At 46.3% G+C, this 285232-nt stretch overlaps 8 protein-coding genes and 2 long non-coding RNA genes across 27 annotated transcripts in view; 5 read left to right on the forward strand and 5 right to left on the reverse strand.

The window, feature by feature from the left end:
* The first annotated feature begins 9759 nt into the window (after positions 1–9759).
* LOC307203388 (adenine nucleotide translocase lysine N-methyltransferase-like) lies at positions 9760–15907 on the forward strand. 2 transcript variants are annotated; one of them, XM_079954132.1, is made up of 6 exons: positions 9760–9831; positions 12226–12389; positions 13735–13839; positions 14333–14473; positions 14720–14770; positions 15246–15907. In XM_079954132.1, exons 2-6 carry the CDS (start codon positions 12228–12230, stop codon positions 15432–15434), a joined length of 648 nt encoding a protein of 215 aa, XP_079810258.1. In that variant the 5' UTR covers positions 9760–9831; positions 12226–12227; the 3' UTR covers positions 15435–15907. The 2 variants fall into 2 exon arrangements, with proteins under 2 accessions (XP_079810258.1, XP_079810259.1); XM_079954133.1 differs by lacking the exon at positions 9760–9831 and adding an exon at positions 9851–10944.
* A 594-nt stretch (positions 15908–16501) lies between these two features.
* Positions 16502–32462, reverse strand: CCDC78 (coiled-coil domain containing 78). Its single transcript, XM_079954131.1, has 15 exons — positions 32251–32462; positions 31479–31610; positions 30576–30662; positions 29340–29519; positions 28890–29042; positions 28623–28673; positions 26499–26587; positions 26307–26385; positions 24284–24409; positions 23549–23766; positions 22165–22339; positions 21398–21441; positions 20129–20195; positions 17481–17581; positions 16502–16790 (listed from the first exon to the last, which is right to left on the reverse strand). The coding sequence occupies exons 1-15, from the start codon at positions 32443–32445 to the stop codon at positions 16664–16666; spliced, it is 1824 nt and encodes a 607-aa protein (XP_079810257.1). The 5' UTR covers positions 32446–32462; the 3' UTR covers positions 16502–16663.
* On the forward strand, positions 17576–18862 carry LOC307203389. The gene is made up of 2 exons (XR_013833210.1): positions 17576–17694; positions 18609–18862. It is a non-coding gene; the product is annotated as an uncharacterized lncRNA (long non-coding RNA).
* Positions 32463–39026: 6564 nt separating the features above from the next.
* On the reverse strand, positions 39027–239175 carry PERCC1 (proline and glutamate rich with coiled coil 1). Of its 4 annotated transcripts, none has more exons than XM_079952630.1 (2): positions 239158–239175; positions 39027–40278 (listed from the first exon to the last, which is right to left on the reverse strand). In XM_079952630.1, the coding sequence occupies exon 2, from the start codon at positions 40231–40233 to the stop codon at positions 39370–39372; it is 864 nt and encodes a 287-aa protein (XP_079808756.1). In that variant the 5' UTR covers positions 40234–40278; positions 239158–239175; the 3' UTR covers positions 39027–39369. The 4 variants fall into 4 exon arrangements, with proteins under 4 accessions (XP_079808756.1, XP_079808753.1, XP_079808755.1 ...); XM_079952627.1 differs by lacking the exon at positions 239158–239175 and adding an exon at positions 44172–44215; XM_079952629.1 differs by lacking the exon at positions 239158–239175 and adding an exon at positions 43492–43560.
* LUC7L (LUC7 like) lies at positions 56857–77652 on the forward strand. Of its 8 annotated transcripts, none has more exons than XM_079952610.1 (11): positions 56858–57101; positions 59828–59922; positions 61327–61425; positions 62666–62776; positions 63940–64083; positions 64895–65071; positions 65352–65440; positions 65996–66025; positions 70938–71108; positions 72175–72236; positions 75671–75901. In XM_079952610.1, the coding sequence occupies exons 1-10, from the start codon at positions 57041–57043 to the stop codon at positions 72200–72202; spliced, it is 1005 nt and encodes a 334-aa protein (XP_079808736.1). In that variant the 5' UTR covers positions 56858–57040; the 3' UTR covers positions 72203–72236; positions 75671–75901. The 8 variants fall into 8 exon arrangements, with proteins under 8 accessions (XP_079808731.1, XP_079808736.1, XP_079808735.1 ...); XM_079952609.1 differs by having other exon boundaries at positions 56859–57101; positions 75703–75901; XM_079952611.1 differs by lacking the exon at positions 72175–72236 and adding an exon at positions 58753–58823 and having other exon boundaries at positions 56913–57101; positions 75671–77652.
* Positions 72243–74280, forward strand: LOC307202565. Its single transcript, XR_013832929.1, has 2 exons — positions 72243–73129; positions 73489–74280. It is a non-coding gene; the product is annotated as an uncharacterized lncRNA (long non-coding RNA).
* LOC307202718 (nucleoside diphosphate kinase A-like) lies at positions 80867–87584 on the reverse strand. Its single transcript, XM_079952898.1, has 5 exons — positions 87429–87584; positions 84412–84542; positions 83515–83616; positions 82547–82659; positions 80867–81307 (listed from the first exon to the last, which is right to left on the reverse strand). The coding sequence occupies exons 1-5, from the start codon at positions 87562–87564 to the stop codon at positions 81187–81189; spliced, it is 603 nt and encodes a 200-aa protein (XP_079809024.1). The 5' UTR covers positions 87565–87584; the 3' UTR covers positions 80867–81186.
* On the reverse strand, positions 92522–140769 carry XPO6 (exportin 6). Of its 2 annotated transcripts, XM_079952487.1 has the most exons (26): positions 139997–140769; positions 126111–126201; positions 124214–124326; positions 123162–123359; positions 121731–121890; positions 121331–121408; positions 119358–119419; positions 119215–119245; positions 115936–115969; positions 115647–115773; positions 114620–114729; positions 111389–111497; positions 110855–110947; positions 108356–108425; positions 106421–106580; positions 104570–104662; positions 103623–103767; positions 102706–102852; positions 101849–102038; positions 100416–100571; positions 97677–97791; positions 97281–97452; positions 96483–96644; positions 95114–95212; positions 94063–94293; positions 92522–93246 (listed from the first exon to the last, which is right to left on the reverse strand). In XM_079952487.1, exons 1-26 carry the CDS (start codon positions 139997–139999, stop codon positions 93145–93147), a joined length of 3051 nt encoding a protein of 1016 aa, XP_079808613.1. In that variant the 5' UTR covers positions 140000–140769; the 3' UTR covers positions 92522–93144. The 2 variants fall into 2 exon arrangements, with proteins under 2 accessions (XP_079808613.1, XP_079808612.1); XM_079952486.1 differs by lacking the exons at positions 115936–115969; positions 119215–119245 and having other exon boundaries at positions 119358–119811.
* Positions 155172–223382, forward strand: SBK1 (SH3 domain binding kinase 1). Of its 2 annotated transcripts, none has more exons than XM_079952613.1 (4): positions 155172–156381; positions 218890–219092; positions 219842–220044; positions 220440–223382. In XM_079952613.1, exons 1-4 carry the CDS (start codon positions 156320–156322, stop codon positions 221226–221228), a joined length of 1257 nt encoding a protein of 418 aa, XP_079808739.1. In that variant the 5' UTR covers positions 155172–156319; the 3' UTR covers positions 221229–223382. The 2 variants fall into 2 exon arrangements, with proteins under 2 accessions (XP_079808739.1, XP_079808740.1); XM_079952614.1 differs by lacking the exon at positions 155172–156381 and adding an exon at positions 187405–187550.
* An 11687-nt stretch (positions 239176–250862) lies between the features above and the next one.
* DNAAF8 (dynein axonemal assembly factor 8) overlaps positions 250863–285232 on the reverse strand; it is a 92243-nt gene continuing 57873 nt past the window's right edge. For 4 of the 5 annotated variants that reach the window (XM_079952476.1, XM_079952475.1, XM_079952472.1 and 1 more), the window contains 12 exons: positions 284032–284229; positions 282757–283089; positions 282176–282238; positions 281804–281857; positions 278999–279168; positions 273102–273297; positions 271058–271152; positions 268650–268770; positions 266120–266337; positions 262387–262472; positions 254807–254876; positions 250863–251075 (listed from right to left, as the gene is read on the reverse strand). In XM_079952476.1, coding sequence (XP_079808602.1) covers positions 250998–251075; positions 254807–254876; positions 262387–262472; positions 266120–266337; positions 268650–268770; positions 271058–271152; positions 273102–273297; positions 278999–279168; positions 281804–281857; positions 282176–282238; positions 282757–283089; positions 284032–284229 — 1682 coding nt within the window. In that variant the 3' untranslated portion in view covers positions 250863–250997. The remainder of the gene's footprint in view (positions 251076–254806; positions 254877–262386; positions 262473–266119; positions 266338–268649; positions 268771–271057; positions 271153–273101; positions 273298–278998; positions 279169–281803; positions 281858–282175; positions 282239–282756; positions 283090–284031; positions 284230–285232) is intronic. The other variant, XM_079952474.1, reaches the window with a different exon arrangement.

Raw genomic sequence — 285232 nt, forward strand, 5'->3', positions numbered from 1 at the left:
TGTACTTGTACACCTATTGATAAACTGGTGCAGTCCCAATGTTTTGGAATACAACTCCTATCATGTACACATGACTGGGGGCTGATGGGAGCTGTAGTTCAAAACATCTGGAGGGCACTATGTTGGAGAAGACTGTTCTTGTATATGACTCAATGTCTAGCTCACAGGGTGGAGGTGATGACTGGCCCCAGGCCTGAGTCACCATTTTTGAGCTCGATCCTTCCTCCCTCTGAGCCACTCTTTTCCACCTGGCTCTGGTCAGTGGGCTATTGGCAGCCTAGTAAAAAAACAAAGTTAGTCCCTGCAATCCTGAAATCCATTTACCTCTGTCATAGAGGAATCTGCAACACAATGTTGCAGTGTGAAGTATTTGGCCATGCCCTCTTCCAGGATATGCCATTCCATAACCTCTCCTTCTATTATTTTCAGTCTGCCCACCACACCAACAGTATTCCAAGATAGCTCAGCATGCTCAGTCTTCATTGGACTGTTTTGTCTGTTTTCCTTAGGATTTATTGCACTTCTGCAAACTATGGGGCTCCTCCAAGGCTCATGATATAGTTCATTTTTTACATGTCATTTTCAATATGTGAACTGAGATCATTATCATTATACATCTCCTGTCCTGTTTGTGTGGCTGGTTTGTGTTTGTAAAGTGAGTGCCCAAAGTCCCATCTCTTAATCTTCTTCCAAGAGTCTGTCCTACAACATTTGCTCCCAGAACAAAGTCTGAGGATTCCAAATTCACCTTTTCCTCCCATGAGCAAAAATGGCTAGAGAATGGGTGAACTTAACAATTTCTGACCATTTCTCATTTTCCCAGCCCTCCGTTCTCCACAATTCAACATCCGTTTGCATTTTGTTCCAGTGCTCACAATATCTCACCATTTTAGTGCAAACTTCTGCTGGTGTACACGTTTCTCCAAGCAATCTTCCCTAATATAATGCACTTTAGTATGTTATTTTCACTAAGATACATGCGTTTTAATGTATACCTTACTTAGCATAATTCATTTTTGTACACATTACTTGTCTGGAGAGCTGCATTGCAAAATTCAGAGAAGTGCAGATTTCTGAGGACAACTGAGTTTTTCTTCATATATTGTAGGATTGGTTCGTGTTTGTAAAGTGAGTGCGAAACCCTGCCTTGGAATCCTCTTTCACGATTTCATCTTGCTCTTGCAAGATTTGCACACCCACCCACCCTCCCGGCTCATTCCCTTGCGTCAGCCTCTGTGTGTGCCTGTTCCTTTCTCTCCACTGCATCTGAAAACGGCACCACCTGTTGCGGCTGTCCGCACTGTGTTACATTCAGATGCTCAGCTTAGTTTCCCCTGTTAATAAAAACAGGCTTGGGAATGAGGGTATATCTGTGGGAAAGTTGCAGCGTGTGGGAAGACAGTGGGGAGCCCTGGGGAGAGGAGAGAAGGGGATGGAGGTGGGGGTGGGAGGGAAGGAGGGAAGTTGTGTGTGTGTGTGTGTGTGTGTGTGTGTGTATGAGAGAGAGAGAGAGAGAGAGAGAGAGAGAGAGAGAGAGAGAGCGCACGCATGGAGGGGGTGGAAGCCGGGCTTTGCTAGCTGCTCTTCCCCTTCATTTAGGAGACAATGTGCCCACCCACAACTGGGCCAAACATAAGAGAAGGCACAACAATGAGTCAATTAGGGGAAAGGGGCAATTTTTTTCCAAAAGGGGGAGGGGTAGAGATTCTGCCACATCATAACTGTCTCTTTTCTTCCTTGCAACCAGCCCCTTCTTGGGCTCCCTCTCCCACCAAGTGCAGAGATCCCCTCCCCACTCCCACCATAGCTGTCAACTTTTCCCTTTTCTTGTGAGGAATTCTGTTCGGAATAAGGGAATTTCCCTTAAAAAAGGAGGGGGGGGGGGAATTTGACAGCTATGCACCCCACCCCCAGCACTCTCCCTTTTTGCTAGAGTGGGAGTCACAGATTCATTTACAATTCACAGATTCATAGGCAATGAAAGGGTCTTCATCAGGGCAAGCTCATCGCCTCTGACCCCTTACCAAAAACCCAAATCAGGCACATCTCTCTCTTGGGCATTGCCCATCATTTCTGAAGGTGGTGTGGCATCGTTGCCCATGATGTACATATTGCATAAAAGTGCTACAGCAAGAGATAGAGAATCCTAGGCCCTAGGCCCAAATGTAGCCACTCCACGACTCTTTGTCTGGCCTCAAGGATTCTTCTCCAGGCTACAAGTGCTCAGAGCCTGCTTTTGCCTGGCATGAATGCCTCCTTCAACCCTTATACAGTCATACCTCAGTTTACAGACGCTTCAGGTTGCGTTTTTTCGGGTTATGGACCGCCAAAACCCGGAAGTACCGGAATGGGTTACTTCTGGGTTTCGGCAGCCGCGCATGCGCAAAAGCACTAAATCTCGCTTTGCGCATGCACAGAAGTGCCAAATTGCAACAGTGCATGCGCAGACACACCACTGAGGGCTGCGAACACTGTGGGTTGCAAACATGCATCCTGCACAGATCACATTCGCAACCCGAGCATCCACTGTAATGCTTATTGCTTGCCTGGAGGGAGGATAGAGAGGGGTGTGTTTGTGAACATGTGTAGAAACCAGCCTCCTTTAGAAAGGTGAGATACATTAGCTGCTCCACCCACTTTTATCTCTGGCCCTGCCCCTCACTGGCATGTGGCCCTAGAAGGCTGTCCAGAAGGGAATGTGGCCCTCAGGCTGAAAACACTTATCCACCCATGCACTAGAGGCAGTCCCCCCCCCCAACCTTATTAACGTCAGCGGGTAATCTGTTGGGGGAGTACATGCTGACTGTGGGTGGAGAAAGTGTAAACAATGGGTGAAATGGGTGCCCCCCCGCAGTCTCTTTTTCTGGCACCCACTTTTTCTCACTCTCTTCCTCCCTGATCAGTGAGCTTCTAGAAGAAAGGAACTGAATGGTCTTGCCCAAGTCTGAACTGATCACTCTCAGAGGGCTTTTGAAATTAAGCCAATGGGCGCATAAAATTAGGCTGAGCGTCACTGGCTGCCGCTCCTGTGTTGCATGAACCTTCAACACCATCTATACAGTGTGTTGTGTTGAGCCTAACTGTGCCTTGTGTACTTAAGGACAACACAATTGCTCCTCCTCACTCCCCTAACGAGACAAATCCTATTTCAGATCCAGATTAAGGTTCACAAACTAGATTTGGTGTCAATTGTGTGAATGCAATTAACCACACATTTTCTCTTCCCCTCGCTGCCCGCCATTATGTAAATAGCAGCAGTGGGTGGCAAAGGGAAGTTTAATTCTTCCTCGGCCAACTCCAAATCTGACAAAAGTCACCTCTCTGAGACTGCTATATTTTCATTTCATGCGTTAACCTCACCCTGGTGCTAATTAATGCTGTGTCTGATGGGACTCTTACCCAGGCAGACAGCAGGATTTCTCTCAGATTCAGAGACAGGGTAAGGAGGCCGGATTGCCCTCAAAAAGACAGGTCACTGCTGTTAATCCACTTTGCCAGAATGTAACACAGTTTACCTTCATTTAGGAGGCAGGCCGTAGCTCAGCGGTAAAATGTCCACTCTAAATGCAGAAAGTCCTAGGTTCAATCCACAGCATCTCCAGGTCGGGCTGGGAATGTTACCTGTCCGAAGCCCTGGACAGCTGCTGCCAGTCAGGGTAGACAATACTGAACTGGGTGGACTAATGGTCTGACTCTATAGAAGGCAGCTTCCTATGTCCTGCCCTGTCTGCTCAATCAGATGGAGAAGCAAGGGCTTAGGACAACAACAACAGCTCACAGTTATTTGTTAAAAGGATCAGGAGGCAGATCTGTGGGAAAATTTGCTGTTCAGTGGTACCTCGGGTTACGTACTTAATTCATTCTGGAGGTACATTCTTAACCTGAAACTGTTCTTAACCTGAAGCACCACTTTAGCTAATGGGGCCTCCCGTTGCCGCCACGCCACAAGAACACGATTTCTGTTCTCATCCTGAAGCAAAATTCTTAACCTGAGGTACTATTTCTGGGTTAGCGGAGTCTGTAACCTGAAGCGTATGTAACCCGAGGTACCACTGTATAAGGTAGACATAGGAACATGGGAGCTGCCATTTATATGGTCAGTCCATGGGCCTCTCTTGCTCAGTATTTTTGACACTGACTGGTCAGCCACTCTAAATACTTCAGACTGGGATCTCTTTTAACCCAACTGGGAGATCCGGGGAACTGAACCTGGGACCTTCTGCATGCAAAGCAGATGCTCTACCACTGAGCTACAGTTCTTTTGGCATCCCGTTGGTCTATCTAGCTTAGTGTTGTTGACAATGACTGGCAGCAGCTGTCCAGGATTTCAGACAGCGTTCTCTCCCAATCCTACCTGGAGATAAAAACTAAAAATGAATGATTCCCCCCCCCCCCTCTCTGTGTGTGTGTATAGGAGGGAAGTTACATCAGCATTGGTCCAAAGCATCCTTGGCAAGGAGCAAGGTCTGTGGTCTCGTGAGCCAGAATCACCACCAGCCTGCAAAGTGCTTTCCTCCGGGCAGAGAAAGTGACATTATTTTTCCAAGGCTTTCGTCCCCATTTTCGGAATCTGTTTTGAATAAAAGAGCAAAGCTAGTCAGCCAGTCTAGAGTTTTACAATGGAAAGCTCTGGTGGAGGGGGCGGGTTTTTTCTTCTTCTTCTCCCTCTCCCTACATGCTTTAAAGTCAAGCCAATTTCCTTTGGAGGCATTGGGTGAGAGGGGGAAGGGAGAGGGTTGTGAGGTTTTGAGGGGGGGGGAGAAGGCAACTTTCAAATAAAAATAATTAAAAAAGCAGAAGAGCAGCAGCAGCAGCAGCTGAGGAATGTTAATGCCGCGCAGCTTTCAGTTCCACAGCCCCATTCCCATTCACCACGCCAGCAGTTTCCCAGCGGATTTGCTTGTAAGCCCCGCATTCCTCAGCAGACCAAAGACATGAAGCCCTCCACAGCAAGGATTGGATCAGTGCTCTGTGCATGTGTGTGTGTGTGTGTGTGTGTGTGTGTGTGTGTGCGTGGGAGGAACCCACACACATCCTCAGCAACAGGCTCTGTCCCCACTTTTTCTTCTGTTTTACAGATGCTTTATATAGTTTGGTTGCGTCATTTTATAGTGGGGGAGGGTGTTAAGTGAGATTTTGCTTTTGTTCAATGAGATTGATTGTGAAAACTACCTTGAGAGCATGAGCTGAAAAATAGTTTAGACGTGCATTTGTTTGTTTGCTTGTTTCCCACCCTTCACCCTAATGCCCCAGACTGAGTTGCGGCATTAATAGGACAATAACAAACAACTCGCAACCATAAAAATAAGGCGGGTCCTAAAAACACACACTGCATCATCATACATACATCATCGTCTTTGCCATTTTTTTTAATTGTACATATTTATTAATTTCTGTAAAGAGACAAACGAACAACATAAAGCAATAAGCAAAGCTGGTCCGTCAACAGAATGCAAGATCAAGATCATACAAAATTATTATCAAGGGAAAGAAAACAGCTTATGAAAACAATTTTAGGAAAGGAGAAGCAAGGGGTAATGTTGTTAACCAAGTTCAGTTATTCATAAATCACCGTGCATTTGAGGTGGAAAATTCCATGAAGCGATATCTTATTTCTCCAAATTTGTCTGCCCCTCCTCCGTCATGCTCTCATCTTACGTGTGCATCATCAGTATTAATTAATTAAATTTATATTTTCCCTTCCTTCCAGTGAAGACAATGTGTGAAAAGGCAGATTGGGAACACATTGCCACAAATTGGACTGCTAATAGGAAATATTTATTTCAGTTTCTCATTTTTCCACTCTTCAGTTCAGTTTTCCACATTTCCACATCAGTTTGATTTTTTAAAAGAAAATCATGACAATTTATCACCATTTTAATGTGAATTTCACCTAATATACTCATTTTTGTGTGCGTAATACTCACATTTTTCAAAGCAGTTTCCTCTAATGCGTTTTAAATGTTACTTTCAATCATCATCATCATCTTTGTATACATTACTTGGCTGGAGAGCTGCATGGCAAAATTCAAAGAAGTGCAACTGTGTTTTCTTTAAAATATGGATGTGTTTCAGAGAGAATGCTGTAGCACTCAGGTCCTGTTTACGGGCTTCCCATACTCCCCTGTTTGGCCACAGTAGGGTTGAGAGCTGGACTACACGGGGCTTTGGCCTGATCCAGCAGCCAGGCTCGCCACGGTGAGAACAGGATGCTAAACTACACGGGTCAATGGCCAGATCCAGCAGGGCTCTTCTTATATTCCTAAGACTCATTCGCAAGCTACTTACCATGATGACTGTGCTCTCCCTCCACTGTTGGGGGCAAGGCGCCTCAGAGACTGCTGTTGAGCTCAGACTTCCCACTGGGTCTAGTTGGTCCTGTGAGAAAAGGTTGCTAGATTAGAGGGGCGTTTGGCATTATGCAGCAGCCAGGCTCGTCTTGTGTATCAAGGTGAAGTTTTGCTCCCGCACGCCAGAAAATCGAGAGGTGTGCATTTGCAACTAACTTTTACAAGTACAGTGGTACCTTGGGTTACAGGCGCTTCAGGTTACAGACTCTGCTAACCCAGAAATATTACCTCGGGTTAAGAACTTTGCTTCAGGATGAGAACAGAAATCGTACTCCGGTGGCGCGGCAGCAGCGGGAGGCCCCATTAGCTAAATGGTCTTCAGGTTAAGAACAGTTTCAGGTTAAGAATGGACCTCCAGAATGAATTAAGTACTTAACCCAAGGTACCACTGTAGACGAAAGGAGCTACGTATATGCTCCGACATCCAGAAACCAATGAAGACGGGAATAGTCTGTATAGAAATGACACACTACAGTGTACTGTTGGCCTGTATCCCTGTCTGTGACCACCCCCACCCAGCTTTCCTGGACCCCAATATTTATTTGGGCAGTAGAGGTCTAGGGAGCTGTTGGTTTAAGGAGGCGGAGGAGGGCTGGTTTCACACTGGGGTGATCTGTTTAATGGGCTGTCAGATGATGGATGTTTCCCTCCCTCTGAAGTTATCTGTCCAGCAGGATCACATTTCCCTCCTGAGCCGGACGTACGACGCCAAAAGCCACGAGTCGGGTGGAGGCCGTTATTTATACAAACTTTCCTTCCCCCTGGTTTTTCACCCCTCTCAAAGACTTGTGTCTAATCTTAACTCTTGCCCCCCCCCTTCTTTCTGTGAGATATGTTCTAAAACACAACAGTATTAAAGTCCAGCATTGCCTGGGCTTCAAGGGTAATGAAGTGACCGCCAGGAGAGAAGCCCAACTAGTATGGGCAGCAGAAAGATCCTGGGTGACTACCTCTCTTGATGGGGATGCTAGCAAAAGTGTGCTGCGCAAGGGTAAGGCTGTGTCTCGGGGTGCTGTTAGAACTGCAGAGTTATAGAACTGAGGCCATGTCCACACCATACATTTTAAGTGCTTTTTATACCACTTTAAGAGTCATGACTTCCCCTTAAAAATCCTGGAAACTCTGGTTTGTTAAGGGTGCAGAGAGTAGTTACGGGACACATAAGTCTTTATATACACTACAGGCTAAGAGAGTGATGTCTTTCACCTGAGGTTGACACAAATACAAAATCCGCCTATGTACAGGACCTTGCTATAGTGGCAATCCAAGACTGTTGTGGGCATCACTTGGAAATGCAGCTCAATAAAGGCATTTCTTAAGGAAACTGGTGAGAGTTTGGTCAGATAACCAACTCTGTAACACTCCTTTATTAGGAGTGCATACCAAGGGGATGTTTGGTGTTTCTAATTAGTTGGAAGTCCCTTCTGCATTCTATCCAGAAGAGCCAGTCCCTTAGATGACACTTATTCAAGGTCAATGGAGAGCTCAGGTATAGGAAATAATAATAGTCTAAAACATCTTGACAAGCTTCTTTCCAGAGTTGGTTATTACCCAATTCCATATAGCACAGTGCAAGAAAATGCTCCACCGGCATGGTAGCAATTCTTTTAATATACCGTTACAGTTCTGGGGTAACAGAGCTGGGGGGGGGGCAAGGGCACCCATAACTGCTAGAGTTAGGGAATGGTAGAAATACAAGAAAGAAGATTCCACCTAAGCATTAGGAAGAACTTCCTGACAGTAAGAGCTGTTCGACAGTGGAATTTGCTGCCAAGGAGTGTGGTGGAGTCTCCTTCTTTGGAGGTCTTTAAGCAGAGGCTTGACAACCATATGTCAGGAGTGCTCTGATGGTGTTTCCTGCTTGGCAGGGGGTTGGACTCGATGGCCCTTGTGGTCTCTTCCAACTCTATGATTCTATGAAATTAATACATGGTATAATTTAGATAACATTTGGAATACTGAAGGGAAGATGCCAGATGTTTACAGTAAGTACTGAACACCTCCAAGAGATTTTTGAGGTCAAATCAGGAAAGAGAGATGAGCACTAAATCATCTGCATACATCAAGATTGAGGTGTTTTCAGACTCTGGACTCATTGGTCTTATGTCCTACTCCACCCCTTTAGATCAAGAGTGAAGAACCTGTGGCCCTCCATATGTTGTTGCTCCCATCATTCCCCACCATTGCTGGTTATTTATTTTTATGTTGATATCCCACCTTATGTCATGCATGACCCAACTTTTATCCTCACAATGACCCCATGAAGTAGGTTAGTCTGTAAGCTGGTGACTGGCAGTTAGTTTCATGACTGAGAGAACATTTGAACCCCGGTCCCCCCCCCCCAACCACAAAGCTCCTAGAGGGGGCCACTCCTTCTCAGCCTGAAGGGTGTTGCAGCATTCCAGCACTATCTTGAGGGGCCCAGGATCCCCATATGTGCTTTAAATGGTAACCTGTGAAACTTCATTTACTTCAAAAGGGATTGAGCTAGCCTTGTGCAGGGTGGGGTGGGGGTGTTCCCTTCTGCTCATGCTGCTGACTTCCTAGCCTTCTGCCATAAAAGTCTTGTCATGATGGCACTATTATACACACATACTAAAGGTGTGATAGAACCCTGCCCTGTGTTACATCTGCTGGTATCTTTAACAATTCAACGCAGGTCACACTATCAATTTATAGCTCTCCATTCAGCCATGGCTGCCCCTCCCCGCAAGAATTCTAGGAGCTAATGTTTGTTAAGGGTACTGAGGGATGCGGGTGGCACTGTGGTCTAAACCAGTGAGCCTCTTGCGCTTGCCTATCAGAATGTTAGTGGTTCGAATCCCCGTGACGGGGTGAGCTCCCGTTGCTCCAGTTCCTGCCAACCTAGCAGTTCAAAAGCATGCCAGTGCAAATAAATAGGTACCACTGCGGTAGGAAGGTAAACGACATTTCTGTGTGCTCTGGTTTCTGTCACAGTGTTCCGTTGCACCAGAAGCGGTTTAGTCATGCTGGCCACATGACCCAGAAAGCTGTCTGTGGACCACCGCCGGCTCCCTTGGCCTGAAAGCAAGATGAGCGCCACAACCCCAGAGTCGTCTTTGACTGGACTTCACTGTCCAGGGGTCCTTTACCTTTACGGGTACTGAGAGTTGTTAAGGGAACCCTGTTTCCCGCAAAGAGCTACAATTCCCACAGTTCCCTGTGAAGAGGGTTTGACTCTGGGAACTGTAGCATTGCGAGGGGGGGCTAGGGACCTCCTAGCAGCTCTCAGCACCCTTACCAAACTACAGAATTCTTGGGGGGGGGGGGGAGAGAGCCATGACCGTTGAAAGGGGCCTCATAGTGTTTAAATGGATGGCGCGAAGGTTACAGCAGCGGAGGGAGATCCCTGCCCCTTTCTCCTTAGCGGAACTTAATGTGTCTCGAGTGCCTGTTTCCACACGGAGCATCCTAACGAACGGACTGACGGAGACTTGGGCGGACCAGGCTTCCGGGATAGGTAAAGTGGGCGCCTTCGTGCTATGCTCATACTGGGCGGGGGATGAGAGGAGGTGGTCTTCTGCCCCAAACGCCGGCTTGTTAGTGTCTAGAAAGAAACAAAAGAGCGAGATCGCAGCTGGAGAGCAATGCTTTCCTGTCCCTCCTGTAGAAACTTGCCCTGTCTCTTGATCCCAGTTGACTTATTTATTTAGCGAAATTTATTTAAAGCTGCTCCGTGGAGAGGGAGAGAGTGCATTCTGTCCATTCTCAGAGGCACTGCTCTCGTTCTTCCTGCCTTTTTCTTCATACACATCCCGCCTCGCGTTCAAGGATCTCAGTGCAGCGAACATTGCTTTTGCCCCCTGGCTACTTCATCCTCGGATTGGGTTAAATTGAGAAAGAGGTTGAGCGGCTCAAGGTCACCCGGCGGGCTGGCGAGGAAGATGCAAGCTTGGGTATCCCTGGTCCTAGTCTGGAACTCTATAACCACTGTGCTACACTACCGCCGCCCGCCAGTCCGCCCCCCCCCCCCCGCGGTTCTGTAGCGTATGGTAACAAATGAAAGTTGATTGATTGATTGAATTGTAATCAAGAAGTGGGTGGAGGAGATAAGATTTTTAAATAGCAGCACTTTGCAGCTGGAGCTTTAAGGTTGATGCAAAGGTTGACATTCTAATGTTAAAATTGCTAAATTTGGTAATGCTGAGAAACAGAAACAGGGTCAATGCCCTCTTTTCCCAAATAATGTTTTCAAGACTTCAGGATTCCCCAACCGATCATCTATCTTTTGCCTCACACTGCTTTTCTGATTGATTTAAAAAGGCATTCAGTAGTAACCTGGACTGGAAAGGTCTGCATTGTTATGTTTTTCAGTGGGGAAAACGTCCATTTTTAGAAATGCTATTGTTTTGTAAATTAACTCATAACCTACAGTGCAGACCTATGCATTCCTGCTTGGCAGTAAGCCTCACTGAGTTCAATGGGACTTCCTCCCAGGAAAGTATATATAATCTAGTGAGTGATTACAGATCAGATTCAGCAAATGAAATGGATACATTACTAATTAACCGTGCAATCTATACATATCTATTCAGACGGAAGTTCTACAGAGTTCAATAGAACTTGCTGCCAGGTAAATGTGTATAAAATTGCAACTTTAATCTAAAATCAACACGATCAATTTGACTCGTCCTAGAAAGCATTAATATTTCAGGCATGCTAACACTAATTTTTTTTATTGTTGTTTTCACCGCTTTTCTTAAAGTTTTAGTAATATCAGGGAAGAGTGTGCTACTGAACTTACCACATTTTGCAATACTGTATTATACAAGTTTTTCAATAAAATAAATTTCCACATAAGGCTTTGAATTTGTTTGAATTTCACATTTAAACAACACCATGCACTTTATTTGAATCTCACAAAACCAAAAAATTTCCTAGCTCCAACTTTTCCTGAAAGCACACATCACTGGTATTTGTTATTCTGTTTCCCCTGGCCTTTTGGCATGGTGCCCCATAGAATATGCTATAATACTGCACTAGTATATGCTTCTAGTATACATATGAAACACACTCTATGGTTTGTTGTAGTTTTGCCTCTGGGCTAGTGAGCCGAGTGAGCTATGAGTAAAGATCAGAATGGAAGATATTGGAGGCAGAATCTTCCTTGGTGTTGATGAACCCACAATGGTAGAACTTTGCCAAACTTCCTCCTGCATTTAAATGGGCTCTAAAGACCATTTTTATCATTCAAGGCTTTTAATTTTTATTATTCAAGGCAGTGACATTCTACTGGCTTATATGTTATGCTGATGTGTGTGTTTACATGTTTTCTTCTGAATTGTGATTTTTTAAAAAGAAATTAATTATGTAAGCTACCATGGGTTGTGTGTTTTTAAAAAAAGATTGATGTAAATGAGAAAAAGGAGTGGAGCAACACCCCCATGAGGTTACAGTATTGTGGTTTTTTTAGCAAGAAATGGCAAGTAAGAGGAGACATGAGAGAGGTGTGTCAAATTATGCACAGTGTGGAGAAAGGATATGGAGAAATGTTTCTCCCCCTCATAATACTAGAATTTAAGGGCATCCAACAAAACTTCTTTGCACCACATGGTTAAAGTGTAGGGTTTGTTGCCACCAGAAGTAGTGAGAACCACTAATTTGGATTGCTTTGAAAGGTGATTAGATAAATTCATGGAAGATAGGGCTATCAATGGCTTCTGGCCATGAGGGCTATCTTCTCTCTCCATATGCCTGGATTATGTCTCTGAATCACAAGTGGAGGGAGGGCTGTTGCACTCAGTTCCTGTGTCCTGGCTTCCCAGACACATCTGGTTAGCTATTGTGAGAACAGGATGCTGGAGTAGATGGCCTTTGGCCTGATACAGGTGGTTCTTATGTTTCCCCCTTGCAGACATGGATCCTGAGGATGCTGAAGAATTGGCAGCTGAGTTGTACGGAAAGCCTGTAGATGTCTGGGACCTCTTGCAAATTGCAGCAGGCACTGGCTTGACTGCCTATGTTGTGTGGGCAGGAATTCTCATGCCAGGATTCCGCAAAGTGCCTTTAAAATTACAGGTACATAGCAGATGATTTGCTGTGACATTTGAGGGGAAAGCAGCACAGTTAACTGGCACATGATTATTGTGTTGGGAGGGAACTTCTGCAGGCAGGACTCTCCCTTATGAGACAAAGAAGGGTCTTTGGAAATTTTAAAAAAGCACAAACACACTGAAGATGACTCATGGATTTGATTCTGATGGCCAGATATTTGAAATAATAATAATAATAATAATAATAATAATAATAATAATAATTTATTTATACCCCGCCCATCTGGCTGAGTTTTCCCAGCCACTCTGGGCGGCTCCCAATCAAATATTAAACACAGTACAGCATTAAATATTAAAAACTTCCCTGAACAGGAGTGCCTTCAGATGTCTTTTAAAGATAGGATAGCTGCTTATTTCCTTGACATCTGATGGGAGGGCGTTCCACAGGGCGGGTGCCACTACTGAGAAGGCCCTCTGTCTGGTTCCCTGTAACCTCACTTCTCGCAATGAGGGAACTGCCAGAAGGCCCTCTGTGCTGGATCTCAGTGTCCGGGTGAACAATGGGGGTGGAAACGCTCCTTCAGAAATGCTTAATTACAATCTGTATCAGGGTGCCTTCCAGATGCTATACCCTGATGTGATGCTCTTCAGTTGCCATCAGCCCCAACCACCATGGCTGATGGGAGCTGTAGTCCACCAACATCTGAAGAGTATCATGTTGGCTTCCTTATTTTAAGGCAGCAATGGGGAACCTGTGGCCTTCCAGATGATGTTGGACTCCCAACAACCACTGCCAGTATTAGCAGTGGTCACAGATGAGAATTGTAATCCAACAACCCCTGAAGGGCCGAAAGTTCCCCAACCCTTTGTTGACATCCAGAGAAATGTCAAAATATTCCCTCCCCCAAATAATTGGGTGTCCTTTTGCCTATCTATTTGAGTAGGCAGATAATAGATTTGGCTCAACACAAGATAGTCACGTCAAGTCAGCTGCTCCCTCTTCCAAGATCTGGTTCACCCATGAGCCCCTAATGGCGCTAGCAAGGCTGTGCTGCCATCAGTCCCAGCATCATATGACGCTGATGAGAGTTGTAGTCTAACACATCCAGAAAACACCAGGTTCACAAAGACCAGGGCATTTTTTCAGTCGGAATTAATCGGAACTCAGTTCTGACACCTCTCAGGTGGGCACCATTGTCATTATAAGAGAACAAAGGCGGTGTTTATTGTGAGTTCCAGCACCACTTTTTCTAGAAAAATAGCACTAACAAAGACTGTTTTAGAGTCTTTAGGATTCCGTGTATATTCCCTACCCGGGAACTCTGTGGCCCTTTCCAACTCATAGCTTGCCTCTCTCTCTCCTCATCCAGGTGCCGTATGTCCCAGCAAATGCCAATCAAGTGGAGAATGTGATGTCACTGCTGAAAGGACGCTCTGGGAAGATGGTGGATTTAGGGTCAGGCGATGGCAGAATTGTAAGAGCAGCGAGCTTGTTTCTTGATGGTGGCATGTTCCATGAAGCTGGGTGGCCCACTTGAAAGAACTACAATATATAAGAATTTGGATCGAAAGGGAAGAGTAGAACAGGGCTAGGGAACCTTTAGCCCTCCAGCTATTAGTGATTTAAGTAAACTTCACTGGTGGTGTTAGCTTCTGAAGAAATGCTTGATCAAGGCTAGAGTCCCCAAAATAATAATCTTAGAATCTTATTTGCAAATGCATCACTAGATGCATCTGGGCTAGATCACGTGTGGAGAACCTTTGACCCTCCAGATGTTACTGAACTACAGCCCCCACCAGCCTTAGCAAGCATGACCAATGGCAAGGGATGCTGGGAGTTGTAGTCTGAAGGTTCCCTACACTTGGGTCCAATGGATAAATAGCCTGACCTGGGGCAAGGCAGCTCTCCTGTATTTCTAAGGATCACAAATGCAGTCAATAAAATAAGTGCCTTGGCTTTGCTTCCAGGTGCTAGAGGCTTACAAGCAAGGTTTCAGACCCGCTGTTGGCTATGAGCTCAATCCATGGCTGTTACGACTTTCAAGCTATCGTGCCTGGAAGGCCGGCTGCTATGGAAAAGTTTCTTACTGTCGGGACGATCTTTGGAAGGTGAGGCAAGAGGCTCCACGAAATTGCGCAGATAATCTGGGGGTAGTGAGAGGACACGCGACACATTGGCTGCCGGTGTTTGTCAGCCTCTTCATGAGCCAGGCTGCAAAGTCCGGCTGGCAGGTAGTTTTTAGGCCAGGATAGGAATATTTTTAATTGTAGGTATTAGGCTGGGTGCTAGGGATTGAAGCTGGGCTTCAGACATTGGATCAATTTAACCAATAGTCTTGGTACTCTCTCTTAAAGGTGGATCTGTCAGACTGTAAGAATGTCACTGTGTTCTTGGCACCTAGCGTGGTAAGCATATTTATTTACTATTACTATTCATATATAAAGCCCATAGCAGCTTGGGACCAGATTACTTGCAGAATCATCTTACACCATATATGCCAACTCAACATTGACCTGCGGAGCTGGCACTGTTACAAGGAACTTTGGAACTCCCTGCATGTTGACATCAGGCAGGTGCCTTCACTGTACTCTTTTTGGCACCTGTACAAAACATTTTTGTTTAGGCAAGCTTATCCAGCCATGCAGAATGTTGACATGTGTTTTAATCTCTTTTTAAAGTTCTGTTGATTTTAATTCCCCTTTGAATGTTTTTAAACACCTGCTTAAAACTATATTTTCTTGATAATTGTATTTTTATTTTTTTAAAAAACCAGTTAGAGGTTTCCATACAATTAAGTGCAGTGGTGTGTGTGTGTGTGTGTGTGTGTGTGTGTGTGTGTGTGTGTTAAATAACCCAGGCATTTTTCTTCCCTTTTCTCAGTTGCAACTTCTGGAAAGGAAGCTGCTTGTGGAACTTCCGGATGAGGCCCGTGTAGTGGCTGGACGCTTCCCCCTCCCCAACTGGACACCCACCAGCACGGCTGGGGAAGGTTTGAACCGAGCCTGGGCCTACGACATCAAGACTGTACGGCAATCCGAGCAGACCAGACCAGAGGGAAGCCCGGTATAAGAACGTGTCCTCCAGGAAACAAGCAGGCACCTTTGCAAGACGGACAAGGGCTGTTTCCAGTGGCTCAGAGAGTGAAATCTGCTTCTTTCCAATTGCTGGCCTTGACAGCCCTTTATAAGCACTGGGGTGTGGGAGGGAGGGAAGCAGGCAGGAACAATGAGATGATTTGTCAAGGGAAATCACATGGTTTCCGTAACTCCTCCACCGAATCCTGCTAAGTCTGGAAACTCATTAGAACCTTTGCCACAGGATGGGACAGGTTTGTCTTTTCACTGTGGAGTAGTGTGTATATTTATTTTTTTGTAATGAACTTTCACAGCACTTATTTTTTTTTACTCATCTCAGTGTGTGGTCCAGTGGGCTGCTAAGATCTTATTGGGGTAGCAAACCCATCCATGCCTCAGCTTGGAGCTTTGGTTGTGAAATAAAGAGAACTGTGATCCTCGGGATGCTGAGGATTAATGTACCAGAAAGTGATATATTTTACTAACATGGTACAACTTCAGGTTTCTACACATGGTGGTATGGTTTGCAAACTACTCTAAATCAAGGTTTAGTGTTACACGTAATTTCCATATAACCGGGGGGGGGGGGCGGGATTTCAGCTGAGTTTAGTTTCGCTTTCAAAGGCTGTCATTTGAACCATGGTTCGTGGTTTTATTCCAACCAAGGTTACTAAACAAACCAAATTTTCAAGTTCAACCGTAAAGCTGGCTTATTTCATTAGCCATTTCACTGGAACACGATAATAAGCATCTGAATGTCAGAATGAAAGCTGGTGAGAGTAAGACAGAAGGGAAAGAGAATGCAATGGAAATACTGAAAGAAGAAACAAATGCATTTGGAATGTAAGAGCTCACAAGACATTGCAAATTGAGTGTCTCAGACTAGAGTTCAAATCCTTGCTCCACCATGGTTATCGGTGGACGACAGGCACGGTTTCTCATCCTAGCCTACCTCCTGGGGTTGTTACGAAGATAATTTGGGGGTAGCATATGGGTGGAAGAACAGCTCTGAACCTCTTAGACAAAGGACAGGATTTTTTTAAAAAACGAAAGACAAAAATGGTTGCTGAAAGGCCTTCATTGAGCCACTTGCTTCCTGGAGTCTCTTCTGTGGGGTGGAAGTATACCCAACCATTGCAATCCACCTGCTGTTCAGGCCAAAGTGCCAGTCCTCCTTGAGGATGCTACAAAGCCTTTTCTTCCCATAGCTTGGGTGTCAAGAGACTACATTTCATTACTGAAATTCCTCTTGGGTTTTGAAGTTGCCAGAGGGTTAGAAGCTCCGGCAATTAGTTCTTCGTGGCTCTCTATTCCCAGAAATTTCCTCAGCCTCAAGATCTCCTGCTTGTACCTGCAGCACAACAGCACAGTGAAAATGGCGTTAACCCAGTTCTGCTGTGGTTCCAAACCTTCCCTGCAAGGGCCTGATCAAATCCAGTGGGGAGTGAATGTAATGCAGACATTTAAATTCAGGTACCTAAGGTGGATGGAACCGCCTGAGTAATGAGCTTCCATGTGACTACCTTTGATGGCGAGGGACTGTGAGAGCGGAGTAGGCTTGGTAGTCTATGTGTGGGAGACAGTAGGAGGACATTGGCTGACCAAGGCCACCTGGTTCTCATGACCAGGAGGTTTCCTGGGCTATGTCATTTATATCCCAACTTAATTGCCTCTAGTTTCCTCCTCCAGCCCAAGCTGTGTAAGGCAATGGGGGAGATGGTACTGCTGTTGTTCAGCCCAGTGGGGTCAGGTGATTGGAGGAACCAATAAGGGCCTGGCTAGCCCTATATTACTGTTTCGCCAGGCTGGATTCCTCAGTTCAGGAAACTTGGCACTGAGAGGAGCTGCTGAAGAGACTCAACACCCAGAACAAGGATAGGGAAGCTGTGACTGGGAAGGCAGCCATGGGGCTGTAAAAGAATTGCCCATTCCTTCTCTATACAAATGTGGAAGTGGTATAATTATTAGACATGAGCTGATGGGAGAGCCCCATCAAAGATTTTGACAGTTAAAGCCTCACCCAGGTGAAAAGACCTCTCACCTTACAAGGTGTTTATCCACATACTCCTGCAGTTCAGCTACCTGCTCTTCTGCCACCATCGCCCGTGTCAGCAGCTGACTCCTTTCCTTTTCAAGATCCTCCTGAGGTTGAGAGAAGGCAACCAAAGAGACAGGAAGGACAAAAAAGGATGGGTAGATTGGCAGATTTTAATGTTATTTGTATAGGCCACTTTTTCCACCCATATGTTTTTAAGGTGGTGAAGGTCCTGTGTGAGTGCCTGGAGGCAGTTGGAGGATGGATGGTGGCTAATGAATTGAGGTTGAATCCTGACAAGACAGAAGTACTGTTCTTGGGGGACAGGGGTCGGGTGGGTGTGGAGGACTCCCTGATCCTGAATGGGGTAACTGTGCCCCTGAAGGACCAGGTGTGCAGCCTTGGAGTCATTTTGGACTCACAGCTGTCCACGGAGGCCACAGTTAATTCTGTATCCAGGGCAGCCGTCTACCAGCTCCACCTGGTACTCAGGCTGAGACCCTACCTGTCTGCAGACTGTCTCGCCAGAGTAGTGCATGCTCTAGTTATCTCCTGCTTGGACTACTGCAATATGTTCTACGTGGGGCTACCTTTGAAGGTGACCTGGAAACGACAACTAATCCAGAATGCGGCAGCTAGACTGGTGACTGGGGGCGGCCGCCGAGACCACATAACACCGGTCTTGAAAGACCTTTACTGGCTCCCAGTACGTTTCCGAGCACAATTCAAAGTGTTGGTGTTGACCTTTAAAGCCCTAAACTTTATACCCAGTATACCTGAAGAAGCGTCTCCACCCCCATCGTTCTGCCCGGATGCTGAGGTCCAGTGCCGAAGGCCTTCTGGCGGTTCCCTCATTGCGAGAAGCAAAGCTACAGGGAACCAGGCAGAGGGCCTTCTCGGTAGTGGCGCCCGCCCTGTGGAACACCCTCCCATCAGATGTCAAAGAGATAAACAACTACCTGACTTTTAGAAGACATCTGAAGGCAGCCCTGTTCAGTGAAGTTTTTAATGTGTGACATTTTAGTGTATTTTTGGTCTTTGTTGGAAGCTGCCCAGAGTGGCTGGGGAAACCCAGCCAGATGGGTGGGGTACAAATAAATATTTATTTATTTATTTATTTATTTATTTATTTAGGCAGCTCACAGAGTTTAAAACAATGAAACAACACTCCCTGCTTGATATATGAGAGAAACCCATCTGCATTGGCATTCTACTGGCTTTTGAAGATGCCCCTTTTTACACAGGCGCTCCCTTGATATCACTACCTCTTGTTTTTAATCCCTTTGCTGCTTCAATGGGATTGTTCAATTGCCTGCTCTGGTTATGGATGTTTCTCTTAATGGGATTGTTTTACTGTGTGTTTTAATTATGGATTCTTATAGTTTAAAGCTTCTGTGATTGATTTTTATACTTTCCAGCTGCTCGGATGCCTGGTATGGCATTAAGCAGTATAAAAATTAATAAATGATAATGGAGTAACAAGGACAGTACCAAAACCACTCTGTCCTATAAAACAGAGGGAGCCAGTGTGGAGCCCCCCAGATGCAAAGTAGATGTTCTGCCGCTCAGCTGTGCTTTGTGGCCTTATGCTTTTGGCAGACGAATAGAACAGCACCCCCTTTCATACAGAGACCCAGACTGCCAAACACCCCCTTCAGCAGGGGTCAGCAAACTTTTTCAGCAGAGGTCCAGTCCACTGTCCCTCAGACCTTGTGGGGGGCTGGACTATATTTTTTTTTGGGGGGGGGGATGAACGAATTCCTATGCCCCACAAATAACCCAGAGATGCATTTTAAATAAAAGCACACATTCTGCTCATGTAAAAACACCAGGCAGGCCCCACAAATAACTCAAGAGATGCATTTTAAATAAAAGGACACATTCTACTCATATAAAAACATGCTGATACCCAGAATGTCCTCAGGCCGGATTTACAAGGCGATTGGGCCGGATCCAGCCCCCGGGCCTTAGTTCTAGACCAGGTCTAGTTTCAGGAACCATTACCTGTCCTTTACACCAACATATCTGTGTGGTTTCAAGGGGGAGTTTTTATTTGAAAATATATGCTGTTCATAATGGATGGGGTATTTCAAGTTACTTGAAAGGGGGAAGAAAGAGCAGGTGTGAATTGAAATCCATACTTAATCCTTATTGCACGCATAACTTAAATTGAGTTTTAAGTCCTACAGGCTTCCCAAAAGCATCTGGTTGGCCACTGTGAGAATTGACAACCCAGTCAGATGGTACAAATTGTTATATGCTGGACTAGATGGGTCATTGAAGTGATCCAGCAGAATATGAATACAGTGGTACCTCAGGTTAAGTACTTAATTCGTTCCGGAGGTCCGTACTTAACCTGAAACTGTTCTTAACCTGAAGCACCACTTTAGCTAATGGGGCATCCTGCTGCTGCCGCGCCGCCAGAGCACGAATTCTGTTCTCATCCTGAAGCAAAGTTTTTAGCCTGAAGCACTATTTCTGGATTAGCGGAGTCTGTAACCTGAAGCATGTGTAACCTGAAGCGTATGTAACCCGAGGTACCACTGTATGGAATATGATCTCTTGCGCGCTCTCTCTCTCTCTCTCTCTCTCACACACACACACACACAGTGTATTGACACTATTGGCCTTACTGTGTTACCAGAGTGTTTTACCTGTGTGGTTTGAGTGAACTCTCGTAGTTGTTTCCGGAGCTCAGCCCAGCCCGCCTCGTCCAGCGTGCTGAAAAGAAAAAGGAGCAAAAGGGAACTGGAAAGAGCCCTGTCAGTAAGTCATCCATTTCTTTCTGTGACTCGTCAGCCTCCATATGTTTTTGGCGTACAACACCCATTATCCACAGTCAGCATGTCCAAACTGGCTGGGAGTGATGGGAATTGTAGCCCAAAATATCTGGAGGGGGCACCAGTATGGTATGAAATTAAGAATGTTTCCTGCAGGCCACAAGTAATTCACAATCAAGTATCATGCCTTAAAAAGACAAATGAGAACTAGATGACTGGATATCAGCATGATATGTCCATCTGGAGGGCACCAGGTTGGCAAAGGCTGCTCTATCTCTTGCCCAGACCCTCAGGAGTAGCTAACATGTTGTCCTACAGATGTTGCTGCACTCCAGCTCCCATCCGCCCTAGCCAGTGTGGCTCATGGTCACAGGGTGGATGGGTGCTGGGAGTCCAGCAATATCTGGATGGCACCATGTTGGCTGCCCCAGTAGAACTATCTCCCCACACCCCCCCCCAAGATGGTCAGATGAGCAAATACAAAGTCACGTTAGCAGCCCCACATATTGCACGAGGCAAAGCATTCTGTAAAACAATGGGCTCTGGCTGGTGTGAAAGGGAGGGACAGAAGCCCTGTAATGCAACTCTTCCATTTATGTATTTGCAAATTCCATTACTATGCTTCTGGGTAAATCCACTTATTTCACTGGGGTGGCTTAAATCGTGAGGATAGGTGATCTAATTGCGAGGAAGTATGCAGGCAAGCCGTGGGAAAGTTCTTCGTAGCCTGTCCGGGGACTGCATAAGCAAAATATAGGTCACATTTGATGTTCGGGGAGTTCTGACTGTATAGAAAGGATGGTATGAACCGAGGAATGCATTGTGTGCCGGTTAACGTAGAAATTTGTTTAGGGCTGCAAGATCTCCCTCTAGAGGTCATGTTAGCTGCTGTAAACTCAGGAGAAAGGAAGTGAATTTCTCTCGCCTGCATCTCAGCATACCAGTCCATTCCACTATGTGGATGTGATATTATGTTTCATTGTGCGGATGTGGTGTTTTGTGCTACTATGTTATGTTTCATGATGTGGATGTGTGGTTGTGGTATTATGCTATGTCAATGTGGTGTAACGTTGATGGAATCCAAGAATATTTGGAGGGTTGCATATTCCCCAGCCCTGATGTACAGTAAGAAACAGTACTTACTGCGGAGGTGATGTCCCTGAGCCAGCATTTTGACTTAACTTTACCTGTAAGGGAAAGCAGGGGGGAAGGTGATGGATTTGATCAAAACTTCCATTTTGGGGGTGTGGAGTCTTTTTCAGCCTAAGGGCCACATTCTCTTCTGCACAACCTTCCTAGGGCCACATGCCACTGAGCGGCAGAACCATGAATATCAATGTCACCTTTGTACAGAGGGCTAGTTTCTAAACAGACTCACCCATCCTTCTCCATACAAGCAACGGGCTTTATCAGAGGTCAGGGACAGACAGTGGGGGGAAAGGAAGGTTATTATGTACTGAGTTAAATAGGATCCAAAATGCAGCAGTCTGATTGGTCCTAGAACAAGAGGATTCAGAATGCAGCAGTCTGATTGGTCCTAGAACAATGCAGCAGTATGATTGGTCCGCAGGAGCCACCCAATCCAGCTCCAGGTGGAAGTGAATCCACAACCTGATTGGTCTACAGGAGAATCCCGGAATTAGCCAGTCACGTGCAGCCCATTGTGTAAACAATGTACATAAAGCAGATATTGTGGGGGAAACTTCCATTCCTCCTCACCACTATGAGCTGAATAAAGAGCATGAAATCCACTCTTGACTCTGAGTATATTTCAAAGGTGTAATACTGCAGGGCTGGTGAGTGGGTGTGGCCTGGGGAAAGAGGGCGTGGCCAGGGCCCAAGGGCCAAACAGAGAGGCTCCTCCATTAAAAGGGCCCAGCATCCAGGCAACAAAGTCCACCCCTGTTCACCTTCATCTGCAGTTCGTGCAGTTGGCCCTCCAAGCTGGCTTTATCCTCCCGCAGCCGGTTCAGCTCCTGAGAGGTGCTTGTCAGCAGCTCGGCGTCTGTGATGGTGAAATGGTGTTCTGGTGGGCCAGGATCCAGATCGTGGCTGCCCAGCGACCGAATCTGTTCACGCTGCATCCTGCAAACAGAGAGGTTACAGATCAGCCCTTAGGCATGGCAAAGAAGTGGATTTGCCAATCATATATTCACAGTGATATGCAGCACAAGTGCGCATGCACACACCACCTTAAAATCCTCAGCAAGTTTCATTGTACGTTTGCATAAGCCAGAGAGCCCACTTTATTAGACGCATCAAAGACAGCTTCCATGTACATTGAGATGAACTGATGAATTGACTCTTAGGGAGGCGCAACCACCGAAAAGGATGGAGCCACAGATCAAGCCACTGTAGGATTAACTGCCAGTACTATGGGGATTCCCTCAGTTCCAGACACTGTAATATTGATTATAGAATGGAAGTTGAAGTTGCATGTGAAGGTTGGAATGTGAAGGTTGTGTTTGCAATAAAACATGAGAGAAGGACGGAACAACACGTTCACAGGAGATATTGCTATAAGGAAGCAGGAGGGAGGAGAAGAAAAGAGTTTTGATGGCTCATCTCACAATGAAACCCAGTAGACTTTAGTAGAAGGAAATATTGCCATTTATAGACAGAACTGTCCCTTTGCTGGTAACTATAAACGCATGTGCTGTTCTCATATTTGGTGTGCCACCCCTCAACTACTTGCTGGTTGAGGTTGTGTGGCACCGGCCTTCCAGTGCCTAAATAAAGATCCTGTTTTACTGACAATTGGTGTCTGGATTCTACTGACTAACTTTCTGCACTAGGGGATTGCCTCTTACCAGGGGTAGGATTTAACCACCGGCACTAGGGGATTTAGGGACGCGGGTGGCACTGTGGGTTAAACCACAGAGCCTAGGACTTGCTGATCAGAAGGTCAGTGGTTCGAATCCCTGCGACGGAGTGAGCTCCCATTGCTCTGTCCCTGCTCCTGCCAACCTAGCAGTTCGAAAGCACGTCAAAGTGCAAGTAGATAAATAGGTACCGCTCTGGCAGGAAGGTAAACGGCGTTTCCGTGTGCTGTTCTGGTTCGCCAAAAGCGGCTTAGTCATGCTGGCCACATGACCTGGAAGTTGTACGCCAGCTCCCTCGGCCAATAAAGCAAGATGAGCGCCACAACCCCAGAGTCGGCCACGACTGGACCTAATGGTCAGGGGTCCCTTTACCCTTTACCTTTACTAGGAGATTTGCCTATGCTATGGCCACTGCAGGAATAACTGCTGGCGCTAGTGGGATTGCTGCCTTGCAATGTGGCCTCTCCCCTACCTGTACACAATGAGCAGGCCCTCGTGCCTCTTGACCAAGTTCTGCAGGCGTTTCTTGTAGCCGCGAGTGGCTTTGGCCAGCTGTTCCTCTCTAGACTTGTACGAAGCCCGGATGTCCTGCAGCATGCCATCCACAAAGCGCTTCATGTGAGCCGGTTTGAAGGTGCTTTTGCTGGTCCCTTTTGCTGCAGCGGCAACTGACTTGCTGTCCATGTGCTCCTTGAAATACAAGACACACAGAGACAGTCTCATATGTTAGCTCAGTACAGGAGTGGGGAATCTTTTTTCAGACCAAATGCCACAGTCCCTTCTGGACAACCCTCCAGATGACACATGACTCTGGTGGGCGGGACCAGAGGCAGAAGTGGGTGGAGCAACACATGCAAATTCAGGGTTCATCGACACATTCCAGCCAGGCAAAAGCACTCAAAGAAGGTGCATAGCAAAGCTGGTAAGGGCTGTGGCTTTGGAGGCAGATAGAGAGACCATTGGCTCCTGCAGACCTGAGGGTTCCCAATTCATGGCTCATTTATTTTGAAACTGGGAATGGGAGCACACTGCCACTATCCTGGCTGGGATTGGAAGTCAGGAAACTGCCTTAGGCCGGGTCAGATGGTTTGGCTATCAAAGCCCAGCACTGTCTGCTTGGACCACCACCAGCTGCTCTGGGATTTGGTGGAGAAGATCCAGGCTCTGGCACATCTGCTACCCACCCACCCCAAAGGGAACTGCTCACTGCCAGATCTGTGATGTACTGAAGGAGCCGCGACCTGTACTCCTCATTCAGTTCCTTCAGCTGCAGCTGAAGCCGAGAATTCTCTGCCTCCACTTCTTGGAGCTGGCTTTGGGACGAGAGTAATACCTGCAGGCAAAATGGCACACAATCTTGTTGAAATATGAGATGCCATTATCTGTATTGGCATTCTGCCGGCTTTTGAGGTTGCACCTATTTACACAGGTGTTCTCTTGACCCGAGCCTCCTGTTTCAACTGTTGTGTTGTTGTTTAAATGGATTGTTTTATTATGTACTAGTAGACCAGTGCCTAGTGTTGTTCGGGAATAATATGAAACCAAAAAAGTCGATTCCGTTTTGAGCGGTTCTGTCCGCCATCTTGGCATCCAGTTGTATCCAAACCTAGATGAAAACTTGCTCCTTGCTCTCAGGAACCATCATACAAAATTTCCTTACGGTGTCCTAAGAGGTGTCCCAATGCACAGCAAACAAACAAATTCCCAAATCTATAGCAGATTTTCATTAGGGATGTTTATGTTTTAATTGGGTTGTTTGATTGTATAGATAGTTTAATTATTACAGGTGTTTGCATTTTAACATTTGTGTAAATTAGTTTTAATATTTTGCAAACTGCTTAGAAGCTTCCTTTGGCAATCAAACGGCATATAAGTTAATAAATAAGAACAGAACATGTGTATATTAGAAAACGGTGCCCTGCAATGCCGAGGGATTTTCACAAGGCCTATTTAAAAACAAATAAATCAAAAACTGATGAGGAAATGTGGCAAACTGAACTTAAGGTTGGGACAAAATGAGAAATTGAGAGAAGTCAAAAGCGACAGATTAATCCTCCCTTTAGGGAGGGGGATTTGTGAACGAGAAGGCAAGAGGACAAGGAAGGAGCAAGCTTCTAAATTCGGCTCATCTCATTTTTCATTTGTTACTCTGTTTCCTGAATTTGTTATTATACTGGCTTTAGATGTTTTCCATATGTGTACACGGCATTGCACTGCATGTGGAATAAGTTTCTGATGTCAAGGAGCATTAAATCTGCCATCCACAATCTGAAGTGGTGCAAGCTACTGGCAGATCATCTGTCCAAAAGCATCACACCTGCAATCTGTAAATTAAGAGCCCATTCTGTAAACTAGAAGTCCGTTCCACACTTGTAAGGAATCGATCCTTCAGTGTGACAGCACCTTCCCTCTGGATCTCATTGGCATTTGGCAAGCAACTTCGTTGTATTAACTATGCGTCTGAGGATGTTGCGCGAAACTGCTTTTAGGTTCCCAAGCTTCAATAGCCTCTTCAGAATTTAAAGATTGTAGGAGTTGATATGGATGGGCAAATCTTTCAATTTTTGTTTCTCCTTTTTTCCAGTCTTCAGCTCTCCACATTTCCACCTAAATTTGTGATTATTTTTTTTAACCCTCATGAAAATCCATCAGCCTTTTAGTGCAAGTTTCTCCAAACATATACAGTGGTACTTTGGGTTACATATGCTTCAGGTTACATATGCTTCAGGTTACAGATTCCACTAACCCAGAAATAGTGCTTCAGGTTAAGAACTTTGCTTCAGGATAAGAACAGAAATCGGGCTCCGGCAGCGCAGTGGCAGCAGGAGGCCCCATTAGCTAAAGTGGTGCTTCAGGTTAAGAACAGTTTCAGGTTAAGAACGGAGCTCCGGAACGGATTAAGTACTTAACCCGAGGTACCACTGTACATGCAATTTTACTCAACTTGCACATTTTTGCAAAGCAGTGTTCCCCAAGAGAATGCATTTTTATATGTTCTTTTCAACAATATACACATACTTTCCCCAAATATTTGCATTCTTCATACACATTACTTGGCTGGAGAACAGCATTGCAAAATGTGGAGAAGTGTTTTGGCTGGCATATTGTTTCAGAAAGTGCAAATTAGGTCGACAGGCCTTTAAATGTGAATGGAACTTCTCCCCCATCCCTAGTGATCCATAAATCCTGCTGACAGTGTAGTTCAGCTGTGACTTCCAAGGTTTCCTTACCACCGACTGTTCCGCCAGCTTGTGCTGCATGTTCCGGATCGCCTTCTTGGCCTCCTGCAGCTCCTTGCCCTGGGTCACCCTGCAGAGACAAGGAGCGGTGTGGCAGAAGACCAATGCAAGTTTGCAGTGAATATAACCCTCTGATTCGCTCAGGGGGTGGGGTAGGGGGCTAGGCTGGGCGCTCGTACTCACACTCTCTCCTCTAACTTCTGCTGCTGTGAGTTGTACATTTCTTTCATCTTTTCAATCTGGGCAGTGATATGATCCTGGTTTCCAAAAAGCTTAGAGGTGGGAGAAGAACAGAAGAAGAGGTTAGTTACATACAGTGGTACCTCGGGTTACATACGCTTCAGGTTACAGACTCTGCTAACCCAGAAATAGTAACTCAGGTTAAGAACTTTGCTTCAGGATGAGAACAGAAATCGCGCAGCGGCAGCAGGGGCCCCCATTAGCTAACATGTTGCTTCAGGTTAAGAACATTTTCAGGTTAAGAACAGACCTCCAGAATGAATTAAGTTCTTAACCCAAGGTACCACTGTATTGAGAACATAAGAAGAGCCTGCTGGATCAGGCCAATGACCCATCCAATTCAGCATCCTATTCTCCCAGTTGTCAGCCAGATGCTTGTAGGAAACTCTCAAGCAGGAGCTGAGTGCGAAAGCAGTCTTCCTTTCTGTTCTTTCAAGCAACTGGTATAGTGGTACCTCGGGTTAAGAACTGAATTCGTTCCGGAGGTCTGTTCTTAACCTGAAACTGTTCTTAACCCAAGACATCACTTGAGCTAATGGGGCCCCACACTGCCGCTGCACCACCGCCATGCAATTTCTTTTCTCATCCTGAAACAAAGTTCTTAATCCGAGGTACTATTTCTGGGTTAGTGGAGTCTGTAACCTGAAGCATCTGTAACCTGAAGCATCTGTAACCTGAAGCTTCTGTAACCTGAAGCACCACTGTATTCAGAAGCATTACTGCTTCCAACTGTGGAGGCAGAGCATAGCCATCATGACTAGTATCCACTGATAGCCTTTGTCCTCTACAAATTTGTCCTATCCTCTTTTAAAGCTATCTAAGTTGATGACCAGGGACGCGGGTGGCACTGTGGGTTAAACCACAGAGCCTAGAACTTGCTGATCAGAAGGTCGGCGGTTCAAATCCCCGCAAGGGGGTGAGCTCCCATTGCTCGGTCTCAGCTCCTGCCAACCTAGCAGTTCGAAAGCACGTCAAAGTGCAAGTAGATAAATAGGTACCACTCCAGCGGGAAGGTAAACGGTGTTTCCGTGTGCTGCTCTGGTTCGCCAGAAGTGGCTTAGTCATGCTGGCCACATGACCCGGAAGCTGTACGCTGGCTCCCTCGGCCAATAAAGCGAGATGAGCGCCGCAACCCCAGAGTCGGCCACGACTGGACCTAATGGTCAGGGGTCCCTTTACCTTTACCTAAGTCGATGACCAGCACTGCCTCCTGCGGGAGCAAGTTCCAGAGTTTAACCATGCACTTTGTGAAGAAGGACTTTTTGAAAATCTCTTTCTGAATCTTTCAACCTTCAGCTTCACTGGATGACCATGAATTGTAGTGTCGTGAGAGGGGGAGAATTTTTTTTAATCCAAATCCAGGGGCAAAGGAGGGGGGATGCAGTGGAGGCAAGTCACCCTGGGTGTCTTCGCTGGGGGGGGGGGGTGACATTTGGCACGCCACCCACCCGCGACTCCCAAGCCTACACCGACTCCAAGCCATCGGGGGGAAGGGGGGAGCTGTGCCTCCCCCCTCCCCCCTTCGTTTTGACAGCTGGGGGAGGCTTGGGGGTCACGGTGGGCGGAGTGCTGAATGTCTGCCATCAGTGGCTCGCTCCGCCCTCGGCTGCAGTGTGCGCGCACCGATCTGTGCACCCGAGTGGCTATCCCATGCCTGGGAGGGCGCCCTCCACACTACACCCCCTTCGGGAGGGCACCCTCCCTGGGCAGCACGGCCATATGCTCCACTGCTGTCCAAATCTAAAGCTCAGTTCTGCACATTTCCACTTAACAATAACTATCACTCACTCATTCATTCATTCATTCATTTTAAAAGTCCTCATGAGAATTCCAGAGAATTTAGGTGCAGATTTCTTTTCTAATGTACAGTAGTACCTTGGTTGTTGAACTTAATCTGTTCCGGGAGTCTGTTCGACTCCTGGAACCGTTCAAAAACCAAGGCACGGCTTCCAACTGGCTGCAGGAGCAAAATGATTTGAATTTCTATCAGGCACCAAAATGCTTTGCCTGGCGTCCCTCCCTCGCGCCTCTCTTCAGAGCACAGCACAATCACCATCGCACACTCACACTTCTCTCCAGTTTCCGCCGTTCATGTTCGGAAGCCACCACCTCTTCTGGCTATGGCAAGAAGACACAGAAGACAGAACGCATTAGATTTCTGCATACGAAAGAGATAAGGGCATCAGAAGATCCAGCTGCATCAGGCCAAAACCCCATCTAGTGCAGGACTCTGTTCTTGCAGTGACAAACAGCAAGGACAGCAGGATCGCATGCTATCATGAACACACAATAAAAAGCACATGGAGGGTCCCTGAGATGGCCACAAATGCATACCTTCACTTTGCGGGCAGAGAGACGGTGGACCAAGGCTCGCACCCTTTCCAACTCCACAGAATCCTTGTTGTTTTGAGCTTGGGACTTGGGGCTGTTGCCTCGGGCATTGGCCAAGTTCAGTAACTCTCTGCTAAGCTCTTCATTCTTAGCGACCTACAAAGCAAAGCAGGTAAGTGTGTTATGGAGGTGCAGGCCATCCCTTGGGTTGGAAGCCAGCTATTACGAGCTGACCAGTTATCAATTTCTATGTGTTAGAAGTTCAAGGAGCTGTTTTGGGTGTATAAAACCCTTTACAGCCTCTACAACCACCACTACGTAGTGCCCTCCATATGTTTTTGGACTACAGTTCCCATCAGCATGGCCCAACCATGGATGATGGGAGTTGTAGTCCAAAACATCTAGATTGCACAAGGATGAAGAAGGTTTCCGCGGAAGATGAGCGGCCCATACTTCCTGTTCGTGTTCCTTGCCCAGTGCAAGATAATTGCTCTTCAGAACAAGATATTCGTCTGCCAGCTCCTTGCGGTTGGTCTCTAGGGCACTCAAGCGCTCTTGTAAGGCATCACGCTCCCCAGTGGTCTTCTCATCATGGAGCTCCACCTCCAGAATACGGCTCTCGAGGGTCAGGATCTGGGAAAGCAAATTACAGCGAGGGAAATGTATGCAACTGTCATAACAAGGCTTGGGGAGAGGGGAGATTTGTAAAGATCATTGCCTTTGATGCTCAGCATAGCTGGGGGGTTTTTGCAATTGGTTTTACATTTAGAACCACTTAGAGGCCATTTTGGCACTTCAGCGGTGTATAAATTAAATGAAGATGATGATGGCAGCTTTTGTGTGGCTTTTATATTTAAAGATAAATAAACTGAAACAAATGCGGATTCATTTTATAATATTCACATATCCAGCCATATCTGGTTTCCACCCTGCAGCTAGATATTTCTCTTTTGGAAAAGATACTCTGGCATAAGAAATATATATACTCATGGACCGTTATTTCCCGTCCTGTTTTATGTAACAATTGTCTATCAATCAGTTGAGACTCCCTATCACTGGAGAACTTGTGCTTTCTAGTGCAGAGCAAGATCTATATTACTTATGTTCTAAAAAACTTTGGGGGGGGGGAGAGAATTTGAGGGGTCTTTAGAATAAATGTGAACAGGATTGTCTAGGAAGCTGCCTTATGTTGAATCAGACCACTGATCCATCATGCCCAGTTTAGTCTACACTGACTGGCAGCATTCCTGGCTGCCCTACCTGCCCTGTCCCTCTTAGCCAACCCCAGTGGGCCACTCTGGGCCAGCCCTGCTCTTCAGAGTGACCCTTGGAGCCAATCCTCAGTGGCTGACTCACCTCCTTTCCCTCTGATTGGCTCCAATCAGCACAAAGGGTGAGGAGGCTCCTTTTCATAGGCTAAAAAGCTCCGCTGTCATGCTGATTGGATGGCTTTAGGAAGCTGCTGCAGAAATGGTAACAAGTCTTCAATCCCCTGTGACCTGGACTACTATAGCTCTTCCCAGCTTCTGCATCTGGTTCTACAAAGCCTTGTCCCCGGTTCTGCAAAGAATCTTGGGCACTGTCATGCGGTGAGACAATAAAGAAAATGATGGGTTGGGAGTCCACGAACTTTCACTTAACGTAGGCCCATGGAAATGAATAAACATGACAAAAAGTTACGTCAATTACCAGATTCTTCAGTTCAAAGTTTTCTGCTTCGTGACGCTCTCTCATTTTGTTGGTCTCAATCTGGAAATCAACGAAGTCCTTGGAAATCTGAGAGGACAGGAACATAAGAACATTCGGAGATGCTTAAAAATGGATTCAAACCAGCGTGCACAAGAGCATGCACATACAGTGGTACCTCAGGATGCGAACACGATCCGTTCCGGAGCCCCGTTCGCATCCTGAAGCGAATGCAACCCGCGACTGCGCATGTGCGGGTCACGATTAGCTGCTTCCGTGCATGCGTGTGATGTCATTTTGACCATCTGCGCATGTGCAAGCAGCGAAACCCGGAAGTAACATGCTCTGTTACTTCCGGGTCGCCGCAGAATGCAACCCAAAAGCACTCAACCTGAAGCATATTCAACCCGAGGTGTGACTGTAATGGGAAGTGAGAAGGGGAAGGGCACTTTTAACAAACTCTATTCCAAAACGAATTATTATGAAAAGAAATATTTAGGGACAGACACCAAATTTTGTCCTCGCTCAGGGCACCATATTACAAAAGTCTACCCCTGTCTGCACTGCTTTTAGATGTTTTTGGAATTGTTTTTAGAGTTTTCTATCTGTTTTAGAATTTTTTTTGTTTTTAACTAGGATTTTTGTTTGCTGCTTGGGGATAAGGAGTAGCATGTAAATACAATAAATAAATGAAATAAATAATAAAATTATGCTATTTAGGGTCTGAGAGTCACTGTTTTCTCACCCATGATTTACAAAGAAAGCCTGGCCCACCTTGCAGGGCTGCCATAAGACCATGACCAAGGCATTGTGTGTGAAGCATTTTGAACAACTGGATGTAATCGGGAGAGAAGCAAAGTGTTATTAATTGTCTCTGTGCAGCAGGGACCTTGCCCTATGCCTCACTTTGAGTTTCTCCTCTTCGCTATGAACCAGTCTTGATGACAAATCGGTTTTGGAGCCAGCCACCTGCTCCATTTTCTCCTGCAGCTCCCCAAGTTTGGCGCAGAGCCTCTCGTTCCTGTCTTGCAGCTGAACCTGCATGGAAGGGAGGAAAACATATTCAGCCCACGAAATTCAGACTAGGCACAGGCAAATTGGTTCAATTCAATTTATCTCATTTCCCCATATTTCAAATCTTAAATTCAATTTCCTTATCAGTTTGTTTGGGGGGCGGGGAGTCCTCATGAAAATTCATCCATATTTTAGTACCAAATTGTCCTAATAATTACATTTTTGTGTGCCGTTTGCCTAATATACACTTTTTAAAAAAACAACAACACAACAACCCCTTTCCCCCTAATATACTGCATTTTGTATTACAGTTATTATTATTATTTCTACTGTGTTTGTAAGTCACTTTGAGCAATGTTTATGAGTAAATAGAGAAATAATAATAAATAATGAATAATAAATAGTGATATTGAATAATAATAAGTTGTAGTTCAACAAGGACTAAAGAGGTTCAGTAGCCATCTAAGAGTTTAGATGGCCATCTGTCATGGGTGCTTTTTAGCTGTGATTTGTGAATTGCACGGGGTTGGTCTAGATGACCCTTATGGTCCCTTCCAATTCTTCAATTCTATGAGTCTATGATTCTAAGGCACCAGCTGGGAAAATGTGGAGTCTGTGGGGAGCAGGAAGGCAGCAGAAGACTTGTTTAAAACCAAACACTTACGTTTTCATTGCTGAGGCGCTGAACTTGCTCTCGGAAGGTAGTAAGACGGCTGCTCTCAGTCTCATTCCCAAAGTCCATGCGGTCCAAGGGTTGGTGATGGAGGGTTTGGAGCTTCAGCTGCAAGAGGAGAAAACCCGGATGAAAGCAAAAAGGAGTGTTTCTGAAAGACGATGTATTTGCCCATTGATCTTGCATACGTAGGAAAGGGTTGCTATCAACTCAGGTTGCTAAAGGGTGTGGCTTTCACCTTGTTAACAAGGTGGAGCAAATGAGAGACTCAGTGTTATTTGTGATTATTATTTGATCGGAGGAGGCCTTGGCCAATTCCTTGTTATAATCCAGCAGTCTTGAATGCGTGCCACTTATAGAGGGGAATCATAGACATAAGATCTACCAGAAACACATCACTGCTTGTTTTAACTCACTTGTGGGAACTATGAAAAGCAGTAGAAGTATGAGACGATCAGAACCCTCCAAACTTGAAGCACGGGAAGTCCTATTAAAAAATTATAATTTGGCAGAATATTTGGATTATTTGATATGTATATGTATAATTTGGAATATTTAATGTGATTTGATTGGATTGTTAAAGTGGAAAATTTAATAAAAATGATTTTTTAAAAAAGAAAAGAATGTGTGCCATGTGCTGAATTTGGCACTACAGTGGTACCTCAGGTTACATACGCTTCAGGTTACATACGCTTCAGGTTACAGACTCTGCTAACCCAGAAATAGTGCTTCAGGTTAAGAACTTTGCTTCAGGGTGAGAACAGAAATCGTGCTCTGGTGGTGCGGCGGCAGCGGGAGGCCCCATTAGCTAAAGTGGTGCTTCAGGTTAAGAACAGTTTCAGGTTAAGAACAGACCTCCGGATCGGATTAAGTACTTAACCCGAGGTACCACTGTAGTACCATTTTTTTCATCCTGGTGGGAAGAAATATCTCCCTTCCATTTCTACTTAGGTGGGTTTTATCCCATTCGTTTACAATGCAATATTCATTTAAAGGTCCAAGTAGCTTCCAAACAATGCGCAGGGAACCATGAATGAGTTTGTGCAGGGGGTGGGAAAACTTTTGCAGCCCGAGGTCCTTCATCATCAACTGGGGCGGGGCGGGGGGGCCATATATGCCAGGGGTGGGCAATGTCAGAGACCAAAAAGTGGTCAATGGTTAACACCTTTTGCACTGTAGGCTACATACCAGCCAGACAAAAGACTGATTTAGGACAGTAAGCAAGAACACTTGACCCAATTCAAGACATAGATTGTTGTTAGGCTGGAGGTAGATGCAACCTGACCCCTAGGATCTCTCACCGTACACAATCCCTTATGAGCAGAAGGGTCTAGACTGCTTATTCGTTTTGGGTACCAGTGATGGTGGCACAATGGTAGACAGACAGATCTCAGCCACAATACAAAATCTGATGTAAAGTTCATCCACTCAAAAGCCTCTGAAAGTAGTCTTCTCTCTGACATGACTTCAAGCGGGGACGGCTCTACCACTGGTCAGAATGAGGCGGCCACCTCAAGCACCTGATTTTTATGTGCCAGCAAAATTTTGGTTATTTCATTTATTACTTTATTGTTGTTTCTTTCTCTGGCTTTTTACTGCCAGGGAGAGGGACGCATGGGCTTTTCTGCCTCAGGTGGCAAATTATTATTATTACGATGACGACTATTTTACCAATCTATGCAATTTCCCCAAAGCAATGGATAATAAAAACAGCAAACAAAAAAATAACCCAGATTCATTAAACCACACAAAATAGAGGCCAGCTCTACCATTAAGCAGAGTTTAGCAGCTGCTTCAAGCATTAGGCACTGAGTGGACAGAGGTGAGTGTTTCAATTTTCCATGGTGGCTGCCCTGCACCGGCTGCTTTCAAGTGGAGTGGACAGTGTTGAAGTAAAATTTGCATTTGTTGCGCTTCCCGCTTCTGACTTTGGTCCTGTTGACCCTAGCATGTGGCCTGCAGAGGAAGGAACGTCTCCACCCCCATCATTCTGCTGGGAGGCTGAGGTCCAGCACCAAGGGCCTTCTGGCGGTTCCCTCACTGTGAGAAGCAAAGCTACAGAGAACCAGGCAGAGGGACTTCTTGGTAGTGGCTCCCTCCCTATGGAACACCCTCCCATCAGATGTCAAAGAGATAAACAACTACCTGACATTTAGAAGACATCTGAAGGCAGCCCTGTTCAGGGAATTTTTTAATGTGTGATATTTTAATGTATTTTTAATCTTTGTTGGAAGCTGCCCAGAGTGGCTGGGGAAACCCAGCCAGATGGGTGGGGTACAAATAATAAATTGTTGTTGTTGTTGTTGTTGTTGTTGTTGTTGTTGTTGTTGTTGTTGTTATGCAAAAGGGGGCTGAAACAGGTTCCCCACCCTTGGTATATTGCATGAAGGGTACCATCTTGTCCTTGGACAACATTAAGCTGCCTTTACTATCCATCTTAAGTGGGAAAATGCCTTGGCCCTAAGGGGACATTCCAGGAAAAAAACCTTTCCCACTTTGGTTCTGGCCCTGGGAGAAGCTGGAAACTTGTTTGTGAACTGTCTCTGCCTGATAGTGAGGTCTATTATTCCAGTAACCACAAGAGAGCAGTGGAGAGTTTTGCATGCTAACTGCATATCTTTAAAGGCGTAGCATGCTGCCCCAGAGGATTGATCCGGTAGGAAGTGAATGCAGAGATAGACAGCCATTCAGAACAAGCAAGGATTTTCCTTATCGTGTGCATTGTCAACTATGGAAGCAGCAGCCTCAAGATGTGATGACTGGTTCAAATGGCTTTAAAAGATAATTTAAAGCACATGGCTTCCCCCAAATAATCCCGGAAACTGCAGTTTGTTAAGGATGCTGGGAACTCTAGCACTTTGAGAAAGTAAGTTACAGTTCCCAGGATTCTTTTAGGGGAAGTGGTACAATAGGGCTTGAAATGTATTGTGTGGGTGTGGCCCAATTCTTGGAGGGAGCTTATTAGCCACAATAGCAAAGCAGAGTCTCCAGATCCAGTATACCTTTGTCTGGCATATACTGGGGGAATTTAGGGATGCGGGTGGCGCTGTGGTCTAAACCAGGCACCCCCAAACTGGGCCCTCCAGATGTTTTGATACTACAACTCCCATCATCCCTAGCTAACAGGACCAGTGGTCAGGGATAATGGGAATTGTAGTCCGAAAACATCTGGTGGGCCCAGTTTGGGGGTGCCTGGTCTAAACCACTGAGCCTCTGGGTTTGCCAATCAGAAGGCTGATTGTTCAAATCCCTGCGACGGGGTGAGCTCCCATTGCTTTGTCCTAGCTCCTGCTAACCTAGCAGTTCGAAAGCACGCCAGTGCAAGTAGATAAATAGGTACCGCCACGGCAGTAAGGCAAACGGTGTTTCCATGTGCTCTGGTTTCCGTCATGGTGTTCCACTGCACCAGAAGCGGTTTAGTCATGTTGGCCACATGACCCGGAAAGCTGTCTGTGGACAAACGCTGGCTCCCTCGGCCTGAAAGTGAGATGAGCACCACAACCCGATAGTCACATTTGACTGGACTTAACCATCCAGGGGTCCTTTACCTTATTACTGGGAGAGCTGAATTGTGGATTAGTTATTGGACCTGGACTGGGTGACCAGGCACATTTGTACATTTTGTAATTTGATAAGCTGTGGAACTTTGCTGCTTTGATCTTTTCTTTTTATTTAACAAAAAATAATAATTCTGTGGTATTTTACATACTGTGACTTCGTTGTTATTTTTAAATGAAAATGGTCTAATAATAGTTATCGCCATCATTTGGTTTCCTGTTTAATTATTATTAGCTTGTTTTGAGAGTTGATTTTAGCATGCAGCTATATTAACCAGCTTCATTTCTGAAATATACTCTGAGTCCTGTAGTGAATTCTTGCTCTTTATTGCAGCTTGTAAAACAGTGAATTTAATTGCCCCCCCCCAAAAAAAACCCTCAGGCTTTTATATACATTATTTACACAATGAGTCCCGTCTGATTGGCTGATTCTGCTTCCCTCCTGGAGCCTGATTGGTCTTTTCCTGCAGGCCAATCAGTTGTTGCATTCTAGGATCCTACCAGCCTAATAGGCTGATTAACTTCCTCCTGGAGCCTGATTGGACTTCTCCTGCAAGCCAATCAGTTGTTGCATTCTAGGATCCTACTTGCCTATTGTTCTAGGATCCAAGCTTAGTACATAGCAATTTCCACACAACCGCTGCCCCTGGAGACCTAGCAAACAGCCATCCAGCATTTTGGCTCTTGCTGTATCCCTCCAAAACTTATTCCAGGGTGCCATGGTGTTGTTTGACGGGAGGAGGTGTAGAGAAGGGCTGGGGAGGGGTGCCTGCCTGCCTCTCTTGTTATGTTGAGGCACTTTTTAGAACAGATGTAAAACAGGGATCTAAATGAGATCTCTGGTCAATCTGCAGTCAGATGGTGAGGTTCTGCGACTCCCTTTTGTTTAACAATAGGAAGAACAAAATTACATTTGCCACCCAAATTACATTGTAGAAATGAAGGAAGTCAACATGGAATGGCTGCTTGGGTGAAAGGGCTGTGAGTTCCGTTCAGTTCTGGGACTGAAAGCAAATCCCCAGATTTGGAATAGGCTCAGAGAAGGGATAGGCAAATCTGTCAATTTTTGCTTCTCATTTTTCCAGTCTTTTCCAGTTTAGTTCTCCACACCAGTTTGCAGATATATTTTTCAAAGTCCTGATCAAAATTTGTCAGTATGGTGGTACTTCGGATTAAGAACCTAATTCGTTCTGGAGGTCCGTTCTTAACCTGAAACTGTTCTTAACCTGGGATACCACTTTAGCTAATGGGGCCTCCCGCTGCCACAGCACCACCACCATGCAATTTCTGTTCTCATCCTGAAGCAAAGTTCTTAACCCGAGGTATTATTTCTGGGTTAGTGGAGTCTGTAACCTGAAGCGTCTGTAACCTAAAGCATCTGTAACCTGCGGTACCACTGTATTTCCCTGCAAGTTACTCCTAGGAAGAACTTACTGACAGTTAGAGCTGTTCAACAGTGGAAGGGACTACCTTAGAAGGTGACGGGATCTCTGTCATTGAAGGTTTTTAAACAGAGGTCGGATGGTTTTCTGTCAGGGATCCTTTAGCTGTGATTCCTGCATTGTAGGGATTGTTCTAGATGACCCTTGGTGTTCTTTCCAACTCTACAGTTCTCTGATTCTAACCGTCACTTTTTGTATGCATTTTTGCTCAATATACCAATTTTTGCTCATTTCCCCCAATGTGTTGCGTTTCTGTATTTCATTTTCACTAACATATTGCATTTCTATATACACTTTTGCCCTATAGTGTATGCATTTTTGTGCACATTACTTGGCTGGAGAATTGCATTGCAAAATGTGGAAAAGTGAAGATTTCAAAGGGTGGCTGCAGCTTGGTCTGTGTAAGTGCAAAATAGGTGGGTGAGGGCAGGCAGGTTGGTAGGGGCTGGCCTCCACTGGACATCCTGGGCACTTAAATAGATGTGAAAATCGATCAGGTTGCCTCCTTTTCTAGTAAAAGAATTGATTGATTGGCCTACAAAGAAGGCATGGAAGAAGCAGATAAGAGTCTCTTTTTGTGCAGACAGGACAGGTTTGCTTAGCAGAAGACAAATGACTTCACTCTCCAGACACTCCTATCATTGCACCATTTATTGCACACACACATACAGACACCCTTCCTGATGTCATCTGGATTTCAAAATCACTACTTCACATAGCCCTCTCCATTGCACATATGGAAACTGGGTTATTGTTATTAATAATAATAATATTTTAAAAAACTTAGGGTAAAAACCAGTGTTCACCCTCCTCAGAGTAGGTCCGTTGAAATTAATGGATATGACCAAATGAGAACTATAGAAGTGTACAGTTGGATAGGGTTCCTTCAAAAGGTAAAAACCAGGATACCCTGAAAAAAACCCAGAAGACCCCAAAATTGTTGTTGAGCTTCAAGGAAACCCCCAAAGTTGTTGAGCTTTTTTTTAAACAAAAACACCCCCCAAAAGGTATTTTCCTCTTGATTTGTTTAAGATTAAGGACAAAGCACTGCCTTTCACCCTGGATATCAATTCCGCCTTTGAAATCCCAGTGTGGCAGTCCTACAGTTGGAAGGGCACCAAGCGTCATCTAGTTCGATCCCCTAAGCCCATTGATTTTAGGACTTAGTTGGATTCAGCCCTTAGAACTGATGAAATACATCAGTATTTCATAGATTCTCTGTATCTTCTTTCATACCCTTTTATAACAAGCCTGTAAAACAGGTCAGTATTGCTTTATGCATTTATTTATTATTACTTTTCCAAAACACCTTTCCTACAAAGTGTTCAAGGTGGCACACACAGCTCTCAACTCCCATCCTTACACCTCCACGCCCTAGAGTTGGCACACCTGGACTTGAGATGAAGCCTGTGCCCTTGCAGATAATGCGGGACTCCAACTCCCAGCAGCCAGGGATGATGGTCCAGCAACATCTGGAGGGCCACAAGTTCCCCATTGCTGCATTCAATCCATCCCAAAAGGCTTCTGCCTCCAGAGCCACCACAGACTGGGTCCAGTTGTGAGCTTGCCAGGGTAACTGGTTCTGCCCTCTGGCTCCACCCCTCCTCCCCTAGACCCAGAACGGACAGAAAGAGTCAGTTCCCTTGTGAGGGGAAAGTATTGAAGGAGAGTCACATCCCCCCCCCCCCTGCAATGTTTATTTACAATTATACAAGTTGAGCAAGAGAGAAGGGAGACTCCCAGGTCTCCAATAGGTCAGGGGTTGGTGACATTTTGGGGGCCAGTGGAAAGATAATGACATTTTGAGATAGTGCTGGGGGTGGGTGGTATAACACAAAATGGCGGGGGGGTGTGTGTGTGGCATGAGAGAAAATGGCCGAAACAGGGGGCATGGCATAAAAGAAAATGGCTGCCACTATTGAAAGAGTAGAAAAAGAGACAGGAACACAAAATGGTGCAGACATTGCTCCCACCCCCGAACTTGTGCATTGTCAATTTTTGAGGGGATATTCATGGGAGCCATGGTGGGCACAGGGCTAATGGACCCTGCAATAGGGAAAGGGCCGGAGCCCAGGTGAGAAGAATTAAGATGTTGCAACGCTTCTGAACCCTCATAGACCACCAAAATGGTCAGTGTCCACCACCCTCCGGTTTGCTTCGCTAGGATGCTCTCGGCTGGGATTCAGGTCCTCCTGGCAGGTTTCAGAAGTCCAGTTAGCCAGCAGGTCACTGAAATCTGGAGGGTTGCCATTGAGTATACAGACAGGGCTGAGGGATGGCTCTTTCCAGAAGGACTGGGGCAACTTCCTGCTATGCATGGGGGCGATGTGGCCATACTTCCTCTCCAGCCTAAGCTTCCTGTTCTCAGAAGAGGCTCGCTGCTTGACGCACCTGACCAGGGCATATTCAAAGAGCTCGGCCAGAGGACCCATCTTCTCTGCATCATCTTTGCTGCAGACAGATCTCCACAGCTGCCTCTCCAGCTGTGCTGGGGGCTTCGAGGGGTCAGGGAGGTCACTGCTGTCGTCTTCTTCCCCAATCTGGGAAATCCTGACTAGGTCAGCATAGTACAGAACCTGCCCTGACAGCTGAGGGGAGCGGCGGTCCTCATAGATGTTGCAGGACTCTGAGCCTTCCTCTTTGCTCTTCCGGCCGAAATATCTCTGGATGTCATCGCTGATCCGCTCAGCGAACCGAAGGAGCTGCAGCGTCACCTCTGTGTTGCTCAAGCTGGAGTCGGCAGAGCCTCTGTCTGGACTGAAACCTGCAGAATTGTCTACTGTTTCCATATCCTCCCTCTCTTCTTCCTCCTCCTCCTCCTCCTCTTCCTCATCTGCCTCCATTTCCTCCTCCTCCTCTTCCTCCGATAAGTCTTGGAAAATCATTTCCTGGCAGGTTGTGGTGGATAGGAACGAATTCCGGAATGCTGTGGGCAGCTTAAATTTGCTTAGGCTTTGTATAACCCCAGCGGCCATTTCCCCCGCTCCTATCTCCACGCTGTACAAGTGGTTGAATCTGGACTAAATAAACAGCGAGGAGAACAAAGCGTCAGGTGTCTGCCAAGGAGAGGGAATGCACAGTAGAGCTATCTTTTGTGGTTATTATCATCCTCTAACAGAGAACTTGAGTGGTGAGTGCTGACAGAACTGGACCCACTGAGAAATTAGGAGGAGGTATTAACATATTCCTGGAGCACCCACTAGTAATAATTAGTACACTGTAATTTAAAAAAGGGGGGGTCCAAAAAAACAAAAACAAATCAGAACTCCACTCCCCTCCCCGCAACAGCCCAGGGCCTACTGGGTATGCTCTGTGGCTTCCAGAAACCATAAAACAGGGGTTGGGGAAAACCTTCCAGTCTGAGGGCCACATTTCCTTCTAGACAATCTTCTCGGGGTCACATGTGGGCAAGGCCAGAAACAAAAGCCACAAATGTACACTCATTCATTCATTATATTTATGTCCCACCATTTCTCCCTGAGGAGCTCCAGGCGGCGTACGTGGCTCTCTCCCTCCTCGTTTAATCTCCACAACAGCCCTGTGAGGTAGGTTAGGCTGAGAGGCAGTGACTGGCCCCAGGTCATGCAGTGAGCTTCGTAGATGGGTGGGATTGTGAACCCTGGTCTCCAAGGTCCAACACTTTAACCACTACACCACGCTGGCTAATTTCTTCATGCACTGGCACAGTCCTTTACATCTTCCATGCAAACGAGGCATTATCAAACTTCCAGGGCACATTCCAGCCAGGCAAAAGCAGCTGGTTTGAGTGTTTGTGAAACTGGGCCAGCCAGGGAGGGGTGTATTGAATTAACAGGAAATAATAATAATAATAATAATAATAATAATAATAATAGAAAATGACTTCAAAGTTGTTGTTCTTTTTAATGATAAACGGAAACAGAGGAGGAGCTTAAACTCATCTGCCAACAATGAGCATCTGGACAGCAGACCAGTGCAAGCACATAGGCCACCTGGTCACAGTTGTCCCTTCCTTGCTGAGGTGATACCAATTCTAATTCTCTTTAAATCACCACCTTCTATCACTTATCTGCCCCTTTCACATGGGTGGGGTCCTTGGTCCCCGACGGCATCTTAGAAGCGTGGAACTTATTCCAAACTGACTGCTTAACTTCAAATTGCATGTAGGGTGTATGCCATTTTTATTTTAAACTCCCCCACATCAAAAGCTCCATGCATGCAGAAAGCTCGCCTGTTAGGGAAAGAGATAGATGAAGGACAGGGAGCTTGCAGCCCCTGCTCCTTCACTCCCATCACCCTGAGCCAGCACGGCCAATGGTTGCGATGTGAGCAGTTGTAATCCAAGAATACTGGAAGTTTTCATCCCTGAGCTACCCTTTCCCCATGGTCTGCTAGCGTGCTTCATGCAGGGAGATATAGATGTGGAAGAGCTTTCAAAAATAGGACATCATCTGTATACACTCTAGACAACAAGTAGTATGTGTGGCTAAGTGGTATCAGCTCAGAATTCTATCATTATGCTTAATGTCCTCATTCTAATGCCTGGCTTATGTGCTCCAAAATAAGAACATAGGACAAGCTTGCTGGATCGGGCCAGTTACCAGTCTAGTCCAATATCCTGTTCTCACAGTGACCACCCAGATACCTGTGGGAAACCCTCAAGCAACACTATCCCCTCCTGTGGTTTCCTGCAACTGGTATTCAGAAGCATTGCTGCCTCCATCCATGGAGGCAGAACATAGTCATCATAGAATCATAGAATTATATTGATTGATAGCCTCCAGAAATTGGTGGCCTTTACTGCCTCCTGGGGAGGGGTCCTTATTATTTGTTTGTTTGTTTGTTTATACATACCCCGCCCTCCCCGGCCAAGACTGGGCTCAGGGTGGCTAACATCGGGTATAAAAACAATTGATTAAAATACAACTTAAAAACAAGATTAAAATACGACTTAAATTGCAGCCTCATTTCAGTGGAAGCCCAGATCAAAAACTGTTTGGGGGGAGAAAATGTCAAATCTTCACCAAGGCCAACTATCCAGACTGGTCCTACGTGGGCCAGAAAAGCCAGGGAAGTCCCCAAATAGGGGTTCCATCACAGAAGGAAAAGGAAAGAGGGGGAGGGAATCAGGCTGGTTCCAAGCCAAAGGCCAGGTGGAACAACTCTGTCTTACAGGCCCTGTGTCCTAGGACGGGCGAAACCAGGTTCAAATCCCTATCTAGCCATGAAGCTTGGTGGGTAACCTTGAGCCAATCGATATTTATTGGGCTAGCCTACCCCACAGGGTTGTGGTGAGGATAAAATGCAGGTGGGAGGAGGGTATTGCCAGGTATGTGCCTTGAGCTTCTCGGATAAAAGACAGGCCACAGGTGTAATAAGTCACAAAATGATCTCATTCTTGTGCATGTGCAGACCACGTACACAGATGGCTTCATAGTTTGTGGCAGTTGAAAAGAGGACATAGGAAGACACTTCATATTAAATCGCACAATTGGTCCATCTAGCCCAGTAATGGCTACACTGGCCGGCAGCAGCTCTCCAGCGTTTCAGGCAGGGGTCTCCCCCCACTTTACCTGGAGATGCTGGAAACTGAATCTGAGATCTGCCACTGAGCTACTGCTGTTTCCCCAAACACGGAGAGCTGTCTTATACTGAGACTGAATCAAATCACTGGTCCATCTATCTCAGTTGTGTCTACACTGACTGGCAGCAGCTCTCCAGAGTTTCGGGCTATCTTAGCCCTACCTGGGACCTACTGCATGCAAAGCAGATCCCCTACTACTGACTTACAGCTCTTCCTTAAAGCTTAGGAAGTTTCCTTATACTAAGTCAGACCATCTAACCCTGTATGGCCTTACACTGGCTGGCAGCAGCAGCAGATCTCTAGCGTTTCAGAGAGGAAGTCTTTCCCCCAGCCCTACCTGGAGATACTGGGGACTGGACCTGGGGCCTACATGCAAAGCAGGTGTTTTACCCCTGAGCTACAGCCATTCCCCTTGCAAGGGCTTCTCTCCCCCGGTCTCTCCACTTACCTGTCCACTGCAGCTCAGCCCCACACTTCTCTGCCAACTCTCAGCCCTTCCACCTGGGGCTGAAGTATTTATAGTGGCACTGCGAAACTGGGGACTAGCAAATATTTGGCGGCTGTATTGTAATCGTAGACTCGGTAAACAATACTCTGGTTTGCTTTAATGCCCGGCAACCGGAGAACACTGTAGACAAGGAGCCTGGGAGGACAGGGAGATAGGGCTCACCTTAATGGTTGACTTCCTGGGGGATTTTCGAGTGTTATTCCGGCCGGTCCCCCTATTAGGTCTGCTGCCACAGCTGGCAAACCTCACCTCCCCCCCACCGGCTCCCAGCGCAGGTTGACAGAGGACTTCTTATCTCCAGTGTTGATTTGGAGACGAAATCGAGCCTCGTCAAATAGGCATAAAATTAAATTTCATGGTATTTTGACTCCAGGAGTAGGCATCATCTCCAGAAGCAAGTAACGCTTATCCGACAACGCCTGTGCAAATAGTAAGATGCCAAGCCAGAAGAGGAAGGTAACTAACTGGCGACCGGGGCAAATCAGTCAGATTCATTGTTCTGAGCTTAGATTGATTTCCACATCAGTTTGAATCCCTATTGGCATTCCTTGAAGACCCACCTACAGTATTTAGGCAAGCTTTCCCCCCCCCCCCGAGCTTCAACTTCCTGCCCCAACAACTGTTTCTGCTGCTCTTTTAATGGCTTGAAGTATTATGCTTTCCAGCGGGCTTCTTTTATCTTATTATAGTTCTAATTATGGGTTTTTTAAATTGTTTTGTTTGAATTATTTTTTATGGGGCGCTTTGTATGGACTTCATAGCTGGTTTTACACTTGTAAAATATAAATAAATGAAATAATAATTATAGTTACCATTAAACCAATAGTTGTAACTATACATACCTGTACCTTCTTTTTCATGGTTTGGGGTGCATTTTCTCATTTATTGATGAAGCCTAAGTGCCCTCCCTCCAGTCAGACCCCTCCTGCTCCCCCTCTCAGTTGCAAGGCTGTTCTGCAGCAAACGGCTCCTAAGGGCTTCATAAATCAAATTATTACGTTGCTTCCTGTGATTTACCATACAAATTGGTGCCCATAAATCAATTAGAACGGGAGGTGAGGCAGGCCGTCAAAGCCATTATCTTCAACCCATTAGGGATGGGCTTCATTAGGGTGAAGAAGAGGCCAGGGCTCCTTTAAGAAACAAAAATAATTCTAACATATGTCCCTTTTTTATACAGTGGTACCTTGGGTTAAGTACTTAATTCATTCCGGAGCTCCGTACTTAACCTGAAAGTGTTCTTAACCGGAAGCACCACTTTAGCTAATGGGGCCTCCCGCTGCCACCGCACCACCGGAGCATGATTTCTGTTCTCATCCTGAAACAAAGTTCTTAACCTGAAGCACTATTTCTGGGTTAGCGGAGTCTGTAACCTGAAGCGTATGTAACCCGAGGTACCACGGTACTTCTTTTCTAACAGCAAAATGTCTGGGGCTACTCCTGGCTGTAGGTGGCCTCAGGGCTGCCTGGTGTGCAAAATATATAAACCCACAGAAACACTCCTTACACTGATCTGCAGACCCTTCTAATTCAGGGGTTCCCAGACTGTGGTTTGTGGATCATTGGTGGCGCACACACTTCATTCAGGGGGTCTGCTGCATGTTCGCATTAGATATACACATTGGTTTGTCATTGTATCTTTTACTGCTTCTTTTATTGCCGAGTTAAACTGTGGAACTCACTTTCACAGGAGGCAGGATGGCTTTAAAGGAGGATTAGACAAATTCATGCAGGAGAGGGCTATCAGTGGCAACGAGCCGTGATGGCTATGGGCTGCTTCCACAGCTGAAGGCAGTGATGCTGGAAGCCACGGGAGGAGAAAGGGCTCTGGTTTCAAATCCTGCTTGCTGGTTTCCCACAGTCATCTGGTTGGCCACTGTGAGAGCAGGATGCTGAACCAGATGGACCACAGGCCTGATCCAGCAGACACTTATCTTGAGTTTTGTTATATTACAGATCGGAACTCTACGGAACGCAAACTGTACCACCACAAAAGAAGCAAATTCAAAAATAGAGTTAAAGAGCATACATCAACTACACCTTACAATCACTACAACAGTGTTATGAGTTTGTGGGTACCAGACTTCTAATCCCTGAACCCAGTGTTGAATATCTACATCACAGAAAAGGTGGTCTAAAACAGAAATTTGAATATTGTTTTTCTCCTGTTGTTGTTTATCTGGGCCAGGTCACAGGCTCACACTCTATTCATATCTTAAATGTTAAGACAGGATTTATGAGGAAAAGACAATGGGGAGGTTTCCCACTTTGACCTTGTAGAGAAAACATTTACTCAGTTTAGGAATCAAAATGGTTCCAGGTTGGCCTTCCTGTGCTGATCTATGTAAGTGCTTGGTTGGTACACTTATGAACATTACCAGGGTGGCGCTGTGGGTAAAAGCCTCAGCGCCTAGGACTTGCCGATCAAAAGGTCGCGGTTCGAATCCCCGCGGTGGGGTGCGCTCCCGCTGCTCGGTCCCAGCGCCTGCCAACCCAGCAGTTCGAAAGCACCCTCGGGTGCAAGTAGATAAATAGGGACCACTTACCAGCGGGAAGGTAAACGGCGTTTCCGTGTGCTGCGCTGGCTCACCAGATGCAGCTTTGTCACGCTGGCCACGTGACCCGGAAGTGTCTCCGGACAGCGCTGGCCCCCGGCCTCTTGAGTGAGATGGGCGCACAACCCCAGAGTCTGTCAAGACTGGCCCGTACGGGCAGGGGTACCTTTACCTTTACCTTTAAGACCATAGAATTTCTATCACACCAGCAAGTGTTAAAAGCTATTTGAGCCTCCTGGGTGATGGGCTATTAAGAGAACAGAGGAAAGGAGGCTCTGTGTCAGATGCCAAATGGGTGGGACCCCTCCTCCAGCTCTCAAGATAGTTAGAAGGAAAAGCCTGAGTTTGAGAACAGAGTTACGTGAGCTAGAAGTTGGAGGCAAAAGCTGCAGGCTGCTAAGGCAGAGAGAGAGAACCTTGGCTGATTTGCGTTCGAATCCAAAGCTGTGGCTATGGGAGAAGCAAGACCCTTGTGGGATGCTAGCTCCATGAAGCCCTCCATCGCAGGCTCAGGTTGTGTATATGTGTAAATGAACCATATATCCTAAAGATACCACAGTCTCCACTGTGCCTCATTTCCAAAAGGAAACACGAACCCCTGGAATTTTGCACCGCTCAGAGATTGGGGTGGCATGCAACAGCAGGTAGGGAAATAATGAAAGCCAAGACTCCCTGCAATGGTCAAGTGGTCCGGAGGGCAGAATTTGGGGCCACTGCTTTATACAGTTTGTGTCTTGCAAAGCCACACTCTTACTATGGATTGATTGATTGATTGTTCATCATCACTGTCTTCATGTTTGTTTGTTTTTGTTTGTTTGTTTGTTTACAGACACTGCTCCCACCCTGGAATCTGAACCCTAACAGCAAGGTATAAGAAGGTGCAGCATTTTAAAATCCAGGGGTTCTTTTGCTGCACAGACTGGAGGGTGGCTCCCCCTACCTTCTCTCTTCCCTTGCTGGTCCCTTGTGCCTGGAACTTGTGCCTTTCGCAAGTGCCCTTTGCACAAGCGACATGCAAGGACCCGGACCCACATGGGAGCACTTAGACTTCTCCAAACATTCGCGCTGGCAGTCCTCCTGCCGCAATAGCCACTATCTAGCCCATTTGCTGGCTTGACAAACATGTTTAGATACACAGACAGATCGGAGCGGCAACTGATAAGCCAAGCCAGTCATCACCCCTTCAATATGCTCCTCTGACGTCACTGTGGCTGCCTCCTCCTCCTCCTCCTCTTAGGACAAATGTGGAGAGAACTACAGCTAACTTTGGGACACTTGGGTGGGGTGTATGGTAGGGACATAATTGCATCCTGCGTCCATCACCTGAAGCAGCTGCCTTATGTGACTTCATAGCAGGGCTGTACAGTGGTACCTTGGGTTAAGTACATAATTCGTTCCGGGGGTCTGTTCTTAACCTGAAACTGTTCTTAACCTGAAGCAACATGTTAGGTCATGGGGCCCCCTGCTGCCACTGCGCTGCCAGAGCACGATTTCTGTTCTCATCCTGAAGCAAAGTTCTTAACCCGAGGTAATATTTCTGGGTTAGCGGAGTCTGTAATCTGAAGCGTCTGTAACCTGAAGCGTCTGTAACCCGAGGTACCACTGTACTGGACACCTTGCTCCATTCACTTGTATGGGACATAGGAAAAGGCCCGCAATTGAGAAAACCTGGTTAGGGACTGTGCGAGAGACAGACAGACAGAGAGACAGACAAGCAGGCAGGCAGGCAGAGAGAAAGACATAATTGCCCCTCATCTGAAGCAGAATACACACCATACTTTAAACCACATTTAAAGGACATGGGAGAATCCTGGGAGCTGCAGATTATCTCTCCAAGGAACTACAGTTCCCAGCACCCTTAACAAACTGTGCTTAGATTCCAGTGCCTCAAGTGGACTAGGATAATAATAAAATCATATGTGGTGGGAATGTAAAGAAATTTAAAAATTTTGGGAAATGATATATAATGAATTGAAGAAAATGTTTAAAATGACATTTGTAAAACAACAACAACAAAAAAACAAAAAACCAGAAGCATTTTTGTTAGGGATTGTTGGACAAGACCTGCCAAGGAAAACAAATAATTTATTTATGTATGCAGCAGCAGCAGCGGCAAGAGTCTTGATAGCACAAGGATGGAAGAATGAGGGAAACCCCAACGAAAAAACAGTGGCAAGAGAAATTGATGAACTATGCAGAAATGGCTAGATTGACATACAAACTGAGAGATAAAGATAACCGTGACTTTAAAGAAGAATGGGAACTTTTCCACATATTATTTAAAAAGACAGCAAAACGAACTGGACTCCTTGGCAGGTTTTGAATAAACATACACAAATCTTTTGATTGTTAATGTAGTGGATAGATAATATAAGTGTTAAGTTGTGGGTTGACATAGCAGACGGCACAGCGATTTCTCCAAGTAGCTCTTTATTTTGTAAGCTGGAATAGAACTGACTGCAAACAGCTCAGCTGGCCTGCTTTTATAGGCAGCCGGCTGTCAACATTGTAGCAACAACAGCCCAGAGTTCCCGCCTAAAATAACTGACGTGGACCTGAGTGAAAACTATCTACAGACCTGAGTAAAAACTATATACAGTATCCCCCTGCTGGCCCAGGGTGAAACTTCACTACATAACACCCCTCCCCACCGAGATAAGGCGTTAGTTACAATCGTAATGGTTTCCTTATATACAGCACTACGCGTAATGGTTCAATTAGGCACAAAAGCATATCGGTTACATTTCCCATACTTAGACCAACAGTGATACATGTCCAACAACATAGTCCTTTAAATAAGTTGGGCGCTTGGGAACACTGCCAGACCGCCGGGACTGGTAGCCAAGTCCGGAGGGCCACACAGTTCTTGCTGAGGCTGTGGTGCGACCCTAGGTGGCGTTGGAACCAACTCCCCTGGATCCGCTGCTGTGGGTGGAGCCTCCGCAAGTGGAGTGGTCTGAGTCTGTGGTAAGTCTGGCAGACCCTCTGAAGCGGCTTGGTTCGGCTCCACGCTGGCAGTTTGCGAGGGAGGTGTAGGTGGGGCCTCGCCATCTGTACGTGTCTCTTCTGGAGCCGCAAGCGCAGTTGGGGGGCACCTCGGTAGTGTCCAAGTCCCCAACCCTGTGCCTAAGCTGGTCTATGTGCCGTCGCCACAAGCGTCCGTCTTCGAGTGCCACCTGGTACGAGCAAGGTCCAGTAACTCCCACTACTGTGGCTGGCACCCAAGGAATGTCCCCCACATAGTTCCGGGCAAAGACCTGGTTTCCTGGGACAAATGACTGTGGCGCGTTGGCACAGCCTGGGGGTTCAGCCACGGCAAAGTCCGGGTGTAGCCGGTCAAGCGGTGACCTGAGGCGGCGGCCCATAAGCAGTTCAGCAGGACTCCTCCCTGTGGCCGCATGAGGGGTGATGTGTTGCACGAACAAGTATTCGGCGACCCGCTCATGCCAGTCTCCCCGGTCCAGGTGCGCCAGTGCCTCTTTTGCCGAGCGCACCATTCTTTCCGCTTGCCCGTTGCTGGATGGATGAAAAGGTGCCGTTAGGACATGGCGGATGCCCAGTCCCAAAAGATACCGCTCAAACGTGCCTGACGTGAACTGCGGTCCGTTGTCAGAGACAAGGACATCAGGACACCCATGCGTTGCAAACAGGCCTCGCAGCACCCGGATGACAGCTTCGGTAGTGGTGGAGGGCATCAGGGCGACCTCCAGCCATTTGGAATAGGCGTCCACCACTACCATAAAGGTCCGGCCGTGAAAGGGGCCAGCCAGATCGATGTGCACCCTCGACCAGGGTGTCTTTGGCGTCTCCCAGGTGTGTCCCTTAGCTGCCGGTGGTGCAGGCCTCGACTCTTGGCACGCTTGACAGGCGGACACCCAGGCAGTGATGGCATCGTCCATATTAGGCCACCAGACGTAACACCGAGCCAACGCCTTCATTTTGACAATTCCCGGGTGGCCAACGTGCAGAGCCTCCAGGACACGCTGACGGAGTCCTTGGGGAATCACGACGCGGTCTCCCCACAGCAGACAGCCGCGATGAGCTGAGAGTTCATGTTGTCTGGTTGCGAAGGGCTGGAACTCCGATGCAAAAGGCCCTTGTGGCCACCCCCTCCACACCCAGTTGAGCACCCGGCTGATGGTGCGATCCTGGGCAAACGCGGAGGCCACAGTGGCAGCCGATACAGGCGCTGCCGGAAGATCCTCAATCAGAAGGAGCGATGAAGCTGGAGCCAGGTCTTCCACAAATGCTGGAAGAGGGCAACGGCTGAGGGCGTCGGCATGGCCCATCGATTTCCCCGGGCGATGGATGAGCCGGTAGTGGTAGGCAGCCAGGAAAACAGTCCATCGCAGCATGCGTGGCGAGAGGACCGGTGGAGTTGGACGATCACCGGCGAGGAGGCCCAGGAGTGGCTTGTGGTCAGTGATGAGGTCAAAAGTCCTGCCATAGAGGTATTCATGGAACCTCTTCACTCCAGCCACAAGTGCCAGTGCCTCCTTGTCGAGCTGGCTGTAATTCCGTTCCGTCGGAGATAGCATCCTGGAAAAGTAGGCGAGCGGTGCTTCTCTTCCGTCTGGAAAACGGTGACTAAGGACAGCACCGATGCCAAAAGGTGAGGCGTCGCAGGCAAGGACCAGTGGCCTGGATTCACTGTACTGTACCAGCACACTCTGATGAAAGGAGAGCCTTGACCGCATTGAAGGCCACCGTCTCCCGATGACCCCAGGCCCAAGGCGTCTTAGTGCTAAGGAGTCGGTGAAGAGGCTCAGCCACTGTGGCTTTGTGGGGCAGGAACATGTTATAAAAGTTCAGCAGCCCCAGGAACGCCTGCAACTCCGTCTTGTTCTTTGGGGTGGGGGCCTGCTGGATAGCGTGGATCTTGGATGTGGTCGGGTGAAGGCCGGAGGCATCGATAAGATAGCCCAGGAACTCTACCTGTGGAACGGCGATCTGGCACTTCTCCCTCTTTACCTTGAGCCCGGCCTCTTGGAACCTGGTCAGCACGGCACGGAGGCGCTCGAACAGCTGCTGGTGTGAGTCTGCAGACACCAAGACGTCATCAAAATATGGTACCACGCCCGGAAGCCCTTGCAGGAGACGCTCCATAAGGCTTTGGAAGATGCCAGGAGCCACACTCACCCCGAACTGCAACCGGCGGCAACGGAATGCCCCCCAGTGGGTGACGATCGTCTGGGCTTCAGCAGTGGCATCATCGACTGGCAGTTGTTGATAGGCTTGGGCAAGGTCCAGCTTAGCGAAGACCTTACCCTCACCCAGGGAATGCAGCAGGTGTTGGACAACAGGAACCGGATAAGCGTGCTGCTGAAGTGCCTTGTTGATCGTGCACTTGTAGGCAGCGCAGATTCTCACCGACCCATCTGGCTTGACAGGCGTGACGATGGGGGTTTCCCACTTGGCGTGGTCAACCGGCTCCAAAACTCCTTGGGCGATCAGTTTGTCCAGTTGTTCGTCCACCTTAGCCTTGAGAGCAAAGGGAACCCGGCGTGGCTTTAGCTTGATGGGGGCGACTTGTGGATCAAGGCTAAAGGAGATGGGCGTACCTGTATATTGCCCCAAGGTGCCGTCAAAAACCTCAGCAAAGTCTTTGACCAGACCCTCAGTCTCTGCGTTAGAGATGCAGTTGATGCCGGTGACTTCCAGGCCGAGGGCATCAAACCAGTCTAGCCCTAGGAGGCTTGGCCGCTGACCTTCGACCACCACCAACCGGAGCAGGCCCGAAAAATCCTTGAAGGCGATCCGGAACCGGCCAACGCCTACCACGGGAATGTCGTTTCCCTGGTAGTCTCTCAGGTGTACGCGGTGAGAGTCGAGTTGCCTTTTGGACACTCTGGGTACCAGTCTTTTGATGGTGCTCCATGACACGATGGACAGGGCAGACCCGGTGTCGATCTCCATGTCACATGGAGCTCCTTCAATGAGCACCGTGACGTTCAGCTTGCGTCGCGTAGGCGAGTCGGTTTGGCCAATCGTGGTTCCAGACGGGCAGCGGCAGTTGGTGAGAGCGAAACAACTTTCCTTGGCAGACTGGAGTGAAGACTTGGACTTGCGAGTCGATGAAGGGGGGGTGTCAGACGGAGCCGATCGGCAGACCTTAGCGATGTGGCCCCTTCTGGAACACTTCCTACAGATGGCGTCTCTGAATCGACACTTGGCACGGGAATGGTTGCCTCCGCAGCCGGCACATTCCGGTTGGCCCTTGGACTTCTGTTGAAACTTCCTGTGCTCCCGCTTTGTCTGGTGCACGTCATCGTCTTCACTGGAGGATGCCTCATCACTGCTGGCCTCTTCATGATGCACCGGAACTGGCTCCCTAGCAAGACGCGGGCTGCTGGACTTGCGGATCTCCTGGGCAGAGCGTTCAGCAGCTTCTGAGGCCACAGCCTCCTCAATGGCTTTCTGTAGCGTGAGGTCTGGCTTGGCGAGGAGACGCCGTTGCAGATGGATGTCCCGGACCCCGCAGACGATTCGATCCATCAGGGCATCGTCTAAGTCTCGGAACTCACAGTGCATTGCAGCCTGTCGCAGGGCGGTGGTGTAGTTGTTGATTGACTCCCCCTCTGCCTGGTTCCGGTGGTAGAACGCATGGCGGGCAGCAATCTTGGACGGCTTTGGTGCGTAGTGGTTGCGGAGCTTCTCTTGGATTGTGTCCCATGGTGTTGCCTGGACTGCTTCAGGCGCAACCAATGCTCGGGCCGTCTCAAACACCTCAGGCCCACAGAGGCTGAGGAATAGGCCCCGCTTCCGATCCTTTGATACTGCTGTCAGCTCGTTGGCTTGGAGGTAGCAGTCGAAGAGGCACAAGTGAAGCCATGATTCCGATGCCGGCGTGAAGGGCGATGGATGGAACACAGTGCTCTTAGCCAGAACAGTCAGCTCTGAATTGGCTCTGTCCAGTGATTTCGCTCAGTGATTTCGCTCTGTGATTCAGCTCAGTGATTCAGCTCAGTTCAGAGGCTGGCCGCATCTGGCTGTGCTCTGATGTCCATCGATCCCATCCTCGTCGCCAGTGTTAAGTTGTGGGTTGACATAGCAGACGACACAGCGATTTCTCCAAGTAGCTCTTTATTTTGTAAGCTGGAATAGAACTGACTGCAAACAGCTCAGCCGGCCTGCTTTTATAGGCAGCCGGCTGTCAACATTGTAGCAACAACAGCCCAGAGTTCCCGCCTAAAATAACTGACGTGGACCTGAGTGAAAACTATCTACAGACCTGAGTGAAAACTATATACAGTATCCCCCTGCTGGCCCAGGGTGAAACTTCACTACATAACAATAAGGATTTATACAATTGTACAGTATGCAGAGAACAATATGAGTTGAGAAATCAGAGAGAGGAGCTGAGGGAAGTCTTGGGGGGAGGAAGGGAGGGTTTGATGGGGAGGTGGGGGGAAATGATGAATATGAGATGCTTTGATATGCTGTTATATTGAAATTGTTAATAATTTTTATTTATTTTTTAAAGAGGACTAGGATGATGGGGAATCATGCTCCCCTATTGAAAGGGCACCTGCCTTCACCATCTTGGGTTTCGCCACCCTTGGGGAGCTGTAGTCCCACTCTTGGTGGGTGGGTTGGCTGACAAACGGCAAAGGGAAAGGTGGCAAGAGAGGCAGCTGTGTACCCAACTCACTGAGAACAGCTTCTCTCCTTCCCCCTGTTAAGAGACATCCACTCCGCGCCACCATTCCTCCAACTAATAAAGAGAGTTTTGGCAGCGCAATATGGGGCCACAGAGCATCTGTCTGGGCATATGCTTCCGTGGCGAGGCCTCGGGTTTTCTCATTAAAAAAAACAAAACATAAACACCGTTCACCTTTCTGCGAAGCCAGCTTCTGCCTTATCACACCGCAGTGGCTTCTGGAAAGCAGCAGCAGCCAGGGTGGCTGTGGGTCAGGGGCTGCAGCTCCCTGATCCCTATAGGAGGATTCTGGGGCCTCTTCTTGGTCTCCATGCAAGAGTGGAGGAAAAATCAATAGCTCCAATATGTCAGCACTCCAAACTAGCTGCAATAATATGACACCCACCATTAACCCCACAAGCACTCCAGCACAACTCTGCCCATTAGAAGGAGCAGTAGGTGGAAAACGTTTGGCATGCCTGTATTCACCGGGACCGTAAGAGCAAAGAGTTAGTGCGCTGGTCTCTGGGATGGGTGCCTGAGGATGTGGCGGAGCTTGCTTAAAGAATCACAGGAATCTCGGCTAAAGCATCCATGTCAGAGACCCACCCAATCTCTGCTTAAAAACCTCCATGGAAGGTGAGTCCACAACCTATTGCAGGAGTCTGTTCCACTGTCAAACTGCTCTTACTATCAGAAAGTTCAGGATCTCCTTGTTTCCCTGAGCATTTCATGGGGATCCCTTTTACTCTGGAAAATATGGTTTGTTTCAGATCCATACCATACATTTCTGTAGAGGTAGGGCCACAGCTTAGCAGTAGAGCAACTGCTTTGCATGCAGAAGGTCCCATGTTCAATCCTTGGTGTCTCCAGGTAGCGCTGGGACTCCTCCCTGAATTTCTGGACAGCCACTGCCAGTCAGTGCAGGCAACACTGAGCTAGATGGACCTGTTTCCTGACTCAGCGTAGGCAGCTTCCTATGTTCCCTTATGCATCATCCTGATTACTGACAGCTTTTGGTGGGGAACTGCTGGCGGCTCCCCACTTGCCCCTGTGTTTTGGTTGGCCCCAACCAAGCCTTTATTGTGGCAGGTCCTGCCCTGTGGAACTCCCTGCCTCTAGAGGTTTGGCAGGAATTGTACCTGCCATCTCTCAGGTGTCATCTGAAAACTGTATTGCTTAGGCAGGCCTTCACAATACAATCGTTTTTCTTTTTAACCCGTCAGTATTTACTGAAGTTTTATTGACGTTTTTACTGTTGTTGGGTTTTTTTAACAGATACCTTTACTGGTTTTTTGTTATAATCTTGTATGTTGTAAACCACCATGATATATTTTTATGAAAGTGTGGATTACACATACTAATATATATATATATAATTGAAAGTGCTCTTGTAGAAAAAGAAAAGTTTTTGTATATCGTTTAGGAGTGTGTTTTTTTTAATTAATTGGCTTAGAAATGCTTTTAAACAGACAAAGAAATAAAATTTCATTGAAACAGACAAAGAAATAAAATTTCATTGCCTGTCAACAAGACCTTTTAGCTGCTTGTGTAAGACAAACATGCCATTTACTGTGCAATAGAATCAATTGACATAAATCCAGTACTAAAAATGGCAACATGGCGAAATCCTTCGCAGAATATGTTGGTCCCCAGGCCACTCAAAGCCACCATAACAGTAAGATTTCAAAGGAGATAGATAGGTAGACAGACAAATGGAAGCCAACTGAGGATAGCACTTCTGTTTGGTGAAATGGGCTCTCTAGACTGCAAAAGCTTGTGCTGTAATAAATCTCCAAGGTGCTGCATGGAAGCTTGTGCCATCCTTAGTCTTTAAGATGCTACAAGTCACTCTGTTCTTTCTTCTGTTCATTTTTCTTTTGCAGAAAGAGGCTGTTGACGTGTCCAGAATAGAATAAGGGCGTCAGTGCCCTCTGCTGTCTAGAAGCAGAGATGCACATCCCTGGATTACTGTCACCTATGCTGTCTGAGATACTGCTACAGCTCGATGCAGTTCATCAAGCCCAGGTTAAGGGAGGTGGAGCGGTGGGGAGAAGGGGAATGAAGCATGCCCCAAATTCAATTACAATCTTTTAAAATACTCACAAGGAGAAGGTTTGGCACATTTGGAAGCTTTTTGCAAGTAGGGAGACCACTTTTGCATTGAAGAGAAACGAGAAAACGCTTCATCAAAAAAGAGGATGCCGATTTGCAAGTGAATGTGCTGATTTACCATATATGTACAGATGCAACTTTAGATACAATTACTATAGAGGCAATGTAACTAGATATACAATACGCCTTGCCATAGTGGGGACCCTATAGCCACCCACGAGACTGCGGTGCTTATTCAGTCAATTGCCCAGGAGCTTGCAAATTAAAGATTCCTCCTGCTCTCCCTTCTAGTGGTTCTTTTATCTTATTCATAGAGGATGCCTTCAAGTAGACCAGCAGTCCTTTTCAGACCCTGGCTCACCTTTAATCCAAACATGCATTGCAGGATCCATTTCTCTCTCTTTTGCCAGTCTCCTCCGTGACTGTCTTCTGTTAAGTAGGAGACGTGTCCTGTTACAGAGAGAAGGGAGGCAGGGGAAGTCCTGGTAAGATGTCCAGGCTGAAATGAAACCCTGGCAGAATGAATGCACGATAGTCTTGTAAGCCGCAATAAGTATCCGTGCTAATCACATAAAAGACAACACTATAGATTTTGCGGGGGATTCATTAATTTGATTGATTGCAAATTGTTATTTCTGGATCTTTCTTAATACGTTTTATTGGACTTGCTGGTTCTGTAACTGGATTTGCAATGGCTTTTAGTCAAATACAATAAATGATTGATTGATTGATTGATTGTCTTACACAGGGACTTTCCTTCAAGTCGACAAGGTGCAACGAGGTCTTATGTTCAAATCTCGGAGTGCACTGCCCTGCATGTTTAAAATAAACATTATTTATTTTACTCGGACCACGTTTATATGCAGGTTAACCATAAAAAAAAAATCTAAGTAGTCTGCACAAAACAGTCCTTTGGGAAGAACGCCAGGATATAAATTTAAAAAATAAAAACACAAAAATATAAATATAACATGTTCATATTAAAAATACCAACAAAAATCAAAAACACTGAAGATATAAACAAAACCAACGAGCTGGCGGCGAGTCCAGGCTCCGCTCAGAACCGAACTGCAGCAACCAGCGTGCACTGCGGGCTCCGGCTCGGCTCGGGACTACAACCCCCAGAGTGCCTTTCGCGCCGGCGGTTGGAGGAGGAATGCGAATAAGACGGCGGCCGCCTCCGCCTCGGCTTCCCCCTTCCCCCAATTCCCATCGTGCCCTGCGCAGGCTGTAGCGAGTGAGAGGCCGCGCTAGGGTCGGTCTCCGCGGCCTGGGCTCGCGCCGTTGTTCCACTCCCCCTACCCCGCCGCGCTCCCCTGGTTTCCAAGGAGACGCCAACCCCCCCTTCCCCTCCGCCGCGCTCTCGGCTCACCTCGTAGCTGCCGCCGCCGCCGCCGCCGCCATGTCGGCCCAGGCCCAGATGCGGGCGCTGCTCGACCAGCTGATGGGCACGGCCCGGGACGGTGAGTAGGGGCGGGCGAGGCGGGGGCCTGCAGGAAGGAAGCGAGCGAGCGAGCGAGCGCCTCGGGCCTGGCGCGGACAGAGCCTTTGGGGGCCCCTGCAGTGGCGGAGCGCTGAGGAGGCGACCCGCCGCCGCCGCCGCCGCCGCCTCCGGTGTCCATCGGCGGGGCCTCGCCTCAGAGGCCCACCCACAGCAGTGCCTCGCTTCCCCTGCAAACTGAGGCTTTCCATCCCCTGAAAGAGGCAGCGGCTCTTTCTCTTCATAATAAATCCATAAGGTTTGAGGGGTTCCGTTTCTGGGAGGCCAGGGGTGAGTGAGCGCTCAGCATATGCTCAGAGGCGCTCTTGCCCGACCGCCCCCCCCCCCAATCGCCACGCGCGTTTTATTTCACACGTCCTTGGCTTGAGCCTTTGCGTTGTACCCTGCTAGGAAAAGCCCCTCCCTGCTCATATTTATGAGAGAGGGGCTTTGGGATTATCCTAGGATTATATGATAAAGGGATAAGAAGGACGTTTTTGGCTGATGGGCATCTAAAATGAGGGGCAACTTTGAATTGCTTCTTTCAGTTAGCCAAGATAGGTAAGTGGAGCTTCCAAGTCCAGCAGAAGTCTACCTCTTAAAACCAGAAGTGCTTGTGTATGTTTTAGGGAGGGGTGAGGGGCTCCCTGCCTTTGTGGCCTCCTTGTAGGTTTGCCAAGGGGCAGTTTGGAAACTGGATGTTTGAAGGAGTAGATGGAGCATTGGCCTGAGCCAATGTTACTGCTGAGCCATATGGAGAGTTTATAGCAAAAGACAGCTGGGTGCTAACTGGCCGGAAGTCAAACCTGTCAGGCCAGTTTAAAGTTTGGCTGTGTGGCAAGTTGGCCAGTGTAGTGATTGTTGGTCATGGCAATGTGGGTGGTGAGCGTCACCAAGCACAGCGCTTGGACGAAGGTGCCTAAGCAGGGTAGCCGAGTCCCCAGCACCTGCATTATCATGCCTTCAAGGTGTGCCAGTCCAAATGCCCACCAAAGCTGGTGGCATAGTTCTTGACGTAACATCTAATTCCTGGAAACATCTGCTCAGTAGCCTAAAACACTGCTACAGATGGTATAAGGGAAACAATCAGGTGTTTCAGAGTAAGTTAGGATCTAGTGTGTTCAGTACATTTCGAGGGCACTCTTGGAAAGCATTGGCAAGGAATACATATTACATTAAATCCCATAACTCGGACACTTAAAGCTGCCTGAAACATAAGGCTTTAAATGCCAGATTTGTTGGTTTTAGCTCTGTATCATGAGCTGAAAGCCTGACTTTTTCTGGTCTTATGTGGTGAGGCTTTTCTTTTGTAGACTCGCCTGTAGAGGTAATGCTTCGTGAATAAAAGCACGAAGTTAGGCCTGTTCTGTATGGAAACGGGACTTTAGTGCTAGCCCCGGGACATTCCCTTGAAAAGCTGTGCATTCCTGTCAAGGTTTGTATCTGCTTCCTTACTTGAATCGGCAACTATCTGGCACATTTGCAGAACTCTGCAGATAACTTTTTGCACTTTGTTTCGTAAATGAATAAGTGCTCGTTCTTTCTTTGTGTATTTGAGTTGCTTTTGAATTGCTTCCCATAATTTTATTTCATACAAACTGAACAATTGTGGCCCCTCTATTTTATTTATAAAGGTTCAGTGTATCTTTGCCTGCCTACATCAATCTGCAAGGGAGTTGCAGAAAAGCCTCATGTTCATCGAGCCGTGAGTCACAACCAATTTTTAAAGCTGTTATAACAAAAAAAGTGTTTGCTGCTTTTTTCACAAGTAACTTTAAAAGTGTAGCTTAGAAAAGAAAGAAAGGGAAAAAATACATTTTTAGTAGACACAACATTAATCCTGGATGCTTGCGAATCCTGATCTATAGTCATACACAGACTAGCTTTTAAAAAACAATTGTCACATACCATTACCACTTTGCCTTTACTTTTTATGTATCATTCCCCTGACTTCCTTACTGCAGGTGTGGGCAAGAAAACTTTTCCTTTAAAACTTTTCAACAGCGGGCATAAAAATTCTGCAGCTGAGGTCTTGAAGAAGGCAGATGGGTATAGTATATGTTGGAGCTCGCAGTGTGTATTAACTAACTTCCCCTTTTTTTTGTTGGTTTTGCTTGTTTTTAAGTGGCTCCCAAATGTAAAAATGTTTTCTGAGGGCGGGGAAGGGGAGGGGGCAAAACAAATTATACTCTTCAGGTCAATACCAAAATATGTCTGGTGGCCCTGTGGCACCTCATTGCTTGTTAACAGTACAAGGCAGCAGCACTAACTGAAAAGACAGTGAATTAATAAATGGCTGCTTATTTAAATTCCCAGGTGTTGATCTGTTTTGTTCATGGTGTTCAGAGAGCACAGGTTTTGATATCTCCAGACCCTTCTCCATGCAGAAGAAAATTCTTTGTGGTCTGGATCCTTGGCTGACTCTACTGTCATTTTACATAGATGTCTGGCTGCGGGCATTCTTGTGGTCAGCACCATTCTTAGTAAGTGGTGCATGTGACAGTAAATGCTATACTTGCTTCGATTCTCAGCTGTGAAAGAAAAATGAATATTCTGCGACTTAATGCCTTTGTAGTTCTTCAAGCAGTTCTGGGGTTCGTGAAGTATTTTTATCTGCATAATGAGGCGAAATAGAAACTTACCACAGTTTACCTTCTTAGCATTTTAAATGTTTTTTTTTTCATATTTATAATCAAACATGAATTTCAGGAGATGAAACGAGGCAAAGGGTGAAGTTCACAGATGAACGAGTCTGCAAGAGCCACCTTCTGGATTGTTGCCCTCATGATATTTTAGCAGGAACGGTAAGTACCCTTCCTGATGGTGCTACAGAATATATGGTTTAACAGTTAAATCCTGCGTGGAATCATTCTGTTTAGCTATGTATACAAACTCAAAAAACCCAAGTGGTGTCAAGCTGGCAACCTCCCATTTCTCTAATAATCAGGATCATAATACAGTGGTGCCTCGCAAGACGAAATTAATTCGTTCCGCGAGTTCCTTCGTCTTGCGATTTTTTCATCTTGCAGAGCGCGGATTCCCCGGGTATTAACGGCTTTAAGAAAAAGGAAGCAAACCCGCAAGACGTTTTCGTCTTGCGAAGCAAGCCCATAGGGAAATTCGTCTTGCGAAGCAACTCAAGAAATGAAAAACCCTTTCGTCTTGCGCGTTTTTCGTCTAGCGAGGCATTCGTCTTGCGGGGCACCACTGTAAAGTGGTACCTCGGGTTAAGTACTTAATTCATTCTGGAGGTCCGTTCTTAACCTGAAACTGTTCTTAACCTGAAGCACCACTTTAGCTAATGGGGCCTTCCCCCGCCGCTGGAGCACGATTTCTGTTCTCATCCTGAAGCAAAGTACTTAACCCGAGGTACTATTTCTGAGTCTATTTCTATTTCTGAGTCTGTAACCTGAAGCGTATGTAACCCGAGGTACCACTGTACAGTAATTTGGAGTACAGTGGAATTCTGTGTGACGTTACTTAAACATTATGAAAAACTCTACATGCACACTTAAGTGTTCTGGTTATGAAATTGAGGTAGCTAAGTTGAGCCCTTAAACTCATCTGTTATGGGCAGCTGTCAAGTAGTTACCTGGGCAGCAGAATTCAAATATATCCAGTCAGCTGATGTGAAAGGGGACATCATAAGGAAAAGCAGTAAGATGTTCTCTTAGTAATGTGTGTCCCTTTTATTTGTGACAATTTCATATAAAATGTGGATCAGCAGTAACTCAACCTTCAGCAAAAAATACACAGAGCATTAATACATATAGCAGAATATAATTCAGCCTTGTATTTGAAATGGCAGAATCTTTGAATTGGCATGTTTCAGAAGTGCATAATTGGCCCACAATGGAGTACACCAAATGAATTTTAAATGGTTAAAAAGAGTACAAAACCCTTTTAAATAAGTATATTATTTTAAAGCTGCAGGGCTGTATCTAGTGCCATTCGTACTCAGAGTAGACCCATTGAAATGAATGAACATGACTAACTTTCATTAATTATGATGTATACTTTTAAGTAAAACTTAGTCGGATACAACCCATATATATTAATGTCATCTGACTCAAAATGAACATGTATAAGGTAGAGTTACTTTTTCACTTTTCCAAACCTAGCTCATGCATTCCTCTAAGCCTAATCATATTTCTGCATAAATGTAAAGATCTCAGATTGTTTTGTCTTCTTTTCCCCCTTCTCAACAGCGCATGGACCTTGGAGAGTGTACAAAAATTCATGATTTGGCACTAAGAGCAGATTATGAAATCGCAAGTAAAGAGAGGGACCTGTTCTTTGAGTTGGACGTAAGTGCTTTGTGTTTTTTTTCTGGTAATGAAATGCTGGTATCAGATTGGGCAACAGTAAGTCTGATATTCTCGCTAATCTTGTGACACTTCCCGCTGTAAGCTTCCTGCAAAAGTTAGCAGAAGTTTTCTATACCATTCACAAAACAGTGATTTCTGAACTATGCAGTTACAGCTAGTGGTTGTCAGATGGAGACTTAGAACATTGCGCTTTAGATTTTAATGAGCAGTTTGTTACTAGACACAAAGTGTCTAGGGTTTCTCTTCAGAGCAAAGTTGTCATGCTGGGCACTGGCTCCAAATAATTCCAATGCAACAAGCCCATAAAACTATTGCAGGTTAATTTGCAGACTATGTAGTCTTTATTTTTATAGGCATATATTATTATTGTTGATAATGGGATGTGCTGCTGCTCTGACCGAAACAGGTGCAGTCACTGAGGCCTGCACTCCAAGATCAGAGTGGAGCCCACTGGTCATGTAATCAATACTACTGAGCTAAATCTAGCTTGTAGCTCTTTAAAGCAGTGTTTCCTAACCTTGGGTCTCCAGCTGTTTTTGGACTACTACTCCCATCATCACTAGCTAGCAAGACCAGCGGTCAGGGGTGATGGGAATTGTAGTCCAAAAACAGCTGGAAACCAAAGGTTGGGAAACACTGCTTTAAAGCAGCCTTTGTCAACCAGGTGCCCTCCAGATGATCTGGACTACAGGTCCCATCAGTCGTATCCAGTACATGGTTAACTGAACAGAGTTGCCCTATACTCTTTCTTCTGAGGAATCCAGCTCAATATATCCTCTGCTGTACCTAAGAATTCTATTATAAGAGCAGCGTAAATAGTATTTCAGTTATTTTAAACTTCTACCTAAAAATGTCTTTGTTGCCATTTTGCCATTCTTGGTGTTTGTTATATAAAACTAAACAAACTAGCATCACTGCTAGAGTTTAATAATTTGATGTATCACAATAGCATTAGGATATTGCTTTGTGCTCTGAAGAAATGGGTTTTCTAAACACACCTCTGCTTTTACCCTGAAGAAACATCTCTTGTTCCCACCTCACCATCAGTTGCTTTCACCTGCCCCTTACTGTCACTATCAATTTTGATCTGAAATACCAACAAGAGGATCGTGTTCATCTTGGGGCATCTCTTCCAACAGGGAAAAGAATATTGAAGTAATGTTTTGTGCATACACCCTTCCTATATGTGTGTCAGCTTTGTTTGTTTGTACATCTGTAGGCAATGGACCACTTGGAATCCTTCATTGCTGAGTGTGACAGAAGAACTGAACTGGCAAAGAAACGACTTGCAGAAACACAGGAAGAGATCAGTGCTGAAGTGGCTGCAAAGGTACTTCAGTCGGGCAAAATCATGTGTGGCAGCCTCCTTTCTCAAAGGCTGTATCAACAGTTGCCATCCTATTCTCTTGTTACATAAGGCTCCCAGTCTCCTCTGATTTACTGGACCAATTAGATTCATACTTGCCCAGCTTCAGTAATGCTGCATCCCCAGATGTTCCCAGACAGTTCAGTTGGCATCTACGTGAGAAGCTGGTCCTACCGTAAAGGTTAAATGCATGAGCTCTTTAAGTTGGGTGGTCCTTAGTTCAAGCTGCCTTGAAGCTCATGTCAAGGTGTGATATAAAATGTAATACAATTTCCCTAGCCTTATAAATAAGCCCACAACACTTACCAGCATGTAATAAATAAATATTACTAGCCTGATGGGGGCTGGAAAAGGAGGATCAGAGAACTGCAGGAGCATCTGCCTTTCTGTGCTGCAGAGGAGGAAGTGGAGGCTGCTGTCCTTTAGCAGCTGCCTTGGTTTCTTTGCTGGGCTTTGTTCTGTCCCTCCTCCACCACCCCTTAGGTTCTTTAACTGGCCTTCACTGTAAGATCCCAGGGTGGGTTACATCAATTTAAAACACAGTATTATAAACATTTTAAAACATTGACATCACAAGGATGGGGTGGGTATTGAAAATTCAAAGGTCAGAGTAATGAAGGCTGGTGCTGCAGTGATATTTCAATCACAAATTCACTATCAGCCCCAGGGATAGAGTTAGCTTACCTTAAAAGATTACTTGGATGAGGCATTTGCCTCCCAAGCACTTTATAAATTAATAAATAAGCGGTTCATTTTTGTTTCAGTATGCGTTCTGCCTTTCTTCCAAAAGGTGCTCAAGGTAGCTTGAAATGCATTGCAAAGCCAAAGGAAACAGGCTTCAAGCCAGTTTACTGCATTAGAAGGGAATACCTCATTCCCCATTTTCCCTTGAATCTTTCACACAACTTTTCCCTTAGACCAGTGATGGCCAAACTTGGCCCTCCAGCTGTTTTGGGACTGCAACTCCCATGATCCCTAGCTAACAGGACCAGTGGTCAGGGATGATGGGAATTGTAGTCCCCAAACAGCTGGAGGGGCCATTAAATTCCTTGTGTGCCCAGACCAAAGTCAGACGCCAAAGATGTAATGTATTCCCCTGATCACTAAACACCATCTCTCCTCTCCAGGCAGAAAAGGTGCATGAACTAAATGAAGACATTGGCAAACTTCTGGCTAAAGCCGAGCAGCTGGGGGCTGAAGGGAATGTGGATGAATCTCAGAAGATACTGATGGAAGTCGAAAAAGTCCGAGCAAAAAAGAAAGAAGCAGAGGTTTGCTTTGCTGTCTTCTTATTGATAATGTTTTGTATAAAAGTTACAATTTGTTTTTTATTTAGTCTGCTCTAGCTGCAAAAATGCGCCATACTAAAGCAAAATGTGGAGTTGTCTCAAAGCAAAACTAGGTGAGGAAATACTGATGACTAATTGCTTTCTTTCTTGTTTGAAATGACAGCTTCTGAGTATTTCTGAACATTTCCTCATGACTTCATATGTAAATCCATCTATGTAACGGTGTGTTAGCATCCTAACCCAATATGTGCAGGATTAACTGAGCTGTAGGTCAGATAGTGTCTACTATTTCTAGTATATTGGGGTAGGTAAAAAAAGTAAAGGTAAGGGACCCCTGACAATTAAGTCCAGTCCTAAACGACTCTGGGGTGGCGACGCTTATCTCGCCTTACTGGCCGAGGAAGCCGACGTTTGTCCACAGACAGTTTTTCCGGGTCCTGTGGCCAGCATGACTAAGCCGCTTCTGGCGAAACCAGAGCAGCACACGGAAACGCTGTTTACCTTCCGGAGCAGTACCTATTTATCTACTTGCACTTTGACATGCTTTTGAACTGCTGGGTTGGCAGGAGCTGGGACCGAGCAACAGGAGCTCACCCCCTTGTGAGGATTCAAACCACCGACCTTCCGATCGGCAAGCCCTAGGCTCAGTGGTTTAGACCACAGTGCCACCCACGTCCCTAGGGTAGGAGTACAGTGTTAATAAGCTGGGAGAAATTGTTTAGGGTGGAGAGATGAAAGCGTAAGAGATAAGCACTGTGGAAGTATTAATACTCAGCTGTCTGATCTTCCATAGGAGGAATACCGTAATTCTATGCCTGCATCCAGTTTCCAGCAACAGAAGCTGCGGGTCTGTGAGGTCTGCTCTGCATACCTTGGTCTCCATGATAACGATCGCCGACTTGCTGATCACTTTGGAGGCAAATTGCACTTGGGCTTCATTCAGATTCGTGAGAAGCTGGACCAGTTGCGGGTGAGAACTCTGGCGTGGGGCAGCTGCTTTGGATGCAGAAGGCCACAGTTCAATCTCTGCTGTACAGATGCCCTGAGGGGGGACTGTAGCCCTGCTTCATGGCTCCTGTGAAATGTGGTTACATGAGCAGTATGCTCTTGTGCACTTGGAGCATTGTCCGTCTCGTGCTCAAGCCATTGGAGAACCATCCTGGTAGAGGATGAATTAACTTGTGTTTTTTTGTCAGACTTGTGTTGTAGCACGCTGCCGCGTTTAACAAGGTTTGCTATCTTTATCATAGAAAACTGTGGCAGAGAAACAGGAGAAGAGGAATCAGGACCGGTTGAGACGGAGAGAAGAAAGAGAGCGAGAGGAGAGAACGGGTCAACGGTGAGTGAACTCTAGGAAGTATTTGCAGTGGAAGGTTGTGGTGCTGTGGCTTGAGGGTGCTTGTGCTGCTGTGTGAAGATCTCAAAGAAATGGTGTGGCAAAGAGCGGGCATTAGTCACACTTGGATTGTGGGCAGTGCATGGCACGTCAGGGCCATATATTCTGGTTGCTTCCCCTCAAGTCAGGAGAAAATGTCAGGTGTGGGCTTTGGAAGGGGGCAGAGAGGGAGAAAGGGGCATGTTGCTGCTTGGGGAAAACTAGCAGGCCCTGCAGGCAAGCAGCAAATGACACAGCTGTCCAAACAGCTAGGGTTTTTGCCCTGAAAAAGGTGATTAAACCTGCCTTGCTTTATCAAATAGCCACCCTATGTAATTGTTTCATAGCCGTTTTTCTGATTCAGCTTTAACATATTTATCATCCATGCCTTTAATTCCTGATATTAAGAATTCTTTTCCTAAGTGTTATTTTGCTCTAAAAGAATATTTGTCTATTTGAAAGTTTCCAACAACTCCGTCAAACATTAACTTGCTTGAAACAAATGTTGTTTTTTGCTAGGTCTGGATCCAGAAACAGAGATCGCAGAAGGTGAGTGTTTTAAGTTAGTAATGATGGTTCTTCATTCTGGGTAAGGTGACTGGCATCCCTTTGCAGTTCTTTCTCTTTCTGCCATTCTGTTTGATCATTGGACCAGAGGAGGAAGAACCCTGGTGCCTTTCCCAGTTTGTAGCAATTGCTTGCTTGACCAGTCCCTACTGTGGTTTCAAGAAAGTGTATTTAGGGTGGGTAAACCACAATTATTTGAAAGGTTTAAAATATTGGATTGCTCCACTTGATACAGACTTGCCTTAAAGTCCTTGCAGCATTTTCAGTACATACTTAAAGGCCTTTTCATGCAACCATTCTTTCTGTATGGATGTTAGGTTGGCAGTCTCAAGAGGGTGGTCTCATGTTGAACCAAAGCCGTTTAGACTCTGAGAGAAAGCCAACCCCTTTAATTTTGCCTGGATTTTTGTAGGAAACCATTGTAGCTGCTGAGACCCTGGGAGAACATGCTCCTTGTGGCTGAGAGTAAAAGTGGGAGAATTGCTGATACGTCTTTTATGCTGTAGCTGTTCAGGAGCACGAAACACCACCTTCTTCTCCACATTGTCACATCTGAAATGGAAGCTTTGCATCTTCCTCAACCAGGAAGTGCCCAGGCTCTTGGGGAAGAAGTGCATAATCTGGGCAGAGGTGATGTAAAGGCTGCCTTTTCAGCATGGTTCTGTGGAGGAACTGGAAACTGAGGGAGTACTAAATGTGCAGAAGAGGAAGAAACTGTTCCTGTTCTGCAATAATGAAATATAAAAGAGCTCAACTTAATCACAAGTACAGTAGTAGCTTGCTTGAACTAAATGCACAAAGGATTAATCCACATGTATTAAGTCATCAAGAGATGTTCTAGGACAGTGAGTGAAATGAAAGTACTGAATGCTATTGCGTTAGGAAGCATACAAGGTCCTAAAATTACTGGAATTAAGAAGCCGCACCGCCATCGCCGGAGAGCGTTGACTTTTTCCTGATGACAATTGGACTCTAAACAAGTACCCGTGAGTAAAAACGGAAGATTTGACCAATAAATTTATGAAATTTATGAATTAGGCAACGAAGCGGGAAGGTCTAAACAGGAAGTCTGCCTTCCGCTTTTTGTAAATAGACTGAAGCAAAGATTTCGCAAGCTAAATAGCCTGGAAAATTGATTTAAAGATTGAAATTTCCTGCATTTGCAACCAATAAAACCCCCTTGGCAGCAGGAGAAAGGGGGGGGGGGATGTTGACCGTCTAAGCCTGCAGAGAGAGAGAGTAAAAGAATATAAGTTTCCATCGTCCCAAACCTGGGGACGGGGTGTCAGGACAGAAATTGTTGGAGATGTCCATTGATTGAAAGCGGAACACTTTGACAGATAGTTTAAAAAAAAGAGAGAGAAACAAATTAACTTCAATGCTGCTTTCTGCATTTCTGTATTTTAAAGAAACAAAGTATTTGAAAATCGAAAGTAAATTTCCCTTTGTTGGATACATCTTAAAGATGGACGTAAATAGAAATTGTGTCCCATAGAAGGAGCTTGTCAGTTTGTTGCTGCAGTTTACAGGGAGACTTTACAGCTGTGAGAATCAGACCATGGGACCAGTTGCTTGACCTTGAACAGAAATGCGCTGGGAGGAAGTTTTGGTGTCTGCCCTTGGCAAAACAAATGCTATGCTGAAGCAGTTGCATGAGAAAATGAACTTGATGAATGAAAAGTTGGACTTGTTGACTGCTGTAGCCAGTGAATATGAACTAACAGGAAACAAAGATAAAGAAATCTTACAGCAACCAACTCAGGAAACTGGCTTGACAGGGCAAGCCCAAGGGCAGATGAAGATGGAAGAGGTTGCGATTGCGATTGCACCTCAAATGATACAAATGGAGAGATCCAAAGTCCTGCATGACCAAAAGCCGCAGTATTGGAAGATTGAACTTGGAGTGTGTCTGGAAGTGTCTGGAGTCAAGGAAGCTTTTAACTCTGGTGGGACTGTGAAACATGTTGACAACTATTTTTGGAATAACTATTTTTTGAATTACAAAATTAATCTAGGGGTGTGGGACTGTGGGGAATGGGCTAGCTTGATGAAAGAAAATGGAGATTACTACCGGTTGGAATTCCCTGGAGACCCACTCCTCAAGGAGAAAGGGAAGAAACTACGAAAGAAACCAACAAGGGACAGGGAAGGGTGCAAGTATAAACAGGAACAAGAAAATCCGCAGAGGGGGCATAGAAGAGACCTAAGAGCCTCGGACATTAGAACACCAGATTGATGGACTGGATGTAATGGTTAGAAAGGACTGACATAACCCGAGACCAGGAAGAAGGGACGTTGGAAAAAATTAGAGGAAAAAAGTACCGTATTTTTCGCTCTATAACACGCACCTGACCATAACACGCACATCGTTTTTAGAGGAGGAAAACAAGGGAAAAAACATTCTGAATGAAACAGTGGATGTATCATTTTTGTGCTTCATGCTGTGGCCACAGACATGTGATCTGATGGTGAATTTGGGGTGAAGCAATGCAAAAATCCTGAGAATCCCTGTGGATCCATGTTTTGTAACCACGTTTTTGCACCATTGCAGCCCTAGGCAACAGTGGGTGCGTGATTTTGGGGGGGCAGGCTGTAGCCATGGACATGCTATGTGCTCTGATAGTGAATTTGGGCTGACCCAATGCAAAGATCCTGAGGATCCATGTGGATCCATGTTTTGTAACCACGTTTTTGCACCATTGCAGCCCCAGGCAACAGTGGGTGCATGATTTTGGGGGGGCAGGCTGTAGCCATGGACATGCTATGTGCTCTGATGGTGAATTTGGGCTGACCCAATGCAAAGATCCTGAGGATCCATGTGGATCCATGTTTTGTAACCACGTTTTTGCACCATTGCAGCCCCAGGCAACAGTGGGTGCGTGATTTTTGGGGGGCAGGCTGTAACCATGGACATGCTATGTGATCTGATGGTGAATTTGGGGTGACTGAATGCAAAGATCCTTAGGATCCATGTGGATCCATGCTTTTTAACCACGTTTTTGCACCATTGCAGCCCCAGGCAACAGTGGGTGCGTGATTTTTGGGGGGCAGGCTGTAGCCATGTACATGCTATGTGATCTGATGGTGAATTTGGGCTGACCCAATGCAAAGATCCTGAGGATCCATGTGGATCCATGCTTTTTAACCACATTTTAAGTGGGGAGGGAAGGAAAAACACAGAAGGGACAAGGAGCAGGAGAGGGGTGTGCAGAGAAGCAGCTGGCTAAGAATGCAGGAGAGGGGTAGGGAGGAAAGGAAGGCAAAAGTTTTCCCTCACCTACCCACCCAAGCCAGCCAGCTCCCTCTCTCTCTCTCTCCCTCCTGCATGTTTTCAGCTTTCCCCTCTGCTTGCCTGGAGGGGAGGGGCTTTCCCTGCTCTTTGTTCCGTTTGAGCAAACACAGCAAGGAAACAGAGCTGGGTGGGCAGTAAGACCCTGAGGCAGAATGCCGGAAAGCAGCCGCTTCCTCTTTCAGGTTTCCCTTCTAGGAGACGTGTGGTTTGATTTTTGCCTGCTTTTTTTGCCTCCCCTTGCACCAGTTGGCTCCAGGGACCACACATTCGCTCAATAACACGCACAGACATTTCCCCTTCCTTTTTAGGAGAAAAAATCTGTGTGTTATAGAAGGAAAAATACGGTATATAAAAAGGAGAATTTCTTTCTATTTTTGGAATTAGTGTAATACTAATGAAATATCAGGGAATATGATGGAAAGGAACTAATTGGCTTTAGTAGAAAGGTTTGAAGGAGTTATGTATAAATGTGGCTTAAATTTTGAAATTTTATGGTTTTTAAGGTAAGATAAGGTTTTTAGATAAGGTTTTTAAGATAAGATAAGCGGGAAGGTAAACGGCGTTTCCGTGTGCGGCTCTGGCTCGCCAGAGCAGCGATGTCACGCTGGCCACGTGACCCGGAAGTGTCTCCGGACAGCGCTGGCCCCTGGCCTCTTAAGTGAGATGGGCGCACAACCCCAGAGTCTGTCAAGACTGGCCCGTACGGGCAGGGGTACCTTTACCTTTACCTTAAGGTTAAAGAAATTAACGGTAAATTGAATAACAGAATATAGTAAAAGCTGGAAAGGATATGCTGAGTTAATAAAAAAAAAGACAGATTGTTAAGATAAATTATTTAAATAAAAATTGAGAAATATGGGAAGAATTTGCTGAAAATGAATTAAGTTAGAATACAAAAAGGGAGGTGTGAGGAGGTCCAAGAAACAAGCAAACCAAAGGATGTAATTTGGATTTGTATTTTTCTTTTGTATTTATGCTTTTTATTCTTTTTTCTCTTTTGTTGTTGTATTTTCCTTTTTTTATTCTTTTTTATATACCTATGTATTTTTGAAATTCTGAATAAATATCATTTTTTTAAAAAAAGTAAAATTACTGGAATTAATGCTTAATCAGCGAGTCACTCTTATATAGAAGCATTTTAGCTGTTTATTAATCTTAAATGTGATTGGCAAATCAGACATTGCTAAATGTTCTGGACAGCATAAGGGGTTGAGGAAGCCTGTTCAAAATATTTTTATTCAAATCTGAAGCTATTGGTGTTCTGCGAGGTATGTCTTTTTCATTTATGCATGAAGACAAGCATATTTTTATGTAGGGTGTTGCAGTCCTACAATACTGGTCAGATTTAACTTATTAGCCCAGGTTCAATTTCTTCCCTGCTGGTCATTAAACTCATTGGGTGGCATTGAGCAAGTCACTTTCTCAGCCATAACCTACCTAACCAGGGTTCTTGTGAGGATAAAATGGAGGAAGAACCCTGAATGTAATAAAAACTTGAAACTGAATTTCTTTCCAAATTCAGCAGTGGGGAAATCCAGCAGCTGTTCGTCTCAAATTCTCTATATCTCTGGGTTTTATACTGCTTGTTCCTGGTTCTTGCAGGTCTCGCTCTCGAGAGCGGAGGCGAAGACGTTCGAGGTCCATTTCCCGTGAGAAGCGAAAGTCCCGCTCCAAGTCCCGGGAACGAGAGAGGCACAGGCGCCATCGCAGCCGTTCCGGCAGCCATAGCCGAGGCCACCGGCGGGGATCCAGAGACAGGAGTTCAAAACACAAGTAGGGGCTTGGCTTTTGCAACCTCTTGGGGAAAGGCTTTTTGACTTGTAGTTTAGCCGTGAGAAACAAGTTCAGCTGACTATTGGAGAAAGTGTGAGAAAATAGGGATTGGTTCAAACTCCTTCCCAAGGCTGCGATGGGGTGGGGTTGAAGATGATACAAATAAGCAGGGAATGAAGTTGATACAAATAAGCATGATACAAATAAGCAGGGAATGAAGTTGAAGGCATGTCCTGCTTTCTCCCATTGTCATCCTAGAAGGTAGGGTGTGTGGATGTTGTCCATGAGCTCCAAAAGCCATTTGGGACTCACTAGATTGCACATCACCTGAGAAGGCTTCCCTACTTCTTTGCAACACTTGCATCTGCTCAAAAGCATGCTAGTTCTTCTGTAGTAGCAGAGAGAATTCTCTCAGACCCAGAATGTTTGTTTGGAATGGTAGGATCTACTGGATTTGAGACAGGCACATACATTTCTACTTGAGAGAGGCCCAAATCGCTAGCACTGATCTCTCAGGTGCTGTGTAGGTTTTGGTGGCCTGGCACACTGTGCTTTAATTGCTTTGAGGGTAAACAATAACCCAGGATTACTATTAGGGAGCTAGGCTTGATGTGAACAGGGGCAGTAACATGCTGCATGGCCAGAAGTGCTCCCAGATTTGCTATAAATCCTTCAGAATTGCTCCACCACATGGTTAACTGGATTCTACTTCTTTAAAAATATTGTAGTTCTGATCCTTGGAGAAGCTTAACAGGAAGCACTTCAGTTCAGATCTACTGCATGCAAGCATGTTAACCAAGTGGCCTCCTGACATACAGGTGTACCTAGTAACTTCCAGCTGCTGGTAATCCATAGCAGTACTGCAGGTAGCCTGGGGAAACCTAGTCTCTGTTCACCATGTTCACTGGATTGATAATGTCAACAGTAGATGAGCATTTACAGTTCTCTGCTCTATGAAGGGAAATAGAAAGTAGGTTTTCTAGAAATGGGGTATGTGGAAATTATTGACTCATGGTTGAGATACTAAATTCATTTTTTAAATCTGTCTTGAACATGAACAATAAAGAAAAGAAGTTTGGACAATTAGGAAATGAGGAAGACCCTGTAATTACTATTGCTAAAGAGCAGGTAAGGGAATGCTTCAGAAAACCCAAATGTACAATAGCCCATCTCAAAGTGTTCCCTTGGCGGGGAGGAACTGTATCAGTCATGTTTTCTGGAACAGTTAAAAATTAAAAATGAGAAGGCACAAGAAGAAAATGAAGTGCTTTATTTCTTCTAAAATAGAAATCATACTTTGATATGTTGCCATCCCTAAAAAGTCAACATTCAACAATAGATACTGAAGCTTCAAGAAGATGTAAAATGATACATAAGAGACTGTGTTGGGTAAAGAGTTGAATAATTTGCGGATGTTTGGGCTATTCCCATCTTCTGCTTTTGCATTGTTTATCCTTTAGATGCCAACACTTCCAACTACTCTTAAGTTGTTTTGAGTTGCTGTGGCAAACCTGTGACTAATAAATTTAATTAATAAATAATAAGCTTTATAGTGTGTTGGTGTAGCATAGAATAATAAAAGCATTGTAGGAGAACTGATATTGACACCCTCGCCCCAATTCTGTTGACCAAGTCCACTGTAGAGAAACTCCCTGTGAAATAAAGCTGTGTTTGTGTTTGAGTTGCTGATTGTCTTTCTCAGCTTGGTAGAAGCTTAGAGCCTAATTTGTAGCTATCCTTAGTTGGTTTTTGCTTTAAAGACTGAAAGGCTTCTGCTTCTTATCTGACAAAGTTGGCATCCACATTGCAGCTTTGAATTTTTATAAGCCGCTGTGTGTATGCAGGTCCCCCACCCCTTTAGCTGATCACTTTTGTCATGCTTAGCGTTTGGGTAGTTACGGTAGTCCCTATCCCAGGTAACAACTTTAATTTATTTCATACATTTATGTTCTGCCATTCTTCCAGTGAGACAGGAGGTGCTTTTAAGGTGCACAGTGACCCTATGAGGTGCAGTAAATTAGGTAAAGGGACCCCTGACCGTTAAGTCCAGTCGTGACCGTCTCTGGGGTTGCGGCGCTCATCTCGCTTTATTGGCCGAGGTAGCCGGCGTACAGCTTCTGGGTCATGTGGCCAGCATAACTAAACCGCTGCTGGCGAACCAGAGCAGCGCACGGAAACGCCGTTTACCTTCCCGCCAGAGTGGTACCTATTTATCTACTTGCACTTTGATGTGCTTTCAAACTGCTAGGTTGGCAGGAGCAGGGACCGAGCAACGGGAGCTCACCCCGTTGTGGGGATTCGAACCGTCCACCTTCTGATCGGCAAGCCCTAGGCTCTGTGGTTTAACCCACAGTGCCACCTGTGTCCCGCAGTAAATTAGGCATGACAAATAGAGAGTGAGAGTGTATGCACATATGCATATGGTGGGTGGGACTCCCCCTGTAGAATGGTGTGCCAAGATCACCTTCACAGGTCACTGTCAGAGACAGTATGTCTCTGAACGCCAGTTGCTTGGAAATACAAGTGGGGAAAGGTGGCTGTTGTGCTCAGGTCTTGCTAGTGGGCTTCCCATAAGCATTTGATTGGCCATTGTGAGAACAACATGCTGGAGTAGATGGGCCACCAGCTTCATCCAGCCTCAGGGTTCTTAACCTCATTTCTAAGCCCACCACTGTACAAGAGTGGCTCTCTGTTACGATTCCTGTTTTCATAGATGGTGACTGTAGCAATTGGGGCTCTCATCAGGGGCTAGTATCACTGGGCACTTGCTGAGTCTCACACCATAAAGAGCGGCTAATTAAAGGGCTGGCAATATGTCACCTCCCCGTTTTCACATCAAATCCGATAGCGATGGGCATTGTGTTTGTTGGTTGGATCAATCAATCAATCTCTATCCCACTGTTCCTCCCAGAGAAGCCCAAGACAGTAAAGCAGAAAAAAGCCATAAATTTTAAATAAAACACCCTCACAGCTGAACAAGTCATACTTGTGAAGCACTTGTGTAAACTGGGATTTGGTGGGAGGGAGGGGGAAATAGGAAACAGGCCAAATGACTTAACCCTGCATTGTACTGGCTTCAGGGTGTATGGCACAGTTGAAGGAAGGAAATATCTAGGTATAGGATGAACTGTGGGATAAAACAGGAGTAGATATGTGTGAGAGATGTATAAAACCCAAGTTGTCAAAAGAAATTGGTTACTAGCCAAGAGGGAAGCAGGGGAACTCCCTGAAGCAAAAAGAAGAGATTGGTGACAGTGTAGAAGCATAGGAAGGAGCCTTGTTTAATATTGATGTCATTGTTGAATTTCTAGGCTTGACTGAACAAAAAAATAACTGAACAAAATCCATTTTATTGCAAACTTGTATTGTTTACTTCTCTGGTCCTGGGCAGATGGGCCCAGCAGTCATTGCACTGAGTTTATTCCTCTATGTTGCTAAGCCTGGAATTTGATTGACTAATCTCATCCTAGAGTGAGCCATTGTGGTCCATTCCCTGGATCTGGGGCATGGAACCTTTTTGGCTTATCAGAATCTAACCTTGTGGGCCAAATTTAAGAGGCAGGTGAGGCTGCACACCTGTCAGTCACCTGACATCACAGGTTGCCCAGTGCTTTGAAGTCTCAAAGCCGGGAGTTCAAAGCACCATGTGCATCCCAGTCATCTGGTACATTTAGAGTTCCCTGCAGGGAGCTTCCTAGCACACCTGATCCAGCAGGCTTCAGCTCTATTGCACATTCTCCACAGTCCATTTGAAAATAATCAGGGATCCTGGCAGACCACTTAAGAAACACCATTTTTTCTTTTAGAAATCAAAGCATATGCCTAATTTGTCTTTTTCTAACCATAGTCCTGTATCTTTCAAATGGGGTGGGCATGCTGCTTCTGTGAGTGATGTTGATTGGAGAGCTTGTCAGCTTTTTCCTCAGGTCAGCATTCGTCCTGTGTTTGGACTTAAGAGTAGACAGGCCATTCAGGACCCTTCTTCAATGGATTGATTTTTTTTTTTGGGGGGGGGGAGGAGTTGATTGTACCAGACCATATTATGAAACTATTGGCCCTAAGCCTGTTTGACAGTATAGTCTTGATCAGAGTAGCATTGCTTCTCATTTTTTGTTTCCAGCAAAACGGGCTGTGCACAGATATCTATAGCTCAGTTGGTAGAGCATGAGACTGGTTAATCTCAGGGTTGTGGATTTGAACCCCACATTGGGCAAAAGATCCCTGTAGCTGCAGGGGGTTGGACTTGGAGACCCTTGTGGTCCCGTCCCACTCTGCAGTTCTGCGAGATTGTTAACTGTTCTATAGTCTTTCCATGGGCAACCTGATTGCAGCTTGTAGATTTCAGCTTATGAACCTCTGCATCTAGTGCTTGACCTTGACTCTGGATTTAGGTAGTACCTCACCGTGTGCTTAATGTCTACCAACCCTGGAGGGTGGCTCTTCCCGCCCATCTGGGTGTCCTTCTGCCCATGGTCCAGAAAGGAGAATTGGTAGGCTAAGTCCACAGTTCCCTTTTCTGGTCTGAAATGTTTTCACAGACACACACACACTTTCCATTCTAGAGCCCTACAGTATGCTCTGGTTTCCTCTCCAGATCCTCTAGAGATCGGTCTTCAAGGGAGAAATCACGGGAAAGAGACAAGAAAGAGAAGAGCTCTTCTGAACGGCGACACGAAAGCACGAATGGCAAATCTCACCCTAAGAGATCTGAAGAGAGGGAAGCTGGCGAGATCTGAACTGCAGACGCGATCTGTATTGTACTGTATATATAGTCTTGAGAAATGTTCTACACAGCCCAAATTTTTCTCATTTATATTAACTGAATACAGCACATCTTTTGTAGTTCTGAATTTCTATTGTTTCTGCAGGTAGCAAAGCCAGTAGTGTGACAGTTTCCTATACTGTTGACTTGAGACTTTTGTCTTTTAATTGAAAAAAACAAACTCAGTCGCTGGTCTTCAGTGCAGTTTAGCGACTTAAGCAGAATGCAGCAGAAGCAGGCAGAAGATGTGGGGGTGGCGGGATCATAACGTGCTGTAAAAACTCATGCTCCACCTGCCTATGTTAAAACATCACTTGCCTTTCTATTGCAGACTTGAGTTCATAACATACTAAAGAACCTCAGCAGCGCTGGTACTCCCCCCCCCCTTTCTAAATATGGCAGGTTCATGTAATGTTTCTGATATCCAAGACTTCGCTAAATATGAACAAGCCAGATTGGTCAAAAGTAACCTACACCACAGCCTAGCTTAATAAAGTTGTTTTGGGACAGCTGTACAACATGGCACAATATCTCCTCTTCTTTTTTGTTGTAGTAGTTGTATTTAGAGCTTGGTGAAAGTAGCACAGCATTTAAAATTTAAATGGATGTTAATTGGATTATTTTGTCAAGTTATGCAACTCATCAGTGTGAATTTTGCACTTCGGGACTTCATTTTTCTGTGTCTGCTTCCTAATTTCCAGGTTGCCAGTATTGATCTCACTGAATATAAATAATGTTCCCTGATGGAGAGGTCCTGGTGTAAGTGGGATGGGATTCCTCACACTGCAGCCTCAAACCGGAAGGCACGTTAGAGCAATTCCATTAAGAGCAGTGTTCACAATAACACAGAATGACTCTACCAATTTGGCAGATGAGGACCTGGCATGGGGAGCTCTGTCGTGGGACAAACAAACAACTCCCACATCTAGATTGATTCTGCAGTTACAGAGGGGTGGGGTGGGGTGGGGGAGCAAGATGCACTATTCTTGTTGGCGGCAGTTAAGCAGATTGCAATGCTGCCAAGACTGCATTTGCGGTGACAACCTGAAACACAGCTGGTAGGGGTGTGTCAAAGAGGTAGAGGGGCATAATCATAGTCATGTACTTCAGGTTCTTTTAATAACTGCTGATAGCAGCAGAAAACAGTCAAGGTGCTGCTGCAGAGAGTGGTGTCCAGGGTACTAGGAGTTTTTGACTTTTTATTTGTATAATTATCTAGTAGCTTACTGACCAATTCCTGTGTGCCTCTTCCCTCCAACTCCCTTTTTTTTCTTTTTTGTGTGCTGCAGAATTGTGTTCATCAATGCATGTTTAATCAAGTTTCTTTTCCGTTTTATTCTCACTGCTGAATTCTACCTTCCCCCCCCTCCCGCCCCAAGAGGACTGGTTGAGTGTGTGTTCTCTCAGCCTTTTGTGTGTTTGTGAGTGACTACCAGGAGAACTAATGAGCCAGCAGAAGGAGCAGATGTTTCCTTTGGGGAAATCGGATTCAGACCTACAGTTGCCCATTGGGACAGGTAATATCTGGGCATGCTCAGACCTAGAATGTGTTGCCCTCTGGAAAGTCAGAGGACACAGTGAGAAGCCAGCTAGGCATATCATATTGAGAGTATAAAATATTAGGAATTCATCCCTCTGTGGGGTTTTTATGTTTAGTATGAGCAGTTTGATCCTTAACAGCACCTTTGTTTGCCTTTGAGGGATATTGGTCTAAGTAACAAAGATGTAAGTAAAACGCTCTTCTCTTGCCAGTCTTATTCACATTAAAAGCTTATCTTTGTGGCTCGGAGTGAACAGTCTGTTTTGGTGTAACCCTTAATGCTTGAAATTTCCATGAATAACTCAGCCCTGTCTTTACTGTCAACCAACTGAAGAGACTGGAGTAAGTTTAATTACAGATGTTGCAAAAATGGGAAGGACCTAGGAATGGGGAAACCTTTCTGTGGACTAATGCAGTAGATACCCTGGACACATGAAGAAAAACATGGCATTCTTCAGAGCACCACTTTAGTCATCTTTACAGCAAATGTTCAGGGCAGGGCTATACCACAAATGGGAGCTGCAGCAGAATGTCGCAGTGTCCCACATGAGTGCGGATCTGCAGTTCTAGTTGTCCAGGATACTATACAGTGGTGCCCCGCAAGATGAATGCCTCGCAAGACGAAAAACCCGCTAAACGAAAGGGTTTTCCGTTTTTCGAGGCGCTTCGCAAGATGAATTTCCCTATGGGCTTGCTTCGCAAGACGAAAACGTCTTGCGAGTTCCCCCCCTTTCTCTAAGCCGCTAATAGCGCTAATCCGCTAATAGGGATGCTTCGCAAGACGAAAAAACCGCTAGACGAAGAGACTCGTGGAACGGATTATTTTCGTCTTGCGAGGCACCACTGTAAATTCAAGCTGCCCAATTCATTTCTTCCTCCTTAATCCCTTTCTGTATTTCTTTTCCAAGGAACACATGACATTCAGTTGCTCCCGGAGGTCACTGAAAATGCTCCGTTTCCTTTGAGCTATTTGGTAGGAAGGTGCTGTTCCTCCATTTGGGACTTCCAAAGCGTTTTTCATTTCTGGATACCTGGGAGTTCAACCAAGGAGAATCCACTGTCGTCCAAGGGAGTTAGTTCCACTGTCACAGACAGCTCTTGCTGTCAGCAAGTTCTTCCTAATGCTTCATTGGAATCTCCCTTCTTGCCATTTGAATCAATTTGTTTGGGCCCTCCTCGCTGGAGCAGCGGAAAACAAGCCCGCTCCATCCTCCATGTGATGGCCCTTCAGATCTTTGAAGGTGGCCAACCGCTCAGTCTTCTCCATGCTTAACATACCCAAGTCCCTCAACCATTCCCAAATTACCCCAAAGCCTCTGCATGTTGGGGTAGGAGTAAGACAGGAGTGTGGAAGCACAGGCTTAGGGGCTAAATGTGGCCCCAACTCTTTCAAGCTCACATGCCTCGTGATTCTGTGCTGGGCCCTTGAGTACTTTTTGCCTGGCTGGAATGCATCCTTGAACTGTGAGCAGGCCTCTTGCTTGGCTGGATAGGGAAGGGAATTGTTAGTCCCTGAAAACAGCCAGTTGCAACAGCCACACAGGAGCAGACAGCATGCTGAGATTTCCAAGCCATCAAGACTAATCACTTGGCAACCAAAGTAACTTGAAACACAGCTTGTTCCCCATCTTCAAGGACCCAAAGAACTGGAGAGCAGACTAATGTCCTGTTGCTAGGAGGGGAAAGTAGCAGTGGAGCAGAGCAGATTATTAACATTCATGCAAGCTACCCTGTCTACATGTGGGCCCTAGCTTTCAATCTTTTGCATTGCTTAGGCATATAGTTTTCTCTCCTGCGGTGGGAAAATCTAAGTGCCCTCAAGTTGCTTAAAAAAACAACTGTTTTAGAGATGTGTACATTGCAGTCCTGTGGTCTTTATATGGGAAGAAGCCCCCATTTCAGACAGTGGGACTGACTTCAAAGAGCAAATGTGCCTAAGATTGGACGGCTATTTACCTTCTGCCCACAAAAGCGTATGGTTTGCTCCAGAGAATTGGGCCAGGTTCATCGCCCCTCAGAATCTATGCTAACCACAAGGCAGCAGTTCCTCCGGGCGTTAAGATCTTCACATGGCTAGCAACTTGCCTTGTGCGAATGTCTTAGGATGCCAGATCCCCAACAAAAGAGGCCCTTAGAAACACGTTTTCACGAGGCAAGGAATGTCGGCTTGAATAAAAACTCAGTAAGATTTGTGTCATTCTGGTCCTTGCACCAGATGGAAGCTCAAACAAAATCACCTAAGTCTGTTAAACTCTTGCTTGGGAAAACAGCAGCCCTTATTCAAGTTTTTCTGTTGCAATTCACCAAGTTATCCAACGCAAAAGCTAGCAAAGCCTCTGGAATCTAGGTGCTTTTCTGCTGCGATGTGCCCTTTATTGCTCTGACCCAAACAGAAGTGTTTAGGCCAAAGAAGCAACATTTCTGCCTTCTCTCCCCATGACAATTAATGTAAATAGGAATGAGTTACAAGACTCACAGGTAGGGCCAAGGACATAGTTTTCTCCAGCGCAACTAGGGTGCCCACAAACCCTCCTTTAGAGAAGACCGTCTTCTGTTTGAAGGACTGTAGTAAAACAAACAGAACCATAAGGTCCTTGAAGGTGCCAATCAACATTTAAGCACGTGAAGGAAAGGCTAAGCAGGGACACAGGGTTACAGTCCTCCCCACTGTGCTGAGAGCTTTTCTATTTAAAGTATAGGACTTATTTCTCCATTGTGCACATACTAATTAGCATATGCAAATTGCATGTGAATCTGTGTCGTTCGGTTTGGTTTGGGAGCCTTTTGTGGTGATGCTTGTTTTTATTTCATAAAGCTGATATACAACTTGAGTGTAAAAAACCAAACAAACCCAGTTTTCACAGAAAGAATAAAATAATGAAATGATCAACTTTAAAAAAAAGGTTAAAAGACCTCTTTAAAACATTAAATAATTACGATCGACAAGAGGCTAAAAACCAGACTGAAACACACGTTGACATGTCTGGATAGCCTTACCTAAACAATGTGCTCTTTCCAGCAGGTGCTGGAAAGAGTACAGCAAAGATGCCTGCCTGATGTCAACAGACAGAGAGTTTCAAAGTTTAGCTGCTGCCGTGTTAAAAAGATTGATTTCTTACCAATGCAGAACAGGTATGTGTGTAACCTGTACCAGTTGGGCATATTGAAGTGGTAAATGGGGCATATATCAGGTGAGGCAATCTGCTAGGTGATGCATCATCACCTAGTTCCTGCGGTGTTGAGGTGCAAAAGACACCATCTTTACCTAAATCATATTTTCCTGCATTCTTCTCTTACAAGACTGTCCATTCCCAATCAGGTGGCCACTCACACATCACCTTAAAAACAGGAGCAAAACGGCCTAGCTTCATTAATGTAGAGATGCAAACAGAGAAAGGGTTGATGGCAGGCCCAAACACAGACTTCCAATTTCCAGGCACAAAGAACAGAATCCAGTTTGTAGAAATAGTTTGGGTTTTTTTTTAATGTGAGACCCATAATTCCATGACTTTTCTGCCATGGATGTAAATCTCTCCAATCAAGTAGCACAGTGGTGCACGTGGCAGAGAGCAAGGGGTGGCCTGTGCAAAGGGGTGCCTGCTCCTTGCCCCCTCTCAAGGAAAGCCAAAGTGGTTGAAGTGCAATAATCCCGCCCTCCTCCAAACACACACCATCAAAGCCTGCAGTACACAGGCTGGAACGTGGATCGCTTCAGAAAGGCAGTCCAAGGGCAGAGGTAGTAGGCCCCGTGCTGGGGTGTAGACCAAGCCAGGTCCTCAGTGTTCGTACAGGATTTTCTGATCGCAACAATCCCAGTCTATCAGCTCGTTGCTGCGAAACCAAAGGCTGATCTCTCTCTGGGCCGTCTCCAGGGAGTCGCTGGCGTGGACAACGTTCCTGTTTTCGGGGCAAACCTCACAATGAGGGCATATCGTAGGTTAAGGTCCTATCCTACAACCACCCAATTTTATATCCATTTTAACTGCTATAAACTACTTCCCCCAAATAAGTTGTAGATGGATGAGGGGGACCAAGAACTCTTTCCTGAATTGCTACAGAATTCCCAAGAGGAGGAACAGCTGGGTCTGCCTACAGTGTGGCTGCCCTAAGGCAGCATCTTGAGCTACCCTTACCTGGGGCTGAGTCAAGAAGCCACTACAATGCAGTAAAATGATGGAACAAGAGTTTCCCTGCAGAACCTCCAGAGGCAAAAGGAACTTTCCAGGGGGCAATCTAGTATCTAATGCCTGTTTTAGGCATGAAGGAGGACTTTTAGAACGCTCACTCAAACAAAAACAAGGAAAGAACGAGCACATTGGGGAACGAAGGTTCAGCCCAGTCTACTCTTGCTCTGCTAGATTTCTGTTAGCAAAGACATTTTTAAAAATGCAAGGGGAAATTAAAATTTGATTCCCACAACACCCCCCCCCCCCCCGAATCTGTAGTTCCAGCTAGCATAGGCCATCCGGCCAATTTTATTCCACTGTAAATGTAGGCAGTAATAAATACAGATCACAAACTAAGGGAAGAGGATTTTTAAGCACACACATAGAAAAGTGAAATGTAATGCAATTTATAATAGAATGGAAAAATGAGAAAGCAAAGAAAGATCACGCAACTTAATGTGTAGGAACTCATACTGACATTTCAACATCTTGATTGGTTCATATAAACACCCTTCCCCTATTATTCATACATGGTTTCGTTTGACCCAGAAAGCTCATTTTCCATACTGGCCCTCTCAGATGACTACATAATGGCAGGAAGAACTATTCTGCAGCATACTTAAACGAATGATTCACCAGACCAGGAAATGGGACTTAACCAAAAGAGTTGGCATTTTGTATTCTTCATGTGTAACCAGGCCAGAGACTCGTGTCAAAGTTTGAACCTAGAAGCACCAGCAAGTCAAGACCGGCCTGGTCAGAGCTCAGTGACAGAGCACCTGCCTCACAGGTAGCACATCCCAGATCCCAACCCCAGCATCTCCAGCAAGAGCTGAGAGAGACTTCCTGCCCAAAAAACCTGGACAGCCGCTGCCAGTCTGTGCAAACAATACGGAGCTAGGTGGACTCATGGTCTCACTCTGTGCAGAACAACTTCCTGTGTTTCCTGCTGTTTTGGTCCCACTCATACCTGCTGACGTGGACGCTGAAGTCTCCCCGGACGGTGCCTGCCTTGGCTTCTGCGGGATTTGTCTCCCCCACCATGGCCCTGGAGGTTTTGACAACGTTGTAGCCTTCCCAGACCTGAAACAGGAGACCATAGAAAAAAGGGCAAAGACCAGTGGTTCTGACATTCCTGCTAACAGCTAAACAAGGCAACATGTCTCTATCAGTACCTTACAGAGGTGCTCCCCCAACCAACACAGAGCGCCTGATACGGAAGGGGTGCTTAGAAGGATGGGGTAGGGGGTGCGCTTTAATGAATTACACATTAAATGAATGGACCACAGGGCCCAACCTGGCAATTTGCAGTGGGGGGTGGAGGTGGGATCTTCTGTTGAAGTACACAGGAGCTTCCTTTCACCCTTATGCCTAATACCTATGCAAAACGGTTCTTCCCATATCCAAAATACAAGAGCAGTACCCAGATTTGCATTTGCATCCCACAGTGATAGTGCTGGACCTACATTTCTGCGGTCCTGGAGATTGAACTGTCACGGGGGCAACCCATAATCTTCCTTGATGGGGCTGTTCCACAACAGATCAAGACATGAAAAGCAATTAACTATTACATCTCAGATTTGGATTGAAACTGCTGTACAGTGTCACTGGTGCGATATAAAATGTTGCAAGCAACATGGACTAAAGTCACTTCTGGGACCCCTCTGGGATTAGGGGCCGGGAGTTTAAGCTTCATAAGTTTCACAGTAGATCTGCCCCTGCACAATGGCTAAATGTTCTCCTTCCTCTATCAGAGGCAGCGTGCATACGAAGGCCGTTTGCTGTGCATCACCAGAGGGGAAACTGCTGTTGCACCCAGAGGTCCCATTGGTCTGCTTCCCATTGGGGCTTCTGGCTGGCTGATGTGAAGAGGATGCTGGACTAGATGGGCCTCTGGGTATTGGTGAGAGGGGATGGGGAAGAGAGAGACCATCTTACCATGGCCACCACAGGCCCCGAAGTCATGTACTTGATCAGCTCATGATAGAACGGCTTTCGGCGCAGTTCGTGGTAGTGTTCTGCCAGGATGCCTTCATTGGCCTGCCAAAACAAAGGTGCATCTGGCGTTCAAATGGGCAGAGCCTCCCACTTATGAGACCCTGAAGAACAATCCCCTGTGTTGGCATGTCTCTGGGTCCAAGGGATGCGGGATTTTGTGGGTTCATGAACCCCTTGCCCCAGAGGTGCACCTTGAAGAAGGGCTACCTGTCCGTGTCGTCTACCTTGTTGAAGGTGGCTGATGACAACATTTACATTTACATCCCCAGGAGGGATTGAAACTTCCCTCCCCACCCCACCCCGGAGCAAGGCTGTGGGTCATGGATAACTCTCCTCTTATTCGCTGATCCCTACAGAAACAGGAAGGAGCGCTCCAATTCAACGTGTTGGTGCTGACCTTTAAAGCCCTAAACGGCCTCGGTCCTGTATACCTGAAGCAGCGCCTCCACCCTCATCATTCAGTCCGGACACTGAGGTCCAGTTCCGAGGGCCTTCTGGTGGTTCCCTCACCGTGAGAAGTGAGGTTACAGGGAACCAGACAGAGGGCCTTCTCGGTAGTGGCGCCCGCCCTGTGGAACGCCCTCCCTTCAGATGTGAAGGAAATAAGCAGCTATCTTCTCTTTAAAAGACATCTGAAGGGAAGTTTTAGGGAAGTTTTAAATATTTAATGCTGTATTGTTTTTAACACTCGATTGGAAGCTGCCCAGAGTGGCTAGGGAAACTCAGCCTGATAGGCAGGGTATAAATAAAAAAATATTATTATTATAACCTACCCCAATGTTTCCTGAGCGCTTGGCAAGCCTTGATTGCCCCCATTTCAGCACCCAGTGAGCGTACCTGGAGCAACTTGAGACCCACAAGCTTGAATCCACGTTTTTCAAAGCGTCTGATCACATCCCCCACCAGCCTCCTCTGCACCCCATCTGGCTTCACGGCGATCAGTGTGCGTTCCTGCAGCCCAGGGACACCTATTGGGCAAAGAAAGGGTGGTTAGAGCCAGAGATCTTGGGAGCCCTTGTGGCTGTGATGAGTGAGAACTGCAACAAAGAGTTGCAGCATACAGGGCTCCCGTTCAGTGTTGCAGGAGCCAGCCAGCCAGCCCTCCTTTCAGGGTATTCTTTCATCCTCCCTATCCCCCCTGGTTTTCTGTAGATTGTTTCCCTGGGCTTCAATTCAAACCTTTTGGAGTCCTAAGTTTAAGATGATAGGGCACCACATCTCGAAGTGATTCATCATAATGCCCTAATTTTGAGATGGCACTAAATTTCACTACAATTTCCACCTGTTTAGGGCTATGGCTGAATTTGCCATCGGCTGAGGATAATATACATTAGAACACTGTTCTATTTCTGAATGAGTTCTGCAACAGTTTCCCCTCCATTTAGCCAAAGTAGTAAAAAATAGAATATGGTAGAAATTGTGATAAACACACAGAAAGCAGCCAAATTTGCTCTGGCAGTAGCAAAATGTGTCGCGGTTACTCTGACCCTCAGATAATAGACTGCAAGCTGTAAAACTAATGTTGCTGTTTTACAATGTTTGCTTTTTAAAAGTATTTGCCTGTGTAGAGATGCCGGGTTGTTTTGTAGGCACGATGGCTGGCAAATCAATCTGAAGATCCCTAAAAGTGAAGGGAGTAAAGAAGCAGTATTGGAGGGGCAATGGAAAGCTCACCCTTTTTCCCCCACTAGATGCTCCCTCTCCTGCAAAATTTTGGGAATACAGCAAAAAGGCTTTGATGCCCAGTGGTGCAGTGGATGCCCCTTTCCCAGAGGGCTTTGCTTCCTGCAGGAGGAGAGCGACAGCACTGCAAAGCAAGCAGGCTGATTAGTCACTGGGGACCTACCTAAAAGCAGGTGGATGGGACTGCAGCCTCAAGGCACAGAAGCAGCAGACACCAGCAGGGAGGGAAATGGGCAACTTTTAAGCTAATAATACTTAGCAGTCATATCATGCAGTTAAATGCTCCAAGCACCTCCTATACATTAAATATAGGACATTACATTTAAAGCGAAATCTGCCCTCTGCGCCAGGAATCCCAGCAGCTGCAGTTGACGCAGTGGGGTCAAACTGGTCCACAAAAGCTTTATGTCACAATGAATCTGCTAATTAGTCTCTGAGGACGCCACTGCCAGGAATCTCTTCTGGGGAATTTGCTATAAGCAGCTGAATTGTCTCCTTCTTGGGAAGTCACATACACTGACTGTGCAATCCTTACAACAGTCCTGTACGGCAGGCCAGAAGAGTCCATTCACCTCTAACCAAGCTCCTTTAACATGTAGCAAACTGGGGGGGGGAGAAAGGGAGCTTCCCCCCCCCCCCGAAAGGAGAGTGTGATGTAATTCAAGGGCTCTGTTTTCCAGAGAGAAGAAAAAGTAGCAGCTATCTTCTTCCAATACGTAGGTCACTTATGCTGCTCTCTGGGGATGAGAGACCCAAAAGCCAAAGCAGGGGGCCACCTTTATTGGGAACAACTGAATCATCGCCAAGTAGAGAGCCAGCATTCTCCAGCGCACTTCTTGAAAGCAAGAGCGGGGTGAGACAAACAGCTAGATATGAAGGTTGAACTCCCAAGTTGGCAATTTATGTACAGTGGTACCTCGGGTTAAATACTTAATTCGTTCCGGAGGTCCGCTCTTAACCTGAAAGTGTTCTTAACCTGAAGCACCACTTTAGCTAATGGGGCCTCCCGCTGCTGCCATGCTGCCGAAGCACAATTTCTGTTCTCATCCTGAAGCAAAGTTCTTAACCTGAAGCACTATTTCTGAGTTAGCAGAGTCTGTAACCTGAAGCGTATGCAACCTGAGGTACCACTGCATTGATCTCTGAATACAGAAGTGTGGGCCTGGCAATGTTGACCTCTGGTCAGCCCTGCTTGCCAGTGTTATCAAGAAGAGGGTTTAGGAATTATCACTGCCCACAACTAGATTTTCTTCCCACCTGGTGTGTGGATACTAGTTTGCATGGTAAAACCATCTCAGCCTGAAAGAGAGATGAGCGCTGCACCCCACTGACTGGAATTAACCGTCCAGGGGTCCTTTACCTTTACCTTTTTTACTAGTTTGCATGCTAAAAAAGGGAATACGAGCAGCATCTGACCACCACCCTGGGAGTCACTGCCAACACAGGGGCATGGGAAAGTGGGGCATGGAAAAGTAGGGCTGGAACTCCCAGCTCTTCACCGTTTCAAGTCAGAGGGAACTTCACCTTAAGCTACAGCTCTTCCTAAGGCACCTGTAGATGCAACCCAGAAGATGCCAAGCTGTGCCAACAGAAGAATTCAGAAAGATTCCTGGATTGCAGGGAGTTGGACCAGATGATCCTCATGGTCCCTTCCAACTATGACTCTAGGGTGCACTTGGAACAGACCATCCCCCCTCTAGTTTGCACAGCCCAAGGAAATGCCAAGCCAGATTTCCTAACAGCCCCCCATGCCAAGCTAGCAAGTACTAGCTTGGGTGGGTAAGCAAAGAAAGAATGCCAAGGGGTACAAGTCTTATGATACCCAACTCCTCAAAGTTGTGCGCAACCAGGGAATGCCCTGCTGTGTCTCTCCAGGAGTAACGCCTGATGGAGAGATAGGACCGTGCAGGACTCCGGATCGGCCAATGGTCAGGGACGATGGGAACGGGAAGGGTTGCGAACTGCAGAGAGTCGGGGTGGGTGGAAGGGCCTGGCCCGACTTTGCCTAACTCGGATTTGCCCGCCGGAGCCACCACGCGGCGAGGGCGAAAGTTGCGCGCCCATCCCGGGGCGGAGAGGCGCTTCGCGGAACGAGTTCTGCAGCCCCCTCGCCGGAAGAAGAGGAGCGGAGGAGGGATCCCACCCCGAGGGCGCTTCGCCCCGCAACTCACCCGCGCTGTACAGCCGCCCCCCGGGGAGGCGATCGCAAGGCGGAGCCCCCCACGCCCCGAGGCTGCCCGCGCCCCGCTGCCCCGACGGCAGCAACAGGCGGCAGCTCCGGCCCACGCAGCGCTGCAGGAAGCCCATGGCGGCTCGCCCGGCAGAAGGGGGCCGGCCCGGCCGGGTTTATAGACGAGGGCTTGGGGGTGGGAGAGAGCCCGGCTGCGGGGCCGCTGCTCCCCCACCCCACCCGCCGGTCCGCCCCCAGGCCAGGCCGAGCGAGGCGGCCCCGGGGGGGGGGGAGGCGTGGGAACGAGGAGGATCACGTTACAGGGGGGCGGCCCCCTTAAAGAGACCCACAGCCCCCCCCCCCCACCAGCCCCACCCCGGGGGCGGACGGCGCGCTTTAATCGGCCACCTCGTCTGCTAACAGGGTTTGCAGCAACTTTCGGCTCCGGAAGCTGGGGGCGCCCGTTGCCGATGGGCCAGACGAGCAGAGACCACGAGGGTGGGCGCACTTGCCGATCTGGGGGCGCCGTCCGTAGCTGCTTCCGCCGGCAAGGAAGGATCAGGGAAGGCGGGCGGGGAGAGAGAGAAAAGCTGGTTGAGTGCTCCTAGGCAGGAATGGGTATTTTTTTTTGGGGGGGGGGGTTGTGGAGCAAAGCAGCCGTTTCTCAAACAGCAAAAGGGGAATAGGAAATTGTTTTATGAAGCCGGCTCAGACCATTTGACCATCTACTAATCGCTAAAGTACTAAGTGGGTACTGTACTTTAACGGGGGTTATTAAAATACTTCCACATTAGCTGCAACACGCATCAACCCAATAAATCCCAGCGACTAAACTGCCGAACCTAGGCAATAAAAATATGTCCCAGAGGCCAGCACACCTCACTGAAATAACTGGATGCACCTTGCCTGCCCCATCCCCCCCTCCGTTCCCCAGGATTAGATTGTAAGCTCCTAGCAGCAGGGACTGATGCTCTATTTTGTAAAGCGCACTCTAACGCCAGCCTCCAGCAATTTGGCACCCACGCAGGTGTTTCTCGCTGCAGCTCCCACGCTGGCTGTGGCTGATGGGATTTCTAGTCCAGAGGGCACCCGGTTGACAAAGGCTGATATGAAAACAAACAGCAACAAGAAGTTACTAAAGGGATGAAGCGATGGGCTATGGGACTTGCCCTCTCACACAGTTGAAACGTTCTTCGTTTATGGGATGGGTTCCTGTAGCAAATAATTAACATTGGTCTTTATAACACTAAGATATACTGCTCTACTTCAGTACATGCTTGGAGTATTAGAACAGTAGTTCACAGGCTTTCCCTGTGGAGCACTTGAACATTGATGAGGGACTTGAAGGACCAATTGATTTTTGTGCAAGTTGTGGCCTCAAAAATCTGTGTGGCCAATTGCTACTTTCAGTGAAGATTTTTATATGTATAAAAAACCCCTCTGCCTTTAGGAGTGTCTCCCTCATCCTGAGAGCGGATCGTCATCCAGTGATGAACAGGGAGGGAGGCTGGATTCATGGGTGCTGTTGGCGATCTTGCAGATAATATACAGAACATCTAATTAGAGGAGATTAAGAGGAAACACAGGCCCGTTTGGAGAGGGGCCACCCTCCCTTCTGTCAGTACAGCTGCAGCCAAATACTCGCAACTTGTGGAAAAATAGGAGAATTTAGAGACTTTGGAGAAACTTTGCCCTTTAAGCTGAGGTTGTGTCCAAGAACAAGCTATTTTCCCTTGACAAAACAAACCATTATGTAGCTGGCATCACTGGCCTTCCCAGGTGCTTTCTTCATTAGCTTTCCATCCTTTAAGTGGTGAAAGGTGCTGCCTGATCACAACATTCAGTCCTATATTTCTCCCTGGACTTGAACCAAATTGGCTGAAATACTTCCCTAAAACACAGAGGGGCAACTACCAGCCCCTGGGCCAAATGAGGCCCTGCAGGGGTTGCCAGACGCTGCTCCAGCCACCAGCCAGATGGAGAATCTGTGCAGGGGAAATCAAATGCTGGACTTAAGCCTAGGAAAACCTAGAGGTCCCAATGGGAGACCTCCAGTGGGGGGCAGGGCGAGGGCATTTCATTTACCATTCCTTGCTCAGAAGTCATCTGGATGCCAACCATGTATTAAAATCGCAAGTGCTTTTTTTCATAAGCAGGAGCTATGTTGTCTAGGACCATCTTCATACTTGTCCCCATCCCACCCCTGTTGTTCCAACAACCCTGAACTGGCTCCAATTCAGAAGACAAACAGTGCTGTTCTACCTGCTGGAAGTTCGTAGCTCCCAGAACAGTGACCCAAGAAAAATATTGGCAGAAACATCAAGGACAGAGGGTTGTTTTTCCCTTACCCCATCTGCTCTCTGCACAACTGAACGAGTCCTGCTTAGTTCTCTTCTGGTTCCCAATCCTAACCTCCGATTCTCCAGATGTTGTGCCACCTGGATCCATCAACCTTTTAAATGTCATGGACAGGTTTAGACTGGGCACCAAGAAGGAGCCATGTGATGAGCACTAGGGCACCAGTAGGTTGTATAGAGGGGCATTGGAACCTTCAATACTACGAGCTTTTGAGAGCAAACTAGACATGCATTTGGTTCAACTAAATGCAGGTGGACTCAGTGTCCAAGGCAGATAACCACTCTTGATTTTTAAAGCTCCTGAGTTTTGCCCCCCTTCCTGCCAAATAAAAACCAGTTCACCTTTTCTCTTCCAACTCTACCAATATTCACTCATCTGACCACATATGGTCACATTTCACGGGAACAACCCTGACTCCCTTGCTACTCCTCGTACCTGGAACTCTTCACCCCAAAAGGTCCACAACACAGCCTCCCCTTTCAGATACCTCCTTAAAAGTCCACCTCGCCCATGAACCCTTTGATTTGAATCCACAACGTTCTGTCCCAAAAGACCTGGCTAGCATCAACTCAACTGCAATGGCTTTTGGAAACCAACCTGCCAACTCTTGTGCCTCATGTGCAAACATCCAAACGGCATTCATGAAGAGGAGCTGTGGTGGGGTTGCTCACTTCTGAGGAGCCTCAAGCACTGAAATTCCCATTTATGGAAAAGAAGCCAGTCCACTTGCCTGCTTGAAGGCTATCGGGCCATGGCTATCGTTTGAAAGCATATGATGTAGCAACTGCGCTGGAAGCTAAATGAGTGTTAGGGTTTGGTCAGTTCCTAGTCAGATTACTGCCTGAGCACCATGATGGAAGAAAGACTATTGTTGCAGACCATCTGCTTTGAATGCAGAAGGTCCCAGGTTCAAGATCCTCAGCATCTCCAGGTAGGGCTACCTATCTGAAACCCTGGAGAGCAGATGCCCATCAGTGTAGGCACTACTGAGCTAGGTGGACCAATGAACCAGAGCTTCCTACGTTCCTAAAATCAAGCAAGCTTCACATTGGAAGAGTACATGCTCTGGGGAAATGGGACAACCAGTTGTTCTTAGCAGCAAGATTTGAGCATCTTCCAAAACTATGACCGTTGACCCATTGATCTGGACAGAGAAAACATGCACTTTCACTCTGGGTAAACAGTATTGTGACCGATGCTTTCACAAGGATGCTGACCCATGGAGCAGGCCAGGGACAGGCGGAGTGTCACTGTGGCCGAAATCAAACAAGACAAAAAATTAGCAGGCAGAATTTGTAATGTGTCATCATCCAGCTCCCAGCCACAGCTCCTCCCTCCGACGATAGTCGCCATAGTGGATTTTGAAGAACCATTCTGGCCAGGGGTGGTGGTGGTGGAAGCAGAAGATCCAGCCTCCTCTAAACAGTGCCTTCTGTTTTAATGCAATGTTTTAATTGATGCTTCTCTCACGCAAGCCTCTTTTGGGAGTGCTAGCCTCAAAAGCAGTATAGAAACACCTTGAATGAAATGAAGACCCAGCAAGCCACAAAGTACAATGGGCAAGGAAAGACTGGGATATCTGAAGAGGTTCCAGGTATCTCTACACAGTTCACCCTCTTGAAAACAAGGTCAACAGGCAAGAGTGCAAGTGTCCACAAGTTCATGCCATTCTGCTGGCGAATCTGCTCAGACCATGTGCCTGCAATTCGGTGAAGCACAACAGCAGGCTCTCATACAGTTATTGATATGTTTTTCTAAAGATTAAAGGGCCAGCATAATGCAATAATTAAAATGTGGGAGTGGGACTAGGTGCTAGGTTAAGGTGCACACAAAAGCTAGAGTTCACTAGGGCCCACCTGAGGTCAGTCGCTCGCCTAACTTACCTCAAAAGGTTGTTGTGAATAATAAAGTAGCCCATGTAATGCCATCATGAGTCACTTGGAAAAGCAGGCTCTGAGCAGATATGAAAAACCCTATAGAAGCATCATTAACTATCACTGAAAGTCATGTAGCAACCCATAGAAATCACTCTTCAGGAATGTGCACAGAACCACCTGCACAAGCTGAACATGAGTCAAGAGGGTGATGCAGCAGCAAAAAATAAAAAAAAGCTAATGCTACTCTAAGCAACAGAAGTATAGGGTCCAGATTAAGGGAAGTAATAGTCCTGCTCTGTTCTGCCTTGGTCAGACCACACCTGGAATGCTTGTCCAGTTCTGGGCGCCACAATTTAAAAAGGACGTTGACAAGCTGTGTAGAGGAGGGCAACCAAGATGATCTGGAAACCAAGGAACAGTTGAGGGAATTGGGTATGTTTAGCCAAGCAAAGAGGAGACTGAGAGGAGATATGATAGACATCTTCAAATATCCAAAGGGCTGTCACATGGAAGATGGAGCAAGCTTGTTTTCTCCTGCTCTGGAGGGTAGGACTCGAACCAGTGGCTTCAAGTTACAAGAAAGGAGATTCTGACTCAACATCAGGAAGAACTTTCTGACAGTAGGAGCTGTTTGACAGTGGGATGGACTCCCTTGGGAGGTTGTAAGCAGGGGCTGGGTGGCCACCTGTCAGGTATGCTCTAGCAGAGACACCTGCATTGCAGGGGGTTGGACTAGATAACCATTGGGGATCCCTTCCAGCTCTACGGTTCTATGAATTGGTCTGAAGCCCAGAGTTTATGCCTTCCCCAAGACTTCCCGAAAGGCCCTGAAGATACCTAAATAGATCTCAAGCTCGTCTAAAACAACAAAGTAAGCACTTTTTTTATTTCCATTAAGCACATTTTAGTATCACAATGGAATGATGAGAAAAAACTTTTCTTTAAAAAAACCCCACGAAAACAGAGCTCTGTCTGTCTGTCCGTCCGTCTGTCTCCCCGCCGATGGCAGGGGAGGCTTCAAGGCAATTAAAAACAAAAAGTTGATGGGATGTTCCCCTCCCCAACAGCCAGGTGCAGGAGGGGAGGGAGGCAGGTGGAATGATGTGAAGGTGGGAACATCTGAAGTAGTCTTTGGCGTTTCTGCCTCATGATTGATGCACAAGACCAGTCACTGGAACCTGCAAATCTGCAAATGCCACAGTATTAAGACAAAAACATCCAGCTATAGAGGAACGGCCTGCAGGTGGGCCTCGAGACACCCTGTAGGACACAGAGCTGCCACAGCTCAGCTGCGAGGAGGAGCTGGAAGGGGAATGGACAAGGGTGGGGGCACAGCGTGCAGCTCTCCCAGGCACGGGGGCCCACGGGGGAGGTGCTTCTGTATCCAGCCGGCCTGGTGAGATCAGGGAGCGGAGGCAGCGGCAACACGAGGAGCACAGGTCCGCTCACGACAGGGATTCAAACCAGAGTCGGTGCCGAGAACTATAGCTTCACGGTCCCAGGGGGCAAACTGTCGTTGCAGAGTCTGTAGTAGCGTAGGTCGTTGACCAGCCTGTGCACGTTCTGCGTAAATGAGGGCAGGTCCTGGAAAAGGTGGTGGGGAGACATGGGAGAGAAGAGATAGCCAACGGTTAGGACAACAACAACAACAAGATTAACCAATCCTTCCAGTTCTTTGCCCCAAAGGAGTGTTGACACTAGGGTATGCAATGGCACCGACCTTGCCCAAACACTTCCAAATATCTCCTGGCTCTGTTTTCAACAATCTGGGGCCATTTTATTCAGCTAATTTCAACTAGGTTGTGTGGGTGTGAGATGGCCTGAAATGTCACCATGAAGTCTTATGAAGGAAGAGCCAAGTTTTTAAGGGAAATAGAAACCTTTGTAGTGAGCAGCCCCGGAACAAAAGCAATGTCACCCCCCAGAAGCTGCCTTATATCCACAGTCAGGCTGTTGACCCATTTTGCTCAGTACTGTCTGCACTGGCTGGCAGCAGCTTTCCAGGGTTTCAGGCAGGAGAAACTCTCTGCATGAAGCCACGAGAAGGTGCAGTCTGATGGGACACACAGTCCCGAACCAGCCATTACTCTGAGAGCTTCCCTTCTTCTTTGAGACCTCTTTAAATGTGTAGTGCAAATGGGACCTATCACCTTAAATAATCATGGCTTTCCCCAAAGGACCCTGGGAACTGTGGCTTGTTAAGGTAGGCTATGGTAAGAAGATGATGCTGAGCTAGATGCTGAACCACTTTGGTTTGATTCAGTTTCAGGGTCCTTCTTATGTTCTCATTCAATAATAAAACATTATAGTTCAAGGAAGTTCTATTTGGGACACGGGTGTGTATGTTGTCAGTCTGTCCGTACAGAACAACCCCACCTGAAAGCTCCAAGCCAGCCTCACCCTGTCCATTTTGAAGTTCCTTCCAAGCACGTTTTTCTGGTTGGTGTCCACACCATCGCAGCCGGCCAAGAACCCCGGGAGAAAGGCCGAGTAGAAGCTATCAAAGTCCACGGAGGCCATGTTGTAGATGGCTATGCCAATTTCCTCTTGCAAGAGGTCGTGTGATTTATGGACCAGTACCTGAAGCAGGACATTCACAAACTGGAAAAGCATGGCTGTCCGGAAGATCTTCTGTGGGGAAAGAGAACAAGGGTGTTCAGCAAGCTCCTGAGGTGCTCAGAAAAACAGCAGCTCTGGGGGATCAGTGAAGCTGCGAGGTGCTCTGCAAAGGACCATCTGATAGGCCTTGTTTCAGTGGCTCATGGCAGCTGAATTATGCCACACCTCCAGGGTCCAGTGCAGGGTTCATTCACCTCCATGGATGCAGAGGTAAGTGAAAACCCCTGGCAACTTGGCATTCACCACTCCACCAGCTGAACACACCTGCAATAGCAAGCTTGCACAACATTTAAAACCGTTAGCTCTTGTGATAATGTGGCACTCACAATGAAAATGTGGGTAAAATCTGCTATGATTAAACAATGACAAAGAGTCCTGCCGCAATCCCTACAGTATGTCGAGGGGCCCAGTTTTCCTGGGTCTCTGACATGCTCATTCAATGTACCTGATCCTCTGCAAGCCACCCGCCACTGGGCATTTTGGGCAATGGTTTTGGGAGCAACATATTCAACACAGGCATTAGAAAAAAGCTCTTGCCGTTTCCCTCTCCAAGTTGAAGGAGAATTAGTTTCCTTGTTCTGCCTGAGAGAGATTCTTGTTCCTCTCTGCACAGGCCAATTTAATTTATGACACAAGCCAGGCCTATGCTCTTCCAACACGTAAGCAACAGCAACTCCAGCGAGGAGAGCAGCCGAGTGTATGGACCACTAGGGGGCAATAAGCAGGAAGAACCAGAATTGCTAGCCTTCTGAACTGTCCCTCTTCTGCCAGCACTTTGTGTAATCAAGATACAGACTATACTGTTGTATCCATTAGAAAGCAGGGAGCTTACCTTGTGATACAGCTTCTGCTTTGTGTTCAGAGTCTCCAAATAGAACAAGTTCTGTTTAAAAAGGTGTATGTCAGGCTGCAGGAAGGATTGGCCAAATGCCTATAGAACAGGGGGAAAAGCCTATCAGGACAACAGACATTGAAGGAAGTAACCAAAAACTAGAAGCTCTTTGAATAGCCATTGGACCAGTGACAAGGAACCTGATATTGTCTACCCTCCATCATCCCTGCCCATTGGCCACACTGCTTGCGGCTGATGAGAAGAAGAGTCTTAGTTCGACCACATCTGGACAGCTCCAGACTGGCTACCTCTATATTGGACAGCGATGTGTCAGGGATGTTTTCTTGTTGTAAAATCTCACTTCCTTGAGACTGTCTCGCATCAAGTTACGAAATGAAGCAGGAATGGCTGGGATTCAGTGGCCCTCCTCCAAACACACTGAGGCTTTGAAGGAAACAGGGCCAGGGAAGGAGCTTTTCCTACTTCTCCTCAGACCATCTGAGGGAGTTAAACAAGAATTTGAGAATGGCCAAATAGACTAGAGACTGGACTTTGACCATGGTGGCAGCAGCAAGCAGACAACTCCCCAGCAGGATGCAGACATCCTGGGCCATGCAGAACATTCAGAGAGCACGAAGCAGAAGCGCCTCTCCAAAAGAGCATGAGCCAACTGGAATGCCAACAGCCAGAAGCACTTGGCTAGAGTCAGCCACTACTGAGCTGTCAGCTTTTTAGCAATCTTCTGCTTACAAATTACCAGTGCTCAGCACTTGGAATGAGAAGGGAACCTGAGCAGGAGTTGCCTGGAATGGCCCCAAACAACTAACAGGCTCTCAGTAGACAACAGGATTAGGAACAAGTGTGAGTACAGAAGGAACAACAGTGTATGGAGAAGAAACTTCTCCAGTGGGTTCAGTGAGTAACTCCAGGGTTCAGGTGAGGCCTCCACAATAGCTACTTGGTAAAGCAGATGATAGAGATTTGCTTGAACATCCAGACCAAGGAGTTAACTCGCTTTTCTTAAAATAACACAGGCCGTTCCCATCACATCGCCATCCTCCACACCTCTATGAAGTCGCAAAGTTAAAATATGCAGTTGCACTAAGCACTGCCTCTTTTGAAAAGGTCTTGAGCCTTCAAAGTGTACAAGGAACACAATGCAAATCAAGTAGTCAGGGCAGCATTTGGACTCATGGGAAAGCCAGGGACTGTTGCGTTCTTGCAGCCGGTAAGCCGTTTTAACTATTTTGCTGTATTGGAACAGAGCCCCATTTCGCAGTGTTACCCGTTTCCTACAGTTGCCAGCCAGAGGCACCTGGGCCCTCACAAGCAAGGAAGCGACAACACCAGCTGACTCCCGTCCAGGTACCTGCATAATGGCGCTGAACTGTGCTTCGTTCTCCATCTGCTCGTCAGCTACGCCTCTCTGGACACTCGCCAGAATGCTGGACTTGAAGAAGTACCGCCAGTTGTGATGAAGGACCCGGAAGAGCAGCTCAAACAGTTCAGCTTTCACATCAGGAGAGGATCGCTTGGGGACAAAGGGAAAGCATGCAGGGAGTCACCACACGCCCATCGCCAGAACGGGTCTCATTATCAGCACAGCCCAAGGCAGATGGTCAGAGAGGGAGGCGTTTGCTATGCAGCAGAAGAAGGCAGCAGTCATGGGTTAGTGCTGCAGTTGCACACCCTTTAAGCACTGGCCCTCTCGAAAATAAAATTTTAAATAAAGCAAGATGACCATCTGATTTTCAATCCATATTCCACCCAATGAAAGTTTAATGGCAGCTTATTTCCATGCAATATTCAGTCCTCTTCTTTCCACAGGGAAGCAAAATAATAAACAGTGCCATTGCTTTCCTGACAATTTCAATTCCCGCGGATAGTTTGGCTGCTGCCTACCTCCTCCCTGCCATTGGTCTCACCATGTGTGAACAAAGCACCCGAGGACAGATCACTTGGCAGTGTCTGAAAAATGGATCCTTTCTAAAGGAGTCCATTTGTGCATCTGACTGCAAGCCACCAAGTGGTGTACATCTGTTACAGAGAAGCCCTAAGGGCTTCTCAGGGGTGTGGCTCCACTGCTGTCCCATGACTCGGACCCTGCAAGAGCTTCTGCCTTGCCCCATCCCCTTCTGTCTCTCGCCCAGCCCCAGGATGGCCCTACCTCCGCAACAATTGGGTAGACTTGCTCCATGCAGAGTGAGATGATGTTGGGTAAGAAAGGCTTGAAGACTTGGCCTGGCTCTTGCACCACCACCTGAAGGATCCTCAGAAATTTCTCTACCACTCGGCACCCGGTGCTCCCGTCATGGAGGATGCTCTCGGCCAGCTGCTCTCTAAGGGAACAACACAAAAAACAATTAAGCTTTCAGGAAGACTTGGGGTCTAGCTGTAGAGCATTTGTTTACAGGCAGTAAATGCATAGAGACTTCCCCGTCCCCTCTGAAATCTGAGCTACATACCAGTCTCAAAAGCGAGCTCCATCCTATTATTATATATTCATGTTCTGTGTCAAAGAAACAGCAGCAAAAGATTAGCGACAGAAAGTTGAGCGGGTTACCTGGTGAACATGTTGAGGAACGTCTGTATGACCTGCTCGGTGAAAGGCACACCCATCTGCACCCTCAGCCCTTGAAAGAGGGTGAGGAAGAAGCTCAGCATTTCATCTGTCACATCTGGAAATGGGAAGGCGGAGGAGCCAAAAAGGAAAGCGTTAACAAAAAAAGCATTGTTTTGACATGTGACTGTTCTTGGGCAGGAGTCACCTTTGCTATTTGACACTGGACTGGCAAACTGAATCCTCCCCTGGCACCTACTACACAGCTAATGCCAAAGGCTTGACATCTTAGCCCTCACCCAGCAGGTTTGAGAAATGGACAGCTAAGCAGCTGGTGACAAGGCTCTGAGTGTTATCAGTGTAATAGCATGTACAGTGGTACCTCGGGTTAAGTACTTAATTCGTTCCAGAGGTCCATACTTAACCTGAAACTGTTCTTAACCTGAAGCACTTTAGCTAATGGAGCCTCCTGCTGCTGCTGACGTCCCGCCAGAGCACGATTTCTGTTCTCATCCTGAAGCAAAGTTCTTAACCTGAAGCACTATTTCTGGGTTAGCGGAGTCTGTAACCTGAAGCGTATGTAACCTGAAGCGTATGTAACCCGAGGTACCACTGTACAGCCCCACAGTCAATGGCAAGGCACTGGATTAGTGCACAGAATGGTTTAGATTGAACTCTAGTGGCTGACTGCGGAAATGCAGGACTGTAAAAAAAAAGAATCTCTGACATCTGACCCTAAACTCTGTTAGAGGGTGGCCTATATACATATAGAAAATAAAAAACCAATAAAATAAAATAAATACTTGAAATGAACAGTAACCGCTAGCGAACAACCATACTTAGTGTTACAGTTGTGCACCTACTCAAAAAGAAGTCACGCTGAACTCAGGGAGGGCTCACACCCATTACTCACTTTGACATTTACAGTCAAATTTTTGTCATGTTTACAGGTATTTGTGATTTTAGATGCTCTGCTCCTCTTGCGGGCTCACACACTTGCTCTAGGTTGATTTTTAGCACCACAGTTTAGGGTTGGATGCGAGGTTTTGTGTGACAGTAATTAACTTGCTCAGCCACTATGAAACATTTTATACACTTTTTAGTTTTTGTACCATTTTGTACCATTTGGTATAGTACTGCCATGCAGTGGCTGCTGCTTAGCTTGGTGCTGATATATGATTGCATTGGAATGCTTATTTGTCATTAATTGATCCGTTTTAACAATCAATAGCTTGTTTTATTATCATTTTTAAATATTATAACATTCAGATAAATCAAGCTATTTATTTGATGGTCATGTTATGTTTGAAATGACAGAATTTTTGATTGCTATTGTAATGAAGCGTTGTATTTGTATTTTTGTTACTGCTTTCAGTAACAAAGCTGCTTTCAGCAAATTTATATGGAAAAGCAACATACAATTTAAAACAAATAAACAAATAAACAAATTACAAGTGGGCTATGGGTCGTAATCTAGAGTTGTATCCTTGGGTTGCAATCCAAAATGTTTTCTGTAGGTACTCAAGAAGAGGGCATGTGCTGGCTGGAAACATACAGAGCCAAGTGCTAAGACTTAGCAATGCAGGATCAAAACTGAAGTTCAGCACCGCATGAGGCACCTGAGCAAAAAACCACAGACCTCTTACATATGTAGGAACATAGGAATCTGCCTTATACAGTGTCAGACCAAGGTTGTTTTAAAGTTCAGAGGCATAAAATAATTTACACACAATCTATTTTAGCTCTTTTCGCCCTTCACCCAAATTATTGCCCCCTGACACCTTGGATCTGAGGGAACCTGGACAACTGATCAGGTGAGAGTTATTTCTCCAATTTAGTGATGGCCACCAGATAATAAAGATTCCTACTGGCTGAGACAAAGCAAGCATTCCTCCAGAAAGAGCGGATCGTGACCGGTTGGGTTTAAGCCGGTGCAGCTAGGAAGTTGAATTCTTGGATCCCCTGCATTGCAAATTCCCAACATTTACCTGGGCACAATATGATAAGCATTTCTTGCTTGTAGCCACAGGCCATTGTAAGTACAATAAAATACAAAAGACGAGGCAGAAGCAAATTTAATCCCACTCAAAATGAAATGAGTTAAAGTCAACGTAAAAAACCATTTGGGGTTGCCCTTAATTTCTGCTTGCTCAAATTAACGAGTCACCTTTGCAAACCACCCACATTTAGTTCGAAAGCCTCGTTCAGATTTTCTTCACTGCAGTGAAACCTGCTAGGACCTGTGTTCGAATTGTTCCCTGTACAGTGGTACCTCTGGTTACGTACTTAATTCATTCCGGAGGTCCGTTCTTAACCTGAAACTGTTCTTAACCTGAAGCACCACTTTAGCTTATGGGGCCTCCCACTGCCGCTGCACCACTGGAGCACGATTTCTGTTCTCATCCTGAAGCAAAGTTCTTAACCCGAGGTACTATTTCTGGGTTAGCAGAGACTGTAAGCTGAAGCGTCTGTAACCTGAAGCATATTTAACCTGAAGCATATGTAACCCGAGGTACCACTGTACATGGGAAAGATCAACCAGTTGGGACAGCCCAGTGGCATGCATAGTGCCATCTTGATTCCTGATGAATATTCTCAACACAAGTGTGGGTAGGGGGGGCAGGAATTAATGTGGCGCCGGCAGCGCCTGTACGACCATGGCAGCCTGATGGGACTTCTTGCCAAGTACAGGTGAGAGCTCCTGAATGACCCACGCCTGGAAAGGCTGCCCTGCGGTTATACCTGACTGATGAATGAAAGCTGGGAAGAGGGCTAGCGAGACCTGCACAGACTCCTGTAGTGACTGGTAGCAGAGCTGGCGGGACTTGGTGGCTTCCCCAGAGATGCTTTCCACAATATCTTCCAAGACGCTGAGAGTCTGATGGATAAATGTCTTGGCTGCAAAATCAAGAGAGGACATTCAAACCATCAGCCCAGGGCACCAGTGGTGGTGAAAATAGATAAAAGTTAAGAGGTGGTAGCCCGAAATTCCCAAACCATTTGCTGTGAGAAAATGGCTAGGTTTTCCATGGGAAATTACAAAATGTAGACCCAAGACACCCATCCCAGAGGTGCATCTCTGTAAGATTCCCTACGCTGTCCTTGCCTCCTCCTAAACAGCTTCTACTGAGAATGGGTCAGTCTGTCCTGTCTCTGAAGAGACGCAGCATAATCACCAGAGTTGTGCAGCCTGTCAGGACAAATACAGGATCCCAAACCAAATTGGGCCAATCCAGGATTTGTCTAGGCAGCCCCTAACTGCTCCAGGTTGGATCCATCTGACGTGATCCAGGGCTGCCAAACGAGGAAGCAGCTGGTTGGTGGAAAAGGGAGGTGGAAATGATGGCGGTAGAGACATTGCCTCCTTATTCCCTCCCCACACCGATCAAGTGCTTAATTAGGCTTTAAACCCCTGATTAAACATGCGGTTGCAAAAGTGCCTAAATCCTTTCCTTCTCCCCCTCAACCACCAACCACAGGTTGAATTAGGATTTAAAACCTTAATTGAAGTGCTGCACAAGGTCTCCCTCATTGGGTTTGGGTAAGTGGGGAGCCTGCTGCAGTACACACTGCTTCCTGCCAAACAGCTGTTGAAGGGGTACCATAGCATCAGCGAGAGCTCCCACATGCCATTTTGGAGCCCTTGGAGTATTTTTTTCCTGGACTTTTGGCTCACTGACATCCTTTTCAGGCTCTGAGGAAGGTTTCCTTGCGAGCCACAAGGACTTTCCAGCTGTCTCTTGCCATTTCAGGTTAGGAATTGACTGCCTGGTGCCACATGTATACAAAGTCACACACAAGTGGGGGGATGACTGTATTTATATAGTACCATTAGTGAACACAACACTTTACAGAGTACGAGAGATGCATTTGTCTAAACCTCATAACACCCAGCACCAATCCCCTTATTTTCCCCAGAAAGACCAGCTGGAAGGGAAACAAAACTGATAGCAACCTCTCCTGGACTTAGGGGGACTTCAAGATCTCAATGTTACTCACAGCTATAAGTAAGGGTTAATTGCCAATGGACCATTGGGAACTGAGACATCAGTTATGCAAAGCTGCTATGTGAATACTTTGGCCAGAATGTCAGAGAGGTTTACTGATCCTTCTGTTCCGACTGTGCTAGCAGTTACTCTGCCGTTGCTAACAAGGCCTGTATTGGGGGAACTTACTATCGTCCTGCTGTATTTTCCTCTGGGGCAAGATGGCACTGGATTTCAGGCTGCGGTAATCCCTGGTAAGGGCGGAGATTAGGCTAGCATGGTTAGTCGAGCGAATGGCCCACTGCTGTTCACTTTCTGGGAGGTTTGGCCATGGCAGCAGCAGGATATTTGAGAGCGCTCGGCACACGAGTATCTGAGCCTGCAGAGAATAAAACAGATCAAACAAAAAGAAAAGAAAAGAGGTAAGGAGGGAGAGAGAGGAGGAGGAGCTGAGGAAACACAATCAGCAGCTCCGAAAGGGAAAAGGATGCTGGTGTCCAACCATTTAGATGGGGTTGCCTTGACCCCACACTGCACAGACATGCCAACAGCAGAGCCAAAGAGCTTGGAGTCAACAGGCTTACTGAGCACTAAAAAGAAGAGGAGTTTGGATTTGATATCCCATTTTATCACTACCCTAAGGAGTCTCAAAGCGGCTAACAATCTCCTTTCCTTTCCTCCCCCACAACAAACACTCTTTGAGTGAGGCTGAGAGACTTCAGAGAAGTGTGACTAGCCCAAGATCACCCAGCAGCTGCATGTGGAGGAGCGGGGAAGCGAACCCGGTTCACCAGATTACGAGTCTACCGCTCTTAACCACTACACCACACTGGCTCTAAGCAAAACACACGTGCGTGGTTCAGATGCATGCCGCTCCTCTCCCCTCTCTTTATTGGAAGCAGCTGTGAGATCGGAAGCAGGCCACTTCTAAGCTACCCAGAATTACTTCTTGTGTCTGAACCATCTACAGTCAATGGACGTGCAGTGGTGTTGCTCCGCTATCCAAGCCAATACAATGGCAGCTCGCTCACTAAGTCCCACCGTACCTTATCAGGGAGGCGCTGAGCAGAAGTATCTGTGATCCTGTTGAACATTTTCTGGACAGCTGGGATGCTGATAAGAAACACGGGCCGTACTGTGGTGGCCAAGGAGACGAGCAGGTGGCAGGAGGACAACAGTAACTTCTCTTGTACCTGAGCAGGGCGGGGGGGGGGGGCAGGAGGACAGAGATCTTCAGCCTCTTTTCTAACTGAATCAACAAAAGGGTTTGATCCAGAAGATTCACGGTACATAAGAGTGAACAGGTTTGTTGTGGCTGCTACTCCACGGAGGGGCAGCTGAAGGACATGCACTGGTCTTCTGGAACCTCTTCAATAGCTTATGAATGTAGAGCCAACCAGCAACAACAATAACCTAGCCAGAATCTTGCTTATGCCGCTTTCAGCCCATGATTACAAGAGGCAGCAAGAAGTTTAAGACCTCTCAGGAGTTCTGAGGGAGAGCCATTTATCAAAAAGCTAAGCCAGCCTCCCCAATTGGCGACAAGGAAGACAAAAGACAGGAGCAGCCAGAACCCAACCTGAAAAGTTTTGGAGAGGACTGCAGCTCAACCACTGCTCTAAACAGCACAGGATGGACAGAGGAGAATCAGGTTGGAGGCAAAGTTTTCATGCTCTGTTCTGTTTATTTGAATCGTGATCTCTAGTCTTTTGTTCTCCTGAGCACTCTCTTTGAAAGATCACCTTCCACCCAAGAAAGGGAAGCTCGTACTGCTGCAAAATGGTAGCTCAACCCAGCAGCAGTTCACTACTAACAGTTCAAATGAGGCAGCTTCCCATTATACACATTGACCAATAATTTACGTCCCCTGCACAAGAATGGCCACCTTGCCCGGCAAAAGAGAGATAGTTTCAAGACTTGGTTTTGTACACAATGGCTGGTGCCGCTGGGTCATGCATTGTACCTTAGAACTGATTAGTGGAGTGATTGCTTCCAGGGCAGTAGAGACGAGGGAGACAAATTGTGTGGGGTTTTGCCGATGAACTTCACCGTAGAACTGTGCTAGCCAGTGACAGTAAGCCTGCAGGGCTGCAAGGGATTGTGCATGCCTAGAGAAACAGAGAGACAGAATCTCAAATGCAAGCTGAAGGGAATAGAAGTACACAAGACCAATAAGCTTCAGGTCTACTCATTTCCAGTTGTGTATCTGATTTGAACCCTGGCTTCCTAGGTCTAACATGCTAATCCAGCCTTTCTCAACCTGGGTCCCCAGATGTTGTTGGACTACAACTCCCATCATCCCTGACCACTAGTCAACCCAAGGCTGAGAAAGGCTGCATCATGTAGGCTCTGCGAAACTGGTTGGCTGGGCTCAGGTCATAGCAGTCCATGACATCATTTGGTTGGGGCAGTTGCATCATGAGGAAGTGAGCAACACAGAGGAAAGGATATGAGACACATGAGCTGGGCCTATGGAGCCAAGGAGTGAAAACATCTGACATTCCTAGCAATGCCATAATCTATTAAAAGGACTGTTGACAAGCTGCTACAGAAGCTGCACAGACCACAGTGGCACTCTGACTGTGCAACTCCCTCCCACAGGACATGGAGAAGCAAAACTTTGGGCGCATTGTTTAGCCTTGGGATAAGGAGGATCGCCAGCTGGGAAGGGACGTCTGGTGGGGCTGGGCTGTGGTCATTCAGACTCTGCTGGGCCCCTCTGATTTCCTGTGCAGGAAAGATCTTTCGCAACCCCCATCACTATCAATGACTGCAGGGTGAAGAACTCTACAGAGTTCCCTTGCATAGGTACAAAACATGTCTTTTGGCTTCAGTAAGGAACCAGACTTCAAGTGAGCATTTCCAAAACACTTTCTAACACTGCATTTTTTATTATTATATCATACTCACACGTCAATAAGGTCAGGTTTCAGGACAGATGGCACAGCAGTTTCAATATTGTAGAGTTTAATCTGGGACCCATATAGAGTTACCTTGACCAGTCTGTGGGAGGAGATAAGAGGCAAGGAAATGAGGAAAAGTGGGACTCAATAATATACAGAATCCTCTGCTATCTTGAACATAAACCCTGCTTTAAGTTGGATGCACAGAATCTATGCACAAAAGGGATGCACAAAATGTCCCATTTTGCCCATTTATAAGTAATGCTGGTGGAAGACATTTTGGGGCCTGATGTTGTGATCAATTGCTTTTAGCAATTAAATGTTTAAAAAATGATTTTCAGGTTTATACATTTCACTAATTTTACAATCATTTTAACATTTCAAAACTTGACTTCCTCCCCCCTCTTTCTGCAGTTCCTTAATTAATCCAAATTAACTTAATCTGCTCATTTATTCATCTACTTTAAATATATACTCTTATGAAACTGCAGGTTATTACACTAATCCTGCCAATGTTCTTATCTGTTTACAATTTATCTGTAAATATTAAATAAACCAATTCTATTCTTTTATAAAAAGTTTGTTATCTTGATTTCTTATTCTTCCGGTAAGTTTCGCCATTTCTGCATATTCCATAAGTTTTTGTACCCATTCTTCCTTTGCTGGGACTTCTGCTTCTTTCCATTTTTGGGCGAGTAACATTCTTGCCACTGCAGTAGCATACATGAATAAGTTTCTATGCAGTTTAGGTAGTTCTGTTCCTTTAATTCCCAAAAGAAACGTTTCTTCTTTTTTGTTTTTTATAAATGTTTATTTGTTTCTAACTTCTTATTGTTAGCTACTTTGAGCTATTAAAAGGAAAAGTAGAATGTCCTTTTTGGATACAGTCCTTCAGAACAAATAAGGAGTCTGAAGACATCTGATTTGGAAAGTTCTAACCCTCATCCGGCCTGCCAAACCTTACAAGTAATATGTTCTGCTGCAGGGGTGGGAGGCTGGATCTGACAGGTGGGCAAGATCATGGCATCCCCATCTGCTGTCAGTGACTTTGACAGGTGGGCGGGACCAAACCCAGCATACCTGCGTTTAGTGCTGAATGTAAATATCGCTTGCTGCGGGTACAGATTTACCTTGGATTGCATTTCACAGCAAATTTACAAAGGTGCCAAATACAAATTCCAGTTGCAGATAAAAAACCAGAGGTGAACTTTCCGGCTCATTAGTCCTTTGCAGCTAGCTTTGCCTGAGGTCATATCACATCAGTGTGGGACAGATGAGGAAATAGGGCTTCCTGGGTCAAATCAGGAACCTTGCCTGCTTTGGCCCACAGGTAAGAGGCTTGCATGCCTGTCTTACCACTTCCGCTGTCACTGCCAGTCAGTGAAGGCAATACTGAGCAAGAGAGACCAGTGGCCTGATTTGGTATAAAGCATCTTCCTATTTTCTCCATTGGAAGCACAACACCCATAATCACGGCTGCATATTGTAATCACTGGTGTTTATATTTTGGCGCTATAATGGGATTGCTTTATAGTGTATTTGAATTATGGTGGATTTTTAAAAAATTTCAGCATTTTAACAATGCTGTGCTATTGATTTCCATGTTTTATTTATTTTATCTATTTAACTGCATTTATATGCTGCTTAATCATTAGCATTTCTAAGCAGTGTGTGTAAACTGCTCAGGAGTCACCTTGGCATTTGGCAGCATAAAGAACAGCAGGATTCTCTTAGGACTGCACGTAAAGACCTACAGGAGGCATATCATAAAGACAGACAGCGGCTGGAGCTGAAATGCCAGCAGCTATGAGCAGGCCTGTCCCAGAATTCAACTCTACAAGAGGGTCACGCTGCCTACCTCTCCACTACAGTATGAGCATCGCTGAACCTCGCGGCAAACATGTCCCCCGTGAAGTACTCGGCTAACCGACCAACCGCTTGGAGCAAGGAGCTGAGGTCGCGCAAGGAGCAGTGTAAGCGCCGGCAGTCGTTCTCTGCAGTAATGTTCAGCCTGTGACCTGAAAGGACAGCATGAGCCAGTGGGAATAAAAATGCAAGGAGAAACCGGAATGCAAGTGCTTCTGCTAATAGGGACAAATTACTGCCCATTAAGGTGATTTAAAGAAATGGCTGTCTCCTGCACAAACTCTTCATAGAATTCAAATACAAAGATTGTCCGAAGCCATAACCTTGTAACACACAAGGCACTCATAGGAGAAATCTAATTATGCAGATAGCTTGCCAGGAAATGAAACATTTACCGTAATTACATTACATGCATTTGCTCTGCATTAGCTGTCTTGCAGGTCACAGTTCAAGCACCGAATGCAAGCAAGATTGCTAAATTAGGCAGCTTAGAAAGGGGCATTGTTAAAGAGGACATTGGGGTTTTAATCTTTACTAATTATTTGCAGCTCTTTTCCTCCCAAAAGGCTAAAATGTTTTTCAGAACAGGGTGGCCCCGCTTTATCACACAAGCAACAACAGGGACCCAAACAGCAGAAGTCAAAGTAGTTTAATCAGAGATAGAAAATCCTGATTGGTTTAAGGGGGTGGGCTCTAGACAACTGCAACATAGAGAAGCTCAATCCTCTTAAGAAGATGGCACCTCTAGCCACAAAATTAAGATTGCTTTGACTCCTGCTATTTAACTGGAAGTACTAAATCCCAGTGTGTTTTCTTGTGGGTGTGCTCTTCAGCAGCAGATATACTTTGGTGGGGAAGGAGTCGAAACTGCCCCCATCCCTAGGAGTTGGCGTGCCTGTTGTGGGCGGTTACCAGCCATTTTGACCTTGAACATGCCTAGACTATGGTAAAACGCTCTACACAGGGCTGCCTTTCAGTCTGTGCAGAATGTGGCAGCTAGATTCCTAACTTGTCTGGGTGTTCTAATCTTCTCTCAGACCTCTCCTGTATTAGTTGCAGAGGTTCTTGGTCTGTTGCCGGCCCAAATTCAAACTGTCAGTTTGACCTTGAACATCTAGGGGTCCAAAAAACAGCCCATCTCCAAATATACCTTTCTGTACCTTAACATGTTCAGCAGAAGGCCTTCCACAGAATACCCTCACCATCTGAGGAGAGGTGGTTGGTTGGCAGGCAGGCAGAGGGCTTTCCCAGTGGTGGCACCCCAACAGCCTCACCCTAGAGAGGCTGACCTGGAATCATTTTTGTTATTTTGGTTCCAGGAAAAGGTCCTTTTTATTATTTTCATAAGCCTTTGTAATCTTTTTTTTTAATGTTTTACAGTCTGTTAACTGTTATATGCTGCTTCAGTTTTACTGCCTTATTAGTTATACCTGTATTTGAAAGTTTACTTCAATCGAGACACTTCAGAAATAAAACTACTTAGGTGTCATACAAGGTGTTTAGCCAAACTGTATTATTATATGGAATTTTATTAAAGGGCATGATATAAAATACATTGCGCCCCACCCCCCATGAAAAACCTCACTTGAGACAAGTTATATAATGCACAAGTTAAAACACCTTTCTTTAAAATGTGCATATAAAAATCATATTTCTGTAAGCCAAAAAGGAATTTACAACAGGTAGAATGTATTAACCTCTATATAATGCAGAATAATATAGTTAGACACCATACAGAGTAAGCAAATTTTAGCTACTGGGATATTTTTGCCAGTATAAATTGCTGTTTATGTCAGAATGAACGTGCACATACTTAAAGCAGTTTTCCCAAGTTAAAGAATGCCAGCTCAGTGATCAGCCCAATATTATAGCAACACAAACAGCACACACACACACACATGAGATTTCAAACACTAATTTGCCTTACCTGTTCCTGAATTGACTATGAATTGTTGGAGTCCCAGATATACATCTAGATTTTCCTGGAGAACTGGAAACTGAGAAGAAAACAAGCATAACTTACAAGGTCCTCAACTATAGTAACCATGTATGGTTCCCTACTGTTTAGAATCTGGATCTAAGCACAATTCATCTGTCACCTAAACCTTCATGGACAGGGAAAATAAAAGTTTGGGAGTTTAGTATCATAGCCTTACAATGAAAAATGATGTCAATGGGACACTGCAGGAAAACGATTCCTCTGGGAAAGAAGCTTTTCCAAAGCAGGACTTGCTTACTAATGGTCTGCAACAGGATCCAGAATGCTCTTAAATACATGTTTGCAGAACTGCATGGGTCCCAGCGGTCAATAGTAACATCCTCCATTGCCTTTACCTGGCATTCAAGTGCCCCATGGGAATCACATACGTTACTGGGGATGTCTATGAAGATAGGCAAGTCACTGTTCCCATTTTTTTTCCCCACCTTTACGCAGTGGCCGCCAAGGTAGCATATATACAACAGTGACACATAAGAATACACAAAATAAAGCAGATTAACATAAACAGTGTCGGCCTTAGCAACAGGAGGGAAATAACCACGAACAATTCCATAATGATAACCTGCCTGTAATCACCACCATCATAATGGGAGGACTTATGCTGAGAGTGCAGCTTGCTTTTAAGGTTCCCTAAGCAATTTATGGTGAAGGGAGAGCTGGATCAGATTTATAGCACAGCATCCTATGGTCAAAACTATGTGGCACTAAATATATCATTAGCAACAATGCCTGTGTTTTTAAAGAAAGTATTAAGACATCACTCCTCACACCTTCCATTTTTTGCCGGGAAAACTGTACATGAGAAAGGGAGGTTAAACCCTTCCTTCTCCAGTCACATTCCTGCCATAAACTGCCCTACACTGCTCTGCAATTACTCTTAGAAATTGTTCCTATAGGTACTAATGTGACTCCCACACCCTCAGGTTAAATATTGCAATGTTGCCGGGGGATGGGTGGGTAGCAGGATAGTGGTACGATCCAGTTCCACTGAAATCTGCTTCCCCCAGCTTAGTATTTTTTTTAACCCAGATGTAATGGCAAACAAGGCATACAATGTCACATGCTAATATTGGCCAGGAAGGGAGGGGTTTAACCTGTCTCCAGTCTTTTGTAAACTTCCCTCAACAATGCATGTAGCACTACATGTGGTTTGTCACATTGATCATTTATAGCTACTGTTCTGCTAATGTACAGGTCAAGGGTCAGAGGATGAAGAGCTGAAAGACAGAAGCAGCAACACCAGCTCCTAAAATGTGAAAATCCTCACAGCCACCTCCCGCCCTGGACTGCAAGCCTTTAAAGACACACCATGCTGCTAGATATTCATTTGCAATATAGGTTTAATAATGCACCATCTGTTGGCAAACTGCAGCACTGAGTGCCCCCAAACTGGAAAGCACCAAGGGATGAGCAGGGGAGGGAATCCCTGCCAGAAGTGTCAATCTCACACCAAGGAATTCTAAGTGCTAATCTAGCACCACCAGACAAGGAGATGGCATGCTGTGTTACTAGCTGGCAGGTATGTCACAGCTTTGCAGCAGGGAAGCAAGATGGGAGACACAGGGAAATGATCAGATGCCTTGGCTGCCATCCCAGGAGTCAATGTCATGTGGCAGGATTTAAACCGCATAGTTGTTCCAGCTAGGTCTATGAACTCAAAGCCTACCTCCTAGCGGGCAAAAGTTTAGCAGAGCCATCTCATACTACTACTAACTTGGCATGCTCCTTGTGGCAACAGCCGCAGAGAGGATGTACAAGATGCGATTTCTGCCAAGGAGGTGAGAAAACAGATATCCAGTCTCGAACTGGAACCCAAGGTGGAGGTGTGCCCATGTGAACGTGTATGATCTTGTGACATGCGCATGCCAGCATGTCACTGTTAAAGGAGTGGCCAACCCTCAAAGTGGACCCCAGTCAGAAAAAGGTTAAGCCACCCCTGCTCTATACAAAAGTGGCACACAGGAACACAATTTCCACCAAATACTTTCACTTTATGCTTGCCAATTGATTTTAAGATTCCTTGCAAAGGTGAATGACTGAAGCACTGCTTGAAGTTAAGTGAATGCCTTTTGTGTATGAAAGAAACTTTGCAAGTGAGTCATGTGTACTGGGTATTTTATTTATTTCTAAAGTTAATATTGCTATTATTATTTGAGCCTCCATTCTAGGTCAGAAGGACCACAATCCTCAAACTCAAACATCTTTTCCCACCACCATCTACGTATCGGGCATGTTTATATCAGGTCAACAGAACCTTGGGGTCAGGCTTTCAGTGAACTCAATGGAGTGAAGACCGCAAACAGGCAATTCTTCTAACCACCTGGAATTCCTGTTACACCTCACATCAAAAGCAGGTCTTTGAAGTAACAATGGCATGGATCTAAACTCTGAAGGACAGTGAGAGTAAAGTTCACACTCCCTACTTACCAGGGTCGAAAAGGCATGTGTTGGCAGGAGCTCCATTACTTTGGCCACTACTTCCAAGCTCTGGCGTAGGTACCGCTGCCACTCTGTCTGTTGCTGTGAGAAAGAAATACCATGATCAGCTGTTTTATTTGCCTTTGCACCAGGGCTGTTGGAACGGATTTTCCACAAGTAGAAAAATGAGGCGAGAGAATGCTATGTGGTTAGAGTGGGAAATTCCAGTTCATGCTATGGGTGAAGAAATGCCATTTTGGATCACTCTGACAACTTAAAAACAAATCTGCAAGTAAAATTTTTAAAAAACCTGGCACACCTGCAAAAAAGGTTCATAACCTCCACACCACACTTCCCAGGCTTGTAATCATAAGGCACAAGACATTGGAGGTGGTGAAAAGTCCCTTTTAGCCTCAAAGATTTCAGCTATGCTATTCTGCACATGCCTTCAGATTCCATAATATGCAGTGGAAGCATAATGTTTTCTACTTTCTACTTTCACAGTTATTACGATTCTAAAGTCTACAGTCTTCTGCTTCTTACATCATCATCCAGCGTCTCGTCATCCAGCTCTTCCAACTGGGCCTGGTTGTACCTGAACTGTATCCGATTTAATACTTCTGTCAGCAGAAGAACCAGGGCATCTTCGTACCTGGGAAAGAGCAAAAGGAAAACCCCAATCAAATTTGGAACCATTATGATGGAAGGAAATGGTAGTCCATGGAAGTTATACCAACGTTACTTAAACTTAAAGAGAAAAAGGCATGGCACGCATCTGACATGAGACATCTGAAAAAATGGTTTCTTTGTTTTTTTTTAAAAAAGGGTTGCAAAATAATAGTAATTATGGGGTGATGTTCAGCTAAGTTTTACTCAGAGCAGAGCTACTAAAATTAATGGAACTAAGTTATAACCACTAATACCAATGAGTCCACTTTGAGCTAGACCTAGTTGAATTCTGTTCATTCCAGTAGAGTTGACAATATATGGAAAATGAGTTTTAGTATCATTTGGTCTGACACCACATACTTATTCAAGATAAGTCATTGCTAAACGAGAGAGGAAGTACGAGAGAGGAAGTTCTCACTAAGGCCTTGGCAGAAAGCAACGTTTCATTTAAATAAGAGGACAATTGAGCTACTCAGAAAGGAATTCTGTTATGCATAACCAAATCTGATTGCTAAGTGTGTACATACCCTGGTGCTGCCTCCCCTAACCAGCTGTGCTCCAGATGTTTCCAGACCAGCCACGATGGCCAATAGTCAGAGATGATGGGAGTTTTAGCCCATCAGCATCTGGGCCGTACTAGGGTGGGCAAGCTGCCCTAATATATCATCTGTTCATTTTCTCTGTCTCTATTCTTCTACACACACTCTTCATGCTTCTGATACTATCTTGAAGTCTAAGATTCACTGTGCTACGTCCATATACATTTTTTCTCTCCTTTATTTGTCATTCTAATTTCCATTTCAAATCCAGGCTACACTTCCACGCCTGTTTTCCACAAGGCTAGTTCAACCTGCACAGTCACAGGCCTGGACACTTTTAAGAGGGTAAGAGAAAGCACACACCCCTCTTTAAGAAAGGAGTAATATGGAGTGAAAGTTTGCTTGTATATTCTGGGGGGAGAGAATCTATGTTTTAAGGTCAAACTCCGGTTGTGAGTGTGCAATGCTGCTGGTTTGAATTTCAAAATAATAGTGTTCCCTGTAACTTGAGATTTATCTACAATACTGATGCACCATACTCACATCAGATATTTATCACCTTGAGATGTTTAGCTTTTCTTGTTAAAAACAAGCAAAACTTTAGTCCTTGGGGGCTTCAAAGATATACTTGGAAAGTGCGTCAATGAAATCTCAAGAGGCAGAAGCTGAACTGGATTATTAGTTTCCTAACAATGCTCTCCACTCTTCCCCACGGCCAGAATATGTTATGCAAATAAATACTATGAAATTTGGTTTGACTTGCTTAACTTATACAGGTTGCAGAAGTCTGCTTTTCCTAGTGCAGGACCCAAATACAGATATACATTCTGTATTTTTAAATGCCCAGAACCCCAATCATGCACAAGGAACTGATGCCCTTTTCTACAAAACCGCAAACGCTGTTACAACATTTCCAGGTATGGCTTCATTTTTAAGACTGCCCTTCTTAGAAATGTGGTGTTTACTGCCTGAACAAATGCAGAACTCAGCCTATTTTCTCACGAAGCTCCCCAATTGCAAAACAAAAAGAAAGAAGCAACACACCGCTGAGTGACATCAGCCCCAGCAGTGACATAGCAAGTTGCAGGAAGTACTTGCTGTCCCACTATTCTTTCGTAAGAAAAATGCATTGAGAAAAAGCTCCCTCCAGCATACGCAAAAGACAAGTGAGCAAGCTAAAAATGTATTTCTCCCACCCCCACCTGCTTTGAGGGAGTCTGCCGACAGCTTATCTTACACGCTCTCATGCTCTTCTCAGTGTGGTGAGAAATGAACTACTGAAGGAGAGATCCTGTGGTTATTTGAACATGCAGTCTGGGGAGATTTAAACCCCAAGATCCTGTATTCGAACCCACATTCCCCTTTTGGGTCATTTGTTTCCTCCTCCACTGAGGAGACTGAGCATGCAAACGCAAGGTGTGCTCCCAAATCCCTTCCTGCAGACCATTTCAAGGGACAAACAACTACATTGAATGAGCTCTCCATCTTAAGCACGCGGAGAGTCTGAGCAAGGAATAGGGTAGGCCAGGATGTCAACTGAACTGGGAGGCTGGTAGGAGCACCCAGACTAGGTGATTTGTACATGAGGCTCTGCTTGAAAGAGGCTACAACGGACAGGAAGCCTCAAATGCTGTTCCTGTGGTGTAAGCACGCTTACACTTACAGGTAAACACTTCCTGCCCCTATGACAGATCTACAACTTCCTGTCCCTATGACAGCTGTAAGAGTTGCATTAAAAAGAAGAAACACGTCCAGAAATAATGATGCAACTTCCCTCTTCTTGCATTCATTCTTACAAGTAGCAAACCAAGGTTTGGAACTCCCTCTGTGAGCAACTAATCCTTTCTGGCTGCCAGTCTCCTTAATCCAAGCCCGTGAGACTTGGGCTGAAACTGTTGAGGAGCGTTTCATTTCCCACTATATTAGGTCTGCATACGCAGCTGTACAAAGCAGCAAAATGGATTACCCCTTTTCATATAGAATGGGATGTGAGGAGGGGTGTTACTTTTTCTGAATGCTCCTATGTGGGGGGAAAGGTCTAAAACTAGAAAGCTAGTTTGAGATAGAACTAATATTCCTTGAATGCCAGTTTGATTTTTAACTTTATGGTGCTTTAAAACAACAACAACTTATATATGTGGCAGAGTATTCAAAATACCCCCCCCCCCAACCTACAGTGATGTGACATGGTACAGTCCATTCTAGCACATTATTCTGCTGCAAGTTTGGTAGATCAGGCTTTCATTTCTAGCTTAGAAACATATCTGAAGGCAAGCTTCTCTCCATTGTGCCCAGTGCAGTGCACCCAAATGGACTCTTGTGAGAACAACAGCAAGGAAAAATAAAGCTGGCCTTTTCCGCTGCAATCCTGAATGCCTCTGCGCAGAGCAAGAGCAGCCAGAGGATTATATCCCAAGTTGCTAGAAAAAGGACCAGCCTTTAAAAAAAAAACAACCCACATCCTTTGTAGCTTTCAAAATGATGCCCAGTGAAGGAAGGAAGCAGCAGGAAAAGCTGTGATACAAATGAGCAAGGGATCTTCCACTGCACTGCTAATCTTGCTTACCTGCTGAGAACTGCTTCTTTATCTGCCAGACGACTCTTTATCTTACTGGTTAAGTAGTCCAAGAAGAGAGTCCAGATGTCTAAGCAGGAGAAGTAACCTTCATGGGTAGGCTGAAACATGGAAGTCAACAGACAATTTTTAACAGTCGCACAAACTAGATATGGAGAGAGAATTGTAATAGCCACTTGATAGACAACGTAGCTTCTCTTCCTTGCCTTCCTCCTAATGTCACCTTAGACCACATTCACACCATACATTAAAAGCAGAATCATACCACTTTAAACAGTCATGGCTTCCCCAAAGATTTCTCTGAACTGGTTAAGGGTGCTGGGAATTGTTTGGAGACTCTTATTCCCCTGCCAGAGCTACAATTCCCTGGAAGAGGAATTGATTTTTAAACCACCCTGATAAGTTTTTAGGTCCCAATTTTGTTAGCTCTTTTCATTCTTATTTTCATGACCAGTTGCTCTAAGAACCCCTGGGGTTTTATTTAGGTTCTGTTTTAAATTCTCTTACTGTACCCTGGAGCTGGAAAACAACAACAACAATGCAGAGACAAAACAAGATACGCAAACACCATATTTTGGCACAGAAGCATCTCATTCCATACTCCTTTGCTTTGAACAAGCCCAAGAGATTCAAATGCTTGTATCCTGCATTTGAAAGAAAAGCTGGTCCAAATAAAAGGTACATTTTTTAATCAAAACTAAATACTGTCTCATTGCCTCCATATTTTTGTTTTCCTGGAAACCAAAAGAGCTACTGAGATTTGATCTCAGTCAAGACCTCTGTGTTGTGTGGTACCCAATATAATATTTCCAGGCATGCCAGGAAATCACTGAAATATGCACCCAGGGCTTTCAGTGGTCAATCTGGAGACCAGGATTGCTGCTATTTTGCAATGTAAGGGTAACATTTTAATTTGAATGCCGTAAAAACCCGACAAAGTGTTTTCACGTGAAACCTTATAGGATAATCAACTCTAAACAAAGCTGGATTAAGGAGAAGAGACATGCCAGTGTTGTACCTGATGAAACGTGTACTTGAACAGCAATGCAAGGAATTCAACCACGGGAAACTGGGAGTAGGACTCGATCCTCCTCAAGTGGACACTCACAAAGAGGCGCAGAAAGTCAGTAAACGTCTCTATGTAACTACAAGGGAAAGACGAGAGAAAACCTGATCAAATCAACCTGAATACCGACAGAAGCAACAGCAGCACTGAAACATTTAAATTTACTTCATACCTCTTTCATTAAATAACACATTTTGCAGCCATTTTAAAAACAATTAAATTAAATCCCTACAGAAATTACCTACACGGCGGGAAACCCTTCATTCCATTATTACCTGAAACATAGCGAGAAAGAGATTCTTTTGTCAACGGCAACTTTGGCTTTTGTCAAAATACCAACTCAAACCTTCTGCTAAGAAATCCCATTATATATTTCACTCTCACCTATGTTAGCTGAAACATAGTTGTGCATCTCAAGTCACAGCCTGCTATGCCACACAGCATGCCAATTTTGAAACCAGAAGGACTTTCAGAGCTGGTCTTGATAGGGAATGATGGATGGGGGAAAGGGGTGGTGCTTCTGAAAACCAAATGATCCCAGTGGATCCATCTATAGCACAATTAATATCTTCTACTATTAAGGTATTGAATTATGAAAAAACACAAGGCTTTGGCAGCGAAGAACAAAGCTGTTCTCTTCCCCAAAAACTTCATAGTCCAGGGATTCCTGCTCCCATTGGCCCTGGTAGCTGGGGTTGATGGGAGTTGGAGCCCAACAACATTTGGAGGGCTGCTGGTGCCCCATCACTGTTCAAGTCAGGTCCCCACCTGAAGGCAGAACAATCGCACAGCTGCAAAACCCTCCAGTTCTTGGGGGAGCGGAAGCTTATTAAAAGAACATTGCAAAACAGAGATACACACTCAAGTTGGTTTTTTTCCTAGCCACAGAACTTGAGAGTTCCTTCGTACACAGCACACACAAAGACCCTGGACAACTTTACTGGTTGTCTTAACATCTTCTGTTTTGTACCTTAAGTGCCTCTGAAAGAGAGACAAAATTATAATAATTGTTATTTGCCGAACATTGCTTTCACACGCTCAACTTGCTTTGTGTCGATTATCCTGGTGATCCTTAGATCGGCCCCGAAATATAGACCAGTACTGTGACCCTCCAAGTATCAGATGTGAGGGAAATGGATTCCTTCAGGCCACCAAGAGAATTCAACTTAGAATCGTCATTTTAACTCAGAAGGGCCAATTCACAGCAGCTCTCTATACCAGGATTGGGCAAAGTCTGACCTGCTCCTGAAATATAGAGTGCTGGGTGGTGGTAGTGGTAAGAAGAAATGGGCAGGTAGACTTTTATGTAGTGAATGAGGAAAAAGTAGGCCAGAAAGTCACAGGAGGAAGACTTTCCTCCCAAATATGAAGGAATTTTGAGAGGCCTGCTCACATTTGATTTGCTACTCACAAATTTAATACTCAGTTCAGTTAATCCTCATTTAAAAAAAAGAACAGCACAGCATGGTTACTAGTGACATGCAGGACCTAGAAGATGTTTTACATAATATGCCCTCTCCTTTGAAGCAGAAGTGTCTACTAGGAAAGAAGGAAGATATTAGGTAAAAGATTGAGGTGAGTGGGTGTAGAAAAAACCGGGAATTGGATAAGGTGTGACTAGGCTGGATGCCCTCCAGGTGCTCAAAGTCTAAGAAAAGTCAGACTAGTGCTGATTTATAACACCACTACCTCTTGTTTTTGACGTTAGCCTTCCAGAAACATTCATTTGTAGAAACAAATGATATTGTCAGTTGCACCAACAGATCCCTTGAATCCCTCTCTGGCAGCAATTTGAAGCACAAGGAGTGCTGAATCCTATAACCATCTGTCAGAGCTGCCTCTAGGTCCCAGCTCACAGAGGACCAACGCGAGGCTGTCGTTATGTACAAAAGTCTTTATTGAGGTTCAGTTTCCATTTCAAAGCCGCAGCGCGCAGCTCTACGTCTTAAACCCTAGACCGGCGAAGTACCGTCTGAGTCTCCTCCCCTATGACACCAGTTTAAGATCCTAGCCCTGCTCCACCTTTTACGCTGCTCTCTCCTCCTCTGGGTCCTCCTGCCCGCTGGGGCATTGCCCTTTCTGGACTCTTCCGACGCTGAGTCGCTTAGCTCCTCCCCCTCCCTCCGGCGGGCTTTAGGACCCAGTTCCCAATCCTCATTCTCTGCTGTCCCGCGCTCCTGTACATTTGAACTTGCCTCTCGCGCCAACCCAGTGACCTTCCTCCTGACCGTTACACTACTTCTGTCACTGCTTCCCTCTTCCGGGATACTGGCCGGATCTGACCTCCCCTCCGTTGTCTGACTCTCCGATGGAGGTGTGGTCAGCCCTGCCTTATCTTCTCTCCCTGGTGGGGAATGCACTGGCCCCGATCCTTGGGACTCTTCCCCCCCCCACTCTGCTCTGGTGGGGAAGCTGGTCCTGATTTCCAACTACTGCTCTGGGAGTCCTTGCTGCCCCCTTGCTCCTGGGGCGTTCCCCTTGGGAACCCCCTACCCCTGGCCACTGGCGCCCCCTTCTGTGAATCTTCCGATTCACTGGAGAGGCTCATGGAATCCCTCGGTCCACTGTCCTCTTCTCCTACGCTCCCCTCGGATTCTTCCCCTTCGCTCTCCATCTCCTCTCTTCCCTGTGCCTCTGCTCCTGAGCCCCTGACACCACTACCTCTTGTTTTTGACGTTAGCCTTCCAGAAACATTCATTTGTAGAAACAAATGATATTGTCAGTTGCACCAACAGATCCCTTGAATCCCTCTCTGGCAGCAATTTGAAGCACAAGGAGTGCTGAATCCTATAACCATCTCTGCCAGTATCTACTTCAGCAGCTCCTCTAGAAAGCCAAGGTATTTTTGCTTTATTGTCAAAAGTCATTGACAAAAGCAGCCCAAAGTTTTCTCAGTACATTTCTGTTTTAAAAACAAACTGACTTGACTTCCCTAAGGGCAGATCCCACAGCATACATTTAATACACATTCAGCACTCATCTAAAACACATGGCTTTACCCAGAGGATCCTGGGATCTGCAGTTCCCAGAATACTTTGGGGGGAGTCAAGTGCTTTAAATATGCATTGAATGTGCTTTAAATGTATAGTGTGGATGTGACCCAAGGTTACTAGTCTCTTGTTTAAAAAGAGTACAAGTAAATCTATACCTATTTAAAGGAACAGAAAAATAAACCAACTTCTTTTACATAGCTGGTTCAATAGCAGAAGCCACTGCAGCTCTCCTAAGTTACTTTAAAACCTCTAATGGCTCTGCGTGATTTCATGTCTACAATTAGCATCCCCATCCATTTGGAATTTGACAGAAGAGGCCAGATAGAAAAGGAAGACCCTTTTACCTCACTATGTCTCTTTGGCTGCTTTCAGCAACAACCGAATGAAGGCAAATTCAAATCTTGCACAACCTCAGACCTGCAGCCAAACTGTAATAAACGGGGGGGCGGGGGGGGAGAAGGAATACAAACACCGCAGTCGCTTTGCAACGTCAGCCTCCCACAGCCAACGTACCTGGTCACACCTACCTGCCCACCCTTCCTTCTTCATCACGGGACTCTGAAAAAAGGTGATTAGACACACCATGCATGACAAGAAGTCAGTAAAGACCATCTTGCAGTAAACAGAAAAGATCAACAATATCGATTTGTCTGGGCTGGCTCTCCCTTACCTCTCGTCCAGTTCCTCCAGCCGACTCTTCACCGTATGGGCATTGTTCTCCTTGGTGATCTTCTGCAAGAGGTAAAACGTCTGCTGGAACATCCGCAGCAAGTACTCCTCAAACTCCACAGGCACACAGTTCTTTGACATCAGTTCATTGATGCAAGACATGGCAAGCACCCCAAGCCGGCCACGTTCCTGATTCAAGACAGAGTTCTGGCTGCTGCCATTGAGGGAGGACATCTTCCTGGCTCGGGTGTCGCAGCCAAAGCGGGCAAAATGGAATATGGTGGTGAGGAGGGAAGGGGTGATGCTCGTAGACAGAGGGATCCAGCTGAAGAGGTGGGCTAGGCACTCCAATGCCAGGGAACAAATGTACTCGCTCTCTGTGTCAAGGATGGGGATTGGCTGGTTCAATAGTTTGGCTGTGCTGGGACTCCGCAACAAGCTACTTAAAAGGTCACCTGGGGAAGGGAAGATCAAAACCAAGTCTACTTTGCATAATTCACATGGATCAGAACCAAGCTCTTTTTGGTGCAGAGCTTTTGGCCATTTTGGCACACAAACCAGGAAATACAGATCTGGTAAACTGTGGTCAGGATCTACCACCACCTACTATATTTTCATCCCATCCTTCCTCCATGGAGCTCATGGTGACATTTTACAAATATATATGTTTGACACACCCACACCCACCCACCAATCACACATGTATAAAATTGGAAAAGTATTCTTCAACAACAAGCTAGTGTAGAGAAATGATAAATGGAAACATCAGCATTATCATTAATACTTCTCTCACTTGAAATTGTTATAGGACAACCCTTTCCTTTATTCTAACAGACTTGTTTTTGCCTCCAGCCACATCCCTGTGGGGTAGGTGAAACAAAGGGATAGTAGCTGGTCCAAGATCACACAATGAGCTTCACTGATCACAGCAAGCCAGTCTCCCAACATTCATATAGCACACTTGACTGTTCAAAGCAGTTCACATATTTTCTCTTGGTGATCCTAACAACACTAAACTAGACCAGTATTAGCATTCCTAAATTTCAGAATACGTGTGGGTGGTGGTGGGGTTGCGTAACATCCAGCTAGTCAAGGTTCTAGTTGAGGCAAAATTTGAATCAGGGACATCTCAACTCCCCGCTCACATTTTTAGACGCTATGTTTTATCATTTCTGACTTTCCACCCACTATTTCACAGACTGAAGTCTCAGCTGTAGCTTACGGCAAGCTGCTCAGAAGCACGTATGTGCCAAGGATCAGACTGAGGTTCCCAAACTTCCCAGTGTTTTTCAATCTTCATGACATTTGGCAGTCCACAGCTGCACACTGAAGTCCCTTGATTAAGAATCTTTTTCCAGGTGCATATATTCTGAGCATCCATTCCCTTTTTCTGTTTGAAACTTATGCTGAGGTTTAACTAAGTATGCAGGGAAGCCTACTGAGCTTCTCCCCATTTAAATCATGCATTAGTCTGGACTGAATTTATTCAGCAAGATTAGGTTTTTTTAGTTACATCAACTAAGTTGTACTACTCCTCTCATTTTTTTGAAGTGAGCAAGTATAAATTGCCATATTCTGGCACACACTCATAAGCATTATGAGTGGCACATCTGCCAAGAACGAGATGAATGAATGCATGTCATCAGAAGGATTCATTACAACATTGCCCAAGCAGCGAGTGCCACTGCAGCGTGGCTCCTTGCCACATTGTTGGGTAAGTGTCAGAAGCCCTGGATCATAAGAAAGGAATTTACAATAAGGTTCCTTTCCAGCTAGGAACTAGGGCAATGACTGCACACCATGGACACTTCTCAATATGGTCCACAGTATAAAAAGGTGTTGTACTGCAGCAGCTCCCCTACAGCTTGAGAAATGAATTTCTTTTCTTTAATGGACAACACCTCATAGTTCTTCCCACGTAGCTAGGTCTTAATCCACAGTTTAAAAATCATTAAGGATTAGTTGAAACCTTACCACTTTCTCCCGAAGTTGGAGATGGTGGTGGAGTGGCAGCAGTGACACTGTACTTATCCCAGATGCTTTCCAAAATACCTATCAGAAAAGAAGAGCAAAATCCCCAGCAATTGCATGAGAGTTCCCATTATACCACATTAAGTAACAGTTTCATGTAAACTAAGGCTGCTCCTGCACCCAGGGAAAGCATTGTTCCAAGACTGACGGAGGAACTCAGTACATGCCTTGCAGCAGAGAGCTCCATATCGTTTGCTTAGGCGTCACGAGAATTAATAGTTCTGCTGTATTCTTATGTCAGAGGAAGCTATGACCGTTGTCTCATCAGGGTCTCATATTTTGTACTGCTTTAATACAAAGATGCTGCCCCCTCCACCACCACATGTCTGTCATTTCCACTAACCTGTGAGAAGCCCAAGGACAGTCTGAACCTGCTCCAGGAGCAGTTTGCGCAACTCTTCCTTCCTTGCTATGCTGAGGTCCTCCCGTGGACATGCCAACTCTTCCGATGTTGTCTTCAGCATGATCAGCCCAAGTGGAGTTGTCGCAGGGGATTGGATCAACTGTTAGGAAAGTCAGGTTTAAGTATTAGCAGACAACAGCTTCTTTGTATTTGGTAGATGAACTAGAGTTCTAAAGAGGGGGGCAATAAATTTAGCCTTAGAATGCAGATATCTTATCTCTACAGTGTTTTTGAACAGGAAAGCTTCTACATGCCATCTTCTAGTCCCAAAGACATCAGTGGAAAGACAAAGTGGCAAAGGCAGAGCTATATATTCGTTGTAGTAAACAGAAGGGCAAAAATTACCTAGAATATTGAATGTGAGAGAAAAGAAAGCAAAAAAAAAAATATAAAAAAATGGTACCAGCATGATACAGGAATTGGTCCTCCAGAGATGCACTCTGTTGTAACATGTAAGTGGCACCAATAATGAGACTTTTTTTGCTTGGGTGACATCCATTATGTGTAATGGCTACGCAAAGTTGACAGACACTGGCAAGACTGTTCACACATAACACAATACCTGCTTTTCCTGGCATGGAGATGGACTACCACACCAGAATAAGCAATGTCTAAGCAATAGTACAGATTTTTAATCATTTACTTGAAAATGCTAGCTCCCTGTGACATGGCAATTCTAATAATACAACGTGCATTTATAAAATGCTGTTTTCTGAGGGCAGTATATATCACATAATTCTAACAGTAACTTTGAAAGGTAGACTAGTTTATTACAGTGGTACCTCGGGTTACATACGCTTCAGGTTACAGACTCCGCTAACCCAGAAATAGTGCTTCAGGTTAAGAACTTTGCTTCAGGATGAGAACAGAAATCGTGCTCTGGTGGTGCGGTGGCAGCAGGAGGCCCCATTAGCTAAAGTGGTGCTTCCGGTTAAGAACAGTTTCAGGTTAAGTACGGACCTCCGGAATGAATTAAGTACTTAACCTGAGGTACCACTGTATATGCATATTACAGATAGCACACTGAAGTAGAGAGATGGTGAGATTATTCAAATAAGAGCATGGCTAAACAAAAATTTTAGCTATGGCACTTGGGTTCATAGCATGCTCTCTTAACCAGCTTATACTTGAACTAAAAGTTAGCAGATTTTAGACAGCTGTGTTGCTGAAGATGATATATTCATGTAAGACAAGCTAGGCTTTAACAAAATGAAAGGATTTTTAGGAAACACATCACAATTTTATCCTTTGGTTTCCCTTCAACAAGAAAACTGAAAATGTACTAACATATTAGGCCATCATTCCCTCTCTCAAATTTTTCATTTGGACATGCTCAAGAAAGCCGACTTCAGTCAAGGATTTTCTTCTTACCTGTAAGATGTTTGTAAAGAAGTCATGGTAGAACATTGGCCAGTCTTGCCGGCCAATATCCACAATGACTTTGCAAAGTTTGTTCCTAATGAAGTAAGGCAGAGTTTTGTGGTGAGTCAAAAGAAGCTTGGGCAGGCAGCTGCGAATCTCCATTTTATCTTGTGATGGAACCCCAAGCCACATCTTGTTAATCAGGTTCTGTGGGAAGAACAAAAGAAAGTGAGGTGTCATTTTGTACTAAACTTGGAATCTTTGAAATATCTTGCTTACGGCTACTTTTAAGAGCTGACAGTCATGATATTAAACCTAGAGGGCATAATACCAAACCTAGGAAAATGCTGACTGTCTGGAAATCTGCTTCAGAATATTTACTTAGTAATGGAATTAAACAGTAAAATATTTGCTGACAATTGAACGATGTATTCCCAACTAGTAAAGAGGGGAAATCGTAACCCTACTAATTAGCACCCAAAGCATGTCCCTGTTCATGGCCAGAGGAGAAAATATTTAACCTTTCAAGACAGCGAACAAAAAACAGGGGATATATTTAATGGTGATCATTAATACTAAGGCTAGACTGAAATTCTTGGGAATTATCTCATAAAATGCAAAAAATAAACAAGATAATGGAAATCTGAGTGCCAAAAGGAAAACCCATCTGTAAGAATAACAGGTGATCAACATTTGCTATCTTTAAATCAGGGTTACAAGAATCAATTCATCATCTCTGCTGCTCTGTATGGAATGGGAAATACTCATAGTGCAAAAAGTTGTCATTAAACACAGCAAACAATCTGACGGTATAACGGAAGAATAATCTAAGGCAGCCTTTCACAACCTTAGGTCCCCAGATGTTACTGGACTATAGTACCTATCATCCGCAACCATGCTGGCTGGGGCTCATGGGAGTTATGGTCCAATACCATCTGGGGACCCAAGGCTATCCATACCCCTGGACCAGCTCAAATTATCACCACAACAGAGTTAACTGAGTGAAACAGAACTCGTAAGAGGCATGCTTTGAGCAAGTTTACTCTTGCCTAGTACCTTACCTCAAACACTGTCAAACTGTACATCATTACATAGTCATTTCTTGTGCTCGACAGGAAATAGAGGCAGAATCTCCAGGCGCCAATCTGCTGGGCAAAGTTGTTCAGGAGCTCCTCTGGTTAAAAAAACCCCCAAAACTGTGTTAAAATTAATAGAATTTCAAGTCATTTGGTAATTCAATAGCCTGTTCCAAATAAACTGCACCTTACACAGGGGGCAGGGAAGGGCTCACAGGTTATTATGCAATTGGACTTTGGGGCAACCTGGGGTACAAAATGTTGTACCTTCTTGAACATAAAAGTAAAGAAGCTCAGGACTGCTAGCTCTCTGCATTTATCATCCAGTGGTGGAAAGCAGGGAAGGCCAAGCAGCTTTCTAAAGGAAACAACGCGCTTCTGAATTTAGGTAACAGACATGGGAGTCTGGCAGGTCCAAGGATCACACTAGACATGATGGTGCTGTAAGACCAGTCTCTTTATTTGCAGCCCTGACCTGATCACCTGTCAAGCAAGGAAAGGGTGTGTGTCCTGTGTGCATTCTGTTTTGAGAACAAAGGAAGACATAGGGAAGGGGTACTAATTTCTCTCCATGTCCACTGCTTATGCCGGGTTCATTTCTGGTACTTCTGGAAGACAAGATTGTGGGGGTGAGCTAACCTGTGGAGGGAGGGGGAGCAATTTCAACAACCCCTCCTCCTCGTGTACCCCTTTCATTCTTAAAATTAGAGCTCCTGCTTTACACATGATTGAGCCAACTGCACATGTAAAGTGGTGGGTCAACCTCTGCATCTAAATTTGACTCAAAACAACTTATCCAAAGGGAGTCAAGGGAAGAATAATAGGTTCTCATTATGGTTCACGTCAGCCTTGAATCACCCTTCCAATGACTGGATACCTAAAGATAATGGCTCTGAAACTAGCTCATGCCTCCCGGCAGAGAAAATTTCTTTTGAAAGAGTCCTCTGGGGGCATATTGTGGTATGCAGACTATTCCCATGCTGAAATGGATGCAGGAGGCGGCAGCAAGTGGGAGAAAGTAAGAACTTGCAGTTTTGCAGTTCCACAAGAAGCTAAATAACTCACACATACTTTCTGAATTCCATTTGTGCATTTCTGCTTGTGCATCTATTAAGTAAAACAAGGCACAGAGTCTATATGGCAGGGGTACCTGTCCTTTTGGGGCCCAGGGACACATTTAGAAATCTAAAAAGTTGTTGTTGGCACCATAAAATCCTAATTTCACAGAACAACAACTGGGAATATTCAGAAGAGTAAACCCCCCAAACAAGCCAGTATCCTCAAGAGTCATTTTCTCCAAAAAGATAATACAAAACAAAATTAAAGACTGGGAGCGAGAGGGGGGTCTTGGCAGTGTCAGAGAGAGGGTATCTGAGGGCACAGTGATGCCCATGTTGGAGACCCCCACCTCTATGACAGCACATCATGTAGGAAATGCCATTATCTACTTGCCTGAAGAAGTAACAATTCCTTCTGAGTGGTTCACTAATTCACAGCTCAAGAGGCATTGTAACACACCTATTCATTCATGCAGGTTTTGGGGGGCCTCTAAGAAAGGCTTGATCAAGCACTTAAGCACAGATATTAGTACTTTGATCATCCAAATGACATCTGCCCTCCAGTCAAGGGAGGCCTATGTGTTTCTGAAAGCTTTGGTTGCATTCAAGGAGCTTTAAGCATCCAGTGAAATATGAAATGAACTCAACATATAAAAAATATACACTGGGTTGCATCCAATGGTAGAACTACTCAAAGAATATCTTAGCTGGATAAAACCCACAGATTTTAACTATGAAACCTGTTGCCATCCTTTCAGGTGTCATGCCTAGCCAAAGCCATTTGGTATTGAGGTTGGAGAATGTGGAAATGATACTGAGCTTACCAATCTCACGCTTCCTTTCATTAGTAGTGCAATTGTGGAAAAACTCTGTCATTAGACTCTCCAAAGCTCGCAGCGAGGCCTCTTCTGATGCCTGACAACGACATTTCAAGAACAGTGTTAACATTAGGTTCCCCTAGTTCAACCTAATAGTGGTCTAGGGTTTTTTTCCTTCAATTAATCTATCAGGCTACCTATATTGGACCTAAACACTCCTACCTTTCTTCTCATGTTCTCCCATCCCAAACATTCTCCACACAAAAACAAAACAAAAACCCTCCTCCATCTTGTGAGCAAAATTATGCAGCGTAGATCCATTTAAGTTTTGTGTTTACAAGCATATTTGGGCATTCTTTTCACAGAATTTGGAAGTCTGGAGGCAGAGTACACAGAGCCCTTAATGGAACAAAAGCTCTGTTTAAGTACCAAAGCCAGGGTTTACAGATCAAGATTGAGCATACCTAGGAAGAAGAGGGCAGGGGAATTTGCACACAAGAGAGGAAGGGATGAGTAAGGTGAGCTCAAACCAGCTGTCTAATAGGGCCTAAGGCTGCATGCACAACATACACCTTTAAAGTACAGCGGTACTCAGTTCCCAAATGCCCCCACTGTTGAACATTTTGGAAGCCAAACGCCGAAAACCTGGAAGTAAATGCTTCCATTTTTGAATGTTTTTCGGAACCCGAACGTGTGATGCGGCTTCCGCTGAGTGCAAGAAGATTATGTTCAGGAACCGAGGTACTGTACATTCAAATCACATGTCCCCCCTAAAAAGAATTGTGGGCACTGTAGTTTACCCCTCAAAGAGCTAGAATTCTCAGCAACTCTTAACAAACCACATTGCCCAGAATTCTTTGACGGGAGAAACGTACTTTGAATGTGCTCTAAGTTACAGTGTGTACACAGCCTAGTCATCTTACTAATAGTTATGGATGAATAAGAGACCGAAGTATTGTTAGAACAGGTAAGAATTTGCTTTTAAAATGTTACACAGCGAATGAAGCCTAACTACTGTTGCATATTCAGTATTAAATGACAAAAGCAGGCAGCCAGAGCTCAAGGAATCCAGCATCGCAACTGTTCTAGGGAGCTTTCCAAGACTATGCCTGAAAAATATTTTTAGCTTTCAACATACAAAACTGCATTTCTAGAGTGTCCACCCCGTTACAACTGGATTTCCTCAATTTCCAATGGAAAGTAGTGGTAAGGAAAAATATACTTAACCAGTTCTGAACTCAGAAACACCTTTACAAAAGCTACATTTAGACAGGCTTACACACTGCAGTTTGTATCTTAGCAACAGAATACTGCATTTTCATATTCTCTTCATAAGCTTAAAATAGAAACCTATCCCTTAAGAATGTTTGTTGAGAGAAGGTTATTCTAATAACAATAAAGAATGGACGGTTGTCAAAACCAATCCTGCATTTATATGCTCTAAGGACTCTAAGTTATTCTTTAATCACATTTTTGACAGCAGATGCAAAAGCAGAACTGTACACAAGATTTTCTAGCATACTTTTTCTTCAGTTCTCTAAGCTACTTTGTATGCTATTACATATAAATATTTTTGAAAAGGTTTTTTTAAAAAAATCTTTCCCGGCTCCATGCTTGGCCAGAATGCTCAGAACAGCTATTCTGTACTCCTTTGACTTGCACTGGGATTCAAAATCCAATGCCAGAAGGGAAAGGTCCCAGGTTCCACCTCCAGCATCTTTAAGTAGGGTTGGGAGGGACCCCTGTCTGAAACCCTAGAAAGCTGCTGCCATTCACTGTAGACAATACTGAATTAATTGACCAATTGTCTAACTCAGGATAAGAAAAGAGGTTAATAACAACAAAAGATAACCTATTGCCAAGTACTGTGTCCCCCTGTAGCAGCAGACAAGGACCAGGTACACCTTCCAAGGTTACTTTCCGAACCCTATTCTGGCCTTCGTAGACACAATGCTGAGCAATTCTGGGAAACTTGGGTCTTTCCAAGCTTAAAAAGGTAAAGGGACCCCTGACCATTAGGTCCAGTTGTGACCGACTCTGGGGTTGCGGTGCTCATCTCGCCTTATTGGCCGAGGGAGCTGGCGTACAGCTTCCGGGTCATGTGGCCAACATAACTAAGCTGCTTCTGGCGAACCAGAGGAGCGCACCGAAACGCCATTTACCTTCCAGCTGGAGTGGTACCTATTTATCGACTTGCACTTCGACGAGCTTTCGAACTGCTAGGTTGGCAGGAGCAGGGACCAAGCAACGGGAGCTCACCCCGTCGCAGGGATTTGAACCGCCAACCTTCTGATCGGCAAGTCCTAGGCTCTGTGGTTTAACCCACAGCGCCACCCGCGTCCCTCTTTCCAAGCTTACCATGGCTCAAACTGTTCCTTCTTATCCACTTTTCTTATCTGTAAAATGGGAATCACAGCCATGCTGCAATTCTACCCGCAATTCCAGATGTACTCAACTCTGAATCCCATGTGCACTGCCAGACATTTACAAAAAGGATGTGTTTTAATTCCATCAATGCATAATTCAAAATAAAAGGCTCTCTGGAAGAGGAAGCAAGAAGATTTGGGAAAATTTTTATAATTCCTATACTCCAGTGGGCTGGGTTCCCAGCCAGCTCTTTAGAATACAAAAGAAATTCATTTTTTAGATTTCCGCTGCTATGTCTAAAGAGTAGTGAAGCAGTGTTAAAAACTGAGCTAAATGGCACCTTCAACCTAGATTATGGGCGCAACAACGGAATGGCCGGGCATGCTTTTTTATAACAAGAATACAAAACTGAAAATGAATTAACTGCAGCTAAAATATTATGTTCCATTTTTCACATGGTCTAGTCATTCCCCTGCCCACCCCCTCCTAATATTCTTAAGAGGGTCTCTTCTCCAGTCTTCAGAGAGTAGCTGGAAGTGGGGAGGCAGAAAAAGGTCCTCCTTTCCTTCCACTCTGCAGTTTTAATCTGAAATCGTAGGCGCAGTTCAGTGCCCAGAGCTCAGAAACTGCTCACGCTAATCAAACTCCCTGTCACAAAATGTGCCTAGAGCAATGGGAGTTGTGAACACCGTAGTGAAGTACTCCCTGCACCCCCAAACACTGGGACTAATGAATTCAACCTTGGTTCTGTTCGAGCATGTGCTTGGAAATGGGATATTTTTAAAAGCTGTAACATTATGAGCACAAGCTGTTAACCTCATTTGTCTTCAATCAGCAGCTCAAAACAGAATATTGATTGCAACAATATATGAGAGGTAAATATGGCAAATCCTGACCAAATGCTTAACCACATGAAACACTTAAGGCCAAGGGAAACAAGCATTTTCGTTGAAGCTCTAATGCACTGCACAGCCCCAAACTACTAGTCTCTTTCTGTCTCTGAGGCTGCCTCGAAGGGCACCAATGGCAAAAGGGGGGCAGCCAAGAGAAGAGAGTGTGTTGTTGAGGGTGGATGGTGGGCAGCACGTGGGGCCAGTCTCTCTCTGTGTGCGCACACCTGTTAGTTGCCCACCCCTTCCCCTTCCTCTCCCTTCAGCCCAACTGCCGTTTTCTCCTCACACCACCTTCAACCTCAAAAACCCATTTTCGCGCGGCATCATATACACCACAAAGCTCAACAATTTGGGGGGTGTTTTACTTTTTGAATGGCAAGCCTAGGTTAAGGCCAGTCAAAGGCAACTATGGGTAGCGGTCTAACCCACCAAGCCTCTTGGGCTTGCCAATCAGAAGGTTGACGGCTCGAATCCCCGTGACGGGGTGAGCTCCCATTGCTTAGTCCCAGCTCCTGCCAACCTAGCAGTTTGAAAACACACCAGTGCAAGTAGATAAATAGGTACGGCTATGGCAGGAAGGTAAACAGCATTTCTGTGTGTTCTGGCACTTGTCACGGTGTCCCATTGCAGCAGAAGCGGTTTAGTCATGCTTGCCACATGACCCAGAAAGCTGTTTGCGGACAAATGCTGGCTCCCTCAGCCTGAAGTTAGATGAGCGCTGCCCCCCATAGTCACCTTTGACTGGACTTAACCGTCTAGGGGTCCTTTAAATTTTTATCCAAAATACAAAGGTGTGAGCTTGCTTTATGTTGGGTAATCTCATTTATATTAGGTCTAATTTAAGACAAACAAGCTTTCACCTCCTCATCAACACAAATAAGCCTTTCTCTTTTCTCATCTTCCATAGTTGTCAAACTTGAAAATCCTTGTTCACAACAATATATTGTGGAGAACTGCAGAAGAATAGCCTCTTGAAGTGAGGCGTGGGTACTGCTTCTGGTTGAATATATATATATATATATATATTTGACACTGTACTATACTATATTACAATGAAATGTTTAAATGTTTCTTTGTTTGCCCTTGAATCCTCTCCTGCCTGCCACACCAGTGTGGTTGCGCTGTCACACCCTTTAAGAACCCTTTAAGATCTAACATATTTGATGTGTGCATGGTAATCATTTACAGCCTAATCTAACCTCATTTTCCGCCTCATGCTATAATCTCTCGCAGATCCTGAAATAAATTTCACAGCACTTTTCAGCAGAGTAGTTCACAACTCTGGCTTATTTTCAGATGAAGCCTAAACTATAAGGAAGTCACACTCTGTTTTAGTAGGGCCAGCTCAGCATGCTTTGAAGCTAGATGAGAATTTATCTAAATCTGACATTCTAGCCCCTGTACTTGAGTCACCTTAAGTCAGATAGGTTGCAAACAATTCCACAAGTTTAGACTGCCTGCCAGTGTGGTGTTTCTTAACATAGCTTGAAATACAGATTTAGGTGCTCTTGAATCAGCCACCCTTCTCTAAACAAGTCTGCATAAATTGGCATGATTTATTCTGATAAAAGTAATGGTATTCAAAATGTGAAGCAAACAAGGATTGGGGGCAAGAGAAAGGGTAGGCCTGATGCACTGTGTTTTCACAAACACACAATATCTTCCTTTTAAGCAATGGAGCAAAGGTTGCTTTTTTTAAAGTGACCCAAGTTTACTTAGAAGTGACATGGAAGGGGGGGGGGGGGAACGTGCACTAATCTTCAACTGGAGGATCACGGTCTGATCAAAGGTAGGTCGCAACAGGAGCACTACCATCATGCAAATATATAATGAAATATTTTTTTAAAGGGTCCCCAAATGAATGTTGGGGTTAAAAGTGGGTCTGAAAAGATTGAAGATACCTGTCTTATTAGATTCTTCTTTTGCTCCCTCCACATCCCCGTGATGAACTCAAGGGTTTCAGGCACAAACCAGACTCACATATGCTTAGCTTTAGCAAGGTAGCCACAGAATGTGCCTTCTGGCCACCCCCCTGGGATACTCAAGTTGTCAGACCAGGTCAAAATAAATCAAGAGTGCATCCAGCTTCAATGGAGTGCCCTCCGCTAAAGAAAGGTGCTAAAGTCAGTCTGGCCAGATTTGAGAAGATTGAGGGAATCAGGTTTCTTATGCAGGCATACGAGCAGATCACAGCACAGGTAATTAGTTGTTAGGGCAGTGCTTTGACAAGTACTCAAATGTTCTGGGTTAAGTTCTTAATTGACAATCACACCAGGGGACGTAAACTGAACCCAGCTCTCTTCTGGGGTTTCTCAGGATAGTTAGAACAGCATTCTTCACACTGCTGCTGGTAAAATACAGAACACTCAAAAGGTAATCCAGCCAGCTAATAGAAAACAAATATTAACAGGCATTAAAGACATCCTTCACCAGCTCCACTTAGGCATATGCTGCTGTTGCTGCTCTGGTGCGTGCTGGGTGGGCCGCTCCCTCTCCTGCCAACTCCATCTGGCCTAGGGGGCGGAGCCTGCACTCATCGCCACAGCTTGAGGGCCTCCATCAAGGCCTATGGGATACTGCTGCTGTTGCTGCCTCCGTGAGTGTTGGGAGGACCGCTCCCTCTCCTGCCAATTCCATCTGGCCTAGGGGGCGGAGCCTGCACTCACCACTACAGTTTAGAGGCCTGATCAGCTACCTGCAGCAAGTGACAAAATGGTTTTAAATGTTTTAACTGCTTTTAATTTGCTGCACCTTAAATGGTGGTGGTTGTTTTTTATAATATTTTATAATTTTATAATGTTATTTCTGCTTGCGGTTGGTTAAGTATTTAGTTAGGGTGGGGAATAGTTTAATTTTAGCACTATTGTTTTTTGCTGTGCTTCTATTTTTATTATTCTGCTAAGTTATTATATAGTTTGTATTTTGCTTTTTAAGGGGAAGGGTCAGGGCTGCCTGGGAGTGGTCCTCAGCCAATAGAATGGCTGGGGCAGGTTCCACAGGGGGGAATGTATAGGGACACTCGATCTCAGTGATCATGGGCAGGAGGAGGAGTTACGCTAAGACCAGACCATGTCATTACCGAGGAGGCAGGTTTAGTCGTTGTTTGAGGACTATCCCTGCCTCCAGGTCTGGTCCTGACCGGAAGGATACTGGAATCAGCAAGGGAAACCCACATGACCTGAAAGTGTTGCTGTGCAATGCCAGGTCAATGATGAATAAAACCACTGCCATCCACGACCTGATTGTGGATGGAGGATTTGACCTGGCATGTGTGACAGAGACCTGGTTGGATGAGACAGATGGGCCTGTCCTTGCCGCTGCTTGCCCACCAGGTTTCTCTTACGCACAGCAACCCAGGTCATGTGGGCGGGGAGGGGGGGTTGCAGTGATTTTTAGGAAGTCATTAGTCTGCACCAGGCGTCCTATTGGGAAGACCCAATTTTCTGAGTGCATGTTCTGGAGTACAGGATTCCTATTGGTGTACCGACCTCCCCGCTGCAGCAAGGATTCCCTGCCCGAGCTGCTTCAGGTTGTGGCGGATGTTCTCCTGGAGACACCTAGCTTGGTTGTCCTGGGGGTTTTTAACATCCATGCCGACACGACCTTACAAGGGGCCGCTCGGGACTTCGTGGAAAGCATGGCCTCCATGGGGCTGTCCCTGAATAAGTTTGGCCCAACTCATAGCCGCGGACATGCCTTAGACTTGGTGTTTACCTCTACGGATGTTGGTGATCTGACATTAACTAAAAGTGAAACAAAAGAAGTGCCATGGTCAGATCACTTCCTGGTGCAACTGGACTTCTCTGCAACCCTTCCCCTCTGCAGGGAGGTAGGACCGATTCGGATGGTCCGCCCCCGCCACTTAATGGATCCAATTGGCTTCCAGAGAGTGGTAGGGGATGTTTTATCCCAAGTTGATGGCCTTTCAGCTGATTCCCTGGTGGCCCGCTGGAATGTGGAGTTAACCAGGGCTATTGACTGTCTGGCTCCGAAGCGCCCTCTCCGATTGCATGGAGCCCAGACAGCCCCGTGGTTTTCCCCAGAGCTGAGGGTGATGAAACAATCGTTGAGACGGCTAGAGCGCCGGTGGCGGAAAACTCATTCTGAATCAGACCGGACACGGGATAGAGCTCAACGTCGAGCCTACCAAGTGGCAATGGCGACGGCGAAGAGGGCCTTCTTCACCGCCTCCATTGCATCTGCAGAGAACAGCAGCAGGAGACTTTTTCAGGTGGTTCGCAATCTATCGGAACCACCTGCACCACCGGGGCCTGGTAGGGACCCCAAGATCTCCTGCAATGCTTTTGCAAAGTTTTTTGCAGATAAAGTCGCTCAGATTCAGAAGGAGGTAGACTCCACCGTGGGAGCAGGGCCAGGGTGGGAGAGTGCTAGAGTTCTGTCTAGTCCTGTTACATGGGATCAATTCCAATCTGTTACCTCCAAGGATGTGGACAGGCTGCTTGGACAAGTGAAACCGACCACCTGTCTCCTTGATCCTTGCCCATCCTGGCTGATAAAAGCGAGCCGGGAAGGGCTGGGCGATGGGCTCTGCGGGGTGGTGAATGCTTCCCTCTGCGAGGGAGCCTTCCCAGACCCGCTGAAAGAGGCTGTCATTAAACCGCTTCTTAAAAAAACATCTTTAGACCCAGCCAATTTGGCCAACTATCGCCCAGTCTCAAATTTACCATTCTTGGGCAAGGTGATTGAGCGGGTGGTTGCAGACAACTCCAAGCACACCTGGAGGATGCGGACCATTTGGATCCCTTCCAATCAGGATTCAGGCCTCACCATGGGACTGAAACTGCCTTGGTCGCGCTGGTTGATGATCTGCGGCGGGCTAGGGACAAAGGTGAGAGCTGTTTCCTAGTTCTGCTGGATCTCTCAGCGGCCTTTGACACCATCGACCATAACATCCTTCTGGACCATCTAGAGGGGCTGGGAGCTGGGGGCACTGTTATACGGTGGTTCCGCTCCTTTCTCCTGGGCCGTGTCCAGAAAGTGGTGGTGGGGGATGAGTGTTCAGACCCCTGGGCTCTCACTTGTGGGGTGCCTCAGGGTTCCGTCCTCTCCCCCATGCTTTTTAATATCTATATGAAGCCGCTGGGAGAGATCATTAGGGGGTTTGGGCTGGGTGTTCATCAGTATGCAGATGACACCCAGCTCTACCTCTCCTTTAAATCAGAACCAGTGAAGGCGGTGAAGGTCCTGTATGAGTGCCTGGAGGCTGTTGAAGGATGGATGGCGGCTAACAGATTGAGGCTGAATCCTGACAAGACAGAAGTACTGTTTTTGGGGGACAGGGGGCGGGCGGGTGTGGGGGATTCCCTGGTCCTGAATGGGGTAACTGTGCCCCTGAAGGACCAGGTGCGCAGCCTGGGAGTCATTTTGGACTCACAGCTGTCCATGGAGGCACAGGTTAATTCTGTGTCCAGGGCAGCTGTCTACCAGCTCCACCTGGTACGCAGGCTAAGACCCTACCTGCCCGCGGACTGTCTTGCCAGAGTGGTGCATGCTCTAGTTATTTCCCGCTTCGACTACTGCAACGCGCTCTACGTGGGGCTACCTTTGAAGGTGACCCGGAAACTGCAATTAATCCAGTATGCGGCAGCTAGACTGGTGACTGGGAGTGGCCGCCGGGACCACATAACACCGGTTCTGAGAGATCTGCATTGGCTCCCAGTACATTTCCGAGCACAATTCAAAGTGTTGGTGCTGACCTTTAAAGCCCTAAACGGCCTCGGTCCAGTATACCTGAAGGAGCGTCTCCACCCCCATCGTTCAGCCACTGAGATCCAGCACCGAGGGCCTTCTGGCGGTTCCCTCATTGCAAGAAGTAAGGTTACAGGGAACCAGGCAGAGGGCCTTCTCGGTAGTGGCGCCTGCCCTGTGGAACGCCCTCCCAGCAGATGTCAAAGCAATAAACAACTATTTTACTTTTAAAAGTCATCTGAAGGCATCCCTCTTTAGGGAAGTTTTAAATGTTTGATGCTGTACTGTTTTTAATATTCAGTTGGAAGCCGCCCAGAGTGGCTGGGGAAACCCAGCCAGATGGGTGGGGTATAAATAATAAATTATTATTATTATTATATTATTTCCCCAGCTGACACATGCCAGAGCCCAACTACCTTTCTAAATCAGTGGGAAACAACATAGAACTTGAAAAAGAAAGACATAATAGACTTCTTACCAGAAAGATCAATGACAAAGTGGGGACCGAAAACAAAGAATTGCATGGAGGTCGTATTAAATTACTTGGACAAGCAGGAATGCTGTCTTTGATAGCAGAGAGGAGAAATACTGAAATAACAGACTCCAGTGGTTTTAGATGTGTGTCATAGTGAAGCTGTAATGGAGAAGAGCAGTGCCCTCTCATTACACACAGTACACAAAATACACCCAATGTGTTTCCTTAGTTCAGTCTGCTTGTTCCACTATTTCTCCCTATGTAGATTCTTAAGCTACATTTGAGGAAGTGGGTGGAAGATACACATCCGTCACTTCAATAGTCAGACATGTTCAGTGAGAAAAAGCCTGAAGAAAAACACTGAGCACCTGTCTGAGATGAAAACTTCAAATCTGGTTTTGCACACACATTTTAATCAGGGGCCCATCAATTTTGACTGGCCTTGGTAGTTGGCCACATTTCTGCTTGCCCTGATCCTGCACCCCCTGAAGTGGCTTGTATGGCAGCTGCTCAAGTTCCATTGCAAGTTGTGGGGAGGGAAGGAGCGGGGTTCTTCCTTCTTCCACAATGCTGAACTGCAAAAAGGTGACAGTTCATGCCCGTTGTGCTGAGTATAGACATTCCAGCAATCAGAGAAAAGTCTCGCGGCTCTCAAAGTATTTGCAAGGCTTAGGAAACCGCCAGGGAGATTCTCCATCCTTCTCGGTTCAGTAGTAGTATAGGAATTCTCCTTGATATTGCCCTCACCAGGTTACCTTGACTACAGTGTTAGAAACTGGGATAGAAAAGCTAGGAGCCAAATGGCTCATGGGACTTGGGTTGTGGGTGCCAAAACAGAATGCTTAGTTGCCATTGAGGAGAGGGTCCAGTAACGCTTTCTTTTTATTTATTCTGATAAGCATGAACTACTACACAATTCACGTAAGTGGCACATTGTTAATATCACATTTTTAACAGAAATTATTAATACATGTTTAATTTGGTGTTTACAATAAAAATATTGGTATCATGCTTCAGTTTTCAAAACACTCTACTCTTCATTGTTTAACATACTGTCTATCCTTAACATATACTTCAGGGCTTCAAAGCACATACATTTCAGTCAGCCAGGTGCAAAAAAATGGCACCCAGACCTTTTGAGGTGCTCGCAAATGGAGAATCTTTAGGCACGAAATGCGCCAGGCGTTCTGCTAATTTCAAACCCTGCTAGTCTAATAGGTGAATGTGTTTGTGGACCTTCGATGTTAACATTCGTTACAGGGGAAAGTGGCATGAGAAGCAGGAAATAACTTGGGTATGACATAACTTACGGGAAGAAGTGATTGCTCTCCTGTACATGAGCCTGTTCAATAACTTATCCCACACCCAAGACCTTTTCGTCCCCTGCATTCAACATAAACTTTTGAGTGGCACATGCTTATAAAGGTGAGACATAAAATTTCATTATAAATAAATAGCTTTAATTAAAACTTTTAGAGCTAGGGTACCACAGGTGCTAACCATACAATGAACTATACACAAAGAAGTCATCAGTTCTAGTCTCTTCTCTGCTATGAACCTTATGGGTGTCTTTAGGCAACCTATCGACCTTTTATCCCTGTTTCCTCTCCATTGACCTATATATAAGGATTATTGCGATAACATGATCTAATGGGGCACAGGTAAAAATTTCCTCTCTGTCATGAGATTCAGTGGGGGACTCGGAGAGTCTTTATCTCACATCCTAACCTGAGAGGGCTGTTGTAAACTGGAATAATCCTTTTGTATACCACCCTAGGCTTCTGCAATAATGTAAGCACTCTAAATACCCTGCTCAGTGCTCTGCAAATGCTATTGTTGCCATCAACAATATCAGGGTTTCACAATTCCACTTGCCATGGCAAGCGCTCTGCTGCCCTCTGATGAGCCCCCAAGCTTCCTCCCAACCTTGGAAATGGAGAGAGGGACTGGAAACATTCCCACAGTTGTGCTCACCTTCTAGTGATAATTCTCCCTCCATCTCCCTCCCCAAAGTTAATAGTATACCTGGCACTTGGGTTTTGGTACTGCACCTTCAAAGGCATACCACCCTCTTCATGGTGCATTCAGATGCACGGTGTGAGGTCAGCGACAAGACCATACCCCTAATGTGAGAGTCCTGAAGACCAAAAACTTTTGGTTGGCTACCAAGACCAGTCAAAGTTTGTGGACCCCCAATTGTCACCACCATCATCAAAACACTACCTGTACCAGCAAGTGCTTTAACCATACATGCTTCTTTCCTATGGAAGATGGTCCTAACCAGTGGCCTTTATAGCAGCAAAACGCTCTTTGGTCAATGATCAAAACAGCACTCTGCTGCAGAATTATACTAAAGACACAGCATGCTCCTCCTCTCACTTACAACTTGGAGAAAAGAATTCAATAGATAAAGCCAGTATGACTCAAATTGCTCAAAGAGAACAGGAAATAAAGCGGCAATGAACAATTCGAGCTTTGAGCCTCATGCACAGTAGTGCAATGATTAAGCCATCCAATTTATATAAGAGTGGGGTGTGTTTGGTGGAGGAATGTTCGTGTATACATGGACATTTCTCTTGGATAGAATGCTTAAATAAGAGGGAGAATGATATGACTGTAAACATTCAAGGCACCCAGTAGTCCAAAGGCACCTAAACATTTGAGGCCAGGTCTGAAGAAGTCATTGAAAAATGTGCCATCCATTTTTCAAATGACACACAATAGCATCATTTGCTGCAGAGGCTCTCCAACTCTTATTACTACAGCCATGCCTCTACTAGCTTATATGAAGGGTTGGTTACTTGCTTGCATTTTAAAAATTCTTTTGATGCAAATTCCTCTCATGCGCTTAACAGATTGGGATGGCCTGGCCTCAACTGTTCATGTTCTGGTGACCTTCCACCTGGAGGACCACTGTTTTACTATCTTCGCAGTCCAGAGACTACAGCTAGTGAAGAATGTAGCTGCTATACTGTTAAGTGGGGTAGACCAGTGGGACCACTGATCCTTGGAGCACTACACTGTCCATCAGTGAATGACTGGATGCAATTCGACATATTAGTACTAGCAAACAAAGCCCTAAATGGCTCAGGACCCAAGTACTAAAAAGAGCGTATTTTCCAGTATCAACCAGAGGAGGCCACATTGGTGGTGACCCATGTAATGGCGTTCTTGATGGTAGTTCCACATTTTTTGAGGTTTTAACTTATTGCTTTAGTATTGACATGTTTGCTTCCCTGGGCTCCTTTGAATGGGCAGAAGATACTTTTAATGAACAAATGAGCATTTCAATTAACCCATGCCCAACTGATAGAACAACCATGTGGTGGCCAAGGTAGAACACACCACAGCAATGCAAATTTATAGATCTCACAAACTCAACATTTACTATTCTTTGTGCAAGTATCTCTAGAGACACACAAAGGCAGCACTGAAAGCTTAGTTCAGGCATAGGCAAACTCGGCCCTCCAGATGTTTTGGGACTACAACAAAACATCTGGAGGGCTGAGTTTGCCTATGCCTGACTTAGTTAGTCAAACCACCTACGTGCCAACTTCAGTGGCAAGATGCTTGAAAGCTGTGTTCTTGAGTATATGAGGCAATGTACATTTACCTAGGACAGCTTCCAGTCAGATGATAAATTGAAAACCATGAAAATCAAAACCTGGATTTTCAGTCTTCAACATAGAAAACTTCCCAAACCCTCAACAGACTTGACTCCAAACAGGCCAATACAACTGCAAGATTAGAGGTCTTAAGACTGCAGTTTAGATAGTGAGTCCATTTCCACATGTCAACCTTTTATTTCATTTTATTTCATTTCCAGAAGGGTTTCTGCAGCTCTGCAGATGCATGAACTTATACTCCTCCTTAAGGCCCTGGCTCTGCATGAAGCACTTTTCCTTGATGACAACCAGCTACCTATGACAGCTGACAGGGAATAATATCAGAATCCTAAGTTGCAAAGTTCACCAATGTCCAATATGCTTTGTTAGCACACTATTAGGCCCTGAAGCCAGTCCTTTGAAACACAACTTAACTGCAGGTACCCAGGTACCTTCCAACAACAGCATCTTATTGGAATGCTTTTAAATTCCTTTAACATACTTGGAAAGACATCCATCAGCAAAGCATCCACTCAGAATTGTTACTAATACTGATGGCTAAGATGAGATAACATGCAGCCTTAGGCAAATCTATCTCTAGGCCTAAGCACCACACCCTCCAAATCTTTCCAATGAGGATACCACTTTCTTTAAAAAAAGAATTGAGACAAAATGTTCTGAACACTTGAAATGCACAATATATGCTAAGCATGATTATACTTCCAAGATACACATATGACAGTATAGCACATGTGACACATATAGCAGTGTATCACACATAACAAGATATCACACATGATCACACTATCAGAAACAACCCAATATACTAAATTTAAAACTTACCATTGTGGCTGGGGAGGCGTCTGGGATGATTTGGGCTCTTGAGAGCTTGGCTTCTTCCCCTCCCCTAGCTCATGTCATGGTCCAAGAGGTAGCTTCCTAGGAGGACCATCTTCCTCCATTAGGGTAAAAAAAAATTAAAAATGGGAGAGTGGGAAGAAATCACCCACCCTACCCTATTTTTTCGCTCCCTGCCTTTGGCTTCAGGAACCCATCGGAGAGCAGTAGCTAGCAGAAATATTTTTTTAAAAACCACCCCTAACTTCCCCGTTTTCTAAAAAGAAGGTCTTCAGGGCAGGGTATTTATGCAATGGGTTTAAAAACGAGAGATCTCCCAGACAGACACTCCAGTGTAAGCAGAGGCCTAATACGCCGTGTATTTTCTTTCCTTTCAGAGGGGGGAAGGTCTGAGGGCCTGTGCTTGGTGCTGTCTATCTCTTCTTGGGGAGCGGGGCGTTGGGTGCCTCTTGGGAAGGAAGTGGGGCCTTCCTGCCTGGTGGGGCCTGCCTGTCCCACCGTCGCCCCCTTGCCTAGCCCCCGCCTCCCTTCAGCTCACACAGCCCCTGTGCAAGTCACCGCAGAGCCTTCCTCAGAGCGCTCGCCCTCCTTTATCTCCGGGTGGGTTTTCCTCCTCCTCCCTCCTCCTCCTCCTTCCTCTCACTCTCCGGGGTTGGGGGAGGGGAACCAACGCTGCTGCCGCTGCTGCTGCTGCCGCTGCTGCTGCTGACGCCCCGCCCACGGCCCCGCCCACCTCGCGCACGGCCCCGCGACCACAAACTCTCTCTCTCTCTCTCTCTCTCTCTCTATCTCTTCCCACCCAGCCCGCGCCGACCTCGGCCTTCCTTCTGTGACGTAACAGGAAGCGACCCGCGAGGGCGGATCCTGACAGGCGCGCGCGCGGCGGTGCGGCCCCGTGCCACCGACCAATCCCGGAAGGGCAGGGCGGTGACGCCACGGCGCGCGCGCTCGGCAAAACCCGCAAGCAGCCAAGGCGCCGCATACGCGCGTGCGCGGAGGGAGAGGCGAAAGTGGTTTGTCCCCTCCTCCTACCAATAACAAAATTCCTTCCAGTAGCACCATAAAGACCAACTAAGTTAGTTCTTGGTATGAGCTTTCGTGTGCATGCACACTTCTTCAGATACCACTTCTTCAGATAACCCTTTTAACCTGCTGCCTTGAGGGCACAGCAAGAAGGTCTTCCTCAGAAACAATAAAGGCGGAGAAAGAGCTTCTTTCCACCAACCACCAGTCTTCCTGCCTCGCTTCTTACTGCCCACCCCCCAACCCAAAGGAGATGCCTCTGCTCTGACAGATTTAATTTTCTTAAGAGTTTGCGTGTGGAGAAATAAAACAGGTCTGTGGCCGTAGCCAATGCTAGTCCTACTCAGAGTAGACCACTGAACTCCCTGCTAATGAACTTCCCCCAAAGAATCCTGGTGGGAACGCTAGTTTAACCTTCACTGAGCTACAATTCCCAGTACTCTTAACAAACTACAGATCCCAATATTTTTTGGGAGAAGCCATATACTTTAAAAGGCATGGTGTGTATGCAACAAAAGGTCTTTATAATCGTATTTATTTTGACCCTCAGATAGTCTGTGACCTATACTGCCCTGGGAGCTGACATGATTAAATGTCCATCCTTACCAAAACAACCACAACCCCAAAACAAAAAATACATGTTAGATTTTTACTTTTTTACTACTGACTTCACCTTTACTGTGTCTAGTGTAGAGAGAGAGAGAGAAATCCCCGCTTTCCCTTGTAGTACTAAAACTCAGAGAAATCCAAGAAGCTGAACCCTGGAAGACTCAGGGCAGGCGAAATAATGTATTCCTGCACGCAGTGCATAGTTAAACTATGGAATTTGCTCCCACACAGTGTAGTGATGGCCACCAACGTGGGTGCCTTTAAAAGACTATTCTCTAAATTCACAGAAGATGAGGTTATCCGTAGCTACAAACCACAATACCTATGCTTCGACCCCACTGACAGAGGCTGTATGCCTCTGAATACCAATTGTTGGGAATCACAGATGGGCAGAGTGCTGTTGCACCCAGGTCCTGTTTGGGGGCTTCCTATGGTGATCTGGTCGGCCACTGCGAGGACAGGATGCTGGGCTTTCTGGGTCTTTAGCCTCATGCACTGTAGAGCTCCTCTTCTTATGTAGTATGCAAACAGTACCCTCTGCTGGAAGAAAAATGCCATATCACCGTCATCAGTGCCTCTGTACCACTGTCATCCGTGCCTTAGTTTGGTCTTTATTGGATGTGTGGGGAACCACTAGTAGGTTTCAGGCCTTACCTTTGCAGAATATTAAGAGAAATGGCCTAAAAATGGGCATTTCCCCGCAGTCATTGCCCCATCATTGTTCTTGAGCATGTATGGCAGAATTTCACATACACAGCAGACATTTGTGCAGCCAGCCAGTGCCTCCAAGCAGGGCATTCCAGCCTATCCCCACTATTCCAGTTTTCTTTCCCATTCTACATTCCATGGCTAGTGAGCATGTTCAGTTCTCACTGGATTCCCCCCTCCAAAAAAAATTTTAAGGCTGCAGTGCTGCAAATATTGAGGTTCCCCTGAGAATGCTTATTTAATAAATTTACAGCGAAATTCAACTAACTAGTGCCACTAGTAGAAGCCTATGCAAGGATCTCTGCTAGTGCAACAGGACTCCTCCCCTCCTCTTGTGCCCCCAAAATGACTTGGGAGGGGTCTGGAGAAACCCCAAAACAGCACATGGAGGAGGAACAAGGAGGTTGTTCTGTCAGGCATGCAAAAATGCTTGCTCTGGTGGAATATTAGTAACTGTGCAACATTGAATTCATCCCTTGTTATGCTATACATTCATTATTTAATAAATGTATGTACCACTTTTCAAGAAAATGTGGTTTGTAAGGCACACACCAAATGTACAATAAAATACAAATTATAACCATAAAACACAAAAAATCTCAAACATTTCAAATAATACATTACTAAAAGCTATGGGGAATATTCACACTGATATCCCCTTCTTGTTTCTTAGTTGCTTAATTTTGATGACAGTCCTGTGGCCACTCAACACCTGAATTCTCCATTAGGAGGAAGATTTCAGGGCAGTGAGCAAACACAATAATAAAATGACATAAAAATTCTGAACTGAAATTATAACAAGCCTGGGTAAAACAATTTTTTTGGCAGGCACTGAAAATACTATAGCAGAGTCTGCAGGAAAACCGCTTTAGGCTCATGTTCTAAAACCTGACAGTGCTGAGCTGTGCAGGCAGTCTTATGTTAATCTTCACACAAAAATGACATCATCAGTGCCCATTCAACGAACAGCCTGCATGTGAGTGACTGATCAGAATAAAGGGGCTTATTTTTCATGTTATTTGAATGGAATAAATCATGCATGCAAATTGTACACCATGTCACAGCTAATAAATGCAACTGGAAAAACAACAACAAAACAAGTTGTAAAAACAGAGGGAATGCCTAAGACTCTTCTTGCTAGGAGTATGTTTTTGGGGTAGGGCTGGTACTACTTGTAAGAGGGCTGGGGTATTGATCAGGGGGTAGAACCCTGAAGTTAATGGAGATGACTAACTTAGGTACATTGATTTTAATAGGTCTACTCTGAGCAGGACTTATTTGAATACAACCCAACACCTCCAGGGATGATGAGAGAAACAGCCACTCCAGTGGTAAGAGACCAATTTGTGTTCCGGACACTTTTTCTTTTCTTCTAGATGTGGCAGTCGCTTTGTGTTGTGCCATAGCCGCATGACAGCCATTTTGTTAGGCCGCGTGCCCCACAACTGCCATTGTATAGCTGATGCACGCACAGCATTTTCTCAACATTCCAAATGTGCCCACTAGCCCCCAAAGGTTGGCTACCCCCATTCTAAACTACATAATGCATTAAAATGGTTTAAATGCAATGCATTAAAATGGTTAGAGCAACCAGTTAGTGTGCCTGCTTGCTTAGGAAATAACAAGAATTTTAGAAAAGGAAACTTGATTGAACTCAACAAGCTGTATTCTGGGTTAATCATACAGTGGTACCTCGGGTTAAGTACTTAATTCGTTGCAGAGGGCCATTCTTAACCTGAAACTGTTCTTAACCTGAAGCACCACTTTAGCTAATGGGGCCTCCCGCTGCTGCCGCGCCGCCAGAGCACGATTTCTGTTCTCATCCTGAAGCAAAGTTCTTAACCCGAGGTACTATTTCTGGGTTAGCGGAGTCTGTAACCTGAAGCATATATAACCCGAGGTACCACTGTATTTCGAGTTTGCCCATTGGAATGGATGGACATGGCTATCTTAGGTTCACTGATCTCAATGGGTCTACTCTGAGTTGAACTTTGTTTGATGCAGGCCATTGATGAAATCCCTCTCCCCCCCCCCCCTTGATGATTTAAATAAATGATTTGCATTGCCTTAATTTAAATTCATCCACCTTAACCCATAGCCCTTCACTGTATGCACTGCATAGTTCGCACATAGGGGCTTCCTGTGCCGATGATCTAGGATGGAAAAACATCTGATGTGTCTTCTGCAGGTCCCATGAAGAGTTAACTTTTTCTAATCCCCTAAGAAGCTAGAATTATAAATCTATAAAGTCTTTCCAAATCTGTTTCTGAGCTCTCCAGCAGCTCAAATTTAGTTAAATGGATTAATATGCAAATGGGGTATAAAACTTGCAGGAGTGCAAAGCTGTCTTTAGCTTTGATCTGATCAGCTTCTGGGAAAGGGGCAGGATCTCCTCTGTGTGTCTGGGCAGAATAGTGTTGATACTGACATCTGTTTCCCCCCCCCCTCCAATTTCCCTGGCCGTAGGCTTATCTGGTGGTAGAGACCTGTTCTGGAAAGTCACCCATCATGTTAGAGTTCCCACAATGGCCCCTGAGAGCCCACTAAGAGCAGGCACTCTGGGCCAATGTAAGATATTAGCCACAATGGCTGGGTTCCACCTCCGCAGTCAGAGACAATAAGTGGGGACAGTGCAGTTGCGCTTATGGCTGCTTGCAGGTTTCCCGTGGCAATGGAAAACGATGCCCTCTTACACCCCTAACATACGTATGCAGTTAGTTGCTTCGCAATATTCCTAATGATATGTGTGTACTAGATTTAGGTTTTCTTGTATCTCTTTACATGATGAATACACACAATTTATCAACGAATCGGTCGTAACGCTTACCCCCCCCCCCACTTCTATCCAAATCTCATAAAGAAAACTCAGACGGTGCCATTTGATTCAATCTTGAGTGCATCAAGAAGCTAAGAATAGGGTTAACAAAGAGCAGTCGGGGGGGATCAAAGTAGATAATTTCTGACTTGCCAATTAAAGATCTTATTGAATTGAAGAGGGATTATACACACACACACACATTGAATTATAAGAAGTCCCGTCATCAAAGGCACTTATGGTTTTGCTTGAAGGAACACGACATTAAATCAAAGAGCTCTGTCTTGTTTTGGAAACTGGTTAAATGTGGCTGTCAGATGTAGAGCAACCTTTGATTGGCAAGCGATTCAAATGGAGCCTGGGAACATCACTTCCTTGCTATTTTTAATCAAAGTGGTATCAGATCCAAGCTCTGAGCTTCACCATTAGGGGTGATGAACTGCTTCTCCTTGATCCCTGACCTCCCTCTCATCTGATGCAAGACGCCAGGTCTGTCCTGCACCACCAAGGCAAGATGCAGAGATTGCAGAATCAACTGTGTAACCCAGAGATGTGTAACCTCTAGCCTCTCTGTCTGCCCCCCCCCCCCGGACTCTCCTCACCCTACCTTGCATCCTCCTTGAGTATTCTTGCCTGGCTGCAATGCGTCCTTGACCTCCCACCATGCCTCTTGCCTATCAGGATGAATGGAACATAGAAGGTGGCCTATAAGTGTGCATGTGTAGACTCTAGCCTACTGCACAAGGTGAGCAGAACACTCCTTGCACCTCTTGACTTCTAACATCTAACGTAAGTGTTATCCCCTAGTGTTGGTAATATAAAGACTACAAGTTACTCTTTATTTTCATCTCTCTAAGGACTTGTGTGTTTCTTTTTCTTTTCTTTTTTAATATGGTTTTTATTGATTTTCAAAAAGAAAAGAAAAAGAATTAAAGAAAAAGAACAAAGGAGAAAATAAAGTTACATCATAATATCATAAACATTCCATATATCGAGATTCCTGTGAATCTCTTGACTCCCCCCCCCCCCCATCCTGTTCATGGGTCCTATTAATTCTATTTTCAACCGCATATCAATACTTCTCCAATTTTTTATATTTCTAGATTATCTGTATTTTCTGTTACCATACAAGTGTAATTAAAATCCTCTTAATGTTTTGACCCGTTTAAAATGATTTTTTATGTACATAATAAACATTTTTCCTTCCTTTTTTAAAAAAATAAAATAAAATTCTTGTCTTCTTGATTCTTGAGCTTCCCAGATAGTTTTGCCATTTTGGCATAGTCCATCAGATTGATTTGCCATTCTTCTTTAGTCGGGGTTGTCTCTTCCTTCCACCTCTGGGCTAACAACATCCGAGCAGCTGTTGTAGCATACATGAACATTTTATTCTGATCTGATGGGATCTCTGTACTGGGACTTGTGTGTTTCAATGAGGGCTTCGGAACAAAGTGAGCAATTATGAGATTTAATATTCTAAAACAAATGGGGAGCCATCAATTTTGTGAACTATGGAACTCTTTCCCACTCTCACCGGAGGCAGGGGTGACAACCAACTTGGATGGCTTTAAAAGAGGACTGGACAAATTCATGGAGGACAAAGCTATCAACGGCTACCAGACATGATGGCTATGCTTTGCCTCCATGGCTGGACATAGTAATACCACTTGCTGGGAATCTCAAGTGGGCACTGTTGCCTTCACGTCCTTCCTGCTTGCTTCCCATTGAGGCAGTTGCTTGGCCACAGTGAGAACATGACACTGGACTAAATCAAGCCATTGGCCTGATCCAGTAGGCTCATCTTATGTTCCTTTGTTCTTTCTTTCTTTCTCTCTTTCTTTCTCCCAGCGGTCTGGATGCATCTTAAACCTGTCTCTTACCTTGAAAGTATGGTGCAAATATGTCTGCATACTCATCCTGCATCCCAGCTCCAGATTATTAGAAGTTGAGGAACTGAGGAACAACCACATCACTCCTAGCTTCCCCTCCACCAGCTTGGTTTAACTTACTGTCAGATAAAAGAGTTCTGTGGAACTCAAAAGCTTGCTCACTATTTTTTTTTAATAAATTAAATTTCTCATCTAAGTATGCAACTTTCAAGTTAGGGATGTCAGATAATTCTGATGATAACAGAAGTAAGTGGGAACAGAAATTGCCCATGTTTGCTTATTCTTCCTATTCCCAGAATGCAATAGAATCCAGCAAACTCACAGGCAGTATTCACTGTTGTTGTTGCTTTCAGTCCTGTACAGTAGGACCCAGGACTACCCTAGATTGTTGCCTTTACACTCTGTTTGTAAGCCGCTGTTAGAAAATCCAGGACTAAATCAGGGATGGGGAATTTATGCCCTTACTCCAAATATTGCTGGATTATAATTCCCATCATCCCTGACCACGGTCCATACTTCCTGGGTCTGATGGGAGTTGGAGTCCATAGCTCAGCTGGTAGAGCATGAGACTCCTAGACTTAGGGTCACATTGGGCAAAAGATTCCTGCATGGAATCCCTAGGGATCACTTCCAACTCCATGATTCTATGATTCTAACATCCAGAAGACCACAGTTTCTTCTCTTCTAGACTAGATAAAACCTTGGTCTGATCCAGAAGAGGTCTCCTGTTCTTATCCACCCCCCTGCCACCCTCTTCTTAAATTACACTTAGCCCCAGGCACATTCAACCAATCCCACCATCCCTACTGAAATTCCTGCCACAAGTGGTGCCCCCCCCCCCAGCAGTGCTCTGTATCTGCGAGATGGCCTAGAAACTTAGCACTTGGGGGCGGGGAGGGAAATATCCCAAATTATTTAAGTGACAGTGCATGAAATAAGCTCAAAGCCAACAACCAGGCAAAATCAGCCACCCGACTATTAAAACCTTGCAATTTCTCTGAGGCTGTGATCAAGCTAATGAGTTTTTATTGAGTTCTATATTGTATTTACACTGAAGGAAAGGGACGGGGAGGGGGAGAAATTAAGCATGGGCAAAGCCAAAGAAAGGTCTCGGATCTGGACATCTGGCAATGTGATTCTTCCAGGACTCTCGGTTTTCCCAGAACTGCTGTGGTTTTAGGAGTGACTCAGGCTATGTTTATGAAATATCATTGATGCATGGCGGGCCTTGTGTCCCCAGAGAACAAGGACGCTGCTTCCAAGTTCCTTGCTACCAGCAACTATACAGTGCCTTTTGGGTTAGCCATCTATCGCTTCCTGGAACCCATTAGGGGAATCCCAGGAGCCCTGATGTTTGTCAGTAGATTCTCTCTCTCTCTCTCTCTCTCTCTCTCTCTCTCTCTCTGCACCCCATTAGCTGACACATTAAATTTTTAAGATTTATTTTTGTGGATGTGTGTTTGTACTGCCTGCAGCAGCCTGGGCCGGGCCTGGAGATTGAGCCCCTTACATTGGTGCTAAGGCTGCGTCAAGTAGGGGAAGTTTCAGGATTGGGGTAGTGGGGCTTGATAGGGATGAGCTGATCTGGCAAGTCTTGGTTTCTCTCTGTTTTTCCAGTCTTAAATTCAGTTCCTCACATTTGCACATCAGTTTTCAACGTGTTTTTTGTTTGTTAGGCAAGTTTTTGTGAAATTTAATCAGTATTTTACTGCAGATTTCTCCTGATATGCACATTTCTGTGTGAATTTTGCATAATGTTCAGGGGGGTTTTTTGGTTGGTTGTTGTTGTTGTGTTTGTTTGGTTTTTTTTGCAAAGCAGCCTTCCCTAATAAAATGCATTTTTTGCATGTTATTTTTTACTAACATATGCATTTTAATGCACAACTTTGAATATGCATTTCTGTACTCATTATCTGGCTTGAGAGCTGCATCACAAAATCCAGAGAAGGGCAAACTTCAAAGGATGGCTGTGGTTCAGTTGGTATGTTGTTTTGGAATGAAGTACAACCCTAAGTGTTATATTTTATAGAGGACAGTCCTCTTTTTGAGGTCATCCTCCATTTTGAAAGGCTGCCTAGTCCAACTCCAACTGGCATGTTGTGATTTAATGATAGCTCGCACCTGACAATGGGGATGTGAAACCAGGCCTTGCTGGGACAATTCATAGCTTTCTGTTCAACACACCACACTGACGTCACACAAAGTCTGCCATTTTTAAAAAAGTCTAATCAGCAGCTTGATTTTGATCAGGAGAGAGTATAATTTATTATATTTTTAAATTTTTCATTCTACCTATTTCTCCAAGGAGACTCGAAGTGGCTTTCTACAAAATGAAATGCTATGAAAAACTTCCTTGGCTGATCCCCGCAGGTCAATCTGCTGCAAAAAGCGCAGGAGCAGATCAAGACAAGTTTGTATCTAGTCAGCTGGCAATCCTAACAGCAATTCTACTCACTGCACACATCTGGATGCAAATTCATGGTTCTGAATTTGCAGGGGATGCTTTGATTCCCCTCCAAGCCTGATGCTTACAAAGAAGCAGAACAACTGAGATACTGGCCTTAAATTTCACCAGCATCAGAGCCCGTCCTGATCCCATTTGTCCAGATAATACCATTACCTCTGCCTATCACACAGCCCCAAGGCTGCCCAGAGGTTTGTTCTTTTGGAACCTGTTCCAAGCTGCAGGGGGGGAAACAATTGTTCCATTCTGAGAGTTTGTTGTTTTGTTCTATACGCTCCGGAGAATTTCAATATCATCTGAGAACATCAAGGCCTTGAAAGGCCTTCCACTAATGGGGATGATCTTACCGTCTAGGAGGGCCCTGGGAGGCGTCTGCAGAGAAAACCGATCTAAGTGGTTGAATACAAACACCGGGGCCAAGAGTAATGCTATTCTGAGTGTACTTAAATGTCTTACCCAACCCCTAAAGAAAACTTTTAAAAGTTGGGTTCCACTGAATGGAAACAGGTCCTCTTTTTATGGATTTACAGTGGTACCTCAGGTTACATACGCTTCAGGTTACGTATGCTTCAGGTTACAGACTCCGCTAACCCAGAAATATTACCTCGGGTTAAGAACTTTGCTTCAGGATGAGAACAGAAATCGTGCTCTGGCGGTGCGGCAGCAGCAGGAGGCCCCATTAGCTAAAGTGGTGCTTCAGGTTAAGAACAGTTTCAGGTTAAGAACAGATCTCCAGAACAAATTAAGTTCTTAACCCGAGGTACCACTGTATATCACATGCTTCCATCTTCAAAGAGCTGCACATCCCATTAACTTAGTCATTTTTGCAATACTCCTGTAAAGTAGGTCTGATTACCCCCATTTTGCAGACAGGGAGACTGAGAGTGACTTGCCTAAGGCCACCATGTATATATTGCAAGGTTAGGGGCTACTGCCCCTGCTCCTCCACACACCAACCTGTCAACCCCTTTGCCAACCGTCCTTCCCCACACCTCTACACCTGCTCAAACTCCTCTTCCTTTACACCTCACCCATTCCTTAATAGCTTTCCCTGAGCCCTTCCCCTTACAGCTCACCTCAACCCCTTTTAAAGGAGGGGGTATGCATTTGAGAAAGCATTTTTTTTAAAAAAAATAAATGCCTCCCCCCACGCAGCCATGTTCAACCGGGGATGGGTGGGGTAGGTGCATGGATCACAGAGTGAAGTGCTTTCCCCCTTCCTTTAAACAACTTGTCTGGGCCCCCTGCTGGGCCCCCTGTGTCATGCTGGACTTAGTGTGGCCGCCTATTGGCGGCAATATGAACTGCAGCATGTCAACAGCCTTACATTTTTATTATACGGGATGATGGAGACAAAGATGGCCTTGATAGTTCTAGCAGAGTGACTGTACAACCTCCCTTTTGTCAGGGACACTGGCTGAATGGTGACAAGAATGAGTCCTCTGAATGGCTAAGAAATACCCGAGAAGGAGGGCTATCTCCCCTCCCCCTCAACTAAGGATGATGTGATCTAAACATGCTCCTCTGAAGAGAATCTGCCATTTGGGCCAGACTCAGAATTTGGACTCTGTAAGCATCTTATGGTGCTAGACCCTAGCCGCTTGTCCATGATGTCAGGTGCTGGTGTCAGCTTTGGATCTGACCACCACGGCTGGTTCTATGTTCTACCACCACTGATGGAGGCAGGATGCCTCTGAATACCCGTGACTGGGAATCAAAATTGGGAGAGGGTGCTGTTGCGTCCAGGTCCTAAGCTTCCCATCAGCATGTGGTTGACCACTGTGAGAACAGGATGGTAATCCAGCAGAGCACTTCTTGTGTCTTAGGTAGCAGAGGTAGGACTCCTACCAGAGACTGGACCCGGAATGATGTGCAGATTGTACATGTTTACCTCTGGACCTTTTGTAGGACACAATGCTGGCTAGGGGAAGGAGGAATGTACCCAATGCGCATCACCTTGGGTTACTTCCCTTCTGGCCTGCTCAGGTTCCCTCCAGAACATCAGCGACATCCCATCACTGTCCCAGCGGATCGTGCCGTCCGGCCAACTGCTCTTTACGAGCTGCATTCGAAAACCTCCTGGCCCCCATAAATTAATAAGCGATTGATTTTTCCCATTAGCGGGGCCAGGGTTAGGCTGGGGAGATGCATTTCAAACTGAAGAACACTAAATAATTCAGAAGGAGAAATGACAAAGCCCCATGCTGGGGGGAAAGCCAGGAACCTGTGCCCACCACCCGCTGCTCTCTGTGCCCCAGAACGCAAGGTCATGACCACGACACTCTCAGCCTACCTACAGGTAAGGACGTCAAAACTGTCAAGTTGAGGCTTCCAATATGGGCAACGCCGGCTGCTCACCATGAGGCCACACCAGCTTTTTCCACACAGAAGAATTCTGTGCAACTCCCCTAAAGTCTGCACTAGTAGTTCTGTGTACACGTTCCTATGCCAGTGTGCACGTTCCTATGCCAATCTAAATGAGTCCATTAAAAAAGAATCAGAATCAGATGTGCAGCTTCCATCCTTTGGGAGCCATCGAGGGCCCACTGCTTACTAAGGAACACAGAAGACAGAACAGATGGAAATCTGGGATTGATCTGCTGAGAGCAGCAGAGGCTGGTCTGTTGGGGCAATGGGGCACTGCCCCACCTACCTCAGTCTGTCCTCAGTCAACCCCTACTCTCCTGTTTTCTTGCTTACAACCAGCCCAGGAGATGGCTCTGGCTGTCAGCTCCCCCCCCCCCAGTCTCTGTTTTGCCCTGGTAGAACTCAGCAGGGAAGACTATGGGGAACTGCCTGCCATTAGTTGTGGCTCCCCCTACTGTTGGGCTCCCTGCCTTCTGACTTACCAGTCCCAGTGGGCACAAGTCACCACTGGCCGAGAAGTTTTTTAAAGGAGCCGAATGCACTTTTTGGGCCCTCTGTTTAACCCATCCCATGTGCCATTATTTTCTGGCTCCTAAATTCTGCGCCCTCCCCCAGGCACAAGGCAATAGCTTTCCATCTAGAGGTTAGGAAAGGCTTTCTGAGGACATCATAGACACACAGAGACTGAGCAAATAAATGAAAAAGATGTCTGAGCCAACTTCATTTGCTCCAGGCTTCATCATAGAACAGCAGCGTGAGTCCAGACCACCCACCCAACCCCAATCTGAATCGTCCTTCAGTCCCACAAAATTGTAGTCTTTTCTCTTAAATGGTAGGAAGGGAATGTCTCATGTATTGGTTAGTGTGTGGTGGATTTTAATCGGTGAGACCTCGATTCAAATCCTTGCTCCACTATGGTGGCCTCAATCTGCTTCCTGCGTAGCCCACCTCACAGGGTTGTCGCGAAGGTAAAAAAAAGATGGCCTGAGTTCATTGGATGGAGGAATGCAAAATCAAATGTTTCTTAGCATCGCTTGAGCCAGACCACATAAATATTTTTGGCATCCTTCCGTTGCAAGCAGGTGTGAATTCGAGGTGTGTGAAAGATGACTTGTGTGACAATGCAGCTTAGGCACTGAATTTAATTATTGTAATGACTAGTTCACACATATGCAGAATGAACAGTGCTCCGTTGACTGTGCACACTTGGAGAACAGCAGCTGAATATATGGACTGACTCCGCTGAGAAGCACTTGGGGATGGGCTAGAACTTGGTGGTGGGATACATTTTTCTCATGCAGAAGGTTCCCATGTTCAGTTCTAGCCTTCTCCACCTGAAACATCTCAAGTAGCAACCTTGGGGAAAGAAAGCCCCCTTCTCCAAGACCCTAGTATGCTACTTCTAGTCAGAGGAGACCAGTATGAGGCCAGTGGACCAATGATCTGCTGTGATGAGCAGGGTCTTCATGAGAAACATCAGAAGCAATGGATTCAAATTACAAGAAAGGCGATTCCACCTAACCATTGGGGGGAACTTTCTGACAGTAAGTTATTCAACGGTGGAGCAGATTTCCTCTGAAGGTGGTGGGTTCTCCTTCACTGAAGGTTTTTTAAGCAGGGCTTGGGTGGCCATGTGTCAGGGATGCTTCAGTTGAGATTCCTGCACTGCAGGAGTGCAAACTTGCTATGAAGGACACGTGGTATCCTTTATAAACCACTTTCCACACACTTCTTAGTCCAACAACTAGTGAGCAATAGGGTGGCCAGGGGAAGTAAGCTCCTCCTGTGCTCTGCTGAATTAAAAAGTGTATCCAGTAATACACAGAGCAGCTTCTTCACATGACGAAGGCACAGGCAAGGATTTGCATGATGTTGCAGAATATATTACAGACACAAGAGGGCTGTACTGCAACACTGGAGAATGAGAAGAGGCCAAAGCCCGAGGCTGTCAAGAACAGGACCTAGGGATACTTAGGGACAGAAGGATCTGTCCATTTCAGTTCTCCCAATTTCTAACTTTTTCCAATCTTAAATCCTGTTCCCCACCTTTTGCAGACATTTGCACTTTATTTATTTATTATAAAGAACCTCACAAATATTCATCAGCACTTTTGTGCAAATTTCTGAACACAAAATGTGCACATTTCTATGTGCAGTTTTGCCTAATGTGCACTTTGCAAGCCATTCCCCCTAATATAATGCATTGTTGTGCGTGATTTTCACTGGTACATTCATTTTTATTCATGTTTTCCTGTTTTTGTAAACATTGGCTGGTTGGCAAACTTGCATAGTGAAATTTGGGCAAGTGCGATTTTTTTATGGGTAACCTTGTTTCAGTTTGCATATTATTTCGGAAGGTGCAGATTTGATAGATTCAGCTTCAAGTGAGACCCGAATCCAATTTCTCCTTCTTTCCTAGCACGGAAACTTATGCATCTGCATGTTTCTGCCTGTCCCTCTCCCTGGGCTCCAAGATTAAACAGACATATGGGTCTGTGCTGCATGTCCATATTCTGACATTCCCTACTATTAAGGGATCGGCTGGCTATCGGCTGGCTGTGTGTGTCCTCAAAGACTTAGTGGGGTACATCCATCTTGGTAGCTGTGTCTCTAAATAAAAGGACTGCCCTGGGGCTCAGGAGATCTGATCCACACTGGGGATTCTACTGCCAGCTGACCTAGCAGCAAAATAATACAAAACAGAGAATAAACGAGATGTGGTATTGATTTAACCTACTTTAATGCACAATAGTTAAGGGGAGACGTAGGGAGAGAGGAACGGCTTCCCCACTGATCCCCATATTTAAAAATCAATGCAAGCTTTGGCAGGGAGATGCTGGCCCTCCTTAGAGGCCTTCTACCTCCCCCTTGGGCTGCCAACTTTCAAAACTGCTCCCGCTCTTCTGCAGTTTGAAGCATAGCTCAGAGTACGGGGGGGGGGGGGGTTTGCCACGGCTTCTTTTGCTTTTGAAAGGAGAGCTTCCCCCGCTTACAGTGGGCTGTTGTTGAAGGTGCAGGAGCATGGGCAGTTGAAAAGCAAAAAAGAAACTCCAATCCAAATGAGACAGTGGCAACCTTCCACCCCACGCCTCCTGGAGACTGATGAGAGATAGAGAGAGCCTGTGCTTGAGCACATGAGCTCCAGTAGCCGTTCGGTCCTAGAGAACCTGTAGATGGAGGAGGCTGGGTTGCTGGCAGCACAAGAGTTAACCCGCCAGCCTCTCCGCGTGAATCTTGAGCTATTAATACCCACGCTGCTTTATCTGTCAGAGGGAGCCGGCTGCTCTGTCAATGAGACAAGCCCTGCGGAACTGGGTCTCTTTGGCGGACCCATAAGTTTTTATTCCCGGGGCGAGAGAGGCTGTGTGCGCTTGGCCAGCCTGGGCTGCTCTCCCGGTCTCCTTGGCTGCGCAGCCTGAATGAACTGTCAAGGAGGAACACTGCTCTCCCTCCCTCTCTCTCTCTCTCTCTCTCTCTCTCTCATGCACACGCATATCTTTCCATACAACTTGCTGCCACCAACTCCTTCTCCTGTCCCACAGATATGGACTGCTGCAGCTGGCGACATCCACACAGATGGTCCCTGGAAGAGAGAGCTTCTCTCGTTGCGCTGGGATGCTTTGAGTGCCAGGTTCCACGGTCCGTCACGGCAATCTGGCCAGCCCAGGACTGACCTCCTGTCCCTTCCAGAAGAGTGACGGCACTTTCAGAGGAGTATCGCCGCCACCAACAACTGGGACGTGCAGTCAAGACTACCTTGCACCTGCTCCTGGGAGACGACGCCTGGTGATGGTCCTGACCTGAAGGGAACATCTCCTGTCTTGCAAAGCTCCTCACTCGAAGCCTGAGAACATCTCTGCCTTCTGTGCCCATGCTGGAGTGGGCCTGCTCTGAGGTCTGGTTGTCCACAGCCAAAGAGAGTGGTGCCAGCAAGGTTTGACAAAGAGGGTCCTGGGTGGAGAGGAATATACTGAGGTCTACACGCCTGTTGAGCAGGCTTGGGGTCTATAGAAGCTACAAGGTGGGCTGAAAGGACTCCCCATGGTGAGACTTGGAGAACCAAGCATAGCAGGAGATAGTCAACCCTTTGAGAATGAAGGTGTGAAAGCCTGCTTTGGTCTCACTGCCTGTCAGGGAGCCTGTTAAGGCCTGAGATTGACGAGACCCCTTGCTTAGGCCGCAAAACACCACCGCTCACCTCTTTGGCCCTGGAGGCTCCTGGTCCAGCTCCCGGCCTGGCAGGGCCTCTGCAAGGGGAGCTGTGACAGCTTTGCAAGCTGGAAGGAGAGGCAGGTCATGAGAGGGACCAAGGGCTGAGATGCTTCCTCTCAGCGACTGGGCCGGGACAGCAGAGGGCAGCCCCGCCGCGGGCAAAGAGAGATGCTAGCACTGGACTGGAGTTGGTTCGCCCCCTTCCTTGCATCCTCGGGGAGATGGATTCCTTCTGCTTCGCCTGCTTTCAGAAGGAGGAGCTGCAGCCCTTGCAAGTGAACAGGTGGGTCAGAGGAGACTTCCCTGCACGATGGGCAGGTGTTGGGATGTGCGCGGGAGGCGTAGCGGTCTAGGGATGTCCTGTGTCCCGTAGTAGTCAAGGCTGCGTATTTATATAGGTCCCAGGGGCTCAACCCCAACTGGAAAGCATGCATTCTGACATGGGACCCTGATGTTTGCAGGATAGTTCTGATGATCCCACTGGTCAAGAAGAGGCCCTTTGTACATGCCTGGGCACACTGTTGCTACTCTGCTTTCTTAGGACTGAGTTCTGATGCTGAAACCAGACTTGTTTCTGGCGTGAGCAAAAACGTCAGCATGCATAGCATTTCATTAGTTAGGTATCTATTGCATTTATATCACACCTTTTTCTCCCAGAGGTTCAAGGTGGAGTATATGGTTCTCCCCTTCCTCAGTTAATCCCGGCAACAACCCTGTGAGGTAGGCTAGGCTGAGAGGCAGTGACTGGCCCAAGGTCACGCAGTGAGCTTCATGGCCAGGTGGGGATCCTAGAATCCTAGATTTCAAAGGGACCCAGGGGTCATCTAGTCCAACCCCCTGCAATGTAGGAATCTCTCAGCTCCTATTCCACACTAGGAAGATTACACAGAGGAAGTTGTTTTTATAGTAGGTTAGCCTATGAGTCACCACCAGCCAACTTTTACTCAAGAGGCACACCCATGGAAATCAATAGATCCAGGCAATGTCATGCCCATTAATTTCAATGGGGCTGCTGTGAGTAGGACTAACATTGGATACAGCCCTATGGGTCCACGATGCTCAGAATCCCTGCTTTTGGCCAGCGGTGGCCCTCCAGGGTCTTGGGTAGAGTTCTTTCCCAGCACCGCCTGCCTGGCCCTTAAACTGCCAATACCGGGGATTGAACCCAGAACCTTCGGCATCCAAGACCTACTGCACCACAGCCCTTGTCACAGAGGCACTGTGTGGACTCTCCACTTTGCATGCTGTGCTTATAGATCTCTCCCAAGGTTGCGAACCCGGCAAATGAACCCTCAAAGGTTATTTCCAGGGCTTTGCTTTAGCTGCAACTCACCAGAACTCAGTTCCTCTCAGGTGGGCACCACTGCCATTATAAAAGAACAAAGGAGGCATTCATGGTGAGTTCTGGCACCTCTTTTTCTAGTGAAATAGCACTGGTTATTTCCTTATATACTGCAGTTATATTCCACCCCAAGGAGTTCAAGATGGTGACATCCCTGGTTCTTTTCCTCCCCATTTTGTCTCCAAGTAGGCTCACTCAATGCCAAAGGTAATATCGGGTTGTATCCAATTCAGAGTAGACCCATGGAAATGGGAAAAAACTCAAGTTAGGCTTGCCAATTGATTCCAAGAGGTCTACTCTGAGTAGGAAAACCATGGACTCATCCAAGCTCATGTGGCTCTTGAACTCAGCTGAGCTGTAAAGCATGAAAAAAAAATCCATTGTGGACTTTGTGGCATTTTTCTACCCCAGGAAACTCACTGCTCATCCAGATGCCCATTCATCATGCCACAACTCACCTTTAATGGAGGTGGTTAAACAATGCTCAGTTTGTATTGACACAAGAGTAGGAGTGCCATCTTAACTTTTACTCTTTACTTGCTCTCTGCTCCTGTGTGTTGAATAAGGAGAGGCTTTTCCTGACATGGAGGCAAAACACAGGGTGGTTGGGGCATCTCTTGTGACATTTCTGGGTGTCAGCTGTACTGAAGAAACACAGGAGCAAGGCCCCTTGAAGAGGAAAGAAATAGTGGCAGCCCCTACCTGTGCCCCCAACAGGAGAAAAACAAGCAAACAATATCTGTGTCCCAGACGCCTCTCCGTCTAAAAATAGTTGTGCAAACCAGCCTTGAAATTCATTTCAGAGAGGTGTCAATTTGTAAAACACCCTTGCTTTTAGAAACATGGCGGAATCTGAAACGTAGGAAGCTGGGCTTAGGCTGAGTCAGACCATTGGTCCCTCTGGCTCAGTGTTGTCTACACTGACTGGCAGCAGCTTTCCAGGGTTTCAGCTCCCAGTCCATCTGGAGATGCCACAGGGGATGGAACCCGTGATCTTCTGCATGCGACGCAGGTTCTTTCCCACTGAGCTACAGCTCCTTCCTGCAGAAAGCTGCCTTGTACTGAGTTGGAGCAACACTCCCATATTGGGGTCCTGGGTCCATCCAACTCTGCACGCTCTACCCTGACAGGAAGCGGCTCTCCAGGCCTCCAGACAGAGGTCTCTCCCAGCCCTGCCTGGGGATGCCATGAATTGATTTTAGCACTTTCTGCGTGCAAAGCAGATGATCTGCAACAGAGCCAGGGTCTCCTCCCGGCTCACTCCCACCCTTAAAATAGTGGCCTTCTGGAACCACCCACAGTGCAGATGCTCTGCAAGGGAGCCAGGATCTCATCCCTTCCCCACAAGCCCTTCCCAGCTGTTTGGGGTTTTTTTGGCAGTCCTTGTTTCAGGAGTCCAAGATGCCTCTTTTACCTTCAAATCTACGGAGGAGTGCTTGAGTTTCCTGGGAATTAACTTTTTGTGCCAGACTCTAGCAACCATTTTTGGAAGGCTACATCGGAGAGACACTATTTTCTTAAAATTGCAGGGTGGTGGGGATAGTGTTGTGGTGTGGGTATGGAATAAAGGTAAAGGACCCCTGACTGTTAGATCCAGTCGCTGACGACTCTGGGGTTGCGGCGCTCATCTCGCTTTATTGGCCGAGGGAGCCAGTGTACAGCTTCCGGGTCATGTGGCCAGCATGACTAAGCCACTTCTGGTGAACCAGAGCAGTGCACGGAAACGCCGTTTACTTTCCCAGAGGAGTGGTACCTACTTATCTACTTGCACTTTGACGTGCCTTCAAACTGCTAGGTTGGCAGGAGCAGGGACCAAGCAACAGGAGCTCACCCCGTTGCAGGGATTCGAACTGCTGACCTTCTGATTGGCAAGTCCTAGGCTCTGTGGTTTAACCCACAGTGCCACCCGCGTCCCGGGTATGGATTAAGGGTCCCCTATCCCCCCCCCAAAAAAAAGTAATGGAAGCACTGCAAAGAAGGGGAAATCACAAGACTGAGAAGGACCAACTCAGCAGCAGAGATAAAAGGGTAAAATCTCTAGTTTGCCAATGGCCAGCCAGACTTCTTCTCCCTGCATACCTTCTGGGTTCTGGTCTTCCTGTTCCTTTAATAATAGCAGCTGATAGGCATTAGTAGTTGATAACACTCTGCTCCAGGCTGGGGGAAAGCTTCCTTTATGGATTTCTGCCCATGAAGCTGCTATTAAAGGCACAGGAGCAGACCAGTTTCTGGTCAGTTGACAACCTAGCCTGAGTTCTGCTGGCAGCCACTGGGAGGGGAGGGGCTGCTAGCAAGGAACCGTCATCTGGCAGCCTCCACACAACTCCCATGCAAAATTATTCTAGAGGCAATGCGAAAAGGACCTGCCAGGGATCTTGAACTGAAACAACCAGACCGTGGCCTCTGACCTGACGGGACCGCCTTTGATAGGCTAAAGACCTCTTTTCTCACTGTAGAACCTGGATCCTGGCACGTATTGAACTAATTCCTAATCTCAGGGCAGCAGTTCATGGCCAGCAACTAGGCAAAGCTCCCCTGATCCATTCCAGCGATTAATGTGTGTGTGTCCCGCTCTGTGTATTACAACAGAGGCTCTGGCTGGCTGAATCCGCAAAGTGCAAAGCGCTGGAGGAGAATAGCACTGTGGGTGGTTCCAGAAGGCCACTATTTTAAGGATGGGAGTCCGTCACACACCGGCAAACTTAGGTTGTGGAATTTACAGTTTGTCCGGTGCTCTTGTGCAACAAACCCACTTCCCCAAAAGACAGGAAATGCAATGGAAAGTGTGGGGTGACACTTGCTTTGATGCAGCGTTGTCTAGCCTCCCTGCAAACAATTCAGAACAATAGCATTGTAGAGTTGGAAGGGACTATGAGGGTCATCTAGTCCAACCCCCTGAAATGCAGGAATCTTTTGCCCAACGTGGGGCTTGAACCTACAACCCTGAGATTAAGAGTTTCATGCTCTACTGACTAAGCTATCCCAGGAATTGGTTGTCTGTGTGTCTTTTAATTGGTCTAATGCAGGGGTCAGCAACCTTTTTCAGCCATGGGTCAGTCCACTGTCCCTCAGACCATGTGGTGGGCCGGACTATATTTTGGAAGGAAAAAAAAAGAATATGCCCCACAAATAACTCAGAGATGCATTTTAAATAAAAGCACACATTCTACTCATGTAAAAACACGCTGATTCCCGGACTGGCTGCAGGCTGGATTGAGAAGGTGATTGGGCCGCATCCGGCCCCTGGGCCTTAGGTTGCCTACCCCTGGTCTAATGTAACACAGGGATGGGAACTTCTGGTTGAGGGCCAAATACAGCCCTCCAGACCCCTCTATTGAGCCTCCAGACTCTCTGCAGTTACACCCCTCACTGGCGTCGCTTTGCCTGGCTGGAATGTGCCTCTGGACTCTGATGCTTCTTGCTTGCCTGGATGAAAGATAGAGAAATCTATTACAGATAATAATATTGTGCAGCTTGAAGCAACTGGGTGCAAAAAACGGGACTCCTTTTAGAAATAAAGCATCGTTTACTTGCAGAAAAAGATGCATGGGGGGGCTGTTTGTGTGTACATTTAGATACCAGCCTTCTGTACAAAGGAAACATTTACATTGATTGCTGTGCCTACTTTGCCTCCTATTACTGTGCAGGTCTAGCATACCCCCCCCCCCGGAAGATGCCCAGAAGGGAATGTGGCCCGCAGACTAGGGGCAGGGGAGAAATCAGACTCAGCTCACACTTATTATTAAATATTTTATTTTTCATTTTCACATTTTACAGTTAACTCATAAATCTAAATATACACATCCAATCTAAGCATCCAATCGTGACTCGACATTTCCACTTTCCAAAACAATACGCAAACTGAAACACGGGCTTCCTTCAAAATGTGCCCTACCCCAAATTTTGCAATGCAGTTCGCCAGCCATGCGAGCCAAGGAATATATAGGAAAAATAGCATACAAGGTGAAGATGTGCAATAAAAATGCATATCCTAGGGAAAATAACACAGAGACACATTGAAGGATATTGCTTTGCAGAAATATGTATATTGGGCAAAATAGCACACATGGATGTGTATACAGTGGTACCTCGGGTTACATACGCTTCAGGTTACAGACTCCGCTAACCCAGAAATAGTACCTCGGGTTAAGAACTTTGCTTCAGGCTGAGAACAGAAATTGCATAGTGGCGGCGTGGCAGCAGCAGGAGGCCCCATTAGCTAAAGTGGTGCTTCAGGTTAAGAACAGTTTCAGGTTTAGAACGGACCTCCGGAACGGATTAAGTATTTAACCCGAGATACCACTGTATTAGGGGAAATTCTCATTAAAATGCTGCGGAACCTGCCCCTTTTCCCCAGAAGAGGAAATGCCTCACCAACAATGGGCGAAAGGAAGACATAGATTTCCATAAAGCTTGCATATGCCTTGCACATGTAGAAAGAATTGCTATACTGTAATTTTATCCCTGCTGTGATTAGGTAAGCTGCGGGCAGCCTGCTCAGTCTGTTGCCCAGGTGTGGGCAGACAACTTCAGGGCTACTCATCCTCTCTAAAAACCTCACCTTTTAATCTGGACTTGGACCGGGCTGTCCTTGAAACAGAAAACTGCCTGCTGAGCTGGCCCTCCCATGCCAGTCAGATCCTAGGGCAAGTCCTGCCTTCTGGGGGCGCCCCTGCTTTTGGAGGGTGGGCTCTACCTTTCCTCCGCAGTTTGGAGAGCCAGCCATCGTGCCTGTCTCTCTCATCGCAGGCCTTCCCTGCTGGGACCTGGGACTTGTGCCTGACCCAGCACGCCAGCCGGCAATGACGGAAAAGTGTGATCAGAAGCATATGTCTGAGCAGGCTGTCGCTGGTCGGGTCTGCTCTTCCCAGGCTGCCGGAGATTGCCGCAGGAAAGGGGGGGGCAAGGAAGCTCTCCACCATTCCCCGTGGCAGGGCTACCCCTTTTCATTGCCCATTAACTGCTTCAACGGCTGCCACTTTATCGAGATTCCTACATTTGAGGCTCACTCCCCTCTCCCTTGCATTATTTGGAGCCTCTCCCCTCTGCAATAACAGTGCAATCCGTCTTCAGAGAAAGACCCCGAGTACCATCCATATTTGGAGATGGCTCTCTCTGGGTTGGAATCCTGCAACTGTAATTCCTGGAAAAAAAACCAAACACATCCCAGGGTGTTGCTGCACATTGAGGCAAAAAGTCTCATTGATGTGTATGAGGTGTTAGGGGAGTGTTAGGACTTCTGTTGGGGGCATAGCAGTCAACTTTTCCCTTTTATTCTGAGGAATCCTATTGGGAATAAGGGAATTTCCCTTAAAAAAGGGGGAAAGTTGACAGCTATGGTTGGGGGACACATTGTGCTCCTTCTGGGGTAGTTTGTGTGGGAATGTTCAGGGTGGCAGGAGAGGATATATATTGTTTATTAATATCCTTCCTAATTTGCGGTAGCAAGTTCCTTTACTAAGCAGAGTTTACATTCCCCTTTTTACATACACAGCAGATAGCTGGTTGCAGGCTTGTGTAAGCCTCTCACTATTATACAATTCAATCTGTCTGAGATTGAATTGTACGTTCCTGGTAAGTTCCCTTGAATCCCTCTTAAAAGAATAAAGACGCCACAATCTTATTCAAAGTCAATAAAGGAAGTTTACTTACATCAGTCCACAGTTGGATCCATGAAGGCAGACTTAGTTACAAATAAGTACATGTGGATCTACCCCATATTGGGGGGGGGCAATCCCAGTGCTTCTGCTAGCTGAGAGCTAGCAGAGCAGTCCTAGCTAAAAGCTGGTCAAACGTAGAAGGAAGTGAAAAAGAGAGAGGTATGCTGTGTGACTCGTCCTTTTGTTACCTGGACAGGTAAGGTCATGCCCACCTTTCATCACATGCAAAGGAAGGATACTCCAGCCAAGAGGAACAGGAAGTTTCGTCTGGCTGAACCAAACATTCCCTCACATGTCTTCTCTAGCATTACAAGGAATGTTGTACTTGACTGCTCCCAGTGGATTACATCCCACAGTTTGTCCACCTTTGGTCCCCACCTTGCACTCAGCTCTCACCAGTGGCTCCCAGAAGCTGTCAGCTTGCAACAGTAGCCGCATCCTGGGATTGGCTTCAACTGGCCAGCTAAACCAGGTGAGGGTAGCCGATGGGTCTTAAACCCTTAGTGAGTTAGGGACTTCCCCTGCATGCAAAGACAGACTCTGGCTGATTGAGCGGACGAGACCAATAATGGGTCCAATGGTCAAGAAGGCAGTTTATGTGCTGTATAAAAAAAATCAGAATTAGCAAGCATCTGATATCACCCCTAAGAAGCAATCCCAATTTACTGGATTATTTCAGGGCCAGTGCTAAGAGTATTTGTCCTGGAATGAGCCACAGCCTGAGCAACTTGCCTCAAAATAGCAGCCACCTGTCTCGTATATTGGGCGAGCTGAAGATTGCAAAGTACTTCTGAAATTGAAAGTGCCATATAAATTAATTATTAATTGTCCCTTTCTTGGCGTACGCCAGTTATTGATCAAAACATCATTATGTCTCAAGGCCTAATGATGTACACCATCCTTTTATGGGGAGGGGAAATCAAGGAACCGCCTGGTCACTAGCGGATAATATTTACTTGCAGAGTGACTGTCGTTATTATGGCGTAGTTGTCAGGATCTGTGGGGTGCTCCAAGGTGGTCAAGCAGCATCACATCAGACAGCAAATGAAAGCTTATGTGATGGAATGTCCATGTCACCCATCTAAAGGAGGGAAACTCCCTGCACATAGAAAACGAGCACCTCAGGGAATAGGCTAGATCAGGGTAAACAATGTGCTACTCCTCCAGGTGTTGCTAGACTCTAGCTTTCATCAGCCCCAGGGATATTGTAGTCTACCAGAATTTAGAGGGCATCAGGTTGGCCACCTCTGGGCTAGGTACACATTGAGGGGCAGCAGCACTCCTGGGTTGCAGATAAGATTTCCCCCCACCCTTAGTACGTGGAGCTGCCAGCAATTGGACTTGGAACTTCCCTCATGCAAAGCCTATGCACTGTACCACGGAACTACAGTCCTTCGTCAAACATTTCACCCCATACCACAAATTCTAGGACAATACTTCATAAGATCATGATCATCATAAGAGCTATTTAACTTTTAGTATTGGTTCCCCCCACTTCCTACCTGTCTCTTTTCCCTTGTGTGCTGTGTCCTTTGGGTTGTGAGCCTGCTGTAGCAGGACTGGGGAAGACATTCAACTCACTTCACATTTCTGAGGCAGTACCAAAACTGAAACTCAGCCATCCTGTGAAATTCATGCTTTTCAGAATTTGCGGTACAGTTCTCTAGCTAAGTAACGTGTACGAAAAATGCAAAATTTAGGGGAAAGTGTGTATTAAAAATATTGTGTTGCTTAAAACAGCACACAAAATGTATTAGGGAATAGTGCTTAGTATTAGGCAAAGTTTCATACAAAAGTGTGTATACTAGGATAAATTCGTGCTAAAATGCTGATAAATTTTCATGTGGACTTAAAACCGCCCCAACACATTTCAAACTGATATGTAACCGTGATAAACTGAATTGCAGATTGGGGAAATGAGAAGCCGAGACACACTGAAAACAACAGATCCTTCCCTCCCTAGCTGTACGGCTATTAAATCCAGTGTCTAAAATTATCTTGGTGCCCTGCTGCCTGCCCCCCTAGCTGCTAGCTTTCTGCTTTCTCATGTCTGCTGTTCACCCTGAGTTATGACCTGAGATCATAGAGATGCCTTGCTTTTTAAATGAGCCTGATTGAGGCGGGGCGTGGATGAGAAGAGGTGCTTGAGTCAAATGAACCTTCTAAGGAGAAGTAAACCAGCTGTTTGAAAATCTGCCAGCAGGTGTCTCTGAGCTATCCCCTTGTTGTTTTAAAAATCCTTGCTTAATGTTTGCAGTTAGCTTTCTAGTTGGAAAGAGAGAGACAATGGTAGAGATTTAAGGGAGGTAAAAAAACATAGAAGGCGTAGCTGCAACTAGGCATTACCCTACATATGCCTCCTTGACCTCTTCAGTCTGTGGAAGTGGCCCTGTTACAGATACCACATAACACTCATTCTGCATTTGTAAGAAACTGATCTTTCAATATGGCTGCACCATTTGGAACTCCCTGCCGATTGACAACGGGCAGGTTCCTTCCCTGCACTCTTTTCCGCTGAAAACGTTTTTTTAAACCTATCCAGACATGTAGAACGCTGGCATGTGTTAAATCTGGGTTTTAGTTTATTGCTGATTTAATTATTTTAAAAATGTTTCAAATGACTGTTTCAAACTATGTTATTGATCATTTCATTGTTTTATTCTTTTTGTAAACTACTTTTAGGGTTGTTGTTTTTACAGTGAAATTGTATATACCTTTAATGAAATAATAATAATAATAATAATAATAATAATAATAATAATAATAATAGCCAACAGCTCTGAACCTTTGGAGGCCATAGCTGCCTCTGTCAGGCTAGTTTGCATCTTTGCATATTGATATATATATATTTAAAATCTATCACTGATGGGATTCAGGGGGTGAGAAGACTGGTCCTTCTCTTACCGTGGGGGACAAGTGCTAGAGATTTTCCCACCACTGGTCAAAGGGATAAAGGAAGCTGTCTCATGCTAAGCCAGACCATTGATCCATCTAGCTCAGTATTAAACCACACTGGCTGGCAGCAGCTCTCTAGGTTTCCAAGAGGGGATGTTTCCCAGCCCTTCCAGAAGATTCCAGGGATTAGGGATGGGTGAATATGGCAGTTCCAGTTTCTCCCAGTTACCTGTTTTCCCAGTCTTCAGTTCTCCACATTTCCAGATCAGTTTGCAATAAGTAAATAAAAAGTACGCCTGAAAATTCATCAGCAGCTTAGGGCAAATTTCCTTTAATAGACACACATCTGTATGCAACTTGGCCTAATATAGACAGTTCTGCAAAGCATTTCCTCCTAATATCAGGCATTTTGTAGGTCATTGCTACCAATATATACACTTTCCATGCACGCTTTACCCTAGTATATGCATTACTGTACACACATGGCTTGGCTCCCTTGCAAAATCCAGAGATGTCTGAATTTTGCTTCCGTTTGTGCATTCTTCAGGAAAGTGCAAAAAGTGCACAGTTCGTCTTTAAATGTGAACTGCATTGGATTTTCCTCCCTTCCCTACTGGGGATCGAACCAGGGACTTTCTGGGTGCAATGCAGATCTCTTCCTCTGAGTTGGGGCCCTTCCACAAAAGGATGCAGCTTTGCAGTTTGTCCTTCTCACCAGGGGACAAGCACTGGCAGAGCTTGGCTGTGCTGGCTCCTCTCCTTCCTCCCTGTGGGCCAGAGTCCAACCTGCAGTGGGCAAAGGGGCAGTTATCCATTTGTGCTATTTACTGTATTGCCTTCCTTGCTTCACTCCCAACATATATAATGAAGGTGAATTGCATGGGCTATAGATAGCCATCCCAGAGCATCCTGGCTCTGCGGTCTCCCTTCTTATTCCTCTGTCCCATCCTGCGGCTCCACAGGGTAATTAAAGCATCTCTCAGCCATACATTATTCACTGACATAAAGGCTGCAGATGGATGTCAAGGGGGTGGAGGAGGTCAAGGGGAATGATCTGGGCAAGAGCCAGACTCAACAATGGGGGGCAGGTTCATGTTTAGGAGCCAGGGGCTGTTTCCGATGCTCAGAGTAAACTCCTTCAGGTTAATGGGCATGGGTGGCACTGTGGGTTAAACCACAGAGCCTAGGACTTGCCAATCAGATGGTCGGCAGTTCGAATCCCCGTGACGGGGTGAGCTCCTGTTGTTCAGTCCCTGCTCCTGCCAACCTAGCAGTTCGAAAGCACGTCAAAGTGCAAGTAGATAAATGGGTACTGCTCCGGTGGGAAGGTAAATGGCGTCTCTGTGCACTGCTCTGGTTCGCCAGAAGCAGCTTAGTCATGCTGGCCACATACCCGGAAGCTGTCTGCAGACAAACGCCGGCTCCCTCGGCCAATAAAGCAAGATGAGCACCACAACCCCAGAGTCGGTCACGACTGGACCTAATGGTCAGGGGTCCCTTTACCTTTAACTTAGGCATGCTGATTTCAGTGGGTCTTCTGTGAGCGGAGCTTACACAACCCCAGGTCTCCACTGAATGTATCGAAAAGACATGGGTGCAATTTGCAAGGGTGAAATGCTGCCCATTCTATTTTCTCATTTTCTCAATCTTAAACTCAGCTCTTCACATTTGCAAATTTTTTCATTAGAAACAAGCCACTCACCAATGTTTTAATGTGCCTTTCTCCAGATATACAGCGGTACCTTGGTTCTCGAACTTAATCCATTCCGGAAGTCCGTTCCAAAACCAAAGCGTTCTAAAACCAAGGCGCACTTTCCCATAGAAAGTAATGCAAAATGGATTAATGTGTTCCAGACTTTTAAAAACAACCCCTAAAACAGCAATTTAACATGAATTTTACTACCTAACGAGACCACTGATCCATAAAACCAAACAATAAACAATGTACTGCAGTTACACAATCAATCAATCAGTAGCTGAAATGGGTTCCACACAGTCACAAAAACAAAACAAAAAAGCCGCAAAAGCAAAAACGCAAAATAAATAGCAAAAACAGACAGACCTCAGCGTAACACTCAAAACGGAAGTGTGGCACTCAAATCAGAAGCGTAACTCTCAAAACGGAGCACGTTCGGCTTCTGAAAAAAGTTTGCAAACTGGAACACTTACTTCTGGATTTGCAGTGTTTGGGTTCCAAGTTGTTTGAGTACCAAGGTGTTTGAGAACCAAGGTACCACTGTATCCACATTCATATGTACAATTTTGCCTCATATGTGCATTTTTTTTGCAAATAACTTGTGCATTATTTTCACAAATATCTGCATTTTATGGGCACTTTACCCCAGTCTATGCATTTCTGTACAGTTACTTTGGCTGAAGAACTGCATTGCAAACTTTGGAGAAGTGAGGATGTCAAAGGGTAGATGACTTTTGGTTTGCATATCAGTTTGGAAAGTGCAAATTAGGTCTGTTACCCTTTAAATGTGAACAGAATCTATCCCCCCCCCATTCATAATGGAGGAGCAGGGCTAACCCTTTGTTAAGGAGCCCAGATGTGTTTGCTGTGGTTTGGAGAATATTGTGGTTGGTTTTACCATGAGTTTTGCACATGCTGTGGAAATGCAAGGTAGTGAAAAAATGTATACCAAGAAATGCATGTAGCAAACTAAGGCATACATTAAAAAATGCATGCACTGGTGAAAAGAACATACAAAAAATGCATTATTTTAGGAGAAACTGTTTTGCAAGAACATGCATGCCAGGCCAAATAGCATACAAAAATGCATTTATGAGGGAAAATTCACACTATTTTCATGAATTTTGATGGTTTTCTGGTGTGAAAATTCATGAAAATAGTGCAAATTGGTGAAAAGAACGTACAAAAAATGCATTATTTTGGGAGAAACTGTTTTGCAAGAACATGCACGCCAGGCCAAATAGCATACAAAATTGCATTTATGAAGAAAAATTCACACTATTTCCATGAATTTAGATGGTTTTCTGTAAACTGATGTGGAAATGTGGAGAACTGAATTTAAGTTTGGAGAAATTGAAAGAAACTGAAATTGCCCATCTCTATCCCCCACCTGACCCCTTGTTTTCTTTTTTTTCTTTTCCAATTCACACTCAATATCCCATTGCTACTGAGCATGCTCAGTTGTCATCTGACTGCTTTGGGTTGGTTTTTTTTGGAGCGGAGTACCATTCCCTCTTAGGCTTCTTAAAAGAAGTGGGTTATTGGTTCTTCTGCAAACTCCTAGGTTCCCCTGAGCCTGCTGAGACCTCTCTCTTGTTTTTTCGTGCCCCTGTTTTGACTTCACTTCCATTGGCACTCACCCACTGAGTTCGCTCTTACAAGGAGCTGTAGTGGAGAAACCCTATACTCGCAGGACAAAACAAATGCAGCCAGAAAACTCAGACTCGGTAGCCAACTGACCTTTCAGAACTCCTCCTAGCATGCCAGCCCACCAGACAAAATTCCTTCTATTAAATATTCCAAGTGGAAATCTGAGGGGTTGGACGGATGTGGCAACTCTATCCTATCCAGTTGTGCCTGCTTTTCATGTCTTCCTTCCTTCCTTCCATCCAACCCACCCACCCCAAACTCACAAGATGAACAAGCAGCTTTCATGCCCCTCCCTAACAAACTCCAAATTAATTACCTGGCCTCATTTGTGGAACAGAACCAACTCTATCATTTTAACCCTTCCCTGTCCATCAACCGCAAAGAGCCTCCCCTAGGAGGAAAAGTTGCAGCATTTGGGCCTTTCTACTTTAGAGAAAAACTAAATAAGAGTGGATATGACAGACATTTATAAGATTATGCACAGTGTAGAGAAAGTCGAAAGAGAAAAGTTTTTCTTAGAAACTAGAACTTGTGGCCACCCACTGAATGTTGAAAGATTCAGTATGGACAAAATAAATGACTTCGTCATGCAGAGGTAAACTGTGGAGCTTTGCAACCAGAGAGACATTGATGGCCACCAATTTGGATAGTTTCTAAAAGAGGATTGGACTAATTCATGGAGGATAAGGCTATCAGTGGCTACTAGCCATGATGATTATGCTCTGCCTCCATGGTTGGAGACAGTAATACTTCTTAAAACCAGTTGCTGAAAACCACAAGAGGACTCTTGTGCTCGACTCCTCTTTGAGAGTTTCCAGTGGTGTAGCATGGGTTGCCGGTGCCATGGGGAGGGTCGTGAGAGAGAGGGAAATGGACAGAGCACAGTGGTATTTCGGGTTAAGAACTTAATTTGTTCTGGAGGTCCGTTCTTAACCTGAGGTACCACTTTAGCTAACGGGGCCTCCCACTGCTGCCATGCGGCCGCTGTGCGATTTCTGTTCTGATCCTGAAGCAAAGTTCTTAACCTGGGGTACTATTTCTGGGTTAGTGGAATCTGTAACCTGAAGCATCTGTAACCCGAGGTACCACTGTACACATGTACATTCTACTGCCTAATGGCGTCCGCATCACCCAGGAGATTACAATCGCAGAGATAAGAAAAGAAGAGCTGTTCCATTGTCTGGAGAAGCTGCTTCCTGGTTCACATGGGGAAGCCGTTTTCAACGGAGCCCAGCGACAGAAGCATGCGGCTGTATTGAGGCAGCACCGGGTGTTGAAATTTTGCGTCCCTAACCACCTTCTGCCCAGGGCAACCACCCCTTGTGGGGCCCCCCAATGCTGTGCCACTGAGAGTTTCCCACAGGAATCTGGTTTGCTACTGTGAGAAAAGGATGCTGGACCAGAAGGGCCATTGGCCTGATCCAGCAGGCTTTTCTTAAGTTCTTATGATATTCCCTGCTCCCTGCCTGAAAGCCTTGACAGCCACTGCCATTAGTGCAGCTAATACTGAAATAGCAGACCAGTCATCTGACTCAGTATAAGGCAGCTTCCGATGTTCAGCTGGCCATCCCACTTAGAAAATGCCAGCTGGTCTAGAAGGACTAGCCAGAGCGGACACAGCGGGCTGGGCAAAGTGGGGGGGGGGGTGCTGGCTGCGATCTGACCCCAGCGGGGAATGTGCTCTTCTCCTGCCACCCTCGCAAGGCACACGGCAGCGGCGGCAGCTGTTTCCTTGGCTCCCGCTTTGCTTATTAGCTCTGAAACACATTAGCAAGCAGGGTGCAGGAGGAAGCTGGGGACGGCAAGTATCACTTCAGAGTCCAGAAATAGTTAGGGAGTGCTAATACCTCCCTTCCTGCAGAAGTCAGGTTGGAGGGGGGTGGAGAGACACACACTGGCACATTGAACCGTTTCCATTTTGGGACACACTGATGGGACCTCGGCCAGGCTGCTTCTCTCAAAGCTATCCCCAAATCCGCTTGTCTCCGTTTGCCTCCTTATCAAACCATGGCTGAAATCACACACACGTAGGTGATGGAAGCAAGGACCTCTGCCAGAGAACAGCTGCCAATTGGCATAGGCATTATGGAGCCAGATGGACAAAGAGTCTTTCCTGGTGTAATGCAGCTTCCATGCCCCCTTGGCATTTCCAGGGTCTTTTCAACTAGAGACTCCAGAGGTTGACCCGGTTACCTTATGTAGGAACCCTAGGAACCTGCAGAGTCAGACCATGGGCCCATCTAGCTCAGTATTGTCCACACTGACTGGCAGCTGCACCCCAGGGTTTCAAGTGAAGCCTCTCTTGGCCCTAAAAAGGTAAAGGGACCCCTGACCATTAGGTCCAGTCATGGCTGACTCTGGGGTTGCAGCGCTCATCTCGCTTTATTGGCCGAGGGAGCCGGCGTACAGCTTCCGGGTCATGTGGCCAGCAAGATTAAGCTGCTTCTGGTGAACCACAGCAGCGCACGGAAACGCTGTTTACCTTCCCGCCAGAGCGGTGCCTATTTATCTACTTGCACTTTGATGTGCTTTTGAACTGCTAGGTTGGCAGGAGAGGGACTGAGCAACGGGAGCGCACCCCCATCGCGGGGATTCGAACCGCCGACCTTCTGATAGGCAAGTCCTAGGCTCTGTGGTTTAACCCACAGCGCCACCCACGTCCGCTCTTAGCCCTACCAGGAGATTAAACTTGGGAACTGCTGCACGCAAAGCAGATGCCCTACCACCCAATTACAACTCTTCACTATTCTGAGTGGTCCATCTAGCTCAGTATTGTCTACACTGGCTGGCAGCAGCTCCCCAGGGATTCAGACCAAGGCCTCTGCCCAAACGTCTGCCTGCCACAGGCAAGGCAGAGATGTCCCTTTGCACATAGTGGAGCTTACTTCTGAGTAGCAGTGCCTGAGACCGAGGAACACAGACTGGATTTTCCTTTATTCGTTTGTAACATTACTGGTTGTTCTAAGGGCAATTACTTTAACGTTTGCTTGTGATGCTGATTGTTAGCTAGATGAGGAAATGAAGTTTTTATTTTATTCCGCAAACTGCGCTGAGATCTTACCATGAAGGGTGGTATAGAAATCTAATAAAGAAATAAAAGAAATAATAAATTAAGTTGGAGCGTAGTAGCAATCTAATAATGACCCTGAGATACATGGAAACGGGCTAAGGGAAGCAAGCACAGCCCATGCTTTTGGGCTGCTTATGAAGGGTCATTGGATGGGTTGTATCTTTAAAAAATGAGCAACAACATGACTGAAATATAAACAGGTAGAGCATGCGGTTCTTGTACAACAATATGTGGAAACGGTGAAAACAACTGGAGAGGTGTGGAACCACAGAGAGACCAAATGGATCTGGAAAATGTGTATTTTCAGCTGTGATGCAGATTTGCCCTGAGATTATAGTGTGCATTTCCCAGAGTGGTTTAACCATCAATCCCTCTTCTTCTCAAGGATCTTTTGAAATTGTAGCTGTGTGAACCGAAAAAGGGTCTCCTAACAACTGCAGTTCCCAGGATTTGCGGGAAGCTATGGCAGTACACAAGCACTTTAAATGTCTGCGGTGGGTGTGGCCCATGTCCTCTGTGATGTTTGGACAGAAGGCTGCAAGCTTTCCTTTATTATTTATTGCTTTCCTACAATAAGGCAAAATAGTCACTAGAGGGCACTTCAGCCTCAGATTCTGCAACAGGGACCATCCTTTGTGAAGGTGTTTCTCCCAAAGAAGATTCCTTGGGTGATAGATGTGAGACTGTTTTATTTAAGCTATTTATATACTGCTCAATTACCGAAGTTTCTGAGCGGGGTGCATAAAAATGAAAAAGCATACAATGGATAAGAGCAATTAAAATTAATCACAGAAACCGAAAACTTCCTAAAAATGCCTGCTGAAATGGAAAGGTCTTTGCCATAAATCTCAAGTTTAGCAGGGAGGGGCCCTGTCTCATCTCAGCTGGGAGGGGACTCCCAGAGAAACAGCGAATGCACAGCTTCTGGGGGATGTGAGTCATGCATCTGAACTATGGGGGGACACTAAGAGAGACTCTCCCCAAGATCTCAGTGATCAGGCAGGGATATAAGGCATTTTATTTATTTATTATTTTGTATTTATTAAATTATATACTGCCCTTCGTCCAAGGACCATGGGGCGATTTACAGTATAAAAACACAAAAATACATAACATAATAACAAACTAACTAATAACACAGGCACCCCAAGACACAGTTTTAAAGGTCATAGATTGCTGACTTAGATATGGCCCAGGAGGAGAGGAATGTTTTTGCCTGGCACCAAAAAATACATAATGAAGACACCAAGCGAATCCCCAGCCTTTTAATGCATACAAAAATATACATACGAATGCAAAGCGTGCATAAAAATGTCCCTGGCATGCTAGCTTTCTAGGGACAGTAATTCTTTGAGTGTTCAGCTATCTGAGCACCATTTCTGCTGTTTAAAGCAGTATAAGTCAGGCATTCCTCCATGAGATCTAGTCCAGTGTTAAGGCCATACAAATAAGCGGCAACAATTTTAGATTGGAGAAAGGTGCCCATTAAGAACGAAATATTCTTACATACCCTGAAAGTAAACCTGGCAGGGTATAAGAATGACTGGTGGCTCTGATTTTCTGAGGTGGTGGTGGGGAGGGAAGGGGTGTGCATTTCTCATCATAAGCTGTCCAAATCATGGATGCTGGTGCTGATTATAATATCAGGTAATGTGTGTTAGGAGTGAATTATGCATGTCCCAGGCTTGCATTGTTGTAAGTAGTAACAAGGAGTCACCAGTAGTCCACACCAGGAAGCACCAACACAAAACCAAACTACTGTGCTTGTCTTTCTGTAGAATGATGAGCCAACCAGGAGTGGGTCCAACAAGATCGGGAGGCTTCCCATCAGAGAGAAAGAGAAAGATCCATGTTTCCTTTTGCTGTTTATTCATTAAGTCGTGTACGACTCTTTGTGACCCCATGGACCAGAGCACGCCAGGAACTCCTGTATTCCACTGCCTCCTACAGCTTGGTCAAACTCATGTTAGTAGCTTCTAGAACACTGTCCAACCATCTCGTCCTCTGTCGTCCCCTTCTCCTTGTGCCCTCCATCTTTCCCAACATCGGGGTCTTTTCCAGGGAGTCTTCTCTTCTCATGAGGTGGCCAAAGTATTGGAGCCTCAGCTTCAGGATCTGTCCTTCCAGTGAGCACTCAGGGCTGATTTCCTTCAGAATGGATAGGTTTGATCTTCTATGTCAGCAAAAGAAAATGGGTCCCTGATATATTTTTAAAAATAAGATTGGTACCATGGACAGCTCCCCAGTGAGGAAGAGCTTGTTGGCACATTCTTCCTTGGTTTAAGGATTCTGGTATCTTAACACCACCCAGCACAAGACAGAGGCCATACCATACATTTCAAGAACTCTTATACCACTTTAACAACCATGGGGAATTCCTGGGAACTGTGGCTTGATAAGATTTCTGGGAAGCGTAGGTCTGTGAGGACAGCACCCTTAATGTGTGACAGTCCCCACAATGCTTTGGAGGAAGCCCTGACTGTTAAAGTGGCAGGAGCATGCTTTAAATGTATGGTGTGGATGTGACCGAAGGAAGCTTTAAGTGTATGGTGTAGAAGCTCCATTTCCATTGGGCTTCTGGGTAGGCATGTCTAGGATTCTGCTGCTAAACATGGCATTTTAGACCAGGGCTGGGGCCCTAAGGCAATATTTACATGCCTTGCTCTTCCCACTTTTGCCTTGGGCCCCTCCCCAAACTGGCCCTGAAAAGGCTGCCCAGAAGGGAATGCAGTCTTCAGGCTGAAAAACGGTTCTGCACCCCTGTTATGAACACTTCAAATGTATCAGATGTACTCTCTGGACCGAGTTACTCGATTCCACAAGTTTTTCCCTTTTCATAAAACACACACACCAAACCCACCTTCCATGTGCCAGGAAAACATGCTCTATAAATATTTTCCATGTTCCAAAGCTGTGAACCCCCTTAGCAGTTCTGAGTAACATAAATTTCTGAATGTGGCTATTATTAGTGCTAAAAATAACCCGAAGCCATGAAACAAGCAGTGAGACGTGTTGTTGCATGTGGAAGGTACATGCTGTCAGATGCATTATTGTGAGGCTGATTTAGGAAAGGAGAGAGAGAGAGAGAGAGAGAGAGAGAGAGAGATCTAAGTTTCCTAGCAGAGCGATGGTTGAAGGAGACTGTTTTTGGTGACAGAAGGCTCTTATTGGCATTCACCCCTTCAGAATCTACACAGAGACCCAAGCTTCACAGGCTGTGGGAGATTCATGATCAGATCTCCCAATGTTGTAAAGAAAAGGAAAAGAACGAGTGTAAAAGGAGCCCGCTGGAGAAGGAGCAAATTGGCTTGGGGAAGCTGCTGTGGGGAAGAGGGAATTCCACTCGTTCCACCCTGCTACTTTGGCTAGCCAACCAGGACTTGCTTCAATTCATATTTAATAGGAATGGGGAATCTTTTTCAGCCTAACCACATTCCCTTCTGGGAACCAGAGGCAAAAGCAGGCAGAGCAATTAATGTTGTGGGTTTGAGCCCCACATTGGGCAAAAAGGCTCCTGCACTGCAGTGGGTTGGACTAGATCAAGCATAGGCAAACTCAGCCCTCCAGATGTTTTGGGACTACAACTCCCATCATCCCTAGCTAACAGGCCCAGTGGTCAAGGGTGATGGGAATTGCAGTCCCAAAACATCTGGAGGGCCGAGTTTGCCTATGCCTGGACTAGATGATCCTCTTGTGGGCTCTTCCATCTCTACAGTTCTATGATTTTCTATAATTGGCTAGTTTCCGAATGCCTGCCCACCCACCCACCCATCCATTGCATCTATATCCCACCTTTTCCTCCAAGGAACTCACAGTTGCACATGTGGTTCTCTCCCTCCCCATTTAATCCCCACAACAATCCTGTGAGGTAGGATAGCCTGAGTGGCAGTGACTGATCCAAATCTACCCAGTGAGCGGGAATTTGAACCCTGGCCTCCCCGGTCCTGGTCTGACACTCTAACCACTACACCATCCATAGCTGTCAACTTTTCCCTTTTCTTGCGAGGAATCCTATTTGGAATAAGGGAATTTCCCTTAAAAAAAAGGAAAATGTTGACAGCTATGCACCATGCTGGCCTCTACACCGTAATGTAATACCGTCCTGAACGTCAGTATCACATCTTTGTACATCCTTTTCAGGAATATATGCGTTTGCACATGCAATTTACCCTAGCATATTCATTTTGGTACACATTACATCGCTGGAGAAGTGCATTGCCAAATTTGGAGGTGTGTGGATTTCAAAGGATGGCTGTCTTTTGGTTCTTGTATAGTTTTGGAAACTGCAAAATATGTGAACTTACAATTCATCCTCACTCCTTTGCCACTTTTAACAGTCACGGCTTCCCCCAAAGAATCCTGGGAGCTGTAGTTTGTTAAGAGTACCGAGAGTTGTCAGAAGACCCCTCTATTCCCCTCACCGAGTTACAATTCCCAGAGTTCCCTGGGAATGAGGGGTTGATTATTAAACTGATCTGTAAATTGTAGCTCTGGAAGGGGAAAGAGCTGAGGAAACTCAAAAACCCCAGAGATCTGCTGGTGGTCAGTGTAGATGACACTGAGCTAGATGGACCAATGGTCTGACTCTGTACAAGGCAGCTTCCTATGTCTCCATTTGCTTCTGCCCTTAATTCACAACCACGAGGAGTGGAAGGCTATTTTTTGACAGACCACAGAACCTCTTTTCTGACAGGCAAAAAGTCCCAGGTTCAATCCCTGATATCTCCAGGTCACGCTGGGAGATACTCCTGCCTGAAAGTGTGGAAAGCAGCTTCCCAGTGCAGACAATATTGCTGTTGGCCAGGTGTGGGGAACCTTTGGTCCTCCAGGTGTTGCTGAGCTACAGCTCCCATTATCCCTGGCTATTTGCTGGGCTGATAGGAGTTGTAGTTCAGCCACATCTGGCAGGCCAAAGGTTCCCCACATCTGAGCTAGATGGCTTGACTCTGAAAGACCGCCTCTTCTGTTCCTGTGTAAGACCACTGTGAGCCCAAGGAGCAGCTGTTCTGACTTGGGTGCCAGGCATATCCTTCGATGAAATGAGCGTGCCAGGTGCATGTGCTTGAATCATGAAACCACCTTTTCCTCCAGCAGCCTTCCTTACCATTACTCATCCTACCTGACCTAAAAAGAGACAAGAGGAGAGCTTTAAATAGAGAGATGGGAAGGGAAGGGGAGACGGGGAGTTTGAATGGTTTGAATCATAGGCAGCTTGGAGAAGAGAATGATTATATAATAACAAGGCTTATCTTGTACCTTGTTCTTTAAAGTGCTCTGGGAAGAGACGTAGCTCAGTGGCAGAGCAGCTGCTTTGCAAACTAAAGGTGTCTGGTTCAATTCCCGGAATCTCCAGTTTAAAAAAACAAAAACCAGGAAGCAGGGTGATGGCGTTAGTGGAAGCCTTGAAAAGCCTCTGACAGCAGACCTTCCAAGTGTCCCTATTTTCCAGGGACAATCTCAGACTTTCAGAAGCCATCCCCGTTTCTGATTTGATCCCGGAATGTCCCACTTTTCCTTAGGACGTCCCTATTTTCACTGGAGAAATGTTGGAGGGTATGGAGTTATGTGAACCCCCCTGAGCCAAGGAGATAAGTAACTATACAACCTTTAGAAGACATCTGAACGCAGCCCTGTATAGGGAAGTTTTTTTAAAAAAAATGTTTAATGTTTTATTATGTTTTTACATATGTTAGAAGCCGCCCAGAGTTGCTGGGGCAACTCAGTCAGATGGGCAGGGTATAAATAATCAAATTGTTGTTGTCATTGTTATGGAATAGGCTGCCCTTATTTTCATCAGAGAAATGTTGGAGAGTACGTGACAGACAGAGCAGGCAATAAGAGAGATGGACACATAGATTGGCTGGGTATAAGGCAGTTTGCATCTTCTCCTCCATCTGGCTCTCTACACCAGTCCTGTTATTTGAGTAAGTCCTGAGCATTCCCTATCTTGCATTCCCATAACATGTGCAAACCTCATGACCAAGCCAACCACAATACTCTTTGAATGGGAATGGCTGTTAACTGACTCCTTCTGTCCCCCTCTCCCTGCCACCCCTCCCTGATAGTGAGGCAGGAAAATCTGAACTGCCCAAGGATTGCTTGTCTAAGGGCCCTTGACAGAATATTAAAGCATTAGTAGTGGACGTCTTCTGCTTGAGTTTGTTTTGAGATACTTCCTCCTCGCCTACCACGTTAGTGCTGTCCTGAGGATGGCGTGTTATAGCTCAGCAAAAGCAGGGCAAAAAGATACCAGAATCTCTGTGGTATAAAATGTTCTGGGATTTCAGCAGGAAGTTACAGGATCTGCACTGACTAGGAATAAAGCAGTATTACTACTGCAAAACCTTTGCAGACACAAACGAAACTCAAAGCACATGTGACCACGCTGATACCAACATGAACGCAAATCATCACGAGTGCACAATGAAAAGGACATCTGGAAGAGGCCTAAGAGCTGGAGTGGGTATTCACAAGCGTTAGCAATTTGCCAAATGACTTTGCCCTTCATATTCTGAATTCAATAGTTGCATCTGTACTTTGTGGAATTTTAGCTTCAAAATCCCAAGCCAATTCACTCTTCTCAGAATTTCTCCATTCTCTGATTTGGGCAAGCATTGTAAATATCATAAGGTTGTTGTTGTTTAGCCGTTTAGTCGTGTCCAACTCTTCGTGACACCATGGACCAGAGCACGCCAGGCACTCCTGTCTTCCACTGCATCCCGCAGTTTGGTCGGACTCATGTTCGTAGCTTCGAGAACACCGTCCAACCATCTCGTCCTCTGTCGTCCCCTTCTCCTTGTGCCCTCCATCTTTCCCAACATCAGGGTCTTTTCCAGGGAGTCTTCTCTTCTCATGAGGTGGCCAAAGTATTGGAGCCTCAGCTTCACGATCTGTCCTTCCAGGGAGCACTCAGGGCTGATTTCCTGAAGAATGGATGCATTTGATCTTCTTGCAGTCCATGGGACTCTCAAGAGTCTCCTCCAGCACCATAATTCAAAAGCATCAATTCTTCAGCGATCAGCCTTCAAAACGGGCCAGTAATTAAATGCTGCCGATGGAAAACATTGAAATGAAACGTCAAGTTTTAGAAAGAGTGAGATCAGATATCCCTGGATGTGAAACGGAGATTCCAGACTTTTGGCAAAAGTTGCATTCAGAGACTACCTGGAGAAAATTCAACATCAATATTTGCCGAGGAGAATTCTGGGAACAAATTCAAATTCAATGCCAGAGACTGAATCTGATCTAGCCACAAAGTCTCCTTGAAATCAGTGGCATCCATGGTTTCCATGAGACTTCCCTGTAATTAGACATGAGTGAATCTGTCAATTTCAGTTTCCAGTTTTTCCAGTCCTAAGCGAAGGTCAGGTTAGTAGTAGAGCACATGCCTTGCATGCAGAAGGCCCCATGTTGAAACCTTGGTATTTCCAGCAGGCTTGGGGAAACCCCCGGAGAGACACTGGCAATCAGTGCAGACAACACTGAGCTAGGATGGAGGGTGGCTCAGATTAGTCAGGGCAGGATGAATGCTGCTTACCTTTAGGCAAGGTACATGGTTCTTGGTGGGTAATATGACAGGGTACCATGTTCAATATTGCTGAAATGAGTTTATTAAAATCATATGAACACATGAACAAAGAAAGAAGCAATACGTTAGTGTGGCACCTCCATTGACATCAGGCAGCTCTGCTGACATCAGACCTTCTTCACTGTATTCTTTTTCCTGCTTAAAACATTTTGGTTCAGGCCAGCCTATCCAGCTATGTAGGATGTGGACATGAGTTTTAAATTCTTTTTAGCTACTGTTGGTTCTAATCACCTTTTGAATGTTTTTAAATACCATTTTTAATTGGTTTCTATCAATAATGTTAAATAATAATAATAATAATAATAATAATAATAATAATAATAATAATTTATACCCTGCCCATCTGGCTGGGTTTCCCCAGCCACTCTGGATGGCTTCCAACAGAACATTAAAAACACAATAAAACATTAAATGTTAAGAACTTCCCTAAACAGGACTGCCTTCAGATGTCTTCTAAAAGTCAGATAGTTGTTTATTTCCTAGACATCTGATGGGAGGGCGTTTTGCAGGGTGGGCGCCACTACCAAGAAGGCCCTCTGCCTGGTTCCCTGTACCTTTACTTCTCACAGTGAGGGAACCACCAGAAGGCCCTCGGAGCTGGACCTCAGTGTCTGGGCAGAATGATGAGGGTGGAGACGCTCCTTCAGTTATACTGGGCCGAGGCCGTTTAGAGCTTTAATGTTTTAGTTTATATTTTTTTAGTAAACCACTTAGATGTTTCCTTACAATCAAGTGGTAGATAAATTTTGTTACATAAAATAAAGAATTCTAAGGGTCAAACTAGACATTTATTTTTTTCATTTCTTTATTACGAGGAGCTCAAGATGGTGTGTATGGTTCTTTCCTCCCCTACCCATTTTTATTTCACAACAACCCTCTGAGGTAGGTAGGCAAGTAGGTAGATTAGGCTGAGAGACTGGCCCATGGCCACCCAAATGAGCTTTGTGACTGAGTGTGGAATTTGAGCCCTGGTCTCACAGGTCCTCGTCTGACACTCAACCACTGCACTTTGTTGTTGTTGTTTAGTCGTTTAGTCGTGTCCGACTCTTCGTGACCCCATGGACCAGAGCACGCCAGGCACCTCTGTCCTCCACTGCCTCCCGCAGTTTGGTCAAACTCATGCTGGTAACCTCGAAAACACTATCCAACCATCTCATCCTCTGTCGTCCCCTTCTTCTTGTGCCCTCCATCTTTCCCAACATCAGGGTCTTCTCCAGGGAGTCTTCTCTTCTCATGAGGTGGCCAAAGTACTGGAGCCTCAGCTTCACAATCATGTGTTTCCAGTGAGCACTCAGGGCTGATTTCCTTAAGAATGGATAGGTTTGATCTTCTTGCAGTCCATGGGACTCTCAAGAGTCTCCTGCAGCACCATAATTCAAAAGCATCAATTCTTCGGCGATCAGCCTTCTTTATGGTCCAGCTCTCACTTCCATACATCACTACACTGGTGCTAATGACATCATTACAAATACAACTGTGGTTGTTGTTGTTGCTGGTTATTGTTTTTATTTATTTTTAAAAGAAACCAGAAGGTTTTGAGGGAGAGGTCAATTTTTGTTGCCCTCCTGCCTGCTATGATTTTTTTTTTTAATAAACACAGTCATTGTGGTTTGTAAGGGTAACTTCCCCCAAAGAAGCTACCAGCCCCTTGAAAAGTTCCAAATTCATCACCATCTTCCACTAGCTAAATACAGCTTAAAGCAGGTGATTTGTGGTGGATCTGTGATGGGGGAAAGAAGGAGTTAAAGTTCCCCATGCCCTGTGGTCCAGATGGAAATCCTCCTCTACACACACACACACACACACACACACACACTTAATTTAAAAAAGCACCATAGATACGGTCTGCATTCTTTGTTAAGGTCCATTTTAGATGGTCACCCCTTTAGGACAGGGAGCTTTCGTACCTGATCTTTGTAAAGTGCCACACTTATGTCATTCTCTCCTCTCCCTTTAAATTAATAAATCAGGGAAGCTGGGGTGTACAGTTGTGAGAATAGATGTTTGGAAAGGAGATGGTTAAATGGATTCTTAAGTAAAGCAGGAGACAGCACTGGGCGGTTGCCAAGCATCTCTGTTGTTTGGGAAATTATAAGCAGTCCACAATTACCAGGAACTACCTGAAAGGGAGATTCTTCTTCCACCTCCACAGGCTGCATAAACACAATACATTTCTAGCACATGATTTCTTCCGCTAAGGAATCCTGGGGATTGTAGTTTGTTAAGGGTGTCGGAAACCATAGCTCTGTGAAGGATAAATTACAGTTCCCATGATTTTTTTTTGTGGGGGAAGTAACATGTTTTAAAGCTCCAGCCTTTCTCAACCTGTGGGTCCCCAGATTTTGTTGAACTACAACTCCCATCACCCCTAGCTAGCAAGGCCAGAGCTCAGGATGATGGGAGTTGTAGACCCACAGGTTGAGAACCGCTGTATGATAGCATGTATGCAGGCAGACACTCCTTGACTAAGGAGCTTGTCATCTCACTGTAGAGAAAGGAATCAAATGACAGACTGCAGCTTGAGTTCACGTGTCACTTTAAACCATGGTTTAAATAAAACTTAAATAAACCATGGCTTGGTGCAGACATGGGGGAAACCTATTGAACCCCAGGGCCAGATTCTGACTTGGTGAACCTTCTGGGGGCTGCATTCCAATGGTGGGTTGGAGGGCAGAAAATAGTTTTGGTAGGTAACTTGCTCTGTCTCTGAGCCATCATTTGCTCTTGACTGTGTTCCCTAAGCCAGCCTCTGTTTAATTGGTAGAGCTCAGGATTCTCGCAAAAAACAAAGCAGATCATCCCACAAGCCTGAAGCTTCCCCCTATCGCCACTGAAAGAGAACAGATTTTTGACTTTTAGAGTGCCACAAACATACATACGTTCGCTGTGCACCCCCAAAAGCCCAGCCCAGTGTTTGAGAGCTCCTGTCTCTTTAAGAGCCTTTTGGCTGCATTCCAGCTGCTTGAAAGAGAGCTAAAGAAACACACAAAAGAGGAGGGGGGTGGCAGGAGTGTGTGTGTGTGTGTGTGTGTGTTTGTGTGTGTAGGACAGTGTATGCCTTTGTCAAGCGATGCAAGGTTTTTCTATTCCGGAAAGAATTTTGTGGGGGTGGATGATGAGCAGATAGTTTTTAAATGGTCTTTTAATAGGTTTTTAATCTAGATTTAAGCCACCTTACCATGAAGTCAGGAGTTAATACTCCAATTGATTTTAAATGGAGCTGGATTGCATTCTGCATTTATTTACTTGTAATCTCTTGAGAAAATTTGTTCCCTCCCCCTCAGTTGAACATAAGAAGAGCCCTGCTGAGTCCAAAGGACTCTCTTTCCCAACATTCTGGCCAATTAGATGCCTATAGGCAGAAGCCGACAAGCAAAACATGAGTTCTATCTATCTGTCTATCTGTCTGTCTGTCTATCTATCTATCTATCTATCTATCTATCATCTTGTTGTTTACTGGCCCTTCGCCCTCAAGGTCGCAGGGCTGGTTTTTACAACAATTAAAACACAATGTTAAACACAGTTGAAAACAACTATGGTGGGTCCTAAAAATATACATCACGGATGTCAAAACCCAGGGGAAAGAGGTGTGTCTTCAGCATTTCCTGAAAGCTGTGTAATGAAGATGCCAGATTGGGGAGTTCCACAGCTTAGGATCTGCCACAGAGGATGCCCTCTCCCAGGCCAAACACCCTTGAACTTGAGCTTGGAAGAACTACCCAGAGCCACCCCCTCTGCCAATCTTAGCACCCAAGGAGGGAAGGAGGTACCTAGGTTGCCCATAGACTCATAGAATTGGAAGTGACCACTATCGTCCTCTAGCCCAACTCCCTGCAGTGCAAGAACGTTCGATTCCCATGACTTTGAGATTAAGTCTACCGACTGAGCTTTGGTTAGGGCTTTGGAACACTAATGTGAGCACCTTGAATTGGGCCCAGAAATGCATCGCCTACCAGTGCAGGTTTATGTGAGATCTAAACAAAACCCCAGCCAGTAATCTGGTTACTGTATTTTGGACCAGCTGAAGTTTCTGAGTTGTCTTCAAGCACGGCCCCATGTACAGCACATTGCAATGTTCCAGTCTGGAATAGCCCTCTCCGGCTCAGGAGCCCCAGACTGATATTCAGAGGTATCGTGTTTCTCATCCTAGAGGCAGCTTGTGGTTAATCATCATCATCTAGATGTATTACCCGCCCTTTACCATAAGGTCCCAGGGCTGGTTGCATCAATATATATATAACACAAGATTAAAATAAATAAAAATGATTCACAATGCAAAGAATAGCATGGGTCCTTAAAAATTTCAGGTGCCAAAAGTCATGGTAGAGCCTTGCAGCCATGGATGGCCTAATCTTCCAGGAATCTGCATAATGCCTTTTTAAAATCATTCAGATTGGTGGAATTTAGGAAGCTGCCTTATACTGAGTCTGACCATTGGTCCATCTAACTCAGTATTGTCTACACTGACCGGCAGCAGCTGTCTGGGATTTCAGGCAGGGATCTCTCTGACTGGGGATTGAACTGGGGAGCTTCTGCATGCAAAGTTGAGCGCTCTACCCACTGAGCCACAGTCCTTCCTCCAAAGATCATCATCACATTTTTTTTATTGGTTGCACTTATTAGACACTTTTTTTTTTTTACAAAAAGTGAACTCAAAGTGACTCAAAATATAATAGAAAAATTAAACCAGTATACAACTAAAAAAGAAGCTTAAAAAACTGCCATACTTAAAAAGCAGCGTAACAAATCCCACCCACTGAAGGAGGGTGCAATATCTAAATCTCTCCAAGCTTAAGGGCCGAGAGCCTGCCTGTCACCTAAAAGTAGGCAGTGATGGTGCCAAGAGTGCCTCCCTGGAGAGGCCATTCCATAAATGGGGAGCCACCACTGAGAAGGCCCCTTCTCATGTCGCCAACTTTCACACCTCTCTTGGAGATGGCGCAAGGAGAAGGACCTTAGATGATGAATGCTGGTTGTGCCTATGCACAACTCGCAGACTTAACATATAGAATAAGAACAAGAAGACCATATGTTTAAAGAAGATTGGAAAACGCTTATTGAATATATGGGAAATAATTGTGTACAGCTGAAAACGCTGGCAGCGCGTTAAGATAAATTCAACATTGTAAAAAAGTTTTGATGGGTGCAATAATAGAATACTGAATGGTGAAGTTTTTGTAAAATATGCAGCGATTTATGATATGTAAAAAGGAACCATAGAAAGAGAAGGAGGGAAGTCATTGATATCTTAAGGATGTAAAATGAGTATTTTAAAGAGAAAACTTAATAAAATTATATACAGATGATGAATGCTGGGTCCAGGCTGGTTCATGTGTAGCCTTAGGGTAGCAAATTCCTTCATTTTACTATATGAAGAAGTCCTTCATTTTGTCTGTCCTGACTCTTCCAACATTTGGCTTTAAATATTCTAACCTGTGTTGGTAGGGGAGTCGCTCCAGCCCCCTGGTCATCTGGGTTGCCCTTTTCTTCACCTTCTCCAGATCGGCAATATCCTTGAACGAGTTTTCCGGGAGCTCACCTTTCAGGTGATGTTAGCATCAGAGGCTATTGGCCATGACAGCTAAGCCCTGCAGATATAGCACTAGTGTTGGCTGGCTTTAAAAGAAGATTATCCAAATTCAGGCAGGGAAAGGTTGTCCACGGCTACTTCTACCGTGGGAGCAACAGTGCCTCAGAATGCCAAGTTGCTGGGAATCACAACTGGGGAGGCTGCTTTTGGGCTCAGGTCCTGTTTTGAAGCACAGGGGCGTCTATGGTCCAAAAAGAGAAGACTCAGAAGGCGGGAATGACTGGATGCATCATTTAACAAGTGTACAAAAGAAGGGGGGGGGGAGAGAGAAAGAGAGTACAGTGGTACCTCGGGTTACATACGCTTCAGGTTACACACTCCGCAAACCCAGAAATAGTGCTTCACGTTAAGAACTTTGCTTCAGGATGAGAACAGAAATTGTGCTCTGGAGGTGTGGCAGCAGCAGGAGGCCCCATTAGCTAAAGTGGTGCTTCAGGTTAAGAACAGTTTCAGGTTAAGTACGGACCTCCGGAACGAATTAAGTACTTAACCCAAGGTACCACTGTATATGGAAGAGGCAAGAGAGTTGATGTGGCAACGCTTAAGGATAATTTTTTCCATATCAACAGAACCAAGGTCTGCCCTCCCCTCTTCCCAAATGCAGCCAAGAAAAATAAATATTAATTCAACACAAACACACACAGGTCAATCACGAAGTAGGATTGTCAAAGTGAAGGGGGATGTTGCTGGCATTGACTAGCCTTTAACAGCTGCTGGAATTCAGATATAAAGAAAGTCCAGCTCGGTTGGTCCCTAGGTTTTCTCTTTAGCCATGAGGACTAGTACTTTGGACGACCCTTTCCGAGGCACATTTTCCCAAATCCAGCAGAGGGCAGTTTGCGTCTGGGCTGATATGTCTGAAACCAACCCCACTCCACAAATTCCAGAAGATCCTCTAGGAGAAGTGTCACGACCCATTTCACCCGCACCCCAATTTCCTGCACCCACAATCCACTTCAGTTCCCCAAATGTCAAAGCAGAATGTCCGGTATTTTTAAGAGGCTTTTTTCTTCATCCCCCCCCCCCCCGCGTCCGCCGCATTCACAAGTGAGACGCAAACGTGTAGAAGAAATCCCTTGCGTGGCTTCAGGAACACCCGCCCCCTAGGAGCGGAGAGAAAGAAGGACTTAACCAACAACAGCATGCAGTCATATATATATATATATCAAAGCAACCAGATTAACCCTGATCCTTAAACCCCGACGCTTCTTCCTTTGAACCTTTTGGCAGCCGCTCAAAGCGGTCGCAGCAGCTCGGGCTTGACCTAGAAAACAAGACAGAAATGGGTGAAAGGAAGAGCGGCGGAACCCGAGGCGCTTTAGGACCCGGCGGAGCCGAAGCGGCTTCGCCAAAGCAGGCAGAGCAAGCAGGCAGGCAGGCTGCACACACAGAGCGAAGCGCGGAAGCGCCGGGGAGACCCTGCCCGCTCTCCAGGCAGGCGAGGAGGAGATCCACACACAGACCTTCATTACAGAGAGGCGCAGAACAAAAGGGAGCAGCCACAGGGCGGGCTCGCGTCCATCCATCCATCCATCCAGGCGGGGAAGGAGCGCGCGGCTGGGCTGGGTGGAAGGCGCTGCTTCTTCCTCGCCACGATGCCTGCCTGCTCCGCGGGCTGCAAGCGGCGCTGGCGACCATGGGGCTGCAGCTGAAGGCAGCGGGCTGTCGCTGCTGCAGCCGACTCCGCCGGTGCTCGCCGCCCGTGCTGCAGAGCCGCTCCCGTCTCGCCCCAGCAGCAGCAGCAGCCGCCGCCGCCGGTGGCCAGCAGCAGCAGCAGCAAGAGGCTGCGGCGCAGTAGTAAGGTGGCCGCGGCGGGCGGCGAGCCCCCTCGGGCGCCCGCCTTGAGCGCGCCGCTCTCCCAGGGCCCGGCGCGATCCGGAGGGAGGAGCGAGCGAGCGGCAGCCCGCGACACAGCCGCCGCGTCTGCGAGGACATGAAGGCAAGAGCCCGCGCCCAGGCAGGTGGGTCCGGCTCTGGATTCTTGGGGGAAAGAGCAGGATTGGGGCATCGCGGGAATGTGATGTATTGGGGGGGGGGGTCGGAGCTCTGGACCCCTCCCCCCACGCTTGGAAGCGACTGTGGAGGGGTCTTGGTTTGGGCGGGGGTTGCATGTGTGTGTGTGGGGGAATCAAGACAGGTGAGATGGAAAGGGGGTTTGTTGTTGGGGAAGAACTGGAGTGGGGTGGGTCTCCCTCTTGCATAGATGCAAGGGGAGGGGAGTAGTTTGGGGAGGGGGCGCGTGCGATTGGGGTGGGGGGTTAGGAGCGTGCGCGAGGAGGAAGACGTCTCTCGGTCTACCTCCCCTCCCCCCTCGGGTTGGGAGAGGTGACTCGGGTGCTGGAGGGGGGAGGGGGCGCGGTGGGGAGGGGAGGGGAGCGCGCCAGCCAGGCGAGGTTTCGCTTGGGCACCTTTAACACAAAGCGCCGCTGAGAACAATGAAGCCCCCCCCCCCACCGACACCCCGTGCGCCGCTCCTCCTCCCATTGCTACTTTCCACCTGCAGCGGCAGGAAAGGCGATGCCAGGATCATCCCCGCTGCAACCCAGGCGGGGATGGCGAGAGCAGGCGGGCAAGGTGCGGGTGTGGGGAGGTGGCGATTCTTCTAGCGCAAGGTCAGCATGTACTTTGTGAACACCCCGCCAGCACCACCGCAAGTGCAAAAGTGTGTGCGTGTGCATGTATGGGGAGAGGTTGGCTCTCTCCGGGGAAAGCACACACACACACACCCCTATCTGAATATGGGGCTGGGGTTCTGTTAAGGAGGGGCTCAGCTTATATAGTCTGCGTTGCATGGAAAACACCCCCTTCCCTCCCGCCTCTACACACTATATTGAGCGTCTGTAATGCAGGACAACAACGACAACCCCCTTCTCGTTTGCGCTCTCTCTCTCTCACACACACACACCCCAGCTCGGGGATCTGCAGAAGGTAAGCCCCGTAACCAGCATTTCCCCGCGCGCGCGCACCAGCACACATGCATGCATTCATGCACATGGCTTTGTCTGGCGTGCACCTTCTTCCTCTCTCCCCACCTCCACCCCTTAAGGGGGGAGGGAAGAGAGAGATGGCAAGGCAATGTGGGTGGTGGGGAGGGAACCGAGGCTTTCTTTTTCTCAATGGGCTCTTGAGAAGCCTCGCTGCTGTGTTCTGCCCATTCCAATCCCACCTGTTTGGGGTCGTTGCTGAAGCAGACAGGGAGTGGCCAGTGTGTTGTAGGATGGATGTACTGTGTGTGAGAGAGAAAAAGAGATTATGGTTCTGTAGCATCCTTTTCACCAGATCTCTCTCCCTCTCTGAATATGCAGAAGGGCCTGGAAGGAGAGGTGGTACTAATTTAAGATGTAAAACCCCTTGGTTACTCCCTGCCTTTACTGTGGAGTGTTTGCTTGTTCATAGGAAGGTGCCATACACTGGTCTACTTGGCTCAGTATGTCCAGAATTTCAGACAAGGGACTCACCTTCCTACCTACCTGGAGGTGCTGAGGACTGAACCTGGGACCATTGCAGGGGAAGAAGATGCTCTATTCTGCTGGGCTGCACTCCCTGCTCCAAACCAGTGCTTTATTGCAATGGCTTTCTAACCCTTTCCTGGGAAATACCGTATTTTTCGCCCTATAGGACACACTTTTTCCCCTCCAAAAATGAAGGGGAAATGTGTGTGCGTCCTATGGGGCAAATGCAGGCTTTCGCTGAAGCCTGGAGAGCGAGGGGGTCGGTGCGCACCGACCCCTCTCGCTCTCCAGGCTTCAGGAAGCTATCCGCTAGCCGTGGGAGACCCAGCTCTCCCAGGGCTGGCGGAGAGCTTGCCTGCACCCAGAAGCTTGGGGCGCGCTGAGCTCCGCACGCCCCAAACTTCGGGATTAGCGCAGTGCTCCGCTAGCCTTGGGAGAGCCGCGTGGCTCTCCCACGGCTAGCGGAGACCTTGTCGGCACCCAGAAGCTTCAGGCACGCTGAACTCCGCACGCCCCAAGCTTCGGGATTAGCACAGAGCACCTGGGGGGGGGGAATCCCCCCCTTTATTCCCCCCCCCAAAAAAACTAGGTGCGTCCTATGGGCCGGTGCGTCCTATGGGGCGAAAAATACGGTAGCTCTAGAAGGTAGTCTGTCCACCATGCTCAGCCTTCTGCAATGCACAGAGGACCATTGGGTATGTCCTGGGTTTTCAGTGGGGAAATGATGAGACCAGGGAGACCTGCCCAGAACCCTACATTGACCTCCAGCAACCGGGCACCCTCCAGATATTTTGGACTACAACTCCCAACATGCACTGGCTGAGGCTTGATGGGAGTTGTAGTCCAAAACCTCTGGAGGGTCCTTGCTTGCTGAAGGTTGCCCTCCATGAACTTGGTGTGCATCCTCAAACATGCCCCAGAATCCTCTGCAGCACAACAACATTCCTTTGCAGACGGGTCCGGGAGAAAAGACTGTGGATCTCTCAAGGTAGAAAGTTTTGGGGGGCAAAGCCCAACATGTTGCTTTATTGGAAAGATTCATTTGCTGGTGACCGAAAGGGCAGCGGCAGCTCCAGTGGTGCTGCTGGTGATGACCAGGCTGATAAGATGCAATCCTGTCCTGCAATTTTTCTTCTTGGTTTTGTCTGCATGGATAGGTATAGCTTGGATCTGGTGGAGGGGTAAGATCTGTGGACCCCTCAGACCCACTGCCCATATTTCAAACCCATTCCTGATGGCTTGGAACACAGCATTGTGTCAGACAGAGCCATCTCTTTCTCAGTTCCTGGCAGCGGAGAGACACTCTTAGCAGTGCTGTTTGTTCATCTTATGTCCACTAAGACCAGGGCCCTTAGTGTGGTGGCCCCTGCCATTTGGAATGTGCTCCTGATTGACACGCACTAAAGTATTGGCATTTAGGTGCCTGCTTAAAACTCATCTGTTCACCCAGGCTTTCCCTGAGGAGTGATCCAGCTTTATATGAACTTGTGGTGCATTTTGCATTTCTTTTATTAGTGCCATTTTATTGTTGATCTTCTGCTGTTCACCACTGTGATCCATTTTTAAAAACATTGGCGGTATAGAAATTTTTGCAAATAGATGGTAATAATAATACAGTTGAGAAGGGTAGCTCTGTTCCTTTGAGGGAGCAAAACCTTGTGGTACCTTAAGCACAATATGGCACAAGCTTCTGCAGACTAGAATCCACCATCCAGTTGCCTCTCACAATGTGGACTGCACTGCCCAGAATGTTCTGCTGTGATAAAATCTGCCTCCATCTCAGGATGAGGGTCATAACCCAACCCATTCAGGTCCTCAGTAACCATATCAAATTGGTTTTACCTGAAGTGTAGATTTGATAGGTTCTGAGGACACAATTGGGGCCCATCCCTAGTACAGTGGTACCGCAGGTTAAGTACTTAATTCATTCCGGGGGTCCGTACTTAACCTGAAACTGTTCTTAACCTGAAGCACCACTTTAGCTAATGGGGCTTCCTGCTGCCGCCATGCCGCCGGAGCCCGATTTCTGTTTTTATCCTGAAGCAAAGTTCTTAACCTGAAGCACTATTTCTGGCTTAGTGGAGTGTATAACCTGAAGTGTATGTAACTTGAAGCGTATGTAACCCGAGGTACCACTGTACTGAGGTCTGCAGTTCCTTCTCTACTTCAGTTCCATGATGCATTATTATTGTTAATTCTTCCTTTGGTTATTTGAACTCAGCCGGGAGGTAGGCAGGCAGTTGTGTAGAGTTTTTCTTTCTAGATATGTTCAATGTCTGATGCTGCTTGGCGAATTCGAAAAAAATGAAGGGGACTGTGCCTACCTCCCAGAGTTCTTTGCTCTCCTGCCTCCATCATGTGACAGGGGTTGCAAGGTGCTGCAAGATTTTGTGTGTTGTTTTAACACAGTAGCAAAGCTCCAAGGCTCTTCTCCCCATTTCTTGGAGCTGCCAGCATCTTGGATTTGACTTCTCTTCCACTGTTTTCTTTGTGTGATAAATGGCTGTTGACTGCTTTCTGATTCCAAAGAGAGAAATGAATTCCCGGAAATGATGGGATCCGTATATATTAGCTGTATGTTATATCATTTGGTCGCTTCCAGACAACCTTTTTGGTTGAGCATTCCTCCTGATTGGTTTGCATAAAGTTTTTGGGGTGGTGTCAGCTATTTACTGATTCTTTATTTTGATTTGTTTGCAGGGAGGTTACACAGTGTTGCATCAAGCAAGTGTTATCCCTCAATTTCCAGCGTATGTCCCTACCACTTTCCTTCTTGCAAAAAACCAGTTGCGTGCATGGGGGATGGGGAAGGGCAGTTTGTTGTGCAAAAGCACCAAATCGGCTTGAATTCCACATTTCCCGGAATGTGATTGCATCTCACCCCAAAATAGCAATGTTCAGAAGCACCATTTATCCATTTTTCCTCTGTGATCAGTGTTGTTGTCGTTGTCGTTAGAGGGTTGGGTTAGCAACAGGGAGACCAGGGTTCAAATCCCCACCCATCCATGAAACTCACTGGGTGACAATGGGTCAGTCACTGCTTCTCAGCTTAATTTACCTCACAGGACTGTTGTGGGGATTAAACGAAAAGGGTGGGGAAAGAACCAGGTACACCACCTTGAGCTCCTTGGTGGAATATAAATGCAATCAGTAAAATAAAGATATATAAATAGCATAATGTCTTGGCCTATTGCAAGTTCCATCATTGATTATACTGATGTTGGTTAAGAGAAGTGAGTTTTTATAGCCTCGCTGTTTACTAAAAGAAGCTCTCTTTCTTAGACTTTGTCCGTCCAGCCATGTGTTGTCTATGCAGGCAGGCAGCCTCTCCAAATTCTCAGACTGAGCTCTATCCCATCACCAGTTGTCTACCTTTGCAACTGGAGATAGTGGGGATTGAGCCTGGGGCCTTCTGCTTCACCCCTTCCTGGCAAAGTTATGAACCTAAGAAGACCCTGGCGGCTGGATCTGGCCCAAGGCCCACCTTGTCCATCATCATGTTCTCAACAGGGGTCAACCAGAAGCCTCAATGGGAAGCCGACCAGCAGAACCTGCTTGCAACAGCACTTTCCTCTTTTGTGATTTGCAGCAACTGGCATACAGAGGGATGCTGCCTCTAATCATGGAAAGAGAACATGGTTTTCATGGCTAGTAGCCATTATCCTGAATAAATTTTATCTGATCCTCTTTGAAAGCCATCTAAGTTGGTAGTCATCACTAGTCTACATCTAGTGGGAGCAAATGCGTACTTTTAATTGTGCATTGCGTGGTGAAGTCCATCCTTTTGTCTGTGCTAAATCTTCAGCTTCTTTGGATAACCCCGGTGGGTTCCAGTATTATAAGAGAGGAAGGAAACCTTCCCTCTGTCCACACCCATTTTATACATCTCTAGGTTGGCATAGTGCTGGCTTTTCTTTGGCTCTTCTGCAAGTCGTGGAGACATTGTGCCACACCCGTTTGTAGACTGAGGTTAGGTGACTGCAAAGAACACAACAAGAGCCAAGGGTTATAGGCCACTGCACTATTTGAACTTAAGGCGCACTCTGGGATGTCCTTCACCCATTTCACAACAATGACCTGCTTGCGTTGCTGTGTGTATAATGCTTTTTAAAAAGGGGCGGCGGGGGGAGGAATCTTCAACTGGTATCAATTATGTAAATTCAGCACAACAAGAGATCCCTCTTGTTTTGCATATGTTATTCTGCAATTTCTCAATAGCATAAAGAGCAGTTGTTGACATCCATCACAAATGGCTTCATCCCTTATCATAATACTCTACAGTAAAGTTGCTGGTGAATTTAGGTAGGATAAGAGTGTCTGGGTTTTGGCGACCCATTTGGGGTATTAATTGCAATTGCCAGATACCCAACATAGCTTTGAAGTCAGGCCCAACACCAGCAATTACCCAGGGTGGGCATTAGGGTTACCCTGCTGTTTGCCACCCCAATGCCCACCCACTCTCCTGATTCTTTTTAGCAGTGCTTCAGCTTTTGAATTGGAGTTTTATTGTTTTCATAGTTCTGTAGTCAAGGGGGATATCTACCCCCACCCGGGGGGTGATTTCAGCACGGTACCAGAACCCCCAAAGGCTGGCACCAGCCCCATCTGAAGTGAAAGAGGATATAGGGCAACACAGAGTCGTCAGGCCCCAAAGATTTCACTGAACAGTTGCCCAGATCTAGGTGCCTCAGAGTCTACCTCGCTGCTCTGCCTGACCCGGCTCCTTCATGGCACGGTGGCAGAACTGTCCAGATTGTCCCCTGGTAAAGGGTAAAGGGACCCCTGACTATTAGGTCCAGTCGTGACCGACTCTGGGGTTGCGGCACTCATCTCACTTTATTGGCCGAGGGAGCCGGTGAACAGCTTCCGGGTCATGTGGCTAGCATGACTAAGCTGCTTCTTGTGAACCAAAGCAGCGCACGGAAATGCTGTTTACCTTCCCGCCAGAGAGATACCTATTTATCTTTGACGTGCTTTCAAACTGCTAGGTTGGCAGGAGCAGGGACCAAGCAACGGGAGCTCACCCCGTTGCGGGGATTCGAACCGCCAACCTTCTGATTGGCAAGTCCTAGGCTCTGTGGTTTAACCCACAGTGCCACCTGTGTCCCATTGTGCCCCCTAGCCACAGACAAATTAGCTCTTCTTTTCGCCTCTCCTCCAACCCCCTCTCTTCACCCATTCAATTTACCCTCTATTTAAAACATTTTCTTAGGAGGCAATAATCAATACAGTATTTTTAACTATAGACATATTTTTAGTGGATTTTACGCCCCCCCCATCTGCGCCCCTGGTGGGAGTCCACCTCACCACCCCCTAGCTACAGCCCTGCACGGGGTGGGGTGGGGCTGGATCTGCCATGGAGGGATGAGCCAGGATCAGACATATCTAGTGGCAACTTCACATACTGGGGCCCAGAAGTCTTCTAACTAGAAGTGTCATCCATAATTAATCCACAAGGCCCAATTTAATTTTTACATGCCCGGAAGACACCTGGGTAAATTAATTTGCTTTGCCAGGATTAATGATGGGTGGAACCATCGGTACTTCAGATATATAGCATCCATAAAGAGGCTTCACTTATAGTATCTTAGTAACCTTTACAATGCTCTTTTAAGGTAGTCTAGCACAATCTCCAATTGACACGCTATATTTGTTTAATTTATTATCCGCCTTTCATTCAAGGCAGAACTCAAGGTCCTGGTTCGATGGTGGTCTCCCATGGACTCAGACCTTGGTAACTTCAGCAGAATTATTACCTCTTGTGCTGATAGACCAGAGATAGTCCAGATATTGCTGGACTCCGAATCCCATCAACCCTAGCCAGCATCGCTAATAGTCAAGGGATGATGGGTGTTCACAGCTGAGTTGAAATTTGATCCAGGGGGTTCTGGGTTCTTAGATAATGCTCTTACCCACTTTGCTAAACCAGCCAGAGGGCCACATTCCCTTCTGGGCAAACTTCCAGGGGCCACATGCCAGGGGAGGGCGGGGCCAGAGGCAAAAGTGGGTGGAGCAACGAATGTGAATTTTAGCTGTGTATAGTAGGCTGGTGTTTAAACCCACCCCTATCCTCTATCCAGGCAAACTCGAGGCATGTTAATACACCCTCCAGCCAGGAAAAAAACTCCCAAGGAGGGTGTGAAGCAGGGCCAGTGAAGGATGTAGCCTGGGGAGAATCCCAAGGGCCAGGTAGAGAGACTGGGGGCCACATCTGACTTGCAGACCTGAGGTTCCCCCACCCTGGCACCGTTGTGTATGAATGTCTGCAGAAATAGTGACCACTCTTCTACACCTAGCCCCGTTTCATTAAACACACACACAACCACACACAATGCAAAATGTGTGAATGTTGTTGATGTGGTTTGTAAACCAGGAAGCAGCTATTTTTAACTCAAATTCTATTCCCTAGAAATGTGACTATTTAATTTGAAAGATCTGGTTGGAAGCCTGGCTTCTGGTTATCAGCTGGTCTCTTAAAGATAGGCATTAGCTGTTGCCAATCACCCTTGGGTGTGTTTGGTCACAGGAAATTAGAGCATCCATGCTTTCTGCCAGAGAAACAGCATCTTCTGCACTAAAATAAATAAATAAAAGGTACCGTTTTTGAAGAGCGTGAAAACTTGGAGAATTTAATACATGTGCGATCTGCGTTGGAATGATGCTATTGTAGAGAAACGAGGAATTCAGAAAGCAATTTGCCACACAATTTTATGCACGCCTACTAGAAGCCGTTGAGTTCAAGGGGATTTATCCCCCGATAAGTGTGTATTGTTATTATTAGTTTAGTATTTATTAAACATAGTTGCTTTATTAACAAAGCCACTCAAAGCGACTTACAATATTGTATTGGCTTTTCAAAACCTTAATTGTGTTTGTAAAGCACACTAAGTGGATTGAATGTAAAAAGAGGTCTTACATTCTGGATCAGAACAAAGATCCATCTTGGCCAAGCTTGGGGAACCTGTGACCTTGTAGGTGTTATTGGACTCCAAATTGCAGGAGTACCAGCCCTCATGGCCTATCCTTAGGGATGATGGGAGTTTAGCTGTAGGCTGAAGCCAAGCAAAGGAGTCAGAATAAAAAAAGGTCCCATTCTGAACAGGAAGTCTTATTGTCGGTGAGATAGCCAGTCTGAGGAGGCGGAGTCACTTCAGTGCCTTGGAAACCCATTTCCTTGAAGATGCCCCAACCCCAAAGTGTCTCACTTTGTGGGCAGCCCTGCGCACAGCTGGGAGCCCTTTGCTCTAGTCTAGGCAGTTCCTGGTGCCCTTTCAGGACTGCTTTTTCTCTCTATTTGTCTGACACATCTTAAAACAAGTTCTCTAGCTGTTGTGCAAAATCAGGTTCTAAGAAGGATGCAATAAATCTTAAAACGATAAATCTTAAAACAAAACCCAACCCATCATAAAATCCAGAAACACAAAAGATCAGCACACTAAGTTACAAGACAGATCACAGAACCGGGCAAATACAGCCCAAAGTTGCATTTTCTCGAAGGGAAACCGATGCAAATTCTTTGTCTCCTTTCCCTCAATGGCAGCTGTTGTGCAAGAGTTCTGAGCAAGGGTGATCATGCACACACCTATAAGGTACAATAGTATCATTTCTTGGGCAAAAGAAGCAGCTGTGCTTTGGCTTTGCAGTCTCCATTAGAAAAGTTAATTGCCCTCCAGGGCTCTTGGGACTTCAGGGCTCTGATTTCTGCCATTACCTGTCATTGCTTCTTTCAGCTCAGTTCTGTCCCAAGTGAATTCAGCTATGAAGTCATAGTGAAGATGGGGATATACATTTATTTCCATCTGGAACCTAGCCCGTCCCAGGAGCTCAGGGTGGTTTGAGAAGGAAAGAGCGAAATTCACTGCAGAAGCTGAGCCTGCATTCAGACGTGGGGGAAATTGCATTAGTTTTGCTGATTATAATGCTTCCGCTTTTGCCCCATTTCCTAATGCTTCCTTCACACTGCAGCGGCCTTTTGACCGATATAGTGGCATGTTGTGCCAAACTTCATTCACACCAGTGGGCATGGTGTGACACAACAATGAATGTCATTGGACAACACTGATGTTTCTGCGCCGATACCAACACACACTTTCTGCACATGCCTTCCTTCTTCTGTTCCCCCATGATCCCCTCCCCCATGAAAACAGCAGGAAACAACTGTACGCTGATATATTACCCCAAATTCACCTTGCTCCCATGATTTTCCTGGTCAGGGGTGCTATAAGTGGATTTATTGTGGAATCAAATAACATGGAAATGAGCATTAACATGAAGAAGAAGAAGAGAAGAGTTTGGATTTGATATCCCGCCTTTCACTCCCCTTCAGGAGTCTCAAAGCGGCTAACAATCTCCTTTCCCTTCCTCCCCCACAACAAACACTCTGTGAGGTGAGTGGGGCTGAGAGACTTCAGAGAAGTGTGACTGGCCCAAGGTCACCCAGCAGCTGCATGTGGAGGAGCGGAGACTCGAACCCGGTTCCCCAGATTACAAGACTACCGCTCTTAACCACTACACCACACTGGCGCTCTCATGAACTATATTCTATTAGCCTTCCAGAAGTGGCTTTTGTTTTGTCAAATCTCGAATATAATGTGGAAATCAACAGTTAGAGAAACGTTGAGGTACGAACTGCTGTGTGAATGCAGCCTGAACTGAATACAGAATCCCTGTTGGTGGAGCAGACTTGACCTTGGGTACAATCACACTGAGGCTCTGGGCTTAGGACAATAAGAAAGCTAATATTAATTATTGGAAATACATATTTAATAGGAAAGATCTGTAAATCTATACGGCTAAGGGGGAGATGCAGTAAGCCATGCTTGCTCTTGCATCTCAAGAGACGAGAGCTCCAAGTATGTCTGTGATTTCATGAGGGAGGCATAGAGAAAGAGGAGGAAGGCGAGTAAGAAGTGAGGTCAGCAACCCTAGGAATATCAGTCTAACACTGAAGGAAGATCAGTGGGTCAACATGAGAAGGACAGTCTTGGAAGCTTGGAGGTTCCTCTCTCTCCCCTTTCTCATGTAGATGCATCAGCCCACGGTGCAAGCTGAGTTGCACCCTGATACTTCCAACACAGAACAACTTAACAATTAGGTCTGTAATGTTGCATTAGTTGGGTGAACATGGGCTGGTCCAGCCCAAGTTTTTTTTAATTTTTTTTTCAATCTTCTTCCACCGACTCTTCTCCCTGGTCTCGGATTCTGCCAGTCATTTCCGCCAATTCCATATAGTCCATCAACTTCATCTGCCATTCTTCCCGGGTGGGTAAATCTTGTGTCTTCCAATACTTCGCGATGATGGTCCAGCCCAAGTTTGGTTTGGAGATATAGAACCATCAGAAAGGAAAGCAGGAGGGGCTTTGAAGATGTCTATCAATGTTCTGGGCTGACGAAACATAGGTCAGTCATTCACCATCTTGGATAACTTTAAAAGAGAATCAGACAAATTCTTGGAGGATAAGGCTGTGATTGGCTACTAGCTGGAATGGCTATGTTCTACCTTCATGGCTGGAAGCAGCAATGATTCTGGATTCCAGTTGCTGGAAGCCACAGAGAGGCTAGAGGGCTCCTGTGCTTGGGTCCTGTTTGAAGGTTTCCTGCAGACATCTGGGTGACCCTTGTGAGAACAGGGTGCCAAACTAGATGGATCATTGGCTTGATCCAGCAGCCGCCTCTTAGGTTCTTAGGTATGTTTTAAATCATATTCAGAGAGGCTGTGTTGATGTATGGAAGTGAATCATGCCCCTCACCTCATATACTTCAGTAATACCTTTGGTTTTATCGCATCGCCAGAAACCCATTTTTAATTAGACTGGTATTTTGTGTTTTCTTCCATTTCGTTTGTATTTTTGTATCCTTGTTAAATGTGAATAAGAATTAATTGAAAAAACAAGATTCCCATCAGCAGTTAGCAGCATCTGAGTGGGACAGGAGAAAGCACATTGATCATCGGGTTGCAGACTTTCCTAATCATCATCATCATGTATTTATTTATACCCTGCCTTTTTTCCTGATGGGACTTAATATAGCAAGGTCAATTGCATTTCTGTTTAAATTATGGTCCTTCTTTCTAAATTTCATGCAGATCTCTGCCTGCTTTCACCCACTTTTTTTTTTACAGTTAATAAGCAACCATTCCATTAGTGAATCAGTCCCCCAATGCTTTGAATCGGCTTTTGCCAACCTGGCGCATTCCAGATGTTTTGAACTACAACTCCCAGGGGAGCTTTTTACTTGAAGCTCTTCTGCTCTGGTGTGTTATCCTGTAAAGGGGGGTGAGGCAGAAAATACCCAAGCTGTTTTTCTCCCCCCCCCCCCCAAAGTGATGTGAGTGGAAGCTTATTAAATTATTACCTTTTGTAAGCTTCGTTTTCTTATCTCAACAAGGACATCTCTATCAAAGTTTGGTAGTTTGCAGATTCACTGAATTATAGCCCAGCCCTATGCATGTTTAGGGACACGGGTGGCATTGTGGGTTAAACCACTGAGCCTTGGGCTTGCTGATCGGAAGGTCAGTGGTTCAAATCCCCGCGATGGGGTGAGCTCCCATTGCTTGGTCCCTGCTCCTGCCAACTTAGCAGTTCGAAAGCACATCAAAGTGCAAGTAGATAAATAGGTACCACTCCAACGGGAAGGTAAATGGTGTCTCTGTGCGCTGCTCTGGTTCTCTAGAAGTGGCTTAGTCATGCTGGCCACATGACCTGGAAACTGTACGCCAGCTCCCTCGGCCAATAAAGCGAGATGAGTGCTGCAACTCCAGAGTCATCCGTGACTGGACCTAATGGTCAGGGTTCCCTTTACCTTTTATGCATGTTTACTCCAAGATAAATGTCACTCAGCAGCATTCAACTAAGTTTTACTCAAAGTAAACCCGTTGAAATTAATGGCCCTTAAAGGCCATGTTCATTAGAATTTAGTAACGAACCATTTAGTATAATCAGTAAACTGGCCAGCTCAGCCCTTGCTAGATTATTTATGAACAAGTTAAAAAGCACAGGTCCCAACACCCACAAGGAAGAAGGGAATGGAGCAACTCTGCAATGAAGAAAGGCTGCAGCGTTTGGGACTTTTTTAAGCATAGAGAAACTTTAAATAAGAGGTGACATGATAGAAGTTTATAAAATTATGTGTGGCATTGAGAAAGTGGATGAAGAAAAGCTTTTCTCCCTCTCTCATGACACTGGAACTTGTCATCATGCAGTGGTCGTGAATGTTGGAAGATTCAGGACAGAGATAAAAGAAAGTATTTCTTGATGCAGCGCATAGTTCAGCTATGCAACTCACTCCCAGAGGAGGCAGTGATGCCCACCAACTTGAGATGGCTTTAGAAGAGGATGGACAAATTCATGGAGGATAAGGCTATCCATGGTAACTAGCCATGATGACTATGTTCTCCTACCTCCATAATTGGAGGCAGTAATGCTTCCAATTACCGGTACCAGCTGCTGGAAGCCGCAGGAAGGGAGAATGCTCTTGTGCTTGGTCCTCCTTGCCATTTTCCCACGGGCATCTGGTTGGCCACTCTGGGAACAGGGCGTTGGACTAGATGGGCCATTGGCCTGATCCAGCAGTTTATGGTGACCAAGCGATTCCGGTTCAGATTTGGCTATGGCTGGCGTATTAGACAAAGCTGGGAAAAGGTCCTCCTAGCCACTGAGAACACTTAGAGCAGGCATGTCCAAAGTCCGTTTGGGGGGCCTAATCCGGCCTGCCAGTCGGTTTAATCCTGCCCCTGCGGCGGTTTATGTACTGGGGTAAAATCCTTAAAAAAAACCTTAACAACTTCAATCCTAAAAGAAGCTCAACAACTCCAACCCTACAAAAAGCTCAACAACTTTGGGGTAAAATCATAAAAAAAACACCTCAATAACTTCAGTCCTATAAAAAGGTCAACAACTTCGGTTGGCTCTTTGGTTGGCCCCCACGGCCCTTCACTTCATCCAATCTGGCCCTCTTTGAAAAAAGTTTGGATTTAAGAGTTCTAATCCCAAAGATAGACCCAGCAGTATCTCAAAGTGTGGCGTACCTTCTGCAGTTTCACCCAGTGCAGGGAACTGACCTACCCTCTGGACACAGGAATCATCTTCCCACAGAGACTTGTTCTTCCCGGGGTTCAAGCTCAGCTTGCAATACAATAGAAAGCTATATGAAAGCAGAACGATTGCATATATAAAAACAGTTTGAAACAACAACAGCACATACAGGAAATCAATTCAAATCCAATACAGTTCCCAGCTGGGATAAAGATCTCCATTTAGGCTTGTTGAAAGAGGACCGCGTTAGCAGCCTGCACTGGAAAAACAACAGAGAGGTGCATAGGATCACGCACACTGTAAATGTGTGGCACAGATGGGCCCATGTACATTCTAATCTTCTCTGTCTTTATTCAGGAGTAATAATCCCCGCTGCATCAAAAGAAGTTTACTCCCGGTGTGTGTTTTAGGACTGAAGCTGCTGAGAGACTGAGGAGGCAGAGTTTAAAGGCTCATTTGCATGCTCATTTTCAGAATTGCCCAAATGCTGCGCTTCTGTAGACATAATGCACTTTCCAGACCTTTATTGCTCAGATAACACCCCCCCCCCCCAGCACTGCGCAATCCAGTCCTATTTTCTTCCTGTCGCAGTTTCATGACTGACTTAATTGGGTTTCCCTCAGTCTCTCAGTGCTAAACAATATACCTGCAAAACAGCAAGTACAAATGGGTTTGTGTGCATGAGAACTGGGAAAAGTCTACATTTGACGGAGGTGGAATCAAGTTTCAGCCCCCTGGCAGCCCACCACCCTGCAGTTTTGATAGGAGAGATGGGAACTGCTGAAGCTGACAGAGTTTGTTGGTTAATTTCTCTTGATTGGAGTCAGCAGAGGTGGCTTCAGGTTTGAGGGTGCCCTTGGCAAAACCGCTCCCTCCTTCATCCATGGGCCTACCTAGTGGTGTCAGGCAACACTGAACAATTGAGCCCAGCCACCATTTTAGTTTCCTATGTTGCCCTAGAGCAGCCTTTCTCAACCTTGGGTCCCCAGATGTTTTTGGCCTACAACTCCCATCATCCCTAGCTAGCAAGGCCAGAGTTCAGGGATGATGGGAGTTGTAGTCCAACAACATCTGGGGACCCAAGGTTGAGAAACGCTGCCCTAGAGGATTGTGGGAATTTTTTTTAAGAGTGATTAGGCCCAGCTGCGCAACACAGCTGAATTGTGGGCCAGCGATTTTTGTTTTTAAAAAGTTGGTCATTTTAGCAATACTTCTCCCCAAGGTTTGGAAGCAGAGGGAGGGGGGCGCTTGGAAACTTAGGTATCAGGTATGTGCCAGTGGTTAGGGAATCTGGGTCCCTGGATCACATCACTGTCTGCAGGTGAAAAAGATCCACCAGCTGTTCTGTTCTGCTTTAATGCAATCTATTGCAGAACATATCCAAATTACAAATATATCTATCCAGGGGGAGATACAACACTATCTTGGGGGGAGTGGGCAGGAGGCACAGATTGAAGGTCTCTTTCAGAAGCAAAACAAAGCATGGAGTGGTACAAGGGGAGGGGAGGCATTTCCAATTTAGGGTCTGGATGACCCATGATTTTAATGAAGTGGTTTTAATTTCTGTAGGTCAAACTTTTTCCAGCCAAAGTTGACAAGCATCTAGAAAAAAAACACCAACCCATCAAACCCTGGAAATTGGCAATTTTTGAGCTGGACCAGTTGTATGTAAAGCCCGGGTATTTGGGTCCCTGGTTTCTGGTCTGTTTTCAAGCACATTTCAATTGCTCAATTTTTTGTGCACTGTGTAGTACCTTGGTACCCAGGGCCAGTGTGCCAGATTCAGAGGAGCCCTTAGCACCAACTGGTCATTGAACCTCCCTGCATGTCATGGACTGGCTGGATGAGGAAGGGTGGTGGGGGCCACCCGCCCAAGAGCCCCCCAGGAAGGGCACAGAAGACGATGACTTAGATCCCAGATCCTGATGGTGGGACACTGAAGAGCAGTCTTCCGAAGGGAGAAACTGGGAGGTGCTAGAAGCAGGGGCTTTGAGCGATCAAGAGGGGTCAGGGCCTTCCAGGACAAGGTTAGAGGCTGAGAGAGAGTCTCAGTGTGAGCGCAGACTCAGACAGAGGTTACCCCTGCTACATAGCAGCAGGACAGTCCCATCTGCTTGGGAAGGAACCAGAAAGAGAGGCTAGAGAGGGAAGGATGGGGGCTAGTGTTCAGTTTCAGCAGCGTCTCAGCTGGAATAAGACGAATCAGAGGACTGCTGTGTTGCTATGTTCTGTTAAGAAAAAGCTAATTGCATCTGTGTGCCTGCCCTGTGGATGACCTGGCTCTCTCGACAGCTCCTTGACACTGCAAATGTCTCAGAATGAATGCACTTTAAATAGCCCACCTCCTCTGATCTCACTGCAAACAGATCAGAACAATGCTCCACAGACAGGACCCCTGGTGAGAGGGGAAATGGGTGGGAGTAAAGCATGGGAGTTGGCTTTTGCGGGGACATGACTTCCAGCCCTCACCTCCGCTACACCTGCTGCCAATGTTCTTTTTAAATTTAATCTCTTTTAGAGATGTAAAAACACATCATTTTCAGCAACGGTCTGTATTCATCGCATGCAGCACTGCTTCCGTTCCACTGCAGCTCGTCTTCTGCCAAAAAACCACAATTTGTCTCGCTGCTTGCTATGGTGAAATTACATAACTTACATAATTTATTGAATTAATCACGTAATTATGTTATTCCCTCCAATTCATTCCATTGCAAAGCAAACACAATGCAAATGGGAGGGGGCTGGGCACTCTCAATGGCATATTGCTTGTCAACTGAAAGCAACAACAGCAAATACTGACCATATCCATTGGATTGATTTCTGTTCTGGATGTGGGACAAATAAGCGAACACTAGCGATTTCCACTCCTGTTTCCATTTTTGCTGGAATTCTCGGATATCTCTGGTCTCTGCACAGGGCCAGGGGACCTGGGAGGGTAGCTTATGGCGATGATTTGCTCTGCCACAAAGGATTGGAGGCTACAAATGGAGGTGACTTGACTTGCTTAGATTGATTGCTTAGATTGATTGTAGGGAAGGGGGAAGGTGATGGATGGGGGAAAGGAAAGGTCAAGAAGGAAAACAGAGTTTGTGGCAGCAAAGGGAGGGTGGGAGGAGGAAGATGAGTCGGTGGCAAAACTTGGAATGAAGAGCCGTAGCTTAGTGATAGAGCGTCTGCTTTGTGGTATCTTCATGTCAGCTGAGAATGTCCTCCTGTGTGAAACTGGAGAGCTGCTGCCAGCCAGTGTTGGCATTACTGAGCTAGATGGGCCAATGGCCTGACTCAGTATGCAGGAACTTTCTATGTTGATTCTAGGTTTTGAAAAAAGGGTGGTAGCTCAGTGCTATAGCATCCACTTTGCCGGCAAAAAGCCCCTGGTCCAACTTCCAGCACGACTGAGAAAGGCTTCCTGTTTGAAATCCAGGAAAGCTACTGCCAGGTCGTGTAGGCAGTACTGAGCTCAATGGACTAGATCAGCTTCCTATGTTCCTATGTCTTTGGGCTTGAGCACTGTGGTAGGGCATCCTCACTGCATGCGGAAAGTCCTGGGCTCAATTCCTGGCATCTCCATGTTGGATTGGGGCTGTTCCTCATTTGAAACCATGCAAAGCCACTGCCGATCAGTGTGGACAGCACTGAGCTAGATGGACCTGATAGCAGCCACCCACAGAGCTGGCAAGAAGGCAGAAGGGAAGGGAAGAGGAAGAGTTAATTGGCCATTGTTCCCAACTGTGTGGCAGAGCTGGATTTAGCTGAAGCCATCAATACAGCCAAACAGAGGGGATTTACTTTCAGGTGGGATATTCTGTTCTGTCCGCCATCAGTGCGTTCTTGAAAAGCAAGCAGAGGGGAGATGTAATTCCATCTGGCCATGCCTTGAGCTGAGGCTGGAGTCCCAGAGGCGACCCATCCGCGAGGCAGAGGGAGGCGGGCGCTTCCGGCAACGGGCTGTAGGGCCTCAGCAGGGTGGTTAAGGTGTCGGATCCTTGGGGAGTTTTCCTGCGTTGCAACAAGCCCCACTGGAATGGAAGGGAGCTGTGCCATGTTGCTTGGCGGGGGGCGGAGGGGCGAAGTCATTAATTAGCTTTGGGACCAAGGCAGCATTGGGATTCTGCACCTCAGGTGGCAAAATTATGAATTCAATCGCTGAGTTCTGCAAAGGCAACATGGAGATGGAGGAGTAGGAGTAAGCTGACAGCCATTGATTCCCCCTGGACCAGTTGTGTTTAAGGAGGCAGCCAGCAGGGGTATGGCTGAGAGCAGCTGAGCTTGGTGGGGCTGCTCCCCACTAGCCCTGGTTGACCAGCCACCATTGCCCATGCAGAGCACATCTGCCCACGATTGCAGGGGGTTTGAACTAGATTACCCCTTGGGTTCCCTCCAATTATATGATTGGTGGCGCTGTGGGTTAAACCACAGAGCCTAGGTCTTGCCAATCAGAAGGTTGGTGGTTCGAATCCCCGCGACGGGGTGAGCTCCCATTGCTTGGTCCCTGCTCCTGCCAACCTAGCAGTTCGAAAGCATGTCAAAGTGCAAATACTGTAGACAAATAGGTACCACTCCAGTGGGAAGGTAAACAGCGTTTCCATGCGCTGCTCTGGTTCGCCAGAAGTGGCTTAGTCATGCTGGCCACATGACCCACAAGCTGTACACCGGCTCCTTTGGCCAATAAAGCGCAGCAACCCCAGAGTCGGCCACAACTGGACCTAATGGTCAGGGGTCCCTTTACCTTTACCTAATTGCAAGTGACCCTCTGTGTGTCTCCTGATTCACTGGCAGGATTCCCAGAATGGACAGTGATTTATCCAGATATTTTATACAGATATATTTATACTGATATATCCAGATATTTTATACAGATATTTTATACAGTGGTACCTCGGGTTAAGTACTTAATTCGTTCCGGAGGTCCGTTCTTAACCTGAAACTGTTCTTAACCTGAGGCACCACTTTAGCTAATGGGGCCTCCTGTTACTGCCACACCGCTGGAGCACGATTTCTGTTCTCATCCTGAAGCAAAGTTCTTAACCCGAGGTACTATTTCTGGGTTAGCAGAGTCTGTAACCTGAAGCGTATGTAACCTGAAGTGTATGTAACCCAAGGTACCACTGTATTTTCCTGTGTTTATGGTATTTTTTCTTTACTTCAAAGGGATATATAGGTCCCGGGGCATGATCTGCAGGCATATGATGTTCTCTGGAACAGGTTCAAAGGAGAGCCGCAAATATGGTCAGTGATATGAGGAATGGTCAGAAGAAGTGGGAATATTTGGGTTGGAGAAGACTGAAGTGGTAGCACACTTCAAATCCCCAGAGGACAGTCACGCAGAAGAGAGCAATGACTCTGTTGAAGTGCTGTACATAGATGGTATATAACAACATATCGGTAGCAGTGATGATAATGACGACAATAATATTAATAATATCATTAAATAATTAATAAAGTGTAGATGATCACCAAAGAGGAACTGTGTCAGAGACGGGGTGGAGCCGTATATGAATATACATAAACAGAACAGCAATAAAAAAAAATGTGGTGCAGCGATTAATATAAATAAACTGTAATAAATCATCAGTGCCAGCCGGTGTTTGGCAGGGAGAATCCTGAAGGGGCTCAAGAAGGAAGTGAGTGAGCTACCAACAAAGCAACATAAATTATCATTAAGCAGCGCTGGAGAAAAGTGAAGTCTGGAAGGCAGCCAGAAGCACATTGGGTGTCGTTTTTTTTAAGAAGTTGCTGTGCAAACACTGGGAATTCTGGAATCCCAGACAAGGGAAAAGGAGCAGAGAACGTGTGTAATAGGGTGGGCTTGCTTTTAGAGATTTGCAGAGAAAGGCGGCAGGGCTGAGGAAAAAGGGACGATAAGACACTCTTTGCCTTTGAGGAGATGCCTTTCAATGAAGTCCGTTCAAAGGAGACTGGATAACTGGTAACCCTGGTAACAACTGGGCAAGAGGTGCAGGGTTGCCATGGTTTGGGATGAGCAGAGGCAGCAATGCACCCTGGGAAATTGGTATGCAGAATGCTTGGCCGTCTATAAGCAAAGGCTGCTGCGCTCTGTGAGATCCCTGGTATCCTGGGTACAGATAGCCGGCGTGCAAATTGAATGCGTTAACACGCCAGATGTGACGGGTGTAATAAACCACAGCATTTCCCTTCAAATTAATTGCAAGGGAGGGGGCTTATCTCCTGTCCTTTCCCGGTTGTCACTTTTGCTTTGAATGCATGCCACTGAAGTTCCACGGAGAGGTGGCGAGATAAAAATGCAATAATCAACATAAAATCAGTTGCATGTGAAGCAATATTCCCTCAGTGTGTGTTGAATAGGGTTGCCACTAGCACAGTGCAGAAAAAGAGGTCACATGGTTGTAGTCTTACTCAAAGCAAACCCACTGAAATTAATGGATATGACTAGGTTCATTAATTTCATTGGGTCACCTCAGAGTAGGACGTAGCTGTCTATCTAAAACAATATACCCTGGGTGTGTATCAAGTATGGTGGTTGCCTACACAACACCCAAAAAGGGGACACGGATTTTCATCTTGATTGATTGTGTTTGAGTCACTTAACACCAGACAAGCTCAAAGTGACCTACAGAATACAAATGACTGGCCCTACCATTAGATGGAGTGAGGCAGCTGCCTTAGGCAGCAGATCCTGGGCAGGCTTTCTTGCCTCAGGTGCTTGGAGGATGCAATCCTGTTGCCAGATTTCAACTGCCCAGTTGGCCAACTTCTGCACATAGAATTGGAGGAGGCAGGGTTGCCATCCTGGCCTTTGCCTCATGAAATGTCTTGGGCTGGCTCTAGAGATCGCCGTAGAAGCAGGATATGACTAAAATATTCTATTTGCTGTTGGATCCTATTTTTTCTATGTTCTGCTAGCGAAAAGTGCTCTGGCAGTTGAAGAAACAAAACAAAAACAAAAAAACAGTGCCTTTTTGAAACCAGCCGTTCAGATAAGTGCCACTTTGAAAAGCTCAGACAGCCATCTTGATTCAAAATGGTGCCCGATTGCAGCTAAACATAGATGAAAACCTGCTGCTTGGTCTCCAGAACCGTTGTGCAAAATTTGGTGATGGCCTCTTAAGAGGTACCCAAATGCATGGAAAACAGACAAAGAACTTTCCAAAATGCACAGTGCTCCGTTTATGTGTCAGTGTTGGTTTCCATGCTTCTGATTCAACCCCCATCATCTAAAGGCAATAAACTGCAGGCAGCAGTGATGGGAAACTGCCTTTACCTGAGACCCCAGAGTGCAAGTCAGACCAAGAAGCAAACCACTAGAGAGCCAGTTCTTTGCATGGAACAGTAACACCCTCCCTGTGGCCAGTGCGGTGAGAAGTATTCTGGAACTCTGGCTTCAAGCAAAGACAGCGTTGTACGTTGATCAAGGTGGGAGCCGGCTGCCTGTACTCTGTCAGAGAGACCGGGTTGCTATCCTCCTGTAATTATGAGTGGATGAGTTTTTATCCTCCTCCATTTCTAATCAGTTAATTGGCCACATCACCCTCTCCTCTTGCCTGGTTTCAGCAGGGATGCCTCTCTTCGGCTGTGGCAAGCCAGAGCTTTGATTTTGTACGACTTGATGTGGTCATTAAGATTGATATTTTGTAGGGGTTCGTTTGCCTTTGTTTGTGTGTGTGTCAGGTGTAGCTCAGCAATAAAAACTGTGAAGATAACTCTATTCCAAGAAACCAAAACAGTGCAGGGCTATTGATCCCTGCAACTCTCCCCAGTAGGTCTTGCCCCAATGAGGCAGTTGTGAGGACTGAAGGTCCCTGCCTTCCCACAGCTGCTTAAGTCCCCTCCTCTCTGGGGTCTCTCCCCCCCCCCCATCTGTGCCCAACCAATCTCTCCTCTGCTCTTTCCCTTTCTCTGCATATTCTGGGAGACAAGAGGGGAAGGGAGGTGGTTGCAGCAGAAGGGGGAGTCTCCCTGGATGCTTTGGCAGTAGGCCAAATTCCTGTCTCCTGGCCTCCTTCTCTCCAGCCTCCACTTCAGCCTCAGAGTCTGGACAGCAGTGTACAAAGATTGCTACCAAAAGGAAATATCGTGGTACCTCAGGTTAAGTACTTAATTCATTCCGGAGGTCCGTTCTTAATCTGAAACTGTTCTTAACCTGAAGCACCACTTTAGCTAATAGGGCCTCCTGCTGTTGCCCCGCTGCCAGAGCACAATTTCTGTTCTCATCCTGAAGCAAAGTTCTTAACCCAAGGTACTATTTCTGGGTTAGCGGAGTCTGTAACCTGAAGCGTCTGTAACCTGAAGCATCTGTAACCCGAGGTACCACTGTAAAGCAAAGGTTTAAAATATACCTATAAAACAGCACGTCAAACAATGGATATAAGAAAGCCATAGAAGGCAGCCTCCCAGATATTGCTGGACTACAACTCCCATCACCCCTTGCCAACAACATCTGGAGGGCCATTGGTTCCCCATCCCTGGCTAAGAGAGAGAGGCTTGCCTAAGAGCATAGCAGAGGTCAGATCTGAACTTGGCACCCTCTGTTTCACAGCTCAGGCAGAACAGTAGTAGACCCGCTTTGATGGTGCCTTCAGAGAGCAACATCCATGTTCCCTGGTGCCATTCCAGCCTTTAAACCAAAGCAAGTCCAGTCAAGGCAATGATGTAGGATGCTCTTGCCTGAAGCCTGTTAATGAAGCAGCACCTTGGACAGTTGGCTTTTCCAAATGGGCAGGTGCTCTGCTAAGTCCCAGAGCTGGCTGGGCGAAACTCTCCCAGCGCTGAGAGCCAGCAGAGAGCAGCTTGTGCACCTGGAGTGGAATATCTGCAGGATCTATGGGAACTTTGCCCAGTGGGTCACTGAAAGCTTGTGCTTTCCAGGGAGGGATCTAGGAAAGCCATGTGTCTTGCACAAACTAAACTTGGGAGGGATGGCTGAGATCACTCGCTGGTGAAAGATACTCTGCATATACCAAGGGGCACTCTCTTCTTTTGTGTTTTCTGGGACGGAGCCCTGGCAAGGAAAAAGGAAGGAGCTATGCCTGGATGAGTGCCAATGAGTCAGGGCTGAACCCATATCCGTTGGACTTTCATCCATCCCAGCTCTGTGCTTTGTTGAGATTGGACTTTGGGATTACCTGGTTTTAGGAATTGTACGAAGACACAAGAGGCCACCCACTTTGCTGAAGCTATACAGGTATGGGTCTTGCCCATGTCTGGATGGGCGACTGACTCCCTGAGACCTTCAAGTGCACTGCCTTGGATTCCATGGCAGAAGGGAAATGCAAGCTGCCGATACAGAATCAGGTCCATCTACACTGATGGGCAGTGACACTCCAGGATCTCAAGCAGGGGTCTCTCCTAGCTCTACCTAAAGATACCGGACTTGGGACCTTCTGAATGCAAAACTGGTGCTCTATCACTGAGCTACAACCCCCTCCCTTTAGCAATATAGGAAGCTGCCTTATCCTGAGTCAGACCAGTGACCCATCCAACTCAATTTTGCCCACACTAACTGGAAGCAACTCCAAGGCTCAGATGGGGGACATTCCCAGTCAAACCTGGAGATGCCAGGGATTGAACCTGGGACCTTCTGCAGCACAGCAGATGCTTTGCCACCGAGCCGTGGTCCTTCCCTTTAGGAATGGAGGAGGTTTCCTTATCCTGAATCAGACGATTGGTACATCTAGGTCTCTATTGCCTGCTCTGACTGGCAGCGGCTCTCTAGGCTTTGGGGCAGAGACTAGTTTCCCAGCCCTTACCCGGAGATGCTGGGGACAGAACCAGGGTCTTTGTGTGCATGCAGATCAGAATCTCTACCGCTGAGCTGTATCCCCCCTCTTTTTAAAGTAGCTTCATTTTCTTTGTTGCTGTTCTAATCAGTTAATGGTTTAAATGCTTGGCTATCATTTGACTGGGCAATTGATCACGTTTCACCATTGCCACCTATGCAGCCCCTATCAAACACACAACCCCACTGCGCACCCAGAAGGCTCCTCCTAGGTGATGTTTATGCACATTTTCACCTGAGAGGTTTGATGTGGGGAGAGAGGTGTGCCTTCTAACAAATTCTGGAGTCCCTGCTCCCATAAACAAACCTTTTCCCTTGTCTACCCTCTTGTGGGCTAATGGTATTGATTTCTGTGTTAACACCAGCTATGATTCTATTCTATGTTCTGCCATGTAATAATGGGGTGGTTGTTCCCTGCACTGTAATTTTCCCCCTGTTTCTTTCAAGAGGCCGGCTGGACTTAGCAAATGATGTGCAAACTCTCTGGCCCTCCCTGCCCTGAGGGCACAAAGCCTGATCACTTGGCCTCTAGCATTTGCAATGAGCTGCTAATGATGTGCAGCATTCCCATGCTAAGGAAATAAATCATCTGGTTTTATAGCTTGCGTGGAGAGTAAGAGCTGCTTCCTGCACACATTTTATCATGCCAAGGCTGCTGTAGAAGGATCGGGAAGGTGCTGTTTGTTGATAACTAACTGGATACAGCCGGAGCATGATTTCTGTTCTCATCCTGAAGCAAAGTTCTTAACCTGAAGCACTATTTCTGGGTTAGCGGAGTCTGTAACCTGAAGCGTATGTAACCCGAGGTACCACTGTACTTGCACTTTGATGTGCTTTCGAACTGCTAGGTTGGCAGGAGCAGGGACTGAACAACTGGAGCTCACCCTGTCGCAGGGATTTGAACCGCCGACCTTCTGATCGGCAAGTCCTAGGCTCTGTGGTTTAACCCACAGCGCTACCTGCGTCCCTTTCCAGTGGCTGATAGCCAGGTGCAAAGTGCGCCTGGCTAATTTTGAACACTTCTTGTCTCCCATAACACTGGAACTCATGGTTGTTAAATGAAGCTGAATGTTGGACGATTCAGCACAGAGCAAAGAAAGTCCTGCTTCACACATTGCACAGTTAAACTGTGGCACTAAGTCCCTCAGTAGGCAGTGATGGCTTCAAAAGAAGATCAGGCCAATTCATGGAGGATGAGGCTGTCAATGGCTGGCCTCAACCAGAGCCAGGGCTTTTTCAGCCATGGCCGCAATCTGGTGGAACGCTCTGTCACAAGAGACTAGGGCCCTGCGGGACTTGACATCTTTCTGCAGGGACTTGCAAGACAGCTGTTCCACAGGCCTTTGGCCAAGGCGCAGCCTGACCCCCTCCTTTGGCAGTCCTCACAGAACTCTAGCCCAGTGGTTGCCATTAATTTGATTTTGAATTGATTTTAGAATGAATTGATTTTTAGAGTGTATTTCAATTAATTGGTTGTGATTTTATGTAAACTGTGTTATTTTTATTGTTGTTAGCCGCTCTGAGCCCGGCTTCGGCTGGGGAGGGTGGGATATAAATAAAATTTTATTATTATTTATTATTATTATTACTAACCACAATGGCTGGGTTCCACCTCCACTGTTGGAGGCTGTAGGCCTCTGAAGACCTCTTTCTGGGTCTTTCTGGGTCCAGGTTGATGGACTGCTGTAAGCCGAACTGTTGGCAGGGGCCGCGACCGGGGAGGGGAGACGGTGAAAGAAAACTGGGAATTTAAAGTGTATATATTGAGAATAATTTATTTTTATTTTTTTTAAATTGCGTTTAATGAGAGATGGAGAAATCGTGGAATGGAATTTTTACGACCCTAGGGGAAATGTCTTAAGAGAACAGGTTTAAATATATCAGTTTTAATGAGAAATAAGATTAAATAAAGTAAAAGTGGATGGCTAATTGGTGAAAGAGAGAATGGAAAATTACAGTATATTAAGGTAAATTATTAGGATAAAAATAAAGATGAAGGATTTGCTGAAATATCTATTTGAACTAGAAAACAAAGAGGGGAGGTGTGAGGAGGTCAAGGAAATAAGTCATAGAAAAAAAATATGTAAAGGTTTAACTTTTTTTTCCCTGTTTTGATTGTATGTATTTTTTATCTGGTTTTGGTTTTTTTGCTTTTTCTATTTTTTGCATTTTTTCTTGGAAATGTTTCGTTTTTTTTCTGCATTGTGTTTTCTGTTTTTTTACGTTGTAATGTTTTAAAACCTGAATAAATATTATTAAAAAAAAAAAAAGACCTCTTTCTGGGAATTACAGGCAGGCAGAGTACTGTTGTACTGAGGTCCTGTTTGCCGACTTCCCAGCGGCCACTGTGAGAACAGGATGCTGGACGAGATAGGCCCTTGGTCTGAGCCAGCAGCAGGGTTTGTCTCATGTTTTTATGCTCTCCCACCCATGTTACTGCTGTATGAACTTCAGCTTCCAATGAAGTTTGTGTTACTTTTGGCAGAATCTTGATGCTCTCTGATAACCGACAGAAGCCGCTGTTCTCTATGTGCAGCCAGAGAACTGGTAGGGTAGTACCGTCGGAATCAAATCTCAAAAACGTATTATGCAAAAAATGGCAGGGGCTGCGTAGGGGCTTAATTACGCAACTGTGCACATTACTCCCCAGTGGGATGTGTCTGCCTGTGACCTGTAGTTCTTGCCGGAATGGTACATTGTCTCGATAAGTTGAACTCGCCTTGAAGCACAGACTTGCCAACAAGATTGAACAGCGCTGTATCGAAGCAATCAAGTGAACATTGGCTAGGGTAGACATTGCCGGAGGGCAGGACGTCTCACCATTGGAAACACGGGGCGGCCATCAAAAGTAACATACTGTCCAATATTCCAGCGACAGAAATAAGGACAATCGTGTGCACATGTAACATTCAGATTACTGCACCATTGATTTCTTCCTTAAAGCTGCACAGAACAACATGCAAGCTGTTAACACCAGTCCTCCTGCGAAGTGTTGCATTCCTGATTTCTTTTGCAAAAATCCTGCTGTGATCTAAAGCAAAAACACAAGTTTGTCATTTTGGAAAAGAAATGCAAGAAAAGCATGATTGTGCCCAGTGGCTTGTATTCAGCGTAGCTCTAAGAGGTATGTTCCATCAGTGCAACAATTTCTCCTTGTGCAATGGAACGTTCTTCCTAATATAAATGGATAGCTCAGTCAGTAGAGCATGAGAATCTTAATCTCAGGGTCGTGGTTTTGACGTGGTTTTCACATTAAGTGAAAGATTCCTTCATTGCAGGGGGCTGGTCTAAATGACCCTTGGGGTCCCTTCCACTCTACAGTTCTCTAATTCTATGAATCTACCCCCCTGGGGGTTCTCCCAATCCTCCAGAGTAGATTTCTGGGTGGTTTGGAACCCTTTAAGGAAGAAGAGGGGGGGGAAGTCCTGTGGTGCTGGCATCCATCTTTGCCTGAGCACCAGTATTTAGCTGAATACCGCCAAATGCATAGAGGTCCATTGATTCTAATGGGCTTACTCTGAGTAGAACTCAGTTGGACACAATCCATACTTAAGAATTCAAAATGAACCTCACTCACAGGGTCATGTGTATTGGAGGTTATGCACGGACAAAGCCTTGGTGTTCACAGTTCTGCGCTGACATTCATGTATGCAAGAATCGAGAGGATAGTGCTGATTAATTTGTTCAGCATGATGCTTGGCAGAGAATGAGAAGGCCACGCCCTTCCCCCAAGGGGTTTACAATCTAGAAATAGACATAGGGGAGACAGCAGAGGAAGGAGATGGAAGTGGAGGTGGGATAGACAGGGGAATAAGATGTGATTGCTGCACTTGCATGTACCTAGGCTTAGTTACTTTAAGATACATGGACAGGTGTTCGCCAGAGGTTTGCTCTGAAGGAGCGTCTCCACCTCCATCGTTCAGTCCGGACACTGAGATCCAGCAACCGAGGGCCTTCTGGCGGTTCCCTCATTGCGAGAAGTAAGGTTACAGGGAACCAGACAGAGGGCCTTCTTGGTAGTGGCGCCCAACCTGTGGAACACCCTCCCTTCAGATGTAAAGGAAATAAGTAGCTATCCTATCTTTAAAAGACATCTGAAGGCAGCCCTGTTCAGGGAAGTTTTTAATATTTAACACTGTATTGTTTTTAATACTTGATTGGGAGCCGCCCAGAGTGGCTGGGGAAACTCAGCCAGATGGGCGGGGTATAAATAATTTATTATTATTATTATTATTATTATTATTATTATTATTATTATTTGCTGGAAAAAGAAAAGTGAGCTTCCCATTGCTAATGTGGCTTTGAAACTTGAAAAATAATAATCGTAGAAACTTACACCCAATAGTGTTTTTTTTAAAGGCATCCCCTAAAAGCACGGGTGTTACTAAGGGGTGTCTTCTGCCCCAGGTCACAAACTTCCTACCCCCCCCCCCCTTTAAACATTGTTTACAGGTAGGGATGTAAGAAAGCATTGTTTTGTCTCCTTCCCTGTATTCATCACATGCAGCAGTGTCTCTGTTCCGCGGCAGTTCATCTTCCGCCCCCAAATATGTCATCCGTCTTGCTGTCTGCCGTGGCAAAATTATATCCCTTACATAATTAACCACCTAAAGCATGTAAATTGCATTGTCGTGATGTAATACCATCCCATTCGTTTCAGTGCAAAGCAAATAATGCCATGGGGGGAGGGGGGAAGGAAGACCTGTAATCAGTCACTTATCGTTTGAGGACAGAAAGCAATAACAGCATCTCATACTGACCAGATGCGCTGGATTGACTTTGTTTCCAGACATGGGATGAATAATCAAACACTGGCAATTTCCCATCCTGTTTCCATCATAATTCCACCCAAAGTAGTTACAGGGCAGCTTTTCTGGAAGTTGGCTGTGATTTGCATCTATACATATAAATTAGCATGTGCGGATTTTCTGTCCGCCTTTTAAATAGGTCCTCAAGGGGACAGTGTTTCAGCAGGGGTGGATACCAGAAATGCAGATCTTTCCCTGGTGAATTGGGACAGGTTTCATGGTTCGAAGGTTGGATCCAGGGCTGAGGAGACCCGGGTTCAAATTTCCACTCAGCCATGAAGCTCACTGAGTGACCTTGGGCCAGTCGCTGCCTCTCTGAGAGCCAGTGTGGTGTAGTGGTTAAGAGCGGTAGATTCGTAATCTGGGGAACCGGGTTCGCGTCTCCGCTCCTCCACATGCAGCTGCTCGGTGACCTTGGGCCAGTCACACTTCTCTGAAGTCTCTCAGCCTCACTCACCTCACAGAGTGTTTGCTGTGGAGGAGGAAGGGAAAGGAGAATGTTAGCCGCTTTGAGACTCCTTCGTGTTGTGATAAAGCGGGATATTGAATCCAAACTCTTCTTCTTAGCCTAACCTACCTGTGAAACCAAAGAAATGTCCCTCTCCTCTGGTGTAGGGCAGTACAGTGGTACCTCGGGTTACATACACTTCAGGTTACAGACTCTGCTAACCCAGAAATATTAACTTGGGTTAAGAACATTGCTTCAGGATGAGAACAGAAATCATGCTCCGGCGGCACGGCAGCAGCAGGAGGCCCCATTAGCTAAAGTGGTGCTTCAGGTTAAGAACAGTTTCAGGTTAAGAACGGACCTCCAGAATGAATTAAGTACTTAATCTGAGGTACCACTGTACTGGGGTAGGTGGCCATTTGGTCTGGCTCAGAAAAAGTCAGGTCCCTGTGTTCTGGTACTCTGTCTGTCAATCCCATTATCATCTCGTCTGACTGGTGGCAGCTGTCTAGGGTCTTGGCCATTCCTTTATCTGCTAACTGTGCCTTTTTCTCAGGTGGCAATACCTGGGATTGAACCCAGGACTTTGGCCATGCATTCTCTAGCCTTGGGTCACCGACCCGTCCCCTAAGAGGGACGCGAGGTTTGAGAAGTGTGCGGTCTTTTGAGGAGAGAAGCGGCTGTTACCAGAGGGAGACATAGCGACTGCCTATAAATACCTGCCACAGACAACAGAGCGAGGAAGTGGGGGGCGGGGGGGGGATGATCGTTTAGTCAATGAGAAGCAGTTAAACACAGCAATTTTAGTCTGAGCTGGAGGAAGAAAGTAATAATAATGAATCAACGGAATGAATTAAGCAGCAGAGTCCTGGTCTCGCCACCCTATTTATCCCAATTCATGGTATGGGATGAAGTGGGCTTGGGGAGGACGCCGGAATGTAATTGTCATTGTGCCCCGATCCAAACATCTAGGTGCAGCTGACTTGGGAATGCAATGTATAGGCCTAGCTGCTGCATCTCAGATAAGGATCCTTGTCAAGCAGGACCAGATTTTTAAAATAAATGTATATGATAAAATTATGCGTCTGGGTAGGCTTGCCCAAGTTTTTAAATAGGCATTGAAAGCAGTACAACAAAGGCCTAGTACCTATATAAATCTATATCTGCTTAATTAGCAAGTCTTCCCAGAATAGCTCAGTGTAAACTCAATGGCCAGACAAGGCTGGTGGGCAATGGGAGGTGTAGATATAAAGTGACCAGAGAGACCCAACTCCATGTCTGGATGGACCGTTTTCTTGCTCACACTGAGAAGTTATTTCTAAATGTCCCGGGGACAGAAGAGCTCCCCATTCATATGACTGAGAGGAACCAATGAATTGTATGTGGCTGGGATTGAGCATCGGCGCATCCATTCGCTGACCCCAAAAGAAAACATAACCCAAATTGTAAGAGGGGAGGAGAACCAATATGGAGGGGCTGCAAACAGCCCATTGCGAAGTGAGTGCACTCTGTGGGCATGGAGAAGCTGTTGGAGGGAAGGAAAAGGGGAAATGGGGAGTAGAGAATGGAATGGAGCTGGCGGAACTAAGACCGGGTGGGCTCCACACTGCAACATTTTATTGCAGGGCTCCCGCTTGCACTATGCTTCCACTCAGAGGGAGGCACAATGGGACTAATGGGACTTCACTCATATCAAGCTAGACCCTCTTGAATTTTTAGGTGGCGAGCCTTGCAGGTTGGGGGGCGGGGAGCCGCCAAGTCAAAATCTGCAGGGAGAGGCAGGCAGTGCTGTTTGCAGTAGGTGACATCATGAGGGCTGATGTATCTAGAGCAGGGAGATGTATGGCGCTTCTGCACTGTATCCTGAAAGGGGAATGGCTAATGATGCCTTTTGGGAGGGGGAGAGGAGTTCCGCTCAGAAAAGTGCAAATTGTGTCCTGCTACTTCCAAACTATTCATATCCCTCCCCTTATGCTTCTCTGAAGCAGCGTTTGTGCATGGATCTGGCACAAAATGTATGCATTATGCAAGATTGGGGGGGTGGAATGATAGAGAAAAGTTTTCCTCTTTCTCTAATAACTCTAGAACTCACAGACATCTAATGCATCTGTATGTTGAAAGATTCAGGAGAAAAGAAAGTACTTCTGCATGCAGCGCATAGTTAAAAACTATGAAACTCGCTCCAGCAATATGTACCGATGGCCACAATTTGGATGAGTTCAGCAGCATCTAGAGGGCCCCAAATCCCCCACATCTGATATACGTGCAGCAGATTAACAAAAAACAAAAAACCAGGAGGCAGGAGGCAGGAGTCAGGGAAGGTGATATACTATTTTAAGAGTATTTGCCGTGGATATTCTGTATTTGTACTTCATAATAATTACAGCAATGCTAGCCTGACACCCACACTTGTATATTTAAGTAGCTGTGCCTTTGGTATACATATCTAAAACCCCATTCAGTAGTTTCTATAACAACTGGGACCAGTTTTCTGTGTCCTCACTCACCTTTCAGCTTGAACCAGGCGCGGATGTACAAAACCTACATGAGCATCTGAACTGCCGTGGTTCTGAACTCCGATTTCCCAAATGTTATTTCATTAACTTGCATGTTAACATTGGCATTTGCAGAATTGTGATATTTCAGAGTTCATGGTTTCTGAGTGAAAGTTGAGGGGAAAAGAGAATCGCAGCCTGGGTTTTGGATGGATGCAACAGACTCGACTCCTGCATCCCAGAAGGCTTGGGCTATTTATTAGGAAGGTGTGATGGTTGACCAATGGCTTTCCTTTTCTGTCTTCCAGTGTGACCATGAGTGCGGGCTCTATTGAGCAGGAACCAACACGCAAGCTGGCTTGCTGTGGGGTCCCCCTCATCACGGAGGACATGCAGTCACTGGCCATCCGCACGCTGTCCGGCACGGACATCAACAAACACTATGACCTAATCCGCGAGCTGGGAAAAGGGACCTACGGCAAGGTGGACCTTGTTTCCCACAAGAGCACAGGTGAGCCTAGCAGTGCCCTCTGCTGGTAGAGTCCAAGCTAGAGAACACCCATGCCTTAGGTCAGGTGTGAGGGACCATTGTCCCTCCAGGTGTTGCTGATCTGCAGATCCCATCAGGTTGGTCATTGACCAGGGATGATGGGGTTTGTAGCAACATCTGCAGGACCACACATTCCCCATACCTGCCTTATGTACTCCTGAGATACCTGGCTCCTGAAGCAATTACCTCTTCCAGCTGTATGTTTCATTTAAAGCAGCCTGAGGGCCACATTCCCTTCTGGGCAATATTCCAGGGGCCACATTCCAGTGGTGGGGCCAGAGTCAAATGTGAGCAGAGCAGTGAATCTTAACATTACCCTTGTACAGCTGTCTAGGTCAGACTTCCTCAAACTCAGCCCTCCAGATGTTTTGAGACGACAATTCTCATCATCCCTGACCACTGATCCTACTAGCTAGGGATCATGGAGTTGTAGGCCAAAAACATCTGGAGGGCCGAGTTTGAGGAAGCCTGGTCTAGATTCTATGCACCCTCAATCGAATTCACCCTGTCCTCTCTTAGGGATTGACCATAACACATCCCACAACCTGTGGGGAACCTTCAGCCCCATCAAAACTTCCTTTCCAGTTATCATGATTGCTCCATCAAAGCAGTAAACTCTGAAATCATTTTGTTCTGCTTTCGTAAGTCAAAGTGAATGACATTCTGAGCATTCTCCGTCCTTCCTCCCACTTCTCCCTCCCCATTTACAGGCACCAAGATGGCGCTGAAGTTTGTCAACAAGAACAAGACGAAGCTGAAGAACTTCCTGAGGGAGTTCAGCATTACCAATACACTCTCCTCGAGCCCCTTTATCATCAAGGTCTTTGATGTGGTCTTCGAGACAGAGGACTGTTACGTGTTCGCCCAGGAATATGCACCTGGCGGAGACCTCTTTGACATCATTCCGCCACAGGTAACTAGGCCTCAGTTCCACTGGCTTTTTGGCTGTTTGGGTCCCTCAGGCCACATTCAACCCATACATCTAAAGCTCTATGATGCCTCATTAAACAGGCATGGCTTCCCTCTAAGAATTCTGGGAGCTATAGTTTGTTAAAGGAGTTGAGCTGCAATTCTCAGAGTGGTTTCACATTCGATCCCAGGAATTGCCTGAACCCTTATATCCTGACTTGAGCACTGAGATCAGCTTCAGGAGAATCGTTGGTCATTCCCCAAGTTGCCAAGGCTCACTTTGATAACAACAGGAAATGGAGCCTTTTGAGTCGTTGAGTGTTCTTGGGAGGCCATGTTCATTCCTAGCGTTTCCAGGTGCCCTTTCCTAGCTGATGGTATCTCTCTCTCTACCTGCAGGTGGGGCTTCCTGAGGACATGGTGAAGCGCTGTGTGCAGCAGCTTGGCCTGGCCTTAGATTACATGCACAGCAAAAACTTAGTCCACCGGGACATCAAGCCGGAAAACGTCCTCCTCTTCGACCGTGACTGCCGGCGTGTCAAGCTGGCCGACTTCGGCATGACACGCAAAGTGGGGTGCCGGGTGAAGCGCATCAGCGGGACCATCCCGTACACGGCGCCCGAGGTTTGCCAGGCCGGCCGGGCCGAGGGCTTCACCGTGGACACCAGCATTGACGTGTGGGCTTTTGGGGTGCTCATCTTCTGCGTGCTGACGGGCAACTTCCCCTGGGAGTCGGCCTCAGCCTCGGACACCTTCTTTGAGGAGTTTGTGAGGTGGCAAAAGGGGCGCCTGGCGGGGCTGCCCTCCCAGTGGCGCCGCTTCACGGACAATGCGCTGCGGATGTTCCAGCGCTTGCTGGCCCTGGACCCAGAGAAGCGCTGCCCTGTGAAGGAGGTCTTCTTCTTCATCAAGTACGACCTGATGTCGGAGGTGCGGCGCCGGCCCTCCTACCGCTCCCGCAAGCACACCGGAGACAAGCTCTCCGCCGGCCCTCACCGCCACGAGACACCCAGCACTTGCACCCCGACCCCCCTCAAGAGGACCATCCTGACAGAAGGCAGTGTCTCCCGGCTGTCTGCCTCAGAGTCTGGCCTCCCTTCTCCTGGGGCGGGAAGCAGGGCTGATGGGCGGCAGGACAAAGGCAAAGGCCAGATGGTCCTGGCCACAGCCATCGAGATCTGCGTCTGACGAGGGCGTGGCAGGCCCCTCGGTGCCTCACGGCCTGCAGTTAAGATGTCAGCACTGCAATGCCCTCTCCTGTTCTGGGACAGGCTGCGTGCAAACGGAATCCATTTTGGGGACCAGGATCCATGTCTTTTGAAGCAAAAAAACAACAACAACGAAAAACAGGGGTGGTGGGGGAAGAGGATAGAAAATGTGGCTTTCCGTTTTCCTCAGTAATCCTAAGGATGTCCATGGTTGTCTGAGGCCACAGGAGAAGAAAGGCCTTCTCTCCTCATTCACTTGAAGACTGGGAGCTGAGGGCTGGATTAAGGGACTGCTGAGTTGGTGGCAGGAGAAGACGGAGCCCATAGCGCCTCAAGGATGAACATCTGAGGGAATCGGGACTTTGTCTCTGAAGGGAGGGGAGGGAAACCCAGTTGGCTGGTGGCTTTCTCTTTTTGCCCATCAGGAGTAGTGTTGAGATGCTTTCTGAGTGGGGATCCTTGCGATGAAAATAATAATAATAATGGATTGGGTTGGGGTGGAGGGGCAGAAGTGGGGGCAGAAGAGCCCCATTGATCTGGCAAGCAGTTTCTTTCTGGGCCTGCTGGGATAGAGTTGGTGGTAAGCAAAGAGGCTGGGGCTGGTTATTTAAGTCATCTGGAGCCTCTTTGCTGGGCATCAACTGGCTTACAGCGCCCCTATGCCTGGTTGCCAGGGGGTGAAGTCAGAACAGACTCTCAGAAAAAGAGGCTGGTGAGCTCAGTGTGCTGGGGGAGGGCTGTCTGTTGAATTGGCACTTATACTGGATCCAGCTTCCAATTCCAATAGCAAGGGGGGGCAGGGATCCCAGCTGAGACCGACACGTAGCACAGCTAATATATCACTTCCTGAGGAAGTGGCGAGGAGAGTCGTTTTTATTTCTGACCGGCGCTAACCCCCCAGGTGTGAGCAAAGTGCAGAGTCAGGGCAATCCGGGGACCACAGAGATATCACAGTGATGCCATTGGTGCCACTGATGTAGCAAGTGTTTCCTGTGTCAACGTGTGTGTGTGGCTGTATGTAAATGTGTCTCTACAGTCTGGATGTTCTGGTCAGTTGTTCACTGTTGGCCATGTGGCCACCGCCCCTGAGGAAAAGGCTTGGGTGCTTGGGCCAAATGATGGGGAGGACAAAGGGGAAGCCATTTTGTGTTGCCACCGCCCGCCTGTGATCACAACCAGGCATGCGCACTGCAAGAGGTGCGCGTGTGAGGGGAAGGGCGCTCTGTGTGGGAGCACAAGCTTCTTCCTGCAGCGCACTGGGAGTTCACAGCTCAGATAGGGCTCTCTAGTTCAGGGGTGGGCAATCTTTTTCCTTGTCAAGAACTGCATTCCTTCTATTGAGGTGGTGGGGGGGGACACACCTTGAAAGTGAGTGGAACAGGAGTCAAAATCAGGCAGGGCCAGGCCAAAGGTGAATATGGCTACCCCATCTTTCTTTCTACCATCCCCTTTTCCCTCTCTTTCTGTTGCTCCCTGTCTTTCTTTTTTCAGTCACCTCCTTTTCATCTCTCTGCCACCTTTTCTTTCTGCTGCTCTCTTTTCTCTCTTTTTACCACCCTCTTCCTCTCTTTCTTCTGCCCCCTTTGCTCTCTCATTCCCTCTCTCTTTCTGTCATCATCTTACACCTCCACCCTTCACCCATGTGAAATTAGGCCAAGATTCCCATGTGGCCCCAAGGCCACAACTTGCCCACCCCTGGTCTTGTTGAACACCAGTCCAATAAGGAGCAATTGGGCAGAAAGTTTCAGGGTATGTAGGGTATACCCCTAGGGAACTGTAAGACTGGGTGGCTTCATAAGAATGTATTGAGCATCAAAGAAACTCTTGAACTGAGGCCTGCTAAACTCTTTTATGGTTTTCTAACTGGCCTAGCTTTGATATAAAGAGAAGAATCCTATATAAAACCTGAGTTGGAACAACGGCTTAGGATTCTAGTATGCTGGAAAACATGGACATCTAGACATTACAGGAGCCAGGACTAGAGCCCATCCTAGAGGGAGCAATGCCCTGTGCCTCAGATGACACCAAGGGCTGCTAGTTCATACTGCCCATCTCTCTGGGCTGACTTTATAATCAGGATTCTGGTACAGATATATTCTTTGGGACAGGGTAGGGTGTGGGGAAGAAAAGTAGGGAGGGTTTTTTTTGGGGGGGGTCATCGCAGTATGACTGAAGTGTAGACTGCTAAAACAACATTGCCCATGGCAAAATGTCCCCATAACCCATTGGTTGCAATTGGGTAGGGAAATCAGTTGAGAATGAAGACCAAAGGCTGTGCCTGTGCGTTGTGGCAAGTCACAGAGGAGTGGATCTGTTTTCAATTCAACTAGGGCTTAGGAGGCAAACGGCAAGGATTTTTGACCTTTCCACAACGGGGCTCCTAGCGACGAGATGCCCTCCTTTCACCAAGGGCTTAGACCAACACTGACCTCCCTTTGCTGTCGACTTGAACCCCTTGAACTGTGGGGAGGCCTTGCTCCTGGAAGTCATGGTAGTCACCCCTTGGTGCTGTTCCTTTGGGGAGGGTCAACTCTGGAGAGGAAGGCAGGCCTTTTGCAGTGTCTCTCTGATAAAGCCAAGTCTGTTGTCGCGTCTCCTTCCTTCGTCCCCATCCACTTGCCTCGCCTCCCATTTCCCAACCTAAGTGAGAATGGCCCTGGGCAGAGCAGCTCAGCTCAGCCCTTCACTTCCTGTGGGGTCGTACACACTCATCTCTCCTCCGAGCCAGACTGCGGGCCTGCCGGGTGTGTCTTGTGTGTGTCTCAATCTCCCCAGGGTTCCATCCTTTCCACACAAAGGGCTAAAACGCTATTTCCGAAGCAACAAGCAGTTTACAAAATCTTAAAAGTGGCTGCCCGCCACCACTTCCCCACCCCTTCCCAACTCGAGGGGGCACTGCCCAGCAGCTGGTATTTAACCAGATTGTGTGTGTGTGTGTGTGTGTATGCGCGCGTGTGCATTTGTGTGTGAAAAAGGCAAGGGTGCACTTTCTGTGTCATCAGTGCCAGCTGGCGACTCCCGTTCGTCCCACAACCCCAGTTGTCTGTAAGCTCTGGATAACACAGCAGCCTGAGGTGACCAAGCGCAACCTTACCATGGCTCCACCCTCTTAGCCCAGACCCTGACCAGGGTTGTAGGAGGGTCAAAGAGCGTGTATGTGAGAGACACCACTTTAACTGCCTTTACCGCTGCCTCCTTTCAGGCAAGCTCTGCGTGTTGGGGGTGCACCAGGCGATTCCTGACCTCCTTCGGTGTGACCTGGCACACCCCGCCACTCCTCTCTTCGCCAGTTCGTAGTCCCCGCTTGTTAATCCGTATGTCTTGACTTCCTGAGTGGGCGCAGCTGTTTCCCCTCCCTTTCTCCTTGGCGTCACTGCCGCCATCTTGTCTCTGTGTGGGGTGGCAGCCGAGGCTAGACTTTTTTTAGAAATAGGCATTGCACAGAATTTTTAGATATTAGCCGCAACGTCTCCTTTTTGCCTTAGGTTCCAATTGTCCTTGATCTTTTGTGCAATAATGTAGATAAGGATTAAGAACACCATATAGACCTTGTTTTGGTTTATTTTTATTTTTCGAATTGTTTTGAGGGGGGGAATTGAGGGGGAAGGTTGGGGATGTTGGGAATGGGGTCTGTTGGGCGCGCGCGAGTGTGACATGTTTTCCATTATCCTTGTTCTTGGTCTTTGTTTTCCCTTCTGTTGCCCGTCCACTTTTGGACTTGTTCCCCTCACCATATAAGAGGTTTTCCCCTCCCCGTGTCAAACATGCATTACCTCAGTTTCTGTCGCAATTGAGAAGGAAAGCTTTCTTTCTTTTAATTTAAAACAAAAACATTACAATGGTAATAATTTTTTGGAAAGCAAACAAAAAAAAAACCTCATGTGGAAGCTGGGTGTGTTATGGAAAATACTATGTTTTTTTATTTTTTAAAAGAAGAAAACACATTTAAGATAATGGTGATTTCCTGTTGTAGCATTGAGGCAGTGAAACTTCCCCAAATGTGTGATTCTGATGAGGCTCCTTCAGTTCTGGAGAAAAGGCTTTTCCCCCAAAAGGAAGATACCAAAATCATATGGGGGAGCGGCATTTAGCATTTGGTTGTTGCTCTTCATAAGAAAAGGGACCCTATTCCAGAGAGCTGTTGGATTGGTTCCTACATTGCTTTAAGCTATAGTTAAACTTTGCTTTGGTTGAAAGGCGACTGTACAGCCACTTCTTGCTGCTGCTGGGGAAGGGAAGAAATTTGATCAGTTTGCATTTAGATGTGAACTTGCTTAATTCGGTTTCTGAAATAATATGTAAACGGAAACACATCCGTTCTTCAAAATTCACACCTCTCCCAATTGTGCTCTGTGGTTCTCCAGCCAAGTAATGTGTGTGGATAATGCATATAGCAGGCCAATGTGTGCATATAAATGCATGTACTAGTGTAAAGAACATGCAAGAATGCATTGCAGTACGATGGCAATTTATGCCAGGGTTCAGTTCCAAGGGTACAACCAACCCATAGCTGGAGGGAGAGAGAGATAAACAAGTATGAGGCAGCCTAGAAGCTCTTTTTGTGCCAAGAAACCCCAAGCATATCTGGCCTCCCAAAAGGTTTTAAGCTCTCTGTCTTGTTGAGGCAAGAGACGCTCAGCACATTGACTACAGGTGTGCTTCTGTGAGATCTCGCAGGAGTTGGGATGGCCTCACGAGAGCATCCCAGAGTTGATATACTGAGCTGCCACCCAAGCAAGGAGGAGAGCTTTAAAGCTCTTCCCATGCATAGCATCTCCACACAAAAAGAGCTTTTAGGTTATCTCCATTGCTTTGATTTAACTCATGCAATTTCAACCAGCCTCCCTTCATAGAACTGTAGAGTTGGAAGGGACCCCAAGGGTCATTTAGTCCAATCTCCTGTAATGTAGGAATCGCCCACAAAGGGTTGAAATTGCACATGAGTTAGATGCTGGTAAGATGCGATTGTACTGTATAGTAAGCAAAATTGATTTGCAATAAAATAAAACGCATATCTTAGGCAGAATAGTACACACAAAACATATGTGAGAAGAAATTTGCACTAAAGTGCCAATTAATTTTCACGAAGGCTTGAAAAATAAATTAATAAGTTGTAAACGGATGTGGAAAACTGAACTTAAGACCGGGAAAAGGAGATAGCAAAAGAGAAACCAAAACTGACTGATCTCCCCATCTCTATCTGCTGCCACCCTACACAGAGCTAAGCCATGGTTTCGCTTAACCGTACATCCGAACCCAGGATCATGGTTTGTTTTGCTCAGTCAGATCATGAGGTGTAAGCCAAGAGCAAACTTTGGTTATAGTTCATGGCTTTTTTGTACAAAGACCAAGGTTCAGACATAACACTAAGCAAAAACCATGACTTACGTCCAGCCGAGATGGCAGGAGCTAATGGTAGGGCCGTCCCAGCCTCTTTAATGTGCCCCATCTGCTTCCCACAATGCCACTCTTTATAATAATAATAATAATAATTTATTATTTATACCCCGCCCATCTGGCTGGGTCCCCCCAGCTACTCTGGGCGGCTTCCAACAAAACACTAAAATACAATAACCTATTAAACATTAAAAGCTTCCCTAAACCATGCCCAGACTCCACCCCTTCACCTTGCCTCATGGCCAGCCCTCCTCTGGGATGGGATGATGGTAGCCCTTTTCAAGGACTATTCTGTTGTTTGGAAAAACCACACCTTTGGGGAAGCTTCACTGCCTTACGTGGTTGTGTTTGTGACTTAGCATTGTGAACTGGTCAGATGTGTATGCGCCGTTCTTATAGTGTACTCCTGCAAAGGAGAGGGAAGGGGTGTTGCCAAGCCACCATCAAGGTTTGGTGCCAACGTGGGGCGTACATATTCTTTCTCTCTCTCACACACACCCCGGATAGGCAACTTCTTCCACTCCTTCCCAGGGGAGAAAGAGAAAAGATTTTAAAAATGGAGCAAAGAAACATTCACCATCACACACACACGCAACAGCGCGGAACAAACGTTTGTAAATATTCTGGAATTCTCTTGACTTGTGAAAAGGAGGTTTTTAAATGTTATTTAATTAATTCTATATTGCGGACAATTGCTAAAAAATAAAAAGGGGGTAAAAACATGGACCTGTCTATCTTCGTGCATGCAAGAGGGGGGAAAGATAGTGGCATGGGGGAGAAGATGTGGGCTGTTCTGTTCCCCAGCACTAATGCCAGTGTGAATTGCTGTAGTTCAGTGACAAGGCATCTGCCCTGCATGCAAGGTCCGAAGTTCAATCCTAGGCATCTCCAGGTAGGGCTGGGAAAGAGCCTCCTCTGCAACCCAGGGTTGCTGCTGCCAGTCAGTGTAGACAATACTGAGTTAGATGGATCTATGGCCTGGTTCCCTATGTTGGGAATGTCCTCTTTACTCACCCAGAACGCCTGTTGAAGAGTAACAGATGCAACAGCTTTGTTCAGGCAGGCTTAGCATGGTAATTCAGTTGCAAACACATAATTAGGTCTAGCTTCAAAGGTAGTCTGAGCTTGGAGATTGGATATCCAGATGTTCTCACATTGCTGGCAGAGTGGAAAGAGGAAGAGGGTGTGCCCAGGCAGGTAGGAGAATACATAGTTATGCCCACCTCCTGTCAGGGCACAGTGGGAGTATCTCTCACATATTTAGCAACTTTACAGGAAAACACTGTGAGCTTCAGCTCCTATCATGCGCCTATCTAGCAAAACATGAATTGTTGGTTTGACTGAACTTTAAATGGGGTTGCCATATGTCCAGCCATATTGGAAGTCTAGATTTTGCCGAATTTTCTCAAAAATAGCTCAAAGACAGCAATTATTTTTTGAGATTTTGCAAAGAAAGCTCAACAACCTTAGGAAAAGGTGTCTGGATTTTCACTTTTTGACATCTTCTGCTCAATTCACTAGGTCATAGTTGTGACTCCCTGCAGTGTCCCCTAGGCACCCAGTGCGGAAGAACCAGTTGCGCTGCCCTAAATCCACCTCTGGTTTAACAATCAATCCCTCTCCCTAAATTCTGGGAGGGGAATAAGGGTCCCCTATAAACTCTCAGCAACCTTCACAAACTACAGCTCCCAGAAGCCTTTGTAGGGAACAATGTGACTGTTAAAAGTGGCATATGGTGTGAATATGGCCCAGGTCTGAAGCAAGTTCCCTGTCTACCGGTTTCAGCCTGACCGTTTACACAGCTGGAAGGAGAAGGCTGTTTTCCAGGTCAAAGGATGTTGGCTTCCAAGGAGCTTTGAGCATGCCTGGGGGTGTAGTGATGGGGGACTGCATTCCAGCATGAAGTGCTGCCCACGGCCTGCACAGAGAGAGGGCTTTGATGTGCACTCTGTAAAGGCTGGATCCCGGGAGACTCAGCAGCACAGACCCAGCAGGGGAGGGTGTGTGCCAGGCTTCCGACACGGCTCCTCATGAATATGCATACCGTGTTTTCCTTGATCCATGCCTGGCCCTGCGACAGCTGAGCCAATTCTGCCGGGAACACCGGGAGCTGCCAGAGGCCTCAGGCGACACTGCAGGCGAACACAGAGCGGAGGCACAGCAAAACCACCAGCCTGAACCAACACGGGAGACCGAGAGATGGGCTCACTGGAGCAATTGTGGATCAGTGTTAAGGGGAGAGACTGCATGAATTCAGGGCCCAAGCAGGATGGGAGGGGCAGTACAAACTTGCAACATTGGCCTCCTCTCACATTTCCAAATCTCGTTCCATACACGCGATCTTATCCTGGTTTGAATGTTATGCAAGCCCTGCAGAAAGGGCAAGGGAGAAGCAAGCTCTCCGTGATCCCCATTTGATTCAGGGATTAGGCCAAAAGAATCTTAATGAATGGCAGGTAATAATGCTGGGTGCTCTCTTTGGGACTCCGATCAAGAAGATGGAGAGGGAGGCGTGAGAGAGAGAGAGAGAGAGAGAGAGAGAGAGACAGAAAGGAAAGGAAAGGAAAGGAAAGGAAAGGAAAGGAAGGGGAAGGGGAAGGAAAAGGAAAAGGAAAAGGAAAAGGAAAAGGAAAAGGGAAGGAAAAGGAAAAGGAAAGGAAAAGGAAAGGAAAAGGAAAGGAAAAGGAAAAGGAAAAGGAAAAGGAAAATGAAAAGGAAAAGGAAAGGAAAGGAACAGCTTAGGATCAATCTGAATTGGAAAAGAGCTGTGGAAGGGGCAGCTCAAATCCCCTGCATTTAGGGAGCAAATTGGATCCTTACAGGTCAAAACCAGCACCTTAAATTGGGCCCAGAAACTGATTGGCAGCTTAGGATTGGTGTAATATGCTCAAATCGTCTTGCCTCAGTGAGCAACCCAGCCACCAAATTCTACACCAGCTGAAGTTTCTGGACCTCTTCACAGGTAGTGCTACAAATAACGCGTTGCAATAATCTGACCTAGAGGTTACCAGAGCATAGATGACAGAAGTTAAGTCTTCCTTGTCATAATAGGGTGCAGCTGGGTCACCAGCCAAACCGGATGGAAGGCACTTTACGCCACTGAGGCCACCTGAGCCTCAATTGACAACAAAGGGTGCAGAAGTCCGTCCCCCCAAGCTGCGTACCCACTCCTTCAGAGGGAGGGCAACCCCATCAAGAGCAGACAACCTCCCATCCACCTTATCTAGGGAACCACCCACTAACAGTGTCTCAGTCTTATCTGATTGAGCTTCAGTTTATTGGCTCCCATCCAGTCTGTTACCGAGGCAAGACACTGGTCACTGGTCCAGCACTTCCACTGCCTCTCCTGCAGATGCAAAGGAGAAGTAGAGCTGTGTGTCATCAGCATATTGCTGACAATGGACTCCAAAACTCCACATAACCCCACTCAGTGCTTTCATGTTAAGCAGCATAGGGGATAAAATCAGAGCCTGAGGAGCCCACAACGAAGGCACCATGGGGCTGAAGAGCATCATCATCTGGAAATGTCCATCCAAGTAGGATGGCACCAGGTGGACAACTGACTAAGCAGAACTTGGCAGAAGGATTTCCCAACCCTGGGTCCAACCCTTACCAGGATATCCCTTGATCACAATTTTAGCCACTATGCTACATTACAGATAGGTAGCCGTGTTGGTCTGCCATAGTCAAAACAAAATTAAAAAAAATCCTTCCAGTAGCACCTTAAAGACCAACTAAGTTAGTTCTTGGTATGAGCTTTCGTGTGCATGCACACTTCTTCAGATACACTGAAACAATAGACTGGAAAGAGAAGCTGCTGAATTGCAACTTATTACCAAACTTAAAACCATGGAGAGACCTGGTCTGAACAAAGACATTGGATTCTTATCTCATTATACATGACAAAGCCATTTTTCACCTTCTCACCCCTTGCTTTTTCCTGTAAGACCTATTGCAGTCGTTAAGAGTCATCAACAGGCTCATCACAGCTATCTGCCAATCACCCAATCCCACCACTCTTCTGAGTAATACACCTCCCCACCTTCTCACTATATAGAAGGGTCTGGTGACTTCTGTTTCAGTGTATCTGAAGAAGTGTGCATGCACACGAAAGCTCATACCAAGAACTAACTTAGTTGGTCTTTAAGGTGCTACTGGAAGGAATTTTTTTATTTTGTTTTATGCTACATTAGTTCCCCTCCAAGGTTTCTCTCATAAGAGCAGGAATTCCTAGGTGTGTTGTGGGAAAATCTCTTCTCAGTGTCATCCTTTTATATGGCTGAATCTGACAGTCTCTCTCTCTCTCTCTCTCTCTCTCTCTCTCTCTCACACACACACACACACACACACATCAGGGTCAAGAGATGGACACAGAATGCATTCCAGCCACGTCGCCGGGCTAATTTCAATTTCCTAGTAATTATGCAAATGACCCTGGATTTAATTAAGGGCAGATTTCATTAAAGCCTTATTGGGAGACTGGAAGAGCTAAAGGAGAAGGCAAGAAAGAGCGAGGGACGCTGCTCAGCCCAGGGAGGAGGACTGGCAGCAGGTGCACAGAGCCCAATTAGAATTCCACTTTAAAATCCACAGAGGTAGAGGAAATCTCTTCTGAAGCCTCGCCAAGGCAGCAGGCAACGCGCGAGGCTGGCTTCCGATGAGAGCCTTAGATGCGCCTCTTTCGCCTCTCGCCCCTTTCAGGTTGGCTTTTGTTCTCTCTCGCCCGCCCGCCACACACCCGCTGCTCTTCATTTATTCCTCTGACCTCATCTATTTCGGGGCTCCGAGTCTCTGATCCCATCTCGCTGCTCTTCCCTTCCTCTCGCCCTGCGCAGCTCTGGCTGGGAGCGATAACAGCACCGCTTTCATGCGGCAGAATCAATGGGCCTCTGTCTTCCGGTCACGGTCGCATCTGCAGAGAGGCAACCTTTTGCCACGGCCTGCTGGTCATTTCATCATCTCCGACATCCATCAGCTTCTCCAAACCATGCAGGAACCACTGCGGGGATTTGCTCGGCTCAAAGGGAGGCAACTTTTGTTGGAATCAGAAACTCAGTTTTGGATTTCTATATACAACAGCGGGGGGGGGGGGGCGGGGGGGCGGGGCGGAGCACATAATCTGTCCAGGACGGATCCTTATCTCCCCTACTGTTTGAGGCTGGCGCTGCCCACCCATCATACACCTGATTTTTTAAATTAAAAAGTATTTAGGAAAGCAAGAACATACACTTCGATAACACAAAGGAACAGCAACCTAAGAAAAGCAACGGAACTAAATGTCAACTAAAATTAGACAAGTACAAATTTGGCTTGTTTCATTCAGATTCCCTGGGAGAAAAATTGTTGTTTTCATTTTGGAGGGTAGTAACATTTCCAAATGGGACGCAGGTGGCGCTGTGGGTTAAACCACAGAGCCTAGGACTTGCTGATCAGAAGGTCGGTGGTTCGAATCGCCGCAATGGGGTGAGCTCCTGTTGTTCGGTCCCAGCTCCTGCCAACCTAGCAGTTCAAAAGCACGTCAAAGTGCAAGCAGATAAATAGGTACTGCTCTGGCAGGAAGGTAAACGCCGTTTCCGTGCCAGAAGCGGCTTAGTCCTGCTGGCCACATGACCCGGAAGCTGTATGCCGGCTCCCTCGGCCAATAAAGCGAGATGAGCGCCGCAACCCCAGAGTCAGCCATGACTGGACCTAATGGTCAGGGGTCCCTTTACCTTTTAACATTTCTAAAAAGATTTGTTTTAGTTATAAATATCAAGATATTTTCTTCGAGGTCTTATGATAACCTCACTTAAAGCTGTACAGTTAGTAAGGATTCCATGAGTAACATATTTCACTGGATCACAGAATCATAGAGTTGTATAGCTGGAAAGGACCCTAATGGTCATGTAGCCCATTTGGCCAGAGGTTCTTTAGCTGTGATTCCTGCGTTGCAGGGGCTTAGATTAAATGGCCCTTTGGGACACTCCCAACCATTCTATGACAATCATAGCATTGGAAGGGACCCTGAGGATCATCTAGTCCAACCCCCTGCAGTGCAGGAATATGCAACTGTCCATTACAGGGGATCGAACCTGCAACCTTGGCATTGTCATCACCATGCTCTAATCAACTGAGCTATAAAATACAAATGTGTGCAGAATATATAAGTTATATATTATAACACACACACACACAAAACAGCAGGAGCAATGCCCAAATAAATGCACAGTCATTAATACAATGGCAGCAGAAAATGAACGCACACCTGACCTGTAGTCTGGAGCATAAATGTCGAAAATGACTTTATGGTGACTTTTGGCTGAGGCAGCTAAGATGAAGCCAGCTGCTGATCTTGACTGCGTCCTTGCCTGACCGATGAACAGTCAATTATTTAGAAGCCTGACCAAAGAGGCAGCCCCTCTGGAGACAGATGGAGAAAGTTAATTAGGCTGTGGGGCAGTGGGTGGGTGGGGAGAGCAAAGGAAGCGTTCTGATATTCTGCTTCAAGCACCAAGAGGAAGAAAGACAGAAGAAAGATTCTATCCAGATTGAGAACAGCTGTTGGGAGTAGATTTCCGGAAGTAGACCAATCGGATACGAACATGAGAATATAAGGACCTGTCTTATATGGAGTCGAACCATTGGTATCTCTGGTTAAATGGATCAGGTAGCAAGCGGAATAAAAGACCCTGGGAAGCCACAGCCAGATAGCATAGACATTACTGGGTTTACAGACCCTCTGTGTCCCTATTTTCCAAGAACAGTCCCTGATTAACAGAAGCTGTCCCGGTTTCTGATTTGATTCCAGAATGTCTCACTTTTCCTTAAAGGTAAAGGTAAAGGGACCCCTGACCATTAGGTCCAGTCGTGACCCACTCTGGGGTTGCGGCACTCATCTCGCTTTATTGGCTGAGGGAACCGGCGTACAGCTTCCGGGTCATGTGGCCAGCATGACTAAGCTGGTTCTGGCAAACCAGAGCAGCGCACGGAAATGCCGTTTACCTTCCCGCCGGAGCAGTACCTATTTATCTACTTGCACTTTGACGAGCTTTTGAACTGCTAGGTTGGCAGGAGCGGGGACCGAGCAACGGGAGCTCACCCCGTCACTGAGATTTGAACCGCCAACCTTCTGAGTCCTAGGCTTAGTGGTTTAACCCACAGCGCCACCTTAGGATGTCCCTATTTTCATCAGAGAAATGTTGGAGGGTATGGAGTTATGTGCCCCCCCCCCCCCCCGAGTCAAGGAGATAAGAAACAATACAACCTTTAGAAGACATCTGAAGGCAACCCTGTATAGGAAAATTCCCCCCTCTAATGTTTAATGTTTTATTATGGTTTTATATATGGTGGAAGCCACCCAGAGTGGCTGGGGCAGCCCAGTCAGATGGCTGGGGCAGCAGCAGCAGCAACAACAACAACCACAACACTACTATGGAATAGGGCGTCCTATTTCACTGGAGAAATGTTGGAGGGTCTGGGTTTAGATCAGGACTGGGACCACAGCTCCCATCATCCCTGACCTTTGGCTATGTTGGCTGAGGCTGATGGAAGCTGGAGTCCAGAGGGCCACTGGTTCCTCATCCGTTGTTTAGATGGGCAAAAAGCAAAGGCACCAACCTGCGAGAGAGATTGGGGAGGGGCAATATCATGCAGGCGACATCAAAACATCAGGAGTCAGACGTGGCAACAGAGCTCCTTCAATGGTTGGCAGCTTCTTTCTGGTACTAAGCCACCTCCTCAGCCTCCTCCTGCTGCTGCTGCCACTGGCTGGGCCTGCTTCCCCGTCTTTCCCTTACGTGGCAGGAGGAGGAGGAGGAGGAGGAGCTGGCCACTGAAGCCAAGCCATGCTTGGCTGTGCACTTGGCATGCTCTGCCCCTTGATTCTTTTGAGCATGGGGGTCCCAGCCCCAAAAAATATTGGGGGGGGGGGAAGGAAAGAGCTGGGCCTCTGAGAGTTGGCGCCTATGGCAGAGCCTCCGTGGAATAAAGGTACAGTGGTGCTTCGGGTTACAGACGCTTCAGGTTACAGGCGCTTCAGGTTACAGACTCCGCTAACCCAGAAATAGTACCTCAGGTTAAGAACTTTGCTTCAGGATGAGAACAGAAATCACATAGCGGTAGCGGGAGGCCCCATTAGCTAAAGTGGTTCCTCAGGTTAAGAACAGTTTCAGGTTAAGACCGGATCTCCAGAACGAATTAAGTTCTTAACCCGAGGTACTACTGTACTATGGTGTGAATGTGGCCAGTGGGAAATGACAGCCATAGCTACATCCTGGGCTGGTTGTACTGCCAGAAGGCAGGCAGGTGTCGGCTGGCTGAGGGCAAACTGAGACGGGTGGTGTATTGCCCCATTTGCCCTTACAAACCAGTCTGTGGTCTGGACATCAAAAGTTTGGGAGCTTCTGAGTCAAGGAAGGGTTCTGAGGCTGGCACATTTCAGCCTTGCAAGGTGAGAGGAGAACTGAGATGTATTATCTTGCCGTAGTAGTGGAGTTCCTGTACTTCCTTGCCTCCCCATCTCATCCCCCCTCCCAGATCCAGAGTTGAAGCTGTCTGCCACTGATTCTGTGCAACAAGGCTCACTGGCACCCTGCAGGCCTCTGCCAGTTGCCATGGCAACCGCAGCTGCTGGGGCTTGCTAAGGCTATGAAAGATTCACCACCGAAGAGCCTTTTTCCTAACAGAAAGGGGAGGGAGGCTGAGATCACCTGCAGCCCATAATTTGTGGCAGGGTACAATAGCAAGGATTTTGCTTTGCTTTGCCATGACCTGGCTGTGGGGACACGGCTTAGGTCAGTCAAGAAAACAATGCCATACCCAGAGGACCTTTCCCTCACCATCCTTCCTGCGCAGCTTGGGTTGTAACCCAGACAGTTCAAGTCACTTAGCAGTCTACTTGTTGTGCTGAGGAAATATTTTGTGACAGTGGGGTGCTGTTGCACAAAAGAATACACAAGTTGGTTGCTGGTAGCATTGTTGCGCAACGGATTGCACTGTTGTGCAACTGTTGCATTTTATTCCTTGGGTGCGCATTATTATTAACACTCGCCCGCCTGCTAGCTCAACACCCTTTGCTGTGTCTTACAATCACAGAATTGCAGAGTTGGAAGGGACTCCAAGGGTCACACAGTCCAGTGCTGGAATATAATGCAGGAGTTGCAGCTAAAGAATCTCTGGCAGATGGCCACCCAACCTCTTTTTAAAAGTCTCCAATGAAGGAGAGTCTGTCACTTTCCGAGGGAATTCGTTCCACTGTCCGGCAGCCCTTACAGTCAGAATTGTGGGAGCTGCTTTCATTCCACCAAGAACACAATGGGGAGAATCCTGCCACAGTCTTGCCCCATTGCTTTTAAAAGCAGCGCCAAGCCTGTTTCAATCTCTCCTTTTCGAAACCAGTGGGAATATAAAGTTCTTTTTTAGGACGATGGAGGTAAGACAAATCATAAACAGATTCTGGGGCATTGTATCTCACATTGTGGGTTGTGATCTCCCTCCCTTGATAGGGTTCTGCAGACCCTGCAATTTAAAAGATTTTCTGGTTCACAGTGATTTTAAAAGACCACAGAAAATTTCTCATCTGCCACTGGGACAAAGTGTGGAGGCTGTTTAGCCTGTAACCAAGTTATTGAAACTGCCTCTTATCATGTCCCTAACAGCTCCACAATTCTGAAATCGAATGGCACCAGAAATGGCACTTACTGTGGCACCAGAAATGTGATTTATTCAATCGAATGCACTTGTCAGTTGATATACATTGGTGCCACCACCTGCCCTGTTAAGATTCTTATTTTAGAACACTGATCCCGCATTAGAAGCAAAATCAGAGAGGCTCCACAGGTTGAACACTTCATTGAACAAAACCACACTTCTGATGACTTTCACTTCTTTGTTGTAAAGCACATATCTTCAACTCACTCATTAACTGGTGTTAATGTGTCCAGATTTCTTTCCCAGATGGAACCCAAGTATTTTTATAAACTCAATCCACTAGTTCCACATGGATTAAATTCAACATTAGAGTTCGCAGGATTAATGCAATTACATGCAGCTGTATTTGTGGACTTTTCACCACTATGTCTTTAAATTTGTGAGCCCTACCCATGTTTCCTAAGGAGGTTTAACAAACTGAAGGACATCGTCCTCTTTCTTTGCTCCTCCCAATGGAAACATGCAGATGGGGACAGGTAAGTTTCTATACAGATCTTTTTGAATTAGTGGGACTGGGGGTATTAACTATGTATGTGCGAATAGACTAGTTATTGTCTCACCTTTATTCTTGTACAGTAGATATACCCCTGCTTTAAGTCATTTACATGCTGTCTTCTCTTACATATTATTCACTACAAAGGTATGTCTTAATTATGCATTCTCAAAGTATTTTTAATTTTAATTTTCCTTATTCTAATTGTTAATTCAGTGCAATTCTGTTACAATTGATTTTGACAGCTCGATGTCTAAGCTCTTTAGCAACGAAACCTCTGATTACCGGAATGACGTCTGAGCACTGAACCACTGGTATATCACAAATGGACTATTTATTACTGTGTTTTCAATTGTTCAAGATAAAATCTATTTTGGAAAGAGAAGAATTGAGCACTGAACCACTGATATATTACAATGGAACTCTTTATTTACTGCGTTTGCAATTGTTTAAGATAAAACCTATTTGGGAAATAAACTACTTTTGCCATTTCTATGGACTTTTATTGTTGTTTACAGATAGTTGCCTTGGTGATATTATATTGTGTCAATTGCAAAAATCATGGAAAGCCAAAGACGCCAGCAAGTCCCAAACACTTGGTTTTCAAATTTTGAGATACACGTTTCACATTCAAAATGGGAAACTGAGTTTGAAATGTCACATTCGACAAAACTAAACAGTCCAGTCAATTTTCAAAGGCTGGGGGATTTGGTCTCTCATGTTGTTCCTCAGGGTCATCAAAGCTTCATCTATTGAAATATCTGATCCTTTCACAGATGATAATTATGATTTTTTGTGTCCAGCCTTGCTTCACCTCACCGCTCAAATTCAGGTGTCAGCACCAATCACAGATTTGGCTTGCTCTGCTGGCCTGGCATACTAAGCCTGGCATTCTGCAATGCGAGGAGCTCCAGAAGGTGTCAAAACTCTGCCCTGCCGCTCCCCGCTTCTGCTGCAGCTATTTGTGCCTTGACCCAGCTGGTTTCCAAAAGGAGCCCAGAGGAAGAAGACTGACACATTTGTCATTCTATGCTCGCTGCTGTCAATTCAGATTGTCGCAGAACCATCAATTCACGCCAAAATTTAAACTCTAAGCTCTGCTCCAAGGCCTAGGAAAACAGCTTGGAGGAAAAAATCCCTGCTGTCTAAAAAACCCCAAAACCTCGAAGAAAGGAAAGGGGAATGCAAAGGGATTCAGAACAGCTGAACATAAAAGAGAGAAGGCTCACTTCAACAAGGTCACTAATGCAAGCTGCAGCCAAGATGGCGCCACCCTCAGAAGAGGTCTCTTCCTCGTTGGAGCAAGAAAATGGTAACAACATCTTAAAAGAAGAATCTGCAGTGTAAGAATAAGCCATAAAGGAATTTAATAAAAAAACCAAACTCTTGGAAATAACTAATGCTTCCAATGGAAACAAAACTGACAGGACGTAACATGAGGCTTGACTCTTTAACAGAAACAACTACAGCAACAAAAGAAATAAGCCCAATCCATGACAAAAAGATCAGAGATTAGAAAAAGAAAATATAGATGCAGAAAATCAAAATAGGACATTTGTGTTCTTTTGAAGATAGAGTGAAAGAGAGTGATCCTGCACAATTTGTTGCTTCGTGGCTTAAATCACTGCTTGCAGACCTCATAATCTTTGAATGGGCACACAGAGCACTCAGGCCCAAATTGAGGGCGGGAACTACCATAACAAGAAACCTTAACAGACTCTATTCACAGAACTCACGCCCAAAGCATCTGGGAGTTCAAGGTGACTGAGGATGTCTGGTGGAAGCAAAGTGCCATGGCCTTAAGGGTGGCAGCACAGCAACCTCCTGCCCTCCCCAACCTTTCCTTAGTCACTTTCAATTGCCAGAATAATAATAATAATAATAATAATAATAATAATAATAATTTTTATTTATACCCCGCCCTCCCCAGCCAAGGCCGGGCTCAGAGCGGCTTACAAGCAATAATAAAAACAAGATGAATGATTACAAACTTAAAAACAAAAATAAAATACAACATTAAAATAATGGAACATTAAAATATTAAAATGTAGCTTCATCGCAGGAGGAGAAGGAAAAAAAAAAAAAAGAGAGGGAGGGAGGGAATCAAATTGGCTCCAAGCCAAAGGCCAGGCGGAACAACTCTGTCTTACAGGCCCTGCGGAAAGAAATCAGATCCTGCAGGGCCCTGGTCTCATGAGGCAGAGCGTTCCACCAGACCAGAGCCAGAGTTGAAAAGGCCCTGGCTCTGGTCGAAGCCAATCTAACTTCCTTAGGGCCTGGGACCACTAGGGTGTTGTTATTTATGGACCTTGAGGCTCTCCGTGGGGCATACCAGGAGAGGCGGTCCCGTAGGTACGAGGGTCCTAGGCCGTGAAGGGCGTTAAAGGTCAAAAGAAGCACCTTAAATCTGACCCTGTACTCCACCGGGAGCCAGTGGAATCAATTATTGGCTTCAGCTCCTGTCATACGCATGGGTGTCTGCACTGCAGGGGGCATGCACATAGATAATACAGCCCAGGGGATGGGAGTGGCCACATGGGGAGCCATTCCGAGAGCAATTACATCATGAAGTAAGGACACAACTTTACAGAGATGGCCATAACCCCATCACCATCATGTTTTATGGAAGGAGACAGGAATTAGCCCTGGGGTTGTAAGAAGGCATTGCTTCCTGTTCCTCTTTGTATTCCTCACAGGCAGCACTGTTTCCATTCCTCTGCAGTTAATCTTCTGCCATGAATGATGTTATTTGTCTCGCTGTTCACTGCGGTGAAATTACATAACTTTTGCAACATGTGTAACTTCTTTAAAAAAGAACAGAATGGCAACAGGAAACTCCTAGCTCCACCCAGAAGCATCCAGTGTCACCTAATTTTGGGAATGTTCAGGAATGCAGGAGAGGATATATTGTTTGATTATAGCTTTTCCAACTTGTGTTAACAAGTTCACAATTTAGCAGAATAACATTCCCCTTTTTAAACTCACAGCGGATGTGTTTGCTCAGGCTCGCTAAAGCCTCTATAATAACTGTTCTGGTATTTCCCCCTTATTCCCTCATGAAAGATAAGACACGACACAGTCCTCTATAAAAGTATAAAAAGAATTTACTCACTCACATTCTGTTCACAATTGGATCCCATAAGGCAGACTTAGCTTAGAAAAGTAACATAGACCTGGAAACTATCTCATAAGGAGATAGTCCCTTTGTCCTCTCTTGACTGGAAGCCAAGAGAGCATCTTTGGCTAAGCAGATATTGCTTCTTTGACACATGTAGTCAAAAAAAGAGAGAGATGGCTGCCCTGCCCTGTGCTTTTGTTGTTACCTGCACAGGTGAGGCCATGCCCACCTCTAGTCACATGCAGAGGAAGTCTGTCCCAGCCCAGAAGGAAACAGGAAGTTTACCTGCTGGCTGGACAGGCATTCTTCCCCATGTGTAGACATGTTCACTCTAGGAATGTTGCACTTGACTGCTTTTGTTTTTCACATCCCACACTAGTGACCATGCTATATAAAAATGCTGCCCACACAGCATGGATCCCATTGATTTGGGGGCAGGCGCAACAGCACTGGCAGAGACCAGCACTTTGGGGCAGATTCAGAAGCAGAACCCAGGTCATAAGTGGTCGCTTAACCTAAGACAGAGGGGGGAAATGCTTGAGTTTGCCCTTGTGTTCCTGAAAGCGGACTCAGAAAGCAAAATTCCTTGCAGATTCCCCCCCCCCCCTCTGGTCAGTTGGTCTAATTTTAATATCCAATTATGTTTCCTTCTGCTGAGTCCCAGGAATCCCCTCCCAAGGACTCTGGGCGAAGAAGGGAGGGGAGCAGACGATATCCTACATAATTTCCCTTCTAAATGCCGTTTCTTTTCTATTCTTTCTTTGAGAAGCAAACAATCTCGCTTGTTTTGTCCTCAATTTTTTTGCTTTCATAATCTAAATGAATTGTTTGCAAGTAAAGGCCAGCTGCGGAAAGCTGAGAATTCCTCCCCATCAACGCGACTTCCCTCTTTGTGCTCTTTCCCTCTCTCAACATTTATTAATTTTACTCAGCTCAGGCTGGCTAATCCCTCATGCTTGGAATGCAAGGAGAGGGAGGCAAGAATCATAGAGTCACAGAGCTGGAAGGGACCCTAAGGGCCATCTAGCCGAACCACCTGAAATGCAGGAACCTCAGCTAGATCATCCATGACTGCTGGCCATCCAACTTCTGCTTATAAACCTCCAAGGAAGGAGAGTCCACCACCTTCCAGTGAAGTCCATTCCACTGTCGAGCAGCTCTTACTGCCAAAAAGTTCTTATTGATGTCTAGTCAGAATCTCCTTTGAATCCACTGATTCTCCTCTGGAGCAGGAGAAAACAAGCTTGTTCCCTCTTGACAGCCCTTTAGATATTTGAAAATGTACCCAATTCCCTCAACCATTCCTCATACGGCTTGGTTTCCAGACCCTTGATCATGGGGAGTTCAGTAAGATGTAAAGCACTTTATCCAAGTGGGTTTTCTGACTGGTGTCACGAAGGAAAGGCTGTAGCTTAGCATTAGAGCGACTGCTTTGTGTGTGGCAAAGGCCAGGTTCAATCCCTGGTGTCTCCAGGTAGGGCTGGAGCGAAAGACTCCAGGAAACCTGTGGCCAGGCAATGTAGGCAAAGCTGAGCCAGATGGACCAATGGCCTGACTCAGTATAAGTCAGAGTCCCATGCTTCTATTTAATTCAGCCCTATCTTCAGAACCATGAGGACTGGGAGCTTACTCTGTTTGTTGCAGGCAGGCCATAGGGCAGCACTAGAGCACATATTCTGCACACAGGAGGTTTGAGCCTGGATAGCTCAGCTGGTTAGAGAGTGGTGCTGATAACACCAAGGTTGCAGGTTTGATCCCTGTATGCGACAGCTGCATAGTCCTGCACTGCAGTTGGTTGGACTAGATGATCCTCAGGTTCCCTTCCAACTCTAGGATTCTATGGTTCCCGGTTCAATCCCCAAGTAGGACTAAAAATGATTCCCCTCCTGAACCTCTGGAGAACCTCTGCCAACCAGTGTAGACAGAGGTGGATGGACCAACAGTCAGACTCAGTATCATGCAGCTTCCTATGCACACTGGATGCATCTGTAGCTCAATGACTGGCCCCAGGTTCAAATCATTGCATCCCTAGGCAGGGCTGCAAATTTATGCTGATTAAATCCCTGGGGTGTTGCTGCCAATCAGTGTAGACCATGCTGAATTAGATGGACCAATGTTCTGACTCCGTTTAAGGCAGCTTCCTATGTTCTGACTTAGTTTTAGGGAAGGGTGGTAATTCAGGAGTAGAGCATCTCCTTTGAGTGCAGGTTTCAATCCTCAGCATCTCCAGGTAGGGCTGGGAGAGACTCTTGGTCTGAACTGCTGGGGAGCTGCTGCCAGTCAGTGCAGGCAATACTGAGCCAGATGGCTGAAGGGTCTGGCTCAGTCCAAGGCAGCTTCCTATGTTCCTGAACAAGTAGCAGGAAATCACCCACAGCTCCTTGTCACTAAAAATTGCCTCTCCTTTGTCTTCCAAGGAATGTGACCTTGAGGCTATCTGCTGCAGCTTCTTCATTTTGTTCTCCACATGCAAGCTGCTCTCAAGTCCTTGGGAGAAAGAAATAAGATTTGGTCCACATTTAAAGGCAAACCCACCCAATTCACAGCCACACTTTAAATTTCACGCATCTCCGAATTTCATAGTGCATTTCTCCAGCCACATAACGCATACAGAAAGGCATATACCCGGGTAAAATGTGTGTAAAAATGCAAGTATTAGTGGAAATAGCTTGCAGAAATGTGTTATATTAGGGAAATTGCTTTGCAAAAATGTGTTTATTGGGGAAAATGGCATGCAAAATGGTGTGTATTAGGACAGATTCAATAAAATGCTGATGAATTTTTGTGAGGACTATAAAAAAATGTGAACTGATGCAAAATGTGGAAAAATTGGACCTAAGATTCTCATTCATATATATATATATATATATATATATATACTTTTAAATTTTCTAAATTACATTTCAAAATATTTATTTAAACAACCTTAAATCAGTGACTTCCCTGCTTCTCCTTCCATGGTTCATTTTGCATACCATACATCCCTGCATATTTTACATGAGCTAAACCATTCAGTAATCCAATGTTACATCCATCAAATCTTATTTACACTGTTGAATTTATCTTAATGCTACCAACATTAAGATGAACACATTAAATGAACACAATTTTCACCCATAGTAAACATTTTCCAGTCTTCTTTAAATGTGCCTTCTTCTTCTCTTATTCTATATGTTAAATCTGCAAGATGTGCATATTCCAATAAGATTCAAAAAATGAGAAACTGGAATTGTCTGGCTCACAGTCAAAAAGGGATGACACAAAAGGTAAAAAGGATGGGCAGGGTAGAGGAAAACAAGCAAACTGAAATCTGCATCTGAGTTACTACAGGCCGGATATTCTAACAGTCTAATTTAGGAAAGGAAAAAGAGCAAAAGCATGCAGCAATGTACCTTTTAGCCACCTCAGTTTTCCACACCACAGCTGCTCAGATAAGAGCTATAGATTATATGAACTTATTAGTGGCTAAACCTATTGGTGGAAGGCTGGCTATGCAGGCTAGCCTAGAAGATAGCCTTTGCCAGGTGAGTGAGGCCCACCTTCCCCTGCTAGAGACCTCCAGGTGCCTGGTTCTGTATCTTGCTGAGGAAAGGTGAGAGCAGGTCACAAGTGTGCAAACACCAGGAGATGCTCTTTGCCCTTTTTTTGGAGATAGCCTTTGGGGCACTGGCCACAGGGGAGGAATATGACCGCCGAGGACGTGTCGCTTCCTGGATAGGAACGCATCAATAACATCCCTTTGTGGGGGAAACAGACAAAATAGCCTTAACAGATGGCACCAAGGTGGCTGTAATTCATTCTCCAGGGACGTCTGGACATTCAACAGCACTTAAAAAGGGCTGTCAGCCTGCAATTTGCCCTGACCAAGCAGGGCTGTAATTGCTATACAAGCTGGGATCTTCTTTTCTTTGGCGATCACTCGTAGCCGAGTAAGATTGTCGTCTATGAACACGGTCTTAACAGTGAGTCTGTAAGTGACTGTAGTGGCCAATTCTGGATCCACACATCTTTCCACAGTGGGGACATAGGTTTCTGGGTAGGAGTTGACCATGGTGAGGGTTTGCCAAGCATGCCTTCCTCTTAGAATGTTTCTCCCTTTTGTCCTGAGTTAGAGTGTCTTCAAAGTCTAAGATACCTTTGGTAAAGGCTGTTCTCCAATTGGAGCGCTCGCAGGCCAGTGTTTCCCAGTTGTCGGTGTTTATACTACATTTTTTTAGATTTGCCTTGAGACAGTCTTTAAATGTCTTTCGTCGGCCACCAGCATTACACTTTCCATTTTTAAGTATCGCTTTGGAAGGTGATAATCAGGCATCCGCACGTGACCGGTCCAACAAAGTTGATGTTGAAGAATCATTGCTTTGACACTGGCGATTTTTGCTTCTTCCAGTACACTGGCATTAGTTCGCCTGTCTTCCCAAGTGATGTGTCAAATTTTTCAGAGATACCGCTGATGGAATCTTTTGAGGAGCTGGAGACGGCGTTTATAAGTGGTCCATGTTTCACAAGCATACAGTAAGGTTGGTAGTACAATTGCTTTGTAAACAAGCATTTTGGTTTCCCTGCGAATGTCCCGGTCCTCAAACACTCTGCACTTCAATCAGGAGAAAGCTGCACTCGCATAGCTAAGGCGAAGCTGAATTTTGGCATCAGTGTTGGTCCTTGTGGAAAGATAACTGCCCAGGTAGGGGAAGCGACTGACATTTGGGATACAAGTTGGGATAAACCGCTGGGAGCCCAGTCTGACCCATCAAGGAACTCACCACCAGCCTTCCAGTAGAAACCGCCATCTGTAGTTAAGGCAGCTCAGAGGCATCATCTCTCATGATGTTAGAAACTCAGATATATAAGCTGGGCACCCAGTGGCACCTTCAAGGTTATGGTCACCACAAGGGAATGTCTATTCACCAGGGGGTTGGACTAGATGAATCTTGGGGTCCCTTCCAATGCTACAATTCTATGATCTCAACTATATTTCTTGTCTGTAGCTTGCTCTTGCAACAATTCACTTGTCCCATTATGCAAGAAGGAGAATTACACAGAGTGGAAATGGAAATGGAATTAACTATGGACTAAGGCAGAGGTTTTTAAATGGTGGTCGCCAGCCTGGTGCCCAATAATCTCCACAGTCGCAATTGGACCTGAGTCAGTAGCAACTTCATGTGCCTGGTGAATTTTGAGCACTGTCCATGTGGCCCTGAAGGGCTCTTTCGACTCAAGAACATGACAGGTGCCTTGGTGGACCCTATGAAGGACCACCCTGCGAGGTAGATTAGGCTGAGCGTGACGGACCGCCAGTCAGCTTCATGGTCCCATGGAGATTTGAACTCGGATCTCCTAGGTCCTAGTCCAACATTCTAACCACTACACACACTGGCAGCCCAGCTGACCAAGAGAAGGGAGCGACTCCCCTATGAGGAATGGAGGGCAGCATTTGGGACTTCTTTCGTTTAGAGAAAAGGTGAGTGAGTAAGTGACATGGCAGACGTTTATGAAATTATATACAGCATGGAGAAAGTGGATAGAGAAGTTTTTTCTAAACACTAGAACTTGTGGACATCAAATGAAGCTGAATGTGGGAAGAGTCAGGAAAAATAAAAGAAAGTCCCTCCAAAGGAGGCAGTGATGGCCACTAACTTGGATGGCTTTAAAAGAGGACTGGACACATTCACAGAGGATAAGGTTATTGACGGCTACTAACCACGATGGCTATGCTCTGCCTCCACTGGAAGTTGCAGGAAGGGAGTGTGCTGGGCCTGGGGGTAACCTGTGAAACGCAGTCCAGGACTGGTCCAGAATCCGAGGGTTCCGCTACGAGTCAGTCCAACAGGGCCAAGGCAAGACAGGAGGCAAGAAACCAGGCGAGGACAGGTACAGGATCTAGCATACAGCAATGTTGCTCCCACAACCTGGGGTGGCGTCCGACAGCCTTTTATCTTTGTCAGGGTAGCGGCCGGTCCTGATCCCCGGGCGACTCACCTCCCTGTTTCGCCCAAAGGCGAGCACTCCTCCTGCGGGTACTCAGGTCTCTCCTTCTCTCAGACCTTAGTCTCTGCAGCTCAGGAGATGTTGGTGGTTTACTAGACTCAGAGGCCGCCTCAGCCTCCCCTACCAAAACCGGTAACGGAGCAGCTGTAAGTGATGGCCCAGCTGAAGGCAAGGAGGTAATCCCCACATATGGAGCCAGGGCAGGCTCAGGCCCCTGACTCGGCCCAGCTGGTGTTTGTTGCAGGGGAACCTGTGCAGACTGGAACTCTTCAGGATTAGGCCCCGGACTTCGTTCAGGTGATGCCTGAGGCAAAGGATCCGGTGCAGACTGAGTCTCCTCTGGTTCCGAGTCCCAGGCCATCACAGGGAGAGTACCTTTGTGTTTGGGTCCTGCTTGTGGGTTCCCCTGGCAGGATGCTGGACTACGTGGGCCATTGGCCTGATCAATCAGGACTATTCTTTCTTACAAAGACAGAGGAGGAGGAGGAGGAGAGAGGGTTGCTGAAAAGTACATAGGAATGCTATCAGTTCCAGGACTTGGGGGAGCCAGGACCCTTTCCAGGACGAGGTGGGATATGCAAACATCAAGGCTTGTGCATTGTGCAAATGGCACCATGTTAGGGCCATGGGCTCTCAGCTTTTTAGGTAACCTAGCAAATGCTCAGCCTTGGCACCATCTGGAGCCAGCCCTGCTCCCCAGAAAAGCTCAACTTTAAGGGGGGGTGGGTGATCTCCTTAAAAAAGAACTTTGGTGTATCTGCTGGAAAAAACTCAACAATTTTGGCTGCCCCATGGGAGGAAGGACCATTGGCCCATGTAGATCAGCACTGTCTACACACTGGTTGGCAGCAGCTCTTGGGCAGCCCTGCCTGGAGATGCTGGGGATTGAACCTGGGGGCTGGTTCTACCTGGAGGCATCTGCCCTACTTCCCAGGTCCCACATGCCCAGGGCAGAACAGTTCCTGGAAACTGTGTTGTGTTGCATTGCCCTGGAATCAGTGGAGGCTAGTCCATTAAGGCTCATGGGACACTGCCCCACCAGACTTAGTCTGTCCTCAGAAAGCCCCCACCTGCCTGCTTCCTGACTTACAACCAGACCAGGAGGTGGTGGCCCTGGCTCCCAGCTTCCTCTTGTAGAGTTGAGCAGGGAGGAGGCAGAATGGGGACAAACCTAGCATTAGGTGTCTGCAGCTGCCATTGGCTCTGGCTCACCCTGATGTTGGGCTCCCTGCCTTCCATCCTATAGGCTCCTGCAGCCACCTCTGCCAGGCATGTTAGGGCAGTTCACGTTGTCTTGTTTCATTTGTGGGGCTTTCTGGGCCAACCTTCAGCCTCACTGTGGATTGCTGTCAGGGCTGCACTTTGGCCACGTGAGCTGAGCTCTGCCCTCTTAATCAACAGGGCTGTGTCCTCAGACACCGGCCTCTCGAGTGACAACAGCTCCAGGCTGCTGCAGGAACTGTATGTGCTAAGCCCGTCCTGGGAGGCAGCTGCTAGCAGGCTTTGGGCAAGGGGGGTAATGGCACAGAGATGGAACTGGTCCTGAAAACACAGCCATTAAACAATTAAGGATAATGAAATATAATTATAGGTACTCTGAGCAAGGAGTGCAGCACGGAGTAAACCTGTCAGAGGGATGGAAGCAAACAGCAGAAGCACGATCTGTTAAGTGTTATTATAGAGGATGCTTTTCCAGCCGGTGGGGGTATAGCTCAGTGGTAGAGCATTTGACTGCAGATCAAGAGGTCCCTGGTTCAAATCCAGGTGCCCCCTCTTTTCTTTTTTTGCTTTTTTAAAAAAACAAAGATTTGGAAAAACTCCTCTTAGCTAAGGCTCAACATTTACATTCCTCCCTCGGTTCCAAAGGCACATAACATTTAGAAATGCATCTTCAGGACAAAAGCACACATAACTATTTCCCATCACTCCCAAGGATTTGTTTTCACCAGGAACGGTTCTGGGCTTTTAACACCAGTGCAAACCAATGCCTACTATATCACTGCAGGTCCTCCATACCGCAGGAGGGCTGCCAACTTTCCAAGCAGTTATTGTAGCTGTGCCTTCAACAACATGCTGTTTTTCAAGAGAATCAGCCACATAAGGGTTTTGATTGCAGGGAGATAAACATGATCACCCGCTAATGTCTCTCTACCTGTAGCTGCTGTGAAAGGCAATTCAAGAGGGGCCAAGGAAGGGCTGTAGCTCAGTGGCAGGGCTCAGGTTCAATTGCCAGCATTTCCACAGCATCTGGGTCCCCAGATGTTGTTGGACTACAACTCCCATCATCCCTGAGCTCTGGCCTTGCTAGCTAGGGGTGATGGGAGTTGTAGTTCAACAACATCTGGGGAGCCACAGGTTGAGAAAGGCTGACAGTGTTTCCAACCATGGGTCTCCAGCTGTTTTGGGACTACAACTCCCATCAACTCTAGCTAGCAGGCCCAGTGGTCAGGGATGATGGGATTTGTAGTCCAAAACAGCTGGAGACCAAAGGTTGGGAAACCTGGTTTAGAAAGACCTTTGTCCAAAACCCTGCAGAGCTTCTGCCAGTCAGTGCAAACAATACTGCCACAGGTACACCAATGGTCTGATGTGGTAGAAGGCAGCTAGAAGGTGCTGGCAACTCTACCATGTGGGTGGGCAGTTGCATTGCTAATGGCCACAGGTGATGGGAGTTGTAATTTTTTTTAAAAAAAAGTTACTGAAGTACTTCCTGTACACAGGGTAGAGGTTTTTTTTTACAACCAAGCGATATTTAAATTTTGTTAAATAAACAAATAAAATGTGGAGGGCCAAAGGTTCCCCACACCTCATCCAACAGGGTAGGACTGCCAACTTTTGAACTGGCCTCTGTTGCTCTGCCCCTTTAACAAGCAGAGGCGGTTTTAGGGCAGTGCCACCAGTTCACCTGCACTCATTGTGCAGCCAAGGAGGACACCTTTTCAAAGCCCGGCAAGCTTTCTCCACCTTGGAGAAAGTGGGGTGAGGGCATCAAATTCTGGGCGCCGTATCACCAAGGTGTATCCCCTGTAACAAGATCTTGCTTTGCTGGTGGGAATGTTTTGTTTTCCATGGCAAAGTTATACATGGAGGCCACACCTTCGTTGCAGGAAAAGGAGCAAGTTAGGCTATTCTTTCCTTTCCCCTCCAATGATAAGCTCACCAACAGCACAAAGCAGCCAAGCTCATGACTCCTTCCAATTAACCACAATGGCACCAGTATCTGTGTCATTCCCTGGTGTTCCTCTCTCTGCCTCATCTCTGCATTTGTACCGGCCCCAGTAGACTGAAGGTTGCCGGATTCTGCTCCTGTGCCTTTAACCGCAGTTTGTTCTGTAGACATTCGCTGGTAATAATGCCTGCCTCCATGCTGCGATGAGCTCCACCTGCTGATTTCTGCAGGTTTAGTGGCTACTAAAGGCATAGCAGCAGGCTGGGCCTGCTTTTCTCATCAGAAGGTAAAGGTAAAGGTACCCCTGCCCGTACGGGCCAGTCTTGACAGACTCTGGGGTTGTGCGCCCATCTCACTTAAGAGGCCAGGGGCCAGCGCTGTCCGGAGACACTTCCGGGTCACGTGGCCAGCGTGACATCGCTGCTCTGGCCAGAGCCAGAGCCAGAGCCAGAGCCGCACATGGAAACACCGTTTACCTTCCCGCTGGTAAGCGGTCCCTATTTATCTACTTGCACCCGGAGGTGCTTTCGAACTGCTAGGTTGGCAGGCGCTGGGACCGAGCAGCGGGAGCGCACCCCGCCGCAGGGATTCGAACCGCCGACCTTTCGATCGGCAAGCCCTAGGCGCTGAGGCTTTAACCCACAGCGCCACCTGCATCCCAAGTGTATCCCATCAGAAGGTATCCCATCCCAAATTCCACCTGAGTATTTGCTTGAGCTGAATGGAAGGCAGTGATGGCTGATGATAGCAGTGTCTCAATATCAAGCTAACAAGTGGCATATGCAATTACAATGTGAATGAATCAGCATGTAAATTGCGGACATACAATGACTTTCTTGTTCTCCTCTCCCCCCTGCCTCGTATTTTATCTGAAGCCATTTGTGATTTGTAAATTCCTTTGTTTTTACCACTTTCCATGCCAGCTGCCTTGTGAGGGCTCTAAAAGGCAGGCTAGAAAAATATTAAACAAACAAGCAAACGAATACAGTGTTACACAGGCACCCCCAACCTTCGGCCCTCCAGATGTTTTGGACTACAATTCCCATCATCCCTGACCACTGGTCCTGTTAGCTAGGGATCATGGGAGTAGTAAGTTGCAGGTTGGGAATGCCTGGTGTTACAGAACTGGGGGGCTGGTTTGGATGATGTATTCAGGTCCCCTCCAAGCTTGTGTATCTGTAAGATGAGAGTCCCTAGTATAAGGAACTGCTGAAGTGATCAAACTTTGCGAAATTAATGGCTCTAGCCAAGCTAGTTAAGGACCCTTTTTACATGTCTAAAGAGTTGGTCCAGTGTGCATGTGTTGCCATAGCAACAACTAGATAGTGATGCCTCTAGAAGGAAGTTGTAGGCTTCTCTTTCTCACCTCTCTGGACACCACTTTATCCTAGGGGGTAGGAGAACACTAGGTCCGGGGTAATCACATTTGGAGCTGGGAAGACACAGAGACTTGACTAACTCTGTGTGCTGAAGCCAAAATGATGATTTGGGGGTAGGAGGGTGCTGCTCCCTGGAAACCTAACAGGGCAGCAAGAACCTGTTGTGTGCGTGGGTGTGGGTGTGTGTAACACAGTGAGCTCTTCCCTCTTACACTCAGCTTGTATATCTATGTAAATAAAGCCATGCATCTCAAAGACACCGTGGTCTCCAGTGACCTCCATTCTAAGGAAACTAGACGTGGCATAAGCACTGGCATCCCTGAAGCCTCTCACTGCTTGGAAAGTGGGGCACACGCACCAATATAACCCCCCCCCGAGACCTGAGACATGTGACAAAGGATATACTTTATTATTGAAACTGTGGGTGCCTTGTACTCATACTTTCTTCTCTTGGGGGTTTGACTTTGCTTTGTTCCCCCAAGATTGAGCAGGATCCAAGCAGATGTCCAGGTGGCCCTTGGCTAGGGATCCTGGATTTCAATCTGGTAGCTGCTATCAGAAGTCAGAGAGTCAAAGAGGACACAGAGAAGCTCCTCAGCCTGGGAAGGAAAGCAAATAGCCATTAGACTGTTGGACTCTGACTATGATACAGCCAAGGTTCGAAACCAACACTCAGCCATGAAGTCACCATACATGCATGTCTGCGGTTCGGAAATGGCAGCCCAAGATGCAATGCTCACTTACGCAATCTAGGGCCCTTCTCTGTATGGTCTCTTTGAGGAAGGTGCAAAGGGCAGCAACAAGGAATGGCATCTCTCCGTGGTGACTCCCCATTTGTGGAATGCTCTCCCAAAGGAAACATACCTGGCATATTTCCCTATCTCTTTTTACGTACCAGGAAAAACATTTTTATCCACCCAAACCTTTGGATCTTAATTTTCTGCATATTTTGTATTGGGGTGGGGTTGAGATGCTCTTTTATGCATGTTATTGTGAGCATTAAGTTGTTTTTACCCCTGTTTTTAATTAAATCATATAGAAAAATATTTATGTACCACTATTCATAAAATAGGGATGCGGATGGTGCTGTGGGTTAAACCACAGAGCCTAGGACTTGCCGATCAGAAGGTCGGCGGTTCGAATCCCCGTGATGGGGTGAGCTCCCGTTGCTCAGTCCCTGCTCCTGCCAACCTAGCAGTTCAAAAGCACATCAAAATGCAAGTAGATAAATAGGTACCACTCCGGTGGGAAGGTAAATGGCGTTTCCGTGTGCTACTCTGGTTCACCAGAAGCGGCTTAGTCATGCTGGCCACATGACCTGGAAGCTGTACTCCGGCTCCCTCGGCCAGTAAAGCGAGATGAGCACCCCAACCCCAGAGTCAGTCATGACTGGACCTAACGGTCAGGGGTCCCTTTACCTTTACCTATTCATAAAAAATAAACCAGAGTGGTTTACAACAGTTGAACAGATGCTTGTTTTTGTAAGTCACTCCTGAGTTCCTTCTGTTGTTGCTGGAAAAAGTGAATAATAATAATAATTCACTTTATGCGTGACAGAAACAGAAAACAGCAGCTCAAGACTGGAGCAGGTGAGTCTCTCTGCTAGATGCACACACCTTTGAAAACAAGGGTTTGCTTCTCATCAAGTGTGAAGCTGACACGTAGCCTGAACTGTCTAATAAATTGAGGGTTTAGAAAAGAAGAGATTAGCAATCGGAATATTCAGGTCTGGGTGCAATTGTGAGTTAGGCAGCTGCCCAACCCCCAAAATAAAAATTAAAAAACCTGTTCTGAGATTCTAGAAAATGCTTCATGTTGATTGGCCAGCCAAGGCTGCATATAAAGATGCACATGTACAGTTACCAAGAAACTGCATGGGCTGGATATCCAGAATTGATGGGGACAGCATGAGATTGTATCTGTATCCAAGGGAAAGCTTATGTAAGTGTGGGGGTCACTGCAGGACTTCTAACTGGCTGGGATCCTTCCAGGTGGAACCATCAACCTGCTGTTCTGAACAAGGGAGCCAAATGCTATGCGCTCTTCCTGGCCTCCTGTCACATTTCTGGTTATTTTCTTTTTTAGAACAATCCTGCTATGGTGAGGGCTGCCTTCATCTGTTTCTTTGTTCCTCTCAGAGTATTGGGGCAGCTTAACGACATAATGGCTCCCTTTCCAGGGCATACATTTGAATCAGCCCTCCCAAAGAACCTGGGAACTGCAATTTGTTATGGGAATAGGACTTTTGGTGAGGGGTAAACTGCAATTCTCAGGGGGAAATCCTGCGCTTTAGATACACGGTGTATATGCAGCCCGAAGCTGCCTCTCAGCTGGGAGGTACAAGCTGATTTACAAGTAGCTGACCACTGGAAGCAACCGGCGAGTCAGGCTGTGGTCCACTGAAAGCAAAATGTGCAGCGCTCTTAAAAAATATGAAAAGCTTCCTGGGATTGATCTCTGCAGAGCACTGCAGCTGTGCCCCCAGGAGCCATTTCAATCTACAAGGATTTAAGATCTCAAATCCTGCTATTTAACCCTGTTGATACACCTAATATATTGCACTAAGCTCCGACTCAAGGGTCTTGGCTGGCATTTCACAAATTCATTCTGATGCAGCCAGAAGATGATTCAGTGGGCTTTCTTTCTAGGGGCAATATTTGGAGGCAGGTTCTTCTGCCAGTTTGTTCCCAGGGAAAGTGTGCTGTGATTTAAGGAGATGCAGCAATCCACACGGGGAAGCAGGTAGGATGGAAAGAGGGACAGACTTTGGTCCTTTTAATGGCCAAACAATGTGTATGTATGAGTTCCTACATATATAGATATAATGGGGGAGTGAGGGGGGACGCTAAAGGACACGGCTGGAGCCATCCTCACATTATCCTCTGCTAATATCTGCTTTGGCTAATATCTGCCCAAGCACTGAGCATAGGAGCACTTCAGGCTGTGCATTGTGCGTGGTCACAGCTACACCATATATTTAAAGCACACTGATTCCCCCAATGGCAGCTCGGAACTGTAGCTCATCCCCATCAGAGCTACAATTCTCAGCACCCTTAGCAAACCATGGTTCCCAAGATTCTTTGGAGGAAGCTATCTGCTTTAAATATGTAATGTGGGTGTGGCTTCAGGGACTATCTGAGCAGTTCTATCTTTAAGCCTTCTCAGAATCCTAGTATGGGGTAAATATCTAGTAGCAATTCTAACAATGGTAGTGATTGTAGGGTTGCCAACCTTTTTCTTTTTCTTAAAAAAACAACCCTACTCCTCTGCCCTTAAAAGCAGCCTGGTACATGGAGATTTAGTAAATGAGGCTTTTCTTTGCAGGGAGATGAGCAAAGGGAAAAGCCTCAGAGTGAATAATTTCTGTGTGCTAAGCTGCAGTCCAAGACACAGGAGCCAGAAAAGTAAAAAGAAGTTGGCAACCCCATTCAAAGTAGTAGTAGTATTAGCAGCAGTAGCTGTTATGGAACCAGGGTATGTGTCCGTCTGTCTGGATGATACCTATGAGTCCCTTCCAAACTTATCTGCTGAACCAGTCAGACCAGTTTCTTTGTAAGATAATGGCCTGAGCTGGCCAGTTAAGTACAGTGATACCTCGGGTTAAGAACTTAATTTGTTCTGGAGGTCTGTTCTTAACCTGACACTGTTCTTAACCTGAAGCACCACTTTAGCTAATGGGGCCTCCCGCTGCCACTGCACAATTTCTGTTCTCATCCTGAAGCAAAGTTCTTAACCCGAGGTACTATTTCTAGGTTAGCGGACTCTGTAACCTGAAGCGTCTGTAACCCGAGGTACCACTGTACTTCCATTTACATATCCAAAGAGGTTTCCCTGTTGCCGTAGAGACAAAAGGGTAGTCCTTTCTCCACCTCGTCTGGCTGGATGCCACATCAACCTAGAAGGGAGAACTAGAAGCTAAGGCGGGCTCTGTGTGTGTGTGTGTGTGTGTGTGTGTGTGAGAGAGAGAGAGAGAGAGAGAGAGAGAGAGAGAGAGAGAGTGTTTTGGCTGACGTTGGAGGTTGCAGACACAGAGGCTTGTTTTGCTCTGCACTGGACTCAAAACTGCAGCTACAGGATCTCCCTGGGAATTTCTTGGCGAGGCAAGATCCCCGCCCCTATCTTATGCACATGTTGTCTAAATAAAACCCTATATCCTAGGGACACCACAGTCTCCATTGACCTTCATTCCAAGGAAACTGAGCCCTGGGTAGGCACAGGCATCTCTCGCTGCTCGGAGATTGGGGTGCACGTAATGGTAACAGGAAGAGGAGAAAAAGGAGTGGGGTGTCAAATCAGGGGCATAGATAAGCAAGAGGAGAGTTGCACTTGCCTGTTTTTCAGTCTTTGGATACAGAAGTTGTTTCAGGCACTCTGACACAGCTTGTTTCTGACAGTGATCACTGGGAGGCAGGGGGAGGGGGCATTGAGGAGAGAAAAAAGACCAAGGGGGGGGGGGGAGCAACTGTTAACACATTGCAGCAGAATCTGTCAACGCCTAGAAACTGCCTAGTTCTGGGGAGGGGGCTTTATGGGTCGGCCTGCCTGTGTCTGCTGCTGAACCGCATAAGCCTTTTAAATCCAGGGTTCAACAAAGCTTTGCCTAAATGGATTTGAGAATTTAAAAATATAATCCTTCAATATACACAGTAATGACCTGTTATGTAAGACACTCTCTAGAAATGTAGGAGAGGAGGGGGGGCGGGGAGGGGGAAGAGGTGCTTATGGGCATTTAATAGCTCTGGAAACCCCAGCCTGGAAGCAGAGGTTGCAACCACCAGGATGAAGCTAAGCAGGTCTGAGCCTGGTCATCGTCTGGATGGGAGACCCTTTGCGTATCCCATTTATGGCAGCTGAAACTCCATGGGGTAAAAGGCAAAGCAGGTGTAGCCACTGCTAGTCCTACTCAGAGTAGACCCATTGAAATTGATGGACGTGGCTAACTTAGGTTCATTCATTTGAGTGGATCAACTCTGAGTAAAACTTAATTTAATAAAACCCACAGGCAGGATAGAAGTGAAATAATAACTGAATCGCAGCCATTTTAAGCATCATAGATTTTAATTTCTTTGGACCGGCAGACTTTCAAAGACCCTTGCAGCTGAGAGACACCTCTGGTTTTCAGTTTCCATCTCCTCACCATAATCTGAATGATGCTTATAGGTAGGGAAGCAATTGTTCTAGCCTATGCAGCATTTCTGTTATTTAAGATCGATTTGCCCATTAACCCCTAATCCCAAAGAAAATACAGCTGTTAAGAGTTAATCTATGCAACCTGCAAAGGGTGGGAGACAGACTGCTGTTAAGGAGCAAACCAACACCCTGATGACAGTGTATAGCTGTTGAACTACAACTCCCAGCATGCCTGATGCCATGCATCCCATGGCTGATGGGATCTGGAGTTCAGCAACTTCTGAGAGACAGTGTGGTGGAGAGGTTAGAGTCTTGGACTAGGGCCTGGGAGAGTTCAAATCCCCACTCAGCCATGAAGCTCACTAGGCTTGGACCAGTCACTGGCTTTCAAATGAACCAACCTCACAAGGTTGTTGTGAAGAAATAATGGGGGGAAGAAGAACTACATTCAGCACTTGGAGCTCCTTGGATGGGATATAAATGTACTGTAAAAAAATCCCCACAGATTGCATTCCCCAGGTGTGTCTAGGGATATTTGAGGAATTAGATTCCTGTGAATTCCAATGGGAACCAACCTGGTTTGCACCTCCTGGGCTAATGTGCCAACCTGAATGTAACAATTCACCCGATACCACACTTCTTCGAATTCTGTAATACAGTTCTCTGTTCAACAGATGTACCAACATATGCTTAAAAATGAGTATTTTAGGGAAACTGATATTTAGAAATATCTATATTGAACAATGTGGATTTAAATTTTTAAAATTGTGTGAATTTAGGGCTTCAACCAACGTTAATCCAATATAGAGTAGATCCATTGAAATTAAGGGACATGGCTCTCTTAGGGTCAACAATTTCAATGGGTCTACTCTGAGTAAAACTCAGTTGGCTTATGGATGAGCATTTACAAACGGATGTGGCTTGTCCGGTCTGCATCATGTTCCATGGTCTACACTGTGTATCATTCCATGTAACTTAAGTTGGGACAAATGGCCTCCACTGTCCCTCCCCCCAGTGATGGTTCTACTATTCTCTCTCCCTCACACACCCTTACCAGCGCCTTTTAAAAAAAATATCAAAAGGCCAATACTGCACCATATCCACTGATGAACACCCACACACAGTTACCAACATGTAGGAGCACATAGCAGTTTGTATGCGCATTAAATGCACCCTTTACCCAGGCAATGCATTTTTGTACACAGTGCTTGCCTAGAGTACTGCCTTGCAAATGATTCAAAAGATTTATATGCAGCTTGATTGTAATGGAACCTCAAGGCTGTTTACAAAAAGAACAAAACAATAAAATTAATAAAAACCAATTGAAAGGAACTACTGTATTTTTCCGTGTATAAGACGCCCCCATGGATAAGACGCCCCCTATTTTTGGGGACCCCAAATTAAGAAAACACACGCGGGTGGTGCTGTGGGTTAAATCACAAAGCCTAGGACTTTCTGATCAGAAAGGCAGCGGTTCGAATCCTCGCGACGGGGTGAGCTCCCGTTGCCCGGTCCCTGCTCCTGCCAACCTAGCAGTTCAAAAGCACATCAAAGTGCAAGGGAAGGTAAACGGCGTTTCCATGCGCTGCTCTGGTTACCAGAAGCGGCTTAGTCATGCTGGCCACATGACCCGAAAGCTGTACACCGGCTTCCTTGGCCAATAAAGCGAGATGAGCGCCGCAACCCCAGAGTCGTCCGCGACTGGACCTAATGGTCAGGGGTCCCTTTACCTTTACCTTTACCACCTCAGCACTACCCATGTATAAGACGAGCCCCGATTTTAAACCTTTTTTTTGTTAAAAAACCTAGTCTTATACACGGAAAAACATGTTATTTAAAAACATTTTTAAAAATTTAAATCAGCAATAAGCTGAAAACTAGATTAAAACACACATCAACGTTCTACCTGCCTGCATAGGCTTGCCTAAAGAAAAATGTTTTCAGCTGGTGCCAAAAAGAATACTGTGAAGGCACCTGCCTGATGTCAAGAGACAGGGAGTTCCAAAGTGCAGGTGCTGCCATGCTAAAACACCAATTCCTTACAAATGCACCTGTAGCAATGCCAGCTCTGCAGACTGGAGTGGTTGAGTGGGCATATGGGGGAACTGGACAAGTTTGCCTTTAAATGTGAACTGAGTCACATCCTCATGGATGTCTCTGTGTGTCTGCTGCCAAGAGACAAAGGTGCATTCAACTGTTTTTGCTCCTCAATGTCTCCTCATCAAACCATAAGTTAAGGGGGTGTCAGAGGCCTTTGTCCTGTGCCCAGTACTCTTTGCCATCAGTGACTTAGATCAGCCAACCTTGTGAACTCTTCCCATCAACCCCAGCCAAAACTGCCAATGATCACAGATGCTGGAGTCCCAAAACTCTGAATAAACACTCACATAGGCTCTTCCTGAGTTGGGTGATGGGGATTTGCAGATGACAACACACACACACACACACACACACACACACGAAGAGGGATGAGTGTTTGGAGAGGTCTTTTATTGCTTTTGTAAGCTCTCCAGAGATCTTTGCTGTTGGGCAGCATGTAAATATTGTTAATGAATACATAAACAACCACAACATGAAAAGCAGAGTCAATTTGCAAATTAATTATAAACAGTGTGCGTTTGTGTCCACAAGCAGTGCTTAAGGATCCTGGTTCCTGTCAAAAGTCTGCATGTGTTAAATGACTCTGACTGGTCCAGGACAAAGAGGTGTCTATCTGCACATCCCTGCCAAACCAATCTCACAAATAAAGTCCAGAAAAGGTTATTAGCCCCACGGGGTTGGAGGGACAATAACCAAGTAACCTGCCTGTCTCCCCATACACTGTTGTGTTAGTGAATATTAGCCTGTTCCAGAGAGTTAGCTATATTTATTCTCTCTCTCTTCCTTTTTAGCAAAAGCAACAGAGTCTCTTATAACATGCTATATCCTGGCTGGATAGAATGACTAACTGCCCCAATAGCATCGTGAGCACAAATCAACATGAATGTACAACAAAAAAGAACACGTAGAGAGACCCTAAATTTCTGTGGATCAGCAGGAAGGGGCCCAACTCTCTTTCATAACGTAGCTAGACTGAAGGACTAAGGCAAGGGCGATCCAGGTTCAAATCTCTGGACCACAGAGCTCCTTGGGTTAGTCACTGTCTATCAGCCAGTATCACCTCACAGGGGATAAAATGGAGGGGAGAGGGAGAGTCTTGAGCTCCTTTGGAGGAAAGACAGGATATAAATGAAGTTAATGCAGATCTCTAATATTGTGAGTATATTTGTTCCTAATGGGGAGAATGTCAGCTTCAGGGTGGGGGGATGTAGGTCAGGAAAAATGTACGTGAGAGAACTGAACACCCTCTCTCCTGCTGTCAGTACCTTTGCTTTGATCAAATTCACACACACACGATTTGATTTTGAGTAGACAAAAAGAAATCCAGCAGATCTGATCGATCACAGATCTCCTGCAGCACATCTCTTTTTGCACACTGCAGTCTGCCTTTTGATGTAGACTTGGGTTGTTCTCTCCTTCCCCCCCCCCCCCCAGCCAACGCTGAATGTGGTGATTTTCTCCAGGGAAGCTTATTGATTCAGCCGGCTGATTCTCAAAGAGAGACTTCCCTTTCGCTGAGCTCCCTGTAGCTATGCGACCAGCGCGGGAAGCCTCCTATTGCGCTTCTTTCTATATCTCTCTTGCTCTGACCTTGAGAAGAGCTTTCCCTTAGCCGATGGGCTCTGCCTCCTCTCTCAATGCACAGCCTCCAAAACCAAGAGCCTTTTGATAGCATAGACACACCAAGTGGCCCAATAAATAATTGGGGTGGGTGCCTTCCTTGGCATTGCAGTTGAAAAGATGGGGGAGGGAAGGGAGAGGGAGGGAGGGGGAGGAGAGGAGAGAGAACAGCTTAAGATAAATCTGCATAGTCCTGCACTGCAGGGGGTTGGACTAGGTGATCCTCAGGGTCCCTTCCAACTCTGCAATTCTACGATTCTATGAATAAGAGAAGTGGCATGGAAAGGGCAAGTCATGTTCTCTGTGCTTAGGGAGGACTGGCTTAGGGAGGACTGTGTCAAAGGTGGTGGTGGGGTGGACCCTCCAAGTTCCCATGTTGAGGTTGCCTGTGCTTCACCTGAGAGTCTGTTAGGCCAGGAGTGGTGGGTGGAGGATGTTTTTCAGCTTGGGGACCACATTCCCATCTGGTCAACTGAAATATACTCAGAGTCGAGGGTGGATTTCATGCTCTTTATTCAGCTCATAGTGGTGAGGAGGAATGGCAGTTCCCCCAGAATGTCTGCTTTATATACATTATTACACAATGGACCCCACGTGATTGGCTAATTCCGGGATTCACCTGTAGGCCAATCAGGTTGCAGATTCACTTCTACCTGGAGCTGGATTGGGTGGCTCCTGTGGACCAATCAGACTGCTGCATTCTGGACCCTATTGTTCTAGGACCAATCAGACTGCTGCATTCTGAATCCCATTGTTCTAGGACCAATCAGACTGCTGCATTCTGAATCCTATTGTTCTAGGACCAATCAGACTGCTGCCTTTTGGATCCTATTCAACTCAGTACATAACACTAACCTTCTGGGGACCACATGCGAAGAGGATGCAAAGAAGGACTGGGGAGGAGCATCACAGCCCCTCTCTGCAGCCCACCCCTTCTTCCCAGGCTCCTCCCCTCACCAGCCCTGCTCCACACCCTCCCTGAGTGACTGGAATGAGCCCTTGAATTGTGATCATGCTGCTCGCTTGCCTGGATGGCAAGTGGTGTGTGCAGAAACCTCTGGGTTTTGCATGGCTGGGGTGCAGCCAATTGTTATAGGTTTGGGGTACCAGAATTTGTGTTGTGGGTGCGAGGCACCTGTACTTCCTAGATTTAGTAATTGTTAGGATTTGGCCAATACTTGGAGTATTAAGAGAATGTGCCAGACACTGAATTTAGCAGTGTAAAAATACAGGCTAAATTTGGTGTGTGTGCCCCCCCCCCCAGAGAATCGCCTGGAGATAAGCCATTAAGAATTGAAGACAGAGTCATGACCCATCAAGATTGGTCACCAGCAAAGCAAAGGCTGTGCCAGCCTCAAATGGGGGACAGTTAGTAAGGCGAAAGACCAGTCGTTTCAGTTTAGGACTGCAGTAAGCGAACAAGGGGAAAGTGTCAGTTTTGCAAGCTTGATATGGGGTGGGCACAGAGCTCCAGGTGGGCTGTTTGTTTTATGCTGCAGAATGGGTCAAACAAGATGTTTGGGGACCCTTGGAATTTGAGGGTGCTGTAAAGGAAGGAACAGGCCCCTCTTGGGATGTGAAGGCTCTGCACTCTCTCCATGTAGGCTCAGGTTGCATCTATGTATAAATAAACCATATATCATAGACACCACAGTCTCTGCTGGGCCTCTCTGCCCAAAAGGAAATACAGACCCTGGTAAGCATGCCTGGAATCTCACACCATTTGGAGACTGGCATGTGAAGGTTGCCCGTGAGGCAATGTGGTCCTCAGGCTGAAAAGAATTCTCCACCTCTGCTTTACTGGCAAGGAGGAAGTGGGAGGGGCAGGGAGGGAGGGAGGAATGGATTTAGGGCTTCTTCTTCCTTGGGGGCCCTCAGACACCAGGCAACCCAGGGTCACATGAAGACTATTTCTGCAGCAGGGTCCCTGAAGAGTCCCTGTCTCTAGCATCCTAAGCGTCACTCAGTTAGTACAGCTTTTGAGCCACAGCATGCTCCAAAGCCTAAGCATTTAGGGACACTGAAAACACAAGGAGAACGGTGTGTATGTTCTTTTGCGTACAATGGGACCTCAGGGAAAACACAACTCAAGCAGCCCAAATAATTTGCCCACATATATGCACAGAAAAAAATAGGTCTAGCCAAAAGGAAACACATTGAGATCTGCAGTAATCATTGCAATGAATCCCTAATTACTATTATTGTATAATTGTATAATTATGAGTTTATTGCATATTCTTAGAAGGAGGCGTGGCTGTCAGGGAGTGTGGCTGAAATTGTCATGAAGCGCCCCTGCACTTCTGAATTTGTTGCAGGGTCAGGGCGATGGGCAGAATGGGCTCCTGGAGGGGGACACTCAGCCAAAGAAAATGAAGCAGGGATACTAGTTGGGAGTAGCGATGGACAGAATGGTGTTTCTCCATTACTCACTTTTCCATTATTAGGTTCAGCTTGCTATATTTCTGCAGCAATCTGCAATTTGTTTACCAAGACAAAAATCCTCACAAAAATTAGCCAGCATTTCCCTCCAATGCTTGCATGTAATTTTCCTGGCTACAATGCATTTTTGTAAGTTATTTCCCCTAATTATGCATCTTTATGCATACTCTCCCCTCATTTGCACATTTTGGGGTTGGAAAACTTCATCACAAAACTCAAAGAAGTGTGAATTCTAAAGGTTAGCTGTGCTTTGGTTTGCAAATATTTGGGAAAGTGCAACAGAAGCAGATTCACATTAAAATGCAAAGCAAATTGAATTTCTCTCCCTCCCTAGTGGAGACTAGCTGCTTTCACCACCTGCCTCCCAGAATGGGCACTTTGAAAATGGCCCTAGCCATGACAAGCAGGGACATCACACAAGGCACTTTTATAAGGTGCAGCTACAGAGTCTGGTTGAAAAAAAACTGACAACGCTGTTTGCCTGTGAAGTTCTGCCGGACATTTGTCTGCTCCCTGTTGGAGTCAGCATACTGGGCCGACTAGCTGGATCTTTCCTCTGGCCTGGTAGGCCCAGAAACAAGTGATGAGGTCAGTTAATAGGACAGTGATGTTCTTGCTTACCTGCTCAGCAGGGCATCAAAGCAAACTACTGCATTGTCTCGCTGGGCTGCAATGATCAGGCAGGTGCCCTTCAGTAACTGAGAGCACTGAAAGAGAAAAGAGAATGTGAGCCGCCTTCTACAGGCATCCAGTGAAAGCACTTTGCCAGGAGTCCAATGGGCATCTGACATCACACGCTGTGCTGGGTGGCAGTAATGAAGCCTACTCCATCCAAAAGGCGCCTATTATTTACACATGGCTTTCCAGTGGGCTTCCTGTTTTCTCACTCAAACACCCAGTGGTGCACCAGAGGTACGGATGGAAGGATTGGTTCGTGCGGGTTCTTGGCATTTCTTATTTTTCCAATCTTCAATTCACTTCTCTGATTTCTGCAGCAATTTGCCGCCCCATCTCTAACCAGGAGGGGTGTTGCCTTTTGATGGATTGTCACTCGCCAGCCTCCATAAAAATCAAGGGGGAAGCAGTGCCAGAAGACCAGCCTGCTGCATGGCGAATCTGCACTTGCCACACTCCACAATGCCAGGAAACTTGTGCCACTGATGACCCCTTACAAAGATCTGTTTGGCAAGAGGGGAGGAGAGGAGATCCCAGAAAGCTTCTCTTTGGCTCAGATACAATCGTTCTGGCTGGAAGCATGACAGCTCCTCCCCTTCGGAGGACAAGACTCCACCTTAGAAGGGAAAGAGGTCTGTCGTCTCCCACTAGTAAAAGTAAAGGGACCCCTGACCATTAGGTCCAGTCGTGGCCGACTCTGGGGTTGCGGCGCTCATCTCGCTTTATTGGCCGAGGGAGCCGGCGTACAGCTTCCAGGTCATGTGGCCAGCATGACTAAACCACTTCTGCTGAACCAGAGCAGCGCATGGAAACACCATTTACCTTCCCACCGGAGTGGTAACTATTTATCTACTTGCACTTTGACGTGCTTTCGAACTGCTAGGTTGGCAGAAGCAGGGGCCGAGCAATGGGAGCTCACCCGTCACGGGGATTTGAACTGCCGACCTTCTGATCGGCAAGCCCTAGGCTCTATGGTTTAACCCACAGCGCCACCCGCATCCCCGTCTCCCAGTAGAGCTGCCCTGTTAATGCAACACTTCCTCCTGCCTCCCCACACCTTTGGGTTTCCACCTTTGTGGCGGAGGCCCTACTGGTGTCCCCAGGTTACAAAACCAAGTCTAATTGCTCAGTGAACGATGTAATTGCTCTCCTGCACAGATGTACCTTAAAACAGCTGCTGTTGATTAAACATTCTGCTCTTAAAAATAACTTCCATGCTAAGGCTGAAGGGAACATTTGAGGCTGTATTAACTGGAGGAATGAGACACCCTCCTCCCCCCCACAAAAATATATTGTGGTCTCTTAATATTCAGCAGCCTTCAGCTAGCAATGCATTTTAGGACACTTTGTTATTAGCACTTCTTAAATACCTATAATAACTCAAGATACAGGGATTCCTGGGGAATTAATAGCATATGTTCCAAAATAAAAACAACAACAACAAAACACAGCTATCCTTCAAAATCTGTGCATTTTGCAATGCAATTCTCCAACCAGTATGTACAAAAAAAGTTTATATTAATGAAAGAGTAAACAAAAAGGTAAACACATACAAAAATAATAATAATAATAATTAATAATAATAATAATTTATTATTTATACCCCGCCCATCTGGCTGGGCCTCCCCAGCCACTCTGGGCGGCTTCCATAAAAACCAAAAATACAGTAAAATATCACACGTTAAAAACTTCCCTGAACAGGGCTGCCTTAAGATGTGTTCTGAATGTCAGGTAGTTGTTTATCGCTTTGATATCTGCTGGAAGGGCGTTCCACAGGGCGGTAGCCACTACCGAGAAGGCCCTCTGCCTGGTTCCCTGTAGCTTTGCTTCTCGCAATGAGGGAACCGCCAGAAGGCCCTCGGCGCTGGACCTCAGCGTCCGGGCAGAATGATGGAGGTGGAGACGCTCCTTCAGGTATACTGGACCGAGGCCGTTTAGGGCTTTAAAGGTCAGCACCAACACTTTGAATTGTGCTCGGAAACATACTGGGAGTCAATGTAGGTCTTTCAAGACCGGTGTTATATGGTCTCGGCGGCCGCTCCCAGTCACCAGTCTAGCTGCCGCATTCTGGATTAGTTGTAGTTTCCGAGTCACCTTCAAAGGTAGCCTCACGTAGAGTGCATTGCAGTAGTCCAAGCGGGAGATAACCAGAGCATGCACCACTCTGGCGAGACAGTCCGCAGGCAGATAGGGTCTCAGCCTACGTACCAGATGGAACTGGTAAACAGCTGCCCTGGACACAGATTTGACCTGTGCTTCCATGGACAGCTGTGAGTCCAAAATGACTCCCAGGCTGTGCACCTGGTCCTTCAGGGGCACAGTTACCCCATTCAGGACCAGGGAATCCTCCACACCTGCCCGCCTCCTGTCCCCCAAAAACAGTACTTCTGTCTTGTCAGGATTCAACCTCAATCTGTTAGCCGCCATCCATCCTCCAACCGCCTCCAGACACTCACACAGGACCTTCACTGCCCTCACTGGTTCTGGTTTAAAAGAGAGGTAGAGCTGGGTATCATCCGCATACTGATGAACACCCAGCCCAAAAATGTGTATATCAGTCAAAACCACATACAAAACTGTTTTGGGGGAGAATGTTGCACACAAAATGCTGGTACATTTTTACAAGGATCGTTTTAAAAGATTGCAAATTGCTGTGGGAAAGTGAAGAACTCATTTGCGAGGCCCACAAGTGGGGCAGGAGCCCTCTTCCATTTCTGCTCCTTGGCAGTAACTAATATTCAGTAGTATATTTCATCTGACTTTCAAGGCTCCAGTTAACTATTGCCTGAAGAAACCAAATGGGCCCATCAGTATAATAAGCTGTAAATAAATAAGCAGTGCGGCTTAGATGGAAGAGGGGAGCTTTGCGGGAGCAGCTGCAGCTCAGTGTTAGATTACATCCGAAAGGTCCCAGGTTCTGGGAAGGGGCAGACTGCATATGGTGGGGCAGAGCCCCATTTGCTCTGATTGACACTGGCTACAAGGCAGGGGTCTTCAAACCTTTCCAGCAGGGGGCTGGTCCACTGCCCCTCAGACCTTGTGGGGGGCTGGACTATATTTTGAAAAAAATAATAATGACTGAGGGACGATGAGCAGCACGTGAAAGGGCTCCGGAAAGGGGCTGCTTTAAAAGCTGGCCACTCAAGAGGGGCGGTCCGCCAACTGCGGCTCCTGTGTCTTGTGAGCGGCAGGGGCTGGCAGTGGTGGCAGCAGAGGGATGATGAGCGGTGTGCGAAAGGGCTCCAGAGAGGGGCTGGCACCAACAAAGCTCAGCCCCATTCCTCCTCTAGGCAGGGCGGGGAAAAGCCAGGAGGAGGGAGGGAAGAGGTGATGCCACTGCCATGTGAGGGAGAGGGAGGGAGAGGGAAAGAACGTGCACGCTGGTGATCCACATGGGGATTCCCAGACTGTCCGCGGGCCAGATTTAGAAGGCAATTGGGCCTGATCCGGCCCACAGGACTTAGTTTGCCAACCCATGCTATAAGGGATCTGCATCCCCATGGATTTTGCTGCTCTCCAGTTCCCACTAGCCCCAGCCAGCAAGGCCGATGGTCACAGATGATGGGAGCTGTGGTCCAACACTAATGGCAGGGTTTTGCTGTCAGTCTGTGTGGATAATACCAAAGACTGGAGCAATGATCGGACTCAGTATCAGGGCCCTTCCTATGAGTTGGCCTACCATGACTGGTGCCTCCCTGTCGGTCGCACTCAGGACTGCAGAGATGAAGCTGGCCCGTGGTTCGTCCATGGTGGTGAGCCGTGCCCCCGTCACCAGGAAGCCTTGGCCAATCAGTTGCTCCAGCAGGACCAGGTAGGGCGGGGGGCTCACCTTCCACAGGGAGGTCTCTGGAAGGATCAGGCAGGTGACTTGGCAGAGCACAGAAAGCTGAGAGCACTCTGGAAGCGAAAGGAAGGGAACTATCAAATATCTAACTAATCTCTTGGTGAGCTCCAGCTGTTCAAACCCTTTCACGTACTAAATGAACAATTTTTCTTGTCCAAATTACCATTGTATCTGAGAAAGACCGAGATATCTATCCAGCTGCATGCATATATATATATATATATATATATATATATATATATATATATTCCCAAAATCAAATACTCAGTTAACTCAATTTTCAATTTGGAATGTTCCACATTTCCATTAAATGCTACATTTGCTCATATATCTGCAGAAGAGGAGATTGAACCAAATCGAAAGGACATCATCGAGCTCTTGGGTGTGCAATCTCTCCCTCTAGTGGCCAAGCCTGATTCAGAGCAGAAAAACGCACCCTGTTTACCAGCAAACAGCACCAGTTTCCCCCAAACAATCCTGTTCTGGAAAGGATCTGACAGCTGCTATGCCGCTGCCATCCCATTTACAGTGGTACCTCGCAAGACGAAATTAATTCGTTCTTTCGTCTTGCGATTTTTTTCTTCTTGCGAAGCACGGATTTTGGAAAAGCTTCAAAAATCACCAAAGTCTTCAAAAACCTCAAAAAAGGCTACCACACCGCGTGCTATGAGTTGCTCCTCGAAGTCAAGTCGCAACTGCACCCCCTGAATTCACAGTTTCAAGAAAAAGGAAACAAACTTGCAAGACAAAGGAAACAAACTTGCAAGACGTTTTCGTCTTGCGAAGCAAGCCCATAAGGGAAATCCGTCTTGCGAAGCAACTCAAAAAACGAAAAACTCTTTCGTCTTGCGAGTTTTTCGTCTTACGAGGCATTCGTCTTGCGAGGTACCACTGTATTGTGTATTCTCAAGAGCTGGAAAAGAGGCAGCACTGGGGCAAAGTAGGGATCATTTATGTGAGGAAGATTTATGTGGGAGAGCAAAGATTTCCTTACATGTTCAGCAGAACTAAATGACGGATATGAGGCGGGTGATGGGGGGGCATCCATTTCCCATGGATAAGCATTCTGGTGTGCAGCCCCCTCTGCCTGCTGCCCAATGTGAATCCAGGAACAGCTCTGCCACTCGGTTCTGCTACAACAGGGGTTCTCAAAGTAGCACTCATGGGCACCATGGTGCCATTGAGGTCTTCCCTGCCATGCACTAAGCCTCTCAGCACCCGCACACCCACTCCCTGCCACCTTGATCATGACGGTGTTTAACTTCCTCCCTTGAAAAGTATGTAGAGCCAAAGGAGGAAGTTGAAAGAGTGAACCTCTCTCCCACTTCCTCACTATAGCTCTATGTGCTTTTCAAGGTTAATGTTTATTCTGCTGGGTATGACTTTTACAGGGACGCGGGTGGCCCTGTGGGTTAAACCACAGAGCCTAGGACTTGCCAATCAGAAGGTTTGAATCTCTGCAATGGGGTGAGCTCCCATTGCTCGGTCCCTGCTCCTGCCAACCTAGCAGTTCGAAAACATGTCAAAGTGCAAGTAGAGAAATAGGTACCACTCTGGCGGGAAGGTAAATGGCGTTTCCGTGTGCTACTCTGGTTCACCAGAAGCGGCTTAGTCATGCTGGCCACATGACCTGGAAGCTGTACGCCGGCTCCCTTGGCCAATAAAGCGAGATGAGCGCCGCAAACCCAGAGTCGGTCATGACTGGACCTAATGGTCAGGGGTCCCTTTACCCTTTTTATGACTTTTACACCAAGTGGTGTGCACTCTCTCTGTCTCTGTCTGTTTGTCTGTCTCTTCACGTTGGACTCTCTGTGGGGGCTCATGGGGGGGTGAGGACTCACTCAGATCCATGGACTTTAAAAAGTGGGTGACCTCCATACTACATTTCTGAACTGGAAATAATTGGTGAGGTGGATGAGCAGAATGAGATAGACAGATCTAACCTGGGAGCTACAAAGCACAGAGTTGGGGGAAATGGGCACATTGCAAGATCACCCAAAAGTGACCAATTGTAAGGCCAAAATGCAAGGAGCTGCTCTGGGGAGTTTAGACATGTTTTTTAACAATCTGAATGCTGTGGTCAGGAATCCATCAAGCATCCATTTATTTTTTAGTAAAGAGGGGTGGGGGACCCCCACACTTTTTAACGGACTCCCAACTCCTGGTACTTGATGGGCTCAGCATTCAATGAGTTAAAGGCCTAAATTACACTCCCCTCCTCCATTCTAAGCAGCAATTCTCATTCTCCAGATGTCAATACCAACTCTAGGCTGCCTCTGTTATTTTGTTTTTTTGTCTTGCTACCCAATTAATCAATAGCCATTTTAGGCTCATATAATGAGGAGGGAATTGTACATTTCCTTACCTGGAGTCTGTGGCTGCTCAGGGCCCAGTAAATTGAGCTGCCTTCTCGCTTCCCTTTTCACAAGCCTGTGCTGTTTGTCGATCTCAAGGCAGGCTGTGGGGTCAGACGCAACAGTGCAAATCTGCAGGGGAGATGGGAGAGAGAGAGAGCAATGCACATCACATGAGCCACCATTGCCGGGAGACAGATACCGGTAAACGCTGGTAGAAGGAGTCAAAACGGCTTGCCCACAACTCTGCTAGAAATCCATGCATTATCTGCCGGCCTGCAAAAGCCACAGGAGTGATGAGAGGGTTCTTTGTCCCTGATTTCCTTGGGGTTTGATCCTGCACTGCCTGGCAAAGCACCTGCCTAGCACTCCATAAAGTTCACCTGTCAATATATATTGGGATTCCATATTCTTTGCTACTGCAGTACATAATAAAAAGTTGATTTCACTCTTAATGCCAACCTTGCACTGTTTGCCTTTTTAAGGCTACACGAGCACACACTGAATAACATGCATCTATTTATCACATTTTTGAGAGACAACGGGGGGGGGGGAGATGTTGGGGGACAGCAAAACAAATCCAAGTGTTGAAAGGAAGAACTATGTGAACCAATACAAATGCAGGAAAATAGGCACTCATGACAGTCAACCCAAAAGGCACCCAGACATCAACCCTGGCCAATGGCCATGCTTCTGGGACTAACTTTGTTTTTATTATTATTATTATTATTATTATTATTATTATTATTATTATTCCAAGTAAAGATACAGATCAAAGCACTAGAGAAGCCTGAAAAACTGTTTGATCAGGGACAGTGGAGGGAGAGAATAATGACTGTGTAAACCACGGGCAATGATTTTACACCATACCTCCTGGTGTCTGAGCAGTTGTCTTGGTACACAACCTAAATTTCATACTCCATTATCTGTGCATGTGCATGCTATGAAATCTTTTGGCTTTCAGCAAAGAAAGAAGGAATCTACATGGCACATACTTGGCCAGTGAATTTCATTAACAGTGTCGATTCCTGGGTCTTTGGCCCATTGCTGAAAGCCTCTACGGGAGGTTCACACAAACACTCTCTTGCGTTGAAAGATGCGGAACAGACACAAGCGGGTTGTGGGTTCGTGCTGCCTGGCCGTGCCCTCACCATGCCTGCATTACAGGGTATTTTGGCTGCCATGTGTCTAGAGCTGTAAACGCGTAAGAGCTTCTCCACATCCTGGGGGTTCCTGGGCCAGTCAGGGTCCCGCCATCATGCCTGGAAGGGTATAGAGCTGCCTCAGGCTAAGGAAGACCATTGGTCCATCGAGCCCAGTGTCATCTGCACTGAATGGCAGTGGGTCTCTAGGATTCCAGACGGGATTCATTCCCACCCCTACCTAGAAATCCCAAACCTACATGAAATGCAGGCACTCTGCCGCTGAGCTATGGCCCTCACTTTTGTGCGTACATCTACAAACACAGAGGGTCGCTTCACGCGGTTGCTGCATGCCACCCAGAATGCACCTCAACGTTGGGGGCAGAGCAGGCAGGTTGGCACAGCTCTACAACACACACACAAACATCCACACTCTTTCAGTGCCCAATAAGGTTTGTCTGAAAACTCCCTGCCTGCAGAATCCGTGAGCATAACTCAGGCTTTGCCAACCTAGTGTAAACCAGATGTTGCGGAGAACACCAGGTTGGCAAAGGTTGGGGGGAGGGGAAGAGAGTTAAAAGTTGTCAAGAACAACATTGGAATCAAGGTCACTTCCAAACAAGGCAGCATCACACCCCGTGAACAGAATACCTTGCAGTTTGGTAGAGGGCAGTGATGGAGAGGGAAACTCTGTAGGTCAAGGATTTCAGCACCCGTTTATAAACTAAGCCAAGGTCCTAGTCCTTAAGCCTCAAAAGGACATGGGCAATATATTTTGCTGCAATGTCAGAAGCCGAGTGCTGCCGGATCAGTTGAGATCTCTCCTTCCCAATAATCAGGACTGAGAAGCAGCAAACATCTCTGTGGCCCCTACAGAGATCCAGATCGACTGATCCAGATAACCCACCCTCTGCTTCCATTGGCACATAATTTCATGTTGTGGTTTTCAAAAAATCCACGAGGGAAACACAGCCATTTGGGGTGTAGGGTGCTGGGACTTTGAGCCACCCACGGCCACTCTGTCAAAGGGTCCTTGAGGAAAAGCTAGATGCCGACCTGTCTTGGCTGGGGAGGGCGGGGTATAAATAAAAAATTATTATTATTATTAAAGGTTGGAGCGGATGGTAACCTTTGGTTAGCTGTGTTTGGAAGGCGTGTTTGGATGAGGCCGTGGGAATGGAAAAGATAACAGATGCAAAAGGAGGTAAAAGAGAGAAATCAGATAGGCGAGAGCTCCAGCTATCGAGGATGAACATCAGGAATGAGGAGGGTCCTACCTCCTTTCCCTCCAGAGACGGGGGCCCAGCCCCACACAGCCCTTCTGGAAAGAACAGCTCCACATCCCGCACAGCAACCCAATACGATGTGGAGCCTAAGAGAGATAAATACAAAGAGATGATTCTATCAGCCCATGAATTAAACATTGTCTCTGTTCCTGCTCCTCTCTCGGGATGATTGATGGCACACAGATTCCTGGAGAAATTGCTTTAAAGGGCAGCTGTTATACACTGTAACAGCAAACATTTAAACCTATTACGCCGAGAACAGTTTCATTGTCTCCTTGCTATTTTGACTTCACTCTATTGTGACTCGGCTTGTTCTCCACACCAACACAATGTCACCATTTTCTTCCTCTTTGCAGCCAAGAAATAAAGTGTTGGAAAACTCAGAGCAGGGCATCGAGCGAAGCTGCTGCAGATACCTGGCAGGGGGCTGCCTGCTGAATACGGCAGAGTTATCAGGAAATGAAATCATTTTGGCGCCTCGGTCCAACATAATAACACTATCTTTAGTTCTTTTTCTCCATGTGTAAATGGGAAGGCCTGGATACATATATATTTTCATGCCAGTAACACTGGAATGAAACTCAGTAGGGATAAGGCAAACAACACCCTCTTTATATGTCTCCAGGGTCTGAAGGCTTCCCTACACATTCAGGGAAAGTATATGTGGTGGTATACACCTGCTGGCACTTTGAAATGCAGGTGGGAAGATGGCTTACTTGAGGATTGTTCCAGATGGGACTTTCCCTACCTGCAGAAAGCTAGCGTGTCAGGGAGAAAGCTAGTCTAATTTTCTCCCTGGTATACTAGCTTTCTATGTGCAGGGATAGTATAATCACCATCGTTATAATGGTGAAGGGCCATGGCTTACAGGGAGACCTCCTTGGAGGTAAGATAAGCTATAAGTATAACAACTAACTACAGCAACACTCTTCCTTTTGGAGCTCAAGGTGGTGGCGTACATTGCTTCCTCCAATTTATCTACCGAAACAGCCCTGTGAGGCTAGTTAGGTTGAGAGACAGTGACTGAGTCGAGGTCAACCTGTGTGCTCCATGGCTAGAGAGAAATTTGAACCTTGGTCCCCAAGGACCTAACCAGGCACCCTCGCTACTGTACCACACTGCCTCTCTCCAACTTCTTCTTTGTGAACATGGAGACTGAGCAGGAAAAGCCACCCTTTAATCTGACCCACTTCCACGGCTGACAGTGCACAAGCTTCTGTCTCTGAAGAGCACAGCTCTAGGCAGAAATGGTGTGCCTGAATGAAAGCTCTGTGGAGCTGAAAATGGGAGCTGTCACCCTTAGTAGCAGGACTCTGCAGAGGCCGTGTGTCCCTCAGCAACAGATCTGGGTGAGGAGGAGCCTTGCCATCTCTGCCCGGAGAATTGTTCCACAGAAATAGGCTTCCACCTTGCTTTTTGGGAGGAGGGGATGCTGTTTACCAAAGGGAGATGATTCTAAGCTGTGCCTGTAATATGAGACCACATCACTCTGATACCCACCATGTCAGGAGCCATGTTGGACAGCACTTGCTTCTAAACCCTATGCATACTTACTCTGGAATAAGCCCCAATGAATTCAGTGAGACTTACTTCGGAGTAGGGATGTCAGATAATTCCCACCAAAACGAGAGCAGAAATTGCCAAAGTTTGTTTAAGTATCCCACGTCTGGAGCAGAAATGAATCTAGTGAATACGGTGGGTATTTGCTGTTTGTTTTAGTCCACAAATGACACACAGTTGATTACTTGTTCCCATTTGAATTACATTTCCTTTGCGCTTAAAATATAAGTGTGTGAAATAACATAATGATAGCACAATTAATTGTATAAAACTCTGCCACAGCAGACAGTGAGACAAATTATGTGTTTTTTGTCAGAAGCTGAACTGCAGCAGAAGGGAAACAGCACTGCATGTTATAAACACAGGTTGGAACAGAAACCAATTCCTTCTTACATCTAAATAGCTAGAATCTTTCCACCAAAACCACTTATTTGAAATGGGAACCTTCTGAGCAATCCTAAACAGACAGGCTCACCATAAAACACATTATGGATTAAGCTGTGGCCATACTGAGCTCTCCAAAAGAACTGATTAGCTGCTTGGGCCTCCTTGGGGTCTTCAGGGCCTAGCAAGTCCAGGAGCTTCTTCACTGCATTTTGTCGCTGAAGGCAGAGGACCAAGGAGGAACCTGAAGTTAGGTAGCTGGAGTGAGCCTCCAAGGCAGCAGGGTCCTGGGCAGAAAAGAAAAGAGAGGCTTATCGAAGCTTTGCATCCTGGACAGAAATAGGGACCGCTAAGCTAAGCAAACAGGCAATAGCTAGCTAAAGCCTAGCACATAGTTCCATGGCAGCGAATGACAGGAAAAAAAGGAGGTTTAGAAAAAGGAGAATATTTTATACCCAGTTAGACATAAGGAGGGGGGCTGTTGAGTCAATCAAGTCATGGGGTAGGCAAATCTGTCAATTTCAGTTTCTCTCACATCTTCCTTTTTCCAATCTCAGATTCAGTTCTTTGCAATTTCCACATCTGTTTGCATTTTTTTTTTTTTTTGAAAAAAAACAAGGCTTCTCATGAAACTTCTTCAGAATTTTGTGCAAATTTCTCCCATTATCTGTGTATGCAACTTTACTGATAACAGCAGGATGCAAACTCTGTTTCCATACTGGCATTTTCTCCTCAGCTTGCATTGTCTCAGGGCTGCTGACCCACACAGCAACCTGGCCATAACATGCAAAGCAGGCAGATTTAATAAGGTATGGCCTTTCTTTCTGGTGCCGCATCTTCCATGCGCAGCCAGCCAATGGCAAGTCCCACAAGCCAGTGTCATACTCTGCCTGCCAAGAAGCTTGAACCAATGTGCTTTGGCAATTTCCTGCTTTGTCAAGAGCTAACAAGGGAGCTGCCTCTACATCCCAGAGTCAGTTCCCAACTGGTCAGTCTACCTGCTCAGCTGCAATGAGCACAGGGCAGACAAAATAGAGTTGTCCTTCACACGGTGTATAGTTAAATGATGGAATTTACTTCCGCAAAAGGCAGTGATGGCTACAGGCTACAGGTTCTGTCTCTGGCACCTTCAGTGGGAAAAGGCCCAGGTAGCAGGTGAATCTGTAATGAACCACCAGGGATGCCGGGGAGAGCTGTGAAGGTAAAAGGAGTGGCTCTTTCCAACAGGAAGAGGCTCTATTCAGATAGGGATTCTGGCCACCTCCACACCATCCACTCTTATATCACAGTCATAGCTTCCCTCCAAAAAACCCAGGGAATTGTTAAAAACTGCTGAGACTTGTTAGAAGACTTCTCACAGTTACGATTCCCTACACACTTAGCAAACTATTTATTTGGGATAAGCTAGGACTTGCTGATCGAAAGGTCGGCGGTTCGAATCCCTGCGTCGGGGTGCGCTCCCGCTGCTCGGTCCCAGCGCCTGCCAACCTAGCAGTTCGAAAGCACCTCCGGGTGCAAGTAGATAAATAGGGACCGCTTACCAGCGGGAAGGTAAACGGCGCTTCCGTGTGCGACTCTGGCTCGCCAGAGCAGCGATGTCACGCTGGCCACGTGACCCGGAAGTGTCTCCGGACAGCGCTGGCCCCTGGCCTCTTAAGTGAGATGGGCGCACAACCCCAGAGTCTGTCAAGACTGGCCCGTATGGGCAGGGGTACCTTTACCTTTACCTTTATGACTGTTGAAGTGGTGTAAGAGTACTTTAAATGTATGATGTAACCTCTGCTTAGGCAACAATAAGCCTTCCACACCCCTGGCTTGTTCTGACTCTTGGCTTGAACAGTGCTATCATGTCAATGACAGCTGATGTCCCCCAATTCTGAGATCTAGACAAGCCATACCCCCTGGCTCTGCTCAACTTTCTGTATCCCTTGACTCTGCCCATAGGCATTTCTTCCCCTGTGATGAAACCAATGCTCAACTCTCATTTCTGACCCACCAGTGTCCCCAGCTCTTAGCATGTCAGCCCCACTGGAAAGCAGTGCTTTTCCTCTATAGAATATGAATCGTAAGATTTCAATCAGTTTGAGAAACTCAAATGCTTCATAAATGATTCAGCATCAGCATCATACATTCTTGTAAAACTAGATCTCTAATTTAGTGGTTTGGGACTTACAGAGAGCTGTACATAAAGATTAAAGATACATACAGATTAAAGACTCCCTAAGAAGATGCAAGAGCCTTGGCTTGAGCGGGGAGATACTCCAATGTGAACGACATAATACATAAATGTTTTAGGTGGTGTGACGATATCGAAAAAGAAACTGAGGAAGAGATGTTGCAATTCTTGGGAGGCTGAACGAATTTGAGGGCCACAGCTTATTGCATTCCATTCCATTAAGATATGTATACCCCAACCTTCTCTCATAGCCTAGAAACATACAAAGGTGCCTTATACTGAGTCAGATGCTCTACCGCTGAGCCGTGGCCCTTTCCCCAAAACATAGGAAGCTGCCTTCTATCGAGTCATACTATTGACACACCTAGCTCAATACTGTCTGCACTGACTGGCAGTGGCTCTCCAGGATTTCAGAAAGGGGACGATCTCAGCCCTACGCTGAAATGGGAGGGATTGAACCTGGGACCTTCTGAATAATCTACAACCACAGCCTTTCCCCACTGGAAAGTTTCGTTCTTAACGGAGGGAACCAACGAAGCTGCTTTATACTGAATCAGACTGTTGGTCTCTCTAGCTCAACAGGGTCTGCATTGCCTGGCAGACTCTCCCAGTTCTACCTGGGGAGGCTGGTGATCCAACCTCAATTTTTCAGCTTGCAAGGCAGGTGCTTTACCACTGGGATACAGCCCTTCACTGTATTGAGTCAGACCATTGGCCTGTTTGGATCATTATTGTTTGCACTGATGGGCAGTAGGTCTCTAGGGTTTCAGGCAGGGGACATTCCCAGCCCTAGCTGGAGATGCTAGGGATCAAAGCAGATACTCTACCACTGAGCTATATGAAGAATATAAAAGATCTCTGTCAGATGACTGTGATAACCTGCTTCCTCATGATTCATAGCTGATTGCTGATGATAAAGAAAACCGAACCATTTTAAAAATTCTACTTATTGATAGCTTGCATGAGTCACTTTTTCACCATATGTTACATAAGTGCTCAAAGTGGCCTAACAGTAAACCTGAAAATAATCTTTGTATTAGAACATGAGGTCTCCAACCAGATGTCTGTGGGAAGCCCTAGGTGCAGCAGCTCTCGAGTGAGGCATACTGCCTTCAAGAGTGGAGGTAGCACATTTAGCCATTGCGGCTGATGGTCATTGGTTAGATTTATCCTCCTTGAATTTGTTAAATATCCTCTTTTAAAGCCATCAAGTTGATGTCCTCCACTGCCTCTTGTGGGGGCAAGTTCCATAGTTTAAATATGCATTATGTGAAGGACTTAATTTTGTCTCTCCGAAATCTTCCAATATTCAGTTTCCTTGGATGTCCCTGAATTCTAGTGTTAAGAGAGGAGAAAGGCTTTTCTCTTCCCATTTTCTCCACGCCTTGCATAATTAATATACCTCTATTATGTCCCCTCTTACTCACCTTATAGTATAATTTTGAAATTATATTTAAGAATCCTAGGCACCAGCATCATTATATATATATTTTTAGCATCCAGTTCCACCATAAACTTTTTAAAAAGTTACTAGATATCAGCAATGGGTAGTATCTCATGCTAGTCTTACTCAGAGTAGACTCATTGAAGTTAAGGGGCTTCGTCCATTAATTTCAGTGGGTCTGCTCTGAGTAGGATTTAGTTGGAAACAACCTGTTGTATTTTTGGAGTAAGGTGCCTTACTGATATTTTATCCATGTTATTTCTTTCCCAGAGTTAATTCAGGAAATTACAACATATTAAGAAGCAGAAGGAAGAAAGAGCTGTTATGTATGAAGAAATAAAATAGGATCTGAAGAAGGGTAAGGCAGCTCCATACACTTATGATATAGGCCTTTGCAACGCAAATCAACATTTTATAAAGCCGTGACTCAGATTTATAAGAACTTTAGGGTGACTTTTCAAAATTAAGCATGGCTATTGATCTGCAAGGAGAAGTACCGTATTTCAATGGTTAATATGATTAGAAAGCCACAGCAATGCATTAGATTATGCACCGGGTGTCCAAAGGCCAGGAGGAGTGACTCAGAATGTCTATATTGATGATGAAGATAGAAAAAGAATAATGATCGGCTCAGATTGCTGCAGATCAAAGGAGCTAAGCATATATAGGTATTTTAGTTTTAATGTTAAAATAAGGTTAAAAAAATGTTATTTATAATATGATAGAGAATAGAGAAAGATGGAAAGGATTTGCTGAAATAACTAGAAGTGGAATACAAAAAGGGAGGTGAGAGGAGGTCGAGGAAACAAGGGAATGAAAGAAAGAGTATCGAAAAGGGGGGATGTACTTTTTTAAATAGTTTTTGTTTTGTTTTATTTAGGGTTAGGGTTAGGGAGTGGGTTTGGTTTAGTTTAGTTTAATGTGTTTAGTTTAATGGGTTTAGGTTGTGTTTTGTATTGTTTATATATTGTATTGTATTGTTTTTTTTTTCTTTCTTTCTTTCTTTTTCTCTTTTGTTTTTTCTCTTCTGTCTTTTTTCTTTTTAAAAGTAATAATTATTATTTTGAAAAAAAAACACAGATTGCTGCAGATCACAAGACAAATGACTGCAAATGAAACTCAGCGTCAGTGTGTGGTGTTGACTGGGCTCCTTCTGAGGCCCATGGGCTGGTGTGGGGGGGTGCGTCCTAACATGAGACACCAGAGAGATCCTGTTTCTGCTCCGCACAAACATCTAAGCATTCCCTTGGATCATGAAAATCTCAAGCAAGTGCAGCTGCAGTGGGACAGCTGGCAGCCCCTCCTACTGGGAACTGGGAGATTGTGTCACCCCACTGGGACAGTCTTCAACATCTCAGTGGGAGTGCTATCCAGTGGCTATTAGAAAAAGCAGTTTAAAGGAGATGGTTCACTGTTTAAAGGGGGTCAACTGAGAACATTTTGCCTGAAAGACCCCAAGAACCTGGGGCCAACTCTGGGAACTCTGGCAATCTTAGTGCAGTCATACTCTCAGGAAGAAAAGCTGTGTTGCTTTCAAGGGGAGAGCAAGTGAGCAGAACACACTAACCCAGTAGTCATCCCAATTTGCATGCACAGGGAGGCTGTACAAAATCAGCTGTTTGCTGAGTGTTCGTTCTGATTTACTTGTATGGAGGTTACATAGCACCACATCAAATAATTGTCATTCCGCAGTTTCCATACATTTCCTCCTCACTTTTCTTTCTGCAAAAAGTCTGGACTTTTTGGGAAGCGAATTTGTTCCTCAAGGACACTGAGCTCGCTTTAATTGCCCGACCTGAATTTGCTGCCTTTGAGCTCAAAACACATCCCAAAAACAGCAGCAGTCTGGAAGCGCCCAAAGAAAATTGGAAGAAGAAAGCAGACAATCAAACACAAAAGGAAGGTGGAGGCAGAGAGAGAGAGAAGGGAAAATGCAATAATAATAAAATGAAAAGTAGGTTCCATGCTGTAGGTTGATATTAAAAGCTAGGTCTGAGACCTGAAAAGACTAGCATTGTAAATGACATGCAGAACTCTCAGTTATGCCCAGTTCATCTACTTCTCTGTAGTCTCTCTACTCTTGACAAATTCATGGAGGAGAAGGCTAGCCATGGCTACTAACCTCATGGTTGATGCCTCTGAATGCCAGTTGCTAGAAATTGCAGGAGGGGAGAACATGATTGCAGTCAGGTCCTGCTTATAGTTTCCCATGGGCACCTGGTTGGACTAGATGGGCCACTGGCCTGACCCACCAGGCTCTTCTTATGTTATGCCAATGGCTCATCCAGCCCAGCACCCTTTTCTCACAGTGCCCAGTCAGATGTATTGCTCTTACGTTGATGCCCTTTGGTCTTTCATTCCAACAAACCTGCTTAGCTTCAGGTGAGAGGAGTGCCTTGACATCTTTTGGGGTGAGGTCTAGGTGTTTCATTCCAACCAGGCTGAATTTCTCTAGATCCAGTTTCCGGAGGATCCTTGCTAGGTTACGGGTCCATGTGCCTGGTTTGAGCAGCAGCACAGTGCAGAGGATTTGGGCTCCTGTATAAAAGATCAACAAAAGGAGGATGTAAAGGTATTGCACTATGGAGCACTGTACCAGCAGAACAATGGCCTAGCTCTCCCAGGGGCGGGGGAGAGGCAATAAACCAGTGTGTTGATTCTAACAAGTTGTGTGCTGTCTGCAGGTGGCAGCAGGTCACAGAATGGAAACAGTGTAGAAAACTTTGCCCCCACCACACCACGTGCCTCTCCAAAGATTACCCCTAGGGAATGCAGACTCCAACAGGCATGTGGGGGGGGTGTTTCCTCGTCCCTGATTTAGTTCTTTCCAAATCTGGCTCTTCACACTGATTCACAACCTTGATTTTTTTAAAAAAAATAAAACCTGCTATGTTTTTTGGGGGAAGCCTTTACAGTCTTTCTAGCAAATGTGAGTCATATGCCTCAATAGACGTGGAATTTAATATTTCACGATTGCCTTCAAAAACTTATATATTTTTTTTAGATTTCTTGTAGGCAGCATGTGATCTAGTCATAACATTCATTCAGACTAGTGAGAATACTCTGTGCTGGAAAATGATGTCATTTGTCAGTGTCTCTTCTAAACTTGCTTCTCGAGGTTTGTAACTTCCTTCCCTTGAATGTCTTGGATTGCTTTTAGCAATCTTCTCCATTCTTTACAAGATTTATTTAGAGCTAAAGTAGCAGTTTGCCAGCACACTTTGCCATCTCACAAGGGGGCTTTTCCGAAGGAGTTTTCACAAAAGCTCCCACCCTCGTTTTCATCACGTTTTGCCACCTGTCCATAGTTTGGCAACAGAGATCATTAAGCTCTGCTTGGCTTTTGATCAATGCAGAGTGAGGAAAGCATGCCCTCACTCTGCACTGGCCTCATGATTACGCAACACAGCCAGTGTGATGAGGATGTCAAAAGTAAAATCACAAAGAGAGCAATGCTTTTTCCTCTCACTGTGGCATCTCATGGGTAAAAACCCCAGGTTTTCAAAAAGGCAGCAGCAGAAGTGTGATCACTGCTATGGTTAAGTGGTCAAACACTTTGCTCTTGTTTACAATTCTGCAGCAAATCACAGCTTGCAAAAAGAACAGCGATTTATTTATTTTTTGCAAGGTGGAGGGATTGCTCATTCCTAGTAGACTATTTTCAAAAGCTTTTCTCTAAGTTTCTTTGCTCAATGTTACGCTATAATATTCTATAGGAACTGAAACTCTGGTCCCTAATACGAATGCATGAAAGCAGATGGGCATTTGCAACAGAAATGGGATGTATAACTGTTCCCTCTGCCAGCCATTTCTTTCCTGCAACCCCTTACCCAGACTGTTTTTCCTTCAGCCAGGCTTCCTACCAGTCCCAGAGCCCAGCTGGAGGAAACTGGGCAAGGAGCAGCCTCCTGCTGCTTCTCTGAAAATCACCCCTGGTCAATTTCTGTATTGTATTTGAAACTGTTTTTATAGATGTAATTGTTTTAACTCTTCTCCCAGATGCAATTGTTTTAGACACATTTTTATGATACTGTGAAATCGCTTCCAGCTGCTTTGCAGGAATAGAGTCATAAATGAAACAATATAACATAGCATAATAAACTAATCTTAGGTTGCAAACACAGGGTTGGAAATCCTGAATTTGCTGCATCGTGACTAATTCTGGCTGGAGACAAATCTCCAGTTCTGTCTTTTTCTCGATTAACATATTGACTAGCATTTTAGGGCTTAAAAACAAAAACCCCACAATGATCAATGATTTATCTTTATTGATCAATAGGCTGTCCCATATAAGAAACCCATTTTTAATTCTGAGACATGCAGTAGTGGCTGGTGCCCATTTGGGCTGGTGGGACAGTAGGCCAGGAACCCAACTGTAGGAGGAAGCAGAGTCAATGACAGGCAGAATCCAAACCCTCCAACATCTATCCAATGAAAATAGGGACGTCCCATTCCATAATGCTAATTTTACTATTTACACCCCACACATCTTACTGGGTTGCGCCAGCCACTCTGGGCAGCTTCCAACATATATAAAAACATTACAAAACATTAAACATTACTAAACCTCCCTATACAGGATTGCCTTCAGACAGCTTGGGAGTCAAATAATTCCATAGACTCCAACATTCCTCCAATGAAAATAGGGACATCCAATGGAAAAGTGGGATATTCTGGGAGCAAATCAGAAACCAGGACAGTTTCTCTAAATCAGGGACATCCCTGGAAAATAGGGACACTTGGAGGGTCTGATAATCAACTCCTCCTCCTCTGTTGAGTTTTATGAGGAGGGCATTAATGCCAGGGCCAGAGCCAGGGCTGGCTGCAAGTAAGAAGTCAGGCAGATGGTGGCTGGCTCAGGGCAGACTGAGGTTGGTGAGAAAGTGCCCTGTTTACCCAAGCACTGGAGACATGTGCTTGGCTGAAAATAAGCAGAGCAGCCAAAGAAGTAAATTCCAGGATGGCAAGCTTGGTGTATATTCTCTTCTCCAAAGAAGTAAATTCAGGCAAAGGAAGACATTCCAAGACAGCATGCAAGGTGCCTCTCCTCTGGCCTTATTTAAGTCCACTTAAGTCCCGTGTTTTTAATGATGGAGCCCTCTTTGCGCAGAATTTGACAGATCCAACTTTCCCCAAGAAAGCAGCAGGGCCTGCTTAGCCTTGGCATCCTTACCAACTTGCATGGAGCGGAAGAGCAATTCTGCATGGCTTGTGTGAGTCTCTCCTGCTGCGTAAGAAAGATGAAAGGACTTTAGTGCACAAGAGCAACAACAGAAAGGGTTCTCGTCATGGAGTTGTACAGTGGCAGACATTGCCGACAGAGCTGAGCTGAATCTCTGTTCAGAACTTTTTGGGGGCTTGAAAGTGGGGATTCCAGGGATGAGCAAAGGGTTTCATAAAACTGCCTCCTGCCTGACCACCTTGTTTCCGGGGGGGGGGCAAGGGGGGGAGTCAGTGATCTTGGAACCCATGACTTCCTGGTAGCAACTTCCAAAAATAAATTTATGTGATGTGTTGAATAAGTGGATGCAAGGTCAAGTCTTACCTTCAGACTGGGGGTGCTGTGGAGGAGGTGGCAAGTACTTCAGGGCAGGTCGACGTTTGGAATCTGGAAAAGGAAGCAGATGGGCATTTTGTGAGGAAGACGAAAAAGACAAAACATCCACAGTAGCTTTTTGGCAAAGAGAAGAGTAGCCAAAGGCCTATCCAAACAACAAATGCAAAGACCTCTGAGAGATGCTTGTTCTTCGAAAGAAAGGCCTCCTACAGGACGGCAAAATAGAATTTGGTACAGTGGTTACAAGTGCCAACTGGAACAGAGGGGACGTAAAGCAGGAGGCCACCAGCAGGTGGAGCCAACTCTACTTTTGCCCCTATCCTTCTCCCTGCCATGAAGCCTGTGGGAAAAGACTCTTGGTTTATCAAATGCTTAGAAAAATTTAGGCAATGCAAGGTCACCGTCTCAAATGGCAGGTTAAAAATGGAGTGGTGTAAGAGCAGAATGTCTTGCATTAATTAGCAGAAAGGGTACCATTGGGTTTTTCTGACACCAAAAGAAGCTTCAGCCAAGCCATGGTCCAGATCAGCTCCATTGGTGAAGGGAAAGAATGAAAATACTCTACCCACCGCCTACAAAATCCTTCTCAGTGAAGAAGAGGACTGCCTGCCTGAAGGCTGTCTCTGGGGTTGATGACATCACTCTCGGAAGACAACCGGATCCAGAGGTCACTTTGCTGTTGTGCGGATTTAGTGTTTTCAGGATTTCGGCAAGGACCACAAAGGCACCAATCCTCCGCAGCACACAGACGAGGGCAGGGCCGCTCATAAGCGCATCAATACTTGTTTGCCAGCGTTTGTCTTCCACTTCGAAGGGTGTGGTTTCCTTAGCCTGCATCCGAGTGAGGTGAGGCAACCACTTCAGAGTGAGAAGCTCAAATGGCAGGTCCAAGTCTTCCAACACTGCCGAGAGAGACATGGCCAGCATGAATTACTGTTTTGCCCCATTGCGGAATAGTCCCTCCCCTGGTATCCAATCACAGTATGACTTTCCAATCTTAACTTCAGTTCTCAACCTTTGCACACCAGTTTGCATTTAAAAAAAAAAAAAAAAATGTGCTCGTGAAACTTCATCAGGATTTCTGTGCAAATTTCTCCTAATATTCGCATGTGTATGCAGTTTTGCCAAATATACACATTTTTGCAAAGCAATTTCCCTAAATAGAATGCATTTTAATGTCAGTTTCACCAACTTTTATGCATAATATATACAGTATCTGCAATCTGAGTTTGAGTCCTTCATCCAATGAGAGCCAAGCCAACTGGGGAACAGTAAAGGAGGGCTATTGTGTTCATGCCCTGTATTTCTATAGACGCCTGGCTTGCTGCTGGCTGAAACAGGATGTTGTGCTAGATAGGTCTTTGGTTTGGTCCAGCAGGGCTATTTTGATGTTTACCCTAATTATGTGCATAATACAATGCATACATCAATATTAAGGTGGGGAAATAAATCAATTTCAGTGACTCCACATTTTTTGCTAATTATTATTATTTAACTCCTCATGAAAATTCACCAGCACTGTATTGTGAATTTCTCTAATGCACACCTTTTCCTCATGCAATTTGGCCAAATATACACCTTTGCAAAGCAATTTCCCCCAAATAGAGTGCATTTTTGTGCACATTACTTGGCTGGAGAACTACACTGCAAAATTCAAAGAAGTGTGACTTCTAAAGAAGGGTTGTGTTTCGGTTCACGTATTGTTTTTGGAAAGCACAAATTAGATAGGTTCACCTTTAAAACGAACTGATTGGAATTTCTGCCCTGTTCCTAATCACAGTGCATATAGGGTTTCTGCATCAAGGCTATGTTCTCTATCACACAGGCTCTAAGCTGGGAATGACCTGGAGTCTGAGCAGGCTGCTTCCTGTAGCCTAGTGCAAGGATTTGGTGAAGGACGCTGCCTGCGCTTTTCATGGCTTCCTTTCCAGTGAAGGTCAACAGGACCACTTGTTCCATTTCGGGCTCAGAGGCATACATCCGACTGTGCAAAACCTCCAGGGGAATGTTTGAGGGATCTGGCACAACACTAAAATTGCCACCTGCAAAAGAAAAGTGGGGGGAGGGGGAAACTTTTTTTTACTGCAGAGGAAACCTACAGTTCCATTGATGCAGGACAAGCAGGGGGGAACCTTTGGCCCTCCAGATGTTGTTGCACTACAACTCCCATCATCCCTGGCCATGCTTTCTACACCAGCTGTAGAAAGAAGTCGCTGTAGAAATATGCTTCAGTTTCCATTTGGGAATCTGCTCCAGGCGCTCCCATCTTTGAAGGTTAGGCTATCCCAGCCAGGGGGCTTAGCTAGCTGCACACTGGAGAGCCAGTGTGGTGTAGTGGTTAAGAGCAATAGATTCGTAATCTGGGGAACCGGGTTCACGTCTCCACTCCTCCACATGCAGCTGCTGGGTAACCTTGGGCCAGTAGTGATAAAGCGGGATATCAAATCCAAACTCTTCTTCTACTTCTTCTCTGGCACCCGGAGCAGCGGGGGCAGGGTGAGCCACCCACGGGGACCCCCCGTGGCGATCTGCGCATGGGGGTGCCATGGCGAGCTGCCCATGGAGTCCACCTGGCAGACACAAGCCCTACGCTGCCGTTTTGGGCAGCACAGTGCCCCGAGCCACCGCGTCACTTCCAGGAGAGATGTGTGGCTCAGGAGTGCTGCAGGCCAGGCCCAGTGGTAAGTGCCACGCACCACAGTGTTCCATTTTGTCACCCCCTCAGGGATGACACCTGGGGCGGCCCGCAGCCCCCTTCCTATGCCCCTGATTCCAACTATGGAATAGCCTTCCTCATATATATTCAGCATCTATTCTGAATTATTTTAGGGGGCAGGGGAAGCCCACTTCTATTTTACTAAAGCCTTGTCAGGTTTTCATTATGGCTGATAGTAGTGCTAGCTTTTATTACAATGCAATTTCTCTTGATATTCGTAGCCTGAAAGGAAACTGAGATTATAAGTGAATGTGCACACAGCCTTCTTTCTTTTTGTGATCAGGTGGACCAACCACTAAGGAGACCACTTAGTGTTATGTCTAAAGCTT

The sequence above is a fragment of the Podarcis cretensis genome (genome assembly GCF_951804945.1).
Source record: "Podarcis cretensis genome assembly, chromosome: 14".
Taxonomy (NCBI): domain Eukaryota; kingdom Metazoa; phylum Chordata; class Lepidosauria; order Squamata; family Lacertidae; genus Podarcis; species Podarcis cretensis.

What these genes read in the sequence shown, in the direction of transcription:
- LOC307203388 (XM_079954132.1), top strand. Translation starts at nt 12,228, where the DNA reads ATGGATCCTGAGGATGCTGAAGAATTGGCAGCTGAGTTGTACGGAAAG. An exon ending in AAGTGCCTTTAAAATTACAG is followed by an intron (nt 12,390 to 13,734) that starts GTACATAGCAGA and finishes CTCCTCATCCAG; the next exon opens with GTGCCGTATGTCCCAGCAAA. An exon ending in TGTTCTTGGCACCTAGCGTG is followed by an intron (nt 14,771 to 15,245) that starts GTAAGCATATTT and finishes CCCTTTTCTCAG; the next exon opens with TTGCAACTTCTGGAAAGGAA.
- CCDC78 (XM_079954131.1), bottom strand. Translation starts at nt 32,445, where the DNA reads ATGCAAGATCAATGGGCAAATACATCGTCTTTCAGAAACACTCCTTTT. An exon ending in GCGAAGAGGAGAAACTCAAA is followed by an intron (nt 30,663 to 31,478) that starts GTGAGGCATAGG and finishes CTGTCCTCTCAG; the next exon opens with ATTTCCAAGGACTTCGTTGA. An exon ending in TCTCTGCCCGCAAAGTGAAG is followed by an intron (nt 28,674 to 28,889) that starts GTATGCATTTGT and finishes TTCTTGCCATAG; the next exon opens with CCAGAAGAGGTGGTGGCTTC.
- LUC7L (XM_079952605.1), top strand. Translation starts at nt 57,041, where the DNA reads ATGTCGGCCCAGGCCCAGATGCGGGCGCTGCTCGACCAGCTGATGGGC. An exon ending in ATGATATTTTAGCAGGAACG is followed by an intron (nt 59,923 to 61,326) that starts GTAAGTACCCTT and finishes CCTTCTCAACAG; the next exon opens with CGCATGGACCTTGGAGAGTG. An exon ending in GACAGGAGTTCAAAACACAA is followed by an intron (nt 71,109 to 75,670) that starts GTAGGGGCTTGG and finishes TTTCCATTCTAG; the next exon opens with AGCCCTACAGTATGCTCTGG.
- LOC307202718 (XM_079952898.1), bottom strand. Translation starts at nt 87,564, where the DNA reads ATGGGCTTCCTGCAGCGCTGCGTGGGCCGGAGCTGCCGCCTGTTGCTG. An exon ending in GGGGCGGCTGTACAGCGCGG is followed by an intron (nt 84,543 to 87,428) that starts GTGAGTTGCGGG and finishes TTTGCCCAATAG; the next exon opens with GTGTCCCTGGGCTGCAGGAA. An exon ending in TTCAGCGTCCACGTCAGCAG is followed by an intron (nt 81,308 to 82,546) that starts GTATGAGTGGGA and finishes CCCCGAAAACAG; the next exon opens with GAACGTTGTCCACGCCAGCG.
- XPO6 (XM_079952486.1), bottom strand. An exon ending in CATAGTCAATTCAGGAACAG is followed by an intron (nt 106,581 to 108,355) that starts GTAAGGCAAATT and finishes CTGTCCTTTCAG; the next exon opens with GTCACAGGCTGAACATTACT. An exon ending in GAAAATACAGCAGGACGATA is followed by an intron (nt 100,572 to 101,848) that starts GTAAGTTCCCCC and finishes TTGATTTTGCAG; the next exon opens with CCAAGACATTTATCCATCAG.
- SBK1 (XM_079952613.1), top strand. Translation starts at nt 156,320, where the DNA reads ATGGATTCCTTCTGCTTCGCCTGCTTTCAGAAGGAGGAGCTGCAGCCC. An exon ending in CAGCCCTTGCAAGTGAACAG is followed by an intron (nt 156,382 to 218,889) that starts GTGGGTCAGAGG and finishes TCTGTCTTCCAG; the next exon opens with TGTGACCATGAGTGCGGGCT. An exon ending in TGTTTCCCACAAGAGCACAG is followed by an intron (nt 219,093 to 219,841) that starts GTGAGCCTAGCA and finishes CCCCATTTACAG; the next exon opens with GCACCAAGATGGCGCTGAAG.